At 45.7% G+C, this 226,050-nt stretch overlaps 2 protein-coding genes and 1 pseudogene across 2 annotated transcripts; 1 reads left to right on the top strand and 2 right to left on the bottom strand.

The window, feature by feature from the left end:
• Window positions 1–7,091: 7,091 nt before the first annotated feature.
• Window positions 7,092–126,793, bottom strand: LOC143961468 (NXPE family member 3-like). The gene is made up of 6 exons (XM_077470764.1): window positions 126,599–126,793; window positions 90,199–90,702; window positions 37,993–38,213; window positions 33,271–33,344; window positions 11,442–11,648; window positions 7,092–7,985 (listed from the first exon to the last, which is right to left on the bottom strand). The coding sequence occupies exons 1-6, from the start codon at window positions 126,650–126,652 to the stop codon at window positions 7,453–7,455; spliced, it is 1,593 nt and encodes a 530-aa protein (XP_077326890.1). The 5' UTR covers window positions 126,653–126,793; the 3' UTR covers window positions 7,092–7,452.
• On the top strand, window positions 38,746–39,446 carry LOC143961469 (large ribosomal subunit protein eL15 pseudogene; annotated as a pseudogene).
• A 73,641-nt stretch (window positions 126,794–200,434) lies between the features above and the next one.
• LOC143963922 (olfactory receptor 11L1-like) lies at window positions 200,435–212,604 on the bottom strand. Its single transcript, XM_077473657.1, has 2 exons — window positions 212,524–212,604; window positions 200,435–201,582 (listed from the first exon to the last, which is right to left on the bottom strand). Exon 2 carries the CDS (start codon window positions 201,553–201,555, stop codon window positions 200,602–200,604), a length of 954 nt encoding a protein of 317 aa, XP_077329783.1. The 5' UTR covers window positions 201,556–201,582; window positions 212,524–212,604; the 3' UTR covers window positions 200,435–200,601.
• Between the last annotated feature and the right edge of the window lie 13,446 nt (window positions 212,605–226,050).

Below are 226,050 nucleotides of genomic sequence, written 5' to 3'. Positions count from 1 at the left end.
CATGGTTACTGAGCCCTGACTACCATGGTCAGCATACGTTCCTTCGTCATCCGCAGCTCTCCTCTCTGCTCTCCTCTCTCGCCTTGCCTGTGAGCTCCGTGTTCTGTGTCTCTATTTCTGCCCCATCCCCCCCCCCCCCCCCGCCAGCCCCTCTATTAGAGTCAGGCATACCACACTGTATAAATCTTTCACTAAAACAAGGCATGTAAATACCTTTTTAGAGCGATCCTCAAGCTGGTCACGTGACTTTTGGCCGGCCTCTGGGAGGGACTGACGGCCATGTGGCCTCCGCGGCTGTTGTCAGAGGGAGATGTTGGTCCCTCCTGCAGTAGCCCTGTATCAGAGGTGTACAGCGGCTGTGAGTAATGTGACAGGCCTAAAGATCTAAAAGGGTATTTACATGCATCGTTTTGATAAAAGGCTTATACAGTGTGGTATGCCTAACTATAATAGAGGGGCCGGCAGTGATTTATACTTTTGGGTTCACAAACACTTTAATGCAGCATGTAAAGTGCCTTGAAAACATTTTCATACCCCTTGAAATGTTCCACATTCTGTCATGTTACAACCAAAAATATAAATATAATTTATGTGATAGACCAACACAAAGGATTTGTTTGGGTCACAATAAATGAGATAGGCCACCAGTACATCAGGTGTGGTCAATTTTTTATGATTTGCACCACAGCTTGTAGACTCTTTAACTTTCACAAAGACCAAATAATATCCACTAATTTGGTTTATTTTTATCAAAGATATGTAGCCTTATAAATTGTGGCCAAAATTTATGAAGAAAAATGTAATAATTTGCAAAATGTTATCACAGAATCAAAGAAAAATGTGTTTTTTTTTCTAAATTTTTGGTCTTTTTTCATTTATAGTGCAAAAAATAAAAACACAGAGGTGATCAAATACCACCAAAGTAAGCTCTATTATTATGAAAAAAGGACAAAAAAATTAATTTGGGTACAGTATTGCATGACTGAGTAATTGTCATTCAAAATGTGAGAGCACCGAAAGCTGAAAATTGGTCTGGTCACGAGGGGGGGGTTAAGTGCCCTGTTGTCAAGTAGTTACATAACTATTGCGCGGTCATACAACACTGTACCCAAATAAAATTGTTATCATTTTTTTCACACAAATAGAGATTTCTTTTGGTTGTATTTAATCACCATTTGGGTTTTTATTTTGTGCTAAACAAACAAAAAAATACTGAAATTTTGGGGAAAAAAAAACATATTTCATAGTTTTGTTATAACATTTTGCAAATGGGTAATTTTTCTCCTTCATTGATATTCGCTGATGAGGCTGCACTGATGGGTTGCACTGATGGGCGACACTGATAGGCACAGATGAGGCGACACTGATAGGCACTGATAAAGCGACACTTATGGGCACTGAGAAGATGGCCCTGATGGGTGGCACTGATGGGTGGCACTGATGGGCAATGATTGGTGGTACTGATGGGCACTGGTAGGTGACATTGATAGGTGGTATTGATAGGCAGCATTGGTAATGACGCACTGATTAATTTATAGGTGGCACTGTGAGGTGGCACTGATAGGTGCCACTGTGGGCACTGATGGGTGTTACTGTGGGCACTGGTAGGTGGCGCTGGTGGGCACTGGTAGGTATCTTCATGATCGGGACCTATGTCCCTCTCACAGCCGCCGGTGATTGGCTTTTTTTTCCTCCTCATGCTATCATAGTGAGGAGGAAAAATAGCCGATTACTGGCTTTGTTTACATCACATGATTAACTGTCATTGGCTGACCATGTGGCAAGGGGATCGGGATCGACCCCTTATTTCGATCTGTAATCAGGTGAGTCTCATAGACTCGCTGATCACAGAGCAAGCTGAGCGCACCCTACAGGGGGTACGCATGCCGCTCGAGCACGGGAGGATGTCCAGGGACGCCCTCCCGGGAAAAATGAAGTCCGCTCTGTAGCTGTCTTTCGGCTATAGTGCGGACGGCTAGTCGTTAAATTGATTGGCTGTTTCTAACCTTCCAGGTTCTTGCTGAGGTAGCCATACTAACATTAAAACTAACACATGGAAGCAGACCAGGCGACTAAGGATGCTGCATTTACAGCCCTGGACACTTGCTGGGCCTGTGCACCTCACAGATTCCACCCAAGTTCTGGGATATAATATATATAAGTATAGCTGGGATTAATAATTCAACTTTAAGGACCCCAGAATGAAAAGAACAAGGGGTCCACAGGGGGCAACTTCTTATGAAACAGGACTTTGGAAAAATGTGATCTTTTAGGTCTGCCAGACACACTCTTTTCCCTCCAGCTTGACACATGGACCGTGTCAGTCACAAGCAGTTATGGCTGCCTTAGTAAATGAGCATGGGATAGAGCCAGGGTTCTCCACAGTTGTGGTGAACCCTGGTGTTCCAACCTGGTGGTTACCAAAAGCTGAACATCCCTTCCAGAGATTACAAAAAGATATATCCAGATGTACAAGTCAGGATCTTACGAGTATGTATTTTGTCTGTATGGACATGTTTTCTGGATGTCCAGTGGCAAATGCTACTGCAGAGGCCACAGTAAAAAAGTGTTTTTAGAAGTAGTTTGTAAGTACAGAGTGCAGAATCTACAGAGAGTAACAGAGGAAATCATTTTTATAGGAGAGTCCTTACCAGAAGTTTTGAGGTTTTATTTTTACACCCCCTACTGTCTACAATGTAGTGGACAAAGTAGAGTAAGAAACTAGAAAACTTTTGCCTGAATGTTTTCTTATATTTTATCAAGCCCCTAAGGCAGGGGTCTCAAACTGGCGGCCCTCCAGCTGTTGCGAAACTACAAGGCTTATGAGGCATTGCAAGAATAACAGTTACAAGCATGACTCCCACAGGCAGAGGCTTGATGGGACTTGTAGTTTTGCAACAGCTGGAGGGCCGCCAGTTTGAGACCCCTGCCCTAAGGGGATGTTGGGCTCTCTCCCTATGGGAATTGGTTTGGGAGTGTGTTACTCACTTGCTTATATTTTGTCTCAGCAGCTGAAGTCCTCCATTCTGATCTCACAGAGAATGTTGCTGATCTTTCAAGCTTTTTGACAAACTCATTTATGTGTTTTCTAATATTATGGTATGGATATTAAGGGGAACCCTGAACCAAAATGTAAAAAAAAATTGGGTCGGGTCCCCCTAAAATCCATACTAGGCCCTTCGGGTCTGATATGGAAATTAAGGAGGACCCTGTGCCAAATTTTTTAAAAAATAGCGAAGGGGTCTCTTTCAAAATTCATACCTTATCCAAGCATGCAACTTGGAAGGCCGCAGGAAAAGAGGCAGGGACAAGAGAGCACCCCCCCTCGAATCGTACCAGGCCACATGCCCTCAACATGGGGAGGGTGCTTTAGCCCCCCCAAAGCACCTTGGCCCAATGTTGATGGGGACAAGGGCCTCATCCCCACAACTCTTGCCCAGTGGTTGTGGGGGTATGCGGGCGGGGGTTATCAGAATCTGGAAGCCCCCTTTAACAAGGGGACCCCCAGATCCTGCCCCCCTCCCCTGTGTGAATTGGAAATGGGGTACAAATGTACCCCTACCATTTCACAAAAAAAGTGTCAAAATGGTAAAAAAGACAATAGCCGGTTTTTGAAAATTCCTTTATTAATGATGTCTTCTTCTTTCCCCCGCTTCTTCCTCCATCTTCTTCTGGTCTTCCTTCGGTTTTTTCCTTCTTCCTCCATCTTCTTCTTCCCCCGCTTCTGCCTCCATCTTCTTCTGCTTCTTCCTCCGGTCTTCTCCATCTTCTTCCGGCTTCTTCATCCCCGCTTCATACTCCAGATGATCTGCCTCAATGGGAGGCTCATGCCGTGTGACGCTTCTGTGCTTGTGGCATCAAAGGTGGGTGGGGTCAACCGTTTATGAAAACAGGTGACCCCGCCCCTCTGACACCACGGAAAAGCCATAGGGAAGTCCCTGTGGTGTCAGAGGGAACTGTTACAAGCACAGAAGCGTCAATGGTGGGAGCCTCCCATTGACGCAGATCGTCTGGAGGACAAATAGGAAAGAAGAAGCCATAGGAAGATGGAGAAGACCGGAGGAAAAAGCAGAGGAAGATTGAGGAAGAAGCGGGGGAAGAAGAAGACATTATTAATACTTATTAATAAAGGAATTGTCAATTGGCTACCCCAAAGCACCCTCCCCATGTTGAGGGCATGTGGCCTGGTACAGTTCAGGGGGGAGCTCTCTCATCCCCGCCTTTTTTCCTGTGGCCTGCCAGGTTGCGTGCTCAGATAAGGGTCTGGTATGGGTTTTGAGGGGGACCACTTTGCCATTTAAAAAAAAAAAAATTGGCGCAGGGTTCCCCTTAATTTCCATTTCAGACCCAAAGGGCTTGGTAATGGACTGGGGGGATCCCATGCTCTTTTTTTTCAATGATTTTCATCTATATTGCCAAGACCCGACAATTCATTACAGCCATGATCAGTTTTAAGTGACAATTTTAGAAATGTCCTTTTTCTATGGTACTGTTCTAAACACAGGAAAAATGTTCCACTTTGCAGGCCTACTATAGACACCCCGCAGGCACAATATTTAAAGGAATATTTCGTTTTTATTGTTTCACTTTAAGCATTAAAAAAACACTGCTCCCAAAAAAAATGGCCGTTTAAAAAAAAAAAAAAATTTTTCATTGATACATGTCCCCTGGGGCAGGACCCAGGTCCCCAAACACTTTTTATGACAATAACTTGCATATAAGCCTTCAAAATGAACACTTGTTTTTTCCTGTTAATGTCCCATAGATTTTAACGCTGTTCCGGCGGCTTTTGAATTTGCCATGAACACTGTATATTGTACGCTGTTCGCAAAACATCCCAACAACTAAAGTTCGGCCCGAACTTATGCGTGGGCTGAACTGTTCGCCCATCGCTACACCAGACACTGCAAAAATTACCAAATTAAAGAAATCTCTGTGTTTGATTTGTTTCCATCATGGAATCACAATCTAGGGTACTATTTTAATTGTAAGGGAAATATATATATACAGTGGTGTGAAAAAGTGTTTGCCCCCTTCCTCATTTCCTGTTCCTTTGCATGTTTGTCACACTTAAGTGTTTCGGAACATCAAACCAATTTAAACAATAGTCAAGGACAACACAAGTAAACACAAAATGCAATTTGTAAATGAAGGTGTTTATTATTAAAGGTGAAAAAAATCCAAACCATCATGGCCCTGTGTGAAAAAGTGATTGCCCCCCTTGTTAAAACATACTATAACTGTGGTTGTCCACACCTGAGTTCAATTTCTCTAGCCACACCCAGGCCTGATTATTGCCACACCTGTTCACAATCAAGGCATCACTTAAATAGGAGCTGCTTGACACAGTAAGGTCCACCAGAAGATCCTTAAAAGCTACACATCATGCCGAGACCCAAAGAAATTCAGGAACAATTGAGAAAGAAAGTAATTGGGATCTATCAGTCTGGAAAGGGTTATAAAGCCATTTACAAAGCTTTGGGAATCCAGCGAACCACAGTGAGAGCCATTATCCACAAATGGCGAAAACATGGAACAGTGGTGAACCTTCCCAGGAGTGGCCGGCCGCCCAAAATTACCCCAAGAGCGCAGCGACGACTCATCCAAGAGGTCACAAAAGACCCCACAACAACGTCCAAGGAACTGCAGGCCTCACTTGCCTCAGTTAAGGTCAGCGTCCATGCCTCCACCATCAGGAAAAGACTGGGCAAAAATGGCCTGCATGGCAGAGTTCCAAGGAGAAAACCACTGCTGAGCAAAAAGAACATCAAAGCTCGTCTCAATTTCTCCACAACACATCTTGATGATCCCCAAGACTTTTGGGACAACATTCCGTGGACCGATGAGACAAAAGTGGAACTCTTTGGAAGGTGTGTGTCCAAGTATATCTGGCGTAGAAGGAACACTGCATTTCATAAAAAGAACATTATACCAACAGTAAAATATGGTGGTGGTAGTGTGATGGTCTGGGGCTGTTTTGCTGCTTCAGGACCTGGAAGACTTGCCGTGATAAAAGGAACTATGAATTCTGCTGTCTACCAAGAGATCCTGAAGGAGAATGTCCGACCATCTGTTCGTGTTCTCAAGCTGAAACGAACTTGGGTTCTGCAGCAGGACAATGATCTTAAACACACCAGCAAGTCCACCACCGAATGGCTGAAGAAAAACAAAATGAAGACTTTGGAGTGGCCTAGCCAAAGTCCTGACCTGAATCCTATTGAGATGATGTGGTATGACCTTAAAAAGGCCATTCATGCTCGAAAACCCTCTAATGTAACTGAATTAGGACAATTCTGTAAAGATGAGTGGGCCAAAATTCCTCCAGGACGCTGTAAAAGCCTCATTGCACGTTATCGCAAACGCTTGGTTGCAGTTGTTGCTGCTAAGGGTGGCCCAACCAGTTATTAGGTTTAGGGGGCAATCACTTTTTCACACAGGGCCATGATGGTTTGGATTTTTTTTCACCTTTAATAATAAACACCTTCATTTACAAATTGCATTTTGTGTTTACTTGTGTTGTCCTTGACTATTGTTTAAATTGGTTTGATGTTCCGAAACACTTAAGTGTGACAAACATGCAAAGGAACAGGAAATGAGGAAGGGGGCAAACACTTTTTCACACCACTGTATATATATATATATATATATATATATATATATATATATATATATATATAATGTGATTTGAAAAGTCGTTTAGCCAAGTTGAAGTCATATTTGTCTTTTGTACGTCTTCCATTTTATGTAGAATTTTCTGTGCTTATGATAAGTCAGCATACCCACAATTATACACATCACCTCCCCATTCTTTGCAACTAGGGGAGATCAGCAAATGGATCTATTCTGGTCTCCCTCACCTCCACCCAGTGACACCTGTGAGTATGGGTGGCACAATGTGGGTCACGGGATGTAGGTGGGACAGCGGAGACCGAGCAGCATTGCAGGGGAAGAATCACATAGGGGGGTACAGTTTAACCACCCATTTAGTTCCATCAGAAAGTCAGCTTGTGGAGTGTACTTAAGCCACCCCCCCACCACGCTCAAAAAAAGAACATATCCGGCATCTTCAGTGATCTAAATAAAAAGTCTTTATTGCTACATAGAGGAACGGTGTAAGAACAGTGCAAAGGCTAACGTGTTTCGTCACAAAAGGCCTTGATCACAGCATATCCTGGCATGTGAAACACAAAACATATGTATAGACATACTACAGCTCAATAAAAGAGAATTTTCACCATAGAACAGAGAGAATAAATAAAAGCTGCAGACCAATCAAGCCACAGTAGGATTGCCTACACTTGCCCGCATATGTAGCTATCTGCTAGGTAGATTTGTCCATCTGCAACCAAAGCAGTTCATAAAATGTTCTGTCCACTATATATGGTGTTACTTAGAACTGGACATCCCACTGAAGAATGTGCTCTAAACAATATTAAAACACACCACTGATTGTTAATGAGGACATATAAATGAAAGCATAAAATCTATCTCATTTTTAACAACGACCATTTTAGGGTGGATATGTTCAGGTTCACGGTGGCAAGCGGTCATCTGCCAAACATCTAGAATTGCGACTGGTAGCTTAGAGAACATAGCCTTCATCAAAGTGTCCAGCTGCAAAGATAACCAGTCACTTCCATGTTCAAACAGGTAGCCAGTGTTGGCCGATTTGATGAGGATCTTTGTTTCAGGGCTGCGTTCTAACAGCCGAACTACAGCTTCTCGAATGTGATGTAACCTATTGATATACACTCCAACAGGGTACGTGATAAGGTGGCTCCAGCATGTTATCAGGATGATCATCCCTTTCCGGTTCCCCAATATATCCAACTCTGAAGCAATGAAGCGTAGTTCACGTACTGCAGTACGATCCATGCGTAAAGGTTTCTGGTGGGCTCTCCACTGGACCAAATAATTAAATTCTGCATCTGTAGCTAGAATTGGACCTGTATTATAGACTGTATGAAGATCGATCTTCTTCAGAGCTAAGATTTTGGAAATAAAATGCAAGGTAAAATAAACAAGTGAATCAAAATTAAGATAAAGTCTGAATGCATCTCTAGGCTAACCTTCTTTTTTTGCTGTTTGTTGCCTTGTTTGGCAAACTTTTGACTACTCAACACAAGGACAGGAAGTAAGGGTAAATCAGGCACACAACTGAAATATGAAGAGATAGCTTGCAGGGAACGGCTGGAACCAACATTAAAGTATAACTTTTTTGTAGTTTTGGATAGAGTGGGGAGGGATTAGACACCCTTGTCAGTTTCTATTACTATCTCTGCCCCCATTAAGGAGATTCACCCTCTCTATTTGTCCTGTGTACCATTATTATTGAATGTGAAAGTAAAAGAAAATCACACATTTTGAGTTGTTCCCAGAAAAGTAATAGAGGGGGGATCTTTCAATGGGGACACTAGTTCTGGTAATCTGGGGGCCCCAGGTAATTCCCTAAATTTAGAAAGATGTATACTGCTCCAGGTACAAATACCAAGACCTCACCTCCCCTGCACAGGCTGGGCGCTGGCTCTTTGTATAGAGCACATGCAATAGAGGAAATCCGGACAGCCACACTCCAAGTGAAAAATGTCTTTAGTGAATAAAATCAGTCCATACAGCAATCAAGCACAGTGGAGGAATTACTGACGCATTTCACACACCTTACTGGTCCTTAGTCATAGCTAAAATTTGCAGGGATTTCCTCTCATTTCCTGTTTGGCTTTGGGACAGGAAGTGAAGGAAAGTCTCCCCAATGGGACACACATGGCGAAAAAAAATCTGACAGGAGTTATAACCCTCCCTTACTCTATCCAAAATGAAAATGAAAGTTTTTCATATACTTCTACTTTAACATGTCTTTGTTGCATGTGTCCCAATTGGAGATTTCCCATTGTAGGGAAGTGTTTTTGTACACTGTCTGTGAGGTTGTTTGCATTCCTACCAGGTAACTACCATAGAGTTCTTGTTACAAATAGATTCTTCCTGTTTAGAGGTTGTTTCCTGTCCCTGCTTAAGGGTCAGGAAACCCCTCAAGGCTATATATGTGGATGTCTTACAGGATGCGAGGGAGAGAGAGTGGCCAGACACATGCTGTGCAAAGCAGAGGTGCTGCACGCTGATTGTGTGCTGTATCCATCCTTCCAGGCTGAAATGGGACAATACAATATAGACAAGTGTTACTGCACTGTGTATCTCACTATTTGTTATATTACTGTCACTTCTGTGTGGGAATCAAGATATCTGTTAGAGGCTTCTCAGATTCAGTGAAACTTTCTATTTGCATAATGCAATATACTTGGGCTATTCTCAAGTGTATGAGAGCAAAGCTCATTTGATTATAACCTATCAAGTAACTGGTTTAGGATGAAGTATATATCTGCCACTTCATTATTTAAAGCAACTGTGTCCCTTTTTATTCTGGGGGGGGGGGGGGGGGGGTCCTAGCTAGTATTAGCCTAGGGCAGTGATGGCGAACCTTGGCACCCCAGATGTTTTGGAACTACATTTCCCATGATAATCATGCACTCTGCAGTGGTTGAGCATCATGGGAAATGTAGTTCCCAAACATCTGGGGTGCCAAGGTTCGCCATCACTGGCCTAGAGAATGGTAAATAGCTCAAGGATAGCATCAAGATAGGCTTCCGATGGCCATTTAGATAGGTAGCTGTCTGTTAGAATTGATAGACTATAGTCAGGTTAGGGACCAGAAGATAGGCTAGATAGGTCAGATTTGCCTTGCAGGTGGCATGTTCCAGACTTCTTCGCCATCAGTATGTTAGTCTTTACGTGTGTCCCCAGGAAGCCACTGCTCAACATATGCATCAGCATTCATCCTCTCAAGCCAGATTGTGTTACGCCTTGCAAGTCAACTCATCAGAAGGTACTGCAACCGAACTGTGCCACAGGCCTAATTGGAGGTATCAGTGTTAAAGGCCTTCAGTTATATATCTAGATAGATAGATACTGTCCTTCTAAGACATAAGTACATTCTTCTTGTTATTGCTTTGGTTGTATGTAATGCCATCAATTTATCATATATAAAGTTACACTAATCACCTGCTGGTAGGTCTGCATATCTTTACTGGGTGCATTAGTACTACTGCTGTCAGTTATTTTGGGTGAGTTACTAGTTATTATCCTAGAAAGGGATCCCCTCTACATATACTGGAACCCTGTTCTAGGTGGGGGCACTGCCAATTATATATTCATAGGCAACTCTTCCTTTAGCGAAGGCTCTGGCTCATTTGGATACCTGCAGGTTTGCGCCATAGCCTGTGTGGAGAGGGCAACTTCATATGATCTCCCCTATAACAGGGCTACACCATTATTTCCTTCCACAATGAAAACATTGGGGTCAAATCACTAAGAGTTAAATAACGCATTTGGTAAATTAGTTGTGAAAGTTTCATTCACCAAGAATTTAGCATTAAATGACAAATGCGATATTTTTTCGATTGTTCGATAACTACCACATTTTCTCATGCAGTAATTTATTGCACATGTCAGTGGTTAAGGTTTGTTTAAGGAAATTTCCTTATAACAGTTTACATTGCTTGTGTTTTTTCTTTTGCAAACAACAATTTTTACTACTGTAGTTCTTTGATAAATTTCAGCCGATGTTGGCATTTAGTGTGCACTGCACGTCATGCCTTTTTGATTTAATAAAAAAATAAATACAATACTTGTGTACTCGCAATGTGAAATGCCACATTTGTATGTGTCTGCTACTGGTGGAATAGTGTCAACTTTCTGTAGGTCCTCTGTGGGTGGAATTAGAACCCTGAGGGTAGTATTGCACCCCTTTTTGTGGGTGGAATAGTACCCCTTTTTGTGGGTGTTCTGTGGGTGGAATTAGGCCCCTTTCTGTGTGTGGAATTAGGCTCTTGGTGGGTGCAATGTCCATTTCTGTGGGTGCAATTAGGCCTCATTCTGTGGGTCTTCTGTGGGTGGAAGTAGACTCCTCTTTGAGAGTAGTATTGCACCTCTTCCTGTGGGTGTTCTGTGGGTGGAATTAGGCTCCTGATGGGTGGAATTCCCCTTTCTGAGGGTTTGAATAAACCCCTCCTTCTGGTACTGCACTAGTTACCGCCACCAAAAGGGTGGTGTTAAATATTGCACCTTTGTTAAGGTTCCTGTTTAATTTGTGAATTGGACTTTATTACCCCACATTTTTACAGACATGTTTTTTTTCATTGTTTACTGCAAACAATATATATATATATATATATATATATATATATATATATATATATATATATAATCTATGAATTGGACCACATGCAATAATTTATGCAAATGAGTAACATGATACCCTTACCGCATGCGGTAAAGCTTAGTTAATTGACCTCAAAGTCACTGGGACAGGCAGCAAAGGGAAATCTTCCCAACAGGACACCAATAAATACCTGCTAGGGGTTCTACTTATTCCCTGTTATGTAACATACTTGGTATGAAAGCCACAAGGTATTCCCACCACTGTCGCATTGTAGAGTCTCCGAACATGTAGACAATCTTCCCAGCAAGGCATTTTGCTGCCATAGTATGATTATTAAACTGTTTATTGGAGCAAACCAGAGACTTCCAGACATCTTGGTAATAGAATCCTGAGGGGTTTGGAGTCCTTAGCCCAGCAATACATGGGACATTTGTACCTAGAGAAAAATAACAATAAAGATCACCCTTCTCATGATGCCATTAACACCAAATCTTTATTTTTGATTATTGATAATTATATCTGTAATTATATTTTGTAGCGGTACCCCCGTAGGGGCTGGTGGATATTGTGGTCCACCAGTCACCCTGCCCAGTCTGACATTCACTTCCCAGACACTCTAAGCCATTGCACACACGGTCAGACATTCTGACAGAAAATGTCTGATCGGACCGCGTTGTCGGATAATACGACTGTGTGTGGGCTCCATCGGACTGTTTCCGTCGGAATATCCGACAGACAAAGTTTTAGAGCTGGGCTATAAAACTTTCCGACAAGATGATCCGATCTAACTTTGTCCGATGGTGTGTAGAGAATTCCGATCGGACAAAGTGTCACGCATGCTCAGATCAAATTCCTAGACCAAAGCTATTGGCTACTAGCCTGAACGTAGTCCTAACGAAATAACGTCATCACGTTACGTATGTTTGGATTTTGTCTGACCGTGTGTGTGCAACACAAGTTTAGGACAAAATCCGACGGATTTTGTTGTCGGTATGTCCAACCGTGTGTACAAGGGCTTAGACAACTAGAAAATGCATTTCCTGGAGAAAATGCGTGAGAATGCTAAATAGCATCAAAACTGCCCCATCATATTCCCCCATCAAAAGTGCCCATCATATTCCTCTATTATAAATCAGTACATGGTGTGTCTGTGCTCTCCCCCACTGCCCATCACTGTGTATAAAAAAGCTTTGGTAACCATGGAAACAAAACAGACAACAAAAGCCTGGATGCCCTAAATTTTATGAAATTTTTTGAAATGATCACTAAACTTAAACAGCTTTTTCACAAAAACTGTAAAAGATATCAAACTGAAAAGATATAGCAAAATAGCTGAATATTTTGTTAACATGTTAAAGTTTGTTTGGCGTCTGTAGGTGAAAGTATGAAAGAGCTGAAACTTTTGGTAGCGGAAGAAGATTTTAAGGATTTTAAGCATGCTCTCATTGACTTCAATGTTAAAGTGTTAAAAAGCTTAATATTTTAAAAAGTATAAATAGTATAAAAACTGTTGAAGAAGTCCCATCATCAGCTGAAAGAGCTGAACATTTTAAAAGTTAAATGGCTTTAATAGCCAAAAGTATGCAGAAGTTACGCAGAGCCAAAAAACGTACGGAATAATAATAATAAATACATGATTAATAAATAAAAATGAATAACAATAGTGGGACTGCTAAAGTACTCCCACTAATTAACAGTCTGTTAGCTTTGTTTTGTGTTTTTATTGAGGGATTATAACTAGGGATGAGCTGAACACCCCCCGGTTCGGTTCGCAACAGAACACACCAAACAGGCAAAAGAACACACAAACACCGTTAAAGTCTATGGGACACGAACTTATCATAAAAAGTGTATGGGGACCTGGGTCCTGCTTCAAGGAACATGTATCAATGCAATTTTTTTTTAAAAACTGACATTTTTTCGGGAGCAGTGATTTTTTTAATGCTTAAAGTGAAACAATAAAAATGAAATATTCCTTTACATATTGTGCCTTGGGGGTGTTTATAGTATGCCTGTAAAGTGGCACATTTTTCCTGTGTTTAGAACAGTACCACAGCAAAATTACATTTTTAAAGGAAAAATTGTCATTTAAAACTCATTGTGGCTGTAATGAATTGTCGGGTCTCGGCAATAGGGATGGCCGAACGGTTCGCCCGGCGGTCGTTTTACGGTGAATTTCGGCTGTTCGCCGTCCGCCCGATCGGCGGACTATTGCCGCCGTTCGCCCGGCGGACTTCCGTGTTTACTGTGTAAAAGAACTTTGACCTATGATGACACATCCATCATGGGGTACAGGACAGCCAATTGAGACATTACAGCACATGGACACTTGGACATTCCCCCTAACTTATAAATAGACCCGATCCGGCGGCCATTTTACATACTTTCTTCTGTCACTATAGGGAGAGGTTGCTGTGTGGAGCAGGGAGAGACTGCAGTGACCCAAATCGCTAGCTATTTTATCCACAAAAGTTCTTTTCAGGACTGGTATAGGTGTTAGGTGTAGTTCAGGATATAGGTTTGAGGCACTGCTGTGCTACTGATTTTTGCAGCAGTCTGTCTTTTGTCAGTGTAGAGAGAGGGACAGGATGCTGTGTGCTGCAGGGACAGTCAGTTTAATCATTAGCTGTTACTATTAGGTCCACAAAAGTGCTATTCAAGTTATTGTTCCAGCAGCCTCTGTTTTGTCAGTTTAAATAGGGACATTAAGCTGTGTGTGAGGGACAGTCAGTTTAATCAGTAGCTGTTACTATTAGGTCCACAAAGGTTCTTTTCAGGACTGGTATGGTAATAGGCTTGTACACGTATAATATTCTTTCTTCCAAATATAGAAAGAATATTATACTTGACTGCGGCGCTTTTGCTGCAGTAGTCCTTTATCAGTATAGGGACTGAGGTACAGTCTGCTAATCATTCACAACCTACTTGTTCCACAAAGGCACTTATAAGGACTGGTAAGGTATAAGGTACTACAGTACATAGGGTTGAGTGAGGTACAGTCTGCTATTCCGTAAGGACTGGTATAGGTCCACAATACATAGGGTTGAGGTGCACTACTGCTGACTGCTGCCCTTCTGCTGCAGTAGTCCTTTATCAGTATAGGGACTGAGGTACAGTCTGCTAATCATTCACAACCTACTTGTTCCACAAAGGTCCTTATAAGGACTGGTAAGGTATAGGGTACTACAGTACATAGTGTTGAGTGAGGTACAGTCTGCTATTCCTTAAGGACTGGTATAGGTCCACAATACATAGGGTTGAGGTGCACTACTGCTGACTGCTGCCCTTCTGCTGCAGTAGTCCTTTATCAGTATAGGGACTGAGGTAGAGTCTGCAAATCATTCACAACCTACTTGTTCCACAAAGGTCCTTATAAGGACTGGTAAGGTATAGGGTACTACAGTGCATACGGTCGAGTGAGGTACAGTCTGCTATTCCCTAAGGACTGGTATAGGTCCACAATACATAGGGTTGAGGTGCACTACTGCTGACTGCTGCCCTTCTGCTGCAGTAGTCCTTTATCAGTATAGGGACTGAGGTACAGTCTGCTAATCATTCACAACCTACTTGTTCCACAAAGGTCCTTATAAGGACTGGTAAGGTATAGGGTACTACAGTACATAGGGTTGAGTGAGGTACAGTCTGCTATTCCTTAAGGACTGGTATAGGTCCACAATACATAGGGTTGAGGTGCGCTACTGCTGACTGCTGCCCTTTTGCTGCAGTAGTCCTTTATCAGTATAGGGACTGAGGTACAGTCTGCTAATCATTCACAACCTACTTGTTCCACAAAGGTCCTTATAAGGACTGGTAAGGTATAGGATACTACAGTACATAGGGTTGAGTGAGGTACAGTCTGCTATTCCTTAAGGACTGGTATAGGTCCACAATACATAGGGTTGAGGTGCACTACTGCTGACTGCTGCCCTTCTGCTGCAGTAGTCCTTTATCAGTATAGGGACTGAGGTAGAGTCTGCTAATCATTCACAACCTACTTGTTCCACAAAGGTCCTTATAAGGACTGGTAAGGTATAGGGTACTACAGTACATAGGGTTGAGTGAGGTACAGTCTGCTATTCCGTAAGGACTGGTATAGGTCCACAATACATAGGGTTGAGGTGCACTACTGCTGACTGCTGCCCTTCTGCTGCAGCAGTCCTTTATCAGTATAGGGACTGAGAGTTTTGTCACAGGGTCATTTAAAAAATGACAGGCAGAGGAAGAGGCAGGCCCTTCCGCAGGGGTGGTAGGGGTAGGGCAGGAGCAACAGGCTTGAGCCAAAGTGGGAAGTTGCAGAAGGTGCGTTCAATTACTTTAAAGGACGCACCAGACTTAGTTGAGTGGCTCACTCAGCCTTACTCTTCTGCACCTTCCTCATCCTCTCGATCTGCACCCTCTTCTTCACTCTCTGCTATGTGCACCCCCAAAGACACTACCACCAACAACACCACCACCACCACATACCTTCCGCTTGAGTCACAAGAATTATTTTCTGATCCATATCAAGACATTTCGGATGCGCATGTGAGAAAAAAAAAAAAAAGCAAAAAGGACCGCGCAGTCCCTAATAGTTAATATTAAGGTATAAACACCTCACCCAGGAAACTAAATAGAAAACCTTAAGTGATTATAATGTAATATCCCCTGTTTTGAGAATGAACCTCATACAGTGCAAAAATATTATATATAAAATAACATCACTATGTATCTGGTAAATCCCAAACTTATTGTGTCACATATACTAAACACATTTAACAATACATGTACAGCAGTGTCACTGATTGCATGTGCAGTGGATCACAACATTATTATACCACCCACAAACATGCAAAATATGATGTGCAGATAAATAGATTAGTCACATAAAATCTTAATGTGTCCTTTTGTGATAGTTCTTAGAATGAAACCAAAAAAATAATAAACTGTAGACAAAACACCACGTGTCACAGATAACTTCGGCTTCCTGAATCGTATTCCAACGCAGGACAGGCTGAGGTGCACCACCACCAAGCAAATAAGATTGGCTCCTTACCAGATGTCCTAGTAAGGTACGCTTTAAGGGGTCAGGCCAGACCATACATATGCTTTAATCCTCCAGCCCTGGCTCCACTCTCAAACAGGATCACAATTCAGAAATATTTCAATGAGAAGAGCGAATGGTCCACCATAGGAAGGAAAAGAAGCACTCCAAATAGTGTAAAACCATTTATTAAAATAAAATGAAAAAAGAGATGCACTTACAAGATTACTGTAAGGAAAGGCATATCATGATGGGAAGCGTCGGCCGAGCGCAATTCTCCACTAACATATCCTTATTCCAACTGATGTTTAAGAGGCAAAGAAGTAGCGTGTCACACCGCCCCATTTCTGATGCGCAGCCACTCTTGGTATTGGATCAGGAAGAGGAGGTAGCAACAACCGCCACTCAGCAGTCTGACGACAGTACCCAGATTAGCCCAAGGAGGAGGTTGGTCCCCGGTGTTGCTGCCTACTCCGAGATCTCTACTTATAGCGGTGGGGAAGGTGACGTTGATGATGACGTGTCTAGTGATGTCATGTGGGTGCCCACAAGAGAGGAAGAGGAGGGGAGTTCAGAGGGAGATATGGACCAGCAGATAGGGAGGAGAAGCAGGAATAACTTACATTGCACAGGAGGGACAAAGCAGACTGCAAATGTATCAGGAGCGAGTCATCGGCCATGTACGGTCACATCTGGCACTCCCAGGACACCGGCACATGGCTCCGCAGTGTGGGCTTTTTTTAACGTGTCCGCTGCTGACAATAGCGTTGCCATCTGCAATCTTTGCAGTCAACGCATTAGTCGCGTTAAGCCCAACACTCACCTAGGGACGACTGCCTTAAGAAGGCACATGAGCAGCCATCACCGAGCCCAGTGGGAGCAAAGGAACACACAAAGCCACCCTCCAGGCTCTCACCGTCCAGCCTCGTCTTCTACTTCTCCTTCTCCTCTCTCCTCACAATTGTCCTCCACTCCACCTTCCATCACGCCAAGCTCATGTTTTTCTGCAAAAAGGCAGGCTTTCGTGGGCCTAATGTTCGAGCGTAAAAAAATGATGACGCCGGATAACCCTCTTGCCCAACGGTTGACGGCTGGCTTGTCAGAACTGATAGCCCGCCAACTACTGCCATATAAACTGGTGGACTCTGAGGCCTTTCGCAAATTTGTAGCCATTGGAACACCACAATGGAAGGTCCCAGGAAGGAAGTATTTCTCACAGAAGGGCATCCCAGAGCTATATGGCCATGTTCAGCGGCAAGTGAATGTATCTCTGGCACACAGTGTCGGTGCCAAGATACATCTGACCACAGACACATGGTCTAGCAAACACGGGCAGGGAAGGTATATCACTTTTACTGCCCACTGGGTGAACCTTCTGACGGCCGTCAAGCATGTAACCCATGGCACCCGTGTAGATTTGGTTTTACCGCCACGGATTGCATGCAGGCCTGGCTCTTCTTCTCCTCCTCCTCCTACTCCATCCTCCTCCCTCTCCTCCTCGGCTGACTCCTCCTTTTCTGCTGCTAGCGTCTCTTCCGTTGCGCCGCCCAAGCTCCCCAGAACCTATTCGACATGCCAGGTGAGACGTTGCCATGCCGTGCTGCGTCTGTTGTGCCTGGAAGCCAAGAGCCACACTAGCCCGGCACTCCTTTCAGCTTTGCGTTCACAGGCAGATCAGTGGCTAACCCTGCTCAATTTGACAGTTGGTAAAGTGGTGTGTGACAACGGTGCCAATCTGCTTAGCGCATTGAAACAGGGCAAAATCACGCACGTGCTATGCATGGCACACGTCTTAAACTTGGTCGTGCAGCAATTCCTTGTCAAATACCCTGGGGTCCAGGACATCTTGCGGCAGGCAAGGAAAATCTCGGCCCATTTCAAAAGATCTTACACGGCCATTGCTCGCCTTGCTGACATTCAGCGGCGACACAATCTGCCGGTCAGATGTCTTATTTGCGATTGCCTGACGCGATGGAACTCAACCTTCTATATGCTTGATAGGCTGCTCCAGCAGAAATGTGCAGTTAACATCTACCTGTATGAACTCTGCGGCAGAACAGGTTCTGGGGAGCTGTTTTTTTTTCACCACGCCAGCGGCTGCTCATGTGCAACGCATGCAGACTTCTGCGGCCATTTGAGGAGATCACCAAACTGGTCAGTCGCAGCCATGGTGCCATCAGCGACATGGTACCTTATGCCTTCTTTATGGAGCGTGCATTGCGTCGTGTCATTGATCAAGCTGTGGAGGAGCAAGAGCTGGAAGATGAGGAAATCGCAATGCTGGATGAATTCCCAGGGGGGGGCTACTCTATCTGAGACAAGTCAACAACAGGAGTCTGAAGAGGAGTCAGAGGAGGATGGTGCCAGGGCGGATGAGGAGGAGCAAGAAGAGCATGCTTTAAACCTTTCTGGGATCCCTGTTGTTGTGCGTGGATGGGGAGAGGACAATGAAGAGGACGAAATTATCCTGGATGATGAGCAGGAGCCAGGCCACCACACCGCTTCCAGTTTAGTGCAAATGGGGTCCTTCATGCTCCAGTGTTTTAACAGGGACCCCCATATAAAAAGCATAAGGGTCAAGGACCAGTACTGGGTGGCAACGTACTTAGACCCCCGGTACAAACACAAAATGGCGGAAATGTTACCGCCGTCACAGAGGGCTGTCAGAATGGAGCACTTCCAGGCCTTGCTTCGTGAAATGCTGCATTCTGCTTTTGTGTGCGCTGGCAGAGGAGCAATTCCCACTCCCAGAGAAGGAATTGCGGGTACCAATCCAACAGCGCCTGCAAGAAGAGACCGGTTTGAAGATGTGTTGGTGACTTCTGATATGAGGTCATTCTTTCAGCTGACCCATCGACAGGTCTCATCCGGATCCAGCATCAGGGAACGCCTAGACCGTCAGGTGTCCGACTACATCAGGTTAACGGCCGATGTGGATGCTCTGAGGAGTGATGAACCCCTGGACTACTGGGTGGGCAGGCTTGACCTCTGGCCAGAGCTTGCCCAATTTGCAATCGAACTGTTGGCTTGCCCCTCGTCCAGTGTCCTGTCAGAAAGGACGTTCAGCGCAGCAGGGGGGATCGTGACCGATAAGCGTACTCGCCTAGCTCACGACAGTGTTAACTACCTCACATTTCTAAAAATGAATGAGGCATGGATCTCGGAGGAATTCAACACATGTGACCAGAAGACCATGTATATGTCTATAAACAATTTTTTTAATCGTGCACACAGACCTTCTTTCTTCATGTGGCTCACTTCCTTGTCCAAAAAAAGCACACCGTACTATATGCCTGTACCCTCCTGTTTGAAGAGGTTGAGCGGTGTCATATTTCTACTGGGGCTGCTTATTATGAGGGACTCCCACCATCCCTGTGCTGTGCTGACTTCCTCCTGGGGCTGTACCTCTGCTGTGCATATTATGAGGGGCTCCCACCATCCCTGTGCTATGCTCATTATGAGGGGCTCCCACCATCCCTGTGCTGTGCTGACTTCCTCCTGGGGCTGTACCTCTGCTGTGCATATTATGAGGGGCTCCCACCATCTCTGTCCTATGCTGATTATGAGGGGCTCCCACCATCCCTGTGCTGTGCTGACTTCCTCCTGGGGCTGCTTATTATGAGGGGCTCCCACCATCCCTGTGCTATGCTGACATCCTCCTGGGGCTGCTTATTATGAGGGGCTCCCACCATCCCTGTGCTGAATTCCTCCTGGGGCTGTACCTCTGCTGTGCATATTATGAGGGGCTCCCACCATCCCTGTGCTATGCTCATTATGAGGTGCTCCCACCATCCCTGTGCTATGCTGACTTCCTCCTGGGGCTGCTTACGGTGCAAGTGTCAGTGCTGTATATCACGGTGATGGTGTCAGTGCTGTATATCACGGTGCTGGTGTGAGTGCTTTATGTCACACTGCTGATGTCAGTGCTCTCTATCATGGTGCTGGTGTCAGTGCTGTATATCATGGTGCTGGTGTCAGTGCTTTATGTCACACTGCTGATGTCAGTGCTCTCTATCACGGTGCTGGTGTCAGATCACTATATCACGGTGCAGGTGTCATTGCTGTATGTCACGCTGCTGATGTCAGTGCTGTATATCACGGTGCTGGTGTCAGTGCTGTATATCACGGTGCTGGTGTCAGTGCTTTATGTCACGCTACTGATGTCAGTGCTCTCTATCACGGTGCTGGTGTCAGATCACTCTATCACTGTGCAGGTGTCATTGCTGTATGTCACGCTGCTGATGTCAGTGCTCTCTATCACCGTGCTGGTGTCAGTGCTGTATATTATGGTGCTGGTGTCAGTGCTGTATGTCACGCTGCTGATGTCAGTGCTCTCTATCATGGTGCTGGTGTCAGCTCACTCTATCACGGTGCAGGTGTCATTGCTGTATGTCACGCTGCTGATGTCAGTTCTCTCTATCACGATGCTGGTGTCAGATGACTCTATCACGGTGCAGGTGTCATTGCTGTATGTCACGCTGCTGGTGATCATCTCCTGCACCCTCTTCTTTGCCTACCCCGACCTTCCCTCTCCTCCATTGCCTTCATGTGCTCCACAGTCCTGAATTGTCACAACAATTTCATATATAAAAAAAGAATGCTTGTAGTTGTCGATCCCAGATTCACCTCATACATGTGTTATGTCATTGGCCATGTGGTGGGACTATGTTTGCACAGCTAGTAATTATTTTGTGGCTGCAAATTTGACCTGTAGGTTTGTCAAAGTTCGCCTCCCATTGAAGTCAATGGGGCCCGCCGCAAACGTTACGGTTCGTGAACTATCGGCCGCGTTCGCGTGAAACGTCCCGTCGGAAGTTCGTCCATCACTACTTGGCAATAGATGAAAATCATTGAAAAAAAGAGCTTGGGATCCCCCCCCAAGTCCATTACCCAGCCCGTTGGGTCTGGTATGAATATTAAGGGGAACCCCAAACCCCCAAAAAAATAAAAAATTGCGTGGGGGTCCCCCTAAAATCCATACCAGGCCCTTATCCGAGCGTGCAACCTGACAGGAACGCAGGAAAAGAGGAGGGGTTAGAGAGCGCCCCCCCCCCTCCTGAACTGTACCAGGACACATACCCTCAACATAGGGAGGGTGATTTGGGGTAGCCTCCTCAAGCACCTTGTCCCCATGTTGATGAGGACAAGGGCCTCATCCCCACAACCCTTGCCCAGTGGATGTGGGGGTCTGCGGGCGGGGGGCTTATCAGAATCGGGAAGCCCCCTTTAGCAAGGGGACCCCCAGATCCCACCCCCCGTGTGAAATGGTAACGGGATACAAATGTACCCCTACCATTTCACAAAAAAGTGTCAAAAAGTTCAAAACGACAAGTCCTTTATTTAAAAAAAAAAAAAAAGTCCCACGATGTCCATTCATCTTCTTATATCGCTCGGCTAACAGACTGAAAAATAAAAAAAAATCCGCCACCGATCATCCTCTATTGGAGACTCCCACTGTGTGATACTTCTTTGCTGATGACAGTCCTTTTATAACTGAGGGCCTGGCCACCCGGTGACGTTCCCGGGTGACAGCACCCGCTCCGACGCCACAGGGACTTTCGCATGGCTTCCCCATGGTGTCAGAGGGGGGCAGGGCCACTTGGTTATGTAAACAGGTGTGCCCGCCCCCTCTGACGACACAGGGAAGCCATGGGAAAGTCGGGAAGCCATGGGAAAGTCCCCGTGGTGTCAGAGGGGGCTGGGTCACCCGGGTACGTCATCGGGTGACCAGGCCCTCAGTTATATAAGAACTGTCATCAGCAAAGAAGCGTCACATGGCAGGAGCCTCCCATAGAGGAGGATCGGTGGCGGATTTGAGAATATAAAAAAATGAATGGACATCGTGGGACATTTTTATTTTTTTATTTTTTAATAAAGGACTTGTCCCCAAGCTGTGTCTTCTCGTTTTTAACATTTTGACACTTTTTTGTGAAATGGTAGGTGTACATTTGTATCCCGTTACCATTTCACACAGGGAGGCCAGGATCTGAAGGGTATGGTATGGATTTTGGGGGGACCCTTACGCCATTTTTTTTAAATTTGGCGCAGGGTTCCCCTTAATTTCCATATCATACCTGAAGGGCCTGGTATGGATTTTAGGGGGACCTCCACGCAATTTGTTTTTTAAAATTTTGGTTCAGGGTTTCCATTAATATTCATACCAGACCCAAAGGGTCTGGTAATGGACTGGGGGAATTCCATGCTCTTTTTTTCAATGAGTTTTATCTATATTGTCGGGACCCGACAATTCATTATAGCCACAATCAGTTTTAAATGACAATTTTTTATTTAGAAATAAAATTTTGCTGTGGTGCTGTTCTAAACACAGGAAACATATGCCACTTTATAGGCATACTATAGACACCCCAGGCATGATATTTAAAGGAATATTTCATTTTTATTGTTTCAATTTAAGCATTAAAAAAAATCACTGCTCCCGAAAAAATGGGCATTTAAAAAAAAAAAATGTGCATTGATACGTGTCCCCTGGGGCAGGACCCAGGTCCCCAAATACTTTTTATGACAATAACTTGCATATTAGCCTTTAAAATGAACACTTTTGATTTTTCATGTTAGTGTCTCATAGACTGTTCTGGCGGCTTTCGAATTTGTCTCGGTGAGCAGAAGCAGCAGGAACACTCACCCAGGATCAAAGAGGAAGGTGTCTTGTAGTTCAGGACACTCAGCGGATCTTCAAGCAGGCCAGGTTGGACACTGGTAGGCAGGAACAGCACCAAGGCGGCAGGCAAAGCGTAGTCATAGTCAAGCTGGGTCAAACACAGGCGGGCAGGTACGGTACCAAGACAGCAGGCAGAAGAATAGTCAGACAAGCCGGGGTCATGGGCAGGCAGCAAGCAGAGACTAGCCTGAGGCAAGCCGGGTAAGAGGAATCAGGTAACAGACAAGGTAATAACAGGGTCTCTCAGGAACGCTGTAGACCGGACAGCAAGGAGGCAAGGTGATAGGTCCCTTTAAATAGCCCCTTTGGCGGCAAGATTTGTCATACTGCATGTCCACGCACATTCGCGCGCACCCGCGCACGTCTGTGCGCATGCACGCATACTCGTACGCGTTTGCGCGCATACATTAACATTACCGCACACAGGCTCATCAGCATTAGCATGCACCCACGTGCGCCCGACAGCGTTAACGCGCACCCACATGTGCCCGGTTGGCTCTTCTGCTGGGGATCTGCAGGTAAGACTTCTGGGAACAGCCGGGTGATCAGAATGTCCTTCTTGACATTGCCCCCCAAGGGGCAGCCTCCGGATGCCCAATTGAGCCATCTTAGTTGGGTGTGCTCTCTTGAAGGCCAGGATCAGTCTTTCAGCATGAAAGTTGGATTCCGGCTCCCATGAATTATCTTCCAGGCCGTACCCTTTCCACTTCACCAGGTACTGAACCTGACCACGTCTCTTCCTGCAGTCCAGAATTGATTCCACCTCAAACTCAACCTCTCCATCAATCAGAATAGGTTCAGGCGGACCGGTATTTCTGCCAATGAAGGGATCTTGGACAGTGGGCTTGAGTAGAGCCACATGGAAAACCGGGTGAATCCGGAATGACTCTGGCAACTGCAGTTCATAAGTCACACTGTTGATCTTTCTCTTCACAGGAAAGGGACCAACGAACTTAGGGCCCAACTTCCTGGAAGGACATGCCAGCTTTAGGTTCAGAGTTGATAACCAAACTTGATCTCCAGGCTCCAAGTTAAGTTCCCCTCTCCTCTTCTTGTCAAAGATATCTTTATAGTATTCCTGGGTCCTGGACATTGTTTCCTGGAGAAGTTTATTGTTGGCACTGAAGAAGGCTAAAGTCTCTTGAGCAGCAGGTACAGAGCATTCCGGAAGGTTATTTGACAGGAACAAGGGATGAAATCCATAGTTTGCAAAGAATGGAGTTTGCTTGGTGGCAGAGTGGACAGAATTATTATATGCCAACTCAGCGAGAGGTAGGAGAGGAACCCAATCATCCTGGGAGAAAGAGGAAAAACATTGCAAGTACTGTTCCAATGTTTGGTTTGTCCTCTCTGTCTGGCCATTAGTCTGTGGATGGTAGGCTAAAGAAAAGGAGAGGTTAATCTCCAGGGAACCACATAACTCCCTCCAGAATTTTGAAGTAAACTGCACCCCTCGAACAGAAACAATATCTGCAGGGATCCCATAAAGTCTCACAATCTCTCTGATGAAGACCTTGGCCGTTTCGGGAGCAGGAAGGGGTACCCTTCATAGAGAGAAAATGCACCATCTTAGAAAGTCTATCCACAACCACAAAGACGGCAGAGTGGTTTTCAGAAGGAGGCAGCTCGATGATAAAATCCATGGAGATCATCCTCCATGGTCTTTCAGGAACGGGCAGAGGCTTCAGCAGACCCCCGGCTTTGGATCTGCTGCCCTTATTCTGAGTGCAGACAGTGCAAGACTCCACGTAATTCCTGCAGTCCTTTGCTAACTGCGGCCACCAAAACATACGCTGGAGAAGTTCAGATATCTTGTTCACCCCGAAATGGCCGGCTAACTTGTGGTCATGGCAGGCACTGAGAACAGCAACTCGTACCTCCTGGGGTCCAAAAATGTTATCCTGATGCCACAACAGATCGTCCCTCGCTTACAGTGTGAATGAATGAATGAATGAATGAATGAATGAAATATTTGTATAGCGCACAATGGGAACTGAATAGCCTCTAGGCGCTGTGGCGAGCTTTGATCATCTGCTAAAAGAGGAAGGTCTTGAGTTTTTTCCTAAAAGCCAGGTGATTTTCTTCCAGGCGGATGTTGATTGGTAGAGCATTCCATAGCCGAGGCCGTTGGACAGCGAATCTCCGATCCCCCTTGGATTTATACCGGGCTTTGGGCACGAGGAGGAGGTTTTTGTTGGCTGATCGAGGACTGCGGTTTGGTGTGTAATGATTTATTTTCTCCATTAGGTATTGCGGAGCTTCTCTATGCACGCATTTGTGGGTGAGGCAAAGGGTCTTGAACATGATCTGATTTTTTACGGTTAGCCAATGTAAGCTCCTCAGCGAAGGAGAGATGGATTCCCAGGGTTTTTTTCCTGTTATCAGCCTTGCCGTTGTGTTTTGGATGAGTTGTAATCGCGCAAGTTGATATTGTGGTAATCCTATGTAAAGCGAATTTGCGTAGTCCAGTTATAAATTAATGATTGTTCCAACTACCACTGCTTTGTCATTCTTTGGGATAAAAGGGATGAGTCTGCAAAGCATGCGCAGCAGATGGTGAGATCCACTGACTACAGATCCTATTTGCGCATCCATTGACATTTGTGCATCTAAAATAACCCCAAGACTCTTCGCTTTGGTCTTTGGGGAGATAGTCTGCCCAAAGACGGTTGGGGGAGACCAGGAGATTTTGGTTGCGGTCTTATGATTTGGGTGTAAGATAAGAAGCTCTGACATCAGATGGAGGAGAGGCACAAACAGAAGCTTGTTTGATCTGGGCCAACAAGTCTTCCTGAAGTAAAAGGAAGTTTCCTGGAGACAAGATGGTGTCTGGGGATGAAGAGGCCTCAGACTCGCTGAACATCCTCGAGAGGGCATCTGGCTTGGTGTTCTTTGACCCCGGTCTGTAAGTAATTTGGAAAGAAAATTGAGTAAAGAAGAGTGCCCACCTGGCCTGACGTGGTTTCAATCTCTTTGCAACTTTCAAATACTCGAGATTCTTGTGGTCAGTGTAGATAAGGATTGGATGTGCTGCTCCCTCCAGAAGGTACCGCCATTCTTCAAGTGCTGACTTGATGGCCAATAGTTCCCAGTCTCCCACATCATAGTTCCTCTCAGCTTCAGATAGTTTATGGGAAAAGAATGCAACTGGGTGTAAGAGAGCCTTGGATCCTTGTCTCTGAGAAATTACTGCCCCTACTGCAATTTCGGAAGCGTCTACCTCTAGAATGTAAGGTAACGCCGGGTCAGGATGCTTCAGGATCGATGCAGAGGTAAACAGGTTATTGAGGGTTACAAAGGCTTTCTGGGCTTCGGATGACCAATGGAAAGGACTGCCTTGCTTCATGAGTTCTGTAATGGGAGAGATGATAGTGGAAAATCCCTTAATAAACTTCCAGTAAAAGTTTGCGAAACCCATGAAACGCTGAACGCCCTTCTTATCCGTAGGGGATGGCCAGTCCAAAATGGCAGAAACTTTCTGAGATTCCATCTGGATACCTTCCACAAAGATGATTAATCCCAGGAACTGAATGCTCTGATGCTCGAACACACATTTTTCGGGTTTTGCGTATAAGCCATGGCATCGCAGGCTTGCCAAGGATGATGGGAAATAAAGGGGATTCAATAATGTCCAGGCATAACAGTTCCTAATGGTTCTTGGAGATGGTGGTTAACAATAGGCATTGTTTCCTGGGTGACTGGCCCGGATTTAAGAGCATAACCGTCGGCCAAGTGAACTGAAAGTCCTTTCGCTCTGGGCCGCAAAGGAATATGGTGTCTGGTGGCAAAAGTCAAGTTCATAAAACCGCTGCAGGCTCCAGAGTCAATAATTGTGGTGACCTGGATATTCCCTCCTGGTATCTGTAAGAGAGCAGAGACAGCCAGGTGAGAAGCATTGTCAGACAAAGCGGAAACAGGAACAGAGGAAGTGGCGAGGCACGTATGGAGCTTGGTGGGACAGGTCCTCACATAGTGCCCAGGTTCTCCACAGTAGAGCAAAGGTTGTTAGTTCTCCTGCATTGCCGTTCCTCTAATGTAAGAGAAGGATGCAGAAGGCCTAGCTGCATAGGCTCGGAAGTGTCTGGAGTTGAAGTCACTGGAGCAGGAGAAGCCGACTGAGGGTAACTGGTTACACAGGGAAGCATCCAGACTGGACGAGAAGGACCAGCAGAACCTTCTGACCTTCGCTCCCTTAGTCGTCTATCTATCCGGATGGATAGGTTAATGAGGGCATAGAAAGTCTCTGGAATACCCACTCGGGCTAATTCGCCCTTCAGGGATTCTGAAAGACCCATGCGAAATTGGTAATGCAGGGCGGCGTTGTTCCAGTTGGTATTGGAACTCCAACATCTAAATTCTGACACATAGTCCTCCACTGGCCTGCTGTAAGGAGTGCAGAGTTGTAGTGGCTGTCAGTTGTGGGTCTTCGTAGAGCTGAGACATGGCTTGGAAAAAAGAGTTCAGATCGTTAAATGAAGAAGCTCCAGAAGGCGGTGGGCTCAAGACTGTGGTTCTCCCAGCAGCAACGAGATGACAAATCCCACTTTAGTAGATTCAAGTGAAAAAGTCTGGGGCTACAGAGCAAAGAATAGTTCACAAGCATTACGAAAAGTCCTGAATTTACTTTGGTCCCCTGTGAACTTCGCGGGTGTGGGGACCCTTGGCTCGGGTGGCAGCATTACTACTGAGGGAGCGGAGGAAGTTACCGATGAAGAAGGTGAAGGTGCAGACAGGGCTTGAACTTGCTCCTCCAGTCAGTTATAACCTTTTTGCAGGTTATTCACAGCTTGGGTAAGTCCGGCAAGATGGCGGCAAAGTTCATCCATTGGAAAGGCTCCCTGCGTGGGCTCGGACATGGCTGTCCTGTACTGTCACTTACTTGGTGGTTGAGCCCATGGATGCAGGGAGCGGCTTCTCATATTCCTCTGGCTCAAGAACTCCTGGTAGAGCAGACAGATGTTCAGGAGCACAGAAGGGGAACAAGTGCCTGGCAGGTCACAGATGCAAGGGCTGGTCCAGACTCCAAGAAGCAGACAGGCAACCGGATGCAAGCTGGAACTGGGATCAGCGGTGAGCAGGAGTAGCAGGAACACTCACCCAGGATCAAAGAGGAAGGTGTCTTGTAGTTCAGGACACTCAGCGGATCTTCAAGCAGGCCAGGTTGGACACTGGTAGGCAGGAACAGCACCAAGGCGGCAGGCAAGGCGTAGTCGTAGTCAAGCCGGGTCAAACACAGGCGGGCAGGTACTGTACCAAGACAGCAGGCAGAAGAATAATCAGACAAGCTGGGGTCGGTGGCAGGCAGCAAGCAGAAAGTAGTCAGAGGCAAGTCGGGTAACAGGAATCAGGTAACAGACAAGAAGGGAGGTCTCTCAGGAACGCTCCAGAACAGACAGCAGGGAGGCAAGGTGATAGGTCCCTTTAAATAGCCCCTTTGGCACCAAGATTTGTCATACTGCGCGTCCGTTCATGCTCATCTCATGCACGTGCGCATACTGGTGTACGTGCGCATGTATACATTAACATTACCGCGCACCCACGTGCGCCCATTGGTGCCCTTGCGCACACACGTGCACCTGTCAGCATTAGCGCGCACCCGCGTGCGCCTGACAGTGTTAACACGCACCAGTGTGCACCGGTTGGCTCTTCTGCCAGGGATTCTGCAGGTAAGACTTCTAGGAACAGCCGGGTGATCAGAACGTCCTTCTTGACAAATGCCTTCCTGTAGACACTGAGCCAAGTTCAACCGCTGCAGAAGTCTCCCAGCCCACCTGCCTGCAACCAGCCGACCTGGCTGCTTGCTTCACCCAGTCCTCCTGAGTGGCACACACACTTGAAGAAACCCCAGGGTAAAGTTAGATGAAGACATGGCACAAAGCGGTCTTCAAGAGCACGGTTACAGCTGACAGTCTCTCCCCTTGACTTGTCCCTGTAGCATGCTGATCTACTCACTGTCTCTGCTTGCTCTCTCCCACTGCCTCTCTGGCATGAATCCTTCCAACTGCCTCCTGTGGTGGGACGCTTTCAGGCCAGCTATCTCAAGCTCCAGCCGAGGTAAAACCCCTCCATGGCAGGGGACCCTCAAGGACCACCGACAACCTCTCCTCAGCACTGCTTCTCCATCTTCCACCCAACTCCCCTGCTGGCATTGCCCATGTCTATTTATGGGCTATCTCAGTCCCCTACCAGACCCACCACTGGGGTTTGACTAAGGGCCCATAAATATTTAAGGCAGCCAGCCTCCCTAACCTCCATCCACTAGTTCCAGAACATTCTCCAATATTCTAGAAACAGGGCGAGACACCAGAGAGCTGCCAGGATGAGTCTTCCAGCCCTGGCCCCTAATAACCCTGACCCAGTGCTACATACAGTATAGATATATACAGGGAAGCATCCAGACTGGACGAGAAGGACCAGCAGAACCTTCTGACCTTCGCTCCCTTAGTCATCTATCTATCCGGATGGATAGGTTAATGAGGGCATAGAAAGTCTCTGGAATACCCACTCGGGCTAATTCGCCCTTCAGGGATTCTGAAAGACCCATGCGAAATTGGTAATGCAGGGCGGCGTTGTTCCAGTTGGTATTGGAACTCCAACATCTAAATTCTGACACATAGTCCTCCACTGGCCTGCTGTAAGGAGTGCAGAGTTGTAGTGGCTGTCAGTTGTGGGTCTTCGTAGAGCTGAGACATGGCTTGGAAAAAAGAGTTCAGATCGTTAAATGAAGAAGCTCCAGAAGGCGGTGGGCTCAAGACTGTGGTTCTCCCAGCAGCAACGAGATGACAAATCCCACTTTAGTAGATTCAAGTGAAAAAGTCTGGGGCTGCAGAGCAAAGAATAGTTCACAAGCATTACGAAAAGTCCTGAATTTACTTTGGTCCCCTGTGAACTTCGCGGGTGTGGGGACCCTTGGCTCGGGTGGCAGCATTACTACTGAGGGAGCGGAGGAAGTTACCGATGAAGAAGGTGAAGGTGCAGACAGGGCTTGAACTTGCTCCTCCAGTCAGTTATAACCTTTTTGCAGGTTATTCACAGCTTGGGTAAGTCCGGCAAGATGGCGGCAAAGTTCATCCATTGGAAAGGCTCCCTGCGTGGGCTCGGACATGGCTGTCCTGTACTGTCACTTACTTGGTGGTTGAGCCCATGGATGCAGGGAGCGGCTTCTCATATTCCTCTGGCTCAAGAACTCCTGGTAGAGCAGACAGATGTTCAGGAGCACAGAAGGGGAACAAGTGCCTGGCAGGTCACAGATGCAAGGGCTGGTGCAGACTCCAAGAAGCAGACAGGCAACCGGATGCAAGCTGGAACTGGGATCAGCGGTGAGCAGGAGCAGCAGGAACACTCACCCAGGATCAAAGAGGAAGGTGTCTTGTAGTTCAGGACACTCAGCGGATCTTCAAGCAGGCCAGGTTGGACACTGGTAGGCAGGAACAGCACCAAGGCGGCAGGCAAGGCGTAGTCGTAGTCAAGCCGGGTCAAACACAGGCGGGCAGGTACTGTACCAAGACAGCAGGCAGAAGAATAATCAGACAAGCTGGGGTCGGTGGCAGGCAGCAAGCAGAAAGTAGTCAGAGGCAAGTTGGGTAACAGGAATCAGGTAACAGACAAGAAGGGAGGTCTCTCAGGAACGCTCCAGAACAGACAGCAGGGAGGCAAGGTGATAGGTCCCTTTAAATAGCCCATTTGGCACCAAGATTTGTCATACTGCGCGTCCGTTCATGCTCATCTCATGCACGTGCGCATACTGGTGTGCGTACGCATGTATACATTAACATTACCGCGCACCCACGTGCGCCCATTGGTGCCCTTGCGCACACACGTGCACCTGTCAGCATTAGCGCGCACCCGCGTGCGCCTGACAGTGTTAACACGCACCAGTGTGCACCGGTTGGCTCTTCTGCCAGGGATTCTGCAGGTAAGACTTCTAGGAACAGCCGGGTGATCAGAACGTCCTTCTTGACAAATGCCTTCCTGTAGACACTGAGCCAAGTTCAACCGCTGCAGAAGTCTCCCAGCCCACCTGCCTGCAACCAGCCGACCTGGCTGCTTGCTTCACCCCCTCCTCCTGAGTGGCACACACACTTGAAGAAACCCCAGGGTAAAGTTAGATGAAGACATGGCACAAAGCGGTCTTCAAGAGAGCACGGTTACAGCTGACAGTCTCTCCCCTTGACTTGTCCCTGTAGCATGCTGATCTACTCACTGTCTCTGCTTGCTCTCTCCCACTGCCTCTCCGGCATGAATCCTTCCAACTGCCTCCTGTGGTGGGACGCTTTCAGGCCAGCTATCTCAAGCTCCAGCCGAGGTAAAACCCCTCCACGGCAGGGGACCCTCAAGGACCACCGACAACCTCTCCTCAGCACTGCTTCTCCATCTTCCACCCAACTCCCCTGCTGGCATTGCCCATGTCTATTTATGGGCTATCTCAGTCCCCTACCAGACCCACCACTGGGGTTTGACTAAGGGCCCATAAATATTCAAGGCAGCCAGCCTCCCTAACCTCCATCCACTAGTTCCAGAACATTCTCCAATATTCTAGAAACAGGGCGAGACACCAGAGAGCTGCCAGGATGAGTCTTCCAGCCCTGGCCCCTAATAACCCTGACCCAGTGCTACATACAGTATAGATATATACAGTATAGATATATACAGTGTGTGTGTGTGTATATATATATATATATATATATATATATATATATATATATATATATATATACATTACTTATGTATATCACATCAACTAATCCCCTGAAATGGGAATTAATTTCATGAAAGCTCACTAATCCAAAACATGGGCAACTCTAAAAGTGTCCCCCGAATAAAATCCAGTTGGACCCCATGTCAGTATAATCTAGTGCTTATCTACAATTGTGTGCAATCTTCCTCGAAGCTTTAGGATAATAAAAGGCAGGCAGTTCCATTCGGGGTAATATATGGTGTCCAAGGTATTCCAAGGGCTGTCTCTACAGCAGTTGGATAGGAGGAATGAAGCGGCAAAAAATGGCAGCAGAGACCCTCTCATGCTGGAATTTTGTGAAGGGCACCTAGGCCATCAAAGAGGATACAATTAAAAATAACTGGTAATGCAGACAGGGTGGTCAAATGATTAAGCTTCCACCACAAAAAGGGGTTCGAAGAGCAAAAGGCGGCTGAAAATGTTGAGTCTCTGGAAAATTTAGCTAAGGGAGATACTTTAGAGATGAAGTAATGCTTGTGTTTGCTTCCACAAATGGAGGGATTGTGATACTATGGTGTTAAGAGGGGCTATGAGGGAGTAGGAACTGAAGATGACCATATTAAACTTCAAATTGAATCCAGGGAACTCTAGATTCTAACATGTTCCATTGCACTAGTTGAGTGAATCTGGCTGCCAGATAATATAGCTGAAATCGTGAAAGACCAAAACCCCCAGACAATGGAGAGGCATATAAGAAGGGTTTAGAGACTCTAGGATGTTTATACACCCAAATAAATGTATTAATTTCTCTTTAACCAGTTCTCAACCAGCTACCGCAGTTATACTGCTGCAGGTTGGCTCACCTGCGCAAATCTCCATACCAGTACGGCGCTCCGTGCACTAGCTTTTGCAAAAGCGTGCCCACTGCGTGCCGTGGGAGTTCGCCTGTGGGTCCGGCGTACTCAATGACCACCTGCCACCCGCGATCGCGGAAAAAAGAGTCAGAACGGGGATCTGTCAAGGTAAACAAACAGATCCCCATTCTGACAGGGGGAGGAGAGAGAGATCTACTGTTATTTGATTAAGTCTGAAAATCTCTGTTAAAGCCCAACTCTGGGAAATAAAAAATAACCCCTTGCAGTGAAGCTGTACCTGCACTTCAAGGGTTATTTATCTAGGGGAACAAAAAAGTAAATATACTTACCTAATTCTCTGTTCCTTCCCGCAGTCACTATGGTCTACACAGCTTCCGCACTCCCACATTCTAGTGCTATGTGGTTCTATGTGGTCTATGTACTGTAGTTCTGACATCATCAAGACATGATGCTTCCAAGTTACAAGTGAAAGAGCCACACCTGTGCTCTGATGACAGCCGCACATACTGAAGATGAACATCATGATGAAAAGGTTGGCAACGCGGTGTGTTATGCTTATAAAAATCTTCTTCATTATAGATCCATTAGGAGTAAAAGGTATTCTTTGCAAAAGAAATGTTGATTTTTTTCAGCCTGGGCTGAAACACGTCAACGTTCCTTGTGCATAGAAAATTTTTACTCTTTTTTTTCTGCCTGCAATTAGGCTTTAAGCAAATGATTTAGCACTCGCACATAAAACAAATAACACAATGGTTTAAACATTGTTTGGCACATGGTTCAAACAAGTTAGAATGTAAAAACACCTACCACTTGTGACATTCTTCTGAGGTAAGACATTAATTGACCCAAGGTTTGATGGGATTTCTTGGTTAATCAGTGACCTGAGAGTGCCAAATAAAATAAAAAAGTGCTTAAAAGATTAAGTTACAAAGTTAGATTGAAAAATCTAGTTCAACCAAAAAAATAAAAAATACAATCCCATATACACAAACCTACACCTACAGTTGATCCAGAGGAAGAAGAAGCAAACAACCCCAGCAAAGCATGCTCCAATTTGCTTCAGCAGGGGAAAAAATTCCTTTTTGATCACCCGAGAGGCAATTGGATTTTCCCTGGATCAACTTTACCTATAAATGTTAGTACCTAGTTATATTATGTACATTTAGGAAAGAATCCAGGCCTTTTTTAAAGCAATTGACTGAGCTTGTCAGAACCACCTCTTAAGTACCCCTTGAGTACACACGGTCGGAAATTCAGACGGAAAAGGTCCGATCGGATTATGTTGTCGGAAAATCCAATCATGTGTGGGCTCTATTGGACTTTTTCCATCTGAAATTCCAACGGAAATAGTTTGTGAGCTGGATCTTAAATTTTCTGACAACAAAATCCGATCAGACTTTTTCCGATCGTTTGTAGAGAATTCCGACGGACAAAGTGCCACGCATGCTCAGATTAAATTACGAGACCAAACCTATTGGCTACTGGCTTCTATGTAGTCCCGTCATACGCAACAAATGTCACCTCGTTCCGAACGATCAGATTTTCCGACAACTTTGTCCGTCCGTGTGTATGCAACACAAGTTTCGGCCAAAATTTTGTGGTCGGAATGTCCGACCGTGTGTACAGGGCATTACTGTGAAGAAACCTTTCCATATTTGGAGATAACATCTTTTTTTCCTCTAGACGTAAGGAGTGCCCCCTGTGGTCCTCTGTGGTGACCTTAAAGTGAATAAATCAACACCAAGTTCACGATATGGACCACTTATGTATTTGTACATGTTGATAATATCCCCCTTATGAGCCCTGCTAATTTTCCTGTATTTAATTGTATTGTAATTTTACTGTCTCGCTTTAGTTTGTAAAGCTCTGAAAAAAAATTTGGAAATCGTTTAAAGATCTAATAATAATAATCATAATAATAAACATGAACTTTAATGGCATCTCCGTCTTAATCCGTAGGGTTCAATATTGAGTTGGCCCACCCTTTGCAGCGATAACAGCTTCAACTCTTCTGGGAAGGCTGTCCACAAGGTTTAGGAGTGTGTCTATGGGAATATTTGACCATTCTTCCAGAAGCGCATTTGGGAGGTCAGGCACTAATGTTGGAGAGAATGCCTGGCTTGCAGTCTCCGCTCTAATTAATCCCAAGGGTGTTCTATCAGGGCGGTCAAGTTCCTCCACCCCAAACTCACTCATCCATGTCTTTATGGACCTTGCTTTGGGCACTGGTCCAAATAATTTGATGGAGGGGGATTATGGTGTGGCTTTGTTTTTCAAGGGTTGGGCTTGGTCCCTTAGTTCCAGTGAAGGGAACTCTTAAGGCATCAGCATACCAAGACATTTTGGACAATATCATGCTCCCAACTTTCTGGGCCCCTTCCTGTTCCAACATGACTGCCCACCAGTGCACAAAGCAAGGTCCATAAAGACATGGATGAGTGAGTTTGGGGTGGAGGAACTTGACTGGCTTGAGTCCTAACCTCAACCTGATAGAGCACCTTTGGGATGAATTAGAGTGGAGACTGCAAGCCAGGCCTTCTCGTCCAACATCAGTGCCTGACCTTATAAATGCGCTTATGGAAAAATTATTAACCACCCTGGCGGTATGATTATGTCAGATTTTTGTGTCTCAAAGCGATACATTGTTTTGCATAGAAATTTGGTTTTATATTTTAGACCTGTAATTCTTAGTAATAACACACGTAAATCTGTCCAAACAATAGTCTAGTAGATATCCCGGGTATGATAAAATTGAAAACACAAAATCATAAATTATAATATAATAAATAACTATAAATAATTATAAAAAATAATAATAAAATAAATTTCCCCACAATTCACTATCGCTCAATTCTGTAAGTGTTCTTTTTTCTATCGCTGTTTTCTAGCTGGTCTCAAACCACTTTTGACGTAAAGGGACACTTTTTGGTTGCCATACACAATCTCAAGTTTCCAGGCAGAAAGAACAGTATATATAATATAAAAGTGCATGCAGGGCACTGGACAAAGCGCAAGGGACCAAAGGGAGGTGAAAATATCTGATAGAGTAATGTAATCTGTAAGATTACAGTATACTATATGTGTTATGACGTTCTCAGGGATCGAAGCCTGGCACACAGAGACATCGGGCGGAGGAAACGGGGGGGGGGCGCGGGCATTGCAGGATCTTGGGGACAAGGTAAGTAACCTTCACCAGGATCCTGAGATGCAATCCCGAGTGTGGCTCGGGGGTTACCGCTAATTGTACTGAAATTTAACCCTGAGCCACACTCGGGAATACCACCAGGGAAGTTAAACATTTCCATAGACACACTCCTAAACCTTGTGGACAGCTTTCCCAGAAGAGTTGAAACTGTTATAGATGCAAAGGGTGGGCCAACTCAATATTGAAAAAAAAAAGAAAGAAAAAGAAGAGAACTGCGCAATCCCTAATACTTCTATTAGGATGTAAACCACTCTACCTTAAAGAAGTGTATCTTGTGATCTATTATTCTAACACACCAAACTAATGACTAAATAAACCATAAGGCATTACTTATAACTAAATACAGTAAACATATATATTGCCCCTCATAGGTTATGAACCAAAAGGAAAAAATGTACAATTCTAAGTCAGCGATTCAAAAACAAGAAACATATAAAGTAGAATCAAACAGTACTGAAAATGTATGTGATAACATAAAGTCCATTAAAAGTCCAACTGGAGAAACACCCTGTGTAGAAGGGATCTATTCAATCGTAAAACTTTTCAATCAACGTGAAGTAAAACCAGGTGCACCTCCACCAGACAAGTAATAATAGCCCCTTACCAGACGTCCCGGTAGGGAGCGCTTAATCACAAAATGGGTCTGAAGATGGATCAAACTTGAGCCCTCCAAATGGAACACTTTTACGTAGGGCAGGTTAGGAGATACGCCAGTCATAAACCATCCAGCAGGGGAAAACGCTGTTTGAAGCGGGACTCAGATGTGTAGCATTGTAGGATCAAGGAAGGTTCACCATAGGGAGGAAAAGATGCTCCAAATAGTGTAAAATCATTTATTAAAACAAAAATATAAAACAAGAGATGCACTTACAAACATGAAAGAACATCGGGCATATCATCAAACTGGGCAAGCGTCGGCCGATCACGAACACCAATCGATATCCCTTCTGGTACCAGTTCACATGAGGCAAGTCAGCGTGTCACGCCACCCAACGCGTTTCGTGAAAAATTCACGTCGTCTGATACCCCAGACGACGTGAATTTTTCACGAAACGCGTTGGGTGGCGTGACACGCTGACTTGCCTCATGTGAACTGGTACCAGAAGGGATATCGATTGGTGTTCGCGATCGGCCGACGCTTGCCCAGTTTGATGATATGCCCGATGTTCTTTCATGTTTGTAAGTGCATCTCTTGTTTTATATTTTTGTTTTAATAAATGATTTTACACTATTTGGAGCATCTTTTCCTCCCTATGGTGAACCTTCCTTGATCCTACAATGCTACACATCTGAGTCCCGCTTCAAACAGCGTTTTCCCCTGCTGGATGGTTTATGACTGGCGTATCTCCTAACCTGCCCTACGTAAAAGTGTTCCATTTGGAGGGCTCAAGTTTGATCCATCTTCAGACCCATTTTGTGATTAAGCGCTCCCTACCGGGACGTCTGGTAAGGGGCTATTATTACTTGTCTGGTGGAGGTGCACCTGGTTTTACTTCACGTTGATTGAAAAGTTTTACGATTGAATAGATCCCTTCTACACAGGGTGTTTCTCCAGTTGGACTTTTAATGGACTTTATGTTATCACATACATTTTCAGTACTGTTTGATTCTACTTTATATGTTTCTTGTTTTTGAATCGCTGACTTAGAATTGTAAATTTTTTCCTTTTGGTTCATAACCTATGAGGGGCAATATATATGTTTACTGTATTTAGTTATAAGTAATGCCTTATGGTTTATTTAGTCATTAGTTTGGTGTGTTAGAATAATAGATCACAAGATACACTTCTTTAAGGTAGAGTGGTTTACATCCTAATAGAAGTATTAGGGATTGCGCAGTTCTCTTCTTTTTCTTTGTTTTTATATGTATATTTCACTTTGGGTATATATTAGAATTGCTGCATCACACATTTTCGTTAAGTATACACTGTAGCGCAGATTTCCTCTTCCTTTTTTCTCAACTCAATATTGAACCCTATGGACTAGGACTGGGATGTCATTAAAGTTCATGTGCGTGTAAAGGCTGGCGTTCCAATATTTTTGGTAATATAGTGTAGCTGCCATTGTCAGTTGCAGAAAACTATAATGTAATTTTTATTCAACCTCGAAGATGGTCAGCACTAGATCCCAGAGTAGGGAGTCTGCATGGGACGGTACCAGAAATGTGTTCTTTCTTTTTTTCAAATGTACACTCTGAATGATGTAAAAAAATGAAGCTGGAGTTAGACTTTAACGGAACCTTACTAGATGGTGGACAAAATTACTCAATGATTCAAGAACATTATTGCTGTACAAAGTGAAGGTAGAAAGAACAAAAGCATTTACGCTGAGAAGAACGGTTTCTGTTCTTGGCTTTGGATGTTGCGGTTTTCTCCCGCTGAGTGCTCCCGGTATGAGTCACAAGGGAGCTTTTTTGGCCGTTGACACACCCACTTTTCATGATTCTGCTGATCATAATATTCACAGACGTCCTGCCCAGGTAGATCGACATTGCACGCAACCTCTTCACGAATTCCATTTTTCTCAAAGTAGCCTTTAAAGAGCACCTGTAAGCCAAAACTAAACAAATTCAGTTCTAACAAACTGTTAATAAGGATTTTCAGTAAAAAAATGAATAATACCTATCTGACTGGTACAGCGAAATAAAAGTATACCTACTGCAACTCCCAAATCAATAAAAAATTAGACTCATATTCAGCTGGTGCGTACATCTTTTAGTATTGGAGAATTACCAATTATATGCAGTCATGTATTATGATTATTGAACTTGTCACAAAATCTCCTCTTTATCGGTATCTTTCTCACTTAACACCCCATGTCAACAGGTACAATCAATTCTCCCCTTACTCAAACCTACTACTATAGACAAGGTTGCTAAACTTATTTCTAATGCCCACCTAACCACCTGTCCCCTGAACCCTGTTCCCTCACAAATACTACGGTTACCCTCTGGATCTATCCTACACTCTATAACCCACATATTCAAGCTCTCCCTCTCTTCTGGAATCTTCCCAAACTCTCTAAAACATGTACTAGTCAACCCCCTACTTAAAAAGCCTTCCTTGGCATTCCGGCTGCCGAGCTATCAGCATAAGCCAGCATGGGTGCCTACAAGTACATGCAAAAGCTATGGAGGAAGAAGCAGTCGGATGTGATGCGATTTCTCCTGTGTGTCCGCTGCTGGCAATATCGCCAACTGTCTTCTCTCCATCGGGCACCACGTCCTACTCGTCCAGACAAAGCTCGTAGATTGGGCTACAAGGCCAAGCAAGGGTATGTCATCTACTGTATCAGAGTTCGCCATGGTGGACGTAAGCGCCACGTGCCCAAGGGTGCAACCTATGGTAAACCTGTCCACCATGGTGTGAACCAGATCAAGTTTTCTCGTAGCCTGCAGTCTGTTGCTGAGAAGCATGCTGGCCATCACTGTGGAGGACTGAGAGTCCTTAACTCCTACTGGGTTGGTGAAGACTCAGCTTACAAGTTCTTTGAGATCATCCTCATTGACACTTTCCACAAGGCCATGAGATGCAATCCAGACACCCAATGGATAACAAAAGCTGTGCACAAACACAGGGAGATGCGTGGGCTGACATCCGCTGGCAAAAAGAGTCGTGGTCTTGGCAAAGGTCACAAGTTCCATCCTACCATTGGTGGCTCATGTCGTGCTGCCTGGAGAAGACGGAATACTCTTCAGCTCCACCGTTACCGCTAACTGGGATCTTACTTGTAAATTTGACATTAAAATAAAGTTGGTTTTGGACAATAAAAAAAAAAAAGCCTTCTTGGACCCTACCATCTATGTCCCATCTCCTTGCTCCCCTTTTCCTCTAAACTCCTTGAATGCCTGGTCTACAACCAACTGAGTGACCACCTCATTAAGAATAACCTTCTTGATCCCTTTCAGTCTGGATTTCACCCTCAACACTCCACTGAAACTGCTCTTTTAAAACTCACAAATGACTTACTAGCAGCAAAAACCAATGGACACTATCCTGTACTCCTACTTATGGAACTTTTGGGTGCCTTTGATACAGTTGAACACTCCCTTCTCCTCAAAAAACTTTACTCCCTTGGTCTTCATGACTGTACTCTTCACTGGCTCTCATCCTACCTATCCCACCGCACCTTCAGTGTCACTTACAATTCTACTTCCTCTTCTCCCCTTCCTTTTTCCATTTGGTTTCCCCAAGGTTCTGTTCTTGGACCTCTCCTATTTTCAATCTATACCTCCTCCCTGGGTCACCTAATAGCCTTCCATGGCTTTCAATATAATTGCTACACTGACAACCCCCAAATCTATCTCTCTGCCCCTCAGTTCACAACCTCAGTCTCCTCACGCATCACTAATTTACTAACAGACATATATGTCTGGATGTCACACCACTTCCTCAAACTCAACTTGTCCAAAACCAAGCTGATAATATTTCCTCCACCACGTGCCTCTTCTCCTCTCTTCTCTGTTCGGAGCAATGGCACAACCATCAAACCTTCCCCACATGCCAGGGTGCTATGTGTTATCCTGTACTCTGAACTCTCCTTTCAGCTCCACATCCAATCACTTTCCATGGCTTGATGCCTCAACCTCCACAGCATCTCTCGCCTTGACCAGTGCAAATCCCTCCTCATTGGCTTTATAGACTATCCCCCCTTCAGTCCCTCATGAATGCTGCTTCCAGACTCATCCACTTTACAAACTGCTTAGTGTCTGGTACTCCTCTCTGCCAATCCCTCCACTGGCTGCCACTTACCCAACTAATGACATTCAAAATACTAACAACAACATACAAATCCATCCAAAACTCAGCCCCCACCTACATCACTAACCCAGTCTCAAAATATAAATTAAATCATCCTCTTTGCATTTCTCCTTAAATCTCCTGCTCTCTAGCTTAGGGTGACCAGACGTCCCCGGATTGAGGACACTGTTCCTGAAACCCGTCTGTCCCCAGTTTCGAGGGGTGGCACCAGGTGCAAGTTGACCCTGGGCAGGTGCTGAGGCAGAGGGGGGTGGTCCGCCCCAGGTGCCACTCACTGGGGGGGTGTGGCAGGCCAGCGTCTGCCGCTGTGTCAACTTTAATTTGATTCGCCGGGTGCCCGCCGTCACACAAGTCCCGCCTCCTGGTTTTCTCCTTTGACAGATAGCACACTTGTCCAATGTTTGAACATGTGTGCTGTCTATCATAGGTAGGGGCCATCCAGGAGGTGAGATTTGTGTGATGGCGGGCTCCCGGCGAATTGGCCTGACACCTCCCCCCAGTGTGCAGCACCCGGGGCGGACCCCCCTCTCTGCCTTAGTACCCGCCCAAGGTTTGTGTGATAATCCGGCTGTTTTTGGCAGAACACTGGCTCTCCTTTCCACTCTGATCCTCTGCACATGTGAGGCTGCATTCCTGATAATAGAAAAAGCTACATTCCTCGGCACAGTTGAGGCTGCATTTTCTGGGCACTGGTGAGGCTGCATTGCTTGGCACCGGTGAGGCTGCATTGCTGGGCACTGGTGAGGCTGCATTCCGGAGCACAGGTGAAGCTGCATTCCTGGGCACAGGTGATGGTGCATTCCTGGGCACAGGTGAGGCTGCATTGATGGGCACTGGTGAGCCCTGCATTCTTTATGTACTGCACTCCTGAGCCCTGCACTCTGTTTTTTCTCTGTCTTATCTACATAACATTTGGTAGTCATATGTCAAAACATTCTAAGCAGTATCTTTTTTTCAATGTTTATTTATGGAGGAAATGTGAGAAATAACATATATATCATACAACCATTCCATAAACACATACCACATACACTGCATATATCATTTGTGGAAAATATGCTTATAAAATAGTTTGCCATTTGCCAATAAAAAAAAAAAAAACATATGTCCCTGGGTTTAATTTTAAAAATCTGGTCACCTTACTCTAGCTCCCTTGCCACCTCCTCCCATACTTGCCTCCCGAGCCTCTCCCACCCTTTGGAATTCCCTACCCCAATCTGTCCAAATAGCTCCAACTCTGGCCCAGTGAGCCAAGCATGCACTTTGTGAATGGTCCCACAACCTTCTGGGAATGGAGACATGTCCCAGAAGGCAAGGGGCAAAGAGAGGGGGAGGGGCGTGAACATCCGCTCAAATTGCCTGGGCGATCCAGACAAAAGTAAGAGCAGGTAACTGTGAAAACCAGGTTGCTGCTCCCCCCAACCCCCCAAAATAAATAAATAAAGTTGCAAAAGTTGAAGGAAGGAGGCAGAAAAGAGGAACTTCTGCTTTTGGGTTCTGCTTTAACCACGTCAATACCGGGCACTTTCTTGCCCAGGCCAATTTGCAGCTTTTAGCGCTGTTGCACTTTGAATGACAATTGTGTGGTCATATAACACTCGACCCAGACACATTTTTTATCATTTTGTCCCCACAAATAGAGCTTTCTATTGGTAGTATGTGATCACTGCTGGGGTTTTTATTTTTTGCACAACAAATAAAAAAGCCAGAAAATGTTGAAAAAAAATATTTTTCTTTGTTTCTGTTATAAAATTTCGTACATAAGTACGTTTTTTCCTTCACTGACGGGCACTGATGGGGCTGCACTAACGGCCACTGATGGGCACTGATAAGGTGGCACCAATGAGGTGGCACTGATGATGGGCACTGATAGGTGGCCCTGATGGGCACTAAAAGGCTGCACTGATGGGTAGTTATGGGCGGTACTGATGGGTGGCACTGATGGACTCTGATAGATGGCACTGCTAGACACCACTGATGAGGAAACATCTGGCAGGCATTAGTAGTGAGCACTGACTGCCACCATTTGTGGGCACTGATTGGCATATTTTGGGCACTGGTGGCCATGGGGGAGGCATACCTGATCATCCATGTGTGGTGGGCATCCCTGGTGGTTCAGTGTGGGCATCCACAGGGGGCTGCACTGATAAACAATCAGAGCAGACCCCCCCCGTGAGGAGAGCCACCAATCGGCTCTCCTCTACGCGCGTCTCTCAGACGCGAGTGAGGAAAAGCCGATAAACTGATCTTTCTGTTTACACTGTGATCAGCTGTGATTGGACAAGTCATATGATGCCCAATCAGGATAACTGAACCACCGCCCAGCCGTCATTTTGCTATAGGCCGGGTAGGAAGTTCTTTAAGCTTTCTTTATTTGCTCCATTTTGGGTTTAATTACGGTATATTAAGTGGGCAATTGACAGTTCCTCCATAAAGTACATTGAGTGAGCACTGTCATTCTAGGATGGAGTTACTGGCAGGATCATCAAGTGTAAAAAAGTAAAAAAAATGTTATGTATATATATATATATAGAATGTATCTCTGGCACACAGTGTCGGTGCCAAGATACATCTGACCACAGACACGTGGTCTAGCAAACAAGGGCAGGGAAGGTATATCACTTTTACTGCCCACTGGGTGAACCTTCTGACGGCCGTCAAGCATGTAACCCGTGGCACCCGTTGGTTTTACCGCCACGGATTGCATGCAGGCCTGACTCTTCTTCTCCTCCTCCTCCTACTCCATCCTCCTCCCTCTCCTCCTTGGCTGACTCCTCCTTTTCCGCTGCTAGCGTCTCTTCCGCTGCGCCGCCCAAGCTCCCCAGAACCTATTCGACATGCCAGGTGAGACGTTGCCATGCCGTGCTGCGTCTGTTGTGCCTGGAAGCCAAGAGCCACACTGGCCCGGCACTCCTTTCAGCTTTGCGTTCACAGGCAGATCAGTGGCTAACACCCCTCAATTTGACAGTTGGTAAAGTGGTGTGTGACAACGGTGCCAATCTTCTTAGCGCATTGAAACAGGGCAAAATCACGCACGTGATATGCAAGGCACACGTCTTAAACTTGGTTGTGCAGCGATTCGTTGTCAAATACCCTGGGGTCCAGGACATCTTGCGGCAGACAAGGAAATTCTTTGCCCATTTCAGAAGATCTTACACGGCCATGGCTCGCCTTGCTGACATTCAGCGGTGACACAATCTGCTGGTCAGACATCTTATTTGCGATTTCCCGACGCGATGGAACTCAACCTTCTATATGCTTGATAGGCTGCTCCAGCAGAAACGTGCAGTTAACGTCTACCTGTATGAACTCTGCGGCAGAACAGGTTCTGGGGTGCTGGGGTTTTTTTCACCACGCCAGTGGCTGCTCATGCGTGATGCATGCAGACTTCTGCGGCCATTTGAGGAGATCACCATACTGGTCAGTCGCAGCCATGGCGCCATCAGTGACATGGTACCTTATGCCTTCTTTATGGAGCGTGCATTGCGTTGTGTCATTGATCAAGCTGTGGAGGAGCAGGAGCGGGAAGATGAGGAAGTCGCAATGCTGGATGAATTCCCAGGGGGGGCTACTCTATCTGAGACAAGTCAACAACAGGAGTCTGAAGAGGAGTCAGAGGAGGATGGTGCCGGGGCGGATGAGGAGGAGCAAGAAGAGCATGCTTTAAACCTTTCTGGGATCCCTCTTGTACGTGGATGGGGAGAGGAGAATGAAGAGGACGACATTATCCTGGATGATGAGCAGGAGCCAGGCCACCACACCACTTCCAGTTTACTGCAAATGGGGGCCTTCATGCTCCAGTGTTTTAATAGGGACCCCCGTATAAAAAGCATAAGGGTCAAGGACCAGTACTGGGTGGCAACGTACTTAGACCCCCGGTACAAACACAAAATGGCGGAAATGTTACCGCCGTCACAGAGGGCTGGCAGAATGGAGCACTTACAGGCCTTGCTTCGAGAAATGCTGCATTCTGCCTTTGCGTGTGCTGGCAGAGGAGCAATTCCCACTCCCAGAGAAGGAGTTGCGGGTACCAATCCAACAGCGCCTGCAACAAGAGGCCGGTTTGAAGATTTGTTGGTGACTTCGGATATGAGGTCATTCTTTCAGCCGACCCATCGACAGGTGTCATCCGGATCCAGCATCAGGGAGCGCCTAGACCGTCAGGTGTCCGACTACATCTGGTTAACGGCCGATGTGGACGCTCTGAGGAGTGATGAACTCCTGGACTACTGGGTGGGCAGGCTTGACCTCTGGCCAGAGCTTGCCCAATTTGCAATCGAACTGTTGGCTTGCCCCTCATCCAGTGTCCTGTCCGAAAGGATGTTCAGCGCAGCAGGGGGGATCGTGACCGATAAGTGTACTTGTCTAGCTCACGACAGTGTTAACTACCTCACATTTCTAAAAATGAATGAGGCATGGATCTCGGAGGAATTCAACACATGTGACCAGTAGACCATGTATATGTCTATAAACGATTTTTTGAAGCGTGCACACAGACCTTCTTTCTTCATTTGGCTCACTTCCTTGTCCAAAAAAAGCACACCGTACTATATGCCCGTACCCTCCTCTTTGAAGAGGTTGAGCGGTGTCATATTTCTATTGGGGCTGCTTATTATGAGGGGCTCCCACCATCCCTGTGCTGTGCTGACTTTCTCCTGGGGCTGCTTATTATGAGGGGCTCCCACCATCCCTGTGCTATGCTGACATCCTCCTGGGGCTGCTTATTATGAGGGTCTCCCACCATCCCTGTGCTATGCTGACATCCTCCTGGGACTGTACCTCTGCTGTGCATATTATGAGGGGCTCCCACCATCCCTGTGCTATGCTCATTATGAGGGGCTCCCACCATCCCTGTGCTATGCTTATTATGAGGGGCTCCCACCACCCCTGTGCTGTGCTGACTTCCTCCTGGGGCTGCTTATTATGAGGGGCTCCCACCATCCCTGTGCTATGCTGACATCCTCCTGGGGCTGCTTATTATGAGGGGCTCCCACCATCCCTGTGCTATGCTGACATCCTCCTGGGGCTGCTTATTATGAGGGGCTCCCACCATCCCTGTGCTATGCTCATTATGAGGGGCTCCCACCATCCCTGTGCTATGCTCATTATAAGGGGCTCCCACCATCCCTGTGCTATGCTCATTATGAGGGGCTCCCACCATCCCTGTGCTATGCTGACTTCCTCCTGGGGCTGCTTACGGTGCAGGTGTCAGTGCTGTATATCACGCTGCTGATGTCAGTACTCTCTATCACGGTGCTGTTGTCAGATGACTCTATCACGGTGCAGGTGTCATTGCTGTATGTCACACTGTTGATGTCAGTTCTCTCTATCACGGTGCTGCTGTCAGTGCTGTATATCACGGTGCTGGTGTTAGTGCTTTATGTCACGCTGCTGATGTCAGTGCTCTCTATCACGGTGCTGTTGTCAGATGACTCTATCGCGGTGCAGGTGTCATTGCTGTATGTCACGCTGCTGATGTCAGTGCTCTTTATCACGGTGCTGCTGTCAGTGCTGTATTTCATCGTGCTGGTGTTAGTGCTTTATGTCACGCTGCTGATGATGTCAGTGCTCTCTATCACGGTGCTGGTGTTAGTGCTTTCTGTCACGCTGCTGATGTCAGTGCTCACTATCACGGTTCTGCTGTCAGTGCTGTATATCATGGTGCTGGTGTCATTGCTGTATGTCACGCTGCTGATGTCAGTGCTCTCTATCACGGTGCTGGTGTCAGATGACTCTATCACGGTGCAGGTGTCATTGCTGTATGTCACGCTGCTGGTGATCATCTCCTGCACCCTCTTCTTTGCCTACCCTGACCTTCCCTCTCCTCCATTGCCTTCATGCGCTCCACAGTCCTGAATTGTCACAACAATTTCCCATATAAAAAAAGAATGCTTGTAGTTGTCGATCCCATATTCACCTCATACATGTGTTATGTCATTGGCCATGTGGTGGGAATATGATTGCACAGCTATTAATTATTTTGTGGCTGCAAATTTGACCTGTAGGTTTGCAAAGTTCGCCTCCCATTGAAGTCAATGGGGCCCGCCGTGAACGTTACGGTTCACAAACTATCGGCCGCGTTCGCGAAACGTCCCGTCGGAAGTTCGTCCATCACTATTTGTGGCATGGTGTATTATGCTGCTGGAAGGAGCCACCAGAAGATATGTACACTGTAGTAATAAAGGGATGGACATTGTCAGCAGCAACAATACTCAGGTAGGCTGTGACATTGAAATTATGCTCAATTGGTACTAAGGGGCCCAAAGAGTGCTGAGAAAATATCCCTCACACCATTACACCAGCAGCCTCAACCGTTGCTACAAGGCAGGATAGATCCATGCTTTCATGTTGTTTACGCCAAATTCTGACCCTACCATCTGAATGTTGCAGCTGAAATCGAGACTCGTTAGACGAGGCAACATTTTTCCAATCTTCTGTTGTCCAATTTTGGTGAGGCTGTGTGAATTGTAGCCTCAGTTTCCTGTTCTTAGCTGACAGGAGTGGCGACTGGTGTGGTCTTCTGTTGCTGTAGCCCATCAGCTTCAAGGTTCGATGTGTTGTGCGTTCAGAGATGGTATTCTGCATACCCTGGTTGTAACAAGTGGTTATTTGAGTTACTGTTGCATTTTCCTCCACACAACTGACTCTCACTGGATGTTTTTTCTTTTTAGGACCTTTCTCTGTAAACCCGAGATATGGTTGTGCGTGAAAATCCCAGTAGATCAGCCAGCCCCTCTGGCACCAACAACCATGCCATGTTCAATCACATGTATACAACAATGGAGCAACAGCTCCAGGATGGATACTGCTGTGACTGAAGTGAGCAGGTTGCCCTTATGGATGCTCACATTATAGATCTGGAGGAGCAAATTGAAACACTTGGCAGAACTGTCAACCTTGAAAGGGGTCCTCTGCTCACTAAGCAGGTTGTTAGTGTGGTTAATGGGGAGGGTGGAGGGGTAAGTAAAGATTCTCAGGTAGAAAGATGGGTTAGTACAGTTAGAGAGAGTGGTAAGGGCTCATAGAAAAGGAAGACCAGCCCTGGGTTTGAGCACCCTAACAGATTTGTTGTGTGAAGATGTGGGGGTATCAAGCTCAGAGGTGGCAGCCCTAGATGTCACTGCTCCCCCTAACAGCCGGGAGAGCAGCCCATCTAGTACGGGTGGTGAGGGGAGTGCAGGTAGACCTAGACAGTTGTTGGTAATTAGGCTTGTGCAATTCGTTTCGTAATGAATCAAAATTCGGCCGAATTTTGCATCTTTTGGACATTCGGATGCATCCAAATGTCCGAATAAAAAAATAACGAATTACAACGAATACGAAAGAAATATAACGAATGAATTTGAATGAATTCAACATGATTTGGTAATTCTTTAAAGATCTAATGAAACAAAAGGTCAGCTCAAAGTAAATCTTATAGCCCAATCAGCTAATTATTTTGTGCCGGAGGTTGGATTACTGGCAAAGTGCATTCCTGAGAACTGAGTGAGAAGGGTGTTATATTGTATTTGAGCCAAGGAGAAGAGACGTTGTCATTGTGTGTGTTAAAAGATTCAATAAACAAACGACTTTCCAAACTACGAATCATTATCACGAATGTCTATACATACATAAATAGCGAATTTCAAGGAATACGAACAAATGAATTTGACACTCTTCGAATAATAACGAATTATCCGAAAACGTATTAACGTAACATAACGAATATAACAGAGCGAAATGATGTATTTTACGAATGACAACGAACCGAAACTAAACAATATTTTCCGTTGTGCACAAGTCTATTGGTAATAGGGGATTCTATAATTTGAAGGACTGATAGAATTATTTGTCACCAGGATCGCCTCAGCCGAATGGTTTGCTGTCTCCCTGGTGCCAGGGTTTGGCATGTGGTGGACCGGGTTGATATATTACTGGGAGGGGCTGGGCACGACCCAGCTTTCTTGGTCCACATTGCAACCAATGACAGAATAGATGGAAGGTGAAGGCTCCTTGAGAAACAATTTAAAGAACTGGGCTGAAAGCTGAAGGGAAGGACCTTCAGGGTGATATTCTCTGAAATATTGCCTGTGCCATGCACAACACAGGAAAGGCAGGGGGTGATTGGAGAGCTGAATACATGGCTAAAGACCTGGTGTAAGAAGGGGGGATTTGGGTTTTTAGGGCACTTGGATGACTTTTCATTGGGGTGCAACCTATATACTAAAGATGGTTTGCACCTTAATGGAAGGGGGTCTACTGTGCGGGGGAGATGTTTATGGGAAGGCTGGAAGAGTATTTAACCACTTGAGGACCGCCGTATTGCCATTGTACGTCAGCACAATGGCACAGGCAGGCACAATCACGTACATCTACGTGATTGCCTTCCAGCGGGTGGGGGGTCCGATCGGACCCCCTCCCGCTGTTTAAGGCGGTCCGATTCGGTCCAGGAGCGCTCCGTGATGAGGGGATGGCCGTTGGTTTTCGGCCACCCCCTCTGGATCGCTCCTGGCCAATGAGAAGCTTCCTCCCCTGTGTATTGTTTACACAGGAAGGAGGAAGTGATGTCATTCTCCTCGGGGTGGTCTTTTTGACCGGACTACGAGGAGAAGAGTAAAAGTAAGTGTGCACCAACACTACACTGACATGTAGGTACACACAGGCACACAAACCCCCCCCGACCCCCCCCCCGATCGCCCCCCGATCCCCCCCCCCCGCCCCCCCCAGTCACAGTGTCACTGATTGCATTGATCATTTCTTTACTGATCAATGCATTCAGTGTCAGTTGTGACAGTAAAAACTGTCAGGACAGTTAGTGTTAGGTCCAGGGTAGCCCCCTATCACCCCCCAATAAAGATTTAACCCCCTGATTGCCCCTAGAGTTAACCCTTTCACCCCCTTTTGCCAGTGTCACTAAGCGATCATTTTTCTGATCGCTGCATGTGTCGCTAGTGTCGCTAGGTAGCTAGTTATTTTTTTAGGTTCACCGCCAGGTTTTTATATCGCTAGGTACCCCAATATACTACCCAATAATGTTTTTAACCCCCTGATTGCCGCTAGTTAACCCTTTCACCCCCTTTTGCCAGTGTCACTAAGCGATCGTTTTTCTGATCGCTGCATTAGTGTCGCTACAGTCGCTAGGTAGCTAGTTATTTTTTTAGGTTCACCGCCAGGTTTTTATAGCGCTAGGTACCCCGATATACTACCCAATAATGTTTTTAACCTCCTGATTGCCGCTAGTTAACCCTTTCACCCCCTTTTGCCAGTGTCACTAAGCGATCATTTTTCTGATCGCTGCATGTGTCGCTAGGTAGCTAGTTATTTTTTTAGGTTCACCGCCAGGTTTTTATATCGCTAGGTACCCCGATATACTACCCAATAATGGTTTTAACCCCCTGATTGCCGCTAGTTAACCCTTTCACCCCCTTTTGCCAGTGTCACTAAGCGATCGTTTTTCTGATCGCTGCATTAGTGTCGCTACAGTCGCTAGGTAGCTAGTTATTTTTTTAGGTTCACCGCCAGGTTTTTATAGCGCTAGGTACCCTGATATACTACCCAATAATGGTTTTAACCCCCTGATTTCCGCTAGTTAACCCTTTCACCCCCTTTTGCCAGTGTCACTAAGCGATAATTTTTCTGAACGCTGCATCAGTGTCGCTAGTGTCGCTAGGTAGCTAGTTATTTTTTTAGGTTCACCGCCAGGTTTTTATAGCGCTAGGTACCCCGATATACTACCCAATAATGGTTTTAACCCCCTGATTGCTGCTAGTTAACCCTTTCACCCCCTTTCACCAGCGATCACAGTATAAGTGTCACTGGTGACGCTGGTTAGCCAGTTAGTTATTTAGGTTCCCCGTCAGGTTTTTATATAGCGCCAGGGACCCCCATATACTACCTAATAAAAATTTGAACCCCCTGATTGCCCCTAGTTAACCCTTTCACCACTGATCACCGTATAAGTGTTACGGGTGACTCTGGTTAGTTTGTTTTTTATAGCATTTTATATTCAAATCCGGAAGGCAGTGCTTGGTTTTCGGGGTCCCGTACGTGGCTAGGCTCCCAAAAAGTCCCCCACATGTGGTATCCCCGTACTCGGGAGAAGCAGCAGAATTTATTTTGGGGTGTAATTTGACTTCTGCCCATAGCATGTGTGAGCAATATATCATTTAGTGACAACTTTGTGCAAAAAAAAAAAAAGTTTGTAATATTCCCGCAACTTTTGGCAAAATATAAAATATTCCATGGACTCAACATGCCTCTCAGTAAATAGCTTGGGGTGTCTACTTTCCAAAATGGGGTCATTTTGGGGGGTTTTGTGCTATTTTGGCATTTTATGGCCTTCGAAACTGTGATAGGTAGTGAGGAGTTAAATCAAAAATTTGCACCCTTAGAAATCCTGAAGGTGGTGATTGGTTTTCAGGGTGCCGTGCGCGACTAGACTCCCAAAAAGTCTCACACATGTGGTATCCCCGTACTCGGGAGAAGCAGCAGAATGTATTTTGAGGTGTCATTTCACATATGCCCATAGCATGTGTGAGCAATATATCATTTAGTGACAACTTGGTGCAAAAAAAAAAAAGTTTGTAATATTCCCGCAACTTGTGGCAAAATATAAAATATTCCATGGACTCAACATGCCTCTCAGTAAATAGCTTGGGGTGTCTACTTTCCAAAATGGGGTCATTTTGGGGGGTTTTGTGCTATTTTGGCATTTTATGGCCTTCGAAACTGTGATAGGTAGTGAGGAGTTAAATCAAAAATTTGCACCCTTAGAAATCCTGAAGGTGGTGATTGGTTTTCGGGGTGCCGTGCGCGACTAGACTCCCAAAAAGTCCCACACACGTGGTATCGCCATACTCGGGAGAAGTAGCGGAATATATTTTGGGGTGCAATTCCACATATAACCATGGCATGTGTGAGCAATATATCATTTAGTGACAACTTTTTGTAAAAAAAAAATTTTTATTTTTTTTTTGTCATTATTCAATCCCTTAGGACAAAAAAAATAAATATTCAATGGGCTCAACATACCCATCAGCAATTTCCTTGGGGTGTCTACTTTCCAAAATGGGGTCATTTGGGGGGGATTTGTACTGCCCTGCCATTTTAGCACCTCAAGAAATGAGATCGGCAGTCATAAATTAAAAGCTGTGTAAATTCCAGAAAATGTACTCTAGTTTGTAGACGCTATAACTTTTGCGCAAACCAAAAAATATACGCTTATTGACATTTTTTTTACTAAAGACATGTGGCTGAATAAATTTTGCCCTCAATGTATGACTAAAATTTAGTTTATTCGATTTTTCTTATAACAAAAAGAAGAAAATATCTTTTTTTTTCAAAATTTTCGCTCTTTTTCCATTTATATCGCAAAAAAAAAAATCGCAGAGGCAATCAAATACCATCAAAAGAAAGCTCTATTTGTGAGAAGAAAAGGACGCAAATTTCGTTTGGGTGCAATATTGCATGACCGCGCAATTACCAGTTAAAGCAGCGCAGTGCGAAATTGCAAAAAGACCTCTGGTCCTTAAGGTGTTTATTGGTCCGGAGCTGAAGTGGTTAAACAAGGAGTGTGGGAGGAGGGTAAATTTGATTATAATGGGTCAGACAGGTCAGACAGGGGTCAGCCCCAATTGGTGGGTGGAATGGGGATAGATGTAGGGAGGGATATGGCAGGTGATATAAAGGTTCCTATGTTACAATCAACCATTGGAAATTGTACAATTTGTACTACAATAACAAATATGTAACATACATTTGCAAAATGTGACAATGAATTAAAGAGTTTGTTCATCAATGCCAGAAGTCTGCCAAGAAAAATAGGCGAGTTGGAAGCTCTGGTGCACGAGGAGAACTGTGATCTAATTGGTATTGCTGAATCTTGGCTTCATTCTTTTCAAGACAAGGCTATTCATATTGCTGGCTATGCTCTCTTTCAGAAAGACTGGGTAAAACAGAGTAGTGGTGGTGTCTGTCTCTATGTGAGAAATGATCTCAAAGCCAGTATGAAAGAGGACCCAGTTGATGGAGAGTATGATGAGTCTGAAGCATTATGGGTGGAACTGTATATGGGTGTGCGTACTACAGGTTCTCATAAGCATTTGTTATAGACCTCCCATTGTTAGTGAAGAGGTGCAGGGGCGTACCTAGAGCATTTGGCACCCGGGGCAGATCCTATATCTGGCACCCCCCCCACCATAAAATGTAAAAACACCCACTGTGTCCCCTGCATACCTCTGCATCCTTCAATATCTTTTTGTCCCTACTGTGTACCCCCCCCTCTCCACAACTGCACCTCTGGACCCCTTTACATTACACAGGACCTTGCGCCTAAGGACCTCTTTACATTACACAGCAGCCTGCACCTCTGGACCCCTTTACATTACACAGCAGCCTTCACCTCTGGACCCCTTTACATTACACAGCAGCCTGCACCTCTGGACCCCTTTACATTACACAGCTCTTGTACCTCTGGACCCCTTTACATAACACAGCACCCTTAACCTTCTTACCCCTTTACATTACACAGCCATTGTACCTCTGAACCCCTTTACATTACACAGCACCCTGAACCTCTGAACCCCTTTACATTACACAGCCCTTGTACCTCTGGACCCCTTTACATTACACAGCACCCTGCACCTCTGCACCCCTTTACATTACACAGCCCCTCACAGCTCTGGACCCCCTGCATGTTACACAGACCCCCTACAGTGCAGACCCCCCTCCCTACCATACAGACCCCCATCTACAGTGTAGACCCCCCTACAGTACAGAATCCTCCCCTACAGTGCAGACCCTCCTACAGTACAGACCCCTCCACCCTACAGCGCAGACCCCCCCTACAGTGCAGACCCTCCTACAGTACAGAATCCTCCCCTACAGTGCAGACCCTCCTACAGTACAGACCCCTCCACCCTACAGCGCAGACCCCCCTACAGCGCAGACTCCCCTACAGTACAGAATCCTCACCTACAATACAGACCCCCCTACTGTGCCAAATCTTCCCCTACAGTACAGCCCCCTCCCCCTACAGTGCAGGACCCCTCCTACAGTGCAGACCCCCTACAGTGCAAGACCCCTTGTACAGTGCAGACCCCCCTACAGTGCAGGACCCCTTCTACAGTGCAGACCCCCCCTACAGTGCAGGACCCCCCACAGTGCAGACCCCCCCACAGTAAAGAACCCCCCTACAGTGCACAGACTCCCCTAAGGACCCATAATGCACCTGGAGCCCAAGGCAGCGTCATTGCAGGGGGGAGGTGCAAGCAGCACCCGAGTGGAGTGACACCTGTCGGCTCAGTTATCCGGGACCCGGCGCAATAATCCCCTTCTCTCTGTGGTCGCGTGACTCACGTCGCGCCGTTCTGATCAGTCTCGGCAGCGGCTATCACTCACAGCTGAGCAGAGTGAAGCCGCATCCCTCTCCTCCTTTATGTCTACACAGTGCTGTGCATGGAGGAGGGGGAGGTGACTTTGCTCTGCTCGGCTGTGAGTGACAGCCGCTGCCGAGACTGATCAGAACGGCGCGACGTGAGTCACGCAACCACAGAGAGAAGGGGATTATTGCTCCGGGTCCCGGATCACTGAGCCGGCAGATGTCACTCCACTCGGGTGCTGTTCGCACCTTCCCCCTGCAATGCCGCCCACTGCCAGTGCCTCTGGCTCTCTCTGTGTGGGCTGCGAACCCGAGGCATGGCGCTGTCTCCTCTTCAGTTGCGGAGGGGGGGGCGCTGTCCTGACACCCCCCCCAGTGTGTGGCACTCGGGGTGCCACTGAAGAGGTGAAGACTCCTCAACAGATGGAAAGGGCTGCAAAGGCCAGGACAGTGATAATAATGGTGGACTTTAACTACCTAGAAATTGACTGGAGTATTGGCACTGCTGGGACAGTTAAAGGGCAAAAATGTATAAACCTATTACAAGACAATTTTATGGTCCAGTTTATTGAGGCCCCGACTAGGAATGATGCACTGCTGTACCTGGTAATCTCAAACCCTGCAGAGCTTATTACCAATATTCATATAAAAGAGATCTTGGTATTAGTGACCATTAGGGATGGGCTTTATGTTAGAGTCAAACATGAGTTTGACTCGAACATTGGCTGTCCGCCGAACAATTTTGGGTGTTAGCGGCAAATTCGAAAGCTGCGGAACACCCTTTAAAAGTTTATGGGAGAAATTAAAAGTGCTAATTTTAAAGGCTTATATGAATGGTATTGTCATAAAAAAATGTTTGGGGACCTGTGTCCTGCCCCAGGAAACATGTATCAATGCAAAAAAAAGTTTTAAAAATGGCCATTTTTCCAGGAGCAATGATTTTAATAATGCTTAAAGTGAAACAATAAAAGTGTAATATTCCCTTAAATTTCATACCTGGGGGGTGTCTATAGTATGCCTGTAAAGGGGCACATGTTACTGTGTTTAGAACAGTCTGACAGCATAATGACATTTCTAAAGGAAAAAAAAGTAATTTAAAACTACTCGCGGCTATAAAAATTAAAAGAGAAATAGCATGGGGTCCCCCTCAAAATCCATGCCCGACCCTGAAGGGTCGGGTATGGATTTTAAGGGAAACCCCGCGCCAATTATTATTTTTTTAAATGGCATAGGGTCCCCCAAAAATCCATACCAGACCCTTATCTGAGCATGCAACCTGGCAGGCCGCAGGAAAAGAGAGGGGGAGGAGAGAGCGCCCCCCCCTCCTGAACCATACCAGGCCACATGCCCTCAACATTGGGAGGGTGTTTTGGGGTAGCGCCCCCCCCCAAACACCTTGTCCCCTTGCCTCATCCCCACAACCCTTGCTCAGTGGTTGTGGAGGTCTGCAGGCGGGGGGCTTATCGGAATCTGGAAGCCCCCTTTAACAAGGGGACCCCCAGATCCCTGCCCCCCTGTGTAAATTGGCAATGGGGTACAAATGTACCCTTACAATTTCACAAAAAAAGTGCCAAAAGGGTTAAAGAGGAAGTAAACCCTGAAGCCTGGCATATCACCGTTAGCAGTGGCATGCTCAGTGCGCCTGGGCTCCGTTGTCTACGGCACATGCGCCATAGACAGCGGTGCCTGTCTTTACGCAAATATCTCCTAAACCGTGTAGGTTTAGGAGATATTTCTTGGACCTACAGGTAAGCCTTAATCTAAGCTTACCTGTAGGCCAAAGTGGTCTGTAAGGGTTTACAACCACTTTAAAAAACACAAGAGATGGTTTTTGACAAGTCCATTATAAATTTCTTCTTTCTGCTTCTTCTTCCATCTTCTTTCTTCTGGTTTTCCTTCGGTATTCTTCTTCTTCCTCCATCTTCTTCTTCTCCATCTTCTTCTTCTTCTTCCTCTTTGGGGTGGTGTGGGAACGTTGTATACAGAGCTCCTACACCGCCCCGACCATTGGGATGCATAGGCAGCGCTTCCGAAGCACCTGAACAGTACTTCAGAAGTGCTGTAACATGGGTGCTTTTAACCCCTTCTTCGACCGCTAACGGGGGTTAAAAGCACCCTGCTAGTGGCCAAAAAGCATACCCCGTTTTTTCACCATATGTTGGCTTTTCTCACCCCTTATATCAGCAGGCATGATACCTGCATGCGGCAAGCCATCCCTCCGGAGCAGAGGCTAGTCACCACCTTGTGGTACTTGGCGACTGTGAGAAGCCTGCAGAACCTCAAGTTCTCTACAGGCATCTCCCCCCAGGCTCTGGGGATCATTATTCCAAAGTAGGGATGAGCCGAACACCCCCCGGTTCGGTTCGCACCAGAACTTTCGAACGGACCCCAAATTCGTACGAACTTTAGAACCCCATTGAAATCTAAGGGACTCGAACGTTCGAAATTAAAAGTGCTAATTTTAACTGCTAATATGCATGCAAGATACTGTCCTAAAAAGGGTTTGGGGACCTGGCTCCTGCCCCAGGGGACATGGGTCAATGCCTAAAATGTTTTTAAAAATGGCCGTTTTGGCGGGAGCACTGATTTTAATGACGATTAAAGTGAAAAAAAAAAGTGAAATATTCCTTTAAATATCATGCCTGGTGGGTGTCTGTAGTATGCCTGTGAAGTGCCACGTGTTTCCCGTGTTTAGAACAGTCCCTGCACAAAATGACATTAAACGGAAATAACATCATTTAAAACTGCTTGCGGTTTTAATGTTATATCTGGTTCCTGCAATATGGTTGAAAATCATTGAGAAAAATGGCATGGGTATCCCTCCCTGCCCATTACCAGCCCCTTTGGGTCTTGCACGCATATTAAGGGGAACCCAGTACCCATATTAAAAAAAGGAAATGCGTGTGGCCCCCAGGCCCTATATACTCAGAACAGCAGTATACAGGTGGTGCAAACAAGACAGGGACTGTGTAGGTTTGTTGTGTTAAGTTGTATCTGTTTGTAATTTTCAACTGGTACATTTTTAAAGTGTAGCTCCAGTCAAAAAAACAATTTTTAAGCTTTTTGGAAAACATAGGGAAGGGTTATCACCCCTGTATAATTTGTTTTGTCGTACATCTTTTTTCATCTCACTTGCTGTTGTCTCCTTCCGTTTGCAAGTAGGAGATGTTTGTAAGTTGGATGTTAGAAAGTAGGGGCCTGCCCTATATGCTCTGCAGAAATGGTGGAACAAAGTGTTGGTTTTGCCACAACATTGTAAGCCCTCAAAGTGACTCTTGGTGGGCGCTGGAGCGCCCTGCTGTGAACGATTATATCAAGAATTGTAATTACATGCCATTGTTGAACAGTGGTAGAAAAATTGACCTTTGGGGGTTGTGGTGCTGGTGCCACAACACTATAAGTCCTCACAGTTACTCTGGGTGGGCACAGGAACGGGCCCTCCTGTGAAATATTATATCAAGAATTGTAATTACATGTCCCTCTTAAACAGGGGCAGAAAAATTGGGCCTTAGGCACTGGTGCTGGTGCCACCACACTGCAACCTCTCCCATATACTCTAGTTTTATTGCAGGAATTAGCCCTGCTACAAAGCATTGCATCAAAAATTGTACTTAAACGCCCCTGTTAAACAGGGGCAGAAAAATTGGGCCTTAGGCACTGGTGCTGGTGCCACCACACTGCAACCTCTCCCATATACTCTAGTTTTATTGCAGGAATTAGCCCTGCTGCAAAGCATTGCATCAAAAATTGTACTTAAACGCCCCTGTTAAACAGGGGCAGAAAAATTGGGCCTTAGGCACTGGTGCTGGTGCCACCACACTGCAACCTCTCCCATATACTCTAGTTTTATTGCAGGAATTAGCCCTGCTGCAAAGCATTGCATCAAAAATTGTACTTAAACGCCCCTGTTAAACAGGGGCAGAAAAATTGGGCTGATGGCATCACCCAGAACCAGAAATGTTCTTCCAACATATCAGCGGAGGAGGAAGAGGATAGACAATCAACATAACAGGACAGTCACTCAGCATCAGCATACGCAGTCTTGAAGGGATGTGATATTTCGAAAAAAAATTCGGTCCGGAGTCCTCTGGGTCACTAAGGACAACATGATCCGCAGCTACCTCCTCCCAGCCACGTACAAGTTCACGTGTTTCTTGGGACTGTAAATCATCCCTACAAGACTGCTGCTGCTGAGTGCCAGCCTCCACCTCCATGCTGACACAATCATCCTCCTCCTCCTCTTCCTCCTCCTCATAATCTTCCTGTGTGATGGGTGGCACAGCAGGAACACTGTCTGGATAAAGGGGGCCTTGAGAGGCAAGGAAGTCCTCCTCTTCCTGCCTCTGTTCTGCCTCAAGTGCCCTGTCCATTATTCCACGCAGCGTATGCTCCAAGAGGTGGACAAGAGGTACAGTGTCACTGATACATGCACTGTCACTGCTCACCATCCTTGTGGCCTCCTCAAACGGTGACAGGACAGTGCATGCATCCTTGATCATGCCCCACTGGTGTGGTGAGAAAAAACCGAGCTCCCCTACCCTGTCCTGGTGCCGTAGTCGCACAGGTACTCATTGATGGCCCTCTGCTGCGTGTGCAGCCGCTGCAGCATGGCCAACGTTGAGTTCCACCTGGTGGGCATGTCACATATAAGGCGGTTCTTGGGCAGGTTCAACTCCTTTTGGAGCTCAGCCAGCCGAGCACAGGCATTAAATGATCGGCGGAAATGCACACAGACTTTCCTGGCCTGCTTCAGGACATCCTGTAAGCCGGGGTACCTGCCCAAGAACCTCTGCACCACCAGGTTAAGGACGTGAGCTACGCAGGGCACATGGGTCAGTTGTCCATGTCGGAGGGCGGAGAGGAGGTTGGTGCCATTGTCGCAAACCACCATTCCTGGCTTAAGCTGGCGTGGCGTCAACCACCTCTCGGCCTGCCCCTGCAGAGCTGACAAAACATCCGCCCCAGTGTGGCTCCTGTCCCCCAAACAAACCAGCGCAAGCACGGTATGGCATCATTTTGCCTGCTTACTTGTGTAGCCCCTGGAACGCCTACGGAGCACCGCTGGTTCTGAGGACAGAGCACATGGGGGAAGAAGAAGAGGAGGGGGTGGAGGAGAGAGGTGTGTCACAACCAATAGTAGCATTTTGGAGGCGTGGTGGCGGAACAACCTCCAACACTACTGCACCTTGTCCTGCATACTTCCCAGCTGCCAGAAGAGTGACCCAATGGGCCGTGAAAGACAGGTAACGTCCCTGTCCATGCCTGCTGGACCATGAGTCAGCGGTAATATGCACCTTACTGCTGACCGCCCTGTCCAGCGAGGCAAGGACATTGCCTTCCACATGCCGGTAGAGAGCCAGAATCGCCTTCCGTGAGAAAAAGTGGCCTTTGGGAACCTGCCACTGAGGAACCGCACATTGTACAAACTCACGGAAGGGGGCCGAGTCTACCAACTGAAAAGGTAGCAGCAGTTGAAGTGCTAGCAATTTAGCCAAGCTAGCATTCAACCACTGGGCATGTGGATGGCTGGGAGTGAACTTATTTCGCCGGTCCAGCAGCTGGGGCAGGGACATTTGCCTGCTATAATCAGATGTGGGTGTACTGCTAGCAGAGTGCCCGGAAGCACTTGGCTGTGACACACCTAATTCTACACCTTCATTCCTCTCAGAGCAGGTTTCAAAGAGGACTGAAGGTCTAGTGGGGTTGGAGATGCCAGCTGATGAGGAGCAAGGAGAGGTCCGCTTTGTTCTTTGGTGTGGGTCTTTGAGGTACGCTTGCCAACGAGCTGCATGGCAGGTTAACATATGTCTGGTCAAGCATGTGGTGCCCAAGCGGCTGATGTTTTGGCCACGCGAGATACGCTTGAGACATATGTTGCAAATAGCAGCAGTGCGATCTGATGCACTCGTCTCAAAAAAGGCCCACACCAAAGAACTTTTAGAATAACGCGCAGAGGCAGCGCCCTGCACAGGCCGAGCTCGGCAGTGTGATTCAGTCGGTGTGCTGCCCCTAAGCTGGCCCCCGGAGGGCATCCTGCCTCGTTGGACATGTGCCTCCTCCTCCTCCTCCTCCTCTCTCCTACCAGGCACCCACGTGGAGTCAGTGCCCTCATCATCCCCTCCCTCTTCATCGCTGTAGCAAACCTGGCAATATGCTGCAGCTTGTGGAACATGACTGCCAGATTGCTGTCCTTCTTGAGAATCCCCTCTCTCTGCATTCACGCTACTGCCTTCCTCTAGCTGAGTGTCATCATCAGAGGCTACAAAACACTGGGCATCCTCCTGGAGCATGTACCCAATACTGTGCTCAAAGAGTTCAGGAGACTCCTCAGGAGGACGTGGTGGGTCTAGGGAAGGAGTCACTGATGATGACATTGAGAGGAGGGAAGACGATGCGTCGGCAGCTGCTTTGCTAGTACCCTGAGACTGGGTGAGAGAGGATGAGGAGGATGAAGAGGGCTTGGTCATCCACTCTACCAAGTCGTTGGCATGTTGCGGTTCAACATGTCCAGCTGCCGAAAAGAAGGACAAGCGTGTCCCTTGGCCATGTGCTGATGACAATGCACCGCGTCCACGACCAGCACTGTTGTCTCTAGACACAGAGCATGCTTGCCCTCTTTTATCGACTCGCGCGTGTCTGCCTCTCCTTGCTGGCCTTCCAGACATGGTAATGGCCTGAAGAGAGTTGGGTAAAACAGCAGTTGGGTAGTGTATATTGTGCTGGAGGCACACAACACCCACTAACTCCTACAGATGCCTTTATTATAGAACACCAGAGATAAAGGGGTATACTGTAATGGAGTCACACAACACCCACTAAGCCCTGCAGATGGCTCTATTAGAGAACAGCAATAAAGGGTAGATACAGGTGCATATTGTGCTGGAGGCACAAAACACCCACTAACTCCTGCAGATGCCTTTTTTATAGAACACCAGAGATAAAGGGGTATATACAGATGTATACTGTGCTGTGCTGGAGGCACACACAACTTCCAATAACTCCTGCAGATGGCAAGTGGGCTCAAATAGAGAAGAGCTATGTAGGTGGATATAGCGGTGTGTACTGGGTACAGAGCACGCAGACAGCACGCACAAGCTCCTAACACTACTGACTGCAAGCTCTATTATAAAAGATAGATCACTAGCTATATAGGTGAGGTGAATATAGCGGTGTATACTGCGGTCAGAGCACGCAGACAACAACCACTACAGAAGAGCAAGATCGAAAATCGACCGATAACGATCGGTGTGTACTGTGTTGAAGGTACACAGAACACCCACTAACTGCTTCAGACGCCAACACACTACACAAGGCCACCGCGCTGGCGCCCTTATATAGTGTGGGGCGTGTACTACACAGCCTGAGCTATGATTGGCCACAGGCATCCTGCCTGTGGCCAATCATGGCTCTCCTCGCTGCTGGCGCTGTGATTGGCCAAGCATGCGGGGTCACAGTGCATGCTTGGCCAATCATGAGCCAGCAATGCACTGCGATGATGCAGTGCATTGTGGGCCGTGAGCGCCACACGAATTTGGCGCGAACGGCCCATAACGTTCGGAATTCGCCGAACGGGCGAACAGCCGATGTTCGAGTCGAACGTATGTTCGACTCGAACACGAAGCTCATCCCTATTCCAGAGACATGTTCTGCCATTGAGGTCCTGTAGAAGGACTATATTAAGGTAAGTTTTCTCCTTTAACATCACATTATGTGTATTTAATGTTTGCTAATGTATTGTATTTATTTCATCATTCCATAATTACCATGATTGGAAAATGCTGTGAATGTCCCTTTTATCCTCATGCATGCTGGAAGCTTTTAATGCTCTTTTTTGGCCTACATGCATATTTGCCTTCACTAACCTCCCCAGCATGCTATCCTGGGCCAATATACACCTATAGCCTAGTCCAGAGGTGCCCAACCAGTGGCCCGGGGGGCGCATGTGGCCCGCTGAGCCCTCTGATGTGGCCCGTGGAGCCCTCTGATGTGGCCCGCGACCTCCTTCTGTGAGATGGCGGATTGGGAAGCCCATTTAATGGATTACAGACCCGCCATCACAGAGCATCTGTGTTGTTAATGAAGCCGGTAAAGCAAGCAACTGTGGAGCAGAGCTGTATAAGCTGATGCTTTCTGTATAGCGCTGTCTCTTGCCACAGGCGGAGTGATACCAAATGCACTCTGCCAGGAACAGCAACAGAAAGAAATACCTGAATGGAAGACTGTTATGAAAGGTCAGTTTATTACTAAAATTGCAGTGTATATATGGGCATATCTGCGCAGTGGTTACTGGGCTGCTTTCAAACTGATCCGCAGGTGCAGTGCACCTTCAGGTTACCTGCACTGAGGCATGAGCTTTCAGAAAGTGCACCACACTTACAGGCTATAATAGAAGTCTATGCCAAAGTTTAGCTAACCCACAGGAAAGACAGTCCCGCCCAGTATGGGCGGGACTGCAAGCCGAGCCGAGTACACAGTACAGTCGGCTCGGTCTTTTTCGGCAACGCTCGCTCCAGAAACAGCAGGGAGGTGGGACTACGAGCGGAGCCGAGCAGACGGCTCGGTCTTTTTCGGCGGCGCTCTGTCTTTTTCGGCGGCGCTCTGTCTTTTAGACTCACAGACAGTGGGGATCGGCGTATAACACGCACCCACGACTTTCCCCCGATTTTAAAAAAGTGTGTGTTATACGCCGATAAATACGGTACTTACTTTTTTGAAGCACTTTCTTTATTCTTCTATACTGATCCAGCTCCTTAATTGGTATTTGGAGCGCCGTACCCCAAAATTCTGCTGCAGAGTCTTCACAACTTTTGTCATGATCTTGGCCTTGTACAAATTCGGCTGAGTGTACGGTAAATGTTTCCCATCATAATCCTTCCTCTGCAAGATGTCCACCATCTCCACCATTTCTTCAAATGCCATATTGGAGGCCTCGTCCTCCAGGATCGGGAAGTTTAGGCCTCTGGGCTTTCCTCCTCGTTACTGGAATAATTTCCAACCACCTACTGTGTCTCCGCCATATTGCTATTACTGCACACCGAAGAGAGAATATTAGTGAAAAAGAACATGGGGCGGCTGACGCGGGCAAGTTTCAAGCATACGCAGTGTATATAAAGCTAACACACATGTGTTGTACGTATGACCTGTGTGTGGAGGAAGGACGAATGGAAGTGGCGAGCATGCTAAACGAAGGTAAAATTTGAACTTGACCCATCACAGTGGCCTATACTGCTTCAAGATTGAGGCCTATATTGGGATAAGATATGGAAAGTTTAGGCTGACATTAGTGTTTTTGTCTTGTGTATTGTCTTACAGCAAAGATGAATCACTTTAAGGACCCAGAATTCATGGGCAGTTTCATAGACAAATTCTGGGAGATGAGGAATTTGTGGGAGGTGAAACACAGCTTATATTATAATAAACAAGCTAGGAGGTCATCACTGGAGAAACTTCTGGAATTTTCTGATGCAAAAATTAAGTTTTTGGAAAATAAAATTGGGATCTTGAGGAACATGTATAAAGCCTCATACACACGATAGGACTTTGTACACACTTTCCCTTGGATTTTTGTACAAAGGGCGTCGGCCCTGAACTTGTATTGCATACACACAGCAGGACTTTTTCAGCCAACTTTCACCAAATCACGTGGTTTTTCTGCTCTTTACCGCCACCTTTGGTCAACTTCTGTATTGTTGTTGTGTTTTGCATTGGTTCTGAGCATGCCTGTTTGTACTTTGTACAAAAGTCCTGTGGTTTTCTGTACACACGATCAGACTTTGCTCCATCGGACTTTTGTTGCCAGAAAGTTTGTCTGTTCACACAGCCAACAAAAGTCCGATGAAAACCAAAAAAAAAATTTGTCCAATGGAGCGTACACACGGTCGGATGTTGCTCCAAAACAGCTAATTTGCATGTTTGTTGTCAAAAAGTCTGATCGTGCGTATGGGCCTTAAGAAGGAGCATAATATGATCCAGAAATCACTCCGATCAGGAGCATCAGCAGAGAATGTTTTTGTCCCCAGGCTGTGGTACTTAAACAAACTGCGGTTTCTGGATGACCAGACTGAAGCCAGGGAATCAATTTTGGCTCTTCCCTGCAGCCTTCCCTCCACCGTTCGCTCAACCCCAGCAGAGGCTGACGCGGAACAACCTGGGCCTTCCATCCTGGAAGAAGTGGATGCGCCCAGCTGGAGCCAGGTATATTATTTTTTTAACATATTTATTGTCCTAATATTAATGATGTTAACTAGATGTTATCATTGATTACAAATTTAATGATTTTATAATAAAAATGATGTATACATATCAGTAGACAGTATTGGCCAAAAATGTTTGAGACCAGCTTGAAAAATGCTGGGGTCAGAATGATAGTCTTTTCTATTTATTAATATTCAAAAAGTCATGAGCTGAAAATTGTGCATGATTGAGGAAGCAAAAACTACAGCTATGTCCCTTTTTTTTTTTTTCCATAAAAGATTTTATTGAAAAAATGCAAGACATACAAATGTGCAAGTCAGAGAAACATCATAAACACAAAGTGCTGTCACGACCCTATCTACTCACAATACAGATAGCGCTATTACACTGTTACATTGGTCGTGACTAATAGAACAGTGCTATACAGAGGCACAACTTGTTAGCAAACACATAACTAATGGGGACCCATCATTTAAAGAGGCTTACTCAAGTCGTGCCAGGTAGTGCTGGGCCTGAGTACCTAGCCTGCAGGACCGGTATCCTCCGGTCCCGCTATGATGTGTGGGGTATCGTAGTTCCTGACACTCGTGACCGAGTGGGAGAGCAAACGACTGCTTTGTTGCAGTCCTATAGAATAAAATGTTCAACATCTGACTGGGAGAATGTGAGGGGGTAAAGGGTTGAGGGGAGGGGGTGTAAAGGGAAAAAGAAAGTAAGGATATAGGGGAGGGGAGAGGAAAAGGGGGCGGGTAGGTGTCCCCCCCCGACCCCCGCCGACCATGCGCCTCTTTGGTTTATATATGTAGGGGAAAGAATGTCTTGTACTTGTCTGTGGTTTGAAAATGTTTCCAACATGCCCAGATGGTCGAGAATTTCTGTAATCGGCCTTGAGTGGTGTATATCAGCTCTTCCATCTCCTCTATCTTAGTGACTCTGGTCAGCCATTCCCTAATGGAGGGAATGTCGGTAGATCGCCAGTGTGTTGGAATACACAGCCTGGCCGCGTTAACCATATGCATGGCTAATGATTTAAGGTAGGTCCGTTTGGGTAGAGTCGTAAGGTGGAGGAGATATTGCGCGGGGTTATAGTTTAAGGTGTAGGTGGTGACCTGTGCGATAATGGAGTGCACTTCCTGCCAGAAGGGTTGTATCAAGGGGCATTCCCATCATATATGAATCATTGAACCTATCGCTGTCTGGCATCTCCAGCATGTGTTGGGAATCGTAGGGGAGAATTTGTGTAGTCTAGCAGGGGTCCTGTACCATTTGGTGGCGATCTTGTACCCATTTTCTTGGATAGCCACGTTCATCGAGCCTTTATGGACGTAGGTAAATATGTCCTCCCACTGTTCATTGGTAAGATGGACCTGCAAATCCTTTTCCCAGGAGCTGCGCACGGGAGTCCTCAGTGCCTGGTCCGACTCATCATGTAGAAGTACATGTATGCTCGATATTAAGTGTCGCAAAGGGGTGGTACTCGTGCAAAGGCGTTCAAATGGGAGAAGTTGTCTGGACCACGTGGTTAATGGGTGCACTGAGGCGAGGAAGTGACTCAGTTGTCTGTACGTCCAGAATGGGAAGCTTTGGGTCGGGGAGAGTGCCACTAGGTTTTCATAGGAGCGTGGTCTATTTTTGTGAAAGCAGTGATGTGCTAGAACCTCCGCATGAGGCCACTCTCTGCTTAAAAATGCAGTGCCTTCTCCCGGGCTGAACTCCGGGTTGTTGCGCAAGGGTGTCATGGGTCCTGGTCGCGAGGAGATTTTGTAGACACGTAAAGCTAGGTTGAAGGCCACCAGAGTAGGAAAGATAAAGGGGTGTGTCTTAATAGCCTGGTTCCAATGGGTCGGGGCAATCCAGGGGAGGGAGTGGAGCACTCCGTCAGAAAAATACTGTTCCAGAACAATCCATGCCTTTCTGTCCTTGTGGATCCGCCAGTCTACCACCCGGGTTAGGTGGCAGGCTAAATAATATTTGGAAAGGTCAGGGAGGCCAATCCCCCCCCCTGTTTTAACCCGAGTTAGGCGGGAGTATTTGATACGCGGGATCGACTTCTTCCAGATAAACGTAGTGCAGGACTTTTTATACATTGCAAAAAAGGAGGGAGGGAGGTGAATCGGGATCGTTTGCATCAGGTATAAGAGCCGGGGGAGGACCATCATCTTTACCAGTGCCGCCCTGCCGAACCAGGAGACATTTAAGTTGGCCCAATCTGCTAGTTCCGTTTGGATTTTGGAAAGCGCGGGTAGAAAATTTTGTTTGTATAGGTCAGAAATTTTCTTTGTGATTTGGATACCCAGATAAGGGATGCTATCCGTCTGCCATCGAAATGGGAAGGAGTCTTGACAGTGAATAGCTTCTTGCGGGGGAAGTGAGACATTTAGGGCGTATGATTTTGAGTAATTAATCTTTAAGTTTGATAATTCCCCGAACTGTTTCAGATCACTAAGAAGGTTAGGCAGGGACGTGCGTGGGGACTGCAGTGACAGCAAAATATCATCCGCATATGCTGCTACCTTGAGCTCTCTATCGCCCACGATACAACCTTTTATATCAGGGTTGGCTCTCAGTCTATTGAGTAGAGGTTCAAGTGTCAGGACAAAGATTAAGGGCGACAGGGGGCAGCCCTGTCGCGTCCCGTTGCTGATGGAGAAGGCGCCCGACAGGAGGCCATTGACTTTCACTTTGGCGGAAGGATTCGCATACAAGGCATCAATATGAGTGCACATACGTGGTAGGAGTCCAACTCCCTTCAGCACTGCCTGCATATAGTCCCAAGCCACCCTGTCGAACGCCTTCTCTGCATCAAGGGACAAAAAGAACCCCTGGGATAGGGTGGAGGTAAACCAGTGGTGTAGATTCAGTGTACGGATGGTATTATCCCTAGCCTCCCTGCCGGGGATGAAGCCTACCTGGTCGGTAAAAATGAGGCCAGGAATGAGGGGGAGTAATCTATTGGCGAGCATCTTTGCATAGAGTTTAATGTCTACATTAAGTAGCGAAATGGGCCTGTAGTTGGATACCTGCGTTGGGTCCTTGCCGGATTTGGGAATGACTGTTATGTATGCCTCCAGCATACGGCCTGGAGGGGTGTTGGGGTCTGCTAGAGTGTTAAGTGCCCGCAGGAGGGGGGGCGTCAGTTCGTCTGTGAAGGTTTTATAGTATATAAGAGGTAAGCCATCCGGGCCCGGGCTTCTTTCCACTTTCATTTGTTTAATTGCTAATAAAAGTTCCTCTGAAGAGAGAGGGAGTTCTAAGGTTTGCGCTTGTTGAGGTGTGATTGATTTCGGGCAGTATTGGTAAAGGAAGTCTGCGATTTTGTCACTACGGTCCCCTATAGTATGTGTCTCTGTCCTATCTCTCTGCAAATTATACAATTTAGAGTAAAAGAGTTCAAATTGTTTGGCAATGTCCGTGTTTTTAGAGAATATATTTCCCTTGCTGTCCCGTATCTGGTGTATAGTTGTCTGGGATTTGGCTGCCTGGACCGTGCGGGCCAGTAGTCTCCCGCTTTTATTCCCATGTTCGTAGAACATTTTTTGGCCTAGGACGTATCGTCTTCTGGTGCGTTTCCCCAACTCATCTAGAAGCATGGAGCGTGTTTGGATGAGGTCCTGGAGTGTCAATAGGGAGGTGGTCTGTTTGTGCGCTCTCTCAAGTTTTTGGACTTGTGCAATGAGGGAGTTAATACGTTCCTGACTCCCCCTTTTCGAGGCGGTTGCTAGCGACATAAGTACCCCCCTGAGGACACATTTGTGGGCCTCCCAGAGGGTAAGAGGCGAAATGTCAGGGGATAGGTTTTCTTTAAAGTAGAGTTGAATTCGGGAACGTATTTGTTGGAGAGTCGCCGGTTCTTTCAAGAGGGAGGGGTTCAGTCTCCACATCTTGGACTTGGGAGTCGTGTCTGCGAAAGTGAGAGTCAGTGTAATGGGATGGTGATCTGATAGAAACATCGGTTCTATAGATGCTTGGGAGAGGTAGGTCAGGTCACGTTGAGACAAGAAAAAGTAATCCAGCCTGGAGTACTTTTGGTGCGGTGCGGAGAAGAAAGTATAGTCCTTAACAGTGGGGAATAAAGTTCGCCAGGAGTCGTGTAAGGTCAAGGAATGGAGTTGAAATTTAATTTGGCGTAGCGCACGGTAGGGTAGGGATGACGTCCCAGTGGAGGAGTCTAGAAGGGGATTCATTGGGGTATTAAAGTCCCCCCCCAGTATAACTATGCCCTCCTGGAAGGACGCCAACTCGTCGCATATCGTTCTGAGGAAGGATAGCTGACGTTCGTTGGGGCAGTAAATATTAGCCAGCGTAATTGGTTTGGATGCATATATACCCTTAATAAAGAGAAATCTCCCCCCCGGATCTACCTTGGACTCTTTAAGTTGAAAATCAGCGTGTTTGGCAATAAGGATCAAAACCCCTTTTGTTTTGGCATCGGAGTTGGTGGAGTGTAGCGACCTGTTGTAAATGTGATTAGCTAGTTTGGGTACAGCATCAGTACGGAAGTGGGTTTCTTGCAAGAATAGAAAGTGAGCCCTATGTTTTGTCAAAGCAGTTAGAACCTGAGACCTCTTCTCTGGGAGGTTTAAACCTTTAACATTTAGCGATAGGCATTTTAGAGTTAATTGCTTTTGCATTGTCAGAGAGGATAGTGTGCTAAACTAGGGAGCAAGGGCCTATGAGTGAACGACGTCAAAGAGCCAGCCAGCCGGCAACCCTCTTACAAGTCCGGCTGACCTAGCAGCAGGTTCGTATGGCACACGGGCGGTCGGCGGAACAGCCGGCAGATCGGCAGGGGGGGGGCACTCCCGCCCCGAAAGAAGGAGAGGGGTGAGGCGGGCAGACAGAAGGGGGGGGCGTAGGGGAGGCCGAAGAGAACAAAGGGGGGGTGGGGGGGGGCTGGGTGGGGTGGGAATAGATAGTGTATGACAGGTCCAATAGGGCACAGACAGAGTCTGTGGACAGAACTACCGGAGGTGGACGTGGAGGTTTCCCGTCCACCTAGAAAGAAAACTGGGCCGGGATGTCAGCTAGGGCCCGTGGGGGCAGCTGTGGGGTGGACATAAACCCTAGGGGGAGTGAACGCTCCAACATCGGAGAGGGCGATCTGTGATCATGAGCCAGTATTGAGGGGGGGGGGCACAGAAATCCAAATCGGTTCCCTGGTGAGGGTATGGGGCTGACCGAGAGGCGGCTTTAGTGTGTCGGGTACAACCTCCCCGGGGAACCAATAAGCTTCTGAAACAATGAACAACTGAACAGTATAAACCATTAAATAAGATAACATAATAGAAAACACCAAAGGGAAAACCAGACGCAGTGCTCTGCGACACACAGACAGCATACAGTAAATTCTGCTTATAGCATTGATACTACGGATCAGCAATTTAGTACATCATTAGTGCATCAAAGCAAATAGTCAGGGGTGCCAAGGGACCTGGTGAACGCACCGGACTCATGTGCTTGAAAAAGCCAAGACATAAGGTCAACTAGTAATCTGCTGCTATAGGAACAAACGGTATGCTGTCCTGCAGAGCCTAGCATCAACTATATATGATACATCATACCTGTGAGCTGCTTGGAGGGGGCCGGGGCCCCCACCGGGGGGGGGGGGCGGTTACGTTAGGCCTCCCTAAATGGCGCATGAAGCGTGAAAAAAAAAAAAGGGGGAGGTCACCCCCCGACGGCCGGAGCCCCGGTCCCCCCCACCTGTCAGCCCTCCTTGTGCAGTGCATATCCCCATTTAGGCAGAAATATGGAACCAAAAACATCAGAAGCCACATAAAAAATAAAAAATAAAAAAGAGGGGGGGGGGGGAGGACAGAGTCCAGGCTCCCCTCCCCCCCGGAGGACCCTTAGAAAATGTCACAGCAAGCGTCTGTAGGTGGGGAAAAAAAAAATAAATAAATAAAAGCTCCAAAGGGTATGAGTGTGCTGGCCGAGGTGTAGTAGGGGTGAGAAAAGTACATGACTCCACGTTGACAATGGGCTTGTAGTACCTTGAGAGTGTTCCAGAAGTGCACCAGGTCCCTGCGGCCTCTTGGTGGTGATGAAGGCTGAATTCCTGTGGGGGGAAACTAGAGAACGGACAAGAAAAAGAGGCAAAAAAGGGAAAGAACAAAAAACAAAAAGTATATCAAAGACGACTGAGTTAGGCTAGTCTGTGTGTGCGCAGAGCGATCCGCTTCTACACCGTCTTAAGCCAGAGGATGGTTCCGTCGCGGGGTGACTGCCGGACCTGGGCTGCGGAGTGACGAGTCTCTGCTGGAGGGCCTCTCTCCAGGTGACATGGGTTCGAGTCTGCGGCGTCTGGAGCGGTGTCTTTGCGCCTTAGGCGATGCGTCGTGCGAGACTGGCTTCCAAGGCTCTGTAGGAAAGTAGAAGGAGTACCATTCGGGCAGATCCACTGGAGGCAGGTCCAGCTGCTCACAGAAGGAGGGTAGGTCCTCAGGCGTCCGAAGTAGTGCGGCCTCTAGCCAACGCTGAGAGACAAAAAGGGAATTTCCAGCGATATTGAATGTTGCGAGTGCGGAGCACTTCCAGCAGGGGGCGCAGGCTGCGCCTGTTCTGTAAGGTAATCTGTGACAGATCTTGAAAGAGTTTTATCTCAGCGCCATTGAATAGTATGCACCCTCTGTCTCTAGCTTTTCTGAGAATTTCTTCCTTGAGGGGGAAATTCACAATGCAGCAAACAATGTCTCTGGGAGGTTCCGAGTCCCGAGGAGGGGGTCTTAATGCCCGATGTAACCGTTCCATTTCAATGGGAGAGTCTGCGGGCCGGTCAAGTAGATCATTAAAAATAGAGCAGACCGTTTGAGGTAGATCGTTCTGGTCTATCCCCTCCGGGACTCCCCTCACCCGTACGTTGTGCCTGCGTCCCCTGTTGTCGAGGTCTTCTACTTGTCTGTGTAGCTCGAACATGTGCGGCAAGTGCATGTCATAGGTTTTCTGAACCTGCTTGATCGCTGTGGTCTGCATCCGGGAGGTCTCCTCCACCTCAGAAAGCCGGTTGGCCATTTTGTGAAAATCCGCTTTCAGATCGGAGATCGCCTCTGTGAAAGTGCGCTTAAGGTCTAGGGCTACCTTTTGGAGGTCTCTTTGGATGTCCAGGAGACTGGGGTGTGGGGTAACGAGTCCAGTGTCATCCCTGTCCATGGTCGGGTCTAGGGGGCCACTGAATGTGGCCGGGGATGCAGCTCGTGAAGCTTGGGACGCCTGCGCCACTTCGTGATGCGTCGTTTGGCGTGTGCAAAACAGCTCCGGGATATTTCCAGATGCTTGGGTACCCGGGTCCCTGTGGGTGCGGGGTGTGGAGGAGATCTGCCCATGTTGGGGAGGATTTACTGAAGTCCCCTGATGTGCTTCTGTTCACCCTCTGGATGTGGGAGCTGGCCCTTTACATGACCATTGTGGGGCCCCCCGGGGTCACTTCCCCTCTTGGGATGTCAACGTGGTCTGGAGGGGGTAGGCTCTGGCTCTGGAGGGACGTGGGGCCTTCTGTAGGGTTAGGGTGTACCAATATGGCCGCCACCTACCTCCACTCCTGGAGCTTGGACGTTGTGTGGGTGAGGCCGGATGCCTCCAGGCACCCTCTGTCTTCTGCCCAGTGGTCTTGGGGATCACTGCTGGGGTTGGGCAAGCCTCCGTTTCCGCGGCCCGTGGCGGCACTCGGGTATGGAGGATCCCAGGGCCTTATAGGCCGCAAGATGGTGGCAGGGCCTCGTGAGTGGCGCCGACCTCGGGCCTGGCTGCGGAGGTAACTTCGGGTCCCCGCAGCGGCCGGGGATGTCGCCGCCTGTGCTCCGGAAGCTAGTTGGGGTGCGTAGGGCCTGCGTCCCGACCAGATCGAGCGCCGCGCTCGCCGCCCACGGCGGTAATTTAGTCCGGAGGATCCCTGGTCTTTGCAGGCCGCAAGATGGCGGCCGTAGCCTCGCGGATGGCACCGGCCTTGGGTCGCAAAACAGGAGACACCGGCCGCCGCCGACCTCCAAAACTGCCCGAAAGGGACCAGCCGATGCTCCGGGCGCTGGCAGCGGGGTCTTAGGGTATAGATCCGATGCCCCGGAGCAGGATGGCGCTAGATTCGGAGCTGGCCAGCGGAGCTCAGGCTCGGAGCGTCCGTCCTCCTCCACGTCCGGCCATGCCCCTACTGCTATGTCCCTTTTTTATACATAGGATGGGAATTTTTTATGATGCCCTTCAGAGGGGGTTGAGGGGCCAGCTGACTGAGAATAGCCACATATATGAGCAAGCCTATCCTCCTCCTCCTCCTTCTGCCACAAGTCCACCACCAGAGCCACAGCCTCCAAGGAAGTCTGCAGGGAAGACAAAAAGTGATGGCCTGGGTTCAGTCTGGTCTGACAGAAGACGCAGGCCGTTGTAGTACCACAGCCTGCGGACAGCTATGTCATCTGCTGCTGGTCCTGATCTCTGGGAATCGTGGACCAGATTGTGTTCCTTATTATATGGACTCCTCAAGCTTACAATTTTCTTTTCCACAGACTTGTTGATGTATGCCATGGGGTCCAAAATTTTGTCCAGCGTTGACTTCCTCTTTATTTTGTTACCCAGAATAAATTCTATTTTATTTTCACAAAATACTTTCCTATGTGTTTTTATTCAAAAAAGAAAGTTTGTGAGTAGGCAGGTACATTTCAAAAAGACAATATCAAATTAACAAGAGACACCAACCTCCTTGAGCTTAATAAAAAATATAAGATAATAAAAAAAAAAAAAAAAAAAAAAAAATATAAGATAATAATGTTATTGTGGTAACTTGACACTCCAAAAAATCTAATTATATGGAGATCACTAGAAAATATTTTTTAAGTAATTGTAAAATAAATCTTGATGAAATATAACATGATAAAAGATGAGTATAAAAAATAATTGTAAACATTATTTATGGAGATCAGGCTTTTAAAAAATAGAATATTATTCATGAGACGAGGATAAATAATGAAGAAAGAAGTTTGTGAGAACTCTGTGAATATGAGCAGTAAAACAACTTCATTCTTCTAGCATTATAAAGAAGAAAAGAATGCGCTGCATTAAAACATCACAGAATTAGCAGCGTGGGGAATGTGCTAGCTCCAATACGAATGCTAGTTTTACCAGACCAAGCGCTTCCGTCTCATACTTGCTTCAGAGCATGCGTCGTTTTTGTCCGTCGGAACAACATACAGACGAGCGGTTTTCCCGATAGGAATTGGTTACGTCAGAAATATTTAGAACATGTTCTATTTCTAGGTCCGTCAGAATTTTCGTAAAAAAAAAGTCAGATGAGGAATACACATGATCAGAATATACGATGAAAAGCTTCCGTCTGACTTTTTCTGTCGGACATTCCGCTCATTAGATAACATTATCCAAGGGAGTCCCAATCCACGTCATAACCCTTCAGCTGCCATTAGTTATCTACAGAGAAGAACTAAGGGCAAACAATGTGCTATTGAGGACTACATGTTGATCATCATTGGAATACTTGGGTATGATACAGATGTGGGGTGGAACTAGGCAAACGTACCAGTTTTGAATAATAAAGACGCCCATGGTCGTATCGTGTGGGATCCCACCAAAATGGCTGCTGACTAACCCTTATGCGAGATTTTTTTTCTCAGAGAATAGGTGCAGGAACTCACCCTTTCTAAGTCACCTCTTTTCTCCGCCTTTACCCACCTCTGAGAACCGCTCCTTAGTTACACCCCCTACCCACCTTCCGGTACTGCCCTGTTAGAGAATACAGAACCAAGTATAATTTTTGTGGTGATAAGTCATTTGTATGGAATTTGTTCACGATAACAAGAAAAGCAGTAGAAAAAATAGTAAAGCCCCCTCTATCAACTATAGACCCCACCTTAAAAATGGGCAACCCAAAACAAAATCCCCCGAGCAGTAACAATAGACCCCTGGTAGCAACAACAGATCTCCCCACAGCCAGCAACAATAGACCCTCCAGCAGCCAGCAACAACGGACCCCTCCCTTAACAGTAGAACTCTCCCAGAATTAACTGGTCCCCCAGTGATATAAGACACACCCCCAGTAACAAAAGCCTCCCCCCCACCAGTAAGAATAGATCCCCTCCAGCTAGAATAGACCCCCCAGCAGTCAGCATCATTAGACCCTGCAGAACACCCCAGCACCCCTTCCCATTACATACAGTCAGTGCTCTGGAGGTGCCGACACTGCACCCCCCCCCCCCCGCGTTCCCACTGAAAAAAAGCCGTGACCTTATGTGAGCTAGTCATACTGAAGAAAATGTGGGATGACTTAGAGAAGGAAATGAAGCGTTTATGGCAAGAAAAGAATTCATTGTTTCTGCCATCGCTTGCAAACAAGAAAACAAAGAACCTGTCACAGATTTTATTAGGTGATTTAGGAAGATGTGGAAAGAGGAAGCAGGGCTCACGACTCTGTTAGCTGAAACTGGTACTATTTACAATAAAGCTATTATGCACAGTTTCAAACCAGAAGTTTCCCTTACTATAAGACAGCCTATTGATGAATGGGTTGATAAAAAGGCTGATGCATTTGACAAAGTAGTTATGGAGAACGATGCAGCTGGATGCTTTGATTTTCCCAAAAAACAGAAAGCAACCCCACAGCATGTTCAGGGTTTACTTCATTCTGATGTGATGTATGGTTAAAAATGGGGGAACAACCAACGGGGAGGTTTTAAAGGGGGATCACGAGGTAGGGGGGAAGGTAGAAGGATTGTGACACCAGAAATAGAGATTTTGGCCCCCAAGATGCTTTGCATGTGGTTTAACGGGACATTGGAAGAGGCAGTGCCCCAACTTACAACATGGAATGGGGAGACACCAAATGCCACAACAAATGAGACAAATGCCACAACAAATGAGACAAATGCCACAACAAATGGGACAAATGCCACAACAAATGGGAAAGACGCAACAATAAGGGCAAACACACCAAACACAGAGCAACGCCAAGTCAAATTCCCGCTGCGGTGGGACCATAATGGACCACAATATGGCTGCCCGGAAGGAAGTATCCCCATGTTCCCCCAGATGTCCCACACAGTATAGTATTTACTCTTGAATACATTGTAATTTTGTGAGTGCAATTGCATAATAAAAGTTTTTTTTATGGAGTTACTCTATGGTACTGCAATTTTGTTTATGAGACTACAGCATGACCCATAACTTCCAGAGTTTATGATGACCTGACGGTGTGGAGATTGAGGTGAAACATTAGTGATTTATAAGGGTGTATGCAAAAAGGTATGGCGCTACCTCATATAAGGTTAATTAATGTGCACACCTACTATAATAAAAATTATATATTTGGATCTTAACGGTTCATATCTTTCAACCAAAAATTCATAAAAAATGTGTTATTAATTTTTTTTTTAATAAATCTTGCACAAACCAAGAAAAGTCCAATCACTGTGATAAAGAAGATGCTATCAATTCATAGGCGTAGCATAAGGGGTTGCAGGGGTCACAATAGCAACCCCAACCCTATCTCCAGGGGGCCCCTGCAGCCTCCCTGTCCTATTAACATATCCGCCACAAAGTAAAGCTCCGATCTGCCCTAGGGCCCCATAGCCATGCTCCAGTACTGGGCTCCTACTTTGCCTTCCACAGTCCACACACTTCTGTTCTCATTGGCTGGGGAGAAGCTGCGAGCCATTTCCTGAATGGAGAGGAGCATGAGGTGAGAACAGCCCAGGATGGGGAAGTGTCTGTGCTGTGTGCTGGTAACATGGAATGGTAACCAAGCTCAGCGAGAGGAGGAGAGTGCCATCCTGTGGCCACGATGGGACCGGTGTCACTGGTGAGGTGAGACACGGTTCAGTGTCTTCTAGTCACTAGCTGAGATTCTCTGTACCCCCCCCCCCTAGGATGTCCGCTTACCCCAATTCCCTGGCAACTGGGGAAAGACACACACCCCTGAGAGGTGACCTTCCCCCAACATCTGCCAACACTGACAGAGAAACATTCAGAAATTGCTAAAACAAATTCCTTAACTCCTCCTGAGGGGCCCCTGAGGGGCCCCTGAGTGGCCCCTGAGTGGCTGCAGGGTCCAGATTTCATTTCACATGGCTTTGCTCCCCCAGATCTAAGTTCCCCCCCCCCGAAAGCCCCCTGACCACCCCCTCAGCCCTGGATGCTATGCCCGCTGCTGAGCTTCTTTCCCAGTACAGCACTCTATACTTCTCCTCCTCCGCAGGGCTTAAATCAAATTAATTTACAACTCAGCCAGTCAGCCATGATCTGCACAGAGTGTATTTGCCTATTGCAACTACACACCAGAGAATTTCACAGGTCAGAACGGCAACATAAAAGCCAGATAAACCATGTGAAGGCTGATAGACTCTGTGTAAAGGAATGTGATTTTCAGGCATGCGTATTGTGGGGGGGGGGGGGGGGGGCTGGAATGGCAAAAGATCCCTGCCAAATGATCTGCCAGGGGTCCCTGTCCTCTGATTCTCCAGCTATGATCCCTGTCCTCTGATTCTCCAGGAGTGATTCCTGTCGTCTAATGTAAGGAGGAGCTCTGGGAACTCTAAACTCTTGAGCTACTTTGAGTATCTTGGCATGTGGTGGGTGTATCTGCACATACGGTGGAAGTGGTGGGTGTATCTGCACATACAGTGGAAGTGGTGGGTGTTAGTGGGGTGGGGGGGGGGGGCAGGTCAACTTTTGCATTGGGGCACACAAGTTCAAGCTACGCCTCTGTACCTATCTATTGAGATAGATAATGGCAGAAATGAAACAAATGATGATTCACCTCCAAACCATGCATGGGAAGTTCAAACTCACCATCACTCATCGACTGGAACCCCTAATGAGCAGTGGGGTTCCCTATAGCCAGCAATGTAGGAGATGATGGTTCCTTATTTTCAGAAAACTTTTAGGCAATCTTACTCAGGAAGAAAACATAAGGATCATAGCGTAATAAGCTTAATAGAGGGGATATATGCAGGTAGATGTAACAGTGCCTACTCACATTAGAAAGTGCTAAATGCTACCCTGTTTCCCCGAAAATAAGACCTATCTTGATTGTCGGTGATGGCTGAAATATAAGCCCTACCCCCAAATAAGCCCTCGCTAAAGTCCTTGTAGGTCTTATTTTCTGGGAAGGGCTTATTTGGGGGGTAGGGCTTATATTGCAGCTATCACCGACAATCACGATAGGTCTTATTTTCGGGGGAAACAGGGTAGGACCAGCATAGACAAGGTACCTCTACACGCTGTTCTGATAGCCACGGCGTGCGTTCCAAAGCCAGGGGATGTAGAAACCAATAGAAAATAGAAATGACGCCAGCAAGGGACGAACAAGCAGCCTCTATGCATTTCATGTTGTACACGTCACCAGGAATCTAACGTGACTGTACAAAGCAAACTGCATAGAGGCTACTTGTCCATCCCTTGCTGACGTCATTTCCAGCTCTATTGGATTCCACATCCCCCGGCTTTGGAACGGACATGCCCAGGCTGTCCGGACGGCGTGCAGGGGTACCTAGACTGTCTATGTTGGTGTTTAGCATTTAGCACTTTCGCATATATCAGTAATTTATGCTTCATACTTACCTAAATGGGGTAAGTGTTGAATCCATAAGGAGCAGGACTCGCTTGTGGTGATGTACTGGTGATTAAAGACACGGATCACATCGAAACCATCATTTTTTTTTTCACTGATGTTTCTCTACTAATAGACTTTAATGATACAGACTTGGTGGACTGTCATTTTATGAATATTTGAGCCTAGTCATTGTCTGTATGATTATAATCATCCATTAATGTATGACGGCATGATGACAAAGCAGGTGCGCTGCTGGAGCTGTTATTATATATAATATTGTTTCAACCCTTTTTTTATGAGGGAATTATACAGCTGCCCAGGGTTTGTTATAGTAAGTATTTGTTGTTTAATATGGATTAATAAACCAGGTACTAATTGATACTGGTTATTAAAAAAAAAAAATCCAATTTGAATTTGGGTCACTTCTATCCGTGAGCGCTCTGGGGAGAGGTGGATGTTTTAGATACAATAATTTTGACGAGCCGACAAGGGGATTAAGTCATAGAGATGCATACAGTGACAGTGCATACGACACACCCCAAGCACAAAGCTGTCCTTTTAGAAAGCTTGTTATGTGTGGCAGTCTCTCCCCTTGAAAATCCCTGGGTGTCCTGATGTACATACTTCTTGCTCCCATTGCTTCTCAGGCAAGATTCCTAGTCAAACTGTGATGCTGAAAGCACGTTCCTAAGCCAGCCTGAGCCCAGCCTGGAGGAAAAGATCCCCTACAACACCTAGAGGATCCCTCCTAGGCCACCAGCAGCCTCCTCAGCACTCCATCTTCCACTTGACTTCCCCTGCTAGCATGACTCATTCATATATAGGGGCTGTCCTAGCCACCCTGCCAGGACAGTGCACCTGGGGATTGGCCATGTTCCCTCAAGTATGCAGATCAACCCTCCTGGCCTCCACCCACTAACTTCTAGAAGTTTATCCAAATTTACAGATCCAGGGGAAGGCACCAAAGACCTGAAGGCACCAAAGACCTGCTTTTATGAGTCATCCAGCCTGACCTGCAGTAAACCCTGACCCAGATTCAGACTTACTTTACCATTATTTAATAAATTTCCCTGCACTATTCTAGTAGCACAATAGAGGGTGCTACACACCTAATTTGTGTGGATGGTGGAATGTCCATCTATGGCAAGTTTAACAGAGTCCTGTACTATGTACACTATATTGTACATTACAGACTCTGCACTATATACACTATATTGTATATTACAGACTCTGCACTATATACACTATATTTTACATTACACATTCCTGCACTATACACTACACTACATTACACTCACCAGCCTGTTATTAGGTTCACCTTGCTAGTGCTGGGTTGGACCCCCTTTTACCTTCAGAACTGCCTTAATTCTTTGTGGTGTAGATTCAACAAGATGTTGGAAACATTCCTTTTGAGATTTCGGTCCATAGTGACATGATAGCATCACGCAGTTGCTGCAGATTTGTCAGCTGCACATCCATGATGCGAATCTCTCATTCCACCACATCACAAAGGTGCAGATCTGGTGACTGTGGAGTCCATTGGAGTACAGTGACCTCATTGTCATGTTCAAGAAACCAGTGGTGAGATGATCTGAGCTTAGTGACATGGTGCATTATCCTGCTGGAATGAGCCATCAGAAGATGGGCACACTGTAGTCATAAAGGGATGGACATGATCAGCAACAATACTAAGGTAGGCCATGATGTTTAAACGATGCTCAAATGGTACTAAGGGGCCCAAAGTGTGCCAAGAAAATATCCCCCCACACTATTACACCACCACCACCAGCCTGAACCTTTGAAGGATGGATCCATGCTTTCATGTTTATGCCAAATTCTGGCCCTACCATCTGAAATTGAGACTCATCAGACCAGGCAACGTTATTCCAATCTTCTGTTGTCCAATTTTGGTGAGCCTGTTTGAATTGTAAAAATATATAAGAAGTAGTGTTGCGCAGTACTGGGTTGGGTGATATTATCCTGAGAGGTTAGTAAATTCTGTCCACATCACAATAATTAAAGTTAGATGTGTTATCGCCCAGACTAAAAGGGGATATATGGGCGGCTAAAATTGGCGAAATAATATGAAAAAAATGTTGCTCAAGTGTGAACGAATATGAGTGGGTGACTTCTACGTCACAATGTGAATAGCAAAGTATATCCAATGGTAAGCAAAATAAATAGTGATTCTTAATGCGATTAACAAAATCGCATAAGAAGTGCCAGTGCTAGATAGTGAATAAATCTATAGAAATATCAACTACACCATAAATAAAAACCAATGTGCATAAAAAAGTCATTAAAAAACACAAGAATTATGTGAAACAGGTTTGCTAGTGGCTAGGAAATCGCATAAAGTGCCAGTGCCGAAAATTATTGTAAATAAATGCGTATAAATATCTTTATACCATGTGCTAAATTGTGTAAATACGGTGAACACGTAAAATCATGTGACATACACAAAATCGTGTCAAAGAAAACGACACATAAGAAAAGAAATGGATCTCTGTAAAAATATTCTCAGTAAGTGTGCACAGTGATTTAAAAAGCTATATCAACCAATAGATAAAAAGATTGCACAATCACATATATCAGGTTTGTGTCCATTCAAGATGTGCGATAACTGGTGGCGATTATATTCAAAATCGCATGCAACAAAAAACGCATGAAGTGCTGGTATCAGATTTTTTTGTGCACTGTAAAGTAACGTTGCAAACAGTGATGGTATTAGTGATGGTGACTATATCCCGCGTGGTCCTGTGTACTCAGGGTATGGATGTCCCCTTACCTTACAGCTGTAAGGTAACAGCGTTTGACATGTATATCCTCAGGCTTCCTGGTGGTCTTTTATCCCTCGAGGTCCTATCCTTATGGCCCCTTATGGCCCCATCAGGAGATCCCCTGATGAAGTCACGTGACCGTGACGAACACGCGTCGGGACGCTACCGGAAGTGACGTAATCGAGCTCGAGGCTCGTTTTTACATTGCAAAGAAATCTCTATATGTTTGTGAGTATTTTATCCACTATATTTAAATAAAACTTAAATCTTGTTCAAAATACTACACTATGGGGCTCCCCCTTTTTTTATCTGTTTAACCCTCACATAACAACCACCGCTGAGGCAACCTAACAACCCCCCCCCCCCCTATGCTGAGTACCGCTGAACGTCCACTTAAGGAGACCAACACGGTGTAATAGGCAGGAGACGCCAGTTTCCGGGGCCATAAGGATAGGACCTCGAGGGATAAAAGACCACCAGGAAGCCTGAGGATATACATGTCAAACGCTGTTACCTTACAGCTGTAAGGTAAGGGGACATCCATACCCTGAGTACACAGGACCACGCGGGATATAGTCACCATCACTAATACCATCACTGTTTGCAACGTTACTTTACAGTGCACAAAAAAATCTGATACCAGCACTTCATGCGTTTTTTGTTGCATGCGATTTTGAATATAATCGCCACCAGTTATCGCACATCTTGAATGGACACAAACCTGATATATGTGATTGTGCAATCTTTTTATCTATTGGTTGATATAGCTTTTTAAATCACTGTGCACACTTACTGAGAATATTTTTACAGAGATCCATTTCTTTTCTTATGTGTCGTTTTCTTTGACACGATTTTGTGTATGTCACATGATTTTACGTGTTCACCGTATTTACACAATTTAGCACATGGTATAAAGATATTTATACGCATTTATTTACAATAATTTTCGGCACTGGCACTTTATGCGATTTCCTAGCCACTAGCAAACCTGTTTCACATAATTCTTGTGTTTTTTAATGACTTTTTTATGCACATTGGTTTTTATTTATGGTGTAGTTGATATTTCTATAGATTTATTCACTATCTAGCACTGGCACTTCTTATGCGATTTTGTTAATCGCATTAAGAATCACTATTTATTTTGCTTACCATTGGATATACTTTGCTATTCACATTGTGACGTAGAAGTCACCCACTCATATTCGTTCACACTTGAGCAACATTTTTTTCATATTATTTCGCCAATTTTAGCCGCCCATATATCCCCTTTTAGTCTGGGCGATAACACATCTAACTTTAATTATTGTGATGTGGACAGAATTTACTAACCTCTCAGGATAATATCACCCAACCCAGTACTGCGCAACACTACTTCTTATATATTTTTCCTGTAAAAAGGGTTCAAGTACCCCACTTCCAGTGTATGCAGCAGTACAAAATTAGATCCTTGTTCTCTTCCCTGATTAGGCGCAGGAATAACCCCTTAATACTGTTTGAATTGTAGCCTCAGTTTTCTATTCTTAGCTGACAGGAGTGGCACCCCGGTGGGATCTTCTGCTGCTGTAGCCCACCTTCTCTAACGGCTTGAGGATTGCCCCACATACATATACTGGAGCAGGGCCACCCTAAGGCCAAAATTATGTCCCTTTACGTGATTTTTTTTTAGTGCTCTGTCAATTTTCAATGCATACAAAATCATACGTATTGGCAATATTATACTTTTAAAATAATGATTGTGCTCAGGTTTGTACACGTCTGTGAGACTCCGGCTTGCAGGACAACAATTTCAGCATATTTTATGAGTACAAGAAGGCTTTTGTTTTATTTAACCATCAAAGCCCCTCCCACTCTCAATGCGCGATACATTACTATTCTACTTTATTAACCCATAACGTTATCTAGTATGACCAACTATTGTGTTGTAGCTTGGGCAATACAGGATGTGATTGTGAGCAACCACAGTAGCAATCACAGTATGTTTTATTTATCTATGTAGTTCTATGACATATATTTTAATCATTGATATTTGTAATAATAATTTTTAGATTTTTTAGAATTTTTGATGGTTGTGACTTATCGCTTGTTCTCGGTATTATTTTAACACCTGAAAGTCCTCTCAATGATGTGCTGTCAACACACAAAAACTGTATCCCTGTATATTTATATACATGAAATGTGATTTATTGTTTGATTTTTTTCCCTGTGTTTTATTTTACGTGGATGAAAAAAGTATCTGGTGGGGGTCAGAAGGAGGCATGGAAGAGGGAGAATGGGAGGGAAAGCTGAGTCATTGCACCATTGGCCTCTGGGTTTTACTTGACCACTGGGCAAAAAGTCGCCAGTTAGCCCCTGGCAGTGATGAGCATGCTGGCATGGGTTGTGGGTGATCAGGATGCTGGTAAGGGGTATGACTTGTTCCAAAGTCACAAGGTGCCTGGAGTTAGGCTATAAATCTGCTTTAACTGCTTGCCGCCCACCCACTGTGGAATGACGGTGGGGCGGTGCAGCTCTTGTTCTGGGCTTCCGTCATTGCTAGGACACGGTACGACCCTGATCTGTGTAAAAAGATGCGTCCACGGCTCTTTAACCATGTGATCAGCTGTGTCCAATCACAGCCGGTCACATGTAAACACGGAGGTGCTGGTAATCGGCTCTGCTCGCCTCACACTGTCAGAGTGTGGGGAGAGGAGAGCCAATCAGCGGTATCTCCTCACAGGGGGACAGCTAGGGAAGTGTAAAAATACAGTGCCCACCAATGCCAGCATACAGTGCCCACCAATGCCAGTGATCAGAGTCCACCAGTGGCAGCAATCAGTGCCCACACTGCCACAAGTGCCACAAATCAGTGCCCATTAGCCATGCCAGTCAGTGCTGGCAATTAGTGCCGCCTATTAGACAATGTGCACACTGAAATATTTTGTTTTGGAATTTCGTTTTCGTCCAAAAAATACATTTATTTAGTTACTCTCGAAATTCGTTTTTATTTATTTTGTTTAGTTAAAAAATGCATCTGTCCGAAAATCCCAAATAATTAAGGTTGAATCTGTTATTGAAGGCTCATGGTGTTTGTCGAATGTTCTAAAAAGATTCGACAAAGCAGCTAAACTGTATGACGCCGCAATCGTACATTTCCAGTCGAATGTTACGCCTACAAGCTATAGTAGAATTCTAATGTTGTATGACACTAGTAATAATTATATTTGTTAATTATTATTACTAGTCAACCAACATTAGAATTCTCCTATAGCCTATGGGTGGAGAATTTGACCATAAATGTCCGCTCGTGGTGACTGCTTAGTCAAATCTTCATGTCAAATCTCTCTCTTTCTCTCTATGTCGAATAATCTTGGACTAATAGATGTAGCACTAACTCCCGAAGGAGCTGCTGGTTATTTTTTGGGCTTACCGTCACCTTCCGCTTCTTCTTGTGGCACGTCTAGGGGATGTCCCATGGTAGATGACCCAGTAACTTGAGACTGACAATAGATCCAGTTGAATGGATTTTATTTGCAAACTTCAACCATTGAACAGTCTTTAACTTGGGATCAGAGGGTTGGAAAGGAAAGTTCAGGTACTCTCAATGTCAAAGTCAAAAACGTTAAAGAACTTGCTTACTTTGACTGCATCCAGAGAATAGCCATTCGCAGCTGGATGAGCACTCAGGTTGGACAGTACCTCTCTCACAAGGCCTAGCAGCCAACAAGGTGCTTACTCAGGAACAAAGTCTCTATCACGGACGTTGTTGCAGAACACGTAGGAAACTAAGTTGTAGAAAACTTGTAGGATACCTGGATCTTTCAACCAGCTTGGCGATATCCACAAGTCCAGATTCTCTCGGTTACTTGAGCCCTTCCAGGCTCTTTTTAAGAAAACCAATCTCACACGTGGTATTTTTCTAAAGAGTCCTCCCCTGGAATGCTTGAAGTACACTGGGTCTCTCCAGAACCGGAGACGGCACCCAACCACCTCAGAATCCTCCTTGAGTTTCCCTGCCTTGGGCTAGCCAGCCCCGAGGCATTAAAGTCAGGTGGATCCGCACCCCAGGCCATAGCCTTCCTGGGGGCTGGTCAGGAGGACCAGGACCAAGTACTCAACTCTTCATACTGGACCAGAACCCCCAAACCACATGACATCTGTGTCTTAAATACCCTCTCCCAGAGGGCACAGCGGGAGGGCCACTCCCACTGACCTGGCTCCAAAAGAGAGTAACCCAATGCCTGACTAGACCATAGTTCCACGCCTGCCACCAGAGGCAGCGCCTCCTTGTGGCCAGGCTGAACAGTTCACAGCCCAGTCAAACTGACACAGAAATCTAATTTAGACAAATTGACCCAAACTATACTGTAGTCTGAGTAGAGTGTTAACTTTGAAAAACATAGTGTGTGCTCTTCAGGAGCCCGCTGCTACATAGAGTTAGGTTAGGCACATTCAACCTTTTTTGCTATTGTCTCTATGATGTCGAATCTTTTCTCTCTATGTTGAATCTTTTCTCTCTATGTAGAATAATCTTGGACTAATAGAGCTAAGGTTAGACACATTCGACCACAGGTTCGATGGACACAGATCACTATTGTCAGCGTCATGTTGAATCTCCTATCTATATCAAACTGTTGCAATGAAAATGAAAATAAAGCATTTGTTTATGTCGGATCTTTCCGTTTTCGGATTCTGCACGTTTGTTATTGTTTGTTAAAACAAATAACGAAAATACACGAAATTCGGACGAAAATGCATTCGGACGAAAACGAATGCACATGTCTACCGCCTATCAGTTCTGCCCATCAATGCCCATCACTGCTGTCCATCAATGCCCAGTGTCACCTATCAGTGCCACCCATCAATGCCCATCAGTGCCCATCTGTACCACCTATCCATGCCGCCTATCCATACCCACCAGTGCCGCCTATTAGTGCCCGCCACTGCTGCCTATCAGTGCCCACCAGTGCCGCCTATTAGTGCCCATCAGTTCCACCTAACAGTGCCCCTCAGTGCCAACTAACAGTGCTCATCAGTGCCACATATCAGTGCCACCTATCAATGCCCATAAGTGCGGCATATTAGTGCCTCCTCATCAGTACTACCTCATCAGTGCCCATAAGTGCCGCCTCATCAATGCCCACCAGTTCAGCCTATCAGTGACCATCGGTGCTGCCTCAGCAGTGCACATCAGTGAAGGTGAAAAATTACTTAATTACAAAATTTACTGACAGAAAAAAAGTAAAAAAAAGTATTTTTTTCCAAAAATGTTTGTCTTTTTTTTGTAAAAAATAAAAAAAAACAGCAGTGATTAAATACCACCAAAAGAAAGCTCTATTTGTGTGAAGAAAATGGTAAAAAATATGTTTGGGTACAGTGTAGCATGACTGCGCAAATGTCATTCAAAGGGGGGTGTTCGTGCAAGTGGTTACTCTCTTATGCAGCATACACATGATTGGAATTCTCGTTGGAAAAAGCTCTGATGGTTTTCCCGACGAAATTCCGCTCAAGCTGTCTTACCTACACACGGTCACACCAAATTCCGTCCTCCAAGAACACAGTGACGTACAATACGTACGATGGGACTAGAAAAAGGAAGTTCAATACCCAGTAACCAATAGCTTCCATCTCGTAGTTGAATCGGAAAATGCGTGAGTTTTTGCGCGTCGGAATCGCATACACGCGATTGGAATTTCCGATCATCCATCAGGAAAATTGAGAACATGCTATCAAATTTTTGCTGGCGGAAATTCGGACAGCTAAATTCCGATGAAGCATACACATGGTCACATTTTCCGATGAAAAGCTCTAATCGGTCTTATGCTGGCTGAAATTCCGATCGTGTGTACGCGGCATTATTGCAATCAACTTCTCCCTAAGGCAGGTTAAAGCAAGTAAAGAATATTAGACAGGTCCACATGGTGAAAACTGAACATCCAGAGGTCTATTATAAATGTAATGGTGAAATGCATTTTGTTGAGTAACTTACCCGGATCTGCGTTCTTTATTTGAATTGTGTGATTAAGCGCTATTTATTGTAACACCCTCCTAAATAGGTGCTAGGTTAGATAAATGTAGTTACTGGTTTACTGTAATCAGCTAAAATGGTAGTAAACTCACTTTTTCATCTTGTACCTACAGTAGGCCTGTAATATGGCTTACTTATAGATATGGTGATTATCTCCTAAACTTAAACTTAAAGAAGCATACTGTGCCGGACCTTCAAAGTTAGTGCCATAAACAAGTGTTCCCATGCACATGGAAGGAAGGAAGACCGGGTGAAGAAGGAAACCCTGTCAGCGGTGATAGTGCGCAGCTGGAGGGCTTCGTTTTAAGGTAAGTCTCGCATAATGTGATAGTATGCGATCCATACTAGTACATTATGCATTTGTCATACAGGGGAAACATTTTTTTATTGCCAATTTGAGACACATGTTGAGTTACCTTGTTTTGGTCTTTTCTGTGTTTCACTGGCTGTAGGGATAGTTGGTTCCTCCCATCTGTCTGGGGAGTTCTGGAAGATAGTAGGCTGGAATCAGCCGCTGAATAATTATTCAGCCAAAGCCAATCCCTGGGGAGAGGTGCCCAGATGGTGTCTGGGAGGGAGCATAGATACTCTGTTGCTTGTTCGAAGAATACTCCTCGGCTGTGAACTGGATGTGTATCCATTAGGTTTGGGGGAACGATTCGGGCCGAGCATGAGTTTGGGCCCAACATTTGCCTGTTCGGACATTTGCCAAACTTGCAGGGTGATCGCCGGGTGTTTCCCCCCGACGAACACCCTGCAATGCACTGAGCACTGCTCAGTGCATTCTGCGCCCTGATTGGGCTGATCTGGGTGCAGTGTAAGCTGGTTGTTAAGAAGTGGGGCCAGGAAGCTGGCAGGTCAGGAAAGGGGGGGCGAGTGAGTTTCCCACCGAACCATACCAGGCCACATGTCCTCAACATGGGGATGGTGGTTTTTGACCAGTCCTTTATTAATAAAATAAAAATAGTGTCCCTCAATGTAAATCCATTGCCAATCACGTCACCCACCGGAACTCGAAAAATAAAAACGCTCCGCCTCCTGGCCTCCTTCCATATGCCAGCTCTGCGCTTTGACATTTCTTATATAGGCAAGGGGCAAGACCACATGGTTGCATCACCCAGTGGTGCCGCCCCCTTCTAACATCACATAATGTGAAAAAATTGTTAATGGGTGCTTCCAGATTCTGATAAGCCGCAACCCCCGACAGCCACTGCCCAGGGTTGTCGGGAAGAGGCCCTTGTCCCCATCAACATAGGGATGTTGAGGACATCTGGTATGGTTCAGCAGGGGGGACACTCGCTCTTCACCCCCCCCCCCCCCCCCCGCTTTCCTGACCTGCCAGGCTGCATGCCCGGATAAGGGTCTGGTATGGATTTTGGAGGGGACTACATGTGTTTTCTTTTTATTTTAGCGCGGGGTTCCCCTTAAAATCATACTCGACCCAAAGGGACTGGTAATGACTGGGGGGGGGGTACCTCACAATGTTTTTTTCTTTCTTTTTTCAAGAGGTGGGTGCTGGCAATTGTAACCACAAGTCATTTTAAATGGGATTTGACTCATTATTTTTTCTTTAGAAAAGTAATTTTTGCTGTAGCATATTTTATGCAAGCTACAGATGTGCCACTTTACAGGCACATTAAGCCCCCCCCCCCCCCCCGGCACTATCAATAAAATATATATATATATATTGATACATGTCTCATAGGGCAGTACTCAGACCCTCATACCCCTTTTAAGGCCAATTACTTTTAAATATAGTGCCTTGAAAAAGTATTCATACCACATTTTTTCATGTTACAAATAAAGATGTAAATGTATTTTATTGGGAATTTATGTGATAGACCAACACAAAGTGGCACATGATTGTGAAGTGGAAGGAAAATGATAAATGATTTTCAAATTTTTTTTTGTATTTTGCAGATTTGCACTACAGAACGTGTTCCATAGGAACCCATGTTAAATGGACTGCAGTGCAAATCTGCAAAATGCAAAAGCACTAAAACTGCATAGGTGTGACTCCAGCCTTACAGCTGAAAGTCTTTTTGGGGATGTCGCTACCAGCTTTGCACATCTAGAGAGTGAAATATGTGCCCATTCTTCCTGCAAAATAGCTTAAACTCTGTCAGATTGGATAAAGAGCGTCTGTGAATAGCAATTTTAAAATCTTGCCACAGATTCTCAATTGAATTTAGGTCTGGACTTTGACTGGGCCATTTTAACACATGAATATGCTTTGATCTAAACCATTCCATTGTAGATCTGCCTGTATGTTTAGGGTTGTTGTCCTGCTGGAAGGTGAACCTCCGCCCCAGTCTCAAGTCTTGCGCAGACTCTAATGCCCCGTACACACGAGCGGACTTTTCGACATCCAAACTCCGACGGACTGAGTCCGGCGGACTATCCGCTCGTGTGTGGGCTGCAACGGACTTTAGCTTCGCAAAAGTCTGACGGACTTTAGAAATGAAGCATGCTTCAAATTTTCCCGACGGAACTCCGCCGGACCCGGTCCCCTTCGAAAAATTCGCTCGTGTGTGTGCTACTCCGACGGACTAAAACCGACGCTAGGGCAGCTATTGGCTACTGTCTATGAACTTCCTACGTCGAATCCAGTCGTACGTCATCACGTTCGACTCCGTCGGAGTTTGGTGTGATGGTGTGTGGTCAAGTCCGTTCGGTCGAAAAGTCCGCCAGAACTCCGGCGGAACTCCGCTAGAACTCCGTCGGAAGTCTGTCAGACTTAATCCCTCTCGTGTGTACGGGGCATAACAGGTTTACTTCTAAGATTGTCATGTATTTCGGCTCTATCCATTTTCCCATTTATTCTGACCAGCTTACCTGACCCTACTGAAGAAAAGCATCCCCACAACATGATGCTGCCACCACCATGTTTAACGGTGGGGATGGTTTGTTCAGGGTGATGTGCAGTGTTAGTTTTCCGCCAAACATAGCGCTTTGCTTTTAAGGCCAAAAAGTTAAATTTTAGTCTCATCTGACCAGAGCAGTCTCTAGATGGCAAAGCTGGTAGAGACATCCCCAAAAAGACTTGCAGCTGTAATTGCAATGAAAGGTGGTTCTACAAAGTATTGACTCAGGGGGGGCTGAATACAAATGCACACGACAGTTTTCAGATATTTATTTGTAAACAAATTGGAAAACCATTTATAATTTTCCTTCCACTTCACTATTATGTGCCCCTTTGTGTTGGTCTATCACATATAATCCCAACAAAATACATTTACATTTTCGGTTATAACATGATAAAATGCGGAAAATTTCAAAGGTATGGAAAACCATTTATAATTTTCCTTCCACTTCACTATTATGTGCCCCTTTGTGTTGGTCTATCACATATAATCCCAACAAAATACATTTACATTTTCGGTTATAACATGATAAAATGCGGAATATTTCAAAGGTATGAATACTTTTTCAAGGCACTGTAGGCCTTAAAAATTGGCACATTTGATTGTTCCTGTTTGGCTCCTATAGACTTCTATGGGGTTCACTGTTTGGGTTAGAACATTTCCCTTGTTCGGTAGTTCTGCAGCCAACCGAACACTTGGGGCATTCGGCCCATACCTAGTATCCATAGATGGAAGTGTTGACGAACCATGAGTGGTATTATTATTTTATATATTGGTCTGTGATGCATGTGCCACAGAGTTAATATGTTTATTTATTTTTTTCACACCAGCAGCTTAATGAGCAAAGTTGGTATTATCTCCGTTAGCAAAATTCCGCAATTGCAAACTCCATTTAGCCAAAATGACTCAACATAAGCTTTCAATAAGCAGAAAATTCTGATAAATTCTGCACTTTCTTGGAGAACTTTTTCATCATTATTTTAACTAACTACGATGCATTTAAATTTATCTGATCAATTATATTACCTTGTCTGGTCGAGTATCCCTCTGCTGATGTAAAATTGCAATAAGTTCACTGGAATGCATGAGTCTAACAGAGATCATAGTTTCTCCGGACCACTGAAGAATAAACCTTGCTGTATAGGAACCGTTATGATGGTCTGTAACAGAGCCACTCACTCCGGCTTTCAGACTCAAAGAGTGAAGCTTCACATAAAAAAAATCCCCTCCATAGTTCTTTGCCCGACCTTTGTGGTCCTTAGCTATAATTAGAACCTCCAGTGATTCACCAATCACATAAGTAGCCCGAGGATTGATGATAAAATATTGAGAAGTTTTTGGGTGGGTGGAAAATTCCAAGGATACGTTGGTTGGAGCCAGGGGCCATTCAATCATCTTCAGCAGATTGTTAAGCTCTTCACTTTGAGGGCCGATTACTGGAAACGTTGGTGTAGATGTAGATGTAGTCCTCAGTGGAGCTGGATGACTGTCTGCATTGAAATAGCCTCTGAATAAGGTGTTGTAAATGAACTGGAAAGAAACATTAATGAATTCATGTCAATAATAATCAATGCTAAGTATCCATAAAGTGAAAGTACAGATTCACTGAATGGTTTTATAATGACATATTTTGTATATCATACTGTATTCATCTGGTTAAAGCTCAACTCCAGGCTCAGATCCTCAGTTGTTCCTACCTCTCTGGATGCCCTCCAAGGTGTTTAAGTCTTTAATTTTGTTTCTACTTATCTTTTTCAGAATCTTCAACTACGTGACGCACTGGACTTTCCTTTTCCTTGCACCTGAGAAAGTCCTCTGTTGATGTAGAGAGCAGCACTGACACAATAATGACACAATGATGACCAGTGCCTCTTTTGCAACTATAAATTAAATTGACCATGGTAAAGCCCCCTTTGGGGAGGGGTCAGGAGACCCATTCATTCATAATATGTCTTCTACTTTGAATGTAAGTTGTGTGTTAGCTTTTGAAATTGGAAAAGGAGGACATCTTATGGTAGAGTAGAAGCAATGTTGCAGAGGGCAGCTCTGGATTAAAGGTGGATATTGCAATCTGAGCTGCTTTTTTTAGTTTTTGCCCTTCCTTGGGGCCCATTTTAATAAAAATAAAATTACCCACAAAATTGAATAAAACATTTAACTAAGCCTTCCCATACCAATTATGGATGTGGCAACCAAATGCCCAATCACCATTAACAATTTTTTTTTTTTTTTTAAATGTGGTTATTGCCTGTGTAATTTCTTTCACATGAGCCCTTGATTTAGAAAAAAAAATATTTGCAGTACTCCTACTCATTAAATTCATATTTTACTATGAATGCCCCAAGCTAAGCTTATGCTACGTACACGTGACCGGACTTTCCGGCAGACTAGGTCCGACGGTCTTCCCGAAGGACTTTCGGCGGAGTTCTGATGGTCTTTCCAAATGAACGGACTTGGCCACACACTAACGGACTAAGTCCGTTCGTTTTGAATGTGATGACGTAAGACGGGACTAAAAAAGGAAGTTAAATAGCCAGTAGCCAATAGCTTCCCTTGCGTCGTATTTGGTCCATCGAACCAGCATACAGACGAGCAGTTTTCCCGATAGGAATTGAGTCTGTCGGACAGATTTGAAACATGTTCTATTTCTAGGTCCATCTGATTTTTTTTTAAACGAAAAACAATCGGATTAGCCCATATGCGATCGGATTGTCCGACGGACTGATTCCGTCGGACCTAATCTGCTGGAAATTCCAGTCATGTGTATGTGCCATTAGGCTGCATTAGCAACACAATATATTGCATATCTCATTTTTTTGACAATTGCCAATACAGGTGTACTGAATCTATAAAAAACACTCAAAACATTTAAAAAGCCTGACTAACTTGGACTCGCCATAAACAATATATACTGTACCATATACTGTATACTGTAACTGGAATGAACACATTAACAACTGTTTATAGGACAGCTCCACAATTCCTAAATGCATGAGAACCAATAAAGGCTCAAAAGGTGTTTACAAGCAACACAAAATATATATTTATTTTTTTGCGAAGAAACCAAGATGGTAATTGATTATTTAATTACTCAGTTATAATTTCTGAGGCCTTTAAACATTTGCCACCTACAAGGCTGATATAGTTTGACTCACCGACACCCATTTTGCAACTCACTCTACACCTCCGGACTGTGAAGATCATGAACCGGCCATTTGGATTCAAGTGAGACTTGCATCCAAGTAGCATCTTGATTTAAGAAGGACTGTTGCCTTCTACAAAAATTAGATGCCGAATTCAAAATTTGCTACACCTCCTTCCAAAATTCCCCAACAACAGATAATAAAACATGTCCAGATAAAGCTTGAAGCAAGCTTGGTCTCTTTTTGACAGAGTCGGCTGAGAAATCGGTCCACAGATCGAGGTACTTATACCATACATTGTTCTTAGCCCAAGACCATGTAAAACTGGAACATAGCTTTAAACCAATATTTTGGTTTTGGTTATGAGTTTTGCCAATGCCTCTTTACAGTGCTGGCACTCCTCTGAATCAGTCCCTGGTAGACTGCTCACGCCTTACTTCATTTATTCATTCAATGAGACCCACTACAAAGTCCAGTTACTCTGAAAGAAGTGCTTGTTACCATCAAATCACTTAAACCTAACAAATTCCCTGGCCCAGATGGCTTGTCGTTGGCTTACTATAAAAAATTGCTGACATGTTGGTCCCAATTAGGGATGAGCCAAACACCCCCCAGTTCGGTTTGCACCAGAACCTGCGAACAGACCTAAAATTCATGTGAACTTTAGAACCCTATTAAAGTCTATTGGACTCAAGCGTTCGAAATCAAAAGTGATAAGTAGAAAGGCTAAAATGCAAGTTATTGTCCTAAAAAGGGTTTGGGGACCCAGCTCCTGCCCCAGGGGACATGTATCAATGCAAAAAAAAACTTTTAAAAACGCCCATTTTTTCAGGAGCAGTGATTTTAATAAAGCTTAAAGTGAAACAATAAAAGTGTAATATTCCTTTAAATTTCGTACCTGGGTGGTGTGTATAGTATGCCTGTAAGGACACATGTTTCCCGTGCTTAGAACTATCCCTGCACAAAGTGTCATTTCTGCAGGAGAAAAAGTCATTTAAAAGCACTCGCGGCTATAATGAATTGTCGGCTCCCCGTAATACAGAGAACAGTCATTGAAAGTCATTGATAAGAAAAGAAAATGTGTGGGGTTCACCCCCAAATTTAATTGCCAGGCCCTTCAGGTCTGGTATGGATATTAAGGGGAACCCCGCGTCAAATAAAAAAAAAATTACGTGGGTCTCCCCCCAAAAATCCACACCAGACCCTTCAGGTCCCCCCTTTTCCTGCGGCCTACGAGGCTGCGTGCTCGGATAAGGGTCTGGTATGGATTTTTGGGGGGAACTCCACGCCATTTTTTTTTTATTTGGCATGGAGTTCCCCTTAAAATCCATACCAGACCTGAAGGGCCTGATAATTGAATTTGTGGGAAACCCCATGCATTTTTTTTTATCAATGACTTTCAATGACTGTTCTCTGTATTACGGGGAGCTGACAATTCATTATAGCCGCGAGTGCTTTTAAATGACTTTTTTTCCTGCAGAAATTACACTTTGTGCAGGGACAGTTCTAAGCACGGGAAACATGCGCCCCTTTACAGGCATACTATACACAACTCCCAGGTACGAAACTTAAACTAATATTAGCCCTTGTACACACGGTCGGACATTATGACGGAAGGTGTCCGATCGGACCGCGTTGTCGGATAATCCGACTGTGTGTGGTCTCCATCGGACTGTTTCCGTCTGAGTATCCGACGGACCAAGTTTTCCAACTTGTCTATAAAATTTTCCGACAACATGCTCCGATCGGACATACTCCGATCATGTGTAGCCTACTCCGACGGAAAAGGTGCCACGCATGCTCACAATCAAATTCGGACACGGAAGTGCTCGCTCAGGTAAAACTACCACTCGTAATCGATATAGCACATTCGTCATGCTGCAATGTTAAAAATTCTTTCATGAAGCGCATTCTCTTGTTCTTTACAATGCTGCAAGAATGAACTTCTTTTGATGCTCATAGTCACACACACACTTCTCCCGAACGTATTTCTTGAGTCTTTTTACTAATTTCAGCAATACAATATTTTAAATCGTCACATCTACACAATCTTTTTTTTTTTGGAATTTTGTTGTTTGTTTTTTTCATCAACATCTCCTTTTTTGACAGTTTGCTCATCTTTGCATTTTTGGGGTGTGTTTTGGGTTTCAACTTACCACAACACCATTATTATCTTTTTTGTATTTTGTTTTTCTTTTTTAATCTACAGGAGGTTGTTTAGTGTTGGTGCCCCATGTTATTCATTTCACTTTGAATTTTTGAACTGTACCTTTTGAAGTAAAACACATACACAAGTATTTCTTCAAACAAAAAAAAACTTTATTTAGGTGTCAGTAACAAATAAAGAGGGAGGCAGCGCTGGAGAAACTGGAGAGATTAGCAAAGCCTTTGGCCCCCAGGGCACACATCAACTATTTAAACGCAAAAATTGGTGGCCTGAGGAGTACATGTCTGAGGGAGAGAAGTCTGGTCCTGAAGTCCAAGAAACCCGGAACAGCAGCAGATGACATCTATGTTCCCAAGCTATTGTACTACAAGAGGCTGCATCTTCTGTCAGACCAGACTGAACCCAGGTTATCACACTCTGGTCTTCCTTCCACGCTTCCTTCCAGGCTGTGGCTGTGGTGCTGGAGGTGTGGCAGAAGGAGGAGGAGGAGTAGGGGCATGGGCCAAATCACACAAGTGTGTTGCTTGTGTGATTTGGCCCAACAGACCCTTGTTGAGGGTGTGGATAATGAGCTCCTCACACAAGATCTTTTGCCCCTACTCCATTTGCTCGAGTTTACATGCAGCCAAGGCGGCAAAGGCCTCTTGATAGGTGGGGGTGGCTTTGAGGGCCGCTGAAGCCTCCCCGATGAGCCTCAGAGCCGACTCCTCCACATTCCCCCCTTTTCTCGCCCTTTTGCGTGGAAGGCAGAAAGGAGGGACCTGGGATTCTGTCAGGCTCCTCCGCCTGCCCACCGCCTGACTGCCGCTTACCCCTGCCTCCTCCTGGCTGTCACTTTCCACAGCCACCTCCTGGCTGCTGCATTCCACACCCTCCTCCTGGCTGAGGTCTTCCTGTGTATGAAAAAGGGACATAGTTTTAGTTTTAGGTTCATCAAACACACACAATTTTCACATCAAGACTGTTGCAAATTGTTAACCAATACAAAAGACTATCATTCTGAGCCCAGCATTTTTCATTCTTGGCCAAAAGGTTTTGGCCACTACTGTCTATTGATATGTGAAACACTTTCTAAAATCAGCAATTAGTGAGAAAAAATCAAGTTAACATCATTCATTTTTACTCCCAAAATATGTAGAAGAATACTATACCTGGCTCAAGCTGGGCTCCCCCAGTTCTTCCTGAGTGGAAGGCCCAGGTTGGGCATCGGAAGACTCAGCGGGTGTGGAATGTAGCATAGAAGGACGCGTGGAAGGAAGGGCAGTGAGGGATTCCCTGACCTCAGCCTGGTCTGACAGAAACTGCATCCTCTCCTAATACCACAGCCTGGGGACATAAATGTCATCTGCTCCAGCTCCAGATTGCATGGACTTCAGCACCTTGGTCCTCTCCCTCAGATATGTACTCCTGAGGCCACCAATTTTCACTTTTAAATAGTGGATGTCTGCCCTGGGGACCACCGGCTTCACAAACTCAACCAGTTTCTCCAGTGCTGCCTGCTTCTTTAGTTTGTTACTGTAATGTGGGTGCTTAGCTTGCCACAGTCAGGGCAGCTCCCTGTATTTATCGATGAACAGAGGGAGGAAACTATGGTCATTGAAACCATCCATAATCTCTGCAAGACACAACACAAGACAAACCTTAATGTCAGGCTAAACTCCACTAATGCAGGCCTCAATCTAGAAGCAGTATAGGCTAGTGATGTACCAAGTTAAAAATGTTACCTTGTTTGCACGATCATCGCGTCAGCTTCTCCCTCTGTTCACAGATCGTACGTACGACACACGCGTGTGCCGTTTTATATACAGTGTGCATGCGTGAAACTCCGCCCGCCCCTGATGTTCTTTCTAGACTATTCCCTGCCCCTTCTCTTTCGGCGCAGTGGGGAGAGCACATGGCGGAGAGAACACAGGTGCGCAATCAGAGTTCCACTAACGAGGAGGAGCCTGAAACATCCCAATCCTGGAGGAGAAGATTTAAGGCCTCAAATATGTCTTTTGGAGAGATGTTGGAGATGGTGGACATATTGAAGAGGACCGACTATGATGGGAAGTATGGACCTTACCAAAACCCAAATATCAGAAAGGCCAAAGTTGTGAAGAGTCTTCAGAAGAATTTTGGGGTACGATGATCCAAGGATCAACTAAGAAAACGCTGGTCAGACCTGAAACTGAGGGAGCACGATCAGTACAGAAGGATCAAGCATGTTCTTCAAAAAAGTAAGTAGTTGTCGTGTGTTCATATGATTATTCTTGCTTGCATACTGCTCCATGTGCTTTGATTTCATGTTGTACAGTTTAAAATGGCCACTTTCATGTTCATTGGTTCAATCGTTCATAATAAACATTGTTCGTTAGCCCACTCCCAACACGATGTTTTCCCAAATTACACTTCACTACATTTCTTCAAACTGCAGGTAAGTATTCCAGCTTAACAAAGTGTCCACAATAATGTTCTCACCTTTGAACTCGGCCAAAAAACACAATTGTACCACACTTCCAAGCAATGTTTCATATTCCTATTTCTGCCCTCTGTGTGCTAAGTATTCCTTTTTTACATTCTCATAGGGGAGAGAAGACTCGGGAAGTCTGAGGACACCAGGGACCCCACACCTGCCAAAGAAGGCGAAATTCCAACACCAGAAGCAGAGGAGGAGGAGGAAGGAGAGATAGTTGAAGTTGGACAAATTGTCACCACAACAGGTGAGTGTCGGAGACCACAGCTTCCGGTAAGCTCATGTATGTTGTCATATTTATAATACATGGTAGTTTTTTTTGCTTTTTTTTTAGGTGATGTGGAAGAAGAATCACATTTTACCAGTGAAAGTGCCCAGATCCTGATTGGGGAGATAATGGGGTGCAATCGGGATTTAGAAAATATACAGAAAAACATCAATGATGTTCAAAATAAAATGAAGAACATCATTGATGTTTTGGGGAGAGTCTGAAACACCCCAAACTAGCTAGGGTTTTGTTTTTGTGTTTTGAAAAAACAAATTTTGTATTTTACAAAAAGCCAAAATTGGTAGATGCACACAGTGTGTCAACATGCCCTATCTCCCATCAAGGGGGATCAATGTACGTGTTTTGTGGAAAGTGGCTGAGATGAAGGGTTTGCAGCCCCAAAACATGTACATTGATCCCCCATGATGGGAGATAGCACATGTTGACACACTGTGTGCATCTACCAATTTTGGCTTTTCCAGGGGTGACACCCCATGTGATGATGGCAATATCAGCCCAGTTTGTACATACTCATGTCTGATATTGTCTTCACTTTTCAAAGTTGAACTTTGTAAGTTCCTGTGTTCTGTATTTTACGCTTTGATACATGCCTGTTTACACAAAAACGCCAAGTTACCAAATAATTACCTAAATTAATGTTTTTGATACACCCAATATGTTGGTTTGTTGTAAAACCCTTTTCTAAATGCACATGTAAATGTGCTTTGATTAAAAAGTAAAATTATCAAAAATGTGTGGCATCCTTTTTCAATGCGCAAAAGCAGTATTTGGAGTAAAAATGTTGTTTTCGGTGACAATGGGTGTTATTTACTAAAGGCAACTCCACTTTGCACTCCAAGTGCAGTTTCATGTGCAGTTTCATGTGCAGTTTTTGCAGTGCACTTATAGTGCATAGTGGATGTGCCTTTAGTAAATAACACCCACAGTGATGTGTAAATTTTGCCAATCATGCCATTTTCCTGACCCCACATATTTCGCCATGGTGCGGAAAATGAGCAGGATTTTTGTCAGTAATGCACTACATACATTAGTTAACAAGAACAAGGTGTGTGTGTAGCAGACCCACAACATAATAAGATTATCTGAAGAAGAGACTCTCCCCTCATCTCGCTCAGAACTTGGGTTTGCACTGTTGTAGAAAAAGACAGAACAACAAAAATAAAATATTTACCTAGGAGACACCTAAAACCAAGCCAAGCAGTAAATGAAAACAAAGATTATTGTAGTTTCAAAGAAAAATTTATTACAAAAATGCCTCTCAGACATTGTCTGGCATATCAATGGCCCCCCTACCCACAAAGTACTCCATGTATTGGGTTCGGACCTCGCGGGCACTTTGGGGGGGGGGGGGGCAAGCCAGGACGAGCAGCTTCAAGGGCCATGAGGTTATCATTTTCTGGCAAGTCTGCATCTGGGCCAACTGAGACCACATAGTTTGCTGAATGTCTTTTCAAGAAATTGTGCAGAACACAGCAGGCAAGCACTATGTGATTGATTTTATATTCAGCCATGTGGATTGGCGTTAAAAAAAGGCGGAACCAGCTGGCCAGTATTCCAAAAGTGTTCTCCACAACTCTTCTGGCTCTGGCCAGCCGGAAATTAAAGATCCTCTGATCCGGGGTGAGGGTCCTCATCTGGAAAGGCCGCATCAGATGGTTTGCCAGGGCAAACGCCTCATCTGCGACGAAGACGAACGGGAGTCCTTCCTGATTCTCCTCTGGGGGTGGCAAGCCCAGACTGCCACTCTGGAGACGCCAGTAGAATTCCGTCCGTGAGAACACTCCACCATCCGACATCTGGCCGTTTTGCCCCACGTTCACATACAGGAAGTCATAGGTCGCTGACACTGCCGCCAACATCACGATAGTATTAAACCCCTTGTAATTATAATAGTAGGACCCCGAGTTGGGGGGTGGGACGATGCGGACGTGTTTCCCATCAATTGCACCTCCACAATTGGGAAAGTCCCAATGACTGGCAAAGTGGGAGGCCACAGTCTGCCATTCTGGTGGCGTTGAAGGAAACTGTGGAGTGAAACAAGACCAAAAATTAGTAATTTTGCACATCAACATTGCATGCAGATTAGACACCAACATTTTTGGTCAAGATCAGTATAACATTTTGGGAAATTAGTATTTAAAGCCTAAAGTATAAGGTCCCCTTATCAGAGTCATCACCCTCCCATCCATCCCCCACCCCCCATCACCCCCATCTGATGGGCCCTTGCAAAAAATGAGGGGGGGTGTTTTGGACAGGTAACCCTCTCCACTTGATTGAGAGCTGAATGCCTAAATAATGTGTGATACTTTGGGAAGCCCCTCCTTACTTACACTATTGGCAACCCACCGGACAGGTAAGAAGTGTCATAATACCAAAAAAAAATAAAAATGCAAGCACATTTTGACATTCTGCTATTACCTATCAAGATAATAATAAGGAAAAAAAATATATAGCATTTGAAAGTATTGAGGCAGGCCCTTGCACTACATGCTTTGGTGAATTTGTCCATAAATGTGACCAGAAAAAAGGTAGGTAGAGTGTGTATTGGGTTTGGTAAAGTCAGCAGATAGAGGATTGCTATCAGCTGACCTAGCAGTTGGGGGGAGGGGGGTTCCTAATGAGTTTGGCCCAACCAAAAAAAAAAAAAAAAAATGTCACTCTGCATGAATTGAAGCACACACATAACATTTGTAGACATTTTAGGGGGTGTTTAGGGGAAAGAAATACTATGGAGCTGACAAAAGACATTGCTAAGTGACTAGACTATAGTTTTATGGGCCCAGAAGAGCATGGTGGGGAAGTTAGTGAAGGCAAATATGCATGAGGACAAAGGGTCAGAGCATATCAATTAGAGCATATTGCAATCATGGTAATTAGGGAAGGAGGAAAGAAATCCAAGACATTAGCAATCATTAAATACATAGAATGTGATTTTAAAGGATAAAACTTACCTTCATATAGTCCTTCTGCAGGACCTGAATAATGGCAGAACAGGTCTCTGGAATAATGATCCCCAGAGCCTGGGGGGAGATGCCTGTGGAGAACTTGAGGTCCTGAAGGCTTCTCCCTGTCGCCAAGTAGCGCAACGTGGCGATGAGCCTCTGCTCCGGAGTGATGGCTTGCCGCATGCAGGTATCCTGCCTGGTGATATAAGGGGTCAGCAAAGCCAGCAGACGGTGAAAAACGGGGTCCGTCATCTGGAGATAATTCCTGAAATCATTAGGATTATTCTCCCGGATCTCACGGAGCAAAGGCATGTGCGAGAACTGGTCACGCTGGCGCAACCAATTCTTGATCCACAAACGCCTCCTCTCCCTGTTCATGGACCGGGCTTGTGTGAAAGCTAAAAGCCCAACACCAAGCCCCTGCACAGCACAATCTCTACAACGAGTACGTACACGAAACATGGTTTAAAATGGTCGGCTGGTCAGAACGGACAACAGAAAGCACTGATAAACAGCAATGCCTGAAAGAACTACCTGAAAAGCAGAAGCAAACAGACAATAAGCAATGAAAATCAAAGCGTACTATGCCAAGATATAGTCCACAGTGAGAAACAAATGCTTACTGACTACACGCACTGATTATCAGATACGCAAAGACAAGCAGAAACTGAAGAGCAGTACCGAACTGAAGCACAAATATGAAAAGCGTGAATCGTCTCTCACCAAACTTCTACTAACACGCGATAAACACGAGATCAGCAGAAGGAGCCCAAAGGGTGCCGGACGTGGTTCTGAACTTCCTTTTTCTAGTCCCATCGTACGCGGCTTAAATCATCGCGTTCTTGGCAACCGTAACTTCCAACAACTTAGTCCGACCGTGTGTATGCGACACCACTTCCGGACCTCTTCCGGACGAAATCCGTCTGAATTAATCCGACGGATTTGGTTGCCCAAATGTCCGACTGTGTGTACAGGGGCTTACACTTTTATTGTTTCACTTTAAGCATTATTAAAATCACTGCTCCCGAAAAAACAGCCATTTTTTAAACTTTTTTACATATAAAGGAAGTGTGTCATAACATATGGGAAAAAGAACATAAGAAACAAGTGCATTACCACAAAAAGTCACTAGATAGCAGCATGTGAACTAAATATAAATGTCCATAGAAAATGGTTAGGACAACAGTCTATATCAATTCTATGCCCCATTGGGGCAGCACAGCAGTTCTGTCCCCACTCTAATCCTGCCTTCCTAATGATTACTCTTTGAATTAATTTGTTTTATATACTATAATTTCTTTTGTATTAGTTGAAATTCAATATTTTTTTGCAAAATGTGGCCGAATTTTGATTTTGTTACGAAACAAATTGCACAAGCCTACTAGGCACTTCTCCAAGAACTGGTCAGAGCCGTATGATCATTTATTTGCTGACTGCTGCCCACTAACTTCCAGAACGTTCTGGACCAGCCAGGGGGAAGCAGTCAATTCTGCAGCCACTGAAACAAATCAGTGCTTACGCATAGCACTTACACCCTGTGATAGCAGACTAGATCCTAAGACGACAGTCCACCAGTCAGCTTTCAATAACTTTCAGCAATGTAGGCCTCCAGGTTGACCACCTGAAGCCTCGGCACCCTGCAGACACATGGCCGAAGGGCCCTAAGGGGCTAGCAGCCGCCCCTAGGCTGTGGTTTCCTCAGGAAAAAAAAAACTGGTTCAGAGTATTTATACAGACTCCCAGTCACCATCTGGGCACCTCTCCAAGAACTGGTCAGAGCTGTATGATTATTTATTTGCCGATTGCTGCCCACTAAATTCTGGAGCGTTCAGGAAACATAGAACAGGAACTACATTTTCCTATAGACAAAAAGAGAGGGGGAGAGTTGGGACTTTAAATGAGGCATTGAATATATCAATTCATCTACCTCCATCCCTGGTTCAATATAAAAAGAGTATTTTATGGTGGGACTTTAAATGAAGCATAGCTGCACAGTAGGTATGCAAGGACATGTCCGAAATTGATTGGCTGAGTTACAGAATTCAGAAAGTATTAAGTAATGACATCATAAACAATAGTATCAATAGGTTATATTTCATATAAGTATATATACAAGCGCATATTGCAACATGATTTACAGTAGTAATCGACATCTTAATAAAATCCATGATTGTAAAAAGAGCAAAAATAGTCTTCAATTGATTGAAGCATGCGGTATTGTAGGTAAAGTAGGGGGGGGGGGGAATTTTTGTCTCTTTTGTTTTTACTGTCTACACTAGTCTATTTTTCACTCCCAATGTACTTCAACCTACCGGGTTGGGCTGTATGCCTCCCCTCACTCTATTCACTTTATTCATTAATTCTATCACCTTCTGCACTGTAATTTCGATTAACGTATTTCTGTATAGACACATCTACATACCTAATCAATTTACTCCTCTATAGAGGTCCTTTGGAATTCCCCTACATGGTCACTCTGGGATTACAGTGTTTTAGAGCTCGTCACCCTCGATTAACTGTGGTGTGTTGTGGTCTTTGAGATTTCTGCCTCAGCTCCGGAGAAGACTTGCTCTCATAGCGTCCTTATTTGCTAATGGTTTTGTCTCTTCAAGTTACATTTACATTTTCATTGTAGGTAAGAGTGTTTGGGGGAGCTGAGTTTCTCCCCCCCTCTGTTCCTCTGCCCTTTTGTGCTGTTCCTGTTTGATCCTCTTGTGTTTACTTATCTCTTTGTAGATAATTTTTACCCCTGGAATTGCTCCTATTGAGTGGATGAACTCCACGAAACGCGTAGAGCGCTTTTATGCTACCATCTGCAAGCATATGTCTGAAATTTCCCCCCCCCCCCTACTTTATCTACAATGCCGCATGCTTCAATCAATTGAAGACTATTTTTGCTCTTTTTACAATCATGGATTTTATTGAGATGTTGATTACTACTATAAATCATGTTGCAATATGCGCTTGTATATATACTTATATGAAATATAACCTATTGATACTATTGTTTATGATGTCATTACTTTATACTTTCTGAATTCTGTAACTCAACCAATCAATTTCGGACATGTCCTTGCATACCTACTGTGCAGCTATGCTTCATTTAAAGTCCCACCATAAAATATTCTTTTTATACATTTGCCTATAAATGAACACCAGCTCCACAAGGTACAGTGAGCCATAAGTAATATACCTAATCCTAATACCTATTCACCTAATCCTAACACCTATCTTGGAGGGTGCTACACTTGGTCTATTATATAAAGCTGTCAATCAAATCAAAAAAGGTAGAATGATGGGGAACACTGAGAGGAACATCATCTTGATCTCAGCTTTATGGAGACAAATAGAGAGTCATTTGTGGTGGGAATCAAAAATAGGATGGGTGTCAATCCAAAAATTCGGAAGAAAAAGGGATATCCTCTCATGACAACACAAGGAGCAGATTGCAAGCGATGTGGAACCAATTCGTCAGTGATAACTTAACCACCTTCAGACCGGACCATTTTGCTGGTAAATGACCAGAGGTCTTTTTACAATTTGGCACTGCGCTGCTTTAACTGGTAATTGCGCAGTCATGCAATGTTGTACCCAAACAAAATTTGCGTCCTTTTCTTCCCACAAATAGAGCTTTCTTTTGATGGTATTTGATTGCCTCTGCGATTTTTTTTTTTTGCGATATAAACGTAAAAAGACCGCAAATTTTGAAAAAAAATGATATTTTCTACTTTTTGTTATTAGAAAAATCCAATAAACTCAATTTTAGTCATACATTTAGGCCAAAATGTATTCAGCCACATGTCTTTGGTAAAAAAAAAGTCAATAATTGTATATTTATTGGTTTGCGCAAAAGTTGTCACATCTACAAACTAAGGTACGTTTTCTGGAATTTACGCAGCATTGAGCCCATTGAATATTTTATTTTTTTGCCTCAAGCGATTGAATAATGACAAAAAATATTTTTTTTTTTTACACAAAGTTGTCACTAAATGATATATTGCTCACACATGCTATGGGCATATGTGAAATGACACCCCAAAATAAATTCTACTGCTTCTCCTGAGTACGGGGATACCACATATGTGGGACTTTTTGGGAGCCTAGCCGCGTACAGGGCCCCGAAATCCAAGCACCGCCTTCAGGCTTTCTAAGGGCGTAAATTTTTGATTTCACTTCTCACTACCTATTACAGTTTTGAAGGCCATAAAATGCCAAGATGGCACAAAACCCCCACAAACGACCCCATTTTAGAAAGTAGACACCCCAAGCTATTTGCTGAGAGGCATTTTGAGTCCATGGAATATTTTATATTTTGCCACAAGTTGCGGGAAAATTACAAACTTTAATTTTTTTTTATTTTTTTTTCACAAAGTTGTCACTAAATGATATATTGCTCACACATGCTATGGGCATATGTGAAATGACACCCCAAAATAAATTCTTCTGCTTCTCCTGAGTACGGGGATACCACATATGTGGGACTTTTTGGGAGCCTAGCCACGTACGGGGCCCCGAAAACCAAGAACCGCCTTCAGGTTTTCTAAGGGCGTAAATATTTGACTTCACTCCTCACTACCTATTACAGTTTTGAAGGCCATAAAATGCCAAGATGGCACAAAACCCCCACAAATGACCCCATTTTAGAAAGTAGACACCCCAAGCTATTTGCTGAGAGGCATGTTGAGTCCATGGAATATTTTATATTTTGCCACAAGTTGCGGGAAAATTACAAACTTTTTTTTTTTTCACAAAGTTGTCACTAAATGATATATTGCTCACGCATGCCATGGGCATATGTGAAATGACACCCCAAAATAAATTCTGCTGCTTCTCCTGAGTACGGGGATACCACATATGTGGGATTTTTTGGGAGCCTAGCCGCGTACGGGGCCCCGAAAGCCAAGCACCGCCTTCAGGCTTTCTAAGGGCGTAAATTTTTGAGTTCACTTCTCACTACCTATTACAGTTTTGAAGGCCATAAAATGCCAAGATGGCACAAAACCCCCACAAATGACCCTATTTTAGAAAGTAGACACCCCAAGCTATTTGCTGAGAGGCATGTTGAGTCCATGGAATATTTTATATTTTGCCACAAGTTGCGGGAAAATTACAAACTTTTTTTTTTTTTTTTTCACAAAGTTGTCACTAAATGATATATTGCTCACGCATGCCATGGGCATATGTGAAATGACACCCCAAAATAAATTCTGCTGCTTCTCCTGAGTACGGGGATACCACATATGTGGGACTTTTTGGGAGCCTAGCCGCGTACGGGGCCCCGAAAACCAAGCACCGCCTTCAGGCTTTTTTAAGGGCGTTACAGTTTTGAAGGCCATAAAATGCCAAGATGGCACAAACCCCCCCCCCCCAAATGACCCCATTTTGGAAAGTAGACACCCCTAAATTTAGGGGTACACTAGTGAGACTAGGTAATAAATGGCGGGTGCCCTGAAACTATAAAAAAATAACTAACCAACCAGCGTCACCTGTAACAGTTATATGGTGATCACTGGTGAAAGGGTTAACTAGGGGGAAATCAGGGGGCTTTATGCGGTAGTATATGGGGGTCCCTGGCGCTATAAAAAGCTGCGGCGAACCTAAATACCTACCTGCCTAACTAGCGTCACCTGTGACACTAATACAGCGATCAGAAAAATGATCGCTTATTAGGCTGGGTTCACACTGGAGCGATGCGGGAACGCCATGAATCCGCGGCGGGTTCCCGCATCGCATGCCTCCCGGCGGCAGTTCACACTGCCCTATGCGAACTGCTGGGAGTGTCAGTGAAATGTTAATGACACCCCCAGATCAGTTCGCATATCGCAGTGCGATCTGCAAACTCGGATCGCATGGTGTGAACACCCATGCGATCCGATTCTGCTGCGGGCCAAAAAAAGGGTCCCGTGCGAATTTGCAGCGGGTGCGACACGAATTCAGCCATACTATCTGTATGGCTGAACTCGAATCGCACAGAGATCGGATGTGATTTGCACTGCAGTGCGGTGCGAATCACATTCGTTCTCATAAACCGCTGCAATGTGAACCCAGCCTTAGTGACACTGGCGAGGGGGGGTGATCACGCGGTTAAACCTTTATTGGGGGGGTTAGGGGGGCACATTAGAACTAAAGGGGGCTAACCCTAACTGCCCTAACAGTTATTACAGTCACAAATGACACCAATGCAAAAAAAAAAAAAGCAATTGGTGTCACTGTGACTGGGGGGGCAGGGGTAATTGGGGGGTGATCGGGGGGTAAAGGGGGGGTGTGAGTGTGCCTGGCATGTTCTACTGTGTAGTGTAGTGCTTGTGCAACTCACCGATGCTCTCTCCTCGGTGCCGGAACGAAAAATACCGACACGGAGGAGAGAATACATCACTTCCTCTCCTGTGTTTACATTACAGGAGAGGAAGTGATGTCACGGGACATTTTCATTCGTCGGGAGCGATCGCCATGAATGAATGGCCGTCCCCTCGTCCGGGATCGCTCCCGAACGAATACCGACCCGCGGGCAGGCAAGGACGTACATGTAAGCCCTTATGCCTGCCCGTGCCATTCTGTCGACGTACATCGTCGTGCGGCGGTCAGCAAGTGGTTAAAAGGGGTTGTAAAGGTTTGTTTTTTATTTTCTACATAGGTTCCTTTAAGCTAGTGCATTGTTGGTTCACTTACCTTTTCCTTCGATTTCCCTTCTAAATGTTTTTTTTCTTTGTCTGAATATCTCACTTCCTGTTTCTCCTCAGTAAACTTCTCACCATCATCCGAGCTGGTGGTTAGTCAGCCAGAACAGCTTACTGAACAGCTTACTGAGGAGGAACAGGAAGTGAGAAATTCAGACAAAGAAAACAAAGAAAAAAAACATTTATAAGGGAAATCGAAGGAAAAGGTAAGTGAACCAACAATGCACTAACTTATAGGAACCTATTTAGAAATTAAAAAACAAACCTTTACAACCCCTTTAAAAGTATTTATTTATTACAAGTTACAGTCATCAATCAAATCAGCACAACACTTATGTTATAAGGTGAGACATTTTAACAAGAGATACATGGCAATTATAGGATTATTTAAAGATAGCAATTATATAAACCTGGCGAATTTTATTAACGTGTTTCACAATAGTTGTTATTTCAGGACAAATCCTGCCTAGAATGTATAAATGTCATTCAAAATGAACATACAGAAAAAATAATATACACTACATTTTCAAAAGTATTGGGGCGCCTGCCTTTACACGCACATGAACTTTAATGGCATCCCAGTCTTAGTCCGTAGGGTTCAATATTGAGTTGGCCCACTCTTTACAGCTATAACAGCTTCAGCTCTTCTGGGAAGAATGTTCACAAGGTTTATGAGTGTGTCTATGGGAATGCTTGATCATTCTTCCAGAAGCACATTTGTGAGGTCAGGCACTGATGTTGGATGAGAAGGCTTGGCTCACAGTCTCTTCTCTAAGTCATCCCAAAGGTGTTTAGACATTATAACTTTTGTGTAAACCAATCAATATATGCTTATTGGGATTATTATTTTTTTTTACATAAAATATATAGTAGAATACATATTGACCTAAATTGATGAAGACTTTTTTTTTTTTTTTTTTATTGGATATGTTTTTTAACAGAATGTGAAAAATATAGTTTTTGTTAAAACATAGTCTGTATATTTTTGTTTAGGGTTAATTCACACCATAGAAACGCAGTCCGGATGCGTTTCAGGTGCTTTTCTGCATGCGCGTTTTTGATGCATTCCTGTGCATTTTTTATGTGATTTTGGTGCGTTTTTGATGCTGTCCAGTGCTTCCCCCCTTTTTTGGCCAGTTCACACCACATGCAGTCCAGTGCATTTTTTTTTCTGCATCAAAAACGCATGGAAAGTAGGTTATATGGTTTTCAATGGCATAGTTCACACCAGTGCGGTCTGTTCCAGTGTATTCCAGTTCCAGAAAAAAAAGGAGAACACGCTGCATTTTTTCTGCCCTTTTTTTCTGCATCAAAAACGCATAGAAAGTAGGTTATATGGTTTTCAATGGCATAGTTCACACCAGTATGGTTAATTCCAGTGTGTTCCAGTTCCAGAAAAAAAAAGTAGAACATGCTGCATTTTTTCTGCCCTGGACTGTACTGGAATGCTGTAAAACATGCACCGGAACACACCTAAATGCTCCAAAAATGCACTGCAATGCACTTGTCCTTATTTAGGGCCAGTTCACACCATAGAAACGCAGTTCGGATGCGTTCCAGGTGCTTTTCTGCATGTGCGTTTTTGATGCAGTCCAGTGCTTTTTTCCCACCTCTTTTTTCTTAACCTTAAAATAAGGACAAGTGTGTTGCATTGCAATTTTGCAAAAAAACAATATTTATTTATTATAAGTTACAGTCATCTATCATCAAATCAGCATAACACATATGGTATAAATATATTTGGCAGGGGTGTGGCCTGACGAGCGGCGTGAATGGTTGCATTTTAGGAGAGCTCCCGGACATCCACAGCTCCACATCTTAGATAAACGGTCCTTTCGATCGGGAAATGGGCAAACCGAACAGGGGAACACCTCAGGCCAAGAGCAAGAGCTACACCAAGGCAGCAAACATCGGGCACATCCCGGAAATATTCAGCCTGCGGTCTGCATCTCGGAAGCTCAGCCTGGAGGACAAGATGGCGGCGTTCCGTCATGAAGAAGACAGCAATGAGGGATCAACAGTTTCGTCAGATGATGGGGTAAGAGACCTACCACACACATAACTGAGCTCAAAGCAGACCTCCGGCAGATGTCTGAGAACATGGCGACTCAGGAGAAGGCAGGCAAAAAGAGGGACAAGGCCTCCATCAGCGAGATTGACACCTCACTGGCTCCGTCACCTGGTGTGGACTTAAAGGGGAAGCACTATGCTGAGAAAACAGCATGGGGGTCCCCCCCAGAGTCCATATCAGACCCTTATATGAGCACGCAGCATGGCCGGTGAGGAAAGGGGGTGGGGATGAGCGAGCACCCCCCTCCTGAGCCACACCAGGCCGCGTGCCTTCAACATGATGGGGTTCACCTTGTCCCCATGTTGATGAGGACAAGGACCTCTTCCCAACAACCCTGGCCGTTGGTTGTCGGGGTCTGCGGGTGGGGGGCTTATCGGAATCAGGGAGCCCCCTTTAATTAGGGGGCCCCCAGATTACCGGCCCCCCACCATATGTGAATGAGTATTGGGGTACCATGTACCCCTACCCATTCATGTGGTGGAAAAAAGTGTAAAGAAAAAAACACAATACATGTTTTTAAAATAATTTATTGGACAGCTCCGGTGGTCTTCCGTCTTGGGGGGCTTCTCGCCTGGACTCCTCTGCTATCTTCTGCTCTTTTGCTAGCTCTTTTACTAGTGGAGAAGCCCGGCTTTCTTCTTCGTCGTCGCCGCCGTCTGGGGGTCTTCTTCCGACTTCGGGGGTCTTGTCCCCCTCTTCGGGGGTCTTGTCCCCCTCTTTGGTTCTTCTTGCCGGGCCTCCGCTTTCTTCTTCCAGCTCTTTTACTAGTGGTGGCCCGGTCTTCTGTCACCACCTTCTCTTTTTCTCTTCTTCTTCCTTGAGATGTTGACTCAATGCTCTCTCTGGATGCAATGACAGCGACGCGTTGTGCGGCGACTTATATAGGGACAAGTGGCGGGATCACCGGGTGATTTCACATGGTGACCCAGCTCCCTTATGTTGTCACAGTCCCAGCATCCTCCGGCAGACAACTTTAAGTCAAAACTTCTTTCTAAGTCCGCCGGACTTTTGGAAAGAAAAAGTCCACCGGAGCCTACACACGGCGGATTGTCCGGCGAACTCTGGTCTGCCGGACCAAGTCCACCGGATAGTCTGATCGTGTGTACGCGGCATTAGAGAACAAAACGAGGAGATTACTTTTTCTCAAAAAAAGACTTTACTATGAGCATGGAAATATGAGCGGGAAGTACTTAGCAAGAGCGTTGAAGGACACAAAAACCCTAGAAAACATAATCAGCATACATTCAGGGAACAACACACTAGAATACTCAACAAATAAAATAGCTAATGAATTCCATGAGTACTATTCGAAACTCTATGACCTCCCTCCAACTCATAAACCTAAACACCTCCTAGGAGATAGGAATCATATTATTAAAGATTTTCTCAAAAAAAGCTACCTTCCAACATTAACTCAATTTAGAATTAACGATTCAGGAAACTGAACTAATCCAGGCTATTAAAGATCTTAAACCTGGGAAGAGCCCTGGCCCAGATGGCCTGACTTCTCAATATTATACATTTTTCTCAGATATAATAAAAGGGCCTCTCCTGGAAAATTTTAACTGTTTAAACAGTCACCCAAAAATACCAGAATAATTTTTACAGGAGCACATCACAGTATTTCCAAAAGAAAATAAAGACCTGAATGAGTGCTCAAGCTATAGGTAGAGATAATCGTAAACCATCTTAGACCCTTACTATCGAGTATCACTGGCCCCAAACAAGTAGGCTTCATGCCAGGAAGGGAAGCCAGAGATAATATTTATAAAGGCCTCAACCTCATTCACAGCATTCGTTTGGGCAGGACCGAGGGCCTTCTCCTGTCTACCAATGCGGAGAAGGCCTTCGATCGTGTGGCCTGGGACTACATGTTTGCCCCTTGTGAACATGTCGGTTTGCAAAAAGACATACTATCTTGGATCCAAATCTTATACACCTTATACAACCCGACCGCAAGGGTAAAAATCAATGGCACGCTATCAAGCCCTATCATGATTAAAAACAGAATAAGACAGGGATGCCCTCTATCTCCGCTATTATTCATTATCTCCCTTGAACCTTTCATCAGACTAATAAATCAAAACTCTTCTATTCATGGCTTCAGAGTGGCAGATAGAGAGTTCAAGACAGCTGCTTACGCAGACGATCTTCTTTTCTTTTCAACACAACCCCACATTTCCATTCCCAACCTGTTAGAAAACTTTGACACCTTTAGATACATTTCAAACCTAAAAACACATTTTAATAAATCTGAGGCTTTAAATATATCCCTTCCAACTGACAAAGTACTTCTAACCAAACAAAACTGCCCCTTCAAATGGGTAGACAATAAATTAAAATACCTAGGAAATGACAATGCAATGAGAAGCCCCAATTAGACAAAATTCTAAAAACATATAGACAAGTACCATCATCCTAATCAATAATTTTTGAAAGAAAACCAGAGGTTATATGGCCACAAAGGCAGTTACTGCAGCTGCAGCTAATGTGACCAAACCTACAATCAAACAAAACATTATAAAAACATCCATCATAACTATACAAAAACTGTTGGGTTTCCCCATAAAGTTTATGTTGAGAAGTGGCAATATTCCTCTACCGGTTTTGCGGCCAAGAACCTCTTCTTCAGGAGGGAGATCTACAAAATAGGTAAATGAAAAAAAAGGTAGGGTAGAAAAACAGCAATATATATAACAGATAAACAACATAGTTTAACATAGGTCAAAATTAGGAGATTGGCTCACCAATACAACCAGTAGCAACAGGTCACCGGGGGGCCCACCAATTCCCCCAGCGGCGAATGTGGTGGAGTATATAGGACTGGCTCTGGTATCAAGAGTATGGGAAATTAGAGACAACACATGGATTTTTAGTCACTAAATTAATAATATTCAGCGCAGCTCCTTATGGTATATAGTCTGATAATTTATACTCAGAGACAAACTTTACAACGCTCGGTGGAAGAAATGTTTGATACGTCTGTAGCTCATTCGGCACTTCTGTGAGTTTTATTACCCCTGTACACTTCGCCCATGTACTTGCCCATGCTTAGACTCTGGCTGTACTACATCTACTGGTGAGTGGGATGTTGGGGACAATATATATATTTTGACAATCTTCTACTGATCTCTTTGGTGGTGGGCAATTTTACCTTTTTTCCCCCTCTTCCCTCCCCTTCTCTTCTTACCCCATTCTTTCCCCCTTCCATAGTTTCCCATCCTTTTCTATACCATATTAAGTTTCTTTTTTTTTAAGGTGTTTATATATATATATATATATATATATATATATATATATATATATATATATATTATGGTCAAAGCCCTATGGCCGATACGGATATAAACAAATAGACTTTACCATAAGATGACATGAAATGGACCTGAAGTGTGCCCTGGTCTCATGGTCGGTATACCAAAATAAGGGGGCATACCCTAGATTAGAAATTAATATTTGTGAAGAGAAATGAATTTGAGAAATGCCCTGAAAAGGGGATGGGAGGGTGGGTGCCGCGCACCGGAAACCGACAAAGACCACAGGCGAGCGGGCTGGTTAAATACCCTCCGGGCTCCTCCCATAAATTCAGGCCACCACACTGGCCTTCCTACTTATGGTCAAAGCCCTATGGCCGATACGGATATAAACAAATAGACTTTACCATAAGATTAACAACATGAAATGGACATGAAGTGTGCCCTGGTCTCATGGTCGGTATACCAAAATAAGGGGGCAAAAACATTCAGGTAGGGGTGTAGTTTTATTAGTTTTAGCTTAATTAGTTGAGCAAGTTTGGTGAATGCTTGTGCCATTTCCATCCGAGGATTGGGGATGTACCGGGCGAGGTAGGCAGGGTTCCAACTGCTTAGACTCTCAATGACGTGACTTGGGACCCATGCCAACATGCTGCCAAGGGTGCTCAAATACTAAAGAGTGACCACGGTATGGACCGGGGTTGAGTTGTAGGCTGCGTAGAAGAACCCCATGTGTTTGGGAAACTGGCAGGTACACAAGTGTTAGCACGAAAAGGCAATAGGGAACTGGAGTTTAGGCGTTCCGGTAGGAGTGACAGTAGGTAGTCGAGTATGGTTACTTGACACCAAGCACTGCCTACTCTATAGAAATGGACGTCTATCCTGGAGCCAGATTGCTGGGTTTTAGACACTGCAAGGTGGAGGATGAAATGGTTGGTAGCGAGCCAAGTGACGACTATGCCGGACTTGGCCTGCGGGATTGCTGAAGGCCTGGAATGCCCATACAATGGACTTTAAACTGGTGCCCCCAAGATAACTGCAGCAGTCTGCGCAGGAAGGACCCAACCGAGAGCGGTCCAGACCTGGCTTCATCAACAAGGTGAGCCTCGGCCCAGTTGTCGGTGGTGAAAGCCACAGCCTGTCCTGTCCTGACATAACCCCAGATTCGAGAGGCTGTCATGACCGGGTATAGCTTGAAGAGGGAGGAAGTCCAGGTAAACCCGGGGTTTAGGAGTATCCCTGATGCCATGGTTCTGTAACCAGTGGTGGCCAAAAATTGCAGCGAGCCTGTGGGGGCTGTGGCATCCGTCACTACCAGGGGTGACAGGGGCATCGTAGATGGTCTAAACATCGCTACACCAATCCATGCAGTAAGGAACCTTCCGACATAGATAGGTCTGCTATTGACACGGCATCTAAATTAAGGATCTGAGAAGGGTCCTGTGTCCGTGAGAGGAGGACCAGGAGGCGTGACATAAAGATCGACCCTGGGGAATGGCCCGTATTGCCGATTTGAACGTTCGTCAGGTAGTGTCTGTGTAGAACCTGGCTGCCAGTGCTACCAACAATAAATTGGCTAGGCCATGGAAAACCACAAAGGGCCAGGTAGATGGCCGCTTGGATGACTAGACTGGGGAATATGCAAGGATTTTTATATGTCCGTAAAGATGGCAGTTGTGATGGGCGTCGTTTGCCGTTGGCTATGGGCGATGCCTCTGGATGCCTCGTAGTGGGGATCTTGCTGTATGGGCCGTAAAGACGGATGGCTCTCCGGGCCCTGTAAGGATAAGAAATGCTGAACGCTGGCTAGGTATATCCTGAGCGTGTTACAGGAAGAAGCCAGTTGCGTGTGTCAATATGATCCTGGTGCAGGACGGAAGTTGCACTCAACTGTCCTAAGGGAGAGACAGACAGACAGGAAACGGTGAGTGGCTTGTAAGAAAAGCCACAGGAGACAAGTGGTCAATTAAGTGCTGCTGAAAATGACGTGTAGCCAGTTTGTGTGCCACTGAGAATGTGCTTGCAAAAGAATGATTGCAAGAAGTTATGCTAAGTCGCGAGCCTTGGCATGATTGCAAAAGTAGTGTTTAAACGTGTACTTGCGACAATTGCGCGGGGGTTTGTCACTGGAGATGTGTTGGTAGTGACTATGAGAAATTCGTGTTACCGCATGTGCTTTGCAAAGACTGCAGGAGTTGTGCTTGAACATGTGTTTGGGTGCGTGCTTGCAACGATTGCAAGATGTTATGCCAAGATACGTGCTTGCAACGATTGCAAGATGATATGCTAGGATGCGTGCCTGCAACGATTGCAAGGAGTCGCACCAGGATGCGTGCTTGCCATGATTGCAAGATGTTATGCTAGGATGCGTGCCTGCAATGATTGCAAGGAGTTATGCCAGGATGCGTGCCTGCAACAATTGCAAGGAGTTATGGTAAGATAGATGGGTAGCCAGGTCGGAAAAGACAGAAGTGCATCCAGTCCTAACCACGAATCAAACAAATAAAATACCGCACAACCCGACACACCCAATTCTACACCCACAGCTGATCCAGAGGAAGGCAAAAACCCCAGCAGAGCATAGCCCAATTTGCTACAACAGGGGAAAAATTCCTTCCTGATCCCTCGAGAGGCAATCGGATTTACCCTGGATCAACTTTACCTATAAATATAAGTACCCCGTTATAATGTACCTTTAGGAAAGTATCCAGGCTTTTCCTAAAGCAATCTATTGAGCCAGCCAGAACTGCCTGCTAGCAATGATTGCAATAAGTTTGTGCCTGGACATCTGCTTGCAATGATTGCAAGAGGTCTTATGCTCCAATGCATGTTTGCAATGACTGCAAGAGGTCTATGCCTGAATGTGTGCTTGCAACGATTGCAAGAAGTCTACGCTTGGATGCGTGCTTGCAATGACTGCAAGAAGTCTACACTTGGACGCGTGTTTGCAATGATTGCAAGAAGTCTACACTTGGACGCGTGTTTGCAATGATTGCAAGAAGTCTACACTTGGATGCGTGTTTGCAATGAGTGCAAGAAGTCTATGCTTGTATGCGTACTTGCGACGACTGCAAGACGTCCATGCTTGAATGCGTGCTTGCAACGATTGCAAGAAGTTAATGCTTAATGCGTGCTTGCAACGATTTGCAAGAAGTCTATGCTTGGATTCGTGCTTGCAACGATTGCAAGAAGTCTACGCTTGTATGCGTACTTGCAACGACTGTAAGACGTCCATGCTTGAATGCGTGCTTGCAACGATTGCAAGAAGTCTATGTTTGGATGCGTGCTTGCAATGATTACAAGAAGCCTACGCTTGGATGCGTGCTTGCAATGACTGCAAGAAGTCTACGCTTGGATGCGTGTTCGCAACAATTGCAGGAAGTGTACGCTTGTATGCGTACTTGCACCAACTGCAAGATGTCCATGCTTGACTGCTTGCTTGCAACGATTGCAAGAAGTATATGTTTGGATACGTGCTTGCAACGATTGCAAGAAGTCTACGCTTGGATGTGTGTTTGCAATGATTGCAAGAAGTCTACGCTTGTGTGCGTACTTGCAACGACTGCAAGGCGTCTATGCTTGAAGGCGTGCTTGCAACTGTTGCCAGAAGTCTACACTTGAATGCGAACTTGCAACGACTGCAAGACATCCATGCTTGAATGTGTGCTTGCAACGATTTGCAAGAAGTCTATGCTTGGATGCATGCTTGCAACGATTGCAAGAAGTCTATGCTTGGATGCGTGTTTGCAAAGATTGCAAGAAGTCTATGCTTGAATGCTTGCTTGCAACGATTGCGAGAAGTCTGTGCCTGGGAATGTGTTTGCAATGATTGCAGGGAGTGTATGCTTAGGTGCGCGCTAGCAGCGATTTTGCAAGACGTTGTTTCTAGGATGTGTATGGAATGAATCCGATATGAATTGGTCGTACGAATGAAAACAACTGGAGCACGCCGGAACGAATCGGTGCATGTCAGATGCGACCGACTCGAATCGGGGCATGGTATATGACGGTCAATTTAATGGGGAAAAAAAAAAAAAACCTGTTATGATAGAGGCATAAGCCGGTCATGCCGTGACTGTGACTGAAGATGAACCGGACTCTGGAGCATGCACTGAAATGAGGCTAAAGCACTGGGGCACGCCGTAACGAATCGGTGCATGTATGCAATTGGATTCGAAACGGAGCGCGGTACGTGGTGGTGAAATAAATTTTGATTGCCATGATAGAGGCACGAATCGATCATGCCGCTGTTGCGACTATCCGTTAATCGTGCATGCTCTGAAGCATGTACTGAAATGTGGCTGAAATACCTGGGGCGCGCCGAGACGAATTAGTGCACGATGCGACTGGATTCATGTCGGAGCGTGATACGTGACAGTGAAATGATTTCCCATGACAGAGTCATGAATCAGAGAACCGAAAACTGCGACCGATAATGAATCCTGACTCTGGAGCATGTACTGAAATGAGGCCGTGACCAACTGGGGCACATCGAAACAAATCGGTGCATGACGGATGCGACTAGATTCGAATCGGAGCGCGGTAAGTGACAGTGAAATGAGTGACAAAGTTTGCCATGACAGAGGCCCGAACCGGTCGTGCCGCGATTGCGAGTGACAACGAACGGGACTCTGGAGCATGTACTGAAATGAGGCCGAAAAATTACCTGGGGCACGCCGGGACGAATTGGTGCATCGTAGATGCGACTGGATTCGTATCGGAACGTGATACGTGACAGTGAAATGATTTTCCATGACAGAGGCACGAATCGGTGCGCCGCAACCTGCGACTGACAACGAACGGGACTCTGGAGCATGTACTGAAATGAGGCCGAAAATACCTGGGGCCGTCCGGACGAATCGATGCACAGGGATGCGACCGGATTCGAACTGAACGTACTACGTGACAATGAAATGTTTCCCATGATAGAGCTACGAATCGGAGAGGACGCAACCTGCGACCGCCAACGAACGGGCTCTAGAGCATGTACCGAAATGAGGCCAACGCAACTGGGACACGTCGATTGAACCTGTGCGTTTTGAGAAAGCGACTGGTTTCGATTCGAACGTAATAGGTGAGGTGAAATGACTCCCATGACAGAGACCCGGGTCGATTAGCAACGAGCGGGCTCTGGAGCATGTACCGAAATGAGGCCGAGCAACTAGGGGCACACCGGAATGAATCGCCACATTTAGGGATGCGACTGGATTTGAATTGGAGCGCAGTGCGTGACAGAAATGAGTGAAATGATGAAATGACCTACGTGAGCCAGCTATGGCAGAGGTACGAGTCGTTGTGCCGTGAGATACGACTGGCAACGATTTGACTGTGGAACACGGCAACGAGACTATAACAAGTTACTAAAACAGTGCAGTTTTTCCTACAAGCAATATCTACCGAAATGACGCCCGTGAAATGAAGGGCGCTGCGAAAATAGTGCGTTTTGAGTGATAACCACCCGGTATCATAACGAACGATTCGATATTTCAGGTTTTAACGACACTCAAAAATAGAACAGGAAGGTCAATCGAGACCCTTACCTGCGGCAGTCTAGCCGGCGACGTTTGTACAAAAACGAACTGGAAACGTAAACCACGAGATTCTAGTAGAGAGACGTTTTGTCCGAGCGGCAACGAAACACGAGCAGTCGGCCTAGTGACGTAGTGCCGCGCACCGGAAACCGACAAAGACCACAGGCGAGCGGGCTGGTTAAATACCCTCCGGGCTCCTCCCATAAATTCAGGCCACCACACTGGCCTTCCTACATATTATATATATATATATATATATATATATATATGTATTGTTGTCTCTAATTTCCCATTCTCTTGATACCAGAGCCGGTCCTATATATTCCCCCGAGTGGGGGAATTGGTGGGCCCCGGTGACCTGTTGCTACTGGTTGTATTGGTGAGCCGATCTCCTAATTTTGCCCTATGTTAAACTATGTTGTTTATCTGTCATATATATTGCTGTTTTTCTACCCTACCTTTCTTTTCATTTACCTATTTTGTAGATCTCCCTCCTGAAGAAGGTGTTCTTGACTGCGAAACTGTTAGAGGAATTTTGCCACTTCTCAACATAAACTTTACGGGGGAAACCCAACAGTTTTTGTATAGTCATGGTGGATGTTTTTATAATGTTTTGTTTGATTGTATTTGGTTATGTATAATTTTGTATTATTAAAATTCCTTTTTAACTGATTTTTGATTTACCTGTGTCAATAAGTACCGAGATAGTCCACAGATGTCATATTAATCACGTAGGTTTGGTCACATTAGCTGCAGCTGCAGTAACTGCCTTTGTGGCCTTATAACCTCTGGTTTTCTTTCAAAAATACCTAGGAATATGGATCTCTCCATACACAAAAGATATCTTTGACCAAAATTTTTCCCCTCTACTTAAAAAAATCTCTTTAGACCTAAAAAAGTGGCACACTGGAGGGTTCTCATGGTTTGGGAGGGCAGCTATTGTAAAGATGGTCATCCTCCCCAGACTGCTTTATTGCATGCGTGCGCGACCTATAAAACTTCCATCCTCTTTTTGTAGACACCTCCAGTTTGTCCAGAGACAGTTTGTCTGGGCACACAACAAGCCAAGAATAAATTTAAATGCAATCACACGTCCAAAAAGCCTGGGAGGTATGGCCTTACCTGATTTCAGAAAATATTATTATTCCACTCATATTACCCAATAATAGATTGGCATTGCCACTCAGAAAATAAAGACTGGTTTTACATCAAAAATGTGCTTGTCACCCTACCTCTCAGGTTTTTACCTTGGGTTCGGAAGTCCTACTACCCAGCACCAATTAAAAAACACCCATTCATTGGCACTACCTTACAAATTATCCACTAGATATGAGTTAGCTACAATACCTGGCCCACTAACCAGAATTGTAGACAAGCCAGAATTTAGCCCACACCTACACTGCAAAGGGTTTCTCACTACACACGAAGGATCCCCCCTACTAATTACGTACTGTATGCAAGCGAGCTCCATCAAATCCAAAGAAAATTTACAGACTATATGTAAAGATCAGATTTTCCCCCAATGGACCTACTTGCAACTTCATAGTTTCTTAAATAAACACAGGTCAAAACATTTACACTCTAAGCCCCTGTACACACGGTCGGAGATTTCGACAACCAAATCCGTCGGATCTTGTCCGAAACTGTTGTATACACACGGTCGGACTAAGTTGTCGAAAAATCCTATCATTCAGAGCGTGATGACGTAATTTCGTTACGATGGGACTACATTCACACTAGTAGCCAATAGCTTTGATGTAGGAATTTGATCTGAGCATGCGTGGCACTTGGTCCAATAAAAATTCTCTACACATGATCGGAGTATGTCCGATCGAACCAGTTGGTCGGGAAATATTTCCAACATGTTGGAAAATTGGGTCCGACGCATATTCTGACGGAATCAGTCTGATGCATACCACACACAGTCGGATTATCCGACAACACGGTCCGATAGGACACATTCCGACGGATTCTCCGACCGTGTGTACAAGGGCTAAGGCCTACAAAATCAGAAAACATATGCCTGAATGCTACAACGATAAAAAAAATCCACTTCCTTAGCATACTCCTGGCTACAAGCCTATAATAACAAACACAATCTCGTGCTCAAGTCAAAGTGGGAAAAAGCACTGGACAAAAGCCTCACAAATTCCCAATGGGAAAAAGCATGCATTCTGGCCCACAAATGCTCAATTAGTACTAAACTCCAAGAGAATTCTTATAAGATTCTTACTCACTGGTATATTACCCCCAAAAAAATATACACTTGGGACCCACAGACCCCTAACTTGTGCTGGAGATGTAAAGAGGACGTTGGGTCCATGATTCACATTTGGTGGCAATGCCCATTGATTTCTGCGTTCTGGGAAAAAATTTGCGAACGAATGAAAAAAAATTACAGGTACGGACATCACCCCGACCCAAAAGTCTGTCTCTTAAATATCAGCACACAACCTTTCTCTGACTAGACATATGCTGAATGCAGCAAAAAACTTAATCTGCAGGGCTTGGAAAACCTCATACATCCCAACCATTAAAGATAGTTTTTTTGAAGTCAACAGGGTTCACGCTATGGAGGAAACCATGACCATTCAAAATATTACCACAAAACATGGAACGCCTGGAATAAAAAAAAAGGAAATACACACACTATATTTTCGAAAGTATATATATATATATATATATCTTGGCTTTATGGAGACAAATAGAGTCATTTGTGGTAGGTATCAAAAATGGGAAGGATGCCAATTCAAAATTTTGAAAGAAAAAGGGATATCCTCTCATGACACCACGAGGAGCAGATTGCAAGCGATATGGAACCAATTTGTCAGTGATAACTTAAAAAACAGTATTTACTACAAGTTACAGTCATCAATCATCAAATCAGCACAACACTTATGTTATAAGGTGAGACATTTTAACAAGAGATACATGGCAATTATAGGTTTATTAAAAGATAGCAATTATATAAACCTGGCGTATGTTATTAATGTGCTTCGCAATAGTTGTTATTTCAGGACAAATCCTGCCTAGAAGTTATAAATGTCATCCAAAATTAACATACAGGAAATAATCTGAAAATAATATACTCTATATTTTCAAAAGTATTGGGACGCCTGCCTTTACATGCACATGAACTTTAATGGCATTCCAGTCTTAGTCCGTAGGGTTAAATATTGAGTTGGTCCACCCCACAGCTTCACCTCTTCTGGGAAGGTTGTCCGCAAGGTTTAGGAGTGTGTCTATGGCAATGTTTGACCATTCTTCCAGAAGCGCATTTGTGAGGTCAGGCACTGATGTGGACGAAAAGGCCTGGCTCACAGTCTCCGCTCTAATTCATGCCAAAGGTGTTCTTTGTTGGTTGAGCTCAGGACACTGTGCAGGCCAGTCAAGTTCCTCTACTCCAAACTCGCTCATCCATGTCTTTATGGACCTTGCTTTGTGCACGGGTCCAAATCATTTGGTGGGGGGGGGGGGGGGATTATGGTGTTGGATCGTTTTTCAGGGGTTGGGATTGGGGCTTGGTACCTCAGTTCCATTGAAGGGAACTCTTAAAGCGGGAGTTTAGCCAATTTTTTTTTTAAATTCAGCAGCTACAAATACTGCAGCTTCTGTCCAGGGCCCCCGCGATGTCGGCACAGAAAGCCGATCTGTCCCTCGGCTCTCGGGTGCTGCCGCCGCCATCTTTGCTAAGGGTCGAGTGCAATTCGTGCATACTGTGCATGCACGACTTACACTGCGCATTCCCACTGGTCTCTTCTGTCTCCTAGGACCTGTGTGTCTCCCAGGAGACAGCGAGGGGGACAGAGAAGTGGTGTAGATACCCATTGATGGCATGGGTATCTATGCCCGGAAGTGGGAGCAAAATACCTGTATTAGACAAGTACTTGCTCCCCCCTGAAAGCTGTCAAATGTGACACCAGAGGGAGGAGGAGGATTCCCGAAAAGTGGAAGTTCCATTTTTGTGTGGAACTCCGCTTTAAGGCGCCAGCATACCAGGACATTTTGGACCATTTCATGCTCCCAGCTTTGTGGGAACACTTTGGAGATGGCCCCTTCCTATTCCAACATGACTGCCCACCAGTGCACAAAGCAAGGTCCATAAAGACATGGATAAGCGAGTTTGGGATGGAGGAACTTGACATGGCCTGCACAGAGTTCTGATCTCAACCCAATAGAATGCTTTATTGTGGTGGGTGCCGATGCTCGTGACTGGCGGTAGCGATGACCGCTGGCCACAAGCCATCACGGGCACGAGAGGCATAACAGGGACATGTGTGTGTGCAAACACACACACATCCTTGTTCTGTTCTGAGAGGAGAAGCAGATTGTAAGTTCCTAATAGCTAGGAATCACGATCCATCATCTCCTACAGTCAGTTCCCTACAGTTAGAACACACAGTCAGGGAACATAATTAACCCCTTGATTGCCCCCTATTGTTAACCCCTTCCCTGCCAGTGACATTTATACAGTAATCAGTGCATTCTTATAGCACTGATCTCTGTATAATTGTCAATCGTTCCAAAAAAGTGTAAGACCTGGGTATAACTTTTGCGCAAACCCATTAATATACATTATATATATTCCTTTTCCCTCTGTTTTTTATGACCTAGCTGATGGTGTGGTCATGTCCGGTGGACCGCCCGTGCACGCAAAGCTGCCCTGTCTCAAGTGAGCCTGTGGCGGCACCCCAATCGCCGCCAGGACTCCATCTTGTCCACTGCTGAGGCTTTGCGTGCCGGTGGGCGCAGTGGGAATGGCCGAGCTCCAACACGTGACACAATCGTTAGAGCGCTGGGACTCGGCTGCGCGCACACCGCTCAGGGTGCCAGGTCTGAGGCCCTAGCTTCCTCCCATCCCATCACGATCAGCTGTGTTTTTAACAGCTGATTGGGGAGGGAGGATAATATATACACACACTGTCAGTGTCTCGTCTCTGCATCCCCTTCATTACATGGCTGGATGACGAGACGTGCAGCTGCAAAAACACATTTTTGTCCAGGTATAGAGTTTTTCTCCCTTTTCTTCTTAATGTCTTCAATGATTAAAGCTTTCTTTGTTAAGTAAGCTTGTCATGTTTATTCAATTGTTCAGCATGACCCAACACCAGCTCTTAGCAAACAAATGTTTGAGCTAGGAGTAAGGTTAATGTTTAACCTATACCTTAAAGATGAGTTCCCCTTAAAAAAATAAATAAATAAAAGTCAGCAGCTACAAATACTGAAGCTGCTGACTTTTAATAATCGGACACTTACCTGTCCCAGGGTTCAGAGATGCGGGGGAACAAAGCCCCGCTCATTCCCCCCTCTGCTAGGTGGCTTCCGACATTCTAAGTGTGGGCACCTGGCTGTGGCTTCACAGCCGGGAACCCACTGCACATGCACGAGCAGCGCCATGCGCTGTGATTGGCCCGCGCAGTCATCTGAGATCTGTCACATGTCCCAGATGACTGACAGGAGGGAGGGGCAGAGCTGAGCCCTTCCTGCACCGAGGGGAAGTGATGTCACCAGCCCAGGCACTGAAGGAGGCAGACTATGAAGGACCCCCTAGCAACAGGCATTTAGAGGTGAGTTATTTTTATTTTTTATTTTATTAGGAAATGTTGATGAATTATTTTTTATGTGCAACACCACTTTAATTGTGATCCCACATATATAACAACTTGCAGTTTATGTATTTAGCGCCGGTACTCCTGATGAGTACACGCTATATCTGTAAATTTAGTTTTTTTTCCCAAGACTGTAGTTGAGTCTTGGGGTTAATTGTGTAAAATTGTGTTTTGGCATCAGTTTGGCTGGGCTGTACTAATGTTCTGCCTGGTCATAGGTAGGTTGTACACCTGTGGGAGGCTTTAGAATGCAATCTGGTTGGATGCATTGGGTCCTCCTGACCAGCCCCCAGAGGCACTCATGGCCTGGGGTGCGGATCCATCCATTTCCGAGCCTCGGAACTGGCTAGTCCGAGGCACGGTAACTGGAAGGAGGATTCTAATGTGTTCCGGTGCAGTCTCGGGTTTGGAGAGGCCCAGCAACTCTACATGCAACCAACCACTCTTCAGTAAGAGGGCCACGCACGAGGCTGGCTACTCAGTAAGAGCCTGGAAGCTGAGCTGTTATGGACACTAATTGAATCCACATTTCTTACGGCATCGCCAGACAAGCTGCAAGATACTGGTACAGTATTTTCTACTACCTCTATCCTTCCGTTTGCAACTAAGTTCCTCTGAGCGTCTAAAGTTGCCAGCGTCCCTGGCATTGCGGTCGGAGAGAGCGTCGAGTCAACATCTCCAGGAGAAGAAGGAGAAGAAGAAGAACGGAAGACGGCGGCGACGGCGACAGAAGACCGGGCCACCGCCTGTAAAAGAGCTATAAGAAGGCGCGGTGGCCCGGCAGAAGAACCGAAGAGGGGGACAAGACCCCTGAAGTCGGAAGAAGAGGCCGGTGGCGAGGAAGAAAGCCAGGCTCCTCCACTAGTAAAAGAGCTACAAGAAGATACCAGAGGAGTCCGGCGAGAAGACCCCCGAAGACTGAAGACCCCCGGAGCTGTGCAATAAACTATTTTATCTTGTGTGTTGTGTTTTTTTTTTGTACTTTATTTTACAGGTGAATGGGTAGGGGTACATTGAACCCCATACTCATTCACATAGGGTGGGGGGCCAGATCCCGATAAGCCCCCCGCCCGCAGACCCCGACAACCAACGGCCAGGGTTGTCGGGAAGAGGCCCTTGTCCTCATCAACATGGGGACAAGGTGCTTTGGGGTGGGGGGGCCGCGTGGCCCCCTCTTCCCCAAGGCACCCCCCATGTTGAGCCTGGTGCGGCTCGGAGGGGGGGGCGCTCGCTCGTCCCCCCTTTCCTGGCCAGCCAGGTAGCGTGCTCGGACAAGGGTCTGATGTGGACCTGGGGGGACCCCAACGCCGATTTTTTTCGGCGTTGGGGTTCCCCTTTAAGTCCATACCAGGTGGCGGGGCCAGCGACATCTCCTTCGCGGTCTGGTCTAATTATTAACTCTCAAAAATCTATAGCCTTAAATATATATATACCTCCTCATATTTTACAATAAGCGAAAACCTCCCTTTCTCATGGTCCACTTCACACTTTTTTTACTTAGGGATAACTCTGCTTTGGGTTGCCCTCGACTCAATAGATTACGATCCACATTCGGTAACCAATCTTGTATGGTTTAATTCCTCAGACTGTAAAAAAAAACCTCAATAATCCTATAACTAAACATACACTAGGCATTTGGGATACATTTTAATTAGTAAATGGACTACAATCTCCCCATATACCTCTTTTATCATTTCCTAAAAATCTATTTTTCTATCCTGCTTGGTCTTTCCCTAAATCTTTTAAAGCATGGACCTCCACTAATCTAACCCAACTCTGTGAACTAGAATCCTCTACTTCATTCAAAACTTTCTGTGACTTATGTGAAAGTCACAAACTTCCTAATTCAGAGCTCTTTCAATATCTTCAGATTAAAAATGTTTTATGACCTATATACAAGGAAGAATTAATTTAGATAAATTAACGTGGTTCGAAAATATATGTAAACGTGACCCACACACGAAGGCGCTCATTTCAACTCTTTACACTCATCTTATTACTAAACCCAACTCAGACCCACCATCATATGTGGCTAAGTGGGGAGATGGATCTTGGATTTTTGTTGGAAGCAACCAATTGGGATAAGATTTGGATCACAATTACTTAATCCTCACAAAATAAAGCTGCCTTAGAGACAAATTACAAAGTACTCACACGGTGGTATTTGGTCCCTGTCAGAAATGAGAAATATGCTCCAAATTATTCCCCATTTTGTTTTCGTGGCTGTGGTGATCTTGGATCACATCTCCATACATGGTGGGATTGCCCAGTAGCAAAAAAATAATTCTGGAAAATGTATTTCTTATGATTTCAACACTGTCTGAAATCCCTATCAATCCTGATCCTACAATAGCAATTTTAAACGTAAAACTGGCCATTCTCTCTTACCGCCATTTCAAACTCACTACAGCTGCGAAACAAAAAATTGCCAAAGCTTGGAAATCCCCATATTTAATAATTGCTGAAACTAAAAATAGTCAATCAAGCAATGGTCCATGCCAAAACAGAGGCTATAACTCAAGATAAAATATCCAACTTTGAGAAAATATGGTATCCCTGGATGACTCACTTTTTGCCTTCCAATTTTGATGCTTCCCTACTAAAACCTTGGTAATCTTGATTTATACTTCCATTCTCTGCATTAATGGAATGTGTTTATTACCATGTACTACCCCGGGGACCCTTACTACCTCTCATTTATTTCTTCTCTATCTACATTTTCTCCTACCCAAGATAACTTTTTCTTTTATCTTCTTTCTCTCTTCAACTTTTTCCCCCTATTCTCTCTCTCCTCTTTTAATTTACTCTTTATATTGTTCTGGTAGCAGAACTTTTATTTCCTTGCTTATAATTATACCAATTGTACATAGTTCCAATATGTAGTATACGATTTTATATTCTATAATAAATAATGTATTTCTTTAAATTTGTATTTAAAAAACTATACTATACTAATAATTAAGACCTTTTTTTTATCATCTTATATTAACCTGGTCTAAGTTGATTTTATCCTTTATACAATGTAAGACATAATCTTTTGAGTAGTTAGATCCATGCTAAAATTGTTTTAGTTAAACTACTTTTAGTTTATGTTGGAACTACAACTCAATATTATTACCATATATGTGATCTTTTCTTTTGCTGCCACCATATGTACTTATGTATACCAATTGTTAAAATTCAATAAACAAATTTGACAAAAAACCTGATATTTCAGAAACTGCATAAAGAAATTAGTTAAATTTGCCTGGAAGATATACAGTATATACTGAAATTTAGACTTACCCCCATAAAAAAGATGATGACCAATGCACAGAGAAAGACACCCGGTTTCCTCATATTCTTCAAGGGATGCTTATCACTCTATAATAACAAATGTATCTATGACAGTTTTGTAGGACAAACAGTATAGCCCTTTGCCTTGTTGTGATATATCAGAGAAAAGGGGAAAACCAGAATAAAGCTTCAGAGCCGTAAATATCAATTTCAAACATCAATGTTCAACTAGCAAAAGCGATGTACAGAATGTCGAGTGCATCCAACTGTTTCTTGTAATATATTACATCTTAGATCCAGGTAATAGCTGCTCTACGTAAACTTGTTTTACCTGCCTGTACCTGCTCACCTGCTTCACTCTGGCAGTCTTGTGGTTTAGGTTTCTCTGTCAGATAACTCTACTAGGTCCTTGAATCAATCACACCTTCCTGTAGACTACACTGTATTTGAACAAGGAAAATTGGTTTAGAATTAGCCCCAAACTTTGAATGGATATTCAAACTGAAACTAAAGTCCATTGCACTTACCTCCCATTCTTTGACACAATGCCTGCAAGTCCAACGATAGTAAAGCACGTAAACGTAAAGTAAACCAAGTCAGTTTGCCCATCATCTGCTCCAAAAATATTTACAAAAGGTGTCGCCAATCAAGGAAGCTTCAAACATAAAGTGGATTGCCGCACTCGGTTATAAGGTAGCTCAAAAAACTTTCATAAAACAAAAATCCACATGTAAGACACCACAGCAAACTTCAGGGAGATGTGTTGACATGTTCTACACTAAGGAGTACTGTTATGAGTAAATGCTCCTTAACATGAAATGCGTCAACACATCTCCCTGCAGTTTGGTGATGTAATGTCTTACGTGTGAATTTTTGTAATATGAAAGCTTTTGGAGCTACCTTATAACAGTGTGCTGCCATCCACTTTATGTCTAAATTGACATCTGCAAGGTTCACCATCGCTGCTGACATATTCGGCCATCTTTGCGTTTTTGGCCATTTTGATTGGCTGGCCTAGAATGATTCTCTTATCTACTCATGGGAGTTGACCTATCTTGGCACCAAGAAACCCCAAGATTATACTGTAAATTGAGCTGCTCCATGCATGGCTCGATGTACAATCTGGAGAAACTTACTAATAAGCAGGCATATATACTGTACAGTACATAACTATATTATCAAAAGCAGGGCTTTTTTCAGCAGGAAGGTGGGGGAATGCAGTTCCAGCACCTTCAGCACTTAATGCATATGCAAAGGGTGCTGGGATGTGCTGGGGGATCTATTGATGTTGGCTGATGAGGATTCTATTGTCACTAAGGTGATCTATTGTTGCTAGGGAGCTCTATAGCTGTTGGTGGGGGGATCTATTGTTTCTGGGGGGTCAATTGCTGATGTTAAAAATCTAATGTTGAGGGAGGGGTCTATTGTTGCTGGCTGCTAGAGAGTCTATTCATGCTGGATACTGAGAAATCTATTGTTGCTGCATTGCATCTATTGCTGCTGGGTGTAATTTCTGTTGGGGTTCTATTGTTGCTAGGGGATCTAATGTTGCTGCGAGGGATCTATTTTTGCTGCGAGGGTTCTATTTTTGCTGGCTGCAGGGGGCCTATTTTACTGTCTTTCATCTAGTTAAAGGGTGGAACATTGGACAGTGTTTGGAGGTAGGTAATGGGCAGAGCCAAGGTGTAACTCAGAAACCGGAAATATTTGCACCTATTCTCTGAGAAAAAAAGTCCTGACCAAAAGTATTGGGACACTTGCCTTTACATGCACATTAACTTTAATAGCATCCCAGTCTTAGTCCCTAGGGTTCAATATTGAGTTGGCCCACGCTTTGTAGTTATAACAGCTTCAATTCTGCTGGGAAGGCTGTCCACGATATGTATGTGTGTCTATGGGAATGTTTAAAGAGGAAGTAAACCCTTTCAAACCACTTTGAACTACAGGTAAGCCTAGATTAAGGCTTACCTGTAGGTCCAAGCAATATCTCCTAAACCTATATGGTTTAGGAGATATTTGCCCGAAAATGGGCACCGCTGTCTACGGCGCATGTGCCGTAGACAGCGGCGCGCAGGCGCACTAAATGCGGCAAGTCCAAGAATGGATTTGCCTAATTTGTCGACTCCCGTGCGCATGCGCGGGAGTGACGTCATCGCGGCTTCGCCGAATGGCAGCGGCGTAGCTGCGAGACGCGACTCCCGTGCGCATGCGCGGGAGTGACGTCATCGCGGCTTCACCGCTGTGATTCGTCGGAGCTGCGAGACGCCACCAGCAAGATGGATGCGGCGGACTGCAGGGGACAGCGGCGACTTCGCTGGCTCCTGTGTCAGGTAAGTGACACATAATGAGCTACTATGCGATGCATAGTAGTCCATTATGCTTTACCTTTGCAGGGAAAAAAAGAGGAAGTAAACCCATCAGGGTTTACTTCCTCTTTAACCATTCTGCCAGAAGTATATTTGTGAGGTCAGGCACTGATGTGGACAAGAAGGCCTGGCTCACAGTCTCCACTCCACAGTCTCCATCCCAAAGGTCCATAAAGACATGGATGAGTTTGGGGTGGAGGAACTTGACTGGCCTGCATAGATTCCTGACTTTAACCCAATAGAACACCTTTGGGATGAATTAGAGAGGAGACTGCGAGCCAGGCCTTCTCATCCATATTGGTGCCTGACCTCACAAATGCACTTCTGGAAAAATGGTCAAAAATTCACATAGACACACTCCTAAACCTTGTGGACAGCCTTCCCAGAAGAGGTGAATCTGTTATAGCTGCAAAGGGTGGGCCAATTCAATATTGAACCCTACGGACTAAGACTGGGATGTGACTTCTAGTCCCGGCGCCGCATGGCGGATCCTTCCTCCTCCTCGGCTCCCACTGTTCCGTCACTAAATTGGCTTAAAACACCCGCCAGCAACATTGGATCGGACTGCTGACACCCTGAGAGGTCTCCCCTGCAGCCATGGAGTGATACCTGGACAAAAGCAGCTGTCGTTTCCAGGCTTCAGTACACCACAATCATGGCCCCACTTGCTAATATGGCAGAGGCACCAGGCATGGAGGTCAGTGATGGCCCCTCTTCTATTCCTCCTCTACCATCAGATCAGCAGATGGAGAAAATAGCACAGTCAGTGGCTGAGCTCCTGGTCCCCACTTTAACATCCTCAGTGGAGCAAATTAGAAGAGAGCTGGCTGACCATACTTCACGCCTTAATGAGGCAGAGACAAGGATTTCCTCAGTGGAGGAGGAGTTGTACCAGGCACAAGCTTATGAACAATCCCAGGACAAAACAAATCAACTTATCCTCCAAACACTTGAGGATTTGGAAAAAAGTTTTGAGGATTAACAACTTCAGATTTGTGGGAGTGCCAGAATCCTTGCACCCTTCTGCGCTTCTGGAGTTTTGTGCCCTCTGGGCCTTTGGTGGGGGTGGTGGTGTTGCCACAACACTCTAAGCCCTCACAGTTACTCTTGGTGGCAGGGCTGTCTTTAATTTTGATTGGGCCCTGGGCAAACATTTTCTTGCCCCCCCCCCCCCCTCCATTCTGAGACATACAAAAAATGTTTATATAGACTAAAAATCTGTTTACTGCAGCAAATCACGCAGTAATTGCAATTGTTTGCCAGAGGTTACAGCCTATCCTTACTGCTCGCTGGCTGGTTGCTAGAGGTTACAACACATAATTTCTGCTTGCCGATTGGTTGCTAAAGGTTAATGCACATCATTACCACTTACTGATTGGCTGCTAGAGATTAAAGCAGATCACTACTGTTCGCTGATTGGTTGCTACAGGTTAATGCACATCATTACCTCTCACTGAGCAGTGGAGCAATCCTAAACAATTGAGCAAGTAAAGGGGCACATTACTACACATACTACAGGAGAGTGTCAGAGAGTGCAGACATACTACAGGAGAGGTTCAGAGACTGCAGACATACTGCAGGAGACAATCAGAGACTGCGGACATACTACAGGAGACAATCAGAGACTGGCGACATACTGCAGGAGACAGAGACTGCGGACATACTGCAGGAGACAGAGACTGCGGACATACTGCAGGAGACAGAGACTGGCGACATACTGCAGGAGACAGAGACTGGCGACATACTGCAGGAGACAGAGACTGCGGACATACTGCAGGAGACAATCAGAGACTGCGGACATACTGCAGGAGACAATCAAAGACTGCGGGCATACTGCAGGAGACAATCAAAGACTGCGGACATACTGCAGGAGACAATCAGAGACTGGCGACATACTGCAGGAGACAGAGACTGGCGACATACTGCAGGAGACAGAGACTGGCGACATACTGCAGGAGACAGAGACTGGCGACATACTGCAGGAGACAGAGACTGCGGACATACTGCAGGAGACAAACAAAGACTGCGGACATACTGCAGGAGACAATCAGAGACTGGGGACATACTGCAGGATACAATCAAAGACTGCGGACATACTGCAGGAGACAATAAGAGACTGGGGACATACTGCAGGAGACAATAAGAGACTGGGGACATACTGCAGGAGACAATAAGAGACTGCGGACATACTGCAGGAGACAATCAAAGACTGCGGACATACTGCAGGAGACAATCAGAGACTGCGGACATGCTACAGGTGATGGTCAGAGAACTTTCAGCAACGCACAGCTTGACAGTTGAATAACACAGCTCAGGGTTTAAGCAGTCAGGCATTTTATGGGTGCAAGGACATACCTGGGCAGCCAAACTCACTACATACATTTAGAGGTATGTGGGCGGGGCTTCCATTCTCTGATCTCACTACAACAGCCGGGAGCTCCACTGATGCTTTGTAGGGGGGCCCCGTTACCCGTGAATTGGGGCCCCAATGAAGGTTTTGCTCAGAACAGAGTGGCTGTAGTGAGAGCCAGTGATCGGAGTGGGAGCGTCAGTGGAGCTCCCCGGCCCTGCCCCCTCTATACTGGCTGGGGAATACAGAGGTCCGGGGGTGGGGCCGGGAGCTCCACTGACGCTCTCACTCCCATCACTGGCTCTCACTACAGCCGCTCTGTTCCGAGCATACAGGCTGCACGGGGCGGGGTCAGAGTGTCAGTGGAGCTCCCGGCCCCGTCCCGTGTCCTCTGCGCACTCTGCAAAACTTTCATTGGGGCCCTAATTCGTGGGTAGCAGTGCGGGCCCCCCTACAAACATTGGGCCCAGGGCAGGTGCCCCGTTTGCCCTGCACATGTCCCTGTTGAACAGGGGCTGAAAAGTTAGAAGCTATGGCTATCTGTGTGCAAGACAAGCTATAGCAATTGAAATGTGTGAAACAATCAGCGCCACCCTAATAATTAATCACGTGCAAACTGCACATCATGCCGTAAACAACATAAAAAATTGTAAAAAGGACCATAGTGTAGGATTTACATGTACCTTCAAATGACTTGAGCAATGTTAGACGCTGTGTACTATATATCAGCATATTCAGTTCTTCAGTTTATGATAGTTGGGGAGGAGCCCCTGAGTTCAGTTTGACCACGTTCCCCACATTAGGGTGTACAGAGTCTTTAGTGCCTCTGTTACTGGTATATCCCCTAGCATCGCACTGTAGTGTCCATCACTCCGACCCCCACATGTACACTAGAGGGAGCACTCTCCCTATAAGTTTTCAGCTTCATAGCAAACAAGTTACTACACTGACGCAAGAATCCTGTTCTCACTCTTACTTGCAATACGCCTCACTTGTCCCTCTTTGGGTGCGCATACGTACATTCTTGACTCAGTCCTCCGGCCCTCTCCCTTCCCTTCATACCTTATCTTCCCCCTCTCCCCTCCTCTGCCTTACCAATGCAGCACAGCTTTCTCATACACATCCCTACTCAGTTACACTCAATAGCTTAGCATGGCATGCCCTCCACTCCCCCTCGCCATGGCCACCGCCTTAGCCATTAAGTTCTCCTCTCTTAATTGTAGAGGATTTAACACTCCGGAGAAACGTAGACAGGTCCTACATCACTTTCATAAAGCCGGAACACACATCCTGTTACTACAGGAGACCCACTTCCGAGCCGATAAGGTACCCTCCTTACTGGATAACCACTACATGACCTGGTTTCACAGTACGAATCCTCTAGCGAGGACAAAAGGGGTATCGGTGGCTTTCCACAAATCCTTTACTCCACAAGTGCTTGAAAGTGACATAGACCCCAAAGGCAGGTTTTTATTCTTGAAATTGCAATATTTACAAACTGTATTAACTGTTGCCAATGTTTATCTCCCGAATTAGAACCAACTTCAATTCCTTCTTTCCGTGACCGCTCGCTTAAAAACCTTCGGGACTCCTAACCTGATTTTAGGAGGTGACTTGAATGTCCCCCTCGTGCCGAGACTGGACTCCTCTACCGGTAAGTCTCACATATCACCTACCTCACTGACCAATCTACGGACTGCCTTAACGGACATGTCCCTGGTGGACACTAGACATGGGCGCCGTCAATAAATTTGTTTCGTTTTGTTCCGTTTCGATCCGTATTAAAATTAATTCATACTTAGTTTTTCGTGTCCGAAATTCCGTTTCGTTTCGTATGAAATACAAATTGCCGTTAGGTTCGTTAACGTGTACGAACGTTCTTTACGATGAATTTAAAGGCAAAAATATACCTCAATATGACAGTCGATGCTGATGGAAGTTTGGTTTTTATCCGAAATACAAAATTCCGTTGAAGAATTTCCTATCCGAAATATGAAGTTTCATTAGATGAGAATGCTTGCACCATGCGTTCCAGAGGATTTCCGACAATGTAGTTCAGTGAAACCGTCAGATAATGTCACGAGAGTGAGGGGAGGTAATCGTGACATTAACTTTAGACAGAGCAGAGAGCGGTGGAGAGAGAGAGCGGGTAACTGTGGCTCAGGGAGGGAATTACCTCCCCTCACTTCTCTGACATTATCTGATGGTTTCACTGATCTGCATTGTCGCAAATCATTTGGAACGCATGGCGCAAGTGTTTGGAACGCATCGCGCATGCGCAGTGCTAAATTTCTGGCCGCAACGTCACTCCCGGAGCATTCTACGATGGGGAGCAAAATATGACACTACACCATGCACCGCTGGTCCAGTTTGCGTCTGCTCCTCCTGGGGCTGCTTATTATGAGGGGCTCCCACCATCCATGTGCTGACATAAGCATAATGACGACAACTGATCCGAAATCCGAAATTCGTAAACAAAAGTTCGTATTGCGTACAGAATTCGGACGCACGGCAATTCGTGTTTTGGATCCTCCCGAACGTACGAATTTTGGGAAATTCGTACGAAACGAATCGCACATGTCTAGTGGACACCTGGCGACTGCTACACCCTTCTGATAGGGACTATACCGATTACTCCCCTGCACATAAATCCTACAGTAGGATAGACTACATCCTCCTCACTCAAAACCTCCTAGACTTAAACCGTCAGTGTGAGATTGGGGTGAAGCTGTGGTCGGATCATGCCCTCATACACTTAACCCTTGGGACATTCCCAAGACACCCTCGCCGGGGTACATGGAACCTGAACGACAACTTACTAAACGACACGGTATGCTTTGCAGAGGTGTCAAAAGCAATCACAGACTTCACCAGCAACCACGCACACGACAAAACTAGTAACATGACCAAATGGGAGGCCTTGAAATATGGTATTCGAGGTATTTTTATACAACACGGCTCTAGATTGAAAAAGGCACGTACTGAGGACATACGCCAACTTTTCTTACAGATAGCTTCCCTAGAGGCCTCACATAAACACACATTAGACATACGGACCTTGACGGAACTCTCTAACGCGAGGCGGGACTTGCTTCAGATATCTACAGTAAGATCGCTGAATGCATGCAACAAAAGCCGACATGTCCACTACTCGCAAGCTAACAAGTGCGGAAAACACCTTGCGCGAGTTATACATCCTAGACAACAAAGACAAAACATTCCTCACATTATATCTTCTTCCCAACAGAAAAAGTTTAAGAATTCTGAGATTGTTTCGGAATTCCGGGACTTTTATTTCTCCATCTATAACCTCCCTTCACCAGGCACATCGAGCCCTGCTTCATTATCCGATCTTCATCGCTACATTCAAGACACGGCCTTACCAACCATCTCCACGAATGACAGGGATGACTTGGAACAACCTCTAACCACATCTGACTTCCTAATGACGATTACAAATCTGAAGAATGGTAAAAGCCCAGGCCCTGACGGCTACTCCCCTCAATTTTACAAGAAATTTGCACATCAGCTCACCCCGATTATGGCCAAGGCATTTGAGGAGGTAGATGAAACACACCCCCTATCGGAATAAAGTCTCCAAGCCCAGATAGTTGTCATACCCAAACCGGGGAAAGACCATGCACATTGTGGGAACTATAGGCCCATATTCCTACTGAACGTGGATTTAAAACTTTACTCCAAAATTTAAGCAACACGCCTCGCTCCCCTGCTCCCCATCCATTATCCATAGCGACCAAGTGGGCTTTGTCCCAGGCCGGGAGGCCAGGGACAATATCACTAAAATCCTCCACCTTATTTCGTATGCTAAACACCACAACATCCCGACCTGCCTTTTAGCTTGTGACGCCAAAAAGGCATTTGATAGAGTGAACTGGACGTTTCTCCAGGCCTCTCTGCAACAAATAGGTCTGGGCCCACGAATGCTCTCTAAAATCATGGCTCTCTATACAAGCCCGTCTGCGAGGGTCTTAGCTAATGGGGAATTGTCCGCAGCCTTTGGAATCAAGAACGGCACCAGGCAAGGTTGCCCATTATCGCCACTTTTGTTCGCAATTACTGTCGAACACCTAGCCCAAGCCATTCGTAACAATAACTCTATTCACTGGATCATCACTCCCTCGGCTCCCCGTAAGCTGTCACTCTACGCAGATGACCTACTTCTGTATGTCACCCAACCCCGAATTAGTATCCCAGCCATCCTGGAGGAGCTTGACCGTTTCGGAGCACAAAGCAATTTTAAATTAAACCTAAACAAAACAGAAGCCCTAAATATATCATTACAGCCGACAGATCTGAACTTCATTCAAAAGCAATTCTCCTTTAAATGGCAACCACGCTCGGTCAAATACTTAGGGACGGAGATCCCTACTTAGATACAGGATGTGTACTCACTAAATTTTAGCCCACTACTAACCAATATTAGACGTTCCCTTGAAAATTGGCATAACCTCAAGCTCACCTGGTGGGGGAGAATGAATGTTATTAAAATGGATATACTTCCAAAGACATTATACCTGTTCCAAACGCTTCCCATCCTCCTCCCAAAGACATTTTTCCTCACATTGCGCTCCATGGTGGGCAAATTCCTGTGGCAACACCACCCCCCTAGACTTAAACATAAAGTTTTAAGTGCCCCCAAACATGAAGGGGGTACTGGCCTCTCGGACTTCCAACTATACCACTCCTCAGCACTATTCTCCAGGCTTCTGGAATGGTTCCTAAGGCCACTCACTAAACCTTCCACCTTAATTGAACAGGACATGGCAAAAGTAGAACTACGAGCCCTCTTATGGGGATATAACACCAAATTCCGCACGATGCAAGGGATCTCTCCTCTAACGAAGGTGGCCCTCACGTTATGGTACAAAAAGGCTAATCTTTACGCCTTGTCCACCGACCCCTGCCCTCTCTCTCTGTTATTTGACAACTTAGCCCTACCTGCTCTCTCAGCCAAGGAACATTGTGGGACATACACATGTGAAAATTGGCCAATAGCTAATCAATTTGTCCATCCTACTACTGGGCATTTCCGCCCCCCACAGATCCGCAGACTACTATTATGACGGACTGGCTGACCACAATCTCGCTAAACCAATTTTGTAGAAATCTCCACTTATCAGGGAGGGCCCACAGACCACTCACTCCATTTGAGGACCTCTGCAGTCTCTCTCAAACCCCTAGACACACCTTGTCATTAATATACAAAGATATTCAAGCCCACTTACACGACTCTCTTCCCGCATACAGTAAGTGGTCCAGAGATCTGAATATGGAGATCTCCCCGGCACAGTGGGCTATCTCGTTTACACTCACACATAAATCATCCAGGTCCGGGTTCATGCAAGAGAAGAACTACAAATTGTTGTGGAGATGGTACAGGGTTCCGGTCTCGGTACACAAGATGTTCCCAGCAACCACAAATATGTGTTGGCGATGTCACGGAGAACAAGGATCCTACATCCATATATGGTGGGATTGTATTAAGGTTCGTCCATTTTGGGATAATATTTATGGGATATATAATGATGTGTATCAAACTTCGTTGTCTCCTTCGCCTCTGTCTGCCCTCCTATCCATCCTCACAGGAAATATCCAATCTCAGAGGCGTGGTCTTTTAAGATTCTTCCTCTCTGCGGCTCGCCATGTCATCTCCTTATACTGGAAGAAGGACTCCACCCCCCCCCCCCATTTCTAGTTGGGTGGATATCCTTAACCACTTGCCGACCGCCGCACGACGATGTACGTCGACAGAATGGCACGGGCAGGCATAAGGGCTTACATGTACGTCCTTGCCTGCCCGCGGGTCGGGGGCCCGATTGGGCCCCCGCCCGGTGCCTGCGGCGGTCGGTATTCGTTCGGGAGCGATCCCGGACGAGGGGACGGCCATTCATTCATGGCCACCCCCTCGCGATCGCTCCCGACGAATGAAAATGCTCGGTGACATCACTTCCTCTCCTGTAATGTAAACACAGGCAGAGGAAGTGATGTAATCTCTCCTCGTGTCGGTCTTTTTCGTTCCGGCACCGAGGAGAGAGGATCGTGAGTTGCACCTAACACTACACTAACAGTAGAACACGCCAGGCACACTTTTCACCCCCCTGATCACCCCCCAATCACCCCCCAATCACCCCTGCCCCCCCCAGTCGCAGTGACACCAATTGCATATTTTTTTTTTTTTTTTTTTTTTTTGCATTGGTGTCATTTGTGACTGTAATAACTGTTAGGGCAGTTAGGGCTAGCCCCCTTTAGCTCTAGGGTGCCCCCCTAACCCCCCCAATAAAGGTTTAACCCCGTGATCACCCCCCGTTGCCAGTGTCACTAATAAGCGATCGTTTTTCTGATCGCTGTATTAGTGTCACAGGTGACGCTAGTTAGGCAGGTAGGTATTTAGGTTCGCTGCAGCTTTTTATAGCATCAGGGACCCCCATATACTACCGCATAGCCCCCTGATTGCCCCCCAGTAAACCCTTTCACCAGTGATCACCATATAACTGTTACAGGTGACGCTGGTTGGTTAGTTTTTTTTTTTTTGTTTCAGGGCACCTGCCATTTATTACCTAATAAAGGTTTAACCCCCTGATCACCCGGCGGGTGATATAAGTTTGAGGGTCAGATAAGGCCTGCGTCGCCCCAGCGTCAGGTTAGTGTCAGTACCGCTAACACCCACGCGCAAAGCATACACCTCCCTTAGTAATATAGTATCTGATCAGATCTATATTAGCATTGCCTGCATTTTAGGTTTCCCAAAACGCATTGTTAGCGGGATCAGCCCAGATACCCGCTAGCACCTGCGTTTAGCCCCTCCGCCAAGCCCAGCCCAGCCCACCCAAGTGCAGTATCGATCGATCACTGTCACTTACAAAACACAACACACATGACTGCAGCATTCACAGAGTCAGGCTTGATCCCTGCGATCGCTAACAGTTTTTTTTGTAGCGTTTTGAAACAGTCGCTGACAGGCTAGGTGCTTTTTTACCTGTGAGTCTCACTAGTGTACCCCTAAATTTAGAGCCCAAAATGGCAAAGCGAAGGTACACTAGTGAAGAGGCCTACACGTTTCTGAGCATGACAGATAGTGAAGAGGACGTCACTCATCTGTCAGATTCAGGCTCAGAATACGATCCTGTAGAGGACAGCGGCTCCATGACAGATAGCTCTGACGACGGAGATGAGGCCTCTGTTAGGGACAGGTGTGCCCGATCCCGAATGTATTCTGTTGTTGAGGTGCATAAACCGCAGGCCACTCGTATGGAGCAGAGACGTACTAGAGCCGCTCATCCTTCTGGTGAACTGGCAAGCACCAGCGGCCTAGTACACCCTGGACCTACATCCAGCACTGCAGTAACACGTGGTGACGTGGCGAGTCCCATAAGTGCAGTTCAAGCTGGCGAGGTGGCAAGCACAAGTAGTGTCCCGCTGCCACCAAGAAGAAGACAAAGACAGGCCCGTCGTACCCATAGTGCCCTTCCTGCAGAATTCGCCAATCCTATTTGGGTGCCCACCACTTCTGCAGAACCCGTACTTCCCCCATTCACTGGCCAACCTGGCATTAACGTGGAAACAGTTGATTTTACGACACTTGACTTTTACTCACTGTTTTTCACCGAAGATCTCTATAGATCTATTGTGGACCAAACCAATTTGTACGCTGCTCAACACTTCACCACTATTCCCCAGTCCGCCCTTGCCAGACAATGGAAACCAGTTACGGTTTCCGAATTTAAAATCTTTCTGGGCCTCTCCCTCAACATGGGCATAACCAAAAAGAGTGAGTTGTGGTCATATTGGTCCACTGACCCAATTCACCATATGCGCGTGTTCTCTGCTTCCATGTCCAGGGCACGATACGAGCAGATTTTGCGGTTCATGCACTTCAGCGACAATAAACTCTGTCGTCCTCGTGGAGACCCTGAATACGATCGGCTCTACAAAATTCGGCCCCTCATAAACCACTTCAACCAACGTTTTGCAGACTTGTTTACTCCCGATCAAGTTGTCTGCGTTGATGAGTCCCTGATTAAGTTTTCTGGTCGCTTGTCATTCAAACAATACGTCCCCAACAAGCGTTCCAGATACGGGGTCAAGATGTATAAGCTCTGTGACAGGGCCACAGGCTATACACGTAGTTTCCTGGTTTATGAGGGTAAAGATAGTCACGTAGAGCCGGAGAACTGCCCTGACTACATAGGAAGCGCTGGCAAGATAGTGTGGGACATGGTGTCACCCTTATTCGGAAAGGGGTACCACTTGTACGTGGACAATTATTACACAAGCGTGCCACTGTTTAGTCACTTGTTTGATCAGCAGATTGGAGCATGTGGCACCGTGCGACCTAATCGCCGGGGCTTTCCCCAGCGGCTTGTAGAGTCCCGTCTTAGGCTGGGGGAGAGAGCCTGCTTGCGCAGTAATAATTTGCTCGCTATGAAGTGGAGGGATAATAAGAATGTTTTCGTTCTTACCTCCCTTCATGCAGACACGACGGTCCAAATTCCTACGGCGACTGGTATTGTGGAGAAACCCCTCTGTGTCCACAAATATAACCTTAACATGGGAGGGGTGGACCTCAATGACCAGTTGTTGGCGCCGTATCTAGTTGCCCGTAAGTCCAGACGCTGGTACAAAAAAGTGTCTGTTTATTTATTCCAATTGGCTATACTGAATGCTTATGTACTACACAAAGCTTCAGGACGGACTGGATCCTTCCTCAAATTCCAGGAGGATATCGTCAGAGCCCTTCTGTATCCAGGCGGTGCTCCACCTCACCTTCCCCTACCAGATGCAGTAAGCCGGCTGCATGAGAGGCATTATTCTTATGTCCTCCCGAGTACCCCTACCCAACGAGCCCCCCAAAGAAAATGTCGTGTCTGCAGAAAGCGCGGATTTAGGCGTGACACCCGTTCTTATTGTCCCCGCTGTCCTGGCAATCCTGGTCTTTGTCAGGGTGAGTGTTTTGAACGCTACCATGAACTAGTTGAGTATTAGCGTAGGGTACAGCATTGCACAGGCTAGGCACACGTTCACAGGGTCTCTCAAGATGCCATCACATTTTGAGAGACCCAAACCGACACAACAGAAGTGTTAAAGTTACATAAAAAAGTGTTAAAAAAAAAAAAAAAAGTAAAAAAACCAAAAAACCAAAAAAAATATAAAATAAAAAAACCAAAAATAGTTGTCGTTTTATTGTTCTCTCTCTCTCTCTCTTCTCTCTCTATTGTTCTGCTCCTTTGTACTGTATTCTATTCTGCAATGTTTTATTGTTAACCATTTTTTGTTTTCAGGTACGCCATTCAGCTGTAGCGTGGATTTATTTATCTTGACAGCAACAGCGTTTGCTCCCACGATACGTAAAGCCACGACTCCAGCGCTGTCGGAGGTGATTTCACCACCACAGTTAAAAAAGAGCATATATGCCGAAGCATGGGGGCATAAGGGGTGGAGGAGCGATTTTGCTCCTAATGCCGCGTACATACAGTCAAAATTCCGACGGAGGGCTTGCCCGTGGAAAAGTTTGAATGTATGTACGTGGCATGACTTTTTTGCGGGAGGATGCCCCCATGCTTCGGCATATATATATATTAGGCACAGATTGTGTTAAATGTGTTATTTTTTGCTATTTTTTTTGTATTTGCTTTGCAGGTATGGTACGTCTTACTGTTATACTGTAATGTTACTTTGTTTTATTGTTAACCATCATTTGCTTAGCAGGTACGCCATTCAGTTGCAGCGCGGATTTATTTATCTTGACAGCAACAGCGTTTGCTCCCATGATACATAAAGCCGCGACTCCAGCACTGTCGGGTGTGATTTCACCACCACAGTTAAAAAAGAGCATATATGCCGAAGCATGGGGGCATAAGGGGTGGAGGAGCGATCTGCTCCTACCTTTTGCGGGAGGATGCCCCCATGCTTCGGCATATATAAATGGTGCATGTATGCCCACCATTAGAAAGTGGGTGGATGAAGGGTGGTATCTAATGGTGGGCATACCCACCGATCAATATTTTTTTTTCGTTCAGCCCACAGGCTGCATGAAAAAAAAATTACAATAAGCTTCTAAATGTTGTGCATAAAATGCCAGGACAGTTCAAAACCTCCCCAAATGACCCCATTTTAGAAAGTAGACACCCCAAGCTATTTGCTGAGAGGCATGTCGAGTCCATGGAATATTTTATATTTTGACAAAAGTTGTGGAAAAAATACATTATTATTTATTTATTTTTTTTGCACAAAGTTGTCATTAAATGATATATTGCTCAAACATGCCATGGTTATATGTAAAATTACACCCCAAAATACATTCTGTTGCTTCTCCTGAGTACGGGGATACCACAAGTGTGAGACCTTTTGGGAGCCTAACCGCGTACGGTACCCCAAAATCCAAGCACCACCTTCAGGATTTCTAAGGGTGTAAATTTTTGATTTCATTCCTCACTGCCTATCACAGTTTCGGAGGCCATGGAATGCCCAGATAGCACAAAATCCCCCCAAGTGACCCCATTTGGGAAAGGAGACACCCCAAGCTATTTGCCGAGAGGTATGGTTAGTATTTTGCAGACCTTCATTTTTGTCACAAAGTTTTGAAAATTGAAAAAAAGAAAAAAAATATACATTATTTTTTTTTTTCTTCATTTTCAAAAACAAATGAGAGCTGCAAAATACTCACCATGCCTCTCGGCAAATAGCTTGTGGTGTCTACTTTCCAAAATGGGGTCATTTTGGGAGGTTTTGTGCTATTTTGGCATTTTATGGCCTTCAAAACTGTGATAGGTAGTGAGGTGTGAAATCAAATATTTACACCCTTAGAAATCCTGAAGGCGGTTCTTGGTTTTCGGGGCCCCGTACGCGACTAGGCTCCCAAAAAGTCCCACACATGTGGTATCCCCGTACTCAGGAGAAGCAGCAAAATTTATTTTGGGGTGTCATTTCACATATGCCCCTGGCATGTGTGAGCAATATATCATTTAGTGACAACTTTGTAAAAAAAAAATAAAAAAAAATAAAAGTTTGTACTTTTCCCGCAACTTGTGGCAAAATATAAAATATTCCATGGACTCAACATGCCTCTCAGCAAATAGCTTGGGGTGTCTACTTTCTAAAATGGGGTCATTTGTGGGGGTTTTGTGCCATCTTGGCATTTTATGGCCTTCAAAACTGTAATAGGTAGTGAGGCGTGAAATCAAAAATTTACGCCCTTAGAAAGCCTGAAGGCGGTTCTTGGCTTTCGGGGCCCCGTACGCAGCTAGGCTCCCAAAAAATCCCACACATGTGGTATCCCCCTACTCAGGAGAAGCAGCAGAATTTATTTTGGGGTGTCATTTCACATATGCCCATGGCATGTGTGAGCAATATATCATTTAGTGACAACTTTGTGAAAAAAAAAAAAAAAAAAAAAAAGTTTGTAATTTTCCCGCAACTTGTGGCAAAATATAAAATATTCCATGGACTCAACATGCCTCTCAGCAAATAGCTTGGGGTGTCTACTTTCTAAAATGGGGTCATTTGGGGGGGTTTTGTGCCATCTTGGCATTTTATGGCCTTCAAAACTGTAATAGGTAGTGAGGCGTGAAATGAAAAATTTACACCCTTAGAAAGCCTGAAGGCGGTGCTTGGTTTTCGGGGCCCCGTACGCGGCTAGGCTCCCAAAAAATCCCACACATGTGGTATCCCCGTACTCAGGAGAAGCAGCAGAATTTATTTTGGGGTGTCATTTCACATATGCCCATGGCATGTGTGAGCAATATATCATTTAGTGACAACTTTGTGAAAAAAAAATAAAAAAAAAAAGTTTGTAATTTTCCCGCAACTTGTGGCAAAATATAAAATATTCCATGGACTCAACATGCCTCTCAGCAAATAGCTTGGGGTGTCTACTTTCTAAAATGGGGTCATTTGGGGGGGTTTTGTGCCATCTTGGCATTTTATGGCCTTCAAAACTGTAATAGGTAGTGAGGCGTGAAATGAAAAATTTACGCCCTTAGAAAGCCTGAAGGCGGTGCTTGGTTTTCGGGGCCCCGTACGCGGCTAGGCTCCCAAAAAGTCCCACATATGTGGTATCCCCGTACTCAGGAGAAGCAGCAAAATTTATTTTGGGGTGTAATTTCACATATGCCCATAGCATGTGTGAGCAATATATCATTTAGTGACAACTTTGTGAAAAATTTATAAAGTTTGTAATTTTCCCGCAACTTGTGGCAAAATATAAAATATTCCATGGACTCAACATGCCTCTCAGCAAATAGCTTGGGGTGTCTACTTTCTAAAATGGGGTCATTTGTGGGGGTTTTGTGCCATCTTGGCATTTTATGGCCTTCAAAACTGTGATAGGTAGTGAGGAGTAAAATGACATATGTATGCCCTTAGAAATCCTGAAGGCGGTGCTTGGCTTTCGGGGCCCCGTACGCGGCTAGGCTTCCAAAAAGTCGACCACATGTGGTATCCCCGTACTTAGGAGAAGCAGCAGAATGTATTTTGGGGTACAATTCCACATATAACCATGGCATGTGTGAGCAATATATCATTTAGTGACAACTTTGTGTAAAAAAAAAAAAAAAAAATTTTTTTTGTCATTATTCAATCGCTTGCGGCAAAAAAATAAAATATTCAATGGGCTCAACATGCCTCTTATCAATTTCCTTAGGGTGTCTACTTTCCAAAATGGGGTCATTTGGGGGGGTTTTGTACTGCCCTGCCATTTTACCACCTCAAGAAATGAGATAGGCAGTCATAAACTAAAAGCTGCGTGAATTCCAGAAAATGTACCTTAGTTTGTAGATGTGACAACTTTTGCGCAAACCAATAAATATACAATTATTGACTTTTTTTTTACCAAAGACATGTGGCTGAATACATTTTGGCCTAAATGTATGACTAAAATTGAGTTTATTGGATTTTTCTAATAACAAAAAGTAGAAAATATCATTTTTTTTCAAAATTTGCGGTCTTTTTACGTTTATATCGCAAAAAATAAAAATCGCAGAGGCAATCAAATACCATCAAAAGAAAGCTCTATTTGTGGGAAGAAAAGGACGCAAATTTCGTTTGGGTACAACATTGCATGACCGCGCAATTACCAGTTAAAGCAGCGCAGTGCCAAAGTGTAAAAAGACCTCTGGTCATTTACCAGCAAAATGGTCCGGTCTGAAGGTGGTTAATGACACGATGCTCATGGAGGAATTGCAGACGAAGGCGGAAGACACATATGATAAGTTTACCCTGTTATGGTCCCTCTGGCGTCACCATTCCAAGTCAGAACTATTCCTTAATAATCTTAGGATCTGACAGATAGGCCTACCCCCACTTATGACTGGAGGTTGGCGTCCCTGGGGTGAGCATAAGAAATATTGGGAGGTGGGATTTACTTGAATCTCCCCCCACGCCCAACCTTCCCGGCGGATTTTATGCCAACATATGAGAATATTTCACACATAACCTCTCTGGTAAATACATTTGCTGTGCTTCCCCCCCCCCCCCCTTTTGAGTTTTTTTTATTTTTTTTTTTGCAAATATCATTTTTATTAGTATTTCAAATAACAAAGAAAACAAAAACAAAAACCACATTTGGGGAGAACCCCAAAACAAACAGTAATAAGGAAAACAAAGGAAACAAAAGAGGTCGCAGCCTCACAAACATGCTGTATATGTAGTGGCATGGCAACATATGAAGTATTAGTAAAACACGTCCTATCCACCGACCTTGGAGGACTTGGACTGTTAGAGATGCTCCTGCCTCCCTCTAAAAACAAAACGGGCATGCCGAGGCCTAAACCAGCGCCTCAGCACAAGGTCAACGGGAGCAGGTCTGGAGCCGCGACCCAGAGAGAGAGCGAAAACTGAGACGGAAATAAAAGAGTGGCAGAGAGAAGAGAAAAAAGAAAAAAGGAAGAGAGGGGCGGGGGGGGGGGGAGGAAGAGTCAAGGGGAGGAGGCGAAGGATAAGGGAAGGAGGAGGGAGGGGCGGAGTGGGAATGGCCTTACCTATGCGGTCTGTCAGCTACCAGCAGTAAGTGAATTAATGGCCAAACAGGGCTTTGCCCTCATCCGAGTATACAAACACGTTCCAGAGAGACCAAGTCTTGCGATATGTCTCCTGCCGATCCTGAGCTGTGAGCACTAGGTCTTCCATTTTATTAATATCCTCCACTTTCCTTACCCACATTGCCGCTGAAGGCGGAGTCTGCTGTTTCCAAAGCAAGGGGTTGCAGGACTTGGCCGCATTCGTTAAGTGTCGTAGTATCGATCGCGCGTATTTCCTAGGGGGTATGTCCGAAACATGCAGTAAAAAAAAGGCTGGATCATTAGGGATCTGCCATTCGGTAAATTTTTGAGAAATGGTCCGGACCGCGGTCCAGAACTCAGAGAGCCTAGGGCAGGACCAAAAAATATGAAAATAGTGCCCCGTTCTTCGCGACAGCGCCAGCAGCCCTCAGACGTGTCCGGGTAGATAAGGTGAAGGCGACTAGGCGTCAGGTACCACCGGACAAGAATTTTATAGTTCGTCTCTTGTATTTTGGTGCATATTGAGGACCGCAAAGCGAACCGCAGTATGTTGTTAACTTGTATTTGTGTAAAGGTGTGGCCCAAGTCCGCTTCCCATTTAGTGAGACCAGCGACGCATGGCGGGTGTGCCGGTGTATTAAGTAGGGCGTACATTTTAGAAAGGGTTCGGGAGATCGGTTCAGTGTCAGAACAGTATGTTTCAAAAGCAGTAAGCGGTCTGGAGTAGTCTAGGGGGTTCGGGAGAGAATGGAGAAAGTGGTGTAGGCGATTGGCGTTCCAAAAATCCAGACGGTACGGACCCAAAGGGTCCATAAGATCCGGGATGGACGTCCAATTTCCCCGCAGCACAAAATGAGAGGCCGTAGAGAGACCGGAGCTCCATAACGGTTGAAATTGTGCACGTGACAGACCTGGTGTAAAGCTGGGATTACCAAGGATAGGTGTCAACGGTGACGCTGTGGTCGTCAGAGACTGTTTCAGTGCCGCCTTTGCGCCTTGAAAGATTGTGACGCCAATAAGAGGGTGGGATTTCACTGCTCGCGGTAGTGCCTCGTAGCACCAGAGGGCCGTCTGCAACGGGATCGAGCACTGTTGTTGCTCAATTTGTGCCCATAGTTTAGCGTCGAGATTGCGACCCCAGTCCAAGATCCTACCTAAGTGTACAGCAGAATAATACTGTCTAACGTCTGGTAGCGCCAACCCCCCATAAGGTTTCGGTAGAGAGAGTTGGGATCGAGGTATCCGAGGCTGCCTCTGGGCCCAGACGAACCGGGTAAACAACGCATGTACCTGTTTAAAATACGTGGGCGGAATTTTAATCGGTAACGCCTGAAAAAGGTACAAAAATTTGGGCAGGACGCACATTTTCAGCAGATTGCACCTACCGAACCAGGAGTGGATCCCCTTCTGCCATGAGTCCAAAAGCAGCCTCACCCTAGCAAGGAGAGGAGGGAAATTTCGTTCATAGAGGTCCGACACATTCGGGGGGATGCTAGTCCCCAGATATGTCAGTGTGGTAGACGTCCATTTAAATTGGAAAGCGGATTGTAAAGTAGGCAGTAATCGGGGTGGTAACATAATACCCATAGCTTCTGATTTGGTAAAATTTATTTTCATGTTGGAAAATCTCCCATACTTCTCAAATTCCCGAAGCAAATTTGGCAGCGATATCCCTGGGTTAGTCAGCGTAAAGAGCATGTCGTCAGCATAAGCTGAGATTTTATGCTGAGACTGTCCAACGCGCACCCCTTGTATATCGGGATTAAGCCTGATCATGGCGAGGAAGGGTTCCAGGGATAATGCAAACAAAAGAGGGGATAAAGGGCAACCCTGCCGTGTCCCATTGGTTATCGGGAAAGGGGTCGAGAGAGTCCCGTTAACTTTAACTTGGGCTGTGGGGTTAGAATAAACACCCGCTATCCTGTTGAGCATTTGTTCCCCCAACCCCACATGTCGGAGCACTGCGAACATAAATGACCAGTTCACGCGGTCAAAAGCCTTCTCGGCATCCGTATTCAGCAAGACACAGGGGGTTTTAGCGGCCGTCGCCAAATGGAGCAGGTTTAGAACCTTCGTGGTACTATCACGGGCTTCTCTAGAGGGGATGAAACCCACCTGATCCAGGTGGATTAAGTGTGGAAGATGGGTGGCTATTCTAGTGGCCAGGATCTTAGTATAAATTTTCAAATCTATGTTCAAAAGAGATATCGGCCTGTAACTACCACAAGACGTAGGGTCCTTCCCCTCTTTGGGTATCACCGAGACATGGGCACTCAAGAAGTCTCTAGGAAAGCACCCGCCCGAGCCCATTGCATTAAATAGCGTGAGCATGGGCGGACCCAGTAGATCTATCAATTTTTTATAGTACTGCAGAGTATAGCCGTCTGGGCCCGGGGCCTTCCCAAGCTTCATGGACCCCATAGCTCTATGAATCTCCACCAAAGTTATTGGGGATTCCAGTTCTGCACTGGCCTCTGGCGAAATGGAGGGCATACGGGATGCCACAATATAATCGACCATGGCCGACCGCGGTGGGGGGTCAGCCTGGAGATTATAGAGATCGGAATAAAAATTACGGAATTCCTGAGTGACATCCTGAGGCAAAGTAACCTTCCGTCCCCCTGGTGCAACAACGTGGGGGATATATGTCAGAAGTTTACGTTCCCTTATCAGCCGCGCTAGCAGCTTTCCACACTTGTCACCCGCCTCGTAGGTCATCTTATGACAGGATTGCATGGCCGCTTTAGCCCTGTAATGAAGAATGTCCGTAATTTGTTTCCGTAGAAATTGTATATCGGTATCAGAGGAATGTGTAGGGGCATGTTTATGTCGGGCCTCCGCTAAGTGTAGGTTCTCCAATAACTGGTCAAGAAGTTTAGTGCGTTCACGTTTAAGCCGTGCCCCATGTTTGATAAGAACACCCCTGACTACAGTCTTGTGAGCCTCCCAGAGCACACCCGGATCACAGTCCGGAAGATCATTTTCTCGGAGGTAATGACGTAATGTCGCGGTCACCTCCTCCAGAACCTCTGGGATCTGCAGCAAGCTTTCATTTAGGCGCCAAAATCTGGTCGTCAGGTGTGGGGTGTCAGACAGTTTGTAAGTCAAAAAGATCGGTGCGTGGTCCGACCAAGTCCTGCTCCCGATGGAGGAATGTTCCACCGCATGTAGTTGGGAGTGAGGGATCATGAAATAATCAATGCGAGTGTAAACCTTATGTACAGAGGAGTAGAATGTATAGTCCCGTTCACTAGAGTGCTGGAGTCTCCAGACATCAATCAGTTGGGAGTTGTGGAGTGCCTTCGCAACCCTTTTAAGCTGATTCACTGGCAAGGAAGTACGACCCGCCGAGGTGTCTACAGATGGCAATAAGGGGACATTAAAATCCCCACCCAACAACAACTGACCTGCCCTAAAGCCCTGTAGTTTCTCCATAATTCCCTCCACAAAGGTGGCTTGGAGCTCATTAGGTGCATATATAGTTGCCAGGGTCACTTGAACTGTGCCAATGAGCCCCTTCAGAAAAACATAACGGCCAGCCGTGTCTATCAGGGAGGCTTGACATCTCCACGGAAGTTTGTGGGAGAGAAGTATGGAGACCCCCTTTGACTTGGCCAGCGGATTGACAGAGTGATACGAGAACGGGTAGTGTCTATTGCGGAGGTATGGTAGCGCATTAGATTTAAAATGCGTTTCTTGTATAAAGGCAACATCCGTGCGTAGCCTTTTCAGATCCGCCAGTAAAATACGCCTTTTTTCGGGCGTATTAAGGCCCTTCGCGTTAAGCGACAAAAGGCGGAGGCGAGGTGAGGCCATACCTAGACAAGGGGGACAGAAGGGGACGCAGGGGGGACGGGAGTCGGTAGGGAGGGGGGGGAAAGGGTAGGTGAGGGAAAGACAGAGGGGAAGTGTGGGAGGGGGGGTGACTGGAAAGGAAGAGAGAAAAAAAAAAAAAAAAAAAAAGGGAAAAGACAAGAAATCAAAGAAGTAAAACTGTTGTCGGAAACCGGGCCTAATGCCCTATGTTTCCAGAGAGGACTAAAATAGTTAATTGCATATAGTGCTTTGAGGGCAAAACATACCCTCTAGCAGAACATGCTAGCCTATGGGGGGGAGCAAACCGTACAGGGAAGGAAATAACCAGTTCCCTATACCAGTCTCCCACCTTGTAGTATCACTATAGCAAAATGCGCAACCCCAGATAGAATGGAGCACATGTAGCGGGATAAACAAAAAATAACAAAATAGGAAGCAACCCACATATAACCATCAAGCAGAAAATAAAAAAGGGAAAAAGAAAAAAAAAAAAAACCAAACAAGCAAGGAAACACAATAATTGTGAAAGCATACCGAACTCAGACGATACACGGCCTAGTCTATGCAAAATCGCAGTCAGGAACCAAAACCGTGCACCGTCTGTAGGGCGCCGGCAAATGGGCACCTCCCCAAATCCCCCCGCCCCCCACACAGCACAGGGAGACATGAAGGCACACAACGTGTAGCCGACCAGAGCGACACAAAGCCCCATCCGTGCAAATCCGGGCACTGGCATGGGCGCCGCGTACCGTCTGTCTCACCCCCACAATAAAACACAGCCCCAATCTCCCCGCCCATCGCAACCAACCACCCCCCCATGAAGTCCCCGCTCCACAACCAACAGATAGAGAAACATTAAGTCCCACCAGGTACGCCCGGTATAGAGTCCCCATACCAACCTCAGGGGGAGATCCACCAGCCCCCCACCCACCACCCACCAAGTCCAGAACCCCCATCCACATGAATCCTGGTCGTCTTCGGAACAGCAGCTCCGTACGGTAGAGGGTAGAGCAAAAAGAGGGGGGGGGGGTACCCAAAGACAGTCTAGGTACAACGGGATGCTGGGAGGGGCGGCGGAAAGACCCCCCAGAGTCCAGGCAACAACACAGGCCGGGGCACCCACGGGACCCAAGGACCACAAGCCAGGGGCAGGAAGGGCTCAGCAGCACCACCCCCTCCATCAACATCCCAGGGCAGGCTGTGGGCAGGACAGAACATCAGTGCGGGGGAAGCCACCCAGCAGGTCGGGCAGAGGAAGTGGGCCACCGCCGCAGCGTGTGGCCCAAGTCAGCGGGGGGGGGGGAGCCAGGGTAACTACTATGGTCGCAACCGGCCAACAGGGGGAAGCCGTCCAGACACGGATAGCAACCGGAGGGACAGAGGCAAACGGGGCCGCCCAGAACATTAGCGGCATCAGCATCAGCAGGCGGGGGGGGGGGGGGAGGAAGGGAAACCCAAAGATAAAAGTCACCTTACAGTTCCCTGGAGATCTCCGGAGAAGACGCCCTGGGCCTCCGACGGTTCCTCTGCTGCCTGGGCGGCAGGTCTCCGCGGCGGCCAGGGCCCGCAGCTGCACCCTGAGCCCGGGGCAGAGGGGCTAGCCAATTCGGGATTGTGATAGGGTCCGCCGCCAGGAAGTCAAACAGGTCCGGTAAGGAGCCAGGGTGGCGGAGATGGAAGAAACGCTGGTCCATTCGGAACGTGACCGACAGGGGGTAGCCCCATCTGTAAGTTGCTCCCCTGCGACGAGCTAGCTCCAGTAGAGGCTTCAACAGGGCCCGCCTCTGTAGCGTAGCACGAGAAATGTCCGGCAAAATCTTCAGGTCCACCCCATCAAACTCTACGGCAGGGGCCTCCCAGGATTTCCGCAGGACCTCCTCCTTATGAAGGTAGTGGTGCAGTCGACAGACTACATCGCGTGGTCTGTCAGGGTCCGTCGATCGTGGGCCCAGGGCCCTATGAACCCGATCGAACTCCAGGCGAGGCGGCAGGTCCACTCCAGGGATGCTGCGGAATATCGCCGCCACCGTGGCCGCCAGGTCCTCTGATCCCGTCGCCTCCGGTAGACCTCGCAGTCGCAGATTGTTCCTGCGACTGCGGTCCTCCATCTCCTCCAGCTTTAATTGCTGCCCCAGCAAAGCTTCCGCCTGGGCGGTCCGAACGGCCTCCAAGGCCGCCACCCGGCCCTCCAGGGCCGCCAAGGACGTCTCGCCGCCTGATACTCTGGTGGTGAGGACCTTCACCTCCTCCCGGACGAGGGATATCTCCTTGCGGTGGGCAGCCTCCACCGCTCCGATAAGCGTGGCAATGTCCGACTTGGTAGGGAGGGACTGCAGCAACGAGCGGAGTTCCTCATCCAGCTGGAGCGGCGGCACCGCTGCTCTCGGGACGTCAGGCACTTCCCGGTGGAAATCCAAGGGGGTGTCCATCAAGGGATCCGCTATGGAGGTCTCTGGGTCGAGGTCCGGGGAGGCGCAGGCAGCACGGTCCCCGCTGCCGCAGGCACGTGGCGCCGCCATGACAGGGCCCGGGGAGCGGAGCTGGGACAGATGGAAAAGCCTCTCTATATCCCCCGTCTGCGGCGCGGGAAGGGTCGGCCCGGCAGGGATGCTCTTCCGCAACGCAGCCCGCTTTTTCGAGGAGGGCATAATGCGGTAAACTGGTAAACGTCTGCAGAGAAGGTGAGAGACGGCCGGGAGCTCGAGCAATGCACGTCCCTACTCCGCCATGTCCAGGCCACGCCCCCCGAGTTTTTTTTATTTTATTCTCCCTTACCCCCTGGCATTGATACTTCGGCTACCCCCCATATATGACAGAGTAATGGATAGCAATTATACCTAGGCAGTGTCCGAAAGATGATGACACTGCGCAGGGAAATTAATGTTTATCTCCATACGGAGAAATGTTCTAAGTCACTAAAACTGTCCGTACTTGCACTTTTATGCACTTGGCACTAAGGAGGGGACGCCTTAGCTCCCTCACCCCCTTCCCTTCCCTGCTCCACCCTTACTCTGTTCACTCCTCTGTACCCCCCCCCCTTTATTTTATTTTATTTTCTGCCCCCCCCCCTTTTTTTTTCTTTTTCTTACCAATGTGCCTATTTTGTTGTTAATGGTGACATACACATTGTGGTTGCCTGTTTTCATGTTTGTTTTTTTATATTGTCTTGCACATAATAAAAATGTATTCAACCCTAAAAGACAGCTGTGGAATTGGTCAGCAGTGCACTCAGCAATCAGCAGCACAGCAGTCAGCAGCAGTGCACCATAACCCAATATAGTGTACACCTACACCAGTCCTTAAAAGGACTTTTGTGGACCTAATAGCTAGTGATTTGTGTCACTACAGTCTGCCCCTGCTCCACACAGCAACCTCTCCCTACACTGACAAAAGACAGAATGTAAAATGGCTGCCAGATCAGGTCTAATTATAAGGTAGGGGGAATGTCCAATTGTCCATGTGCTGAAATGTCTCAATTGGCTGTCCTGTACCCCATGATGGATGTGTCATCATGGGTCAAAGTTCTTTCACAATGTAAACGCATATCTCCGCCGGGTGAACAGCGACAGAAGTCCGCCGGTTTGGCGAATCGCGAGCACACAAAATTTGCTGCTAACTGTCCGCCGGGTGAACCGCAAGGCCATCTCTATGGGTAGGCACTTGCATTCTAACCAACCATGAAGCCCCTCTTACACCGTTTGGCAAATTTATCACCACTACCAACAGGAAGTAAGATAAATCTCTCTAACAGGCACACAACTGAAATAAAAAGACATAGCTTGTAGTGTAGGGAAAGTTTTGACCCAACATTAGCTTTTCTTTGCTGAATGTGTCACCATTTGCCATTATTTCCTTCCACGATGAAAACATTGTCACTAGGAGGGCAGGCAGCAAAGGGAAATCTTCCCATAAGGACATCAATAAATACCTGATAGGGGGTTCTACTTATTCCCTGTTATGTAACATAGTTGGTATGAAATCCACAAGGTATTCCCACCACTGTCGCAGTGTAGAGTCTCCGAACATGTAGACAATCTTCCCAGCAAAGCATTTTGCTGTCATAGTATGATGATCAATCTGTTCATTGGAGCAGACCAGAGACTTCCAGACATCTTGGTAATAGAATCCTGAGGGTTTGTATTCCTTAGCCCAGCGATACATAGAGAAAAATAATAAAAATCACCCTTCTCATGATGCCACTGACATCAGATATTTATTTTTAATTATAAATTATTATTATCCTTAAAGAGGAAGTAAACCGTTGGCGTTTTTTTTTCTGACCCACAAAGTGACCTGCAAAGTAAAGGCATAATGTGCTAGTATGCATCACATACTAGCACATTATGTGAAACTAACCTGCAAACAAAGCTCTCCACCAATATGTTGTCACTGATGGAGGCCGCATCCATCTTGGCCTGTCGTCCTTCCTGATCCGGCTGTGTGACTGACCGGAGCCGTGCGACGTCACTCCCGTGGATGCACGCAGAAGCCGCCGCTCACGGCACAGGACTCTGAAGAAATGGCACGAGTGGCCGTTCCTTCAGAGCACATGCGCCAATGGTGTCTTCGGCTGCATATACAGTAAATATTCCCTAAACTAGACATTTAGGAGATATTTACAGTACCGATAGGTAAGCCTTGTTATAGGCTTACTTATTGGTATAATTAAAGAGTTTAAACCACTTTAACCAATTCAATACCGGACACTTGGCTCTGGGGATCCTGATGTAAGAGGGGGCTCTCTGGGGACCCTGATTTAAGGGGGATCTCTGGGGAACTTGATCTAAATAGGAAGGATCCCTGGGGACCCTGAGGTAAGGGGATGCTCTCTAGGAACCTGATGTGAGGGGCAGACTCTCTGGGCACCCTGATCTAATGAGGGGGGCTCTCTGGGGACCCTGATGTAATGATAATATAATATAATATAATATAATATAATATTATATATATATATATATATATATATATATATATATATATATATATATATATATATATATATACATATATACACACACACACACACACACACACACACAAACACGTAAATTATATACATGTGTATGCCCCCCAAATGTATGAATTTATTTACCGTAGCTATGGGCTCTAGCCCCAGATCTTTTGTAGACCTAGCAATGCCCTTGGTGCTCAAACATTGGCAGTTACCAGATCTCCTAAACATTATACATATATATTAGAAATATCACATGGCCCTGCTTGTTTTCATGAGGAAGTGAAAATTCGTATAAAGATTATTTATAACATTAATTTAGAAAACACCTGGTAGCTCAGAGGCAATGTGTAATCATACAACGAGTTAATGTTTAACCAGATGAACCAGTGAAAAGAAGTTCCACCTTTTGGGCTAGGCTTATTAAAAAATGTTATGAGTTTATTCTTCATAACTGAATATAGGACATTAGGATCACACTTCATTCACACAGATCACACCCACTCATCCAATCACAACATCAGGACATCAACCAAGATAGACATGCTGCGCTATATGGGGAGGGGGAGGGGGTTGTGAGTGAAGAAATATGAGGCTATTTGATGCAAGGCTAAAAAGTATATAAATTATATAAAGTGCACAGTGCGCATGCGCGAGGCTTCCAAGATGGCCGCGATCATCTAAAGCTCCGCTGCCTCGCGGAACGACGGAACCCCTACCGCACGACACGGCTACCCTTCCGCTTCCCGAGCTATAGGGACGGACTCCTGAAGTGTTGGGGCACATTACTGAATGACCGGTGGACTGGCTAAACGCAATCTGGGCCCGCTGTTCGCTTCATTGGACGTGAGGGAGAAATCCAAGATGGCCACCGCAGCACAGCTCCTGTCTCAGGATCACAGATCCGCAGGCACAGTGGATTTCAGGTCAGATACAGACTTCCCTCCCCTCCACGCCACCCCAGGCAACCCCAGAGGTCTTCCCAAGGAAGCCACACCGTCCCCGGCCTCCACGGTCTCTCTGCTGGAACGCACCATCCAGGAGTTCTCCCCCTCCCCAGCGGGGACTTACAGGGTTACCCAGGCCGCCAGGGCCCCCCATGAGGCTGCTCATGCAGACCCAGTCTCCCACATGGATGCCCTGTTTGGCAAATTCTCGGAACTATTAGAAAGGGGCCTCTCCCAAACTGCCTTGCAAATCACGGGGGAATTGAAAGCTGATTTTATTAACCTAGGCTCCCGGATCGAAACGATCGAACATAAAATGGAGGATACCATAGCCAGATCCGTCCAAAACTCCAGGCACATTTATTCAGTACAGGAGCAATTGGACATAGCCATGGCCCGTATCGATGACCTCAAAAATAGGTCACGCAGATATAACATCAGAATTCGCGGGCTTCCAGAATCAATTACTGAAGTGTCCAGGGCGGTGCAAGACCTCATTCAACAGCTAATCCCTGACATCCCAGCTACTAAGCTTGAACTTGACCGGGTCCATAGAACCCTCGGCCCCCCTAGGAAGGATGGCACCCCGCGCGATGTTCTGGCCAAGCCACATCACTTCTCGGTGAAAGAAGAAGTTATGAAGAGAGCCAGATCCCTGCAACACGTCACATACCAGGGCCACCAGGTTCAGATCTTTGCGGACCTCTCCGCCTCCACTATACAGAGACGGAGAGCTCTAAAACACCTCTTGCTTGCAATGTCACAAAAAGACATAAAATACAAATGGGCATTCCCATTTGCGGTCAGGTTCACGGACAAAGGGAAGTCTTTTGCTTTCTCCACTTTCCCCGAGGGGGAAAAGCTCCTCACCAGGCTGAAAATCATTTCTCAAGAAGCTGATATGGACACTTCTAACCCTAGCCAAGGCTCCAACAAACGGCCAACTCCTAACAGCCCACAATCCCCGTTGTGGACCTCCGGAAGAGCCAAGAAGGTCAAGGATAATGCACCCACCTGAGTAACATCCAGACCCCTTTTCAGACTCTCCATTCTGCGACTGACCGTCCGAGGTCCTGGAGAGGGCCGGAGGACTGCTCCCCAAACATTGAAAGTTTGGCCCTCCAACCCTTTTTGCCCTCCCCTTGCCTAGGACTTGTGCTACCCTTCTCCCCATTGCCTTCAATATTCCGGGACGCTATGCAGTACTTCGTTCATCTACTGGACTGCCCGTAACCCCTCATATTTGTCTGCGTCCCCTCGAAATGGGCCCTAAGGCTGCTCTGAGGATTTTCCAGGGGGCTGCATTCCCCAGCACCCTCCCTGGATATACCATCCTACCTTCTGCCTAAAGAACAGCATTCCTTGTTTAGCCCCAGTGTCTTCTACTCATTATGTTTAGCCGTGCCTCAAGAACATTTTTTTTTTTTTTTTATATTGCTGCTTATATGCTACTGTTATTTAATGTTTAAATCACAGTTCGGGTAGTTACCCGACTAGGGGTCCCCAGTTCCGCGAGGGACCACATGTGTAACTCTCCCTCCCTCGGCCTTTCCCAGGCGTCTGAGGGTCGGGACTTCTGACCTTATGGGTCGGTTGTCTACATTGTTTTTTCTTGGGATTTCGGGGGGTGTCTCCTGCCCTGATCTCCTCTTTCTCTTCTCAGGAACCCTTTCTTTCTTTGCCCTTTCTCCTCCTCTCTTCCCCCTTGATGGTAAGCTACCCCCGTTGAATGTTTACATGACACTACTTTTTTTCTCCTCAGGTTGGGCTGAGCCAACCCAGTCGGCATGGTATCCTGGGAGACAACCTCGGGCCACCGATCCCAATGCCCTTACCGAGAACCCCGCTATGGATTGGGTAAGTGAGGTCGCTTTCAGATGCTGGGCTCCCCCTCTGCTCCATGGCTGATCCACAGGCTGCTAGGCTTAAGATAGCCTCCCATAACATTCAGGGTCTTAATTCCCCCATCAAACGGAGAAAAGCCCTTGATTACTACAAATCCCTGAAACTAGATATAATTCTACTTCAGGAAACCCACCTTCCTATCCGGTATAGTCCCAAGTTCCTACATGCCCACTTCCCTCAGTTCTTCTTAGCCAACGCGGAGTCCAAGACCAGGGGGGTGGCCATTTTGATTGCCAAAACATGCAAATTCAATAAAAGTTTTGAAAAAGCGGATCCGGAGGGCAGGTATTTACTTGTAAAGGGCACTGTGGGGGACCAACTTTACTCCTTGGTCTCCTACTACGCCCCGAACACGGGTCAGGCCAAATTCTTCGAATCCCTGCTGCGCACCTTAGCACCTCTTCTAGAGGGAACGGTTATTGTCGGAGGGGACTCTAACGTCGCCTTTGATCAAGGACTTGATAAATCCTCCCCCTCACATTCCCGCTTAACCAGGCCCACGAAGGCAAGCCTACGGATCGCCAAATTGCTTCACGCTCATGGGTTATCCGATGTATGGCGGGAATTAAACCCCACAAAGAGAGACTACACTCACTTCTCAGCGCCACATCAATCATATGCACGGATAGACCACATACTTGTCCCCTCCTCGCTCCTTCCCAGGATGCTCAAAGCCTCCATCACTGACACAGTGGTCTCGGATCACTCGCTGGTAATTGTGACGGCCCTGGGGGGTTCGAGTGGGAGACACCCCAGGCATTGGAGGTTAAATGAATCCCTCCTTTCGGAGCCATCACGAGTTATGGATCTCGACAAAGCACTGCAGGAATATTTCTCTATTAATGCGACTTCTGATGTCTCTCCCGAAACCCTGTGGGCGGCGCACAAAGCATTTATTAGGGGAAAACTCATGCAATTAGGTTCTCAAATAAAACGGGAAAGGCATTCAACCATCCTGAAGCTAGAAGAGGAATACTCTAAACTCAGAGCCCTTCACAAAAAGGACCCCCTCCGCACCCCCACCTCCATACTAGACAAGACTCGCTTAGAACTCAACCTCGCCCTCACCACGAAAGCAGAAAAATTGGTTAGGTGGTCTGGCCACAAGTTTTACTCACAGGCGGACAAAATAGGCACACTCCTGGCTAATAGACTCTCCCCTAGAACCAAGCTGAGCACCCTCCCTCGGATCAGAAGCGCAGGACTCCCGCCCACGTCTAACCCGGTCACAGTTCTGAATGCCTTTCAGAACTTTTACACCTCTCTCTACAGTAGTCCCCCATCTCCCAAAGATAACCTCCTTCCAAAGTTTTTGGAGGGACTCCCCATCCCTGCCTTATCGGCCGTTCACAAACAAGTTATGGAAGCCCCCTTCCAGGCAGAGGAGATACTGGGAGTCATAAAGGATCTTAACAAAAGCTCCGCCCCTGGACCCGACGGTCTTTCGATCCCTTACTATAAAGCCTTTGCCAACACGCTAGCCCCTCACCTGGCCAATTTCGGTAATCATAAAGCTAATGGAGGCCCTCTGGATCCCCACCTTAACACGGCATATATCACGGTCATCCCCAAACCTGGCAAGAACTTGGAAGATGTCAGCAACTACAGACCGATTTCCCTTATTAATAATGATCTCAAAATTCTCACGAAAGTTATGGCCAATAGGCTAGCCTCCTTCATCGGACGCTATGTTCACAAGGACCAAGTTGGTTTTATCCCCGGCAGACAGGGACCTGATCAAATTCGGAGGGCGGTTGATATTATCTCCATTTTGCAGTCTAATTGGGAAGGGGGACCCGGACAATCTGGCTTCCTCCTTTCCTTAGATATTCAGAAGGCTTTTGACTCGGTCTCATGGCAGTACATCTTCCAGCTCTTTGACAGGTGGGGATTTGGGGCTCGTTTCCTGGGCTTATTACGGGCCTTATACTCCCAGCCGAGGGCCCAAATTCGAATGCAGGGATACCTCTCTGAGCCAATTCCCATCACCAGGGGGACCAGACAGGGGTGCCCCCTATCCCCCCTCATATTTGCAATAGCCATTGAAACACTGGCGATCGCAGTCCGCCACAACATAGACATTGGAGGTGTCCAATGCGGTAGCCAAACGCACAAATGTGGACTCTTCGCGGACGACATACTGTTGTTCCTCACTTCCCCCCTCACAACCCTGCCCAACTTATCCCGGGTACTGGACGACTTTGCCAAGGTCTCAGGCTTGCGGGTTAATTACTCCAAGTCTGTGGCATTGAATATTTCTCTCCCCACCCACCAAGTCCTCTCACTCAAACAATCCTTCCCGTTCCAATGGAGTGACACTGCCATCCAATACTTGGGTATCTTCCTTACACCTAAAATAGAGATGTTGTATGCCCACAATTACCCCAAATTATACAGACAGCTGGAAACTGATCTCTCCTCATGGTCTAAACACGAACTATCCTGGCTTGGCCGGATTAACTCCATAAAAATGACCCTTCTCCCCAAAATCCTCTACTATTTTCGAGCCCTGCCAATACCAGTTCGGAAGGACCACCTTCGCTCTCTGCAAAGCAAAATACTGAAATATATCTGGGGTAATAAGGGATACCGCCTACCGCAAAACACGCTCTTCCTGCACAGACGCAGGGGGGGGTTGGGTTTGCCTAACCTCCACAAATACTACCTTGCAGCTCGCCTAGCCCAACTATCCTCGATCTACTCCAAATACGAGAAACCGGATTGGCAGTCCATAGAACGCTGTTCTGTACCCTCTTTTACACTAGATTATCTATTATGGTGCCCGCCCAAAGCCAGGCCGCCCATCATGTCCCCATCCCTATCTCACTCCTGCGCCCTATGGGACGGTCTTCGCAAAGAGCCTTCCCTAGTCTCCACTTTAAGACCCCTTGCTCACATGTTCCGTAATCATGACTTCCCCCCTGGTCTGGACATTGAAGCCTTCAGATGGTGGTTGGACAAGGGACTATACCGGATAGGTCACTTTTTCAACTCCAGGGGTCCGATTTCCCTAGCTTATTGTATCGAACACTTAGAGCTACCAGACACAGAGAGGTTCCGCTTCCAACAAATATCTCACTTCTTGAACTCACTTTGGAAAGACAAACCCCTTCCTCCTTCCTTTACTGAATATGAAGCCTGGTGTGGTAAGATCGGGGAGCAGAGGGGTGGTATTTCAGTGATCTACACGGCTCTCACTTCCCCAACGGGCAAATCCCCCTATATGACGGCATGGGAATCTGATCTCCAGACCTCTGGCAGTCTTGAAACCTGGCAGCTGGCCCTAGCCAGATCCTTTCGTGGGATCCAAAACACCTCACTGATGGAGGCTAGCATCAAATTGATAACCAGGTGGTACCTCACTCCAGTCAGGCTAGCCAAAATATACCCCACGGCTAACCCCTTATGTTTCAGGGGGTGCCAACTTCGTGGCACCATGATCCACATCTGGTGGGAATGCCCTAGACTTCGATCGTTCTGGACTAAAATCTTCAACTTGATTTACTTAGTCACAGGCTGCCGGGTTCCGAGAACTCCAGGGGTTGCGTTACTCAATACCCCTGTTCCTTTGATGTCTGGTAACACTCAGAAACTGACTTATTTTATCCTATTAGGAGCCAAAATTGCGATTGCCTCCGCATGGAAGCAACCCAGACCCTCCTTCCTCGCAGTTAAGAGAAAGATATCGTGGATAATGTCCCAAGAAAAACTGTCAGGTATTCTGTCAGATACCACACCTAAATTCCGAAAGGTGTGGGACCCTTGGGCCCGTTACATGGGAATCTCTCTGCTGCCTGGGGTACCCCCAGGCTCTCCTCTAGTGACCAGACCTCACCCCTAAAGCGCCCCCTCTTACATCAAATGCTAAACATTCTCCCGCTATAACCTCCCACCCTTTCAGGCCATAGCTTACATCCCCTTACCCCTCTGTCCTCCTCTTCTCCTCTTCTCTTCTTTTCTCTGTCCTTCTAGTCGTTCTAAGGTTTTGGTTTGCTCAACAGAGCTGTAATTGACAGGTTCACCGTACAGTCCAATTTAATGTTGCGGTGCCCACTGCGGACGGCCCTCCAACTGCTTTATCCCTCTGAGAGGGGGGGGCCTGGGAGGATACTCCCCCATCCTGGCACAGCAAGTTCCCTATTAGGGGTGTCAGGATGGGGGCTCCTGGGGGCTACCCCTATTGGCTCTATTTGGTGGGCTCTCCCTAGGGGGTCACCCTCTGTTTACCTCTATTTTTATTTAGCCCCTCGATGAGGAAGGGCATGCTGACTGTACCCTTTTGATATTGTCTGTCTTTCACTGATGTCTCCTGTTTTCATTACTTACATTGTGACAGCAGGCCCTCCCTGCTGCAGATTGTTTATATACTGTTATACGTATGTAAGTGCCTTTTTCGTAAAATAAAATATTTTGAAAGTAAAAAATTATATAAAGTGGCTACAGTGTTGCCTAAAATGTAAAAAAAATCAGACAAATAAAAAAAGTAAAAGTCACGGTCTATCTATATGGAAAAAACCTCTTCTAGTGCACAATCAAATAAAATATTATCAAATATTATTCCAAAAGCTATCAAGTACTAATAAATATTATTGTAAAGCATCTGATTAATTTAATTCATAAAAAAAGCCCATAAAAAAAAATCCATAGAAAATCAACATAAATGTCCTTGCAAAACACTGCAAAAAAAAACTTATAGTGATTCAAAATAACACATATAAAGTGCAAGTGCCAATAATTGCAATGCTGATAATGTCCGTGCAAATGATGCAAAAAATGTGCAAACTTAAACTTAAATGGATTGTAAAGTTAATTTTTTTTTTTAAATAACAAACATGTTATACTTACCTCCACTGTGCAGCTCGTTTTGCACAGAGTGGCCCCGAGCCACTCCTCGGCGGCTGTCTCGGCTTCCTCCCGCAGGTGCTTCTCACGTTCATGCGAGCTCCCTTGCATGGCGAGAAGCATCTGCGGGCATGCTCCCATGATACAGCCGGCGGCTATAGCCGCTTGCTGTATCACACGGCCCCGCCCCCCGGCGCTCCGCGTCAGTGGATGTGATTGACAGCAGCGCTGCTTTCCATCGATCCACTCCAGCCAATCAGCGGCCAGGCTGAGTGGTGAAGAGGAAGTCGAGGACTTTCGGGAGCCACCACTCGTGGCATATCGCCGTTGACTGTGGCTCGCTCAGTGCGCCTGTGTCTACCGAGAATGCGCCGTAGACAGCAGTGTCTGTCTTTCGGCAAATATCTCCCAAACCGTGTAGGTTTAGGAGATATTTCTTGGACCTACAGGTAAGCCTTAATCTAGGCTTACCTGTAGGTCAAAGTTGGTTGTAAGGGTTTACAACCACTTTAAGTTCACTTGGAGCGAGTATGTGATCTCTCTTTTACAATCGCTGGAGTAGGTGAACCTCATAAACAGGGCAAGAGGGATGCTCGATAGTGTAGTAATTTGTTAAAATGTTATTGGTACAGCATAATAAAGAAAGGTACTCACATTAAACAACGTAAACAGGCAAAAGAAAGACAAGCAACGAGCTCGTGTACATCACTTCCGGGTATCTTGTCTTGAGATAGTGGAAGTGTCCTTTATATGTGTATGTAAAGTAAAGTATGTGGCGGCCATTTTGTCCTGATCGCCGGAAGTAAAGTTGCGGCCATTTATTTTTTTCCTGCTTTTGTCGCCAGAAGTCCATTGACGGCAATTTTCTTGGAAGGTGTTAGGTGGAAATAGACTCAAGGTCATTCTTCTAAAGCGCTCGTGTGGACGGAAGTCTGTTAGCAGCCATCATTTTTGACAGGTACAAAAAGATGTAAACATCCAGAATGGGGCATTTTATATTAAAAACAAATATAGGAGCGGCTGGCCGTTTAGCATCCAATATTCAATCCTGATATATGGATGGTAATTATATATATATCGCTGCGTAAAAAAAAGTAAAAGTGACGGTTACAAATAAAACCGTTTTATTTTTAGATTCTTCTTGTTTTTTATTTGTAACTGTGCTCCAAGCTGTAATAGTCACACTACCAAAACCGGGTAAAGACCCCTCAGGCCACGTACACACGCGGGGACTGTTCGCTCAACTTTGTCCACTGAACAGTATTTCAGCGGACAGTCCGCTCGTGTGTGGGCTTTCAGCGGACAGTTTCAGCGGACAGTTTGACGAACAAAGTTTTTCGGAAATCCCGAAAAACTGTCCGCTGAAACTTTGTTTGAGCGAACAGTCCGCCCGTGTGTGGGCCAGTCCGCTGTACTTTCGAAATGAGCGGACTGTTCCCGCCCGGAGAAAAGTCTGCTCATTTCGAGCGCGTGTCCAGGTAGGCGGGGCTCCGCCGCCTGGAATGGACTTAAAGGGGAACCCCAACGCCGAAAAAAATCGGCGTGGGAGTCCCCCCAAAGTCCACAACAGACCCTTGTCTGAGCACGCTACCCGGCCGGCCAGGAAAGGGGGGCGAGCGAGCGCGCCCCCCCCTCCTGAGCCGTACCAGGCCGCGTGCCCTCAACATGGGGGGTGCCTTGGGGAAGGGGGGGCTGCGCGGCCCCCCCACCCCAGAGCACCTTGTCCCCATGTTGATGAGGACAAGGGGCTCTTCCCGACAACCCTGGCCGTTGGTTGTCGGGGTCTGCGGGCGGGGGGCTTATCGGAATCCAGGAGCCCCCTTTAATAAGGGGGCCCCCGGATACCGGCCCCCCACCCTATGTGAATGAGTATGGGGTACAATGTACCCCTACCAATTCACCTGTAAAATAAAAGTACCCAAAAAAAAAACACAACACACGAGATAAAATATTTTATTGCACAGCTCCGGGGGTCTTCCGTCTTCGGGGGTCTTCTCGCCGGACTCCTCCGCTATCTTCTTGTAGCTCTTTTGCTAGCGGAGGAGTCCGGCTTTCTTCCTCCCCGCCGCCGGCCTCTTCTCCCGACTTCGGGGGTCTTGTCCCCCTCTTCGGTTCTTCTGCCGGGCCACCGCGCCTTCTTGTAGCTCTTTTGCAGGCGGTGGCCCGGTCTTCTTGGTGGACTTCTTGGTAGGCCCCGCCTACCTTGACACGCGCTCGAAATGAGCGGACTGTTGCCTCGTGTGTGGGCGAGTCCGTTCATTTCAAAAGTTGCGCGGACTTAGTACGACGAACTTAGTTTGCCGTATTTGTCCGCTCAAAAAGTGCCGTGTGTGGGCGTGTTCGTTCATTCAAAAGTTTGAGCGGACTGTTTGACAAACTTAGTTTCGGCAGACAGTCCCCGCGTGTGTACGCCGCCTCACTCTCCCAGAACTTCAGACCTATTTCACTTTTAAATTCTGATCTAAAAATATATGCTAACATTTTAGCAAATCGATTAATGGAGATCCCCCATCTCTCATAGCCCTTGATCAAGTGGGCTTTGCAAAGGGCAGGCAGGCACCAGACGGGACCAGGAATAGGCTGAATCTTCTGAGATAGTCAGAGGTCTCCCAGAAACCTAGCACTTTCCTGGATGCAGAAAAGGCCTTTGATAGGGTCCACAGAGGATACCTATCTAGGACCCAACACAAATTCGGATTATCTGGCCTGATCAATTCTGCAATTATGTCCCTTTACTCAAATCCCATGGCACAAATCTACACCTCAAGCTTACTCTCTGATAGTGATGGAGGAATTTCCGACGGGACGTTTCGTGAACGCGGCCAAAAGTTTGTGAACCGCAAAGTTTGCGGCGGACCCCATTGACTTTAATGGCAGGTGAATCTTAAAAACCTCCAGGTCGTATTTTCCGCCACAAAATACTTACTAGCTGTGCACACATAGTCCCACAACATGGACATTGACATAAAAAAAGTATTAAGTGAATCTGGGATCAACAACGACAAGCATTCTTTTTTATCTGGGAAATTCAGGAGCGCATAAAGGCCATGGAGGAGAGGCAAGGTCAGGGCAGGCTATGAAGGGGGTGCAGGAGATGATAAGTGCCACAGTCAGGGCAGCGCAGTCCTGTGCCAGTGTCCCAGTGTGCTAACCTGTGCTTGAGCCCCTCCCTCTGCCCAGCCCTTACCCCCACCTACCCCCACCTATGCAGAGCTCCACTGTGGTGGTCCGGAGGTGCCAGTCCAGTGCTGATCCTCAGCCATGGTGCTGGCACTGCCTGCAGATTGGCTTCTCCGCTGTTATCTCCCTCACTGTCTGAAACCAGCACCGCAATAGAGACTGAGCACTGACACCAGCACCGTGATAGAGAGAACAGACACCAGCACCATGATAGAGAGCACTGACACCAGCACCGTGATAGTGAGCACTGACAGCAGCACCGTGATAGAGAGCACTGACACCAGCACCGAGATAGAGAGCACTGACACCAGCACCGAGATAGAGAGCACTGACAACACACCAGCACCGAGATAGAGAGAGAGCACTGACACCAGCACTGAGATAGAGAGCACTGACACCAGCACCGTGATAGAGAGCACTGACACCAGCACCGAGATAGAGAGCACTGACACCAGCACTGTGATAGAGAGCACTGACACCAGCACCGAGATAGAGAGCACTGACACCAGCACCGTGATAGAGAGCACTGACACCAGCACAGTGATAGAGAGCACTGACAGCAGCACAGTGATAGAGAGCACTGACACGAGCACCGTGATAGAGAGCACTGACACCAACACCGAGATAGAGAGCACTGACACCAACACCGAGATAGAGAGTACTGACACCAGCACCGAGATAGAGAGCACTGACACCAGCACCAAGATAGAGAGAGCGCACTGACACCAGCAGCGAGATAGAGAGCACTGACACCACGCCAGCACCATGATAGAGAGCACTGACACCAGCACCATGATAGAGAGCCCTGAGATCACACCAGCACCGAGAGAGAGCACTGACACCACACCATCACCGAGATAGAGAGCACTGACACCACACCAGCACCGAGATAGAGAGAGAGCACTAAAACCAGCACCGAGATAGAGAGCAATGAAAGCAGCACTGATACCAGCAACTTGCTGCGGGACCCAAAAATATTACACTGCTCAACCTCTTCAAACAGGAGGGTACGGGCATATAGTACGTGTGCTTTTTTTGTACAAGGAAGTGAGCCAAAGGTAGAAAAAAGGTCCGTGTGCTCGATTTAAATAAATAATTTATAGAGTTATGCATATACATGGTCTACTGGTCACATGTGTTGAATTCCTCCGAGATCCATGCCTCATTCATTTTTATAAATGTGAGGTAGTCAACACTGTCGTGAGCTAGGAGAGTGCGCTTATCGGTCACGATCCCCCCTGCAGCGCTGAACGTCCTTTCGGACAGGACACTGGACGAGGGGCAAGCCAACAGTTCCATTGCAAATTGGGCAAGCTCTGTCCAGAGGTCAAGCCTGCCCATCCAGTAGTCCAGGGGTTGGGATGAGCTTCGAGTTTGAGTCAAACTCATGTTCGTCTCGAACATTGCCTGTTCGCCTGTTCGGCAAACAGTGAACAATTTGGGTTGTTCGCGGCAAATTCGAAAAGCCGGGAACACCCTGTACAAGTCTATGGGAGAAATCTAAAGTGCTAATTTTAAAGGCTAATATGCAAGTTATTGTCCTAAAAAGTGTTTGGGGACCTGGGTCCTGCCCCAGGGGACATGGATCAATGCAAAAAAAGTTTTAAAAATGGCCGTTTTTTCAGGAGCAGTGATTTTAGTAATGATTAAAGTGAAACAATAAAAGTGTAATATTCCTTTAAATTTCGTACCTGGGGGGTGTCTATAGAATGCCTGTGAAGGGGCGCATGTTTCCCGTGCTTAGAACTGTCCCTGCACAAAGTATCATTTCTGCAGGAAAAAAAGTCTTTTAAAATCACTCGAGGCTATAATGAATTGTCGGCTCTCGTAATACAGAGAGCACTCATTGAAAGTCATTGATAAAAAAAAAAGTGTGGGGTTCCCCCAAATTCAATTACCAGGCCCTTCAGGTCTGGAATGGAGATTAAGGGGAACTCAGCGTCAAATAAAAAAAAAATTGACGTGGGGTTCCTCCTAAATATCCATACCAGACCCTTTATTCGAGCACGCAACCTGGCAGGCCGCAGGAAAAGAGGGTGGACAAGAGAGCGGCCCCCCCTTGAACCATACCAGGCTGCATGCTCTCAACATTGGGAGGATGCTTTGGGGGGTCTGTGACCCCTCAAAGCATAATGTCCCCATGTTGATGGGTACAAGGGCCTCATCCCCACAACCCTGGCTGGTGGTTGTGGGGGTCTGCAGGTGGGGGGCTTATCAGAATCTGGAAGCCCCCTTTAACAAGGGGACCCCCAGATCCTGCCCCTCCCGTTTGAAATGGTAAGGGGGTACAAAAGTACCCCTACCATTTCACAAAGAAAGTGTAAAAAATAGTTAAATAAGACAAACACACTTTTGAAAAATTCCTTTATTAAAAATAAAAAAAATAAAAAAAAGATTCCAGTGGTGGTAATCCACTCTTGCTATCCAGCGACGGATAATCATCTCTCCGGGGTCCAGCGATGGCTGATCTGTTCCAGCGACGGGTGATTTCTCAGTCCAGCGCAGTCCATCCATGCATCCATCTTCTGTCTCCACTGTCGGAGACACTGCGGGATCCCAGCGCCTGACGGTTCTTATATTAGGAGGGCGGGGCCATCCGTCACCTGGCCCCGCCCTCTCTGGCGCTAGTGAGGGAAGCCAGGGCTTCCCCCATGATGTATGGGTGCCCCCGCCCCCCTCTGATGTAATGCAGGTTTTCGTTACATCAGAGGGGAGTGGGGTCTTTCCCTCTTTTCCTGCGGCTTGCCAGGTTGCGTGCTCGGATAAAGGGTCTAGTATGGAGTTTTAGGGGGAACCCCACATCAATTTTTTTTTTATTTGATGCCGGGTTCCCCTTAATATCCATACCAGACCTCAAGGACCTGGTAACTGAATTTGGGGGAACCCCACGCTTTTTTTTTATCAATGACTTTCAATGAGTGTTCTCTGTATTACAGGAGCCGACAATTCATTATAGCCGTGAGTGATTTTAAAAGACTTTTTTTCCTGCAGAAATGACACTTGTGCACTTGCAGGGACAGTTCTAAGCATGGGAAACATGCGCCCCTTCACAGGCATACTATAGACACCCGCCAGGTACGAAATTTAAAGAAAAATTACACTTTTATTGTTTCACTTTAATCATTATTAAAATCACTGCTCCCGAAAAAATGGCAGTTTTTAAAACTTTTTTTTGCATTGATCCATGTCCCCTGGGGCAGGACCCAGGTCCCCAAACACTTTTTAGGACAGTAACTTGCATATTAGCCTTTAAAATTAGCACTTTAGATTTTGAATGTTCGAGTCTCATAGACTTTAATAGGGTTCTAAAGTTCACACGAAGTTTAGGTCTGTTCGCAGGTTCTGGTGCGAACCGAACAGGGGGGTGTTCGGCTCATCTTTATCTAGGGGTTCATCACTCCTCAGAGCGTCTACATCAGCTGTTAACCCGATGTAGTCGGACATCTGCCAGTGTAGGCGTTCCCTGATGCTGGATCCGGATGAGACCTGTCGATGGGTCATCTAAAAGAATGACCTCATATCAGAAGTCACCAACACATCTTCAAACCGCCCTCTTCTTGCAGGCGCTGTTGGATTGGCAACTCTTTCTCTGGGAGTGGGAATTCCTCCTCTGCCAGCGCACGCAAAAGCAGAATGCAGCATTTCTCGAAGCAAGGCCTGGAAGTGCTCCATTCTGACAGCCCTCTGTGACAGTGGTAACAATTCCGCCATTTTGTGTTTGTACCGGGGGTCTAAGTACGTTGCCACCCAGTACTGGTCCTTGACCTTTATTCTTTTTATACAGGGTCCCTTTTAAAACACTGGAGCATGAATGCCCCCATTTTCACTAAACTGGTAGCGGTGTGGTGGCCTGGCTCCTGCTCATCATCCAGGATAATGTCGTTCTCCTCGTTCTCCTCTCCCCATCCACGCACAACAACAGGGATCCCAGAAAGGTTTAAAGGATGCTCTTCTTGCTCCTGTCACATTGAGCGGTGTTAGCCACTGATCTGCCTGTGAACACAAAGCTGAAAGGAGTGCAGGGCCAGCGTGGCTCTTGGCTTCCAGGCACAACAGACGCAGCACAGCATGATAACGTCTCACCTGGCATGTCGAATAGTTTCTGGGGAGCTTGGGCGGCGCAGCAGAAGAGACGCTAGCAGCGCAAAAGGAGGAGTTAGCCAAGGAGGAGAGGGAGGAGGAGAAGAAGAGGCAGGCCTGCATGCAATCCCTGGCGGTAAAACCAAATCTACATGGGTGCCACGGGTTACATGCTTGACGGCCGTCAGAAGGTTCACCCAGTGGGCAGTAAAAGTGATATACCTTCCCTGCCCATGTTTGCTAGACCACGTGTCTGTGGTCAGATGTATCTTGGCACTGACACTGTGTGCCAGAGATACATTCACTTGCCGCTGAACATGGCCATAAACATGGCCATATAGCTCTGGGATTCCCTTCTGGGAGAAATACTTCCTTCCTGGGACCTTCCATTGTGGTGTTCCAATGGCCACAATTATGAGGAGAGAGGAGAAGGAGAAATAGAAGACAAGGCTGGACGGTGAGAGCCTAGAGTGTGGCTTTGTGGGTTTCATTGCTCCCACTGGGCTCAGTGATGGCAGCTCATGTGCCTTCATAAGGCGGTCGTCTCTAGGTGAGTGTTGGGCTTACCGCAACTTATGCGTTGACTGCAAAGATTGCAGATGGCAACACTATTGTCATTAGCGGACACGTTAAAAAAGCCCACACTGCGGAGCCATGTGCCGGTGTCCTGGGAGCGCCAGATATGACCGTACATGGTTGATGCCTCGCTCCTGATACATTAGCAGTCTGCTTTGTCCCTCCTGTGCAATCTAAGTTCCGCCTGCTTCTCCTCCCTATCTGCTGGTCCATATCTCCCTCTGAACTCCCCTCCTCTTCCTCTCTTGTGGGCACCCACATCACTAGACACGTCATCATCAATGTCACCTTCCCTATCGCTATAATTAGAGATCTCGGAGTAGGCAGCAACACCGGGGACCAACCTCCTCCTTGGGCTGATCTGGGTACTGTCGTCAGACTGCTGAGTTGCGGTTGTTGCTACCTCCTCTTCCTGATCCAATGGCAATGGCTGCGCATCGGAAATGTCTTGTGATGGATCGGAAAATAATTCCTGTGATTCAAGCGGAAGGTATATGGTGGTGGTGGTATTGGTGGTAGTGTCTTTGGGGGTGCACACAGCAGAGAGTGAAGAGGGTGCAGATCGAGAGGATGAGGAGGGTGCAGAAGAGTAAGGCTGAGTGAGCCACTCAACCAAGTCTGGTGCGTCCTTTGACGTAATCGCACGCACCTTCTGCAATTTGCCACTTTACATAGCTCTTCTCTATTTGAGCCCACTTGCCATCTGCAGGAGTTATTGGAAGTTGTGTGTGCCTCCAGCACAGCACAGTATACATCTGTATATACCCCTTTATCTCTGGTGTTCTATAATAAAGGCATCTGCAGGAGTTAGTGGGTGTTCTGTGTACCTTGAACACAGTACACACCGATCGTTTTCGGACGATTTTCAATCTTGCTGTTGTGTAGTGGTTGTTGTCTGCGTGCCCTGACCGCAGTATACACCGCTATATTCACCTCACCTATATAGCTAGTGATCTATCTTTTATAATAGAGCTTGCAGTCAGTAGTGCTAGGAGCTTGTGCGTGCTGTCTGCGTGCTCTGTACCCAGTACATACCGCTATATCCACCTACATAGCTCTTCTCTATTTGAGCCCACTTGAAGCAGTTAGTGGGTGTTCTGTGTACCTTCAACACAGTATACACCGATTGTTATCTTGCTCTTCTGTAGTGGTTGTTGTCTGCGTGCCCTGACCGCAGTATACACCGCTATATTCACCTCACCTATATAGCTAGCGATATATCTATCTTTTATAATAGAGCTTGCAGTCAGTGTTAGGAGCTTGTGCGTGCTGTCTGCGTGCTCTGTACCCAGTACACACCGCTATATCCACCTACATATATCTTCTCTATTTGAGCCATCTGCCATCTGCAGGAGTTATTGGAAGTTGTGTGTGCCTCCAGCACAGCGCAGTATACATCTGTATATACCCCTTTATCTCTGGTGTTCTATAATAAAGGCATCTGCAGGAGTTAGTGGGTGTTGTGTGCCTCTAGCACAATATACACTACCCAACTGCTTTTTTACCCAACTCCCTTCAGGCCATTACCATGTCTGGAAGGCCGGCAAGGAGAGGCAGACAGGCGCAAGCCGATAAAAGAGGGCAAGCAGGCTCTGTGTCTAGAGACAACAGTGCTGGTCGTGGACACGGTGCATTGTCATCAGCACGTGGCCATGGGACACGCTTGTCCTTCTTTTCGGCAGCTGGACATGTTGAGCCGCAACATGCCAACGACTTGGTAGAGTGAATGACCAAGCCCTCTTCATCCTCCTCATCCTCTCTCATCCAGTCTCAGGGTACTAGCAAAGCAGCTGCCAACGCATCGTCTTCCCTCCTCTCAATGTCATCATCAGTGACTCCTTCCCTACACCCACCACATCCTCCTGAGGAATCTCCTGAACTCTTTGAGCACAGTGTTGGGTACATGCTCCAGGAGGATGCCCAGTGTTTTGTAGCCTCTGATGATGACACTCAGCTAGAGGAAGGCAGTAGCGTGAATGCAGAGAGATGGGATGCTCAAGAAGGACAGCAATCTGGCAGTCATGTTCCACAAGCTGCAGCATACTGCCAGGTTTGCTACAGCGATGAAGAGGGAGGGGATGATGAGGGCACTGACTCCACGTGGGTGCCTGGTAGGAGAGAGGAGGAGGAGGAGGAGGAGGCACATGTCCAACGAGGCAGGATGCCCTCCAGGGGCCAGCTTAGGGGCAGCACACTGACTGAATCACACCGCAGAGCTCCGCCTGTGCAGGGCGCTGCCTCTGCACGTTATTCTAAGGCCGCCTACACACGGGCGGATTGTCTGCCCAACTTAGTCCGCTGAACCGTGTTTCAGCGGACAATCCGCTCATGTGTGGGCTTCAGCGGACTTTTTCAGCGGACAGTCTGACGGACTTAGTCTTTCGGAATTTCCGTAATTTTGTCCGTCCAAACTTGCTTTCAGCGGACAGTCCGCTCGTGAGTAGGCAAGTTGGACGGACTAAGTATGACGCATGCCCAGAAAGGATTTACAGGGCGGACAGGGCGGAAGCGCTCGGTCTTGTAAAACTAGTGTTCGTATTGAAGCTAGCATATTCGTCATGCTGCTAATTTTGTGGTTTTTTAATATAGCCCGTTCTTTTCTTCTTCGTAATGCAAGAAAAGTGAAGTAGCTTTGCTGCTTATATTCACACAGAGTTATACCAAATGTTTTTATTCATCCCCATCCTATGATTAATCTTCCAATTTTAGAAAAATATATTAAAAAAATAATTAAAAAAAAAAACCCCAAAAAAATCAAAAAAAAAAAAAAAAAAATATATATATATATATATATATATATATATATATATATATAAATAAAAAAAATATATATATATATATATATATATATATAAAAAAACAATATATATATATATATATATATATATATATATATATATATATAAATATATATATATATATATATATAAATATATATATATATTAAAAAATAATAAAAATATATATATATATATATATATATATATATATATATATTTTTTTTTTTTTTTTTTAAATTATAGAATGTATCTATTACTATATATTTTTGGAACTACTATTGTCAGTTAATTTTTTTTTTTTTTTTTTTTTTTTTGTGGGGGGGGGGGGGGGGTTTTGGCCAAGCAGGACTATGTAAGTAGAGATAGATAGATAGATAGATAGATAGATAGATAGATAGATAGATAGATAGATAGATAGATAGATAGATAGATAGATAGATAGATAGATAGATACCCAAATCAGCATTTTAGCTTACACATGATTGCATGTTCAAAATCAGCAGAGCTTCCCCTCATTTCAAATGTTAAGCCTCAAATTTACAGCGACTGCACTTCCAAGTGCACTTGCAGTGCTTTAAAAATTGCACTTGAAGTTAGCATATTTACATGAACGTGTGTTTTGTAAATAACCCCCAGAGTCTTTTGACATGTACCTGCCTACTCACAAATAAACTCTGTTTTTTAAGCCAAAAAAAAAAAAAAAACATACAATATTTTTTGAAATAATAAATATTTATTTTTCGTCAGAACAAAACTAAATCAAGAGGGAGGCAACACTGGAGACAAATTTGACGTTTGTGAAGCCTTTTGTCCCCCAGGCACACATCAAGTGAGTGGCCACCAAAATTCAGAACCTGTGTAACATGTAAATAGGGAGCACAACCAGGTCCTAGAATCCCAAAGACCAGGAACAGCAGCAAATGAGATCTATGTCCCCAGACTGTGGTACTACAACAGCCTGCATCTTCTTTCAGAGCAGACTGAAGCCAGGCAGTCACTTCCGACTCTTCCGTCTAGCCTTCCCTCCACGCTTCGCTGGAGGCTGTGCCTCTGGTGGTGGACTTGTGGTAGGAGGAGGAGGAGGAGGAGGAGGAGGAGGAGGAGCAGTAGGGTCTGCGTTATACAGTTTGGTGGTCGGTGTTAGCTCACCCTTCAGACCCCGTTGAATGGCATAAAAAAAAAAATGGCTTCGCACAAGTTGCGCTGTGCTTTTTCCATTTCTAGTAACTTACTAGCCAAATAAGTACCGTAGGCCTCCTCAGGATTGGGGGGTTTGCTCAGCACTTGGGTGGCTTGGCGTATAAGTGCCAAGGACTCCTCCTCTGTACGTGTCATCCTCCTGGGCCTTTTGCTGGCTAGGCGGAGGGGAGGGACCTGGCTTTCGGTCCGACTCCTGCTGGGCCCAGATAGCTCCTGCGTGTGGCTGGTCTCCTCCTCCATACCACTGGTCCCGGCCTCCTCCTGGGTGAGCTCATCCTGTGTAAAAAAACAAAGAAATCAATAAATAAAATATGTCTATATTTTGAAATCATCAATCACTAACAATTTTACAGTTCTCACTTGCAAATACATTTGTCTTGAAATACAAAAGGCTATCATTTTGACACCATCATTTTTCCATCAGTTCACCAAGATTTGAGCCACATTTGTGAAAACTACTGTATCCTTATATCTAATTTAATTTGTGATGAAATCCTAGATTTGGAAGCAATTCAAACATTGAACTTTACATCATTAATATTTGAGCAATCCTAACTTTAGAAACTAAAATATACCTGGCTCCAGCTGGGCGCATCAACTTCGTCCAGCAAGGAAGGGTCTGGATCTTCCAGGGATGGCTCACCTGAGGCGGAGGGAAGGGTGGAGGGAAGGGTAGACGGAAGAGTAGAAAGTGACTGCCTGGCTTCTGACGTGTCATCCAGAAAACGCAGCCTGTCATAATACCACAGCCTAGGTACATAGACCTGACCTGCTGCTGATCCTGATGTTTGGGACTCTAGGATCTTTTTGCGCTCCCGCCTATACACGCTACGCAGGTTCTGAATTTTGTTGCTCACAAAGTCAGTGTCTGCCTGGGGGAGTCGGGTTTTCACAAACGCCAAAACTGTCTCCAGTGTCTTCCTCCGGCCAGGACGGCTAGAATATTGTGGGTGTTTGGAATCCCAAAGGCTCCTGTGTGATTCTATTAGATCAATAAATGTGGAGAGGAAGGCCTCCTCCTTAAAGGGGTCTGGGTTATACTTTTGCATTTTGATTTCTGAAAAACAAAATAAAAAAATAAATAAATAAATAAATACTAAAAATAAAAAAAAATGTCAGACCAAATGCACACTATTTATATTGTGACAATGTAGGCGAGACACACACTACCACACACGCTACCCCCCCACACACACACACTACCCCCCCACACACACATACTACCCCCACACACTACCCCACACACACACACACACTACCCCACACACTACCCCCCCCCACACACACTACCCCCCCCCCACACACACACTACCCCCCCACACACACACACTACCCCCACACACTACCCCACACACACACACACACTACCCCCACACACTACCCCCCCACACACACACTACCCCCCACACACACACACTACCCCCCCACACACACACACTACCCCCACACACTACCCCCCACACACACACACTACCCCCCATACACCCACCCACACACACACTACCCCCCCCCATACACCCACCCCCACCCCCACACTACCACACAAAACACCAACCCCACTCAACCACCAACCCACATAAAAATCAATTAACCATCAATAAGGTGAAATTTCACTATACACATTCCTAACGCAGGCTTAAAATTAAAATAAAATAAAACGATAACTATCTTACCGTCGCGTGTAGCACTCGCTGCTTCCGTTCGGACAAGCGTACGGCCACGCGGTACCGCTTTATATACAGCGCATGCGTTCAAGCTCCGCCTGCGTCGCCCGCCCCTGATGTTCCGTGTGACTGTATTTCCCCGCCCCTTTTACCCTCGTTCCGCTGTGGGAGATTGATAGGTGAAAATGGCGGACGTAAATTCAATGAGCAGCGCGGAGGAAAGCCCTGAACCCCATGCTTCCGGAGCAAGGAAGAGATATAAGGCCACAAACATGGCCTTTGAAGAGATGGTGGAGATGGTGGCTATATTGAGAAGGGAGGATTATGATGGGGAAAATGGCCCGTACCCCAAACCCAATGTCCGGAAAAGCGGCATCATGGATATGGTCGTAACAACTTTGCAGAGCAAATTTGGGGTACGAAGAGGCAAGGATCAGCTCCGGAAACGATGGTCCGACATCAAGTCCAGGGAGCCAGACCAATATCATCGCATCAAAAAGGCCCTGAAAAAAAGTGAGTAAACTCCACGTTTATCGTGACTGTCGGACATAATCGTTTGTCTAGGTATTATATGTAAATCTGGCGAATTTGATCGTGTCTGTCAGCCATAATCGTTCGTATGGGTATTATATGTAAATCTGGCGAATTTGATCGTTCGTGTAGTTAATAGTTCATGCAATGAGCGAATATGCTTGTTCGTATATGTGGACGTAAATAGCATGAATTTGTATATGGTGTAAATTTATCTGGTGTTGGATTAGATTTTAATTAGTTATTAATTTTTTTGTATTGTTCATGATAAACTGAATTGTCACACTCAGTTTAGGATATAAATTTTTAATAAAGTTTCATAAATTTGGGGCGCATGCGCGGAGCTCACCATGGCGGACGTTCTCCACTAGAGCTCCGTACTCACCGCCGCGATACCGGACATTAACGAGCACTTGTTAACCAGCAATCGGTTCACTCGCTAGCAGAAAGTCTCGGGCATCGGCACGCCTCCCCTCCGGGATGGTTTTAACGGGCCAACGGGGAAACAATAAGTCAAAACCCATCAAGGAAGCCCTAGAGCGCGCCTCCACCAAAATGGCGGCAAAAGCCCTCGCTGCCTCGCAGCAGCGCGCCCATTCGCAACACCAGGGAAGCAGTGAAGAGGATGAAAGCGAAATAGACCCTCCGGCTTCCCCAACCTTGCAAGTCCCAGGTATGTCACAGACTGATTTTCTAGCACATATGGAGCTAATGCTCAAAAAAGCTCTTAAAACCACGTCTGACCAGATTACTGAACGACTGACCCGGGAGATACGAGACCTAGGTCAGCGAACAGCCGACCTGGAAACGAGGGCGGACGATACCGAGCTAACTTTACGTGAATTAGCCCAGGAACAAGCAGCCCTCAGAGAAGAGAACGCTACCTTACTCTCCCGCCTTGAAGACACTGAAAACCGTTCGCGTAGATCGAACCTTCGCTTAAGAGGGATCCCTGAAAGTGTTGATGACCTCCAATCCTTTTCCACTGCTCTCTTTCAAGAACTGGCCCCCTCCATCCCGATCGAACGGTTGGAATTCGATCGTGTCCATAGGGCACTTACTCGTCGTCAAGCCGACGGCCCTCCACGAGACATAATTATAAAACTTCACTTCTTCCGAACGAAGGAGCAGCTTATAACTGCAGCCCGGAACAAGGATACGCTCCAATTTCAAGGCCACGCATACCAACTGTTCACAGATCTAGCCCCGTTGACCATAGCAAAACGGCGTGCCATGAAGCCTCAATTACAAATCCTCCAACACCACCAGATCAAGTATGCCTGGCGTTTTCCGTTCGCTCTTCACTTTTCCTACCAAGGCCAACAACATACCTGTTCCACACCAGATATTCTCCAGGGCCTTCTTGAGAGCCTTAACCTAGCACCACCGCCTCCGATCATCCCAGCTGAAACTTCGCTATCTCGTACCCCGGCCCGAGCTGCTTTACATCCCTACGTCACCACCCTGAGGAGAAGCCAGCAAGACCTCTTGGGCCCTCCATCACTCCGACGAGGCACACCGAAGCACCCCTCCGGTTTGGGCTTTTCTAGCCCCAAGGTATTCGTACCCCGCTGAACTACTTAAGCCCTATTCCCCTTTTTTTTTTACTATGCCCTGGTAGCCCCCAGGTACTGGTTTTTCTACCGGCATATACCTACTTCTGCGTCGGTCCCTATCGGACATAGGTGACTTTCTTGTTAAACCTCTACGCCTTAGTCACCATGGGCCTTGCTTTAAGATTTTACTACCTAAGGTCCCGAACTGCGAGAGGAATAGATGAGGATTTTTGTTCCTGTTATTATTTTTGTTTTTTTTTGTTTTTATTTTTTGGCCAACACATAGCTTTCCCCCATACTGGTAAATGATTAGCCTTTATTGTTACTTTATCACCAGACTGTTACTTTAATTAACATCTCTTGTATTTGCTATCGACCCTGAGCGTCCATGTTCGCTGCCTAACACCTAATACCCACTTTAGAGGTCGCTTATCATGGTTAAACTAACAGCAGATGCTGATTATACCATAAACAATTGAATTAGTATCCACACCCCTCCTCCCCCCCTTATTTTTTCCTCTCCTCTCCTCCCCCCCTCCCCCTTTTCCTCCCCTATCCCCACCCTGATCCTCACCCCCCTTTCCCTCCCAATATCTGAACGATCATCCTCCTCCCCCTCCATTCCCATTATTGCTCTATGCCCTTCTCTAACTGATCCCCCTAGAGCCCTAGCGACCTATACCCGTGGTTTTATACATGCAGACTTATCTTAGAACCGTGTTATATTTCTGATGTTTTGTTGCTACAGCGAATGTTTATGTTTGTTTTTCTGGTTTGCGGCGGTGAGCTGTCACTGCTCCCCCCCATGATGGTGCAACCTCCTGTTGACTGGCTGGTTGGTGGACTGGTTGTTGCACCCACTGATTGGGCGGTCCAGAAGTACTTGGTCCGCACAATGCCCTCTCCCCTTTCTCACAATCATTCTTTACTCTTTTCTTCCTTCCCGACCTCTTCGGCTGTTTCTCCTCTTCACTCTTCCCCTTCTCTTTGCTGTGGTGGATCGGTTTGCATGGACCCGAGGCCAGTACTTTATGCTCTCTTTTTCTTTTGGTCCCCATGGCCCCCTTGAGTATATTGTCCCTAAATGTGAAAGGGCACAACTCTCCCAACAAACGTGTTAAGGCTTTCAGGACCTTTCTTTCACTGAAAGCTAGTGTAGTAGCTTTGCAAGAAACACACTTTGCTGCCAAGTCTGCCCCCAAATTCTTTCATACCAAATTTCCTCAAGTTTATACCGTCTCCGCCTCTTCTAAACACAGGGGAGTCCTTTTGGCATTTCATCACTCTCTTTTGTTTTCCCCAACGTCTGAAATCAGGGACCCAGAGGGCCGCTACTTGATTGTCACTGGCCACATGCAGGACACGGAGGTCACCTTCGTATCTTACTATGCCCCCAACACAAATCCCAATCCTTTTTTCTCACACTTGTTACGGGTAATTAAGGACCACAGCAAAGGAGCTTTGTTCCTTTGTGGTGACACCAACCTGGTCCTACATCCGCACCTAGACAAAACCCCTTACACATCAGAGCATTTCTCTCCATCGCAACAACTGCGCACTCAACTTAGACAAGCAGCCTTTATTGACACATGGAGGGAATGTAATCCTCTCAAGCGGAATTATACTTTCTATTCAAATCCACACAAATCTTTTTCTAGAATTGATCACATTTTTATTAAGGTATCATCTACACCCACTCTCTTACACTCTCATATCCAGCCAATCACATGGTCAGACCACTGTGCTGTGATCACGACCTTAACATCAGTGCTCCCACGTAGCACTGACAGGACTTGGTCCTTGAATGAAACCCTTCTGTCCAATCAATTGTACTGTCTTGATATCCAAATAGCACTAAATGACTACGTAACCAATAACAGCACACCGGGTATATCCCCTACCCTGCTTTGGGAAGCCCACAAACCAGTCATACGGGGCACCTGCATCTCGGTATCTTCCCACCTCAATAGGGATAGGCAAGTTAGAATGCAACAATTAGAGGAAGATCTTCGGCATCACTTTCTCCTATTCCAAGCTATCCCATCAGAAGCCAATAGACTAGTCCTGGAAAAAAACGAAGCTCGCTTTGGATTTACTACTAGCTGAGGATGCAGATAAAGCGATACATAAATCGGCCCACACGACTTACACTAAGGCAAACAAATCTGACACATTCCTAGCCATGCGCTTGCGACAACCCGAAAGATCTTTTAAGCCCATTAGACTGAGACTAAATCAAGATGGCCTAACCAGTAATCCTATCAAAATTGTATCTGAGTTTAAAACACGACTATCTAAGTTATATGAACCCGGAACCTCCTTCTCTAGTTCCCGAGCTGACTCACTCCTTCTAACGGTGTCTCTCCCACATTTATCGGCCACTAACCGTGAGTCAATAGATGCCCCCATTTCTACGACGGAGGTTCTTGCGGCCATTAAATCCCTGAAACCCCATAAAAGACCCGGCCCCGATGGGCTGCCAGCGACCTATTATAAGAAATTTGCGCATACGCTCTCCCCCCTTCTTGCTAACTCATTTAACTCTCTTCTTCAGCAACAATCCCTTGGCAGAAATGCCTTAACGGCGATTATCTCAATGATTCCTAAGCCGAACACAGACAGCACCTTATGGTCTAATTTTAGGCCTATATCGTTACTTAATATTGACGTTAAGATTTTAGCCAAAATCCTTGCACTCCGCCTGAATCCCCTGATAGGGAAACTAATACATAAAGATCAAGTGGGGTTTATCCCCCTGGAGACAAGCCAGTGATAACGTCAGAAGGATCATTCTTCTTCAACATCTTGCTAAATCCCGGAAAATTCCCATGCATTTGCTCTCACTAGACATACGCAAAGCGTTCGATACGGTATCATGGCCGTATCTGCAATATATCCTACGGTTCTGGGATTTTGGTCCCCACTTTCTCAGCTGGATAACGGCCTTATATACCCAACCTCAAGCTTATGTGCAGTATGCGGGCTTCCGGTCTGAATTTTTCCCTATTCAACGGGGGACGAGGCAAGGCTGCCCCCTTTCCCCCTTAATATTTGCACTAGCTATAGAGCCCTTGGCAGCGTTAATTAGAGCAGACCCAAATATTAAGGGATTAGAAATAGCATCTACCACCCATAAAATCTGTATGTTTGCAGATGATGCCCTTCTGTTTATCACAAATCCCCACACTACCCTACCCAATTTATGTAAATTATTGGATAATTTTGCGGGGATATCGGGATTAGAAGTTAACCAAACCAAATCTAAAGCCCTTGATGTATCTCTGCCTGAAGGAGAGCTTGATCGATTACGTAATAACTTTCCTTTTCAATGGTCCTCAACTTCCATTCCCTATTTAGGCATACACCTGACAGCCAATCCCTCGCATCTATTCCATCACAACTACCTACCCTTGCTGCGAAAGTTGACAAATCTTTTGGCCGCCTGGCAACCGCTATGTGTTTCGTGGCTAGGTCGGGTCGTGGCAGTCAAAATGACGGTGCTGCCTAAATTGCTCTATTTATACCGGGTCCTTCCGATCCCAATACCACCCTATTATCATCGTCTTGTACAAAGCAAAATTTTCAAGTACATTTGGGGGTCGATTAGACCCAGAATCTCTAAGTCTACGCTCTATCGCCACAAAGCACAGGGCGGACTAGGTGTACCAAATTTCCGCTATTATTATTACGCAGCCCAGCTAGCCCAGATCACTTTATATCATGCCAAAACTGAAATACCGATTTGGGTCAGTCTTGAGGCCATAGATGCTCACCCCATTACTATATCCAATCTTCTATGGCTACCCACCTCGCTAAGAGGTAAACTTTCTAATCCGATAACCCAACATTCCATTAAAATATGGGACATGAACCACAAACCTTTTCACCTTAAATCCCAACACTTACCGTTACTCTCTATCTTTGGACACCCCCTATTCGGCCCAGCCTACTCCGAGCCAGGCTTATTTGGGGCTTGGTCTCGGGCAGGCCTGAACCGAATTTGTGATCTTACAAAGTATGGCACGATCAAACCCTACCCTATCTTGCAAGCACAATTCCGTCTCCCCAATAAGGAATGCTTTCGCTATTTACAAATCTCCCACTTTGTAAACTCACTACCTAAATTTGACAATACACAAGAATATATGTCCTCCTACGAAAAAATATGCGACTCTGACCCACATGCGCCGGGCATAATTTCTCAACTATACTCTCGATTCACCTCCCGCCTGCTCCCCTCCCACCCTATACCTCAAAATGGTATGCAGACCTTAATATAGATTACAATGATGCTATATGGACGAAGATCTGGGCCAATACTTGTAAAGCTTCTCAAAATGTCGTTGCCTCAGAGGCAAATTTTAAAGTCCTTATGCGGTGGTATTTGGTCCCCATTAGAATAGCTAAGTTTGTCCCTGGTTACCCCGCCTTATGCTTTAGAGGCTGTGCTGAAGCAGGCACTCATATACATATCTGGTGGACATGTCCTATTGTACAAAGCTTCTGGACAACGATATTCCAGATAACGTCATTACTTTTGGGATACCCTATACCACCTGATCCATCTCTAGCCTTGCTTAACCTTGCACCACACAACTGCACTCGGTACCAATTGTCCCTATTTCTCCAACTTACAACGACAGCAAAGCAAACGATTGCTAGGGCCTGGAAGACACCTTTACTCCCCGTAGCCGACTTCAAAAATAAGGTCACGCAAGCTATGATCCACTGCAAAATAGATGCGAAAATTCTAGATCGCATGCCCCGGTTCCGTAAGATCTGGCAACCATGGATTACACACTTTTTGCCCCCTGACCTAGATTTCGACCTTTTAGAGGTCTAAATTATTCCTCATTAAGGAGACCCTCACAATAATTGGCCTGGGTCCGTGCGGACCTGTCGATCCACAGCCTTCCTAACCTTCTCTACTTCTCTCTCTCTTCTTTTCCCCCCTCTACCCCTTTCCTTGTCTCTAGTCTAACTCCTATCGCTATCTTATTTCCCTATCCCCGAAAACCACTGCACTCGCAGTACTTGTACTCTCTGCTTACGTATAGATCGTATCCCGGGGAGTCACCTTCTTTACCTCCCCCGGTGATCCCGGATTATATAACACTTGCCTGTCTAATCAGATAATTCTTCTCTTTTATGATCCGAATTGCATAATCCAGTGTTGTTTTTGTTAATGTTTTATAGGGGCTAAGTCCCACTGTTATTGCTTACATGCTATTCACCAAATCTCTTCACATGCTCTATGTCTATATCGTACTGTGTAATTATTTTGTTAATTGCTAATAAAAAATTTTGAAGGGAAAAAGTTTCATAAATTTATTCAGTGCAATGTAGTCTCAATAAAAAAAATTAGATAGATAGATAGATAGATAGATAGATAGATAGATAGATAGATAGATAGATAGATAGATAGATAAAATGCTGGTTCAACATCTGGACTGGGAAACATTTAGTGTAGTTTGGGACATCATAGAACATTTTTTGACATAATCACACACAGGTACTCCAGGGGATGATTCGAGTGTGTCCGTCTGTGAAACTTGGACAAAAGATATAAAGTATCACAGTTTGGTTAAAAGCTAGGTTCACATTGCTGCAATGTACGAGATCGAATGTGATTTGCACCGCACTGCAGTGCAAATCACATGTGATCTCTGTGTGATGCGATTTCAGCCATACATATAGTATGGCTGAATTTGCATTGCATCCGGCCCAAACTTGTACATGGCCCTTTTTTTAGTCCACAGCCGAATCGGATCACATGGGTGTTCACACCATGTGGTCCGATTCCTGTCCGAGTTTAAAGATTGCACTGTGATATGAGAACTAATTTGGAGGTGTCAATAAAACTTTAAACTGACACTCCCAGCAGGTCACATAGGGCAGTGTGAACTGCCTCCGGGAGGCATGCGATGCGTGAAACCACAGTAGATTTGCAGCGTTCGCACATCGCAGCAGTCTGAACACAGCCTAACTAAAAAAATGTCATTTTAATGATGTATTAAACTAGGCGCTTGTAATAACCAGCTAATAATTGTACACCACTTCAAACCAATGTTTCATATTCAAATTTCTGAACTCAAATATCACTATGCTTAAAAGTATACCTTTTTTTTTTGTTTTTTCATTCTCATAGGGGAACAAAGACTCAGACAAGAGGCGGAGCAGCCCAGGACCCCCCGACCTCACCAGCCTGATTGGGCAATTAGCCCAAGCCCCATGTCCGTGATGGAGCTGCCCAGCCCTGTGTCTGTGAGGGAGCAGCCAAGCCCCGTGTCCATGAGGGAGCAGCCAAGCCCCGTGTCCATGAGGGAGCAGCCAAGCCCCGTGTCTGAGCTGGATCAGCCCAGCCCAGGGCTAGATGTGGAGGAGGAAGAGGTGGTGGAGATACACACCCCATAAAGTGAGTGTCTGACAACCCAGCTTAAGGTAAACAATTAATGGCTGTATATGTTAACCAATTTTTTATCTACACATGTTTTTAGGTGATGATCTGGTTGTGGAAGGACAACAAGCTGCAGAGCCATTTACGAGCGACAGTGCCCAGAGGCTGATTGGGCAGATCATGGCCTGGAATGGCAGGATGGATTTAATCGAGAACAACATCCATGCCATGCAACACCAAATCCATGCCATGCAACTGCAACTGGTCACTATGAGGCAGGAAATGAAGAACATGATCGATGTTTTAGGGAGAATCTAAGCCCCTTTTCCCTAAAACGAAACATCATGTTCTTCATTTCCTTGCCAAAATTTTTTTAATGTTTTTACAACATTGTTTTTAGAGGCCAAATTTTGAAGATGCACACGGTGTGTCAACATGTGCTATGTGCCATCAGAGGATCACAATGGACGCATTTGGTGTTTGCAAACCCTTCCTCATTCTAGTATGTGAGAGGAAGGGATTGCACCCACCAAACACGTCCATTGATCACTCATGATGGTACATAGCACATGTTGACATTACCAATTTTTGGTGTGCATCTTCAAAATTTGGCTTTACCCCTTGTTTTCTGTAAATAGTTAAAAAATATGATTTTATGTATTTTTTTTTTATAATTGTATTTTATATATAGATATATCTATATATTTCTATGTTTACAAAAAAAAAAAAAATGAAAAAAAAAAAAAAAAGAAAAATATCTAAAAAAGAGGCACTGGTTGGAATGTGCACTATTAAAAAATCCAAAAAAAAGATGTGTGTGTGTGTGTGTCTACTTCTTTCAATACTCAATACCAGTTTGGGAAGTCATTTTGTGTTTTCTGTCACAAAGGGCCTTATTTACTATTGGCAAAAACCACTTTGCTATACAAATGCACTAGGACAGGAATATGCAATTAGTGGAAATCCAGCTGTTGCAGAACTACAAGTCCCATGAAGCATAGCAAGACTGACAGCCACAAGCATGAGACCCAGAGGCATGATTGACTTGTAGTTTTGCACCAGCTGGAGGTTGGCCAATTGCATATCCCTGAATTAGGACAATGTAGGAGACAAGCACCATGAAAAGCAAACAAGAACCAAACTTAAAAATTTGAACAGACAATACATATTTCAAGAAAAATCTATTTTTATTGCTCAGCTGGCATTGGAATAGCCCCCCTACCATTAAAATAGCTGACATAGCGGTCACGCACCTCACGTGCTGTTTGGGGGGCTAAGCCAGGAAGGGCATGATCCAGCCCTGTGAGTTCTGGGAATATTAGTCCGGCCTCAGGCCCAATAGATTGCAGGTACTGGTTCCCTGAAAATTTGCGGAGAAAATTGTGCAAAATGCAGCAGCAAAGAATCACATAGTTCAGTTTATATTCTGCTAGGTTGATCGCTGTCAGTAACAGACGAAACCGGCTGGCCATAATGCCAAAGGCACTCTCCACAACCCTTCTTGCTCTGGCCAGCCGGTAATTAAAAACCCTCCTCTCCGGGGTGAGGGTCCTTTGGGGAAGGGTTTCATAAGATGGTCACTCAGACCGAACGCTTCATCAGCTAGAAACACAAACGGTAGACCCTCCACATTCTCGGCATCTGGTGGCAAGTCCAGGCCACCAGTGATGAGACGGTGGCAGAACTCGGTCTGCCTAAAGACTCCTCCGTCAGACATCCGGCCGTTCTTCCCCACATCCACATAAAGAAAGTCACATTGTGCTGACACCACCGCCATTAGCACCACACTATGGAACCCCTTATAATTCCAATAGTAGGACCCCGAATGGGGTGGGGGCACAATCCTCACATGTTTCCCGTCGATCGCCCCTCCGCAGTTGGGAAAGTCCCAACGGGCAGCGAATTGGGAAGCCACAGTCTGCCATTCCTGTGGCGTGGAAGGAAGCTGGGGAGTCAAACACAGGAAAAAAAAATAGTCAATAAATAAAAACAATTCATAACAAATAAAACTCAAAAACATTTTGGAACGGGGCGCATGCGCGGCGCTGAGCGAGATGGCAGCCTAGTGTGAGAGCTCCGCACGGACAGGGATTTTATCAGCGCCCTGGGGGCTATACATCACCCTTTTTGCTTCGATTTTGCTACCCCCCAGGTCCCCTCAGCACGGTGCATGTCTGCCCGAAAGAAGAAAGCCCGTAAATCGAGCCAACATACTCTAACCCACTATCTCCTCCGGACAAGGGACAGCGGCGTGATGTCTCAAGATGGCGCCGGCCAGGGCGGCCTCTCCGCCTCTCCGTCTTCCACGCCTCGGGCCTCCCCGGACCCTTTCCCTCCGCTGACCGGAGCCGGTGAGTCTAACTCCCTCTCTAAAGCCTATCTGGATGCCAGCCTTGAGGCCATGTACGATAGAATGGCGGCTAAATTTCAGTCGGAGCTACACAAGACATCCCACGTGCTATCGCAGGAGATTGCAGCTTTGGGCTCCAGAACTGAGAAACTTGAAAGTAAGCACGACGAACTAGCTTTAGCCCACAATGAATTGAGCAGGGAGCACGACAATCTGTCCTCTGCCTTCACTACGATTCAAATGCAACTCGAGGACTTAGACAATAGAAACAGACGTAATAACCTTCGTCTGAGAGGAATCCCGGAAACAGAAGTGGACTTAATTCCGACGGTTATCCGCCTGTTTAAATCGCTTCTACCCGAACACGAAGCAGTCGCTTTTAAATGCGATTGTATCCACCGAGCCCTTCGTCCGAAGCCTCCAGCCGACAAACCACCAAGGGATATCATTCTATGCCTCAAGGACTTCCTAGTAAAGGAGGAGATTCTACTGCAGCAAGGAATCAACCGCGCATTCTTTTGGATGATGTCCAAATCCAAATCTTCCCAGATGTCTCTCCCGCCACCCTGGAAAGGCGTCGTTCGTTGAGAGAGGTCACATCTGCCCTACAATCCGCGCGGATTCGTTATAGGTGGGGCTTCCCGTTCAGGCTGATCGTTCCACATAATGGCAGCACTTATTCGGTGTCTACGCCTCAAGAAGGACAAGACCTACTAGTTAAACTGGGACTTCTGGAAGCCATGGAGGTTCGTAGACCCCCGCTGACACCCAGACCGGCCCCCATCTGGCAAACACCACCATCACGGAGGGGCGGGCGGCGCATTCGTTATGGAGCTGGAGAGCTGGGCGGAAGAAGCCCCCGTTGAGACCCGCTTATCTTCTACACACCCTCTTGTCTACACCATTTTGCTGGCAACGGCTGCGGACATGCCTCCCTATTTTTCCTTGTTCTCCCGGAACAGCGGCAGGTTGCTACTGTCGTTTGGTGCTGTGACATGCTTCTCCCCCCCAGCAGTTTTTTTTATACATTTTTGTTTTACCTATTTCACTTTGCAGACTCACGCTGGGACTGAGACCTCGGTGTCTCGTGGTTACCTTTGGGTTTTTTTTTTTTTGTTTTTCAGGTTGTGAGTCTCCCAGTGGGACTTGGGCCCCGATGCTCATTCTTTTGACGGTCATCGGTCCCCCTGCCAACCTGACTCCCTGGTTAAACGTTCCTGTACTTGGTCTCTATGTGCTCTGGACTTGGTTTATGCTCCGGAGTACTGGTCTCCTGGGAAAACTTTTCCCCCCTGCTCTTTATGCCTTCTCTATATCTTATTTTTTCCCTCTTTTTTCTCTCCTCTTCCTCTTCTACTCCATTTGGCTTAGCTCTTTTTCTACATGCTCTTTCCGCACTGTGTTATATGTATCGCTGTATTTTTTATACTTAATATGGCTTTAATATATGAATATGTATTTGGTCTCGGGTTGATGGCTGTGCCCTTATTTGACCCCCCTCAGATGGGTCCCCCCTACTCTACCTTTACCGACTATTTGGGGATGGTTGGTGCTTTCCATGTGCTCGTCCCCCACTTTTTTTGATCATGGCAATTACATGTATGTCACATAATGTTAAGGGGTTTAATTCCCCCATCAAGAGACGCAAGGCGTTTGATTTCTACAAGGGAGTAAATGTTAAAGTCCTCCTCCTTCAGGAAACCCATTTTTCTCATAACTCCCACCCTAAATTTTTTCATAGGGACTTCCCGCAGGCGTTCTACTCTTTGCACCATTCTAAGTCTAGGGGCGCAGCCATCTTCCTGCATTCCTCCTTTCCTATGGAGGTGAAACGTATCTACAAGGATGCTGATAGTAGATATGTTATTATCAAAGGTTTGATACACAATAGAGAACTGACTATCGCAAGTGTTTATGCCCCTAATGATGCCCCGGCTGCCTTTTTTAAATCCTTTTTTTTTAAGCTAGCTTCGTTTCACTCATCACACCTGATTGTTGGAGGGGATCTTAACCTGGTCGCTAATCCAAATTTGGACCGCTCCTCTCACACTCCCCTCTCTTGGGCCTTCCCCAAATCACTTACCCATGGTTTATTAGAATATCAACTTGTTGATACCTGGCGCGCGCATAATGTGGGGGTTCGGGAGTTTACATTCTACTCCCACCCACACAATAGCTCAGCCCGGTTGGATTATATTTTTGCCTCCCCTGTTATTCTAGCCAACTCTACTCAGAGCCGTATCTATCCCTGTGCCTGGTCGGATCACCACGCTACTGCCTTCACCACGACTTTCATTAGATTATCCCCCACATCTCACGCTTGGCGACTTAACGAGTCCCTTTTGACAGAATCTGACATAGTTTCAAATGTGACGGAGGCGATTGAGGATTACTTTTCACTTAATGACCTACCAGAGATGTCCCCCTTCCACTGTTTGGGTAGCGCATAAGGCAGTTTTGAGGGGTAAGCTGATTGCGATTTCGGCGACCCGTAATAAATTGTTAAACGGTAGAATTCTAACCTTGACAAAGGAGCTGGATCACTTATACAAGAACTCCTCCATCTTACACTTAGATTCCACTAGACAAGAGATTGACCGTAAACGTTTAGAATTGGACTCTCTTTTGACTAATAATACTGAAAAAGCTCTTAGATTTGCGAAAGCGAATCATATCCTATCTGAGAGTGCGGCTTCCTCAAGATTTGCACGTAAGCTGCAACATTCCCAAAGACCTACACATGTTTACAAACTGGCATCCAGTGACGGTCATCTTACATCACACCCAAAGGAGGTTTTAGCGATCTTTGAAAAATTTTACGCCACCCTGTTGGCCCCGGATCCGACGGTTGTGACTTCGGAGATCGATACTTGGCTGGATGAAGTGCCTCTGCCATCCCTGTCTGAGTCACAATTGTCGAGTCTGAACGCCCCCATCACAACGGTGGAAGTTTTAAATGTAATCAAATCTCTAAAAAGAGGTTCTGCTCCAGGCCCGGATGGCTTTGCATCCGTCTACTATAAGAAATTTGCCACGGTTCTGGCCCCCAGGCTTGCCTACTTCTTTAACTGGGTAATGAAGGGTGGTAGCTTCCCGGAGGAAATGTTACTTGCCACGATGTCCATGATCCCCAAACCACACAAAAATCATACACTCCCCCAAAATTATAGACCAATTTCTGTCATGAATAATGATTTAAAAATATTTAGTAGGATCCTTGCAGATAGACTGGCCCTTCAAATCCCCCGCCTTATCTCCCCATTCCAATCTGGTTTTATCCCTCACAGATTAATCACAGACAATATTAGATTAGCCACTAACATAATTCAGGATGCTAATATACGCTCTCGTAGCCTTCTGCTTCTCAGTTTGGATATCCAGAAGGCCTTCGATAGTGTCTCTTGGTCTTACCTTACTAGGGTGTTGCAGAGGTTAGGCTTCCGCGGCGGATTTTTGCACTCTTTCCACTCCTTGTACAAAGACCCCAAAACTAGGATAAAAATCCCGGGCTGCTGCTCAGCCTTCTTTGAGGTGGGTAGGTGATCTAGACAGGGGTGCCCTTTATCCCCCCTTTTGTTCGCCCTGGCTCTCGAGCCCCTAGCTATAGCCATTTTGAACAACCCAGATATCTCAGGATATTCAAAGGGATCCCTGACTAGCAAATTCTGTATGTATGCAGACGACGTCCTGATGTTCCTGACTAACCCATTAGTTTCCCTTCCCAACCTGTTTGAATCCTTGTCGAGATTTGCTACTGTCTCAGGATTGTCCATCAATATATCCAAATCTGAAGCCCTTCCCATAGGTATTCCCCCACAGGAACTCTCTCACCTCAAACAGACATTTTCCTTTCGTTGGCCCTCCTCCCACCTCTCTTACTTAGGCATAGCCCTCTCTAGTGATTATAAACTCCTCTTCTCCTCTAATTACCCTCAGTTATTCACTAAAATTAGGTCTACCTTGAAATCTTGGTCTAGCCTACACATCTCCTTCCTGGGGCGCATAACAGCTATTAAGATGGTTATACTCCCCCGTTTATTATATGCTTTTCGCTCCCTCCCAATTAGGATCTCGAAAGCCTATATTGACCGCCTTCAATCATGCCTTAATAGATTTATTTGGCAGGATAAACCCCCCAGATTTGTGAGAGCGGTCTTGTACCGTTCTGCCTCCAGAGGTGGACTGGGTGTCCCACAGATTTGGCTTTATTACTTGGCGAGTAGATTCTCCCAGCAGGCCCAATGGTCAATTAGGAATTCTAGGGTACCGTGGGTTCAATTTGAGCAGGAATCCATACGCCCCTTGGTTCTATCGAATGTCATGTGGTCCCCATATATACCGCATTGCCCTTACATCCATAAAAATTTTTGTGTTTTGGATGCCATGCGCCTTTGGCATTTGTATGGTAGTAAATACGGCTTAGTTCCCCAGACTCCGGTTGGGGTTTCTTTTTTAGGTGACCCTAGATTCATATCGACTCATAATTCTAGTGACGCATTCCGTATCTGGATTGAATTTGGCCTGGTCACTTTGAAGGATTTCCTGGTGGGCGCCCGTTTTGCCTCATTTCAGGAAATACAATCCCTTCATCCCATCCCGAATTCAGAATTCTTCCACTATCTGCAGATACGCCATTTTTTTTCACAACATTACCCAGGCCCCTACTCCCGTCCCCAAGGGTTTTCCTTTGAGAATATTTGCCTCACGGCTCCTAGACAGAAGGGCCTTATCTCTGACCTCTACGTGTCCATGTCCTCAGTGATTGCGACTGTAGGGTTGCCATACCGTGCCAAATGGGAAAGTGAACTTGAATTGAATCAGGACAACCTGGATTGGGACCGAGCCTGGAGGAACATGCGCCAATGCTCTAAATCTCTCTCCCTTAGAGAGACTGCTATTAAGCTACTTACCAGATGGTATTATACGCCTCAACGGTTACACCGCATGTTTCCCCAGGTCTCCCCCACCTGTTTTAGGGGTTGCCCCTGTCCGGGTTCATTTAAACACATTTTTTGGGACTGTGCCCGTATTCAACCGTTCTGGGGTTTGCTTTTTGATATGATCAATAAGGTAGCTGGTTATACTATAGACATGGATGTATCTCATGCCTTATTATTTGTTGCTCCACCAGACACTCCTAAACATTTAAGATGTTTGATTCATTCGATCTGCCTGGCCATGTTATGGTCTATAGCACTTAATTGGAAAGCTCCCTCTTTGTCATTTTCCCAGATCCTCTCCCGCATAGACCTCATGATGCATGTTGAAAAAATTCACCACACTTTGTATGACTCTATCCCTTTATATGATGCTAAATGGAAACCCTGGTCTACCTTTAGACTTCTCTACTAACTGTGCTAGTCTTTCCTTCTTTTTGCTCTGCTATTCTGTCACCCTCTCTTCTTTTCTTCATACTCCTTTCTTTTGTCTTTCCTGGTTTTTCACCAATATTCTTCTCCCTTAGATCCATGTGGTATTACTTATCTCAAAAGTTGCCTCTCAGGTTATTCATGTTATTTTAGTCGTATCATTCTTTTACCTATTCTGTGATGTTCATTCATTGTTGAACTTATACGATATGTACTATATAATTTGCATCTTTGGTTTTGTATAACTATATATGCTTCACCACAATGTATGCTATATTTTGTTTGTTATCTTCCAATAAACACCTTTGAAAACAAAAAAAAAACATTTTGGAACAACAGTTAAACAGAAATATTGCAAATTTTTTTCTGCAAAAAAACAAAAAAAAATAGGCGGCCCAATTCACAGATTAATCAGCCCTCTGATGGACCAGGGGACATAAGTGTGGGGTGGGGGGACTAATTAATGAGTATCCAATACCTGCAACCAATTTGAGTGGGGTGGGGGGACTAATTAATGAGTATCCAATACCTGCAACCAATTTGAGTGGGGTGGGGGGACTAATTAATGAGTATCCAATACCTGAAACCAATTTGAGTGGGGTGACTAATTAATGAGTTGACAATCCATATATATATATCTATATCTATATTTATATCTATATATCTATATCTATATCTATATCTATATCTATATATACACACACACACACACACAAAGGGTGTATACAAAGAGTATACAAAGGGTGGGGGGGCCAGTAAAATAGTACAATGGAGCTGACAATATGAATTATAGAGAAAAACAGTTTCGGCTGTGGGTGTACAGGGGCCCAGGATTAAATGCTGAGGACGTTAGTGAAAGCAAATATGCACGTGGGACACAAAAAGGTAAAAAGCTAAAAAAAAAATGACACAAAAAAAAAAAACAATAAAAAAAAAACATTAAAAAAAACAAAAAAAAAAAAAAATGCATGCATTCATATAAAGGGGACATTCACATCATATTCCTGTCATGGATATTAAAAGTCATGATGAAATGAATACAAACATACAATGCATATAACGCATATAATGCAATATTAAAAGAACAAACTTACCTTCATATATTCCTTCTGCAGGACCCGAATAATGGCAGAACAGGTCTCTGGAATAATGATCCCCAGAGCCTGGGGGGAGATGCCTGTCGAGAACTTGAGGTCCTGAAGGCTTCTCCCTGTCGCCAAGTAGCGCAACGTGGCGACGAGCCTCTGCTCCGGAGTGATGGCTTGCCGCATGCAGGTATCCTGCCTGCTGATATAAGGTGTCAGCAAAGCCAGCAGACGGTGAAAAACGGGGTCCGTCATCCTGAGATAATTCCTGAAATCATCAGGATTATTCTCACGGATCTCACGGAGTAAAGGCATATGCGAGAATTGGTCACGCTGGCGCAACCAATTCTTTGTCCATGGACTCCTCCTCACCCTGTTCACAGACTGGGCTCGGGTCAAAGTATTAACCCCAACACCAAGCCCCAATATAGCACGAACTCCTTCCTAAGTACGTCCACTCTCCATGGCTTTGAAACGGTCGGCTGGACAAACAAGCTCAACTGAACGCACTGAAGAACAGCCAGACCTATGAAGAATGACCTGAAACCCAGAAACGAGCGGACCAGAAGCGCCTAATAACAGGTACAACTGATCCACGCGTACCAAAAGACAGATACAAACCTCACAGGTAGACTGTGCCGCAGTGAACGGACAAATTAAGCTGAAGTCTGAAAAGCGCGAATCGTCTCTAACCAAACTTCTACTAACGCAAAGTCAGCAGAAGGAGCCCAAAGGGTGCTTTGCTGTGTCTTGGACTTCCTATTTCTAGTCCCGTCGTACGTGTCGTACGTCATCGCGCAAGCTTTCAGCGGACTGTCTGTTCGTCGTGTGTAGTCAAGTCTGTTCATTCAAAATTAGGACGGACTGTCTGTCGGATTGTCTGACGAACTTAGTTGGCCAGACAATCCACCCATGTGTACGCGGCCTAAAAGTTCTTTGGTGTGGGCCTTTTTTGAGATGAGTGCATCAGATCACACCGCTGCTATTTGCAACATATGTCTCAAGCGTATCTCGCGTGGCCAAAACATCAGCCGCTTGGGCACCACATGCTTGACCAGACATATGTTGACCTGCCATGCAGCTCGTTGGCAAGCGTACCTCAAAGACCCACACCAAAGAACAAAGCGGCCCTCTCCTTGCTCCTCATCAGCTGGCATCTCCAACCCCACTAGACCTTCAGTCCTCTCTGAAACCTGCTCTGAGAGGAATGAAGGTGTAGAATTAGGTGTGTCACAGCCAAGTGTTTCCGGGCACTCTGCTAGCAGTACACCCACGTCCGATTATAGCAGGCAAATGACCCTGCCCCAGCTGCTGGACCAGCGAAAGAAGTTCACTCCCAGCCATCCACATGCCCAGCGGTTGAATGCTAGGTTGGCTAAATTGCTAGCACTTCAACTGCTGCCTTTTCAGTTGGTAGACTCGGCCCCCTTCTGTGAGTTTGTACAATGTGCGGTTCCTCAGTGGCAGGTCCCCAAACGCCACTTTTTCTCACGGAAGGCGATTCCGGCTCTCTACCGACATGTGGAAGGCAATAGCCTTGCCTCGCTGGACAGGGCGGTCAGCGGTAAGGTGCATATTACCGCTGACTCATGGTCCAGCAGGCATGGACAGGGACGTCACGGCCCATTGGGTCACTCTTCTGGCAGCTGGGAAGGATGCAGGACAAGGTGCAGTAGTGTTGGAGGTTGTTCCGCCACCACGCCTCCAAAATGCTACTATTGGTTGTGACACACCTCTCTCCTCCACCCCCTCCTCTTCTTCTTCCTCCATGGCCTCTTCCAGTGCTCTGTCCTCAGAACCAGCGGTGCTCCGTAGGCGTTCCAGGGGCTACGCAAGTACACAGGCAAAACGATGCCATGCCGTGCTTGCGCTGGTTTGTTTGGGGGACAGAAGCCACACTGGGGCGGATGTTTTGTCAGCTCTGCAGGGGCAGGCCGAGAGGTGGTTGACGCCACACCAGCTTAAGCCAGGAATGGTGGTTTGCGACAATGGCACCAACCTCCTCTCCGCCCTCCGACAGAGACAACTGACCCATGTGCCCTGTGTAGCTCACGTCCTTAACCTGGTGGTGCAGCGGTTCTTGGGCAGGTACCCCGGCTTACAGGATGTCCTGAAGCAGGCCAGGAAAGTCTGTGTGCATTTCCGCCGATCATTTAATGCCTGTGCTTGGCTGGCTGAGCTCCAAACGAACCTGCCCAAGAACCGCCTGATATGTGACATGCCCACCAGGTGGAACTCAACGTTGGCCATGCTGCAGCGGCTGCACACGCAGCAGAGGGCCATCAATGAGTACCTGTGCTACTACGGCACCAGGACAGGGTCAGGGGAGCTCGGTTTTTTCTCACCACGCCAGTGGGGCATGATCAGGGATGCATGCACTGTCCTGTCACCGTTTGAGGAGGCCACAAGGATAGTGAGCAGTGACAGTGCATGCATCAGTGACACTGTACCTCTTGTCCACCTTTTGGAGCATACGCTGCGTGGAATAATGGACAGGGCACTTGAGGCAGAACAGAGGCAGGAAGAGGAGGACTTCCTTGCCTCTCAAGGCCCCCTTTATCCAGACAGTGTTCCTGCTGTGCCACCCATCACACAGGAAGAGGATGAGGAGGAGGAAGAGGAGGAGGAGGATGATTGTGTCAGCATGGAGGTGGAGGCTGGCACTCAGCATCAGCAGAAGCAGCATAAGCAGTCTTGTAGGGATGATTTACAGTCCCAAGAAACACTTGTACGTGGCTGGGTGGAGGTAGCTGCGGATCATGTTGTCCTTAGTGACCCAGAGGACTCCGGACTGAATGCCTCAGCTAACCTATGCTGCATGGCCTCCCTGATCCTGCAAAGCCTGCGGAAGGATCCTCGTATTCTTCGGATCAAGGAGAGGGACCATTACTGGCTGGCCACTCTCCTTGATCCACGGTACAAGGGTAAGGTTGCCGACCTTATCTTGCCATCGCAGAGGAAGCAGAGGATGAGACATCTCCGGGAGGCCTTGCAGAAAGGTCTGTGCAACGCGTTCCCAGAGACTGGGAGGTTACAAACTCCTGGTCCTGGACAATGTGTTGCTGAGGCATCGGTCAGAAGGAGCGGTGGAGAAGGTGGCCGTCTGACTGATGCTTTCAGACAATTTTTTAGTCTGCAGCCCCAAGGTATGATCGGTTCCAGCAACCATCGCCAGCGTCTGATTTACATGGTGCAGAAATACCTAGGGGCAAGGTCAGACTTGGACACCTTTCCCACCGAAAATCCTCTGGCTTACTGGGTCTTGAGGATGGATCACTGGCCAGAGCTTGCACAGTATGCAATTGAGCTACTGGCCTGTCCTGCATCCAGCGTTCTTTCGGAACGCACCTTCAGTGCTGCTGGTGGCTTTGTTACCGTTCACAGGGTGCCGCTGTGTACCGAATCAGTTGATCGACTGACCTTCATCAAGATGAATCAGTCTTGGATCACCCACAGCTACCAAGCACCTGAAGCTTATGTAACCGAATAATTTTCTTTGAAATATCACATCCCTTCAAGACTGCCTATGCTGATGCTGAGTGACTGTCCTGTTATGTTGATTGTCTATCCTCTTCCTCCTCCGATGATATGTTGGAAGAACATTTCTGTTTCTGGGTGATGCCATCAGCCCAATTTTTCTGCCCCTGTTTAACAGGGGCGTTTAAGTACAATTTTTGATGCAATGCTTTGCAGCAGGGCTAATTCCTGCAATAAAACAAGAGTATATGGGAGAGGTTGCAGTGTCGTGGCACCAGCACCAGTGCCTAAGGCCCAATTTTTCTGCCTCTGTTTAACAGGGGCGTTTAAGTACAATTTTTGATGCAATGCTTTGCAGCAGGGCTAATTCCTGCAATAAAACAAGAGTATATGGGAGAGGTTGCAGTGTCGTGGCACCAGCACCAGTGCCTAAGGCCCAATTTTTCTGCCCCTGTTTAACAGGGGCGTTTAAGTACAATTTTTGATGCAATGCTTTGCAGCAGGGCTAATTCCTGCAATAAACAAGAGTATATGGGAGAGGTTTCAGTGTCGTGGCACCAGCACCAGTGCCTAAGGCCCAATTTTTCTGCCCCTGTTTAACAGGGGCGTTTAAGTACAATTTTTGATGCAATGCTTTGCAGCAGGGCTAATTCCTGCAATAAAAATAGAGTATATGGGAGAGGTTGCAGTGTGGTGGCACCAGCACCAGTGCCTAAGGCCCAATTTTTCTGCCCCTGTTTAACAGGGGCGTTTAATTACAATTTTTGATGCAATGCTTTGCAGCAGGGCTAATTCCTGCAATAAAACTAGAGTATATGGGAGAGGTTGCAGTGTCGTGGCACCAGCACCAGTGCCTAAAGCCCAATTTTTCTGCCCCTGTTAAACAGGGGCGTTTAATTACAATTTTTGATGCAATGCTTTGCAGCAGGGCTAATTCCTGCAATAAAACTAGAGTATATGGGAGAGGTTGCAGTGTCGTGGCACCAGCACCAGTGCCTAAGGCCCAATTTTTCTGCCCCTGTTTAACAGGGACGTTTAAGTACAATTTTTGATGCAATGCTTTGCAGCAGGGCTAATTCCTGCAATAAAACAAGAGTATATGGGAGAGGTTGCAGTGTGGTGGCACCAGCACCAGTGCCTAAGGCCCAATTTTTCTGTCCCTGTTTAACAGGGGCGTTTAATTACAATTTTTTATGCAATGCTTTGCAGCAGGGCTAATTCCTGCAATAAAACTAGAGTATATGGGAGAGGTTGCAGTGTCGTGGCACCAGCACCAGTGCCTAAAGCCCAATTTTTCTGCCCCTGTTTAACAGGGACATGTAATTACAATTCTTGATATAATATTTCACAGGAGGGCCCGCTCCTGTGCCCACCCAGAGTAACTGTGAGGACTTATAGTGTTGTGGCACCAGCACCACAACCACCAAAGGTCAATTTTTCTACCACTGTTCAACAATGGCATGTAATTACAATTCTTGATATAATCGTTCACAGCAGGGCGCTCCAGCGCTCACCAAGAGTCACTTTGAGGGCTTACAATGTTGTGGCAAAACCAACACCCTACTTTCAAACATCCAACTTACAAACATCTCCTACTTGCAAACGGAAGGAGACAACAGCAAGTGAGATGAAAAAAGATGGACGACAAAACAAATTATACAGGGGTGATAACCCTTCCCTATGTTTTCCAAAAAGCTTAAATTTTTTTTTTTTGACTGGAGCTACACTTTAAAAATGTACCAGTTGAAAATTACAAACAGATTCAAATTAACACAACAAACCTACACAGTCCCTGTCTTGTTTGCACCGCCTGTATACTGCTGTTCTGAGTATATAGGGCCTGGGGGCCACACGCATTTCCTTTTTTTAATATGGGTACGGGGTTCCCCTTAATATGCGTACAAGACCCAAATAGGCTGGTAATGGGCAGGGAGGGCTACCCATGCCATTTTTCTCAATGATTTTCAACCATATTGCAGGAACCAGATATAACATTAAAACCGCAAGCAGCTTTAAATGACGTTATTTCTGTTAAATGTAATTTTGTGCAGGGACTGTTCTAAACACGGGAAACACGTGGCACTTCACAGGCATACTACAGACACCCCCCAGGCACCATATTTAAAGGAATATTTCACCTTTTTTTCCACTTTAATCGTCATTAAAATCAGTGCTCCCGCCAAAACGGCCGTTTAAAAAAAAAAAATTTGCTTTGACCCATGTCCCCTGGGGCAGGAGCCAGGTCCCCAAACCCTTTTTAGGACAGTATCTTGCATATTAGCCGTTAAAATTAGCACTTTTAATTTCGAACGTTCGAGTCCCATAGACTTCAATGGGGTTCTAACGTTCGTACGAATTTGGGGTCCGTTCGAAAGTTCTGGTGCGAACCGAACCGGGGGGTGTTCGGCTCATCCCTACTGCACACCAAATAGTACACCTATACCAGTCCTTAAAAGGACCTTTGTGGACCTAATAGTAGCTAGCTAGTAACTAGTGAGTTGCAGACTGTCCCTGCTCCAAAAACCAAACTGTCCTTCTCTACACTGAGAAACGACAGCTGCATAATCGGTCAGCAGCACAGCAGTGCAGTGCACTTTATATGCTTTCTATATTTGAAAGAAAGTATATTATACGTGTACAACCCTATTTACTGTACACTAGGGATGAGCTTTGAGTTTGAGTCAAACTCATGTTTGACTCGAACATTGCCTGTTTGCCTGTTCAGGGAACACTCAACAATTTGGGCTGTTAGCGGCAAATTTGAAAAGCTGGAACACCCTGTACAAGTCTATGGGATAAATCTAAAGTGCTAATTTTAAAGGCTAATATGCAAGTTACTGTCCTAAAAAGTGTTTGGGGACCTGGGTCCTGCCCCAGGGGACATGGATCAATGCAAAAAAAAGGTTTTAAAAATTGACATTTTTTCAGGAGCAGTGATTTTAGTAATGCCTAAAGTGAAACAATAAAAGTGTAATATTCCTTTAAATTTCGTACCTGGGGGGTGTCTGTAGTATGCCTGTGAAGGGGCGCATGTTTCCCGTGCTTAGAACTGTCCCTGCACAAAGTGTAATTTCTGCAGGAAAAAACGTCTTTTAAAATCACTTGCAGCTATATGAATTGTCGGCTCCTGTAATACAGAGAACACTCAATGAGTGCTCTCTGTATTATGGGAGCCAACAATTCATTCATTGATAAAAAAAAAAAAAAAAGCGTGGGGTTCCCCTAAATTCAATTACCAGGCTATCCTGTTCCCCATGATGGATGTGTCATCATGGGTCAAAGTTCTTTCACAATGTAAACGCATATGTCCGCCTCGCGAACAGTGCCAGAAGTCCGCCGGTTTGGCGAATCGCAAACAGGCAAAATTCACCGCGAACCAACCGCCGGGTGAACCACAAGGCCATCCCTACTCTCTGACCCTTTTACATTGTCTAGTGGAACCCACAAAGTCTGCTTTTAGTAGGCCATTTGGCTAAGCTAATTTTATATGTATAAATTTTAGCAATTTAATAAAATTTGGGGATTTATATTATCTCCAATCTCTTATTTGCCCACTGTACCCATGGTACAGACAGGGCAAGTCACAGTCCATCTGTTCCATGTGATTAGCTTTGACCAATCACAGCTAATCATGACAAAACAAACTGAATGAATCAGTTTCATTGAGTAAAATGCTTGTATATAGAAATGGCATTCACTGCTATAAGCAATCATAATGTGTATATTAAGAAAATCCTGATCCCTTCCCCAAAGTAGTACAAGGTTACTATGGTAATAAAATATTGCTCAAAACATAAAAATAAATAAAAATAAATTCAATTATTATTGTTTTTTTTTTTTTTGGAGTCACCAGTCAGTGTCCCTGATCACCACATTAGTTATATGATGATGCTGTACTGCATTGGTGACAGTATGTAACAAAAAAGTAAATAAAATTGTAAATATATATTTCTTGTAATTTCTTAATTTTCTTAATTTTCCAAAAATGTTTCCAAAAAAATGTGACAAAATGTACAACTTCAAAAAACCTACCATGCCTCTTACTAAATACCTTGGTCTGTCTACTTTCCAAAAATGGGCCATTTGAGGGGTATTTGTAGTGTCCTGACATTTTAGGGCCTCATGAAAGGAGATAGCCCATCAGTACATCCGGATTGATCAATTTTCAGATATATACCATAGTTTGTGGACTTCACTTTCCTATGGAATAAATAATATACGATAATGTGGGTTATTTTCACCAAGGAAATGTAGCAGAATACATTTTGGACTCAATTTTATGAGGAACATTTATTTACAAAATGTTATAAAAGAGACAAAGAAAAACACCTTTTTATTCTTTTTTCATTTATTTACCAAACAATAAAAAACCCAATGGTGATTAAATACCACCAAGAGAAAGCTCTAGTTACGTAATAAAAATAATAAAAATTTTGTTTGGGTACAGTGTTGCATGACCGCACAATTGTCATTCAAAGTGCAACAGAGCTGAAAACTGAAACTTGGCCTGGGCAGGAATGGGGTAAAAGTGCCCTGTATTGAAATGATTAAACTTGGCCTGGGGAGCAAGTGGAGTTACTGTATGCCTCCATTTATGGCATATGTTGTCTTACATATTGAGTTCCTCAGAGATACTAGAATTTCCCGATTCCTTAAACTGTATATGATTGGGTTAAAAAGTGGGGTCACTATTACATATAGTAAAGAAAGAACTTTGCTCACACTTGGAGAATGACCTGTTGATGGAAAAAGGTACACACTAATTAGAGTCCCATAATACATACATACGACAGCCAGGTGGGAACTGCAAGTGGAGAAGGCTTTTTGTCGCATGTTGTGTGATGATATCCTCAAGATGGCAAGGGATATGAAGACATAGGTAACGACAATGAAAATAAATGGCAAGACAATGACAGGAACTGAAAATATGAAGGCCTGAGCTTTTACTGTGGTTGTGTCCGAACAAGAAAGCTGTAATATGGGGGACAGATCACAGAAGAAGTGATCTATTACATTGGGTCCACAGAACTGTAAGTTATAAACCAGAATGGTGATAAGCAAAGTTACCAGGATACCAGTTAACAAAGGCCATAATGCCAAGTTGAATTGAAGCTTGAAGTCCATGATGGAGATGTATCTCAATGGGTTACAAATGGCCAAGTATCGGTCAAAAGACATTACAGTGAGAAGAAAACATTCAGAATTCGTCGAAGCTGAGAAGATGTAAAACTGAGTCAAACAAGCAGAAAAAGACATTGAGTCACCATTTTTCATGATGACTGAAAGCATTTTGGGCACAATGTTGGTGGTGGAAATGACTTCAGAGGAAGACAGGAGGCTGAGGAAGAAATACATAGGAGTGTGCAGTCGGCTATTAACTGACACCAATACTACAATCACACAATTCCCTGTTATTGTCACAGTGTAGATCAGAAGGAAGATAATGAAGAGCAAAACCTTCAGATGATAAGTGTTCTGAAACCCTTGCAGCAGAATTTCTGCAATTCTTGTCTGGTTGTGACCATACATATTACTAGAGAGATACTTTCACAGGTCCTGTAACAGAAAGCAGTTATTGCCGACTGATGAATCGGATGCTCATAGTGTATGTACATACTTGGTTCTGTCGAAGCCTCCCTCTAAAAGTTATGGACTTTGGAAAGAGGCATGGCAATTGTCATTCTGGTAAAGGTTGGCATCTCTTTTCTGCTTAATTGCTCTGCTGATGGTTTAGTGAACTATTATAGATATTTAATAGTGGAGCACTTAAAGGGGTTGTAAAGGTTCGTTTTTTATTTTCTAAATAGGTTCCTTTAAGTTAGTGCATTGTTGGTTCACTTGCCTTTTCCTTCGATTTCCCTTCTAAATGTTTTTTTTCTTTGTTTTCTTTGTCTGAATATCTCACTTCCTGTTCCTCCTCAGTAAGTTGTTCAGTAAGCTGTTCTGGCTGACTAAACACCACATCGGATGATGGTGGGAAGTTTACTGAGGAGAAACAGGAAGTGAGAAATTCAGACAAAGAAAAAAATAATTTAGAAGGGAAATCGAAGGAAAAGGTAAGTGAACCAACAATGCACTAGCTTAAAGGAACCTATTTAGAAAATAAAAAACAAAGCTTTGCAACCGCTTTAAATTATCTAAAGCATTTTGGTGCCAAACCTGCTGCCTGGGGGATGCATACAGCCCTTTGGGACTTATTCTGTGTCCCTCAGGGCCTCTGTTTTTCTCAGCTAAGTTCTCAGGCTAAATAAGAACATATATCCTTAGAGTGATATTAAAGTCATTTTTTTTCCCAAATCAGATAAAATCAGCATAACTCACATGCATTTGATATTTTTTTAAATTATCACTGTGAGCTTTTTAAAGTCCCCTGGCCCTACCACTATATTCCCATTCTCTCTGTGCCACCTATGGATTCCTGTGTGAGGCTCCACAACATACGTGCTCCTGGATGCAGCCATTCAGAGATCCTGTCACAGTCAGTGGTAAGGCTCAGAGACCAGTAGCTATAGCAGTAAAGAAGCCAACTGACCAGCTGGACAAGATTGTCACCCTGGCGGATGACGCGGGTTCTCCCAAACTGCAGAGTCCAATTGCTAACCAGTATTCGCCAGAGCTCCTGATGGTGTGGTAGGGTTTTGATGCATGTTAGTACCAGATCACGGTCCTCTGGATCACCCCATCAGGAGGTGAGCAAACCAGTAGCAGATATAGCAGGTAGGGATCAAGCAGAAGTATAGTCAGTAAATAAGTCAATGATTGGTAACATGTGGTTTCAGGCAGGGATCAAGTGCGATTCAGCACTGGTTGGCAATTCAGTTCGCATTGTAGCGCTATACAAATTATTCATTTATTCATTCAAGTAGAAGCGTAGTCGATGAACAAGCAAAGGGCAGTAATGAGTATTAGTGAAGCTCTTGACAGCAGCTAAGAAGACAAGGGCAAAATATCATCTGGAGAGAGCACAATAATCTGGCAAACAGGAAGTGCAAAGCTGTGGCTTAAATATGAAGTTATTGGGAGGAGCAAGGAGTTCATGGTTCACCAAAAACAAACAGGATCGTCCAATGGATCAGACAGGATGCTGCTGTCCAGTATCTCAGGTGGCTCAGTAAGAAGAGCTACTGCTGGATGCAGCAGAGGTTGTGGTTTCAGACCCTGGTCCTGACAGCTCCTCATACACAGCCAGCATGAGTAGGACACTGTCAACTACCACTGTGGAGGGGAGGTATCGCTTTTTCTCAATGTCCCTCTCATTCTGGACTCAATATAATCTGGCAGCCAGTGGGCAAAGATACAATGGCAATACAGTGGCATGGTCAGAGGACAATTAAAAACTGTACTCCTTCTCCTGGACCTCTCAGCTGCCTTTGATACGGTTGACCATCCCCTCCTCCTCAAAAAATTCCAAGCCTTTGGTCTCCATGACTGTACCCTTCACTGATTCTCTTTCTACTTATCCAACCACATCTTTAGTGTTTCTTACAACTCTACTTCCTCTTCTCCTCTTCCTTTCTCAGTTTGGGTCCCCCAAGGTTCTGTTATTGGACCTCTCCTATTTTCAATCTACACCTCCTCCATGGGTCAGCCTCCCATGGCTTCCAATACCATCTCTATGCTGACGACACCCAAATCTATTTCTCTACCCCTCAGCTCACTCCCTCTGTCTCCTCTCATATCACTAATTTAATATCAGATATATCAGTCTGGATGTCACACCACTTCCTCAAACTCAATCTATCCAAAACCGAACTTATAATTTTTCCTCACCTGTATGCCCCTTCCCCAGATCTCTCTGTGAAAATCAATGGCACAACTATACGCCCATCACCACATGCCAAGGTTCTAGGTGTAGCCCTGGACTCTGAACTCTCCTTTAAGCACCATGTCCAATCACTGTTCAAAGCTTGGCACCTCAACCTCCACAACATCTCCAAAATACACCCCTTTCTAACCAATGACACAACAAAGCTCTTAATTCACACACTGGTCATCTCTCGCCTTGACTACTGCAATTCCCTTCTCAAAGGCTTACCTCTACATAGTCTATCACCTCTTCAATCCATCATGAATGCTGCTGCCAGACTCATCAACCTTACCAATCGCTCCGCGTCTGCTATCCCTCTCTGTCAATCTCTCCACTGGTTTCTGCTCACCCAACTAATTAAATTCAAAATACTAACAACTGCTTTCAAAGCCATCCACAATTTAGCCCCCAGCTACATCACTAGCCTAGTCTCTAAATACCAACCTAGGCGTTCTTTTTGTTCCTCTCAAGACCTCCTGCTCTCTAGCTCCCTCATCACCTCCTCCTTTGCTCGCCTCCAGGACTTTTCCAAAGCCTCTCCAATCCTATGGAATGCCCTACCCTAATCTGTCTGATTATCTCCTACTCTATTAGGTTTTAGACGATCCATGAAAACCCTTCTCTTCAGAGAAGCCTACCCTACCCACACCTAACTACTGTATTTTCATTTTCTCCAGTAGCTCACCCCCCACAGTTATTACCTTTTGTTTCCACTTCACCCTCCTTTCTAGATTGTAAGCTCTAAGGAGCAGGACCCTCTGATCAATCCTGTATTGATTTGTATTGTAATTGTACTGTCTTCGTTCATGTTCAGTGCTGCACAAACTGTTGGCGCTATAAAATACTGTATAATAATAATCATCAGAGACTACACTTAGGGGTTGATTTACTAAAGGCAAATAGACTGTGCACTTTGCAAGGGCAGTTGCTCCAGAGCTTAGTAAATGAGGTACAACTTAACTTTGCAAAGAATACCCAATCACATTCAAGGAAAATGAAAAAAAATGCTTTTTTGCTTGCACGTGATTGGATGATGGAAAACAGCTGAACTTCTGCTCATTTACCAAACTCTGGAGCAACTGCTCTTACAGAGTGCAGCTGCAAAGTGCACATTCTTGCTTTACGGAGTATTTCCTCCTTGAGATGGTAATCTATAAGGCAGCAAACAGCATCTCTAGGTGGATCAGAGTCTCTACCACGCAGGCGCAAGGCTCTGTGGATTCGTTCGAATGAGACTGGTGTTTCAAGGGGTCTTTCTAGAAGCTCATTAAATATGGCAGTGACTGACTGTGACAGCTGGGTGGGATCAATGGTTTCTGGGATGCCTCTTACCCTAAGATTTCGTCTTCTCCCACGGTTGTCGAGATCTTCCATATGGCGGTTAATCTCTCTCAGATGGATGGAGTGAGATTCAGTCAGTTGTTGTACCTGACACAGCGCGGTATCTTGGCGGTATTGTGTGGCCTCCACCTCTTCCACCCTGATGGCTATGGCTTGCATGTCAGCTCTCATGTCTGTGATGGCTGCCATCAGGGTGGATTTAATGTCCGCCGCTACGCTGCGGAGGTCCTCTATGCTGACAGCTAGGGGATTAGGAGCTTCCATCTCTGCTCCCAGGGATCTACGAGCACCAGAACGGAGCGGGCTGCAGCTGGAAGCGCGCGCGCTCTGAGGTGGATCTGACTGTGAGGCCTGTGACAGGGAGGCTTGCGCGCTGTCTCTGGGCCGCGGTCCGAAGAGCGCGGGGATGCGGCGGCCTTGAGCGGAGTCGGAACCCAGCGGGGATCGGGAACGGGTGGCGGAGGTATTGCGGGCGGTTCTCACCATAACTGACCTTCGAAGCCGCTGTATACTAGTAAGGCCGGACCTCATGGAGCGGGAGCTCGGCTCTTATGTGTCCATCTTGGAATGGCTCCAGGCCACGCCCCCCGCAAAGTGCACATTCTAGTTGCCTTTAGTAAATCAACCCCTAATGTTCTGTATTGGAAAGCTCACTAGTAAAGCAACCTCTCCATTTTTTAGATGAGCTGGAAATGAGGGAAATAGTAGGGAGTGTGCAGACTCTCACTGACAGTGATATTGGAGATTGGCAAACTTACTAAAGTGCCATACCATCCTTTTACTGGGCCCAGGGCAGCTTTGTCTGTGCAAAGCCCTGAGTTGCTGTAACAACAGCATATGTGAGCAAGGCTTAAAGCTCATCTCATATACACTACTGTATATTACCGAAAATATTGGGACAACTGCCGTTACACGCACATGAACCTTAACCTCCCTGGCGGTATGATTAGTTTTGGTTTTAGGTGCTGAAAGCGGTACAATTATTTTGCATGGAAATTTGGCGTTTTATTTTGTAGTCCTGTAATTCTTAGGAATAACTCTCTTAAATCTGTTCAAACCAGAGTCTAGCAGACATCCCGGGTGTGATAAAGTTTATAATATAATAAAGAATAATAAAAATTATTCAATAATGTAATAAAATCCTAAAACACTGAAAAAGGGACAGTTTTGGTTGCTATGGACAATCTCCAAATTCCAGGCAGAAAAAAACAGTATTTATAATATAAAAGTGCATGCAGGGCACTGCACAGACCACTAGGGACAAAGGGGGTGTGTCATTTTTTAATATAGCACTGTAATCTGTAAGATTACAGTGCTGTGTGTGTTTTGTGTCTTTTTACTTTTTTGAATTTTCCGCCGTTCTCCGCTCCCGTGCGCCGTAACGTCGCAGGGAACGTAGCTCGGCTGCATTCGGCACTGTGAATCAAGCGGAGGACAGCTCGATCACACAGTGCGGAGGACATCGCTGGATCCAGGGGACAAGGTAAGTAACTCTCCCTGTATCCTCCCCTGCATCCAGCGAAGCGATCCCGAGTCTGGCTTGGGGTTACCGCTCCTGTTAGTAAAATCCCAACCCGAGCCAGACTCGGGATTACCGCCAGGGAGGTTAATGGCATCCCAGTCTTAAGCCCGATACACACTATCAGATTTCCTGCTGATTTTTGTCTTCAGATTTACCAAAACCATGTAGTGCAAGGGCCTGCCTGATTGCATACACATTGAAACTCCGAAGTTTTGACCTCATATTATATGGTTTTGGTAAATCTGTAGGAAAAAATCAGCAGAAAATCTGATAGTGTGTATGGGGCTTTAGTCCGTAGGGTTCAATATTAAGTTGCCCCACCCTTTTTAGATATAACAGCTTCAACTCTTCTGGGAAAGCTGTCCACAAGTTTTTGGAGTGTGTCTATGGGAATGTTTGACCATTCTCCCAGAAGCGCATTTGTGAGGTCAGGTACTGATGTTGGACGGGAAGGCCTGGCTCGCAGTCTCCTTCTTTAATTCATCCCAAAGGTGATCTATTGGGTTGAGGTCAGGACTCTGTGCAGGCCAGTCAAGTTTTTCCACCCCAAATTCATCATCTATGTCTTTATGGACCTTGCTTTATGCACTGGTCCAAATCATTTGGTAGAGAGGGGATTATGGTGTGGGGTTGTTTGCCAGGAGTTGGGCTTGGCAACTTCAGTGAAGGGTAATCTTAAGGTGTCAGCATACCAAGACATTTTGGACAATTTCATGCTCCCAACTTAGTTGGAACAGTTTGGGGAAGGCTCCAACATGACTGCACACCAATGCACAAAGTAAGGTCCATAAAGACATGGATGGTCTAGTGTGGGGTGGAGGAACTTCACTGGCCTGCACAGAGTCTTAACCTTAATCCAATAGAACACCTTCGGGATGAATTAGAGCAGTGATTGCGAGCCAGGCCTTCTTGTCTAACATCAGTGCCTGACCACACAAATGCGCTTCTGGAAGAATGGTCAAACATTCCCATAGACACACTCCTAAACCTTCCCGGAAGAGTTGAAGTTGTTATAGCTGCAAAGGGAGGGCCAACTCAATGTTGAACCCTACAGACTAAGACCCGGATGCCATTAAAGTTCATGTGCCTGTAAAGGCAGGCTTCCCAATACTTTTGGTAATATAGTATAGTTACAATCTATTGACAAAGCTGTGCATGTAAAACCAAACTGGCTTCTCAACCACAATAAAAAAAAAAAAAAAAAAATGCATCAAACATTCCATGTTATTGATATTAAAAATCCAGAAGCAAATCCAGATTTCTATATGCAATGGCTGTATTAGGAAGGATGTTTCTCCATGGCAGCCTGGAGAGTAAAAATTAGATGAGGCCATCCATGTGAAGGGGATCCTAAGGAGATCCTATGGGAGCTAGTTCACCGAGGGGACAGGACCAGAGGAAGGGCAAATATAATGTACCATCTCCTTATGTGGGATAATACACTGGATACTATAGTGCTGGCTTTTGGCTGCACTTCTTATACTGTCAGGGAGGTTGTCTTAAAAAACAATGTTTTTTCACTTTCTGCTATAAAACATATCCAATAAAAAAAAAAAATGTTCTTCATCAGTGTAGGCCAATATGTATTCTGCTACATATTTGTTAATAAAAAATCCCAATAAGCGTATATTGATTGGTTTGCGCAAAAGTTATTGTGGCTACAATTATAAGATATTTTTATGGATTTTTTAAATTTTTTTTATTGTTTTTACTAGTAATGGCAGCAATCAGCAATTTTTAGCGGGGCTGCGACATTGCGGTGGACAAATCTAACACTAAGTGACACTTTTTGGGGTCCAGTGACACCAATACAGTGATCAGTGCTACAAAATCTACACTGTCACTGTGCTAATGACACTGGCAGGGAAGGGATTAACATCAGGGGCGATAAAAGGGTTAAGTGTGTTCCCTTGGGTTGTTTTCTAACTGTGGGGGAGGTGCTTACCTGGAGAAAGACAAAGATTTTGTGTTCCTGCTTAGCAGAAATACAAGATCTCTGTCTTTCTTACTAGTAGATCGCCGTTCTGCATCTCCCAGAAGGATCGACGGGTTACCGCCGGACCCACTGATTGGCTCCCGCTGTGTCCATTCACATCGGGATCTCGTTTCCAGCATCACACGCACGCACGCACCCGAGACCCCAAAGAAGGAATCATGTACAGGTACGTGATTTTGTGCTCAAGGGCCGCCTTGCCGCAATATATGTATGTGGGGTGGTCCTTAAGTGGTTCATGAATGTTCCTCAGCTTCAGGGGGCCTCCAGAATACTTTTCATTTAGAGACAGCTTTCTGAAAACAGGGACAGCTTCTAGATTTTTTTGTCAAAGCTTAATTGAACAACCTGAAGTTAGAAGCTGATTGGCTACAGATTTTGCACTCTTCGAATTTAGTAAATCAATCTCACTGTTCCCGAAAACCTGGGACATCTGGTCACACTATTGTTGGAGATCCCAATTTAAAACTATTGCCAAAAAACTTGTGTTGACATCCCCCTCCTTTAGCTACACCATGAGAGTATGTCTGTGGAAATTTGTGCCAATTCAATTACTGTAAAAAAAAAAAGAAAAACAAAAAGTGTGTCTTGCCTACAGTCAAGTATGGTGGTGGGAGTGTCATGGTCTGGGGGTGCATGAGTGCTGATGGTACTAGGGAGTTACAGTTCATTGATGGAACCATGAATGCCAACATGTACTGTGACATACTGAAGCAGAGCATGATCCCCTCCCTTTAGAGACTGGGCCGCAGTGCAGTATTCCAACATGATAACGACCCCAAAGATGACCACTGCCTTGCAAAAGAAGCTGAGGGTAAAGGTGATGGACTGGCCAAGCATGTCTCCAGACCTAAACCCTATTGACCATCTGTGGAACATCCTCAAATGGAAGATGGAGGAGCGCAAGGTCTCTAACATCCACCAGCTCCGTGATGCCATCATGGAGGAGTGGAAGAGGACTCCAGTGGCCACCTGTGAAACTCTGGTGAACTCCATGCCCAAGAGGGTTAAGGCAGTGCTGGAAAATAATGGTAGCCACACAAAATATTGACTCTTTGGGCCCAATTTGGACATTTTCACTTAAGGCGGTACTCACTTTTGTTGCCAGCGGTTTAGACATTAAAGTGATTGTAAGCATAATTATTATTTTTTTTAAATAACAAACATGTTATACTTACCTCCACTGTGCAGCTTGTTTTGCACAGAGGCGCACCGAACCTGCTCCTCTGGGGTCCCTGATGGCTCCTCTCCAAATCTGATAACCCCCTTTGAGAAGCGCTTCCCCGAGGGGGTTACCTTGCCGGCATGCTCCCGAGTCTAGCATTCAGCGTCCATAGCCACCGAATGCAGGACTCGACCCCGCCCACATCATTGGATTTGATTGAAGGCAGTGGGAGCCAATGGCTGTGCTGCTATCAATCTATCCAATCAAGAGCCAGGAGCCTGTGGAGACAGGGACAGTGTGTCCCCCAATGACTGAATGAAGGGGTTCGGGGGGCCGGTGACTGCCTGGTGTTTTTCACCTTAATGCATATGATGCATTAAGGTGAAAAAACACAAACCTTTACAACCTCTTTAATGGCTGTGTTAAGTTGATTTGAGGGGAAAGCTAATTTACACTGCTATACAAGCTCTAAAATCATTACTTTACATTGTAGCAAAGTGTAATTTCTTCAGTGTTGTCACATGAAAAGATATAATAAAATATTTACAAAAAATGTGAGGGGTGTACTCACTTTTGTGAGATACTGTACCTGCTGGGAGCCTATCCTTTATAGGAGTGGTCTCCAAACTGCGGCCCGATGGCTGGGTGTGGCCCTTTGCTTGCTTTTATCTGGCCCTTGGGGCAATATTTCATTCACTGACATCAATGAAGGGCACAATTCCTCCCAATGACACCAACAATGGGGCACAATTCCTACCAATGACATCAAAAATGTAGTACAGTTCTCCCAATGACACCAACAATGGGGCTCAATGACACCAATGAAGGGGCACAATTCCTTCCAATCACACCAATGATGGGACATTTTGTACTCCCGATGGCCAAAGTCCAGCCCCCCACCCCAAAGTCTGAAGGACAGTAAACTGGCCCTTTGTTAAGAAAGTTTGGAGACCCCTGCTTTAAATAAAGATGGTAGACTTGTCCATTCTTATGCCGCGTACACACTGTCGGATTTTCCGATGGAAATGTTCGATGGGAGCTTTTTGTTGGAAATTCTGATCATATGTAGGCTCCATCGCACATTTTCCATTGGAATTTCCGACACACAAAATTTGAGATCTGGATCTCAAATTTTCCGACAACAAATTCCGTTGTCAGAAATTCCGATCCTATGTACACAATTCCGAAGCGCAAAGTTCTGCGCATGCTCGGAATCAAGTAGAAGAGCCGCACTGGCTATTGCACTTCAATTTTCTCGGCTCGTCGTACGTCATCACGTTCTTAACGTTCGGAATTTCCGACAACATTGTGTGACCGTGTGTATGCAAGACAAGTTTGAGCCAACCTCCATCGAAAAAATCCCATGGATTTTGTTGTCGGAACGTCCGATCATGTGTATGAGGCATAACAGATTATTGACTCACAGGGATACATTGAACAGAGACAAAGGTTACGCATTGAATCATGGGTTCAGGTGAAGATTTTTTCCATAAATTTGGAATTTCCCTGAACCATGAATTTGTGAGATCCATTTCAAACCCAAAGGAGATTCCTCACTCAAACCTTACCTTGGGTTCATGTGCACTTTTTTTTCATAAATTTGGAATTTCCCATAACCATGAATTTGTGAGATCCACTTCAAACCCAAAGGAGATTCCTCACCCAAACCTTACCTTGGGTTCAGGTGCACTTTTTTCTCATAAATTTTGAATTTCCCATAACTATGAATTTGTGAGATCCACTTCAAACCCAAAGGAGATTCCTCACTCAAACCTTACCTTGGGTTCATGTGCACTTTTTTTCCATAAATTTGGAATTTCCCATAACCATGAATTTGTGAGATCCACTTCAAACTCAAAGGAGATTCCTCACTCAAACCTTACCTTGGGTTCAGGTGCACTTTTTTTTCATAAATTTGGAATTTCCCATAACCATGAATTTGTGAGATCCACTTCAAACCCAAAGGAGATTCCTCACTCAAACCTTACCTTGGGTTCAGGTGCACTTTTTTCTCATAAATTTTGAATTTCCTATAACTATGAATTTGTGAGATGCACTTCAAACCCAAAGGAGATTCCTCACCCAAACCTTACCTTGGGTTCAGGTGCACATTTTTTCCATAAATTTGGAATTTCCCATAACCATGAATATGTGAGATCCACTTCAAACCCAAAGGAGATTCCTCACTCAAACCTTACCTTGGGTTCAGGTGCACTTTTTTCTCATAAATTTTGAATTTCCCATAACTATGAATTTGTGAGATCCACTTCAAACCCAAAGGAGATTCCTCACCCAAACCTTACCTTGGGTTCAGGTGCACATTTTTTCCATAAATTTGGAATTTCCCATAACCACAAATTTGTGAGATCCACTTCAAACCCAAAGGAGATTCCTCACCCAAACCTTACCCTTTATGCCAGATCAATTTAAGCCACATACATTGCTTTCTTTAAAAATACATTTTAAAGATTAACAAAAAAATTATGAATTTTTGTCTTTTTTATGACTGGAGTTCAGCTTTAACAACATGCTAAAGAGTCTTCTCAGGCTACATTACTGAATGGAAGGGAAACTCTTGCGGATTATTGAATTATGCCCTATTATATAATTTAATCCTGTATGCAAATAATAATAAAACGATTAAGATAAAAATGAAATCATGACTATACCATTAACAGATGTTCCAAGGCATCTCCTTGACAATACTGACTGTGCAGGCAAAGAGCTCTTCTTATCTGCGGACATGAGCAACATTGCTAAAAGAATCAAATCCCAGAGTTATTTATAGTATGTATAGAGTGATTACAGCAATTCCCAAAAGAAAAACAAATGTGAATCAGATTCCTTGTGGGAATAATAAATTGCAAGTACTGAGAAATAGATAGAATTTGTTATTATTATTATTATACATGTTTTATATAGAGCCAACAGTTTAACACTGCTTTATAATGTAGAGGGAGGACAGCACAATGACAGTACAGTTCAATACAGAAGGGACAAGAGGGCCCCGGGTCGTAGAGCTTACAATCTAAAGGGAGGGGGTAGTGGTACAAAAGGTAATAGATGCGGGGAATGATTTGATGGGGGGTGGCTCGGGGACAGTTGTTAGGTGAGTGTAGGCTTCCCAGAATAAGTGAGCTTTCGGGGAACCCCTAAAGGTGGACAGGTTAGGGGGTGATCGTATATACCGGGGCAGGGAATTCCAGAGGATGGGAGAGGCTCTGGGGAAGTCCTGAAGACGAGCATGGGAGGAGGTAACAAGGGAGCTAGAGAGGAGGAGGTCCTGGGAGGAGCGGAGGGGACGATTTGGGAGATATCTGCAGATGAGGTTGGTGATGTAGATGGGGCGATGTTGTGGATGGCCTTGTATGTTGTGGATAGCATTTTGAATTTTATACGATGGGGTAGGAGAAGCCAGTGAAGGGGATTGTCACATGGGGTTGCTACCTTTTCTTCAAGTCAAACCCGAACACTTTGACTATTGACAATTTTTTTTTTTATAATATAAACTTTACATTTTGCTATTAAATAACATTTCTAATCATATGAAGTTAATAACAAGAGTTCCCCTTTACATCAGAGTCCCCTGAGTTCCCTTTTATATCTGAACTCGCAGAGTTCCCTTTCACTGTAAGGGGGTACTCTGCAGATTCTGATGTAAGGGAGGACTCTAATGTAGTGGTGTAGTTGCCACTAGTAACAAACATCCACCATATCGCCCCGCTGCCAGACTCCCATATATCACTTGCAGAGACAATGAACAGTCCTTTGCTGTTTTTTTGTTTATTGTGGGGGTACAACTTGGTTGGTGAAATCTCCATAGAATAGTTCACTTTGCCATCATATTTAGATTTTTTACAGATTAGCACATAGCTTGAGTCACTATGCAGACTATTGCTCCTCCTCTGCATAACTCCTGCAGACTATTGCTTCCAGAGCTTCCTCACCCATGACCGTGTAAGGATGAGGACATCACTCTTGACCGTGTAAGGATGAGGACATCACTCTTTACCATGCAAGAATGAGGACATCACTCTTGACCGTGCAAGGATGAGGACATCACTCTTGACCGTGTAAGGATGAGGACATCACTCTTGACCGTGCAAGGATGAGGACATCACCCTTGACCGTGCAAGGATGAGGACATCACACTTGACCATGCAAGGATGAGGACATCACTCTTGACCGTGCAAGGATGAGGACATCACTCTTGACCGTGCAAGGATGAGGACATCACTTTTGACCGTTCAAGGATGAGGACATCACTCTTGACCGTGCAAGGATGGGGACATCACTCTTGACCGTGTAAGGATGAGGACATCACTCTTGACTGTCTAAGGACATACTGAGCGGTGGACTACTGTTCCCGGCTAGCCCAGCTGGCAAATCCTGTGCCCTCAGGCCACTTCGATTTGACACAACGCCCCACAGTCTCTCCTCTGGTCCAGGAATCACCATCATTGACTGTGTAATGATGAGGACTTCACTACTGACCATGTAGAAGTGAAGTTCCCTCACAGACTTCCTGGCACATCCAGCCCTCCACTGTGGTACACTCACCGACCTTTCTCTGCCCCGAGTCCTTGATGGAGAACTTAACCATACGTTCCGACAGCTTCGCCTGCCCCTCTGCTCCAGGAATAGTGTTGCCACCTGTCCAGTTTTGACCCAGTTTGAGTTTTGACACATGCCTCTGGGTTTCAGTCCACCTGAAACCCAGACACACATACCTCCAGTCCAACTGGTCTAATGGGAGTCTCTATGGAGAGCCCTGGTATTATGGTGGGGGTGACACTGACCCCTGTATTACAAAGGGGGGGGGGGGCACTGACCTTTGAACTATGAAGGAGGGTGACACTATCCTCTGCATTATGAAGAAGGGCATGACACTGACCTCTATATTATGGGGGGTGGGTGACAGCTAGGGTTGCCACCTGACCAGGATTCACCTGGACAGTCCGGGCTTTAAGTCATATGCTCGGGTTTAAGGTTGCCTGAAACCCAGACACCTTATTCAGACCAGACTGTGGTATCTCAAGTAACTGATATAGTCGCACACAAATCTGTTGCCATCTGTTAACGCAGTTTGGCCACACCCACTGTTCCCCGCATTACTACTCTCCAGGATGCAACCAAAGGTGTCCCAGGTCTTTTACAATTCTACTACAACAAAAATGTTGACATGCACCGCTAAAGTGTTCGGGTTTGGCTTGAAGAAAAGGTGGCAACCCTATCCAGGAGTTCCTCATCGCACTCCTGCAATCGGCGCACACCCCCCCCCCCCCCCAGATGGGGATGCCCTCCTGCTGCTGTCTAGTTTTCCATTCTCCACTTCACCCGGCCGACAACTCCTCCCAGTGGCATTTTACCTCAGCTTATATAGGAGGTCCGCCCCCTGCCAATAGCAGTTGGGGATTGGTCAGGGCTCCCACATGAGCTGCTGCCACTCCAGTTCCAGTTCCCTGCCCCTCTTCCATAACATTCTCCCTGGAAACAGGGGAGGCGCCTCAGAGCTAGAGCACAGATGGTCACACCCAGTGATACACTAACCACTCCCAGCCCCCAGATCAAAACAGGCAGGCCTAGCTTAAAGCCTGCCTAAATTTACCTGTGCTGACAGACTAACTAGTAAAAATCCTATCCTAGCACCTACCTATTGGTAGAGGGTGCTACACTAACATATGGGATGTTCTGAGAACCCTGATCTAAGGGGGAACACAGAGAACTCTGATGTACGGAGAGGACTTTGATGTAAGGGGGAACTCTGATGTAAGGGGTGCTCTGTGGACCCTGATTTACCTTAGTGTACTCTCTCAGAGGCAGGAGAGAGAAGGGGGGAGACTCCAGTAACAGACAGGGATGGATGGTGAGCTCACACACCCCTTGGCAGTCAGCACCTCTCATCCAGATGTAGCTGAGGTTGCTAGACTTCAAATTTCTTGCCCCCCGCTGAGGCACAGTGGTGGGGAATGGAGTGTGGGCAGACACAGAGGGGTAGGGGCGGTAGTAAGAGGTGCAGATCGAGCCCTCTTTCCTCTCCTGTCTGTATGTGGGGGGGATTGTTAGTGCTGGCTTTGGGCAGTGTGAAAGAGTGTAACAGACACTCTCAGCTTACACAACTACAGCCAGCAAACCTCCAGAGAAGCCATAGTCCAGTCTGAATAATGTGTCCAGGTTTCAGGCAATCTGAAACCCAGATGCATGAGTCCAAACCCGAACAGTCCGGGTGACTCCTGGAACGGTGGTAACCCTAATGTCATACCCAAGGATGGCTGTGAGTGAGAGGAGACCTTTTATTGCAACATCTCACCTGTCCGTTGCATCATCCATGTCCTACTGAAGTAGCTAGGATATGATAAAGCGAACTCTGGTTCACATTCTGAGATTGCTCTACTGCATGAAAACTTCATTTTATTGCTGTGAAACAATTCACTTTCTTGACTGTTTTATAGGCTTTGTCAGCTATTAACTCTTTTGCTCCTGAAGCCCAGTACACACACTATCAGGTATTAGACCCCCCCTCTCCCGGTGCAGACCCCTCAGTAGTAGAATCCCCCCTCTCTCCCAGTGCAGACCCCTCAGTAGTAGAATCACCCCTCTTTTCTCCCAGTGCAGACCCCCCAGTAGTAGAATCCCTCCTTTCTCCAGTGCAGACCCCTCAGTAGTCTATAAAATAAAAAATAAAAAAATAATGAAAAATGCACCTGTCCCCGGTAGCTCGCGCTCAGAAGCGAATGCACACGTTAGTCCCACCCACATATTTAATTGATACTATTAATTCAAACCACACATGTGAGATATCACCGCATGCGCTAGAGCGCAATTCTAACACTAGATTTCCTCTGTACCTCTAAACATGTAACCTGTAAACAAATTTAAAGTGTCATGATTTTTAAGTACTGAAGTTTGGCATCATTCCATGAGTGTGCGCAATTTTAAAGTGTGACATGTTGGGTATCTATTTACTCGCGTAACATCATCTTTTACATTATATAAAAAAATTGGGCTAACTTTACTGTTTTGTTATTTTTTAAATCATGAAACTGTTTTTTTTTTCCCAAAAAAACACGTTTGAAAAATTGTTGCGCAAATATCGTGCGAGATAAAAAGTTGCAATGACCGCCCTTTTATTCCCTAGGGCAGGGATATGCAATTAGCGGACCTCCAACTACAATTCCCATGAGGCGTAGCAAGACTCTTGGAGCCACAAGCATGCCAGTCAGAGGCAGAGGCATGATGGGACTTGTAGTTTAGCAACAGCTGAAGGTCCGCTAATTGCATATCAATGTCCTAGGGTGTCTGCTAAAAAAAATATAATGTTTGGGGATTCTGAGTAAAAATCTAAAAAATTATGATTTTTACATGTAGGAGAGGAGTGCCAGAATAGGCCTGGTATGGAAGTGGTTAAAAAAGGATTAAAAATGCCTGTGCTACTCTTGAACAGCCACTGTCATGCCGCAAACATACATATATACGCTATATAATATTTTGTTGTTTACCCTTTCAACTTATCTTGGGCTTCACCTAGTGGTCAAAGTACGCAATCCAACACTAATTAATGCATTTGTTTTTTTTTTTTTTATTATTCATTTTCATAATACGAACAAAACAGGATATGGCATAAGTCATTGGAAAATATGCCACGTAGTGACAGCTGGTGCTCCAATTTTTTTTTTTGGGAGGGGGGGGGCGCAAACAAACTGAAAAATTCTGAAAATAACCCCATCAATCGCAGCCTCACTGTACCATCAATTGCAGCCACTGTGCCCATCAAACGCAGCCACTGTGCCATCAAATGCAGCCACTGTGCCCATCAATTGCCACCACTGTGCCATCAAACGCAGCCACTGTACTCAAATGAAGCCACTGTGCCCCATAAAATGCAACCACTATGCCCATCAATTGCCGCCACTGTGCCATCAATTGCCCCACTGTGCCATCAAGCGCAGCCACTGTGCCCATCAATTGCCGCAACTGTGCCCATCAAACGCAGATGCTGTGCCATCAAACGCAGCCACTGTGCCATCAAATGCAGCCACTGTACCCATCAATTGCCACCACTGTGCCATCAAACGTACTCATCAAATGAAGCCACTATGCCACATAAAATGCAGCCACTGTGCCCATAAATTGCCGCCACTGTGCCATCAGACGCAGCCACTGTACTCATCAAATTAAGACACTGTACCCCATAAAATGGCGCTCGCAGGTCACCATTTTTGATGCCTATTAGAGCCTATGGCTCTAATCAGGTGCTTCAAAACCACCCCCCGCAGCTGTAATTCAGGTGCCCTGCACCCAAAAAGGGGCTAGGCGCCTGAATAGGGGGTGGCAGCGGTGTCCATAGATAGATTCATGCATGAATCTATCTATTGGTGCTAGAGAGGGGTGGCACCCTTGCGTCCTTAATGGACAGGCTGCCGCTGATGCCACGCAAGACAATAGTATGGGAACATAGAATAAAGTGCGAAGTAGCATAAAATATAGAAAATGCTTTGACACTTTACTTGTACAGAGTTTATTAAACGTTGCCAGCCGGTTTTCATGGATTCTCAAAAACAGCTAGCGATAGTGAGTTTGATCCGAAAGCAAAATAATTTTTGTAGCTATAATTGTACCTGGACCATAGCAGTAACTTCAGATGGATTAGCTGCCAGCTCCTTTTTCCAATGTCTCATTACTATTAGTACAGATACTCCTCGTTTAATAACTTACCTGTTTAACAACCACTCAGACTTACGACCAGCTCTCCCCACCCTAACGACCCGCTATACATCATTGTATTGTACAGTACAGTATTTTTGTTTGTGTTCTGTCCTTATGCAAATGAAAACAACGTTTTTGAGCTGGAATTGTGTGTTTAGTTTTTCACAATACAGTACAGTACAGTAATTAACAAATGCTTAAAATATTGATTACTTGTGGCTCTTGGTTAATGACCAATTCGTTTAATGACCTGGTCATTGGAACAGAACCTGGTCGATAAAAAGATTACCTGTATTGCCGCTAGTAGGACATGAGCTACTACAGCACAGTAATTACATGGGAGGTTTTCAATCCCTAAGATAATACAGTGTAGTTAATATACCTGAGACATTAGACAGGAGCTGGAAGGTCTTCCGCCAGAAGCTTGTCAAATGTTTGCAAGTCCAAAACACAAGGTTTAGGAGTGTGTCTTTGGCCATTCTTCCAGAAGCGCATTTGTGAGGTCAGTCACTGATGTAGAAGAGAAGGCCTAGCTCGCAGTCTTCGTTCTAATTCATCTCAAAGGTGTTCTATGGGGTTGAGGTCAGGACTCCTTCACCCCAAACTCACTCATCCATTTTTTTTGGACCTTGCTTTGTGCACTGGTGCGCAAATCATGTTGGAACAGGAAGGGTTCATCCTTAAACTGTTCCCACAAAGTTGGGAGCAAGAAATCATCCAAAATGTCTTGGTATGCTGACACAATAAGAGTTCCCTACACTGGAACGAAGGGGCCAAACCCAACCGCTGAAAAACAACACCATAATCCCCACATCCCCAAATGACTACACACCAGTGCACAAAGCAAGGTCCGTAAAGACATGGATGAGCGAATTTGGCGAATTTGGGGTGGAGAAACTTGACTGGCCTGCTCCCAATAGATCACCTTTGGAATGAATTTGAGCAATAGGAAAATTCTTGACCTGTTTGCGTTTCCCAACTGAGCATTTCTGAAGACTTAGGCCGCGTACACACGCGCGGACTGTTGGCCCAACTTTGTCCGTACAACAGTTTGAGCGAACAGTCCGCTCAAACTTAGCATGGACGGACATGGCCACACACGACGAACGAACAGTTTGCTGAAACCGTGCGCGATGACGTGAACGGCACGTACGACGGGACGCAAAATACGACATCCTATACACTGCATTATAACTTTCGGCTTGAAAATCCTTTCTGAGCATGCGCGGAACTTTGTTTGACGAACAAGCCTACACACGGGCGGACTGTCCGCTGAAACTGTCCGCTGAAAGCCCACACACGAGCGGACTGTCCGCCCAAACACTGTTCAGCGGACAAGGTTGGGCCAACAGTCCGCGCGTGTGTACGCGGCCTAAGTGGGAAGATTCTGTTCATTAAGGTATTTATACATAATAGAGATCTTACTCTTATCTCTGAAAGAAAAAAATGGCTAATCTGCAAGTTTTTATAAAATTCCATCTGAGCATATCTAAACTGGAGAAAGAAAAAGGAGCAAAACGGAAGGTTTCTGGTTAGAGACTCCAAGGTAACTATGTAATTCTCGATCCATCTGTTAAAATCACAGGAGAGAACCTGGGGTCACCTGAGAAAGAAGCCAACTGAGGTTTGGAGGGCATCAGAGTATCACTACTATTTAACTTTGTAAAAAAATCCATAGGTGAAGTGATTGGCCAACCACTTCATTCAGGGGATAGGTCTTTGGGATGGGTGGAGCTCACCCATACAAGGCCTTGTAGATAGTAGGGAGCAATAGAAGAGCTCTCCCATGGAATATGGGCAGGAGGATATGCCACTATGCTAATTGAATCAACTTGGTCGACAATTAATATACAAAAGGTGGGGCAAACCTAACCCCCCTTGAGCTCTATATATTAGCAGTTTGCCCAAACATGTTTTTTTTTAGCCTACCATATGAAGATATTCACCTCCTTTTGTATTGTTTCAATTGTCTAGTGGGAGATATATAAGGGTAGTGCCCTAAAATAAAACACTAATTTCAGAAGTATAGACATCTTCAACACCTGTACCCTTCCCAAAAAGAAAATACGATTTAGTGCCCACATTCGTAGCAAATGCTTGATGAAAGAAAACACCTGTGAGTAGTTAAAATAGTACATCCTATGAAGGATAAATAAAAAGCACAGAGGTGATCAAATACCATCAAAAGAAATCTCTGTTTGTGGGCAAAAAATGATAAAAATTTCATTTGGGTATAGTGTTGTATGACTGCGCAATTGTCATTCAAAATGTGACAGCGCTGAAAGCTGAAAGCTGGTCTGGACAGGAGGGACCAGTGCCCAGTAAGCAATGGTTAAGCATTAAAAAAAAATCGCTGCTCCTAGATGAACAAGTTTTTTAATTTTTTTAAGCATTGGTACATATTCCCCAGGGTAATGTCAACCCCCCCCCCCCCCCATGTTATTTGTTGACACCCCCATGAATGTGGGTGTTTAACTTTGACAGATTTGGCTTCTTTAGTGCCGGTTCACACTAATGCGATGAGAGAACCCTGCAAATCAACTGCGGGTTCCCGCATCGCACTCGACGCGCATGGCAGTTAACACTGCCATATGTGAACTGCTGAGGAGTGTCATTATATGTTAACGACACCCCCATTTCAGCTCACATATCGCACTGCGAACTGACAGTTCGGACATGAATCGGATCGCATATGTGTGAACACAAATGCGATCCGATTCTGGTCTAAACAGAAAAAAGGGTCCTGTGCGTGTTTGGACCGAATGTGGTGCGATATCAGCCATACTATCTGTATGGCTGACATCGCACCCGCACAGACATCGCTTGTAATGTGAACAGCAGTGCACTGCGAATTACATGAGATGTCTGGCATCGCACAAGTGTGAACCGGCACTTAGAGACAATTCTGAGACAGATTCATGTATAACTGTTGCAAACTGTGCCATATGTGGCACTACCAAGAGACAGATTTGTAATGCGTATCACACCCACTTACTCTGGTGACGTTATATTGCTCTGGTCAAAGTGTGTTCAAAAAATTGTAAGAAAAAATATAATAATAAAAAAATAAAATAAAAAGATTTTTTTTTTTTTTGTACTGTCACCGGTGTCACTGATCACCATCACACCCGTTACGTGATGATCCTGTACTGCACTGGAGACAGTACCGTATGTAAAAAAATAAATTGTTAATTTTGGCAAAAATGGCAAAAAATTACAACTTCAAAAAACTTGCCATGCCTCTTACTAAGTACCTTGGACTGTCTACATTCCAAAATGTTTTTTTTTGGGGAATATCTGTACAGTCCTGGATATTTTTTGGCCTCAAGAAATGAGATAGGCCGTCAGTACATCAGGATTGATCAGTTTCCAGATTCCTACAGACTAAATAATATACACTGATTTGGGTTATTTTCAAATAAATGTTGCAGAATACATTTTGGCTTAAATTTCTGAAGAAATATTATTTATTTGCAAAATTTTATAACAGAAACAGCTAGGAATTTTGCAGAGAAGTGTTGGCAGCTCTGCACATGCTTAGTTTTCAGTGAGTTTCTATGCTGAGCATTTCCTTCCTATCTGAGCAGCCCGTGTGACTATAGAGTCACACATTTGGGCGTATACACAGTGGTAAATGACAGCCCACTCCCTCCCTCCTTCCCCAAGCCCACTACCCAACTAAACACGATGAGGATGGGTTATTACATGTAGATTCATTTAGGCTTCACCTTCCTCTTATTTTAAGACACAGGCTGGAGAGGCATGACACAGCCTTTGACTGGCAGAAATCTGCTCACACCAGCACCAGCTGGTGCAGTGGGCCCTGAGTTTCTCCTGGTTCAGGACAATGCCCGGCCTCATGTGGCGAGAGTATGCAGTGAGAATATGAAGCCAGTTCCTGGAGGATGAAGGAATTGTTACCATTGAATTGCCCCCACAATCGCCTGACCTAAATCCGATAGAACACCTCTGAGACATTATGTTTCGGTCAATCCGACGCCGCCAGGTTGCACCTCAGTCTGTTCAGGAGCTCAGTGATGCCCTGGTCCAGATCTGAGAGGAAATACCCCAGGACCAGTGGTGGCCTGTCAATACGGGGCACAGGGGGGGGGGGGCGTCCCTCTAATCTCTGCGCCTGGCACCTAATCTACATGCAGGGCACCGGACACATTGATTCCCTGCCCCCTTTCTGATGTCATGTGACATCGGAGAGGCAGAGTCACCCGATTACATCAGCGGGTGGTCCCACCATGCCTATATAAGAGCTGTCGAAGCGAAAAGACAGCAGTCGCCGGGAGGCCTCCCATGCAGGCGGAGTTTTTTTTTTTTCTATTTTTCGGGTCCGTCGGGCAGTGTGATTGACGGTGGATGTACATCGTGGGACACTTTTTTTTTTCTTTTATAATAAAGGAATTGTCAAAAACTGTCTCTTGTGGTTTTTACTTTTTGACACTTTTTTGGTGAATGGGTAGGGGTACAATGTACCCGATACCCATTCACATGGGGGGGTGGGATCTGGAGGCCACCCTTGTTAAGATTTCAGATTCTCCCTTCCAGATTCCAATAAGCCCCACGCCCACAAACCCCGACAGCCACTGGCCAGGGTTGTCAGGAAGAGGCCCTTGTCCCCATCAACATGGGGACAAGGTGCTTTGGGGGCCCCCCTCCCGCCGTGATCCGCTGCCCTCTGCTGCTTACCGGAGCCGTCGGCAGCAGCGCAGGGCATCCAGTCCTCTCTGCAGCTGTGGCGTCATTTCGGCCAATAGCTCTTAAAGGGCCATTTAAAAAAAATGTAAATGACGAAATTTTTTGTATTGCATTTTAGTGTAAATATGAGATCTGAGGTCTTTTTGGCCCCAGATCTCATATTCATATATATATATATATATATATATATATATATATATATATATATATATATATATATATATATATATATATATATATATATATATATATCATGCTTTTTTTTCTATTACAAGGGATGTTTACATTCCTTTTAATAGGAATAAAAGTGACACTTTTTTTTTTTTTTTAACCAGTGTAAAAATAAAAAATAAAAAGGTAAAATAAATAAGAAAAAAAAATGTAAACGCGCCCCCATCCCGCCGAGCTTGCATAAAGAAAAATAACGCATATGTGAGTAGCGCCCGCATATGAAAACAGTGTTCATACCACACATGTGAGGTATCACCGTGATTGGTAGGGCGAGAGCAATAATTCTCGCCCTAGACCTCCTCTGTAACACAAAACATGCAACCTGTAGAATTTTTTAAATGTCGCCTATGGTGATTTTTATGGGTAAAGGTTTGTCACCATTCCATGACCGGGCGCAATTTTGAAGTGTGACATGTTGGGTATCAATTTGCTCAGCATACCATTATCTTTCACAATATAAAAAAACTAACTTTACTGTTGCCTTATTTTTTAATTTAAAAAAGTGTATTTTTAAAAAAAAAATTTGCGCTAATACGGTGTGACAGAAAGTATTGCAACGACCGCCATTTTATCCAATTCAGCCCTGGACCATTTGGCTGGCCAAAGACCGGAGCACTTTTTGCGATTCGGCACTGCATCACTTTAACTGACAATTGCTTGGTCGTGCGACATGGCTCCCAAACAAAATTGACGTCCTTTTTTCCCCACGGCTTTCTTTTGGTGGTATTTTTTCACCTCTGCGGTTTTTATTTGGTGTGGAAAAGACTGCTCTCAGCACATTTTTCCAAGAATCTAATATCCCCAGTGCTCACTGCTCAACATCATCCACACATGGTATGATTCATAGGCTTCATTGATCGTGCCCACTTCTGACGTCATCTCTCTCCGCCTGCATCCCAGACTTCTGCTTTAACCACTTAACGACCGCCGCATGCCATTGTACGTCATCACAATGGCATGTACAGGCACAAGCACGTACATGTACGTGCTTGCCTTCCAGCAGGTGGGGGGTCCAATCGGACCCCCTCCCGCTGGATGCGGCGGTCCGTTTCGCTTCAGGAGCGATCTGGGATGAGGGGATGGCCGTTGGTTTCTGGCCATCCCCTCTCGATCGCTCCTGGCGAATGATAAGCTTCCTCCCACTGTGTATTGTATACACAGGCAGGGAGGAAGTGATGTCATTCTCCTCGGTGTGGTCTTCTTGACCGGACTACGAGGAGAAGACTAAAAGTAAGTGTGCACCAACACTACACTGACATGTAGGCACACATAGGCACACAACCCCCCCCAGTCACAGTGTCACTGATTGCAGTGATCATTTATTTTCTGATCACTGCATTCAGTGTCAGTTGTAAAAGTAAAAAGTGTCAGGGCAGTTAGTGTTAGGTCCAGGGTAGCCCCCTACCACCCCCCAATAAAGGTTTAACCCCTGATTGCCCCTAGAGTTAACCCTTTCACCCCCTTTTGCCAGTGTCACTAAGCGATCGTTTTTCTGATCGCTGCATTAGTGTCACTGGTGCCGCTAAGTAGCTAGTTATTTTTTTAGGTTCGCCGCCAGGTTTTTATAGCGCTAGGTACCCCGATATACTACCCAATAATGGTTTTAACCCCCTGCTTGCCCCTAATTAACCCTTTCACCCCCTTTTGCCAGTGTCACTAAGTGATCATTTTTCTGATCGCTGCATTAGTGTCGCTAGTGTCGCTAGGTAGCTAGTTATTTTTTTAGGTTCACCGCCAGGTTTTTATAGCGCTAGGTAACCCGATATACTACCCAATAATGGTTTTAACCCCCTGATTGCCCTAGTTAACCCTTTCACCCCCTTTTGCCAGTGTCACTAAAGCGATCGTTTTTCTGATTGCTGCATTAGTGTCACTGGTGCCGCTAAGTAGCTAGTTATTTTTTTAGGTTCACCGCCAGGTTTTTATAGCTCTAGGTACTCCCATATACTACCCAATAATGGTTTTAACCCCCTGATTGCCCCTAGTTATCCCTTTCACCAGCGATCACCGTATAAGTGTCACTGGTGACGCTGGTTAGCCAGTTAGTTATTTAGGTTCCCCGTCAGGTTTTTATATAGCGCCAGGGACCCCCATATACTACCTAATAAAAATTTGAACCCCCTGATTGCCTCTAGTTAACCCTTTCACCAGTGATCACCGTATAAGTGTTACGGGTGACTCTGGTTAGTTTGCTTTTTATAGCATCAGGGCACCCACCATTTATTACCCAATAAAGGTTTAACCCCCTGGTTTTAGGGTCAGGGTCTGCGTCGCCCCAGGCAGCGCTAGGTTAGTGCCAGTACCGCTAACACCCACGCGCAAAGCATACACCACCCGTAGTGGTATAGAATCTGAACAGATCAATATCTGATCTGATCAGATCTATACTAGCGTCCCCAGCAGTTTAGGGTTCCAAAAAAACGCATTGTTAGCGGGATCAGCCCAGATACCTGCTAGCACCTGCGTTTTGCCCCTCCGCCCAGCCCACCCAAGTGCAGTATCGATCGATCACTGTCACTTACAAAACACTAAACACATAACTGCAGCGTTCG

The sequence above is a fragment of the Lithobates pipiens genome, unplaced genomic scaffold, assembly GCF_037356315.1.
Source record: "Lithobates pipiens isolate NorthernLeopardFrog02 unplaced genomic scaffold, aLitPip1_a1.2 Scaffold_8, whole genome shotgun sequence".
NCBI classification, from domain to species: domain Eukaryota; kingdom Metazoa; phylum Chordata; class Amphibia; order Anura; family Ranidae; genus Lithobates; species Lithobates pipiens.
The sequence above is the reverse complement of the archived record's forward strand: the minus strand, read 5'-3'. Positions and strand labels throughout refer to the sequence as shown.

Coding starts and splice junctions, on each gene's coding strand:
- LOC143961468 (XM_077470764.1), bottom strand. CDS start 126,652: ATGAGGAAACCGGGTGTCTTTCTCTGTGCATTGGTCATCATCTTTTTT. Junction 90,703..126,598: donor TCATCATCTTTTTTATGGGG/GTAAGTCTAAAT, acceptor GTTTCTTTCCAG/TTCATTTACAACACCTTATT. Junction 7,986..11,441: donor CCTTGTGGCTTTCATACCAA/GTATGTTACATA, acceptor CCAAAATCTTAG/CTCTGAAGAAGATCGATCTT.
- LOC143963922 (XM_077473657.1), bottom strand. CDS start 201,555: ATGTATGGTCACAACCAGACAAGAATTGCAGAAATTCTGCTGCAAGGG.